This window comes from Buteo buteo, chromosome 24 (assembly GCF_964188355.1).
Source record: "Buteo buteo chromosome 24, bButBut1.hap1.1, whole genome shotgun sequence".
NCBI classification, from domain to species: domain Eukaryota; kingdom Metazoa; phylum Chordata; class Aves; order Accipitriformes; family Accipitridae; genus Buteo; species Buteo buteo.
The window spans coordinates 2,268,377-2,549,489 of record NC_134194.1 but is presented as its reverse complement, the minus strand read 5'-3'; the positions used below and the strand labels follow the sequence as shown (position 1 = coordinate 2,549,489).

The window sequence follows — 281,113 nt, the reverse complement described above, 5'->3', positions numbered from 1 at the left end:
GGGGGGGGCAGGAATTCCCGCACAATGGCACCACTGACGTTAACACTGACCAGCTTTTTTCCTCCTGGGAACAGCGTCTGGGTTTCGCAGAAGGTCAGGACAACCCTCTCGCAGCCTTTTCCCCTATTTGTGCCGAACGAGCTGTGGAGGCTGGCGCAGGCCAGCCTGCAAACGGAGGGTCACCCCTCGCACAAGGCTCTGGAGGAGGTTTTTAAGTTTGCACCGGCAAAAAAAACACAGCAAACAATTAACCTCACCCATTGTCAGGCTATAACATGGCAGGGGGCAACAGGGAACGGTGGTGGTGACACAGAGCCCATGTTCGGGGCCATCTCCCTCCTGTGGGCTCTGGCCCAGTCATTCCTTGGGCCAGATGCTGCACCCCGGGTGCCAGCCCAGCATCCCGCAGCCACCTCTGCTTCCCCAAGAGTTCCCGACTGTGCAAACCCTCTGGGACCAAAACCAGCCCCTCCAAGAACGGTTGCAATGGTCACAGCAAATGAAACAGCATCCAGATGATGTTACCGGGCAATACCCACCTATGGGGTAATTTTCTCCTGAGCTTTGAGCATCTTTCCAGAAACCTCTACATCTGATAAAATACTGGCTACGTGGCTGCAATGACGTTAGGATGAGCTGAGATGGAGTGCTGATTTCTCCTCCCTTGAGGCTATGAAAAGCAGCTCGCCAAACACGCTTTTACTAGCAAACTACAAAAAGTGGGAAAGCTCAGCGAGGGAGCTATTCATTTACTGATGAATTAGCTATTTGTGCAAAAGCATTTCAGCAAGTCCCACTTAAAACTGTCTGCTCCCAGAAACACAGCCTGCTCCACCAAAGGTAGCCGCCCCATTTGCCACGGCTGCTGGTTACACCGAAATCTTGAGAATGACTCCCTCGACATCAGCCTGTGAGCAGGGTTTTGTATCCACCTGTGCAGTCAAGCCCAAAGCGGAAAGCTGGGAAGGTGCTCGTGGGAAGAGCGAAGCAGCGGCAGCGCTGCCACGGGGGATGCTTGGCCGCAGCCACGTGCTTCTGCCCTGCTCAGCTGCGGGTATCGCCTGGGGAGCCCCAGGGCCAGGGCTTTCTGTACGTCTGTCTGGGTACAGGGCATCCACGGACACCTGGAGACGGTAGCACCGGCAAAAGGATCGTGAGAGTCAGGGTTGCAATAAAACAAACAAGCGTTGGAAGCCAGACCCTATACAAAGACCCTATACAATATGGGAATAAAACTATTTCTTTTATAATACAGATAATGAAGAAAGTGTGGTTACACCTCTGCTGACTTTGCATCCCTCTGACATGTGTCAGGTGTCATTTATGTCCGTACCTGGATTTCGAAAATTTGCTCTAGAGACATCAAAACCGCGCTTTTAATCTGCCAAAAAGATACAATGCTTTAATACAGAATTAAGAATCACTTCTAATTGCTGGGAGGTATTTGGCTTGAGCAAAGTGATGGGCACGGTGCTCCTTGGGTTTGCATGGAGCACATTCCCCTTATCGGGGCGGTGGCAGGGACACTATGGACCATCAAGCACCACGAGCAGGGTGCTGTTGGCAGCATCTGCTGCTGCAGTGAGGTAAAACGTGTTGCAGCAGGCAAAGTTACACAAGACCTACAGGGAAACTATTTAAATTGCACCCACTCCATCTGCTCCCAGGGGAAAAATCAGAACATTCCTCTCAATCAAATGCTCATGGTACATTTATTGTTTCTGACCACTTGTGCCACATTCTGCTGCCTTCTGCTAGATTCCTACTTGGGCCACTATTTCCCACCAACCTGAAGTTTTTGTCATGCAGCAGATCATATCCCTGGAACAAGTCCCCAAATCCTTCATTCGTAACCACATCATAAATAAGTATGACTGGAAGATAGAAATTCACTTTTCCCTGCTGAAGGGAAGCTGATGGCCCAGGGAGATCAGCACATTTCCATGGTGAGCTTAGAGATTCCTGGGACCACGAAGACTGCAAGGATTTTTAGTTCCTTTATGATTAAATAATAATAATAAAAAAAAAAGTAAGTACTTCTTGTTAGTGAGTCATTTTAAGTACACTGCAGGGCATCTCAGAGGATGCCACAGTGATGGAAATGTCAGCAATGGGAAATAATATCAGAAAATACACTTGAAAACAGAAATGCACTTAGTTGTCTGCCCAAATGCAACAAGTGTGCTGAGATCCCTGGGAGAGTTAGGTAGAAGTGCTGGTGTAGTAAGGAGAAGGTTCACAAACTCATCTGCTTATGTTTTCCTACTTTCACTTAGCAATCTAAGTTCAATGAAGACTAAACATATACATTGAGCACAAGATCCTGTTCTTAAAAGTGAACTTACCCAGTCAAGGGAAGTTCCCAGCACCTTTGAATCCTCTTATTCTACCCAAGACCTGTAACTTCAGTCACTGACCCCCATTTCCAATCATATCTGATTTTTGCACTACAAAGCTTATCCGGCTTGCCTTTTGCAACAGTTAATCTTGATTTTTGCATCCCAAAGTGAGTCAGGATGAGCCCATACTTGATCTGCTCGGGGCAGCAAACCTGCCTTGGGAAGGTGGCCAGGAAAGGGGCCCAGGTGTGTTTGGGAGGAGCAGCGCGGTCCAGACGGGAGAAACACCCCGGCACCCTCTTACCCCAGGAGAAGCTGTTTCTCCCTCGCCTGCAGAAACAGGGCTCAGGGCTGCCTGGATCTCAGCCTGCTCCGACAAGTCGAGCTGAGCGGGTGAGCACCTCACGGTCACATGCTCTGTGAATATATTTCTCGTGTGACCAGGAAAATAAATAATTAAAAAAAAAAAAAAGCCAGCACAGTTGGGCTGGCGTTCCCATCGGCAAGGCAGCGTCACACCCCAGAGCACACCGCGAGCAGCCGCTGCCGTCACCTCGGTCTCAGGAGCAGTGGCAGGATGCTCCCCGCACCTTTTCTCCAGTGGTTTTGCCCCGTTTCTGTTACCTGCGGTGAATCCACCGCCCTGCTGCGGTGCGTGCTCCCCGCGAGCAAGCGGCCGAGCAGAGCGCGGCATCCGTGCACGTGGCACGTGGAAACACCGACATTTCCACTTACTCCAAACGGGACTTCACATTACCGCTGGATTTCTAAAGTATTCCCATGGCAGAGAAAAGAGAAACTGATATGCAAGGGGGAGCAGAAGGAAGCGGTTCTGAGAGAGGAAGAAGTGCTGGTGAGGTGTTAGGAGGGAACAGCCGCGGCGAGAGTCTGGGGCTGCCCGAGATGGCCGGTACGCCCGAAACCTCCCGTGCCCAAAGTTTGGGGTGAACAGGGCTTCTGCGGCCAGTTTTGGGTAGCCAGCAGCGACACCGGGCCTTGACTCACTGACCAGCCTTTGTTAGCAGGCAACCACCACAGGGACAATGCTTATTTATTTATTTTTTTAGTTACAAATGGCACTATTGTGCCACTTGGTTTTGATCTTTTCCTGCTGGAAGCGATTCTGTAACTCCAGTGTAGTCAATGGAGTTTTAGTGACATAAACCAGTGTGGGAACAGCCTCGAACTACTGGTGTATGCATAATGCAATTAAAATTTTACCCGTTCTGTGCATCCATGCAATCACATCCTTCCTACCATTACGTCAGCACCCGGGCGCCTGCTTGGGAAGGAGAACTCCTTTTGAGATGCCTTTATCTTCCTGCCCACCCTGCATTCACAGCGGGGTAGGGAAGAGGAGGGTGATTCATTTTCTGTTGGAAACTGGGCAAAGCATCTAATTACTATCCCTATATTCAAGTGGAAAAAAAAAGGCTATTTACACTTGACTTCGTAGCACTAAACCAAAATCAAATAAGCAGCTTTTCAGTATGTCTGAGAGAATTAACTGTTTGCAGTGGGGAGCTACAAAATGCCGCCAGCAGACACCCGATGGCTCAGAGCCTGCAGACCCACAGCTTCTCTCCGTGCGAGCTGCAGCAGGAGGAATATCCCTGTCAGCCGGCGCTCGCCACAGATCCGTGTCCTTGGCTACGGCACCGGCTGCTCACTCATTTCACTGAGGAAACAGAATTTACAGGATCTAAAACATCTCAATCCAGAGAGGCAGATTTAGAGGGATTTCACCCAAGTGAAACAGTATGAGCTCTTTGAACTCGTAAAGCTGTGTTTTCTCACGTTCAGCTCTGCAGACCCCAGGCTCTGAGATTTGTAGTTGCTTTCCTGAAGCAGGGTCAGGGACAGAACGTCTGCTCAAGGAAGCGCCCAGCAAAGTTTGGACCATTTTCCCTTACCTTCCCCTGCAGAAGAAAACCACACCCGCAGTACTCCATACACAAGGTTCGGGTGACTTTGAGATAAGGGTTCAAATCATCCTGTGACTCTGTCACTACATAAGTGTCTCCATTTACAGAGGGTAAGGGAGCATCAGAATTCACAAGGACCCATACAGCTGGCAGATATTAGTCGGACTGCATCACCAGAACCCATTTGCTAATTTAAACGAAAGCTATTGCAACTATTAACGTTTCTGAAAATGTGTGCGCAGAGCCTGCTGTAACCATGCAGGCAGAAGGCATTTTGGGATTTTGTGTATTGCTTGCAGAGTACAAATAATTTTTTTTTTTTCCCCCCTTTTTCCAAGCTTCATGCAAACACACAGTGGGACAGCAATCCTGGGAGGAGCTGCTGTCATTAAATGCGGCTCAGGTACCGCTGACTTTCTCTAACTTGGCCAGGGCAGCAGCTCTTGGGAGACCACAGGCTATGAATTCCTAATCACTGCTGTAATTAAAACCAGAGACGATGCCAAGCCAGCCTCTGCCATGCACCTCCGCAATTTTTTCTTGTATGGGCACAGAAGATGAGGAGTTGGATGAACGTTCAGTTCCCAGCCTAAGGCCCGTCTGGGTTGCGGTCGGGCTTGGCCGAGGAGGGGGGACACCGGCCGTTCTGCAGCAGACCAGTCTCACACTTGCATAGGCAGAGATGTAAAAGATTTTATAAGAACAAGTGATATAATGAGATCTCTGACTACAAAAACTGAAGTCCAGCCTTTGTTGTGCTTCAGCCACAAATGCAATACCCAGTTTATTCAGAACCTGCAGATTTTTTTCTCATTTGTTTTAATTAAAGAGGAGAAATTTGGGACGCTCAGGACACCTGGCCACCTTTCTATTTTCAGCTAGTTTGAGATTAGGTCAATTTTATTGTCCCTTTTAATAGTTTTACACTAGAGGGTTTATGGAAATGGTAATGCCACACTTTATAGCAGGCACAAAGCCAGCTCAACAGTGTTAATCACAGAGAAGAAATGCCATCAGATACTCACTGGTCATTATAGATAGCTACCGAAAACCTTACAGAAGAGTTGCACTGCCATGAGGCAGGAAGCCAGACAACCTGCCAGCCTTATAGACTGCTTGAGATAGACCGAAGGGGGTGATAAACTTAAAGGGGAAAATATGAGCACCAAAAGTATCTGAAACTATGAAAGAATCGATGTGCAGAAACCCAGTAAATGGCCCCGAAACACAGTTAGAAGACAAGCGATCCTTGGCTCACATACTTTTGCAGGACTCCTAATCACTTCTGTCCTACACGTGTAATTGTGGTATAAACACGTCACCACAACAGTGACCCGAAATATATAATTTCGTTACTTGGCCCATACTCCTCTGCGAGCAGCTTGGGCACCGGCGACCCCGCAGCCCTGACCCATCTCACGCTCACTTAGCTGTGTATACAGGGACCCTCTGTACTCTGCATGGATTAATCAGCTGTAACTACTTGGGATTCAGCAATTATTGGGATTATCGGCCAAGCTGAGGCTAATACTATTTAAAACTTCCCTAAACTTTACCTGCTTTTCCTCCTATAAAGTGACATGTTTCACTATAGCCCTTTTCCCCATTTAATGTCTCTCACCTTCAGTCAGGTCACACTGAAGCGAACTCCCATGGCTTCCGTGTGATGTATCACTACTTTGATTTTTGGGACAGTATATTTTCATCAAAACTCTGTCTTCCATTAAAAAAAAACACGTCCCCGACCCACCAAAGACAGACCAAAATAAACTCTTGCTGGTGCTTAATTTCACCCACTGTGAGTGAAGTAATTGACTCCCAAGTGCAACAATATATAAGCTACAATTATTATGTTTTACTTAGATTACGCAGTTCTTTGCAGGGTCAAGTCATAGTTGTATACATGATTTAAGAATCAAAGCAAAGGCATTATTCCTCATCGACTATGTTTCCACTGTAACTCAGGGAGTCATAATTGGGAAGAAAAGAAAAAACAAAAAGAAAAAGGAACCAGTTTAGAGATAAAATTGCTTTTTGGGGGGGATTATTATGCCAGGACTCAGACAGCATAAGAAGGTGTGAGAGGCAACGAATGCAGAACACGGATTTGCTATTGGACATCTATTTGCATGGATAGCGAACAAGGGAGGAGAGGCACACAACACCTGCGAGGCTGTGGCATCTCTCCGGGGAGTGGACACTGGAGAAGCACCCAATGAGCAACAAATCTAATAAAAACAGTTTATAATTTTTATATTTTATTTTTACTAGTGAAAAACGTCCTTCTCCCTTTCCTTTGGGAATCAGGCCGGTCCAATCTGTTAAACTGGCCTTTTGCCAACAAGACTATTAAAGAACGGGGTTTCAATGGTACATAAGCCTCTTTAGCTTGAATTGCTTTCGTGCCAGTGGAGCTGTCTGGGGGCTCAGCGCACCCCGGACTGGGTGTCTGGGGCATGGGAAGCAGACGTGATGCCATCAGGGACCATCCCTGTGCCACTGCCTCCCCGCTCACCCCCCCAGTGCCGTCCCTCCCCGGTCAGCAAAGCGGAGTTATCTGCCATGGAAAAGGGCTTTCCATCCGGGTCAAGCCGCTTTGATCCGCTGGAGAGGAATAAGGCAAATAAACTTCATGGCGAGGAAGCCGGCAATGCTTTCGCATGACCTCTGGTTACTGAGCGGAGCAGGGAGAGGACAGGGATGAATGAAAGGGACCGGTTCAGCGCATGGTTGGGGCTGTGGTATGAACTTGGCCAAGTGATGCAAGCTGGATTTTTTTTTTTTTTTTCTTGGAGAGGCAGGCAGTTTCACTCTGGGTACAGAAAAATTGTCTCAGAGAAAAGGCTGCCAAAGAATTGGGTACTATTATATGTACATAGATATAGACATGCAATTATCTGCATATGTGGATGTATATGCTTCTCTGTGTGTGTGCACATATATAAAAAAAAATACAATTTCCCCCTGCTCTGCATGACTGATAGTTACCACTTGTGCCACTAGCATTATCGCAGAGACATCTCACACTCCTGAAAAAACTCCTTCTCGCCGAGCATCTGGTGTGTGAACAGCACGGGCTCCTCCTCAGCACCGCGCTCCGCTGCGGATCCTGGGGACAGAGCCGGTGGCAGAGCCCAACGCTGGGCGCAGGGTCCCCGCTGACCCACCAGCTTCCTCCTCCTCCTCGCCACCCCATCGCCAAAGGCAGGGCGCAGACAAAGGATGGGAATCTCCAAGCAACCCGGAGGAGCGGCGCTGGCCTCCGCTCCACGCTGCCGAGAAATGGATTTGCAAGGAAATGCATTTGCAAGACGTAAGATCTTTGCAAGCATCCACTAAAAAGGGGAAAATGCTAACAAGGAGCTCAATGTCCTGAAAGTCCAATTCTACAGAAAGAGCACAGTAATTGCACATAAATAGAGGTATTTAAAGTATCTAAAATATCTACAGCATACCAGTCCCTTGCCAAGAGAAATTATTCAATAAATAATTCAGCGACTGTGCGGAGATCTTACTTTACACACTTCTAATGTTTCAGACAGCAAAATCCACTACCCAGCTGGCTGGAAACGCTCCGTGCTCGGGACCACGCCGACAGCTCATCCTCATCCCTCCGCGTCAGGTCCACCTATTGAGCCGCTGATGCCGGACCCCCCATGGAAAGCTTCATCCCCCAGTTCCACACCTCCTCACCATGCTCAGGCCCAGCTCACAGGTGTGAACCAACCTAAAAATACCTTTTGCACCCTTGAGCAGATCAGCACAGCAGTACTCTGAAGCCACTGACTCGTGTACAGGAAGCTGAGACTGGGATCCTGGTCCAAATCTGTCACTCGTCTGGATAACGAAGCATTAGGATGCCTGTGCAAGTACTTTAAGTTCCCTACCAGAAGGGAAAAACTCAACAGCTCAGAGCTCTGTTGCCTCTGAAGTCTATCAGCTGCCTAAGGCACGGTGATGAAAAAGCTCCTCTGACTGCTGAAACGTCCTTAAAATGTTACCCAGCGCCAGCATGTGAACCAGAGTCACAAGGTTTCGTTGACCAGGCTAAAAACCTCAGCCTGTGGTTGCAGAGGATGAAGTTCAGATGGCAAAATCCAGCTTGGATATTTTTGCACCCGCTGTCCTCCTCGGCACATCCCTCTCGTGCCAGCGTGGCTGCTGTGTGCTTGCCCAAAGCAGGCTCAGGCGATTCCTCCAAGCTAAGTCGTAACCCAGCCAGAAGAAAAAGCAAAACCCCCCGAGCTGTGTGGTTTTCTGACTCTTTGGTCTTCTGCCTGCAGCTCTATGGGGACCGCTCACACAGCTGTGCCAAAACCAGCTCAGGGGCTGCAAAGTTTCATCTGGGGAAACCACAGCACATACTTCCTTAGCTTGCAGGCAGCGTGGGCCATGGGAGCAACCCATGGAGGTGACTGAAGCAGGAGAAAATTTGCCCCTCAGCCTTATGGCAAAGTTTACAGGTGCCAGTGAATCCTGTGCATGTTTGCTGGGGCTCATATTTAAGCGCCGTGCCCTGCAGGCATCGTTCAAGCGGGGCTGTTTTCTGTCTCTGCATTGCACCGCGGTGCTGCTCTTGCCAGGGCTGGGCTTCGGTTCTGGAAGCTGCTTGCAGAGCGTCTGCAAAGCTCCCCGCTTCCCAGACGTACCCACGATCATTTGTAAGTCTCAGTTCTTGAGAAGAAGGGGTTTGGTTGGGGTTTTCTTGGGGTTGGGTTTGGGACACACACACACAACGACACATTGATGGTTGATTGTCCCATATGCCATACAGTTCTTGAATGCCGCGTGACAGGCAGCAAACAAACAGCTTAAATAATTGCATAAAAATAGTTATCTGGGGCAGAGTACAAAGAGAAGCGCTGAATGGAGAGGGAGAAGGCAGCTGCACCCATGACAGCCAGTTTTGCAAAGTGGAAAGACGAAGGTGCTCTGCAAAGAGCTTGATGGCTTATTGCCAGGCAAAGCTTTGACATTTGCCTTCAAATATTGACTGAATTTAAACAAGCCTTGGTAGTGTCTGTAGAGGCCGTGGTCCTGCTAAGAATGTCACTAACCTGAAGTTTTTGCAGGAGGGTCAGTGCTGGCGAATGCAGAGGCGCAGGGACCACCAGCCGGCTGCGGTGGGGGAAGGAAGGGGTGTCCAACCACAGCACCCAATGCGCTGGGGAAGTTCAGCTACGGACCTTGCTAATTCCCATTTCATTGCTCCAGTTTCTTTTTTTCCTTCCTTTCTTCAATGAAAGGCACACCTTTCATTGCTCAGCGGAGGCTGCGATTTGCCGTAGTGCCACTTGCCTCAGCCTTGACTGCACCTGCACTCCCAGCCCCAACCCACCGGCTACCCGGAGCCCTTGGGGATCACTTTCTGTACCCCTGCTAACTACACCCTGCCTTTCAACGCGCCCAGGTGGGATGGAACCCCCTCTGCCGCTCATTTTCAGTCTCCCCACCTGAACACTCCAGACCCAAGCCCCCTGTGGCCATCTCAGTCTGCAAAGCCCCTGGTAGCCCAGGGCTGGGTGGAGGAAAGGAGATTTTGGGTGAAGTTTTCTACTTTTGCACACCCAGGCAGGGAATAAGCAGGTACACGAGCACGCTTTGCCCTGGCTGTTTTGGGCTGGCTCTGCAGGTCGCTACCAGGCAAGGAGAGGCATGCAGGCAGGTCCTTATACTGCCGGTTCCCAGCCTGGCTCGGCTCTCCGTGACCGTTCACACCCTGCCCTTGGCCACGTCTGCGTGGTCAGTATGTGCGAGACCGACTGCAGCGACACGGGGGGGGTTGAAGGGACACCAGAAGGCAGGAGCTGGCCCTGGTTGCTCTCCCACTGCGTGCACTTACTGCACCAGGTTTGATTTCTGCTTGCTGTTTGCACGGCAGCATGGGGTGACCCAAACCCACGCCACCGCTGGACGGGGCCACGGGGGGGTCCCCCCCACCGGCCGCTGCCCCCTTCTGCCTTATGCCCACCCTGGGGTGCAAGGCTGTTGGCCGGAGCAGGCAACTGAGCTGGCACTAAACTAATTGTCCCGCAAAAGTAACAGGAAAAAATGGATAGCTTCCAACCAAATCCATGCCTGGGGGCATCATAAGCACGGGTGCCATGACGGAGCCAGAAGCGTGGATGCAGAGAGGGCAGCAGGAGACCTCGGCAGCAGCATGGATCAGGGTGGCGTCGTTTAATGCTAAATTGCAGCGTGTGGTCACAGGGGCCACCCTGCACTTTACCTGGCCGCAGCCGGTGGGAGCAGGGCAGTTCCCCGACCCACCACAAACCCACCTCTTCCCCTGCCAGGAGCAGACCGCAGCCGAGCCCACGCAGGCTGTGATGCCTCACGACATCCCGGGATGTCATGGCTGGACGGCGTAACAAATCCTGCCAGTGCAAGGAGCCCTCCTGCCTGCTCCTGCCCCTGGTGTCGTTCCCACTCCCACCCTGCCTTTCCCACTCCCACCCTGCCTTTCCCACTCCCACCCTGCCTTTCCCAGGTGCCAGCACAAATATTTGTGCAGCGGCCCAGGGAATGGCGCAGGGGAACTGATCCAGCTGCAAACTTTTTGGGGTTTGTTGCTGCTGTTTCTTTTGGCGGCAGTACCAGAATTAAGTAGTTTCCGAATAACACTCCGAGCATTCTGCATGGCCATTGCTTTACATTCAGGCAAGCGTGGCAGCCCTGGGAATGCATCATCCAAAGCGACGTAAAAATGTAAACAAGCTTATAACAGAAGACCTCCCATAACGCTTAAGAGACGACGCAATGGCATGCCCAGAGCTAGTCCTGCAGATGATAGGAAAGAACAGGAATATTTTGTACACCACTTCCCAGCCCTGCGTTAGCCTGTGTTGTTTTGCTGACAGCTCAGACCGGACTGAAACTCTTACTTGGTCAAATTTCAGTTTTGTGTTGCCATCTGTAATATCAATAGTTATATAGCAAGTGTTTGCAGCAGGGCTAAGCAGGCTGAACTGCAGCTGGTGTTGCCTCTGGCTGTGAAGATCCTGGAAATCAGGCGCCTTGCTGTCTGCAGGAGGCTGCCCATGCAGTATCACACTGCAGATTTTCATCTGCTGCTGCAAAAGACCTAGACTGAGGCCAAGACCTGCTAGCTTGTACCATAAAATAGCTAAGCACTGTCTTTGTTATAAGGAACAATTCTCTTTAAGCCAAGATATTACAGCTTGAAGAGCTCCAAAACTTGCTGACCTGCCACCATGGTAAAAGCAGAGCCACATGAACAACGAGCGGACCAAAAGACCCTCTGCCTGTTGTGCGTCAAACACGTGCCCATGAAGACGGTGTTGCGACTGTCATGCTGGAATCCAAAACTAGAAAATGACACCAAAAATGGGAGCTTAAAAAAACCTAACAGTCATGTCATGATCTAACTATAATAGATATAGTTGTATCCCTCACTTACAGTAAGCTGTCTATATTTAGTCTGGGTTAGTTACCAATCAAACGCCCTGCAAGCTATAGCACTTTTCTGAAGGACCCTGTTGGCGCAGATGGGACGGAGCGAGGGGACCCCAAAGGTATAAGCACACGTGGAGAGAGCAGGATTTTATCCAGACCCTGTGCACATCCAACATGACTGCCTGAATCCAGCCCAGGCTTTATCCCAAAACAACCTAGGAGCTGAAGAAGGCTTTGAAAGTTGCTCGAGGCTTATTTGGCAACCTCGCAGTGCAATAAGGGGCAAGAAAATAAGGGTTAAGAACGCGGCAGGTTACGTGCCAAAAGACCTGAAGGAAAGCAACTCCCTCCTCCCGCTGCAGGTCGACGGAAGGCAGCGGGACAGGCAGCGGGACAGGCAGCGGGACAGGCAGCGGGACAGGCAGCGGGACGGCCAGTTCGGCTTCACCCGCTGCACGGAGCTGCCGGCTCCCGCCGTGCCCTCCGCCTGCCCGGGCTCCACGCCAGCGGCCTTTGGTCATCACCGACACACGGTGCCCGCAAACAGCCAGAGCTTCTCAAAATGATCGCCGCATATTTTCTGCGAGTAAGAACATCACTGTGCTTTTAAAGGAACATAACTCTGAGTTTGTCTCTCGCACGTGGAGCCAGTAGAAAGGCTGATTACTGCAGAAACAGTCACCGCGTTAGGGGCTGCTCTCACGGTGCTGGAAAACAGCAAATAACCACGTTTGGTTTCTGCAGGTTTTCCCGAGGAGGCCCCGCAGCTGTACCGGTGGCCATGCCCGACCTGCCACGCTGTACACCTCCAGGAACAAGCAGGGACCCTCCACCCTCCAGGACCCTCTCTGAAACCCCTGAAAGCATCCTCTTTGCATCCCCAACCCGACCTGTCCCCAGCGTGCCAAAGGATGGGACGCACCAGGGACTGGCACGCACCAGTGCGACACGGCAAGCAAGAAACCACGCTCGACGTCCCGAGCGGGTACTGCGTGCCCACAGATAAGGTTTCCACGTTCTGTGCCTAACACCAGGGTACACCCCGCCAGCTTTTGCAGCCCATGCGCCAGCAGGCTCTTCCCACGTGGATGGAGCACGCACATAAGGAGGCGAGAATCCACAGCGTTTGATTAGAAACCGCGTCGTGGGGTGCATTTACCGCTTGTAACCTACCACCGCCACGCAGCTTCGGCAAAGGCGCGTGGCAGCCACCGGCGTTTGGAGATCCCACGGGCAGCAATATCCATCACAAAGAGCCCACCTTGGAGTCCGCGCGGTTGAAACTCGACATACAGCAAGCCGAGAAACTGGCAGGGCGTCAACCACAACGAAACGAGTTTGCCGGTCTCTGCGGAACTCCCGCTATCGCAAACAAGCCCTGACGCGTGGGACCGGGAGTTTGGGGGAATAAAGCCCAAACTGGCAGAGCCCTCCCGGGGCAGCCCCTGACACCAACCTCCATCTCTGCGTCTAAGTGACCTTGTCCCCGCTGCGTGGCCGGGCTGCGGGCAGAGCCGCTGTCCCCACTGAGCCCCCAGGGAGCTCGGGGGGGACCCAGAGCCCCGGAGCCCCCCAGCCCACGCGGGACCGGCCTCCTGCAACGCTGTGAGCTCCAGCCAAAGCCGGGCTGGAGCTTCAAACCCCCAGTGCTGTTCGAAACATCTGAAAAAACAGGAAACTGCAAAAGCCACAAACCCTTACCGGTTGCGCTGGTATTTCGTCCCCGTCCTGCCACCCGGCTCTCCCTGCGTCGCGACACCCAAAACCGCAGCCGAGACCACCTTTTCCCGCAGCAGCAGCATCCGTGGGGTCCCTCTCTGCACAGAGGAAGCTCCCACACCCCTTTTTTTGGGGTGTTTTTTTTTTTTTTTTTTGCTCAGCACCCCAGAGACCCTCTGCGGTCACCCCGGGGCTGGCTGAAGCCCCCCGGGGTCCCGCCTGGAGCCACCCCAGCTCCTCACCCAGATTTCAAGAATAATAATAATAAACAAAAGAAAAAAAGAAACCCACCGGGGACTCACCAGGTGGAGGGGAAGCCGGTGTCCCCCCTCCCGGCGCAGTCAGCTCATGGCCGGGGCTGATTTTCCTGGACTTGTTGAAGAACTGCTGACTCCGGGACGTCCCACCCCCTTCCCATCTGCAAACTGCTGAAAGAAGTTAAGCTTGGCTAATATCAGCTTAAGCCGTATTAGCACAGCAGCAGCAGCGCTCCAGTGTAACCCTTGAGGCACTGGAGACTCCCGTTGCCGGCGGTGGGAGCCTTATTGCGGTTTCTCGCAGATGGGCAAGGCTCGCCCCTGCTGCTGCTGAATATTGCATGGGTTTGACACGTCTCTTTGTCGTACTGGAAGCTTTACAGCTCCTAACAGGCTCGAGGAAAGGCTTTTGGATGTAAAACTGCAAAGCCTTCCTGCAAATGCTCAGTTTAAAATGAAAGACGGCATCTTTTGGTTTTGGGGTTTTTTTTCCCTTTTAGGAAAAGTCAGCATAAAATGAAGTTTCTGATGCTGAGAAGGCCTGCATTGCCAGTCCTAGTTTGCTAAATGAGAGACTTCATCGCTTGAGTAGAATAAATGCAAATCATCTGAATCAACAAAATAGCAAGAGAATAACTATTGCCAACATCGTCCTTACGCTGTTACATATATTAAAAGGAAACTAAAAAACCTGGCATTTGAGCCAAAACCAGGTTTTGCTGATTTACACTGATAATAACAAAACAAAAACTTTCCAATTCATTTGTGGCAGTAAAAATTATTAATATTTAAGATTTGAGAGGTCTGGCTAAGACGTTTACCCTAACTAAAAGAACATGCCTTTCAACTGAAAGCTAACAGTCTCTGATTGCTTCCAACTCCCCACTTCTGAGCAAAGATAACCCGGGTGGGCCACTCCTCTGGGCCCCACCAGGACCCTCTCTCCATATCGCCACCTTATTTACTATTCTACTCCTTTTTAGAATTGTGGCAGTCAAGCAAGCCACTTGAGGAGTCCATTCCTCCCAAGGAATCAATACCTGGCTTTGTTAACATTGAAATTACTGTTTTCCTCACTTCTTTCTTTTTTCCCTGAAACTGTATATAGGCTAGATCTCCACATTCACTTGGCAGAGAAGAGGGGAGCAGAGGGCGAGATGCTGTCTGAACAGTCTTTTCCTATTATCATAGTTAAGAAAGTTTCTGTCTGACCCGTCCTAAATTGTACTTGCAATACTGAGCACATGGAGTGCGTAGTGGAGAATTCTCAAAGAACACCTAACACTCAGGAATGAAGAGAATCTTTAATGAGATTTCAGGCAAGCTTGTCAAACATCACTTGTTTGGCTCACATGTGGATATTCTGCAATCAGGCTTAATTCATAAAATTGCCAGGGTAGGGCAGGGAGTACTGGCCTAAATGGTCTGCAGGTGTAAATCAGCATCCCAGTGCTGGCTTAATGGGACCCCAACGATATTCGCCAGCTCAGATTCTTGCCCCTTTGTTCCTTATGAGCCACAGCTTGACAGAAACTCTGTAGTCAGGAAAATATTTCAGGTGTGTGAGCAGCCCTGGGCTGGCTGGACCCTTGGGTGCCTGTAGCCCATGGATACAACACAGTTGTGTTCATGATGGAGTGCTCCAGGGGGGATGTGGGAATACTGACTTTAAATAAATATTGGATTAAAAACAAGTTACTGTGTTGCATTTATTTAGAAGAGGTCTTCTTTCAAGCACCTGTTGATAAAGGATGCTCTTGCCTAGCTCCGTGGAGCTCACAGTGGGCAATATACCCTCAGCAAAGGTGGAGGGCTTCAGTAAAGCAAGTGTTTCGGGACAAGCTTCGGACCCTTCTACCTCCCTGGTAAATTCCCTGAGCAGTTATTCCCATTGTCTTGTCTTGCTTTCGTTGCACATACATAGAGCATAAGGACTCGCTTGCTGGAACAACCATGGGAGAAATACGAGAGAGAACAAAGGGAGGAAACTGGATTTAGGCTTCCTACCTTAAGGGAAGATAGATGTAAGCACACTCTAAGTAAGGCACAGAATAAAAGCTTCCCCAATGCCCCGGCATTTTCTGCCAGGTGCTTTGCAGAGCAGAGCAATGGGGAGAGCTTTTTACGGCAAGACAACCTCCTTTTTTGGACACGCAGCTGAGGAAAAGCAAGCAGTTCACCATAAACAGGGTTTTGCTCTAAGAGCCTTTGGCACTGGAACCCAGAGGACAGTTCAAGTATGTGTGAGAGCCTCCTGCAGATGTATGAGCTGTGCTCTGCAGAATGTGAAGCTGAGGGCTGGCGGGGCTGAGCCCGGAGGTGCTGAGCACCCGGGACCCGGCCAAGGCAAGAGGAGCTACAGAGCCCTTTGTGCTTCAAACCAGGACTCAGGTGACTTCAGTTTCTGTAGAAAGCTGTCCAAAACTGACCCTCACCTTAGTGTGTTAAGTAGCAGGGTTGTTCATACTCTACAAGTACAAAGGAAAGAAGACTTCACCTTTTGTGCTGATTACTGCTCAGTCTAAAGCCCAGTGAGATCCAACTACCAGTAAAATCAATGGAAAGACTTCAAAGGACTTTTATGGGATTTGGCTGAGACCCCACCTGTCCAGGAAAAAAAAAAAAAAAAAGTTGTATCAGTAAGTCGCGGTGCTTTTAATGCTTACAGTTAAAATTCATGAGAAACACAGATTAAGGCTGAATTTTAAACAGAGTGATGCTTATAGGCAGGAAGATGCAGAGCCATCAGAGCAGCTAACCAAAGCTGTACCACCAGGAAATCACGCCGGGCTCAGAGCTGGCCTGTGAGCTCCTGGGCTCGCATCGCTCCACAGCCCAGAGTCCCACACTGCGCTTCCAAATTCTGAGGATAACTCAATAAAAACTGCTGCTTCATCTTCCAGGACGGTCCCATAACCCAGGGCAATAGCTTCAGTTACTGAACAGAAATCTGCCAACAGTAGCTCTACATTCCTTAAGGCCTATCCATGGAAAATCCTGCCATGACTAGAAATAAAAAACAGCCACTAATTAAAATAATGAAAGTCATGTAAAAGATGGGGGAACTTTACTCCCTCATGTTTCTTTTTAGCAATCTCTTTTTTCTTTCTATGTCTTCTGGTCAGATATTATGCTTGTATTGACTATACAGCATATATTTTTGACCCCTTACGAAGCACAGCAGGAAGAAAGCATACTGTATGAATAGAGGATTAATTCAATAATTAGGAACACTAATGTGAGGCTACCAGGCAAGTGTTTCTGCCTGCTCTCCCTCTAGCCCTCAATTTCCTTACACCGCAGGGATGCCAATGGATGGCAGAGGAACAAAAATAAACCCATGATGATGATTTTATTGCTTATGCATCTCTTCCCAGCTGTCATCCTCAAAACAGTTTACAGGCACCCAGAAGCACAGGCTCCATTTTGCAGCTGAGCACAGTGGGTGCAGCGTGCAGTGAGGTGCAGGGGCCGAATCCTGCCCCGGTCCAAGGGGCTCCTTTCTACCTCCTGGCACCCACCAGCCACAGACCCCAACCCCAGCTCCAGTACCGCCGGCAGCGAGGGCCTGGCACTGCACCAGAAAATGGGGGAAAATTGGGGGTTGGCATCAACTCACAGAAGGTTTTTTGAGAAATCTGTGGTTGGGCTGTGATTTGAGATGTCCTTAAACATTCAGTTAAATACTTTGCTGAAACTTTCTTTCTTCTAACAGTAATAACAAGTGGTACATTGTTTGAATGTTTTTAAACACTTGGGTTATGTTTCAGGATCTTTGCTGTTGCTTTAGGGTTTGGGGTTTGTTTGGGTTGGTTTTTTTGTTGTTGTTGTTAACTAAAGCAGCAATTAGGTTATTTGTATTTTTGTTTCTAGTCAGTTCCACTTTCTGATTTTCACACCCTGCAGCATGCAGTATGTTTCTGGGCCTGACACTGCTGTAACTTGCTTTTGCTCTCCCATTTTCACAGATATTTTCAAGTCCCCATGAAGACCTTTCTGCCCGTGCTAGATTTTGCAAACTCTCCCCAAGTCTGCGCCTGCACGTAAGCGAATTTTCAGTTCAGAGGTACATGGCACCTTTCTGCTGCCTCCTTGCTGGCAGGCTTTTTCCCATCTCCAGCCCCCTTCCCCTTCCCTGCTGCAAAAGCAGCCTTTAAATCCCCCTTTCTGGGTATTTATTTTAAGACGTGCGTCTCTCAGACACTGGAGCAAGGTTTCAAAGAGTTAAGGTGGGGGGGAGGCCCTCAGACAGCTCATTCTTCAGTCTCAGTGACCCAGAGCTTTTGCCTTTTCAAATGTATTTAACCAAATAAAGTGAATAGAGGATATGCAAATGTCTTTTTCCGAAAGGAAACACAGCCCGGGATTGTTGTTGGCAGGTCAGAGCATCACACCACCCTCAGCAGCCTCTCAGCTGCGGGGATTTGCCTGGCCAGGCAAAGGCTGAGCTCAGCCGGCACAAAAAAACCCAAACTACCACCAAAAAAACCCCTTTCCAGGCAGAATAAAACCAGGTGAGCCAGGAGGGGGCTGGACCCGCAGCAACCTCAGCCCCATGGGAATCAATCTCATCTCAAAGGTTCAGCAGTACCACTCAGGTATCCTTTCGCAAGTGGGCTGCTCGAAGGAGTTATTGGAACATTTTGTGGAAGAACAAAAAAAATCTGATTTAGCTCATCTGGACTTATGGAGAATGGGTCTACCTAAAACTGAACTGTGTTGGACATATGAAGTAAAGTACATTTAATATTTCAAGAAGGATTTAATATATTTGTCTTTTTTCTCTGCCATTGGAAACAATCTTGAAACAAGCTCTAAATAATGTTCTTTCTACTTTTTATACCTAAATACTATTCCCTGCAAAAATCACATTTAAATCTGCATCATTCACATCTTTTGCAATTTCAGTGCAAGTTTGGCTTAGATCACTTCCAATTCATTTAAATCAACAGCAGAATGATTTACTCTTTTTCTAGATACGTTTTCAAAGAAAAAAAAAAGTTAAATTAAATCAGCTTAGCAATTTCAGTTCTGTTTCCTGTGCCAACCAGCTCATACTTGCCCTTGGAGAGAAAAAAAAAAATTAATCCCAGTTTAGCAAACACCCTGGCTGCAGCTCTCAGCTGGTGCCATCTAGCAGTGACTGGGACACCCCGGTGATCACCGCAATGTCTGTATTGCTCATTGAGCTGATTTTAGGGATTTGGTAGCCCTGGGAAAGGAGTTGCTTGCTGCTCTGGTGACCCTCACCATGCAGACACCCTTGCACGTCTTTCCCTGATGAGGCTGTTCCTGAGCCTCCGTCTCTCCATCACTGGCACAGGCGGGTCAGCGCAGCCCGGGGGCTGCTCTAGCTTGTGCACGGGGGCAACGCAGCCTCCATTTCTCAATGGCTGGTGGGAGAAGGAAAGGTCATCTTAGACCCTTTTCTTCTCAGCTGTGACAAATGCAGTAGCTTGGCTTGCTTAGCCCAGGAAAGGAAGGCTGCGCAGCTTCCCATCCGACGACAGATCAAACGGCAGCCCAAAGGGAGCCGTGGTGTCCTCAGCACCCAGCCGCGCACCGCCTGTGCTCTCCGCAGCAGGAGAAACCCATCCTTTCCAGAGGAAAAAGCTGCCAGGCTGGAGAGGGGCCCTGGCCCCGGGAGCAGGCAGGACGGGGGCAGAGAGCTGCCACGTGGGCAACGTTCTCAGAGAGGAGGCTGGGCTGTGGGTCGGGAAGGAAACATCACAAGAAAACAAATGGCTTGGCTGAGACATCACGCTGGCATCCAAACAAGCAGGATCTATGTTAGTCATAAGCAAATCTAAGCTGAAAGTTGGAAGAATTCAGAGCAAAAGTTTCTAGAACAACTTTCCAAACTGAAAGCGTGTTCACAAGCAGGGAGGGTCACGCTTCTGTGGAAGGGCCAGCCGAGGCGGCACCCCACACCAGGTCCCTGCCACCCCAGCACTTGTGCTTCCAGACCCAAAGATGCAGAAACGAAGGCTTTGCGGTGACTGCGATCAGGCTGATAGCCTTGAAGTGGCTGTCCTTCATCTGTGGTTAAAGCACAGCCCCAGGTGTCCTGATGGAGCACCAGGGTGTCCGTTCCCAGGTTTGGGACTGGTGCTCCCCTCCCTCCTACCATCACCAAAACCCTCAGGAGCGAGAGTGGTGAAGGCTGTCTTGGAGTTTGGCCACTACACAATGGGCTTACATAGGTAACCACCTCAGCCGCAGGCTATAGTGGAGAAAAGACCCTTCTCCGGGGTCGTTATTTTTCTGAATCACCCGGTACCTGACTGCTGGTGCAGCATTCCCGTCGGACAGGAACCGCTGCTCCCGAGGCCAAGTGACATGGTTGACCTCAGCGAGCAAAGCCAATTAACAAACTCCAGGTATCTCTGGAGCCCCTTGGCCTCGCCGAGGCCAACCCATCTGACACTGATTTTGCAGTAATGAAGTGGAAACTGTTCACTCTAGTCTACATGTGGTGTTTTTGAGATTGTATCTACGCCACCACAGCAGCCACATGGTTGAGCAAATGGAAATGTGAGCTGCAGTCTTGCAACACCGTAGCACACAGGTCTAAATGTAAAGAGTTTTCCTCCCTTAATTGGGGGTTTCCTAACGAGATGGTGATTTCCACTGAATGATACCTTTTTTTTTTTTTGACAAGTGACAATTTCTTCCTGTGGCACAAAAAAAGATGAAATGGACAAGGCAGTCGGCTTTATCTTCTTTCCGCATTTTTGAGAGTGGTATACCACACAGCACGGAAGACAGGAAAGCACCTTGTGTGGCTAACTGGGGAGCTTCTGGGACAGCAAGTGCAATATTTGGGTTTTGTGGGAGAATTATTGCAGGGTTTTGCCAAAGCCTGCCATGAACTCAGCCCACACCGAGCAGGGGCTGCATTTTTAGCCATACTTTTCCAAACCATCTACTACACGTTGTAGCTACATCACTGCTCGTAAAAGCCCAAGCAGTGAGTAAAGGGTGGGCGAAGCACGGCCACGGCAGGGAGTGTGGGGACGAGCTCTGGGTCCTGGGGATGGCCCGGGGGCTGAACTACCCCTGTGGCTTTGAAACCCTTTCCTGACTAAAAATCCCCACTCACCTCAGTGTCTTACTCTTTCTCACCACCAGCCACCAAGTTTTCCATAGCATAGTCTCCAGCAGAATGGTAAAATATTTATAATTTTATCTATATACAGAGCATAAGGAAGATGCAAAATCAGGTAAAGCCTTCCCCTCGGCCTCACCTGCCTCCCCACCAGCCACAGGTCACCTTGAAGGCTCCGTGACAATGTTTACGGTGGAAGGAGGATTTGACACAGTAAATGACTTGTCATCAATAAGCGCTGATAGCACGCTATGGCAATCAATCCGAGCCCAGCGAAACATTTACTCATACCACGCTGTACGGTATCAATGCTAAGTTCCTCGGAGTCTCCGAAAAAGGATTTGCAAAGACTCTGAATCAGCATGTCTGGGAAGAAAAGCCCCAGGAGAGCCAGGCATGGCTCACAGCAAACTACAGGAAAGTGCAGAACGGAGCGCGAGGGCTCCCGCTGGGGTTTCATGGATTTTACAGATATATTTCAAACATATTTATCCATATTTTAAAGCCACGTGCTCCCTGGTATACCTTACTTCACTGCGTTTGACTGGTTTCCAGGGTAGGAGGGTATCCGGGTTCACTAGTGCTGTAAGCCCTCCTGTTCAGAGGAAGAGGAGGAGCGAGGCCGAAGCAGTTTGGACACTGGTATCTTGTCCAGAGGGGCCAAGGCCGGAGAGCTGCAGGAGCGGAGCCCTGCGGGTGGCTCTTCTCCGAGCTGCCCGTGCTCCTGGCACCCGCAGCCCTGCAGCAGGGACAGAGGGACCCCGGTGCCAAGGACCTGCGGGGCTTTGGCTTCGCCCCGTAGCACAAGAGACATAAATAGCAGTGATGGAAGAAACTCATTACTTGTATTGATCCATCACCAAAGAACACATGCAGAGCACTTAAAAATAAAAAATTGTATTAATAGATGCTCCTCTTTCCTGTTTGTTTCTGATCAGAAAGAGGGTGATTAAGTTGATAATTTTGTTTGGGTCTGCATGAAGAAATAATCTAGCAAAGCCAAGAAAAAAGCCATGGGAAAAGAGCTGCCCTGGATGCCTGCACATCTATCGAGAGGTAAGTGCCTCTGTAGTGTTACCTACCATCGCTTCTTCAGTCTCACCCAGACTTGCCTCTAGTTAGCTACAAGTTATTCAGGTGCCGGTTGCAACCGTGCAGTGATGAAGGAGGAAGACGCTGGCATTTCTCTCCAAGAGCTCTCATAAATGTAATAACGAGGAAAGGTTTAAACCCTGTGGTGCTCTGCAGTGTTTGGTGACGTCAAAACAACGGCAATTATATTCTTACTGATGTAATGTTGTATTTCTTTGTTCCTGGCTTTCTCCCAAGTCAGCTTTCCTATTTCTGTGGGTATTCAGTTAATTCAGTTTACCATCTGTCTTCAAAGATTTTCTCCTTTTTTCATTACTTGAATATATTTGTAATATCCATAGTAGCATGGAGACAAGAATCAAATAAATGTCTAGATTAGTCCAGAGCAGCAGAGAAAAATTGCTATGTGCTGTCTTTCCCTGCAAGCAAGCAGGGAAATCCAAACACATTTACTCTTTCCTTTTGATGGTATCTAGCAACTGTTCAAATGGAGCAGCAATAGAGGGATGGAGAATAAAAGCAACTAAATATACCTCATCAAATAATGCCGGCTTTGCCTCTTGTGCAGCAGCCAGCACTCCACGGGCTGGTCTGAGCAGCCTTGGGCATCTGCTCTGTTTCATACACAAAGCACAGCAGGGAATATTTCTTATCCAGAGACCTGAATTTCAGGGCCTTATCAAGGACTCCTGTGTCACAACCCGAGAGCCGGGTTCAGAAGAGGGACTGTAGAAGTCTCTTGCAACACCAGATGAACCTGCTGCTTCCTCTGCAAACATGCACTGAAATATTTGGAGATGCGCTGGTACCAGGGAGGAGAAGGGACACGGTGACGGCAGAATTCCCTTCTTGTGCCTCCGCACACGGATGCCTACCGGGGACTCTGGCAGCTGCCAGGAGTCAGGAAAGCAAACCCTCCTCTTCCTCGCTATAAGACAGGACTCACGGGGCTGCAGTCACGTGAAATGAGGGGGAAAGAGAAGAGCAGAGGAGTCTCTGGGACTTCCTACTTTTACTGAAGGGGAGAGGAGCAAGGGGTAAACTCTAACCTTGTACTGCTTCAACCAAACCAGCCCAATGTGCAAATCCCCAGGGAGATTTGTTGTTGGGCTTGTTTGTTTTATTTTACTATATCACTCTGTGCATCCATCAGACCATCCAAGCCTGCACATTAGGAAATAATTAGCTCTGTCTCCCTCCGACTTCTACCACTACTTCATTGAGGTGAACATTATAGACCTGTACTCAACTAGTCAAAACCTTTGTAACGATGCCAGAAATTAATTCAAAACAAACAAGAGCGCCGCGCTGGGCTGTGATGGCCAAGGAGCCCCTTGTTCAGTAAAGCAGCACAGCCGCCGTGACTCCTTTGCAGCACGGAGCGGTGTCTGAGGGGATGGGGCCACCAGAAAACCGAGACCGTGTGTGAGAGCAGCAACCGCGGGCACACGGCTGAGCAAGGTCAGGCAGGGCCCTCGCCTCTCCGGTGGGATCCACGTCCCACAGGTGACCTGTGTTGATATCCACCTCGGCTGCTCCCGAAAGTGCCGCTGCAAATGGCAATAACAGTACATCTCTCTTCCCAGGGCACCTATTCTGTAGATCAAAACGTTGGGCTAAAGTCACGGTCCACACTAAAATAAGATGAGCATGGCATTAAGGGAGGCCACGAGTCAGAGCCGCACCTGAACGGACACACACTTCGGGATAGCTGGATGCACAAGGGAGATGTGTTTGGACACAGCAAAGTAAACACCGAGGTGGGAGGCACAGGGATCAATACCGCAGGGTGGACGTGGAGGCCTCGGAGCGGGCGCTCGCACAGGAGACCCCTTCCCAGCGGGCCCAGTTCTCCTCCCGTTGTCATAAACAAGCTTGGTACAACCAGTAACAGAGCCGAGAGCAGCCCCTGGGGCCTTGGGGCCCGAAATACTGAAACAAACACTTGCCTGCAGCCTCTGAGCCAAGTCCTGCTTTCTGATTCACCCACGTAATTCCCTCCGGGCCATATTTGCACTGCATGAGTTTTGCTACAGTTCAAAAGCAGCTGATTCAAGCTGCTGATATAAGCAGCTGTAAGCCCACTGACTTTAATGGGAGCCACCAGGATATTTTCAGAGACAAAATTCAGGCCAGGGATACTAGGTTCCCATTTTTTTCAGTGTGAAACATCCCTTTTCATAATCAAAAATAGCAAGAAGATATACATAATAGCAAGTAGATAAACATAAATAATTAAAATGTTTTCCATTCTTGGCAATCCTCCCCCCCCCCCAAATATTTACCTAATGATGCAAAGATGCTGTCTTTTAAAATCATTTGCCCTTTGTACTTCTTCCCCTTGCAAGTCTGCCTGTCTGGAGGAAAGCTGTTTGACAGATAGAGGGGGAAACAGCACAGACATTGAACGTTACCTTTCCTTAGGAAAGACACTTCACGCCGGTTCAAAGGACTTGATTTTGAATCAGTGCAGCAGATCAAGTCAAGCCGAGCCTTTAAATACCTTACAGAGAACCTCCTGTTTCAGACTTGCAATAATTTTCTAATCCGGACACACTTTGGATCGTTACCTCCTGCCCACGGAACAATGGGATTCACCATCACCCCCTGCCCGACAGCCGTAACGCACAAGCACGCACACACACGCGTCCGAGCGCGCTGCCCTATTTCACATCCCCCCTACAAATAAAGTGCCCTCACGAATTTGCCTTTAGATGGCCCAACCGAACCAACCGGCAGGATGATTTGGGAGGAATTATGTAATGCATTTTCAGCTGAGCTGGCTGTACCGCCTTGCGATACCATCTCATTGTGCTGGCGGCCGACTCGCACGCACGCAGCACCGTATCCCCTTGCCATCTTTGCTACCAGGTGCGCGCTCCCGCCTGCCTTCTCCCTTCCAAACCTTTGAAAATACCCTTGAACTCCGGCGCAGGGGAGAGGGTCGAGGACCTGGGAGGGGTGGGGGGGAAAAGCCTGGATAGCGGAGCTGGTGTCAGAGAGCTCCGGACCGGTATTTCCCCGCACGCTGCGGGGAAGGGAACTGGGAATCAGCGAGAGGAGCCCGGGAGGGGGGAGGAACAGGGGTTTTTTTTTGGGGGGGGGGGAAGCACTCACCCAGCAGCAGCCAGCCGGAGCCCGCCGAGCCCAGGAGCGGGGCGAGCATCCCTGCGGCGCGGCCCGCCGGGTGCAGCCGCGCACTGCGGCGCGTTCACTGCGCACCCGGGCGCGCTCCCTGCGCGCTCCCTGCGCACCCAGGCGCGCTCCCTGCGCACCCGAGCGGCCCGGCCCGCCGGGTCCCGCACGCTCCCGCAGCATAGGGCGGTATTTTTAGCCAGCCTCCTCCTCTCGCCATCCTTCGTAAAAGGGGCGGTGGATGCCGGCTGGGGCGCGGGAGCATCCCTCTCCCTCGGGAGGGTCGGGAGCAGCAGCGGCTGGGGAGGGCAGGGGGGGGAAGGGGAGAAACTTTACTCCGCCGTGGTTGTTATTTTTCACCTTTGGCCGATGAAATTGCCGCTGGACCTTGACCTGCACGGGAGCGGTCCTAAAAACCCCGAGCAGCAGATGCTGAAACACCTAACGGCTTCATCAGCAGGTCGGCATTGCTTCTAGGTGTTTTAACGTCTTAAAATACAGTTAATGGCTATTTAAAAAAAAAAAAAAAGAGAGAGAAACTGCATGTGTGATACTAACTACACAGAGGGGGAATAGCAGATTTGCGTTCTTAGCAATTCCATCTTCCCCTGGAGAAGCCGGCTGTAGAAAAATCAATCTCCAAGCTCCACAGTACAAGAAGGGCTTTGCAGAAAAAGGCTTTAAAAGGGCTGCATCAGTGGCGAGACCACATCTTGCATCCCTCTGGCAATCACAGTGCCAGTGGGGTAAACAGGACTGGAGTGGCAAGAGGCAGAAAACACAGTGTCTTTTTTTTCCAGCCTTTTGAGTGACTGACATGGCAGATCTGCAAAGCAGGCAGAACCTCTTGCTCAGAGCTGTGATATGCAGCTGATTAACTCTTCATGAGCATGCACCAAGATACACCAAAAAGTTCCCTGCCTGTACCAGGAATTAGCACTAGTTCAGGTACAGTTACAGCCGTCCAGGGCACACAGTTCCTTTGAAGATAAAGGCTTTTGGGTTTTTTAAAGGTGAGAATGAAGTTGATGTAAATAAAGAATTTCCACTTCATGGCAATCAATTTTTCACAATGTGGTTTCCTCTCTGATTCACTATGAACAGGACTTCAAAAAATTTCCTCTATACAGAGGACCAGCAGCTGACTAAAACTGATGTCACTTGTGTTAGTGTCACCACTGCCCACTTCTGAAAGCTGTTAGAAAATTGCCACATCCGTTTTACGCCAGGGCTATTGGGCTTCCAAGATCCATGGTCTCAAGGCAGAAAAACATCATCAAGCATGCTAACAAGCGAGCTGGGAACCAAAGACAAGCGAATCTCATTCCTCAGACTACAGTTCCCTTGGTAAATGCCTCTACAACAATTGTGACTTCAGCTACACCTGCTGTCATAAAATCAAATCAAACAGCCATAAAGTAGGACATGTCTACTGCAATCTATTTTACTTAAGAGTAGAAGAGATTATAGATTAAATACTGTGCAATCTATTTTACTTAAGAACTTTTGTCTAGCCTATTCCTACACCCTTCTCTTTCTTGATAAGGAAGAAAAGTTTCTTTGCCACTTTTTACCTTCATTCCTGCAGCAAATTTTGTGTTGGAAGGCTCTTAGTGTGTCTCATCTGCAGGCTACCCAGATCCTAGAGTCCCTGTGTCTAAGCAAGCCCAGACTTCTTCCTGAACCACCGGTGTCATTTGCTGAGCCCTGCTTCTGGGATCCTGAAAACCTCTGTTAGCTAGAGGTGACAATACTGAAGCTCACTGATAGGACAAATTAAGTTGTCCTAGTGATATGGGATGTCTTGGTCTTTCAGGAGATGGACCTTTTTAAAAAAATACTTCCTTAGGGAAGCTGAGGGACCAATAGAAACTGGTTGAAGTGCACCAGCACCCAAACCTCCACTAAATAGGTTTAAAGCAAACAGATTTGCACATACAGTTTCACAATGAGTCCTGAAAACACTTTTCCTCCATCTGACATAGGAGGAATGAAGATCATCGACACAAAATACCACCTGGACCTCCATGCCCTTGCCTTGGGGAGCTGCAAGGTGTCTGCCCATGCTCTGCAAAGAAGAGCTTTCCTGACCTCATCTCCTGTAGCAGCTCCTCCAATCTCTATGCAGATTAAAAAAAACACAAGCGACTTCCTGTGTTTTACCACAGATTTCCTGCCTGAGAAGTTCTCATGAACCTTTTTCTAATTCTTGACTTTAAAACCTTTGGTAGCTTTCTGCTTCTCTGTACACTAGAGCCCAAGGCAAACTCAGCCCAGTTGGTCATCAAAAGGTCCAGCTGCTCTGTCTTCTGAAGTTGTTCACTCCTCAACAGCAGCCAGTTTAAGTGCTCTCACTTAGTGTCCATCATCTGGGATGGCAGTAATGGAGATTCTGTCTTCGGAGGTGTCACGGTGTCAGACACCTGTCATGATGCTGCTGAAATTTTCCACAGTAAGAAACCACCCAGAATGTTATGAGTCACAGAAGTGCCCTGAATTGCTACTATGCCACAGAGCCGTCTCTCCTGCAGAGGGCATACCTCCAGCCAGTAAGAAATTTAAGACACAGCCACAGGCCAACAGCATCTTCCTAATAGCCGGAGCAGAGGACAACATCAGAAAAGACTGGCCAAGGAATCTGAGCTTACACCCCTCTTTAAACTACGTTAAGTTTTCCAATTCACCCCAAAATTTCTTATGGCCAGAAGAACCCTCTACTCTGTGTTCCCTCACAGCCGGGGCTGGGTTGTAGACAATCTGCACTATAGCACCTCCCTGTGAATAAACAAATCCACAGTGGCTCTGACTTGCTCTCACAATTAGGTGCAATAACAGTAGTCTATCAGAGAAGAAATACCAGTTTCTTATTTCTTGCTTGAATACTTTCATATGTCTATTCAATAGTCCAATGTAATCTGATTGCCCCAAGTAACTCTAATATATATTAAAAAAAATTAGAAAGTGTTCCATTCTGTTAAATCTTTTTAAAAGATATGTAATACATTTCAAGCTGCAACTTGTCTGATTTTTATTTCAGGTTTTTCAGAAGCTCCTCATTCCCAACCAGCTGGTAAATAGTTACTATGGCAGCACTTTAAGCAGAGTGACTCAGCACTTCCCCACATTTCAGTAGCAGTTCTGTCTGCCCTTCTGGTTTCTTATGAAGATAACCTTGCCCTCTCTTTATCATTTCATTGCAGAACTCCGATATTAAGAAGATCATTCTTCCCTTGTGTAATTCAGCATTTACTGAGGGAATCAATGCAAGAATCTGCTAAGTAAAGATCATACCTATTCAGGATGCTCTTTCAGCTTTCCTTTTGTGTTGATCACAAAGGTATTTAAACGGTATCCATCATCTCTCAGTGTCTTTTTGGAGCTTTATATTACCCATTGCCAAGTGAGCTAGTCTAACATCAAACCTCAACACACCCAGCTTCAAAATGTCCCAGTCCAGTTGACTGTGAGCAGAAACCCCCCTTCCCTTTGTTATTGTTCAAAGTTCCTTGATTTCTGTTCCTGGGCAGGAACTATTTTATTTTATTTTAATTTACATTGCTTTGAAGGTTATATTTACACCTTGAGTTTTCTTCTTGATCCTTTCTTTGGTCATTAGAGGTGAACTGGTCAACCAGTTCTCATTATTACTAGCAGCACTGCTGTTTGGGCACAAAGAGAAGCCACATACCTTTTTAACTATACCTTAAGGTGAATTGTGGAGAACAGGAATCCACCAGAGTCATCCACTCTGCCATGTCTAAAAGCATGAGAAGATTTTGGTGAGTCATCAGTTTAGAAATAATTGATTTTGATAACAGTGAAACCTGGAAAGCCTGAGGCTTTCATCTCATGGTTGGATTGCCCCAGGGCTAGAAAGGTGTGAACTTTCTCATCATGGCTTTTCCTGCAGTTGAGGTATTTGTTTTGCGTACTTCCGGCATGTCATAATACAGGTGAGTCTAAATTGGCTGCCTGGGGTTCTCATCCAAGTTCACTTCTCAACTTTCACTTTCTAAAGTTGTAGCTGACAGGCTTACAAGAACCCATATGTCAAATACCTGCGGAAAGGGTTAAGGTACTTTTCCAGTACACTCAATGAAAGTTAAGATAGGGGTTTTTTTAGACCTGCAATGCAAAAATGCGTCTGAGGAATCTTTTGGGTTTTTTTCCCCGTAAAGCTCCTCAGGTGCCTTCCGCCTTTCTCTCGTCTAGTCCTGACCACTCACCGCCCTGATGTCCCACACGAAGCCCTTTCCTCTGTGTCAGCCCCTTTTCTCGGCCCGTTTCCCCGATGGAAGGACGAGGCCGGTGGCGGCCGGAGCCGGGACCCCAGCGATCGTCCGCGGGGGCGGGCGGCGCCTCCAGCACCACGGACAGCGGCGGCCCCGGCCGGCTGCCGCCCACGCCTTCCCTCATCACTCCTACAGTAATTAATTACTGAACCCACCCTCTGGCCCGTTAAATCCCTGGCATTTGTGACGGGCTCCCTCCTGTGTGCCGTATTACTTATCGATATTAGACACGGCAACAGTGATGAAGACATTACCCTAGAAGTCGCGCTTGTTCCTTCCCTATCCGTTTCTGCGCCAGCCTCTTCAGCCTTTTTCTTTTTCTCCTACCTATGGAAGAGAAGATAATGAGGTCCAGATAATTAGGTCCATGCTGTACTTGCCAATGGTCATCTCGCACAGATGGATGCGGGCTTCTGACTGATGGCTGGAGGGCAGCGTCTGTGTTCAGGATGAGCAGAGGATGTATTTACCGGAGGGACAGCACACAGATCGGTGCCATTTGGCAGCCCAAATCAGGATGCAGTGAAAGGACTGACATTACAATAAGTATATTTTGCATCTCATAGCCAGGAGAACAGTACAAATTGCTGCTGAAAGCTATACAAACATGCTCTATGGCAGCAACTCTCCCTACCTGCCTGACCTCGAAGATTTAGAGAAAGGTATTTTGGCTAAATGAAGGGACAAGGTCAACCCCTTGAAGTCAAAGGTAAACCTTGCCTCAAGTCAATAGAAACAGTTCCTTCCTCTGACCACTACACAGGTGCCTAAAGCATTCTCAGCTTTTGTATTATTCATATTAGCTTGCAGAGCATTTTGATTTGCTAGCAGCTCTCATCTAAACTAAATTTCTGCCAGTGTGTACCGTACCTTACTGGCAAGTGTAGAGTTGCAGTCAGGGCGCAGGGAGGGCTGTCTGCTCCCTAAGATATGGGGAGCTCAGAGGCAAGCACAATAACATATCCGACCTCACCAGCCAGGGTGCAGTCCTGTGGTATCAAGTACAGCAAGCAGGACAGGCCTCAGGGTGGCAACGGGGGGGTCAGGCAAGAACCCAGACCATCAGGTAACTGTGTGGTGATGAGGTAGGTCCCAGGTCAGGAAGTTAATCCACAGGTTGGGGTCCAAATCAGCAGGGACCATGGCCAAGCACAGGCATGGCTGTGACTGTCTGGAGACCAGCATTCCTGCAATACAGGGGAGGAGTAAAAGTCCCTGGGACTGAGCTTAAATGGGCTCCTGGGCCCATGGGAGGGGTGTGGGCAGGAGCCCAGCTGAGGCTGGTCAGGACCATCAAAGCTTGTTAGTGCCCTCAGGACTCTGACAGTTAAAAACTTTCTGCAGCAAGAGCTGTCTCTTAATGTTTGACTTCAGCTACTTGGCATAACGAAGGCTCTACGTGATACTGTAACAGCACTGATTAACTGTCTTTTATCTGTTAAACTCTCACAGTAAAGACATTTCATTCGATAAAAGCATATATATATATATACACACAAATTATAATTCTTGGACTCTGAAGCAATTTACCAAGTACAAATTTTTAATACATCTCATTAATTTGATCAAATTTAACCTATGCATGACTGTTAGTTGAAATGAATGACCTTAGGACCAAAAATGTTCCTGGCTCTAAGGAAAAGTCTAGGCACAAAACCTCTACTTAACTAATCACAGGAAAAATCAGTTGATTGCCTATGCAAACTAGGAAAAATAGAATATTTCATTTTTGAGGATAAAAAATACCAGCAGGCATTAGATTAGGAATGGTATGATGACCTAGTTTATTCATTTGGTTTCTGTTAACATCCATTCATCGTCATGAACTCTCTGAGCTACTTCTGGCCGGGTTATGCAAGGAGAGCACGGGTGCCACTGCTGCTCTGCTGCTGCCCCAGTCAGAGGCTCCAGCTGCAAAAACAAAGCAAAAACTTACAAGAGCTTTTTGAGAAAAACCAAATCCCAGTCCTGCTCTTCCTACATTACAGTAAGAAACGAGAAAACAAGTAGTTCTTTTATAGTTGTTACGCAACAAATTAAGATATTGGAATTGGACAGAACTCGTTTAATCTTGTAACCCTTCATGCCAGCTATGCTGAAATCACATAAGGCAAACAAGAGATATTCAGCTTAACCTCTTCTGGCTTAGAGGACATACTTACAGCTTGAATCCAAAAGGATCCTGTCAACAAACAGGAGCAATCTCTGGTCACACTTATGCTGTGGTCAGTAAGGCTTCATTTTATCGAAGGAAATTATGTTACACCTCCATCAGACTGGGAGTAAAGCCTCAACCCCTTTATATAAACACAAATATACATTGTAATGACCTTTGCATTTTCATTAGAAAAAAGTTCTTCTCTTTGGATTTGGATAATGGAGAAATACAGATATTGTGATTTGGCTTGTGGCTACTGAGCCACACCTCTAAAGTAAATGACAAAGCCAATACCTGAGCACATATGAAAGTGCCATCTTTTCATGGTATTTTGATGGGAATTCCTCAACTTTAAGTGGAGTTTTAAAGGATAACTTATATATATTAAATAATTTTGACACAGATGTTGGATGGAGAATTCACCAGAGTATGATGATTTTATACTAACTGTAAAACTACCTGTGCTTCACTTTCCCTTCTTCCCCAGCCCATGGATGAACATCAGGAGGCAGAGGCAGGGGAAGGGGAAGCGGATGCAGACCTGTTAAGGGCAGTATTGCGGCATTGTGTGGGCAGTGAGGTTGTACAGTGGCTCTGAAGTGACAGACTGTTCACACCGGTAATTCAGTGAGGTGTCAATCCTATTATTTAAAAAGCCACCAGGCTCCTTTCGAGCTGTAAATGCTGCACAGAGAAACAAAGCCCTCTGCTTCCCCAACCTAGGCGAGGAGAGAGATGCCCTCATGGCCGAATTTTGCCATTGATCAACGATGTGACCTTGCCAACAGCAGCAGACTGCCAGAGCAGGGCAATGAGCTTTCTGCTTTGTTTTCTCCTGTAGCAATCCCTTTTGCCCCTCTGGTTTTGAGGAAGCTGCCATCTGCTGTCGGTAGCTCATGCAGACAGACACACGGCGCTGGGGACAGGGCCAACGCCAGTAAAAGCAACCGAAGTCAAAGAGCTGCAGAAATTGCCTGTTGAGACCAGAGGGTGAAATGTCTTTTATATAACTTCTTATTAGTATCTCTCTCACACATTAATTCACGATTTTATATTCTCAGCTTGTAGTGAAATGGAGCGTCTTTTAAACAAGTGTTTGTGTTGCAGACAACAAGCTATTTAAGCCGGTCTATCGGGGCTTTTGGTGTCATTTGCCTTCCTGCCATGATCAATAGCCGGCTGCCTATTTGTGTTGGTTTAATTAAAAGATAGAATGGATAGGTCATGTAATTTTTATAATAGCAAGGCTAAGAATTTAGAAAACTGTTCAAAATGAAAGAGAAAAGAGGTATGAATATCAGAGCTGACCCTGACAGTGGCAGGCACTTTAGAAGTATTGTAAGGAGCATCAGCGCGGAGCCCGTTTGTGCCACATGGAAAGAACAGATCGCTGTTTACCCAGGTAACAGCAAAAGTGGCTGTGAAATAGTAAATCTTCAATTCATACTTTGAATCAAAAAATATATCTCGCAAGGGAGTAAAATATACTGTATGGTCTAATAAAATGGATGTAATAGAAAAGAATCTTAGTCTGAATGCATGGATGCAGAACTGAATGCGCAAAAAGGGGACATAAATAAAATCAAAGTGCTAAGGGGTTTGGATCACTTCAGTCAAATGGAAAATGCCATTACATGAGACAATTAATTTAGAGGAATTACTCTCAAGAGCATGTGACATCAGCAGGGTTTAAAGCCAGAATTAACAGTACAAAAGACCTGCATTGCTTAATGTCCTCTGCAAAAGGAGGTGGATGTAATGTGAGAAAGCATGGAGTGCCAAGTACTCTCTGAAGCTGAGTATGAGGCATCCTGGTAGGATCTCACAACGATGAGTGACTGGGCAAGAAAATAGCACAGAAATTTCAGTGTTGGTAAGCACAGACATGCACATGGGAAACATAACATCACTAAAAATAGCAAAGGGCTCTACATGAGTCTTACTCAGCCAAGGATCACTGTGGACGGTCCCCAACAGCGTCAGCTCAGTTGTGGGAAAGGCTGTGGGAAAGGCTAATAAAATATTCTAAATTGTTTGGAAGTGATTGGAGTATAAAAAAAGAAAAAAGGCATTGTGTGTGGTGGCCGTATCCTAAATACTGTTTCTGGGTCTGCTTGCTCCATCTGTGACAGGGCACCGCAGAGTACAAGGGGGTGCAGGAGTGACTGGGGGGGACAGAGGAGTTTTCTAAGCAGGAGACACTGGGAAGAGGAGCAGTGGAAAGGGAGACCCTGGGCTTTGCAACCAAGAGAGGCAAGAAGAAGGTGAATTGTAAGTGATAATTCATTACTTCTCAAAATATCAAACCCAGAAAGGCATTCAATGAAATTGGTAGAAAGCAGCTTGGAAAAAAAAAAGAAAAAAGAAAAAAAAGAGAAGTACCTTCTTACTTAAAACTTAGCTAAACCACAAGGTTAATTGCTGTGCAGTATAATGGAAAGAAAATCTATATCCAAGTTCAAAGAAAGGTTACACAAATTCACAGATCATAACACTTTTTGTAGCATTACATTCAACAACGGGGATATAACATTTGTCTCAGAGATTTCCTACATTGCCAAGGGCCAGGTGACAGGAAGACACGGTAGGGAAGGACCTTTCTATGCAGTCTGTGTCTCAAACCATTTCCTGAAATATCCACTTGCTGCTCATAGGACACTGGGCAATGACAGACTAGCACATCGAGTCTTAAGTTCTTTGGTAACGTTAGTATATCTAATGTAAAAGCTCAAAAAGCTGAAAGCCAGCACGTACTCATTAATGATATGTAGACATTTACATTGAAGTATATGCAAGAAGCTAATACATTCACTATATACAACAGAAAATGAATTGACTTCTTTAATGACATTAGGAATATAGCTGTTGAGCTAAATGTTTTATACCCAGCAGAAGAGATGGTAACTCAGCTCAGGTCACTGCTGTGATGGCAACAGAAACAAGGGATGGTGCTGCCAAACAGCGAGGTTACAACCAGCCAGAAAATCACACCAGGCTGGAAGCCAGTAAGATGTGAGCCACTAGCCACCATTAAATAATTTAGAAATGAAGCAGCTCTTCTGCGGAGGGCTCCAAAATCCATGCTCATATTTTCAAAACCTGTCTTTCCACCTGCAAATCCATAATCAGAAACACAGTGATGTTCTCGGTGAAAGTGAAGTTGGAGGCACTCGGGCATTGTTTGTGTCAATTTTAGTACAAAGGGTGATGTTTCAGAAACTGTCTCAGGTTATACAGCGCAAACTGGAGACTCTATGGAGGTGGGGGTAATAGTTTCTGCAAACACTGGGCTCAGAGAGCTGAAGCATCAGCAGACTTTGACATCTAAGGAGACACTGGAAATGACTGTGGAGTTGTGAGAAACCTCAAAATAATGCTCATATACCCTCCCATTTCTTGGTCTCCAGCAGTTACCTACATTATTCCATGGGACAGTGCTTATTCACACATATTTTGGTGACAATTTTCTTAAAGGAGCAACTAGCAATACAGCTTCAGGCTGACTTGAGCGGAGTTTGAAATAATGGCTGTGAGACCAAAAGGAGGAAGTTGGTTAGCGAAATGAAAAATGGATAAAATTAGCAGGGAAAAGTGTGAATTATTTTGGTATACTTTCTATGAGAGAAAAGCAGAAACGCAAACAGGTAAATTCTGGGTTTAGGTCTTTCTCCCCGTGGTACTGAGAGTTTCAGGCAGTATTTCTGTTTTCATGTGCCTATACGAATACACGTCAAAATCGTGATGTAGCTATTGACACAGATTTGTCAGACTTTCCTAGTTGAGAAGCAGAAACATGCCCCAGCCGAGCAGCTGCTTTGGTGGCTGAACACGAGGGAAGCGTTGCAGTGCTGGGGACCGATGATACAGGCGTGAAAATCAGAAGGTCTAAGAAATCCATAGAAGGCTTTGACTTTCCATTTACATCAGTATTTTGAAAAAAACTCTTGAAGGTTAAAGCAGCTGCCTTTAAGCACACAAGAGAGCTCAAGATCTTCTCCTAAGCCAGGCCAAGCCGTTCCCTGGAGAGCAATGTTTCCCTCTCCCTTAGAGGAGGAGAGCGGGAGCAGCTGGAGCTGCCAGCCGGCAGCACTGGAGCAAAAAGGATGTTGTGCTGCCTGTGACACTTCTGGCTAACGGTGGTAAAGGCACTGTCTGCTTTAAAAGAACATGCTTACTCCTAGAACCTACTTCTCTTTTCCCAAGGGTGAGAAGTACTGAAATGCAGTTTATTAGATGATCAAATGAGATCTAGAAACCTATTTCTCAGTACCCAAGTGAGGAAAACCAGACTGAAATACTTACAGCCATCTGAAATCTCCCCCATCTTTTTCTCCGCTGAATAACCGGACTCTGATATATATTTGATTTCTCAGCCCCGCGTTGTTGCCGTCAGTCTGCTTGCAGCCATGGGGATGCTGCTGTGCACCCTGGCCTGTTCGGCACACACCGACGCACAGGGGCTGCGTACCCCCGTCTCCATAGCTCTGTGGGGAAAGCGATCTAGGAGGCATAGAGAAAAAATTGTTTGCAAAGAGTGAGAGATAAATGGTGTCTTTTTTTTTGTTTAAAAACAGCATAGCAATTCTAAACATTGGTGTTCCTCTCAGCTGATTTGGAAATGTTGGAAACTTCCAAAGGATGTGATTAAACTTCCAAGCAGGTCTCTTGCAGCTGCTGGGGAACCACAGAGTGCTTTGAGACACTTTGCTCCACAGACTTCATCCAGGGCTCTTTAACCTCTGACTCTTGGCATTTTTGTCATTAAGACATCGCTGATCATGGAAAACCTTCTGCCTGACAAAGTCCTGCCTGCAGCAGTGTAGCAGCTGGAGCATGGCTGGTCACCGTCTTGCTCCAGATGGGAAGATGAAATGTGTCCCCAGGAGTAAGGTTAGGCTTTGCCATCTCGCAGGATCTTCTGTTTTCGGTTTCACCCATGGTTTTGGCCAACTACAAAAGCAAACAGTGGTGGAACTGTAGTGATTTCTCCAGTATTACTCATGCTGCTTTTCAGTTAGTCACCTGAAACAGAAAAATGTAATTTCTTTTTCCTGTCAGTGAGGAAAAGGAAGATGTTAAAGCAAAAGGGACATTCATCATATACTGACCAGTGCACAAAGCTGGAGTTGATAGCTAAATGCCCATAAATTGAATAAACCCAGGGAAAAAACAGGTTGGAAGATCTTTGTCCTTCTCTGAAGACTGTCTATAAGTGAGAAGACTACCTATAAGAGAGTTATTTTGATTTTTCTAGGGATTCCCATGAAAAAGGTGGATAAAGATTAAGTATAGTTTGTGGTACAAAAAATGGCCAAAAGCAGGGATGGATGGGGAGCCAGCACGAAGGCAGCGCTGCCAGGGCTCATTGGGTGCTGGGTGACCTGGGCTGCACCACCAGCTCCCACACAGCCGCAGGTATTTTTTCCATTGTGCTGAATCCCACTGGTTTTACCAAGTAGGACGTGACGCTCTCTCATACTGCACTTTCGAAAGATGCACCATTTCCCTTTTACCAGGGAGCCTCACACACTGCCCGTCATTTTCTTTTAGCCAAAAGACTTGTCAATGTTTAATCACCAGGTCAAAATTTTCCACACTGACTGGGAGCTTATCTTGAAGATATCAGTTCAGTAGTTTCTAAAAATAGGACTAAGTAAAAAGAGTTGCTTAGTGAGACTGAAAACATAAAAATGACCTTCTGTTTGAAATCTCTATGGCCTTATATGCAGGTCACCGAGTTTCTAACCACGCTGGTGTCACTATGACTCTACAAGGTACCGTGCCTGGGATTTTGGTTTTTGTTTTACTTGATAAAAAACCCTCAAAATTAGGTAGGAAAAAACTGCCTGAAAGGATTATTAAGGTTGAAAAGCAACCCCTTAGAAGTTAGAAAAGACAACAGCTGCAGTCCAGGAAAGGTCCACCCTGAGCAAAGTAGGGCCTGAACAAATGTTTCAGGGGAAAAAAATATACAAAATATAACTAAAGAAAGTTTGAAAGCACAATGTAAGGAGACCAATTTATGGCCACATAAGCAAATTTCATTTTAGGATTTTCTTGCTTAGGAATCATAGAATCATTTGGGTTGGAAAAGACCCTTAAGATAAGCTTCTGAGTGTTCAACTTTGGTCTTATTAGCAATAAGGTATAAAAAGTGGTAAAAGGATTCATTACACAGACAACAGAAGAAGACGAGGTCAGATTTGTGCAATCTGTTATCAGGTCACTTGTATCCCAGACTACTACAAACCTGGAAAAAATGCCCAGGTAAAACCCTTGGCTACAAGGACCCCATCAGCACCTGTGGCTTTACGCTGACAATTCCTTTCTTGGAGCTTGAAGGTTCATTTCATGAAAGATATTCATATATAAATCCACAAGAACTTCTAAAACGTAAATTTCCATTCTCTCTGCAGTTACTGTGCATAGGCGGCATCCTTCCTCCAAAACAGAAACCACCAGCTGCCATTTGATGTCTACTCAGCACCATCAGCTCACCACCACTGGGAATGAGGAGTTTCCAGTCCCTTCCCACCGCCGCCTGTGTCCCAGCACATCTAACGCTGCCTGCCAAATCACAATGGATTTGGAAGAAAAAAGACTGATTTTTACACTCATCGTTGACAGTGATCTGACAATCATCAGACTGTCATCAATAATTTGAATTGTGTTTTGCACTTGTTCTGTAAAATAGCCCAAACTACTTGCTGTACTTAAATCATTCTTGTCTGCCACATCTAGTTCATGGACCTTCCCTGATTTGTGTTTGTGGTCTGATCGTGATCATGGGCTTATTTCCCCCCCTAGTGCTATCGACAATATCTCGCATTCACATAATGCCGATGCAGCCATCTCAAGCTCATGTCATGAAAGTATTTATAAACATAAACCCTCACTGTACTTCCCTTTCTGTATACAGCCACAACCAAATGCACCACATTTACCATGAGTTTGAAAATTAAAAAAAAAAAAAAAATCAAGAAAAGCAGACATAATAAATGAGTTCTTCTGGTCACTACACAGACTATCACAAAATACTTTGAGGTACTTCTTGGCCACGTGGGAGCAAAATCATGTAAGAAAAAAGCGTGCCTGTCCTGGCCTCAACTCAGGATCCCAAGGGGATGCAGGGTTACCTGGATGGGAGGACAGACCTCAGGCTCTGCCAGGCATTGGGAGACTGACCCATGCAACACACCTGATGTTATGGCTTGTTTTTTTTACTGTCTGAATAAAGTTGCCTAAATGCAGTTGGTGATCGGATGGCAAACACAGGTGAAGCAGCCAGGCTGTAGCCCAGCAGAAGACTCATCTTTGCATTTTTGCATCAGGCTGACAAAAACCCATGATGTTACCCCTGCTAAAACCTGGAAACCTTCACATGACTCAGAGCAACTTTTTCATAGGTCCGTTTCACAGAGACAGGAATTTGGGTGCACACCAGAGTCAGCAGTTAAAGCACTTATCAAAGAATTGCATTTGTGATGTCTTGATTAGACCTTGCAAAGGATTTACTAAGTGTACAGAAAAGCACTTGCTATCTGTACTTGTGGTTTTTATGACAAAAAATCTGTAAAGCTTCCGTAGCAGACTGGAAATAAAATCTGTGTAAGATAAATTAACTTTCTGACACAAATATTTCTGTTACTCTTTTATTCCCTCAGGAGTTTGGTTAATTAAACTTAATTAACAGGATTATTTAATCAAGATCACCCAATAGTAAGTCTTGATAGTTCCAGGAAAAAATATTACATGTTTGTAAACATACACACATTTCAAAATAAGTCATTGAAAGAAGAGTAAATATACCGAGATTACTAAGCATGGAAGAAATTTACCCTTTTGCAGAAGCTCACGCCAGAGAGTGGGCATCCCAAAAGTCAATTAAATCTTCAGCTCAGTTTAATGGGAAGCTGAGTGTGAGAGCAACTCAATGTCTCGCAGTACAACAGCAGACCACTGATTCACCTGTGCTTTGCCATCTAGTTTCCAGTGACCTCATCACTATGGAAGAAATCAAACACTTTCCTACATGATTGCATGTCTGTGGAGTGGGCTCACTTGCAACTTGGGTTACATACTGAAACACCTGGATTTTTTCAGTATGTACTATACTAACAGCACAAGGTTAGTACAATATGCTATGTTCAGAGAAATTAATTTCATCTCTTTAACATGAGATTCTGTCTGGAGTCAGAATAGAGGGTAGCCTTCCTCCCCCCTTGCCTTCCAGCACTGTTCTGCATGACCAAAAGAGCCTCTCTGACTTTGCACATCTCCACACAGCTCTGAATGAGCGTACAGAAAAACCATATGGGCTGACGTAATTGCCACCGATGACTATGCATAAATCTTCCTCTACACCACTCTCCAATATAGGTCAATACTGGTAGTTTGCTGTTTCCTAGAAAGGGCTTTTGCAGGTTTCTTAGAACGGACTTGTATGTTATTTTGTAAGGAATCTGTAGTTTCATACATTGCAAAAGTTGGCACAGTGGTTGGATGCTCACAGTTTTACAAAATGCTATTGTAGTTTGACATTTAAGGCTTTGGGGAGATTTTCCTTAACTACAGATACTAAGCATCGAATGGGCCAAACTCTGAGTTGTAATTGTAGAGGATAACCTATATGCTGACCATGTAACCCTCTGTAACTGGGTTATCTTTCCGAGGCTCTTCCTTTGCCACCAACACACAGCTGTTATTACTCATCTCTTGCAGAAATTTTGAGCAAAGATAAACCAGGACGTATGTAGGACGTATGCAGGACGTATGCAGGAGACCTGGTCACCAAAACCCACCAGTTGTCTTCATAAAAAAAAGCATGAAACTATTTTTGAATAAGATAGCCATGGCTGAGTCTGCAGGACATGATGCAATGAATTTTCAAGCTCCTAAGGCTCTCTGCAGCGTGACCATGGATGACTGCCAACAATCTGGGAAAACCCAGAGGCCTGTGGGAATTTCTGGGAGTGGAGAAAGGTAAACACAGCCTGGGGCCAGAAGAAAGCCGAGGAGCTTATAGAGCAACCAGCTCAGCTTGAGCTGCGGGAGGCTCTGGGAACCAATTCCCTATCGGCCTCTTCTACTACAGAATAAGGTGATTAACGAGTTTTGAAATAGTAGCATGGATTTGGGGTGACACAATCTGTTCTTCACAGTTAAACTGTTCTTTGACAGACCGGCTGCCCTCGCGGGCGAGGGGGGAGGTCTGCCTGGGCTCCTGGCACTGCCTGGCATCACAGGCTGGAGATTGAGAGGTTGAAATGTCTGAAGACGTTTTCTTTAGAGGATGAAACGGCTCGTCATTGAGGATGGTTTCCTATCAGATGGGGGGAATGCACTGTGGGTATCCTGGCCCATGTCTAATAAAAAAACCCAAACAACTATTTGAATCATAAAACAGGGACGATCCTTATCAGATTTGAGTGTGATGTGCTCTTGAGAAGACAAGGCATAAAGTGAGACACTTGCAGAGGCAAATGGCCAAAACAGACACAAAACAGCCAAGCAACACCGAACGATAACAAACATCAGCAATGTTTGCCTGGTGTAGATTCCTTTTCTTTTCTTTTCTTTTCTTTTCTTTTCTTTTCTTTTCTTTTCTTTTCTTTTCTTTTCTTTTCTTTTCTTTTCTTTTCTTTTCTTTTCTTTTCTTTTCTTTTCTTTTCTTTTCTTTTCTTTTCTTTTCTTTTCTTTTCTCTCTTTTCTTTTCTTTTTCCTTTCCTTTCCTTTCCTTTCCTTTCCTTTCCTTTCCTTTCCTTTCCTTTCCTTTCCTTTCCTTTCCTTTCCTTTCCTTTCCTTTCCTTTCCTTTCCTTTCCTTTCCTTTCCTTTCCTTTCCTTTCCTTTCCTTTCCTTTCCTTTCCTTTCCTTTCCTTTCCTTTCCTTTCTTCACATTTTATAAATGTGCGAACTCCCTTTGGTACATTCCAGCAGGCTGCGGAATGTAAGACATGACAGATACTCCGTTCTGCACATCCCTGGAAGCATAAGGAAGTGTCTCAGCTCCTGCAAAGCAAAAGCCCTTCCCCGATGAAGCACTTCCACAGAGCGAGGATGCTGACACCAGACGGTGACACTGTTTTTCCATAACCTCCTCAGCGCAGCTATTTGCTTACTCTAACAATCTAGACTGAATCCAATAATCATAAAAGTCATAGTCGTGGCATTTATCTCAGATTATCACCCCAGAGTTTAATACCGGGTTACGTTTTTTCTGGCGAGTGTCTTGATTGCAGGACAGCATGAGTAACTGCTTTATGCTGGCCTGTTGTAAATCACTTGCTGTATCTGAATTGTTCTTACTAATAGGTTTTACACCTGTTGGTTTTCCTTCTGGACCACTCATCTGTCTCTGCACAGTCTCTCCCTCCTGCCTGAGCTTTCAGCCAGTCTTCAGCCCTCGCCTGCACACTGGGTTCCCTGCCTTGGCATGAAAGTATGTCTAGAATGCTAAAAAATTCATCCTGAAATATGCATGACCCTGACAGCTGCACTAAAAATGTTGGGAATTACCAGAGAAGTGTCATAGATTTTTGCAGGAATGTGGAAGGAATTATTAAGCATGGCTAAAATATTAGTGAAATGATGAGGAAACTATAGCTCATTGCTGGAAACTACCCCTTAGATGAAACATATAGATATGGAGGAGCACTGATGTGGCTGGAAGAAAGCTTACTGATGATGTGATTTGATAATATGTTAACTTAGGAGATATGCTTTCTCCTTTCCCCTCTAACTTTATATTTTTTAAAGACTGTGCAAACTCACAGTGTCGTCTATAAAGTGCTTGTCACAGTGCAATCTCTTTCATATTACAACAGGAGAAAAGCAGATTGTTATAGGAGGGTCGACATTTCAGGAGATGAATGTGTTCAGTGAATTTAACAAAATACATCCTAGAGATGGAAAAATGCAAAACTATGTGTGACTTGAACGTATCTGATAGCACAGGACCTAAACCAAGAGAGAGCATCCAGTTCCCTGACATGTAGGTTAATAAAGCACCTGCACGGAGGCTAAGGGGCCGTTGTCCTCCCCGAAGATCCCCTTGACTATGGTCCAGCCAGGATAACACCACAGCCTGCTCAAAAGATTTTAACACCTCTTTCAGTTTCCAGAGGGCAATAACAAACAGAGAGCAAAGCAGATCATGTCAAACATAATATTTGGAAAAAATAGTTTGCTCTTTGAATTTCTACTTTGCTTAGTAGAAAAACATTTATTGAAATTTTTGCCCAAGACTACAGCATGTTTTCACAAGCAAACTAGGGGAAAAAACTGAAATCACGTATTAAGTATGCCACTGCTCAAAAGAGCAGGTAAGCAACAAGTCACCATCAGCTTGCAAGGTTGTACCTAGCCCCGGCTATAAGGATCTGGTCTGGGTCTAACATTAGTCAGGATTTTCATTAGCAATACTGGATTAAAGAGCAAAGTATACCCTAACAAAATTTCTGGATGACAGAGTGCGTATTCCTACTACTTGCTCTGAAAGTGGGCTAGGAAAACACTGAGTAGAGGATTCCTTTGCCTTCCCAAGAGATGGCTATAACCTCATCCAGCACCTGCAAGTGTATTCTCAATAGCTCAGGAGGTAATAAATATCCTAGTAACACTCTGATATGGAAACTGTATTTTCAGACTTTAATTAAAACATAGAAAACTACGGCTTGGTTCCCATCTTCACGTGTAGCCCAAGACCAAATCAGTGCAAGATGCCACTGCCGTCCTGTTCAGGGCAAAGCTGATCTAACGTTTCTTTGCCAGGTCCCCAGCATCCATGGCTGATCTTCCTCTCATGCCAACCTAGGGGACAGCTGTTCTTATGAAATATGGTTTTTTTTATATTCACAGCCCAGCAGGCTTCCGAATCATTCTTTACCAAACTTCTCTAGTTGATATTCCTAATTAGCTTGCCCTGCGCATTGGCAGCTCTACCCATATTAAAGGAAATTTGATTGCAAACTTTCTTGGGTGCTATTCAAGTTTTGTTTTTCTCCTCAGACAGCTGGGAAACCTCCCCTGAGGCTACGGTGCCTTTCTCAAGAGCCCCAACACCCTGGCACCTCTGGTCTGACTCAGAGTCAAGTTGCAATATATTTCCTGAATTTAACCACAGAATTCCCTGTAGAAACTGTAGAGAATAGTTACAGTAGTTTTAATATAAACCTTAAAAAGATGTAAGTATTACAGTGTTGAGCACTATAACCCTAGTCTTCTGGGGGAGTCTGTACATTTTCTTTAAATGACCTCCAAATTTTTGGAAGTGCTGAAGAATTAATATAAACCAAGATTTAGGTCTCCAGCATCTACATCTGTGTGTACATTTGTGTATATATGTCTACGGATAGTCTATGAATTCATACTCTAATATCTTCAGACATGGATACAGATATCTGTCTACACTTTATCCACACTAAAGAGGTGTATAGCTCATCTTGGAAGTACATAGTGCAACGGGGTTCAGGTATAGAGTCTATAAAATTGCTCTTGATCTAGAAAGTACATAGACTCCTGCTCATTTGAATAGCCAGCAGATTCCATTCTTCAGGTAAATCTTCCCCGCCTCCCCTTTAGCAAGAGCATGTTTGTGGTGAGATATTAATCATTTCCTCCAGCACTGTGTATATAAAAGGAACCCAAGGCAGAGCCACACACAGTTCACCCAGCTGAAGCGCAGAGCTGACTTCGCAATGCTGGTCCAGGTCGTGGCTTTGCTGAGTCTCGGGGTGCTCTGCAGCTCAGCACCGCTCCAGGCAACCGGACCCACCAGAGCCAGGAGACACTCACCGCAGGAGGAGCGCTCCAGGGTTTTGGTAGGACTGATCATTCGAGAAGTTCTCCAAGACATGCAGAAACTAAATTTAAGTGCAGTAAGTTCCTGTATTTTGAATGGCTTTCACCTGGCTGCTTTTCTATCCCAAGTTTCATTTCGAAGTTGCTAACTTCATTTTTTCTTGAGCAGGTTCCCACCGCTGTAACTGTGAATGCTATGGTAAGAAACTGCATACTTTTCTTCTATTTAAAATGATTGCCTCAAATCCCTGAATTTCTTCTTCACTTCAGAACTTTGATGGCACTAAGATAGCTCTAGAAACTCAGGGAAACGCAAAGTTATCGCAAGAACCTACAGAAAGCTGCTGCCAATGCTAATATCCTTCAAAGGGCTCTCTCAGGAGGTAGAGGTCTTACATGTGCACTGGCATCTTCTCGATAGCCTCAAAAATTCACTCTGAACCCTTAGTTTTAGAACTGTCAAATCTTTTAGAACTTAAATCTTTTTAAGGTTTATATTAAAACTACCATTACTATTTGGTCTCTATCCCATACAGAGCCATTAATTTCACTGAGCTGTATTTTCCTGAAAGCCAGTGAAAAACCCAGCTTTTTATGGAGGAGATGAGCAGTACAAGTGAGAAGTAGGAGCCATCTCCTGTTCAAAGTGAATGGGAGACAAAAAGCATCAGCCCCTCTTACTTTTGTGGAGAAAGGTTGAAAATTCACAGCAGTAGCAATAATTACTTGTATTTCATTAAGGCAATTCTGATCTAGTTGCAACAGAGGCACAAGGGCAAGAAACAAAGCCCTAACGAAGGGTTGACCTTCCTTTCCTTCAAGGAACAAATACCTCCGGTGTCGGGCACCTCTAAATTTTACCTGGCCAGTTTCTAGTGGCACCTGCAACTTCCACTAAAGGCAGTGGGAAGTTTTTTTTGTCCCTGGCATGTTTTTAAATGAAAACTATAGATTGTACCATGGTTTCCTAAATTTGGTGTCCAGTAAATTGCTGAATACAAAATCAGGAGTCATGTCTCAAAATGCAGCTCTTAATTCCTGTAGGTTATTATTTTTCATGGGTCTCTAAATTCCTGGGATATGATGTGTTATTTATGTGGTACCAACATATCACACAACTGTTGAAATAACTATTCGCTGTCCTTGCAGGTGGAAAGGTGCATGCAAAGCCACCTGAAAACCTTTGCTAGTACCTTGGCAGCTCTCGACACGCCAAGCAAAATAATCGCCAGAAAACTGACCATAGTTAACACCTACAAAAACATCCTCCCTGAAGTAAGTTTGACTTTGTGGTATTCGATAGCACAATATTCAGCAAAGGCTGTTCAATAACGGGACCCAGCAGCTGGGTCAGGCACTGATTTGGCTGCAATGGGCACTAGAAATCTCTTCTGAAAATTACTATCATTAAGAAAGGTGTAAATATATCCGCTTTCTTCCTTGAAGCACGCTCCCTTAAGGAGCCATGTGCTGCCACCTTTTCCCGCGGTAATCTCAATTGCAAGAAAGATAGTCGTATGAAAACCAACCAGGTCTGAGAGGAAGCTGTGGCAGCGATGGGTGTCAGGATATCTTCCACGTGCCGCTGGGCCCATCAGCTCTCCTCCGCACATCGTCACGCTGCCTCCGAGATTCCAGAGACCAGCAAACCCACCCTTCCAAAACACACCGTGGGATATTATAGCCCACGTTGTTAGTATTCTTTAGAAAACTGATGTTTCAAATAACAAAGGCTTAAATACGATATTAAAGTCACATGGCTGAACTATGTTCTCATTCTTTTTTAAAGGATCTTGATAAGGAATGTGAGACTGTACAAGTAACGAGTGATGTGTTCCTGGAGACATTGGACAGATTTTTGAGACTGCTCTCTGAGAAAATTCAAAATGCCTAAATAGAGCAACTACACCAAACCCAAGAGGAAATGAAAAACCTGAACTGTACTCCAACCAAAATGTGATTTGATTATTAACTTATTCTCAGGAATACAGCCATAGAATATTTATAGAGAGAGATATGTTGTGTGTATATATATATTTATATATATGGTTTTTAAATATATGTTTTTAAAGTATATATATGTATAAAAAGTGATGTTATGACAGCAGCCAAGTTCTCTATAATGAATGAAGGATGCTGCTCTGTTAAAAGACAAGTATTTAAAATAATATTTATATATTTTGTATAGTTTTAATATTTGAACTTTGTCATACAGGTTCACAGAGAAAGAGTAATTCTATTTATTTATTTATTTATTCTATTTATTTAACTTGTTTATGGATACTTGGAGATATTTATTGTGATGATGGTGTATTTAAGCATTTACTTTAGGAAACTGCTGGCTAATGGGGTGTGAGGAGGAGCTCTGTGGGTCCAGTCTGGGGTTTGCACTCACACTATTTCTCTAGCACACTAGTCCAAGCCACAGCCCCAGAGCTCTGCATCGCCCAAGTGCTCTCAAAGCCAGGACAAAGCCACCCCGTGGGACAGGACTGGGGGCCATCGGTGCCCCCCAGCACCTCGACCTCCCTCTCGGCCCCCAGACCGTCCCGTCCCTGGGGCTGGAGAAGATTCACTTCAGTTATGAGCTCCCATCTCTGCTCGCTCCCCGGGCATCCGGATCCAGCAGATAACTTCAACCACTACATGTTTTATTATTGACTAAGCAGAGCCATGTCACCCAAATCCAGCCAAATTCTGGATAATACAAAAGCAAACAGGGCTCTGATAGCCTTGTTTGCTTTTTCTGAAATTTCATTCAGCTGATATGAGGTGTTTCCCACAGCTCATAGGAACTGAGTTTTACTGAGCTGAATCAGGCAATACCTGTTTTTCAAATTGTTTACATATCCATAGTTGTGGGAGGTACTCAGAAAGTGCATACCCATGTAAAACTATCAGTTTAGATTCCAAAAGTTAATATTTAATAAAATAATGTTCAAGAGGAATGTTACTGCTTGGGCTGGTTTGTAAGGACGCATGCCATGTGATGCCTATACTGACATATCCACTACTAAATATTTGTAACTTTCCATGAACACAAGTGGACCTTTAAAAAAATAAACAATTTTTCTTCCAGACCAAGTGACCTTTATTTGTGAAGGGTGAGCAGCATCAGAGCTGTTCAGGGGAGCTGAGCGCCATTTCCGAGCGGGATGGACACGCGGATGCTGCCGGGGATGCGGGAGATGCGCCCTGCTCAGGGCGAGCACCCCACGTCTGCCCTCACCCATCCCGGCACCTTCCCCAGGACCCGGAGCCCTCGCGCTCCAGCCTGGCCCCGAGCTCAGCTTTACTGAGTTGTGCTGTGCTTAAACTTTGGAGACGAGCTGCCCTCTCGCCTGCTGGGGTGACTCATTCCTGGTGCACCGTGCCCCTGCCACATTTGCAGCATGGCGAAAGCAGAAGAGCTTTCACTCGCCGCAGCTGAGAAGCGTCCCCTCGCTTTCCCCGGCGAAAACTTGAGAAGCATCTGTGTTCTTCAAGAGGATGGGGACGGAGGGGACAGCCCAGCTGGGGCAGGAATGAGCCCCCAAAAAGCCAGAGACACGCAGCCACTCGTGGCAAGTATCGATGGAGCCCAACACAGAATGCCTTGCAGAAACCTCCAAAAATGTGGGTTTTCCCCATTGACAGCACGGTGGCCCCCCCGGCCAGGGCTCGCTGCAGCGGTGGGGTGGCTCCTAGGCACATTCCATCCTTCCCACACTGCAGATTTTTCTATTTTTCAGAGTCACATGCTTCCAATGGTCAAACCAAAAGCAGTCGCGCTTCGCATTCAAACAGCATAGAATCATAGAATATCCCGAGTTGGAAGGGACCCATAAGGATCATCATCTGCATCTCCTCCGTGCAAATGGTGCATGTGGCAGAGCCCAACCAGGTCGGACAGACGGACTTCATCCCCCGCCGTGGGGACGCAGCCACCAGCCCTGGAAGGGGCGAGTGCGCCGACCGTCCCTGGGTACCACAAACCGCCCAGGCTCTGCGGGCAAGGTCATCAGTGCACCGGTTTATATGGAATTCTCATAGGAATCAGGGAACCTGTAAATCAAACCAAACCATGAATCTGTTTACTAAAATCAGAGAAATGGAGAGCGACTGTCCAGATGGACTCCCTGAGGTTAAACAGAGTCAAGAAAATCTCTGGTCCTGAGCACAGTCTCATTCAGTTCAAGCAATAGTTCAAGTAATAGTAAGAACCACCCTGAAGAGACTCTTACTGCCATTGAATTTCAAAGTTTTTATTAGCAATGAGGTGTTTAATTTTTCACATACGTTATTTTAAATTACATTTAAATATTTTACATTAAATTTTAAATTCACCCTTCAGATAAATGGGAAGTCATGGAATCGCAGGAATATGAAAAAGAGAAGAATGTCAGGGTTTTAAGTAGAAAACATTAATCACTTTCAGCATTCTTGGCACAGCAGTCCAGGAAACTCTGACAAACAGACAAGAGGGAAAAGTGAAGCGTTAATAACTCAAAATCAACACTGGGCTGGCTGTAGGCAAGTGCAGCCAGAGCTGTTGCCCAGGGCAGCAGACTGCTGGGGGAAGTAAAAAAAGTGGCAGACTGGCAGCTCTGATGCCTTGAAGGGTGCAGACAGCGGGATGCAGGCAGTGGGGCGCAGGCAGCGGGATGCAGGCAGCGGGCTCCCAGCTCTGGATGGAGCCTCCCAGTCCTGGGGCCAGCAGTGCCCTGCAACGCTCTCCGGCACGGCACAGCCCTTTGCCTCACCTCCCTGCCCGGGCAAGGGGAAAAGTCCATTTTGCAGGGTTTTCCAAGAGCCCTACCGTCATCGCTGATCCCACGCAGGCTCCTGAATAATCTGAAGCCAACCAGAAAACTGTAGCGCAAACAGGAGTGAAGGGAATGCCCAGTTTCAAGCAGGCGCTACAGTCTTATCACCGGCATGACTGCACTGGCGTGTTGAGCACGGTTGCCTGAGCATGATAACCACGACTGCTTCATCACGGCTTCAATATCGCTGATAAGAATCTTGCATCATCATAACACAATAAAACACACATGCCTTAAAATCTTAGTTAAGCCGCAACTTTGACTCTCGAGGGCTGCTGCAGACTTGCTCATATAGGAAGCAGGTTTTTTTTGTTAAAAACTGAGTGTTGTGTTTCTTACATCACCGGCAGGAAAAGCAAGAGCCCCACGCAGCTCCATGAGCACCAGGTGGGGACGAGACATGCGAGACGGTGACACAGCGGGGGAAGGTCTGTTTTACAGAGGCACATTCTACTTTTAGAAGTTGTAGGTGTGAGTTATATTTAGCATTCCCCATTTGATAAGCAAGAAATTGTTCTCTGTAAAACCCGTATCCCCCCCGCGGTGGCAGGAGAGCAGATTCCCCAGCCTGGCCGTCCCCTTTGAGGTGCACAGCCTATGCCCAGACCTGCCCGTACCCGTGGGCTCCGTGATGAGCTCTCCAAGGGTGGGAGAAGCCCATCCACCCCGTGTAGGACCAGCGACAGTCTTCTGGCTGCCCTCCAAATCCTTAATGGTGGCAGTTGTCCTGTGCCACCACCACGAGCAAAGCTGGGAGAAGGTTTGCCGAGACGCGTCAAGCTCTGGGAGTGCGTGGGGCGCACAGCACACCCCACTCTTGCACAGACACCAGGACCTCGAGGCCACGTCTTGCAGCTCAGTCCAGGGGTGCCTCTCCTAAAGCCCCACTTTCCAGGCAGTGGGTGGCTCTGGAAGAACTCCTCCTGCACGGGAGCATGTGGTGGGGCAGCCAGGAGGGAGCCAGATGGCCCAGCATCGCCGGTATTTCCCCCGTTTTCTTTTTTGAAATATTTGATTAGTCATTTTCTGTTGTTATTTTACTTCCTTTTTCATCTTCAGTTCTCATTAGTCACTTGCCAGGATTCACAGTTTCTATTTTCTGCAGAACACGATCCCACTTTTACAGGCTTTGGATCACTATTTTTTTTCCTCTCCTTCGTACACGGTGTCTTTGCAACTGAAAAATGGGGTGTCCCTTTCTGGCCAACGCCTCTCCGGAGCCAAATTTCAGCTGGTTGGTGGGTGGGGCTTGAAAACACCCATTACAGATTGTTTGGATTGATCATCTGTGTTTCTCTGAGACTCGCTTGGTTTCAGACGGATGACTGAGAAGGCAATGAATCACCGTTAAATATTGCCAGCCTTTTTTGGATGCTTACCAACCACTGCCAAAGCCACCGCAGATGTGTCACAGGCACCAGCTTAAAGATGCGAGAGGTGTGAGGCCACGGCTGTCGCAGGGTGCTTGGGGAGCTTGAATGGGATTTACACCGTAAACTCAAGTCCAGAGATGTCTTGCAATTACTCCCCATGGATGGGGAGATATAACTTCTTTCAAAAACTAGGGAAGACTATTTTATTTTCTCTGCTGTCAGGGCTGGAGGGTGAAGTGTGCAACAACTTATGTTGGTACATGGGCACCAACCTGCCGTCACTGGGGCTGGGGAGGCACGGAGGCTGCCTGTGAAACCTCTTCTGACAAAACAGGCATCTCATTTCTTTGAATTTAACACGAAAATCCAGAACATATCTCTAATTTTGTCTGAAAGGTAAGGAACTCATTGTGGATCTCCAGGACAACATCTCGCTGACCAAGCAGGGAGATTTTCCTTGCTTTCCCAAAGCTGGGTACCTACAAAAAAGTCTATGAGTCCTAAAGCATCCGGACCCTGCTAACCCCCATCAGATAGAGAGACCCTGGCAGATCCTCAAAAGACAAAGGGATCGCAACGGAGGGCAGGGGGTCAGGACATTGAGATGTGCAGAATGAGTCGGCTTTGGACTAATTTCTGACTTCATTAGTCTGTACAATTCTCCCCTGGTCCTGCAAAGGAAGGGCATGCCTCCGTGACTCACAGGCTTTTTTTTCTTGAGTAGCTACAGAGGAAGTAATACAAACCATGGGGAATACCTTTTGATTAAATAAAAATTCTTTCTGTGCCAGAGCCTATTCCAAAACGCGCAGCCTCTGCTCTTCAATTAGCCTGATTTGGAGCCATGCTCCAAGGAACACTTTCCAAAGATGACAGCCCACTGTCCAGACAGCTGGCCACCGACCAGCGACCACAGCCAAAGCACGAAACACGAAAGGAATGTCCTTGGGCTGGGGAGCGGAGCTGCACATCTGCTGCAGATGCCCCGACTGAGCACAGTCACCAGCGACGACGATTTCAGTTTCTACTCTTTCTGAACAGCATTTAAAAGTACCCTGTGCCCCACAGAGAAGTATGGTTTCCTTCCTTCTGCAGAGGCAGACCGCAGAGGTACAATACTGTTTAACTCCTTCCAGTACCGAGACAAGAAGGTATCAATGCCGTCGTGCAAAGAACATTGTAAAGCGTTTCAGCCTCCCGTGTTCAAGATTAATTCCAACTGGAAGAGATACAGAGAAGGGCCAAGGAGGGGAAGAGGGAGCCCATCGTGTCTGAGGAGGCTGATGGTTTGGTCTGCTCAGAGGTGTACGAGTTGCAAGTGCCAGCTGGAAATGTGGCAGGGGCAAATATTTAGGGAGAAATAAAAACATTTCAAGGTTGCACAAGAATGCATAGATAGGAATTTGACACAGGTGTGAAGAGGATATTCAGAGGAGTGAAAGAGGGTGAGGATCAATCTTTTCATAGAGGAATAAGAGCAAGAAGATAACTTTAAGATGGAGTACATAAATGAGTAAAACTACTTCCCAAAATGTCTGCTTTCCCCCTAACATGACAGAAAGCCTCACAAGAAGTGCTCATGTCACCCTTTAGCTGGCTGAACTTCCATTCCAGTGGTTTATATGTGGTGATGATCATATACTGATCACATGCCTGGTGGTGATCCAGAAGTTCTCCAGCAAATCCTTCACAGAGTGAATTTTGCTCAGGAGGAACAGTCTCTGCACCATCGCTATACTGAGACTTCTCACCAGGATTTCTTCTCTAGTTAGGCAGAGCCCAGCTCATAAAAATGAAGCCCATCATCTCTCCAGGCTTAGAAAAGTGAACATTTCTGTTAGTTTTCAGTTAATTTTCTGTTATCTTTTCAGTTCCTCAGTTAATTTTCTGTTAAGCTTTCAGTTAATTCCTAATGGGCCGGGCTATTTTCTGCTCATTAATTTAATTCTGTGTCTGACTAGGATATGGGTATTTCAGATGCCTCCACCTAGGAGTGAAATCATATCAGCGATTTACATCTCATGAGCACAAATCTTCCTCGGATTTTTTGGCGGAGGTGGAGTTGGACGGAGGTGCTGTGGCATGAGCCCTCACTGGAAACTCCCTCCTACCATCTGAGCATCCCGCAGAAGCTATCCCCAAAGTGCAGAATAGGAAAGAAAGGTCAATGCTGATCCTACCATGAGAGGAGCAGAGTGGTCATGGCGGTTTCATTTCTGAGTGAATATTTAAAAATGAGTCAGTGTGTGAGAGACCAACTGATTAGTGTACGTACAAGAGTATACCGCAAGTTCCATCTTCCTTTCTGACTTTATCAGCTCTTTTTTTTCCACCCTGGCTGCAATCTAAGAATGTATTTGCATGTCATTAGCAGCTATAAAAAGAATAAAGAGAACAAGGTGGAGTCCCAACTTCACAATTCTGTTTTTTCCAGCAGTAAAAGTCCGTCCTGCCCACACCTTTCCCTTCCGCTCTCTGCAGGGACTCTCATTGCTTTAGCCAGTTTTGAGATAAAAGCAAAATCCCTGATGCCCACCAATAAGTTTAGCTGCAGCCCTAATTCCTACTGCCTCTTCCAAGGGAAGAATTTCTTCCCTGTGATTTGAACATGGCTCCAATACATGGTACCCGAAGGTACACTCATCCACGTGACACATACGATCCATTGCGTCCCTTTAAGCCATACCATATTCTGTTTTATGTCCAGCAGCCACAGTGGTGCCAGGGATGTGCAAAGTCCTGAACCACCCGTTCACTATGAAGGCAGCAGAGTCGGGGCCAAACATCTGACTCTTAGGTGCAATTCTGCTTCCCGGGGTGCATGATGCACAGTGTCACTGGAAGGGTCTACACTATTCCTGAACTCATTAAAATCAGAAAAAGAACAGGGTTTTCTTGAAAGAGACCAGCTGTGCACCATGGTGACTGGTATTCGCCACTGCTCACCTACCGTCTGGCCGATCAGTGCAAATCCTTGATGGCACAAGGCAAAGATGGCATTCCAATGGACGCTGCCCCACCAGGGTAACACACAGAGGTTTAACCGCAACTCTGGAGTAAAACTGACCTGCTGATTACAGGGAAATGTTGGGAATATCAGCAGGGGAGGAGAACTACCCCAATTCTGGCACCAGCAGAGTCAGGGCACACAGGCAAGGGAGCACAGTCTACCCGGCTTCTGCTTCCAGGGTGGTTCATCCAGCAAAGGCTCCCAAACGCTGAGCTGTGGGGAATGGCAGGGAAGACGCCTTACTCACCAAACAATTAGTGAAATGATTGAAAGCAAAGAACTGAACATGACGGCTCCTCAGGGGAAGGAGGTGCCCGGCGGCATCTCTAAGACCTGGTTTGTAGCTCACACGACAGTGGCTTCTGATGTAATTAATATCATGCAGGGAAGCCGCTGGAGTTACAGTACGTGTTCTGTGAAACATCAGCTCAGGGACCAGTAGGAAAATGCCACATGAGCATAGGAAAAGCAGCATCTGGGCTTTCATCAGCTTGGATGGCACGCGTGTGTGTGGTTCTCCTGCTTGAGCCTCAGGGGAGAGGGAGCACATCAAACAAAACAGTCACTATAGCTATGTACCGCTTGAGTTTTTTAAGGGTAGGAAAACCTAACGCACATTACAGACCGTTAATTAGATAGCAAAATTCCTGCAGTATTGAAATATTTAAATTATTTAAAATTTAAATTACAGCAAAAACATGTAAACAAAAAATTCTGAATTTCAAACAGTGAAGAAGCAATGTCCCACGGGTGTAATCCTGGCACAGTTTTCATTCCCCTTGGTGGGAGGGCAGAGGAGCCGTGCCGCAGGGCCACAGGCCAAGGGCAGCCCCGCTCTCCTCCCCAGCAGGCTCTGCGGGGACCGGGGGAAGGAGAGGGCTCTGCCCACCCAGGACCCACCATGGCCACCCCAGAGCCCACTCTGACCTTAGGGATCAGTTCTGCCAGACGCACCATCAATGGGATGCACCATCAATGGGATGCAGCCTCATCACCCAAACTTCCTGCAGATGATGTCTATGGAGATACCGGCCAAAGGGTCTCAACCTCCTCAGGACAGCACACAAACTGGGCAAACGTTCCTTAAAGAGCAGCAAAGGAGCAGCTTTTCTGTCCCTGTTGAGATGCTGAGCTGCCCCACTAGCCCTTGGCTAGTCCCTCTCCCCAGCACGCCGCTGGGCTCACACGGGCACCACAGGGTCTCGGGAGGGCTCTTGAAATTGTCATTTATACGTGAGCACGGTACCACTGAGTTATTCATGGGGCTCCTTATGACAACCACATAGAACAAGGCAGGAGCATTAATTAGTAAAGATGAGAGTATTACTTAGTGTAATTGTACTATCAATTAGGGTAAATGTGAATGTAAAGATCTGAGAGGCATTTAGGTAGTGCTGGCTTATCTTCCAGCAATCTTTAGGCAACACCAGTTCACGCAAATACTTCAGCATCTAAAATCAGAATAGGCTCAAACACATTTGAACGACGTAGCTCCTACCGAACCTATGGGGGAACCCTTATTTTAGAAACATGTAGTTTCCTCAATCAGATAAGAAACTAACAGCTTCCATTCTACAGGTGACTACTCGCCTTCAGTTTAGGCATATTTGTGGTGAGGTATTAATCACTTCCTTGCACCAAAGCACATATAAAAGGAAGCCGGGAGCCAGCGGTACCCAGTCCAAGGAGGGGAGCGGAGAACCTTCGCCATGATGCTGTGCCTGATCGGGGTTTTGCTGTCCTGCGGAGCTCTGTGCCTCACGTCCCCCGTGCCGCCCACCACAGAAACGGGCTGCACTGCCAGCTACCTCATCCTGGAAACCCTCATCGATGTTAAGGAACTGAAGTCTAAGGTTGTTCCATTTTCTTTGTGCTCCGTGTCTGACTTTTTGTGCTAGTGGAGAACCTGCTAACATGATTTTTATCAATCTCTTTCAGGGCAGCAGCAAGATCACACCTCCGGTAAGATCACTTTCTGCCTCGCATTGCAATGTTGTGTGCTTGTGGTGTGGCTAGTGTGCTTTTTGAGATGGGAGGGGAAAGCAGCTATTGTTAAAACCCATTCAGGACGTCTGCAAGTTCTTATGCTCTTCAGATAGGTCTTAGAGGGCAACCACGACATTCACGGGCTTTGCGGGAGCGCTGTGCTGGAGGGAGCGGAGCTTGTGTGTGCTGAGAGGTGATGTGCAGGGCTCGGCTGCCCAGAGATGAATCCTCCTCCATCCATCGTTATCAATGCACAGTTATCTCCCTGAAAATCAGCGCTCGGGGTTGCTGCTTTCAGTACAGCGGTGCATAAAAGCTTGCTTCCAGCCAGCGCTGGTTGTCTTTCTTTTCACGGGGTAGAGAGAACTGACCATCTGCTGAAGTCAAGCGGAGGCAGGTGCCTTCCTGCCATTGGAAAGCGGGGGGACAGGCTGTCCCCCTGTTTTTTCTGGAAAGAAATACCCACATTGTTAGAGACCGATGCCAGCAGTGGCATTGGCAGCACGCTTCATGGGGGAAGCTCAGGAGAGGCAAAGAGCGGGTAGCAGGGTTGGAGGTTGGAGATGCTCCTCAGCATCGCTGCCTTTCTGTGCCTGAGTGCTGCTAAGGAGGCAATTAAAACACAAATGATTCCTGATCCTGCCCAGTTTCACCTCCACAGGCTCGCTCTGCAGCTTTTGAAGGTAATGTCTGCTCTAAGGTGTCCAAAGTTACTATAAAATGTTGGCCTCAAATTATTGCGCAAATTATTTCTTGTATTGCGCAACATTATTTCATCTTAATTGCATTAACGTGATACAACCTGTGCCAGCAATATGGTACAGAAAAGACAGAAATGATTAAACATTGTTATTCCAGAACAACATGATGGAGGCAGGAGGAAAAGTAACCACCTATCTGGAAGGATTTATTGAAGCCCTAAAACTCAGCGAAGAGAGTTCGAAGGAGAGACTAATAGCCCAGAAGCTGCAGAAAATCCAGGATGCCATAAAGTCATGCGTCGGGTGGATGGTACGTTTGGGTTGAATTTTCTGCTCGCTGTTTTACGTTGTTTAGACGACTGTAGAAGACACTGTGGGGTTTGTCCTGACTGCACTGAGAACAAGTGCCTGACTAAAGAATGCGGCTGCCTCCCAGTCGGGTGGCGGATGGGACCAGTGTCCAGCCAGCAGCTCTCACTTGGCCCTGGTGCCTCCTCCACTCCGCTCCGCTCCATCGCTGGGGGACGGCTGCACTGGGTGCAACTGGTACCACATTCCTTGTGCTTTCCCACCCCACTATCTTCCTCAGAGCTTTTGCGGTCTTAAAATTAATTACTAAGCAAAAAACTGCAGTCAGGGAACAGAATGCGACTTACGTGTTCAGATTCTGTTCCTTTAACTCTTCTCCTTTCTGTCTGCCCCCCAAGGAACAGGACTTGGAGCCAATGAAAGAGGATTTTTTCAGTAAATTGGAATATTTACTAAGGTTCCTGAATCACAATACTCTGCCAAAGGAAACAGCATAGTCTTCAAAGAAGTTTGAAGCACCCCTGGTCCAGCCTGCCAGGAGACCTGAGCTTTGCATATCCTTACTTCAATGAGCAAGCCGATTGGGACCTATTATTTATTCATATATCTATTGATATTTATTTATTCTATTTATTTGTAGAAACTTCGAGTTATTTATTTTTACAATGAAGAAATGCAATAACTATTTACTTCTGGGAAGTGCTATTTGATGGGGTGTGAGGAGGAGCTCTGTGGGTCCTGTCTGGGGTTTGCACTCACACTATTTTTCTAGCACACTAGCCCAAGCCACAGCCCCAGGGCTCGGCTCTGCAGCACCCGAGTGCTCTCAAAGCCGGGGTGAAACCACCCTGCGAGATGGGGACAGGGACCATCGGTGCCAGGCTGCAGATGCTGCCCAGCACCTTCGTCTCCCTCTTGGTCCCCAGGACCAGCCCCAGGGCTGGATGTACCCCACGGCACGGCCGGCCGGCTGCTGGCCTCGGCTCACCTGAGCCACCGCCAAACACGATCAAAGGTGGCTTTCAAAGATGTCAAACCTTAGCAAACCCTTGAAAAGACTGCTTACAAACTTAAGGCATAGCTCATCCCCACTTAGAGCTTGTGAATGTAAAAATGACTTTCACTGAGTTTTGCCAGTGCCCCATAGAGATGAACTGCCTCAGTAAAACTTGCTGACCAAGAGCCTGGTACATACCGTATTCCTTTTCTTTTCAACCAAATGAAGTCTTTATACGATATGCTCTATTGCTGTCGCACTCTGGCTGTTTCAGCATTTTATTCTTGCAGCTGAAGTTTCCAGATGCCTTCAGGGCAGTTTCACATCTCTAGGAGGTATGGGGCATTTTCAGAGGAGAGTCTTGTAAAAGGATGCAACTGTTACTTTTTAAATTATGCTTATGTACTTACATTAACTGAAGAATATTACTATGCTACAAACACAGTGACAATAATTTTAAAATGTAAAAAATATGAAGTGCAAATTGTGGAAACATGACTGTTCTTCTTAGAGCTGTGTGCTGCTGACACATCACTTATACATTTTTTACAGTTAAATATTTGGGAAACTTGTATGCAGAACTCTATGAAATGTAACCAAACTCTAACAGAATCTATGCAAAATAAATCTCTTGCACAAAGGTGTAACCTTTTTTTTTTATTTGATCATGGTTTATGGTCATTTAAGGAATATTCTATCTAAAAAAGTTAGATTGATCGAATCAGGGTCTTCTACCAGTGAGGTTTTGACAGTTTCAGGAGGTTATTATATTCAGAAATAAGAAAGTGATTATATAGTCTATAGATGATTGACAATCCTGTGTAGAGGATCACCATGAGGTCCAGATACCACCTAAGACCACTTGTGTTTTCAAATTTGGGTAAAAGTAGCACTTTAATAGCGAGGCAGGATTTTGTTTCTGTCTTTGCTCTCACTTTATGGTGAACACCTCACTGCAGCATCTCCCCTTTCCCACCCGGCTGGATATGCTGATTTCAGGGAGATTCACCCGTACAGAAGAAAGCAAACATTTAGCAATCAATCAGCCATAAAAATCCTATTTGGGGCCGGGATGGGGGAGCAGAGCTATCCCGCAGCTGCACCTGTGTCTCCGTGGACTATCAGGGCTGTTGGGCACACACCTTCCCCTCCAAGGGGATTTTCCCACTGGAATTTCACCTTCAGAAAGCAATCGCAGCCCAGCCCATCGTCTTTATCTACTTTTGCAGGCATCACTGAGCGGCTGAAAAAATTTCCCTAATACTATGATTCATGGAGAATTTAGCAGAGAGCAGTGCTTGTGCAAGCTGTGGTGTGCCTGTGGGATCCCCCAAACACCACACTGCCTGCAGGAAAGGGCAGGTTGAAGAAGGAGGGAAATCCATGCCGGAATCTGCAGGGATTATTGAAGGCAACTAACATGTTTGAAGAATTAGCTAATATTTTTAATAACACCTGAAGAGGAGTTTCTTGAGGGTGGGGGAAGGCAGACAGTAGTCATCGTATGAATGGGAAAAAAGTCCAACCCCAAGAGTAGGTTCAGTCATCAACACCCTGCCTCCCCCAAACAGTCAAGAATAAAGCATTAACCAATACCTACAAAGATATGGAGTGCATAGAAAAAGAGGTTCAACATTTTTAGTGGCTTTAGGTCAAAGCAGCTCATCCCGTGAGGGGGTGAGAGGGCAGGTGGAGGGTGACACCGGCTATATCTGTGTTTTGGGACGGTGTTTGCGTTGCCCATTAGGACAGCCTCGTGAGAGACCCGAGGACATGTTCTTGTCCCATCTCCCCAAGACTGGCATACAGCCTGCTGGGAAGCTGGTCTTACAGGGTAGTTATTGACCTCCAGCTCAAAGGCTGAACGCTCTTTGGAGAGCTGGATCACAATCCAACATACTGCATCCAAAGCCGCTCTCTTGTTTGGAATTGGGTGCAAGACAGAGGAGCAGTTCCAACCTTCCGAGGAGGGAAACGCTGCTAGGAAAGGGGCTGTGACCCTGTGGGATGTGAGGGAAAAGCACGGCAAAAGGCTCGGTTTGCTTCCAAAGCAAGTTTTACATTTGTTAGCTCAAATCTTCTGAGAGGGAGATGGGGCAGAGGGCCAGGACTACCAGGAGATGCTGTGGACCATTGCTCATGGTGGGGAAGGAAGGTTGGAAAATGGTTCCCGTAGAGCAGGCTGAACCCGCCGTCATCGCTGCCGGGTGCTTGGGGAACAGCAGATACACGTACTCCCAGACACTAACTTCCCTATCGCTTCTTCAAATGCAAATACAAATAAAATTGCTATCACTATAAAGCAGGTCATCCACCCAGGCAACTCTTCAGGCTCTTAGGCGTGGGGTAAATCAAAGAGCAGGCAGCTCATCTTACTCCAGTTACCGCACACACTCAGGATGTGCTAGGTTTGGCAAGTGTTTCTTCTCCAAAAACGAGAAAATAAAGATCTGGCTGCAACTAGCCGTGGCCGTTCTCTAGGTGGCAGCCCTTGCCTGCTGCACGTCCCTCCAACACCGCCGACCGATGGCATGAGCCAGAGGAGACGGGAGGAGAAGGCGGCCTGCCAGTTTGTTACTCACTCAGGCTTTTAATCAATTTTTCTCAGTATTACTCCACCAAAATGCTCAGAAGTGTCATAGAAAGGTGAAGGAAGATTTCAGACTGGCTGTTTTCCGAACGAACCTGAAGAAGGGCTTGCGTGCCTCGAGTTCACCTGCAGCCCCCCAGCTGGAGCAACTGATAACGGCATCCCCTCTTTGTACAAACTCCCAGTCTTTAGTGTTCATTGTTTTTCACTACTTCGGGGAATTTTTTGTGCTTGCTTGCTTATCCCAGCTTCTCAAAACTCCCTCTGCCAGCACCCTCGGGAACTCTTCAGCCGGTTACAAAGCGAGCACTCCTGTTCATAATACCTTTCTTAGAAAACACCCTTTTCTTACCAAAAGGCTATCGATCAGAAGGGTTCAATAAAGTCCAGCAGACCGTTGCCTCTCACGACAGAAACAGCTAAAAGCAGAACAGCGTGGCTGCAACCGCACCGGGCCTAAAGCAACGTAAGAGGACGCGGGGTGCGAGCAGGAGGAGGCAGCGCGGGGCGCGAGGGCTCCGTACCTACATCCGGCCCCTGCAGCATCGCTGAGAGACGCATCCTGTGCGCGGCACAGGGAGCTGCTTGCTTTGAGCTTCAGCCTATCGATAACATCTTGGTACTTTCTCTCCAGCAGTTTTCAAGCTATTTGACATTAAGCCGGGGTATGTTTTCCAGGTGGGTGAGTGGTAAAAGGAGCAATGTTGTTCCAAATGGTATCTGGTGTGAAGATCATTCAGAATGGATTTAGTAGGTGTCAGTATTTGGCCAATGGCTTAGATGAACATACAGCCTACGTAGTGGTTTGCATCTGGTGGATCCGGTTATTAAATCCTCATACAGAATAAGACAGTGTTTGAGCCTACTGTCAGCAGCTTCGCCCGGGGCAAAAGATCCAGACAGAAGTGGGAGAAGGTGAAGGAGACAGACTGGCCTGCCCTCTCCTCTCCCACCTCCAGAGGTGAGGAGCAGAACAGACTCCCTAGTGTTACCAAGAGATATTCAAGTTTACATAGGAGAAAGTACAGAGATGTCTTTGCTGGTTTTTTACATCTTTCGGTGTGCCAGTTTAGCACATCTAAATGTTCATTTTAGTGACTCATTTTAATCAACTCTACCTCAGGTTGTCGGTCGAAAAGAGCTTGCAGGTGCCAAATGCTATTTGGTCTTTTAACGGCTCGGCTGGGAAATGAGAACACATGGACACCAGAGAACCAAGAGCAGTTTGCCACTAAAAGTTTGCCCTTTGAGAGAATGATTCAGGCCTTTCATCAGAGAGGTGAACCAAAGCATGGAAAGTGCAGCCGTGACAATATTTCCCACGTGGTTGTTGCTACAAGAACCTTTCACACAGCACTAGGAAAAGGTAAATACGCACTCTGCTAACTGGAGAAGTTAAATGAACGGTGAATAACATGGCCATGATCAACATGCAGACTTGTATTTTCTAGTAGGGACAACGCAAAACATATCTAGACAAAGAACTTAAAACATTGTCCAGGCTCAAATTTTCATATTACATTTAGAAGACTATCCAAAGTGAAATGTATCCCTGACTCAACAGCAAAGATTTCCCTAATCAAATCTGGTAAAACCTATCTGCCACTTCTGCACTTCATCAGATATTTTCTATGAAATACCATATCTAGAAATCAAATATAGGTTTAGAATAGAAACTGGACCATATGGGAAGTATTTAGACCAGACCCTCAGCTGGCAGAGGTCGATAGGGATATTTGCAACGCTCTGTGCTGATGTGCTCCAGCTGAGAGTCTGGCTCTTCGCTAACCCCTTCCAAACAGCACTTGCCAAGCGTATTTCTGCTGGCACTATAAAAGGACTACCTTACGGCTCTCTGCTGGAGTCAGAGCTGTCACTGAGCAAAGTGCAAGGTGAGGCAGCACGGGCTGCACGGGCGTTCCCGGGGCAGGTTACAAAACCTACCACTACCTGCCAGGCGCGGTTGGCACTAACGCTGACAATTAGTGATTTCCCTTTTCTCCGTGGCCAGAAATAATTCCTCACTGAGAGCTCCCTTGATGACGCTTCTTTTATTGACTGTAATATTAATTGCCACCCACCATGGAACAAAGTAGACTTTTTTTTTCTTTAGAGCTGTATTATCTTAGAGTTATCTAAGCCCTGGCTCTGCAATCTCTCTGGCAATTTCATTCTTCAAATACAGGGTTATCTAGAAGTGAACTTCCTTGTGCGTTTACTCCGCTCTTAGCTGATTGCACTGGGGAGAGCCGCAGCCCTCCGAAAGCTGGGGAAAACCTGGCTCCCCTCCTGCAGACACGCCAGGGTCCCATCCTAAAGCACCCCCTGAACACGCGACGCACAACACTCCTCTGTCCTTTCAGCCCTTCTCCCCACTCACTTGTTCCCCCATGCACGTAACACAAAGCACCTAATTACCTTTGTGAAGTGCTACATAAGGGCCCAAGTATCATTAACGAAGTGACGAACATTTCCCCCCCACCCCAAGAACGAGAAGCTGCAGTCGCCAGCTGAGATTGAAGAGTTGCATGGCACTGTCATAAAAATTAATTACATCAGGGTAAGATCCAGCCCTCACACTTACCAATTACAACAAACCACCAACCTTGTGTTTTCTTTTCAGGTCAAAGAAAAGATATTTGCTGTAGAAAAGGAGTCAGTTTTGCAAGGCTGCTGTACATGTCTGTGCACCCCTCTGCTCCCACACGCCTCCCTAAATCACACTGTAGAGATGTGGATGATTGATTAGGTCCTATGGGATCCATCTTCAGCTGATATTAGCTCCAGAGGCACTGAAATATTTAAACTGCAATAATTTACAGCAACATAGGATATCGTCTCACCTGACAGGAAACAATCAGCTTCATGGCTGTGTTACTACAATTAGAATAATTTTTTCAGATATTAATATTTTCTTCTTTTACAGTACCTTGTACATCATTAGTGCCCTTGCACATTGCTTTTGCTTGCATCGAAGCGTTGCTCTGGAGTTACAGCCTTTAGGAAGTTTATCAGAACATTAATCATAAATGTTTCTCAAATCAGATATGCTGCTGATTCGACTGCTCGAGTTGTTTTCTCTTTCCTATTTTAATGATTTATGAATGAGATAAGATAGTATTCACATCCTGCACTTACTCAGCTTCTCTATATAAGTGAGCTTAGTATCTGCCAAGAGAGACGAGCTTGAATTCAAAGCCTATTTCAGATAAAAAGGTTTGAGCTCCGCAATATAACACCTTTAAAATGTATCATCTTCTCTTGTTCTTGTTACTATTTAGCTCTGGGGCATCCAGTTACTTTCTTCCTCTGAAGGAAACGCTGCATCTGCAGAACAAGACTAAACTCCCACTAATCGATGAAATGCTTTGCTTACTTGAAGCTGAAAAAGACCCTATAAATGTAAATAATTTTCCACTTCCCCCACCCTAGATTTGCTTTTTGAGATGATTTCCAATTTGTAACTAACAGATGTCTACTGTTTTCAGAAGGAGTTCTCGATGCCACTTTACATAAAGGTAAGAAGCTGTTGTTTCCTACTCTATTATTATCAGTCAGAGTCTCCAAAGGGAACTTAAAGTGTAACCTCTGGTATAGGAGGTCTGAGGACATTTAAAGGCAAGATGTAAAATACTACCTCGGTTTTTATCGGTTCTTTTAAACATTTTTTTTCTGGAGAAATTTCTGTTGGTGATTGTAAAGCCTGGTCTCCAAATGACTGGCAATATAAAGGAAAATGGTTGAAGCAGCTCTACCTAAGTGTCCTGCTTCCAAGGCAAAGGGGAAAAAAAAAATAAATCCCTCTCCGATTTAGATGGAATTGAAGCAAATTCACAGTGTTGTCACATTCACCATTGACAGAAATTGGACCGTTTTTATTGCAATGTTTCCAGTTATAAGTTATGAAGACTGTACTTATAAGATGACTTCTTAAAAGAAGGTGTAAAAAGGAAATCAGATAAAAGAAGTTAAGACTTCCAGAGAAAAATAACAGTTGGCATATTCAATATGATTAATCAACAGGTTTTTTAAGAAAGAAAAGCTTTCTGCTTGTAACCTAGAACACTATTTACTTTCCCTTTTTCTCCTAGAACCAAAGTTGTGCACGTTATAACACCAAAAAATTTATTCATGAACTAGGAAAGATACCTATGTGTAACTGTTTGAAGACAGTTAAAGCAGGTATGGAAAAACTAGAAGAAAGCTGTCCCATTTTGAAGGTAAGTTTTTACTATTTAATTGATTTGAGTTTCAAATATTTTCTTGTAGTTTTCCATTTATCCAGTTTTTTTACACCGGGTGATTTTGTTCAAATGCCTGGTAGCTTGCTCAGACCCATGCCGAGCAAGCCAGCGGCTGGAAAGCCCCGGCCCCTTCTCCAGCTGGGCAACGCTGCTGCAGCTCCTGCATTGCACCAATGCCTTCCCCTTCGTTTGTGCGTAGGATGGAGAATAAGGCATGGATCTTTAAATAAATCGATAGATATGCTGAGAAAACATCAGGAGCTGTCCTTATGATTTAAAAGAAAACATCAAGCTTCCCTGAAAGTTAATTTCCCTGAAGGTAATAAGTAAAGAAACATCAGTGAAAGTTCTTCAGTAAGACTTCATCTTTCGCTTAACTTCTTGCTCACTTTTTGGTAAATTCTAATTCAAAGTTTTGAGATTTGTTAGCAAAGAAATTGTTCCTCCTTTTTAATTTTGGACCAGCTTCAGCCTCAAGGAAGGATATCGAGGTTTGTCTACCATGCACAAATTCATTCCTATATGGACTATATTAATACAATTCATTTAGACCTGCGGTAATGAAGATTATTTATTAGGTGCAATTAATAATGACCTGTACAGCTTGTCCTTTGGGGAGAACAGGGCAATTAATAGCAGAAAAGATACAGACCAGGAATACTACAGAAAAAGGAATCTGCCTTTTGAATACAGAAGAGAGAAAGACAGTGAAAATAAGGGAATAGAAAATAGGGTTTACGTGTGTTCTGCCAGTGGCTGTACTTGCAGCAATGACTGTGCTTAGACATTTCCCTGGAACAGAGAAGCAGGCTTTAGGAAGAAAACCAGATTTGCAGCGGTTTGCTAATTACTGCAGGTTGCAGAAGAAACCGTGTCTAGATGTCTCACCTAACCAAATGCATGCTGAGCTCCGTACTGCTGCAGCTGGATCCTCTTCTGTTCAGCATTAAGAACAAGCGGGCTGTGACGTTGCTGGGATCCCGCCGTGCGTCCCGCGCTCCCTCTCTGTCCCCAGGATTTGGTTATTATGAGAGAAGTGTTTTGACCTGACTTCCCTTCTTCCAGTTTGGCAGATAACTCCCCCACCCCCCAAAAAAAACCCAGAAAAATCTGCAGTACCCTCAAAGACAAATAGCAAGGTCTTATTTGACTAATGATTTGTAAGAATTGTGTGAAATGGTTTGGGGCTGGTGAAGGGCAGCTAGCCGGCTTCATCCTCCATCCCAGTGAGCTGAGGAAGCCAGAGAGAATGTGCAGCATTGGGGTGGAATTCCTCTGTAACCCATGCATCTTTCCCTTAGAAACCTTCACGTGGCGCATGCTCAGAGGATGCAATAACGAATTTCTCACTATTTAAAAAGCGTCTGGAAGAATTCTTGAAATGGGTCAACCAGAAGCAGAACTGCAACAACATCACGACAAGTGAGTCGGATTTGTACTCGCACTGCAATTGCAGCTGCCCTGCCCTGTGGAAATACGGCAAAGGCTTGTTTTAGGGAAGAGCTGCCCGAGCAGCGAGGAGGGTGGGTGGGAAATGGGGGAAGAAACGGCTGTTACAAATTAGAGTCTTGGCTAAGTGTTAATGCAAGTAGGTGAATGAAAACTGTACAAAGCAATTAAAATCTTTGTATAACAAGCACGGCCAAGTATCATCATTTATATCATGCAGTCATCGAAGGTGAAATGTCATCATGTCACCAGAGACACATAAAAAGGCTTGAAGTCTGGGGGGGCTTGCACGAAGGGACAGAAATCTCAACCCTGACCCACAGACTGTGAGACCATTCCAACGCTTCAGGGACTGGGGCCGGGAAAGGGTTCCCGCAGGCGGGTGCTGCCGAACGGCTCGAGGGTTGGGACATTCAGTGGGAATTTACGGGATGCAGCACAACCCCACAGAGCAACCCCCGAGGAGGGAAAAGACCTGACCCCCGTCACTCACACCATCTGCTTTAAACTCCCCCTGCACACACACTCCCTGGCTAAAATCCCTGCTTTTCATTTCTACTGGTTTACGACGAGCTTTAACGTGAATGTGACCAAATAAACCTTGCGGTTTCACGTGCCTGCCACTTCAGTCACAGTATCTTCTCCCAGCATACTGAATAGCTTTTACTTTGATTTTTTCAGATCTTTTCAGTATACAGCATTTATACAGTTTATGACTAGATCCAAACGAGTGCTGACCCACATGCTTTGAAAAAGATACAGCGCATAATACTCTTTGCATGAGACCTCGCATAGCTCTGCGTAAATCAGTACAAACCAGGTGCCAGATGCTGTTTTTCTGATTTATATTTGTGTCTTTGCAAAACAGTCAAGTCCTAGGCAAAGACATGAAAGGGAAGAAGTTTTTTAAAAATGCAGACTATCACAAACTAGCAGTTAAGAGCAATTCTGGTCACAGCAATACCAGTACTCCCAGCGTGCAATAAAAATACCAAGATAACAGATGTAAGGGGTCATGGATGATGGGTCTCCCAAGGGTTGCTTGCCTGATGCCTGTTTTCATGCATACAGCCAGCAGTAATACAGTGGGATGCACAGGCACCACAGATTTCAGGGGTTTTGTCCTCAAGACTTAGAGAAGAAGGGGGAAGCCAGACTTCTCTAAATACAGATAGAAATATAGTTTGCCATAAAATTGAGCCAAAAGACAATTGGCATTTACCTTAATGAATCTAGCTGGTATCAGTTAAAAATCTGTAGTTCTTCTAAGCCCAGCAAAAGGCCGAGACAGGAATTTGAAACTACCGTGAAAAAACATGACAGAATCATCAAGTGGTCTTCTAACTCAGAAATATCACAGATACCTACTTGCAAGATAAATCTTATCTTGGTGCTTAGACTTTTCCTGCCGCTGAACACGCTTCACCACTCTTGTACTCACGGCCTACCTAACGTCTATGGGGTTTGGACAAGGATTTGTGTTGAAGTCACTAACAGTCATGGGAAAGACTTGTCATGAAAGTAGGATTTATCACATATGTAAACCCAGATATGATTCATATACATACACAAACCAGAAGGTTTGCACCATTTCACATAATGCCTTAATCAATAACCAACATCCAGTCTAGGGCGGGATGTCAGAACTGATCTCTGCAGCTGACTAAAAGGTGGTAAGAGGGAGAAAGAGACACAGCATTTTATAAGTCACATGGAGAAAAAAAACTGTCCTATTTTCATGCTTCAGTCCAAACACAACTAGTTTTCTAGGATGATCAGAAGGCCCCGAACCATCAGGTATCTCTGGGTTAAAACAGCGGTGGCGATCGGCTGGTACGGGTCTCGGTTTAGCTGTCTGCATCTTTCTGCATGCCATGCACGATGAGCACTTTGGAAACACCCACATTGCAGTGATCTTTGAAAATTGAAAAGAAATGATAAATTGACAAAGCTCAAAGCCTATGAAAACATTTGGAGTACCAACATGATCTGAATTGCAGCAGGGTTCTGAAGTGCCGTATTCCAACAATGAGGTATAGGATGAGTTTCTGTGGTTGTGCATGAAAGGATGGGACCTACACAAGGAGACAAACCTGCTGAATTACTGTATTTGAATTATTCACAGCACATACAGTAAATGCAACCAACTACTAACCTTCCACTCAGAGCAGCTGCTGAGTAATACCTCAATTTGCTCATATACTCAGCTTCACCTCACCTTCCAGAAGACTTTAAAAAAGCACCAGGCTTAAAACAAACCACTTTTAAACTGGATATCTTCCAATATTTTTCATTCTTGAAGCCGCTGTTTAATGTTACTTATCTGCAATTTTACCTTAGTCCCAGGGTTTTACTTGAGGGGATGCAGTTCCCTCACCCGCCCACCCCAGCCATTTCAAAGAACAATTCAGTTTAAAAAAAAAAAAAAAAGCAAGCAATTGAAGAGCACTTAGTTTAGCTTCACAAACCCTAGAGATGAACAGAAGTGCTCCTGTCCAGCCCTATGAGAAAGAACAGATCGTACCACAACATTTTCTGGAGCTGGCCTGTTCAAACCCACACCTTAAGGGCTGATCCATACTCGCAGAATCTCACAAAACCAGAGGCAACTACACCAGCCAGTGTATGAACTGGGATGGTTGACAGAAGAGTAGTGTCATCTTCAGAAAGACATTTATTCCGCAGCAGTGCATGATTTTAAGGAGTTCTTAGTGGAGAACGTCTTTTTATTACCTCCTGTGGTCAGGTTTGCTGAGATACATTTGGGTTTTTCTGCTGAGCACCAGCAGCTTCTCCAAGCTATTAACTTTAATGTAATTCAATTTAACTTTTAAAATTCTGAACATGACACTTGGGCTTACCTCGGAAACTGTGGTATCCCATTGACTTGATCAGAAAGTCCTGTAGCATCCCCAGCATGATTCATATTTGGGTTTTGAAGTTCATAAAGAGGGGAAAAAAAACCCCAACCACCTACTCTCACTCCTACTGTACCTACTCTTAACTCTAGGTCATTACCCCTGTATAGCTACTTACTTTTCAATACATCTACTTGCAGCCCTCGCATCAAGCAAACGCAGAAAAGGAAACCAACTCAGAATTAAATCTTGACCATTCAAATTAGGTAGGTAGTAGCATCTTCCTCACCAACTTTATGAATGCATTTATTGTGAATTTACAGCATTTTCCATACGAGTTTCCTCTACACACACATTTCCCCTTCACAGCACCAAGAAGGGCCAGGCCACCTCTGCCAGCACTGGCACGACCTAAGTAACTCCAGATCATGATAGTCAACGTTTGTTTACCCAGTCTTCTTTCCCCATGATCTCAAATTATTTGTGTAAAGAAAACCACTATTTCTTTCTGAAAACTGGGCCTTGGTTTTGCTCTTAGACTACCATGGCTACATGGTGAAACCAGTGACATCCCAGCCCATTACACAAGGCTTACAGATAAAACACTCAATAATTTAACCTCAGACTACAAACTAATAAGATACTGGTCAGAACTGCAAAGGAGAAATGTAAGGTGATCTCGCCGCTTACTTGCAAACAGTTTCACGTTCTTTTTCTTCACCACCTTCTTTCTAGAGGTTTCCAGAGCACGTGCGAGAAGTTTCTGATATTCAAATGGAAACCGCGCTGACATCCCCTATTACCCTCCGTTCGACACGCTGCGGATACACGGGTTTGGGATGCTGGGATGTAACATCGCACACCCACGGCTCCAGGACGCTCAGCAGGTCCCCGCGGGCAGCGGTGCCTTAACCCACCGGTTCCCCCCCGTCCACACGCAGCCAGCTCCTGCCTCGCATTACCGACCCTGCCAGGCACGAGCAACAGCAGCTGAGTGGAACATCAGATTCAGAAAACATCGCAGGAGGTTTTAACTGGAAACAAGTAACATTGCAAGTTTCTGTTCTGGTAGATAAATCAGGATTTGGGTGCAGATTATAAATCAATCTCCAGTTGCTGCGCTTCCAACACTTGCTGGATGAACATCACAAAACGTGGCCGTTAACAGGACAACTGGGCCTGCCTTTACTTTCAGCTTTCTCACATCGCCTCAAAAAACCAGGCAAACGATAACCAAGTAAGACTTTCACTGAGCCTGCCCGTAGTTCGCGCCGGTTGAACTGCAGGGGTAGGGAAATGTTTCCCGGTGGTGGGGCCGAGATGGCCATGCCCTCCAAGCCTCCAGTCATCCCCAAACTCCTCAGGGTCAAAGCCATACTGGGCTATTCCTCATACTTCTACAGGGTGAAACAACCAAGCAAAACTTAGAAACAAGCAAAAAACGAATACCGCCCCAGGACCCCGGCATCTTTTAAGATATCAGAGTATGTATCGTGGTAAAACAACCAAAGCTGGGCAAAGGTTTTAAAAATAAAGACCCTGATGCAGGTTATACTTAATGTCAATGCTTCTATCGAAAAAGGAAGAGGCGTAATTTAGGATGATTACTGATATTGTTCAGAAGTCTGAAACCTCTTGTCAAAGCCCTCCTGCTCTCAGTTCTATTAGAGAGAAGATTTGCACAAGTCTAGCCCACAGGATTTGACCCAAAGGAAACACAGTCAGATAACTTCAGCATGTAAATTATTTCTTCCCACGACTTTATCAAAGAGTGGGGAAATACAACAGGCACTGAGGTTACAGTACCTGTTTATCACAGCTGAAATATTTCAAGCTTTTTTTTTTTTAAAGATACACAGACCTGTTAGCCACGTCCTTGAGTCACAAATGCCGTGAGCTGTAGCAGGCAAAGAATATATTCTTATTACAAGAAGTCACACCCTTCTTTAATAATAATAGCACTAACTACAGGACAGAATGGAAAAATAATTTAAAAATACCATATAAAAAAAAATCAATGGAAGAAATTACAAGTATTAAATCATTTGTTTGAGCTAACGGCCCATCAGTAATCCATAGACTAGAAGTACGGTTACCATTGACAGTAAGCTTATGTAAAAGGTATAAAAGAATTTATTTCCCAAAGATTTGACATCTACAGAAACCTGATCTAATTCTGGTCAGAAACAGTCCTGAACCAACCCCAATTCTCTATATCCAATTTCCTAAGTTATTTGAATCTTCATCCAGACTTTGAAGCTTTTTAAGTACAATGCTCTGAGTATTCTCAAAGGCAATGGAAAAAAAAAAGAAATCTGGATCTAATATTTTTGGCAGCAGCACAATCTTCATTCTAACAACTTCCCTAAGCACTGTGCTCTCATGCCTTGAAGTATATTTTATCTATGCTACAGTTCACATGCAAGGGTTTTCTAACTTTTGTTACTTGCAATTAAATGTTCCTACTCCGTCCTCATGACCGGGTCAAAACTTTCAGTGCAGGACAGAATTCAGTAGGAACCTCCTTGACTGAGTGCAGTTTTAACCACCTACCATGAGCAAACAAATAAAACAGAAATAATGGGAAAGTCCCATCCCTGCCTCCCTCCCCCTCACCTATCTGTAAAAGCATCAGCTGCATTATCTCTCTGACCTGGGCTGCCAGCAATCCCCCCCTCAGATAAGCACGAGGCCCATCCTACCCAACTCGCTGCTAAGTCAGCATCAACCCACACGGTTGGACGCAGGTAGCTTGTACCCACTCTCCATAAATCCAGACACAGTATCCTCGAAAAGCCACAGTCCCCCAGAACCTGCTTGCAATTTCAAACGTATCAAAATAACGGCTGCTCTTCCTCAGCTTAAATATTACCTTCAAAAACCTGCGTATTCCAAATAAATTGTAAAAAAATTCAACAGCGAGAGCCACAGGTGCAAATCATTTAGCCGGTGGCCAGAAGGCTACCAGGTGTATCTAGCAATCTCCAGGTTACATCATGGAAATAAGCTTACCTTTTTGCTCCGTTTTTGTTGACAAGATGCTACACAGAACAGTCACTTGCGATCATTTACTGGAAAACACAGCCTACAACAGGAGAGGTTTAAAAACTATTTTAGCTTTTTAGAAGTTATAAAGGAAGGCTTATTAGCTAGAAAATAAAAAAAAGAAAGAGGTGTGATACACTGAGAGAGACGTCCCTCAGATGATAGAAGTGTGAGATAAGGTTGTGGTTGAAGAGCAGCAGGAGCTGCGAGCGCAGGCAGTGGTCATTGCTGTGCCTCAGCTTCCTGTGCCGTCCAGCCTTCATTCCCGGAAAAGCGTCAAAAAACGAAATTAAAATGAACTTACTGCAGTTTCTGAGATGAATGCAGTGCTGCTGAAAGGTTGGAGATGGATAACTCTGGATGAGGAATTCTGCATCCCGGGGATGGGTCCCTCCCGTGGTCCTCGTCCTAACGCTGGAGCACCAGGTCTGGTCGGCAGCCTGGCAATCCAGCAGAACGCATAATGCAACTTCCAGAAGTTCAAATGAGTTTTTAGTTCTGCGATCTCACCAGGATTCAAATCAATCATCAGAAACATCCTTTATCCAGTTGTTACTCACTGAGCTTCTCGGTTCTGCAGAACACGTCCTTCCCTGGCAGCTCTTTTGATTCTGTGTCTTTCCAATTACAATAGCATCCCTTTGTTTGAGTTAAAATGCATTAAAATGCAAAGTTGGGTACTAACTATTAGCACTACAGCCAGTATTATTTATTTGCAAGGCAGTTTAAGTTACAGTTGATCAATTTAATAATGCAGCATGCCAGGTAGTTACACCCCTACAAGCGATGCACATGATGTGAAAAGCTTTGCTGGTGACTGACACTTGCAGAAGCAATGGCTGCTCTACCGTAAAACACCACTACTACAAGACACAGTTTTTACAAGCATTGTAGCTGGTTCCAAGTAGTTTCTACAAGCACAGCTGCGCAGATTTCTTTTATACTAAAAACAATAGCTCTTGAGAGTAAAATTCCATTTTAATTTCGACCCCATTTTAATGGAATTTTAGTACCACCTTCTACATGTAAACCCCAGCCAGGCTTAGAGATTCAGCTGCCGGCCTGCAGCAAACAGCAGGAGCGCAGCTGCTGGGCAAGGGCAGGACTAAACCCTTGGAGAGGAGCAGAGTTTCCTCCACCACGGCCGCGGCTGGCCCCATGGAAAGCTCCTACCCCGTCCACCCACCCTCTGCCCCCGCTGCACTGGACCACTTTGCCTCTTAACGGTTTACTTTTGTCAGAAGCGTGAAACAGCGTTTTGTTGGTAACAAGCCAATGCAACTGGAGGTCCTTGTTACCCCCATATTCCAGGAACAGCGGAACAAGGCCGGGCGTAAGGTGAGCGATGCTCTCCGGAGAAAAAGGTGTTAAAAGTCAGACTCGGCTGTGTCTTGCTCTGAGGTGCTGAACGACGCAGGTTTCAGGTGTGCATCCACTGCAGGATGACTCAGATCACACCCCACAGCCTTTTCAGCTCAGGGCAACCCTACTGTGAGTTAGAAAAGCTGCTAAAAGTGGGCAAGATGTCCTATATTTACCGCAGGTAACGTGCCAAGAAGACAAGGTTACTCTATTCCCCGCACACACTTTCCAAAAGGATATTGCATCAACTAGACAGAGAGTAATTACTCGATGCTTTGGCTTGTTGTATGGAAAAATATCTTTTTTCTGTTGTGCAAGGCACAACTGTCCCCGTGTCCTTTCACCCCGGCACATCGACCCGCTGCTCCCAAGTGCTGCACTGGCTCCTCAAAGGCAGTTAAGGGACCAGAATCAGTCACAGGTGAGAAGTCAGGGTTTTATTAACCAGGAATTTGTTTTTAATAACACTTGGCATATTTTAAAGGTTTTTGTTTTTCAGTAAAAGTACTTTAAATCAAGCAAAGCTGGTTTCTAGGAAACAATTCAGCCCTGAAGTGGTCAGGCAGTTGGACTAGATGATCGCTGCCGGTCCCTTCCAACTGAACTATTCTATTAATTCCTCCCTCCCGAGCACCAAACGCTCTTTCTCACACTATTCGAGTTGCAATCTGCAGCTGATGCTCTGGCCGACAGCTCGCCCAGCTGGATGCGATCAGCCTCGCCACTCCCCGCAAGGCTTTTGAGCCGCGCGTGTGTTTACGTGGCACCCCGAGCAGGGGTCGGTGGCACTTGTGGGTACCCACAGAGGGTCCTGAGCAGGGATGTTCCGCACACGAGGGTCGCTTCAAAGCCGGCTGCAGTCAAACCTGGGCGAGGGGAAGTGTTTGACGGTGCTGGCTTTGAAGAATTGCCCAAATTAAAATTTCCCAGCTAATTAAACCCAAATTGCGAACCCTTTGTGACTTTACATACAGAAAATAGATGGGTCAAGTGTTCAGCTGACAGGGGATGTTACTTAACATTTTAACAGCCCAGGAAGTTTTTCTTATGACACTAGCACAGTTGGGTTAATCCTTACTTTGAGCAAAGAGATTTCTTGGCCATCTATGTGGTCTAAGACACAGGCGGGGTTTGATCTGGCAAATATTTAGAAGAAAAAGTGGAATTAGCACAGCACTGCTGGTGTAACTTTTGGGTGCGTTTACAAGCCTCCAGCTCCTTCCAAACAGTGCAGTGAAGCTGCTCAGCCCCTCCGGGCTCGGTGCTGGGTCCGAGGAGTTCTCTCACCCCCGAATCGCTCTGTTTGCACACTCGGCTCTGCACACCTGGATCCTGATACTGAGCAACACTGAATTTTCCCACGTTTAACTGATACGGGTGCGAGATGCGGTTGCCTATATCTGTGTATCAAGCCCAAGAGCTGCGCTGGGACATTTCTTAGAGAACATTTAGTGCCTAGTGGTGGTTGCTTTGAACAACAACATCTCGTCTTGAGCTGCCTTTAGGCAATACGTCTCGGGGGCAAAAAGCTTCCTCGCCTGTTTTATTTGTTTTCAGCTCTTGTGATAATTTTGTGTGCGAGTTCAGTAAAAACCAGACAGCTGTCACTGAACAGCTATGGAAACAGAGGAAATAATTTATTCACGGGTTAGGTAGAAACATTATGCACTTGTTCACTCCAGCACGATGGTGTTATTTCTGATCTAAGAGAGGGAAGGGTATTTTACAAGTTATTTGCTGTTCCCTACAGCTTCTCTATCACAAGGAAGGGTCGGATTCAGCCCACCCTGGGGTGTTGACTCCAGCGAGAGCCGGGATTTATCTGCTCTGCTGCAAGCTGCTGAGGGGACCCTGGGAGGCACCGGCTGCTGCGGCTGGGTCGCAAGACTTCAATGCGGGAGTAAGCGACGGCAGAGCCGATGCCTCGTGTGATGGGGATGCTCCGTCGCTCCCAGAACGCAGCGGGAGTGAGCCCTCCTATGCAAGTGAGGAGCTCTGCCCCCACCTCAGCCTTGAATCCCTGCCCTGACTCCGAAGGCAACGCGCTGGCTCCAGGACCCGTTGCCCAGACCCCTCTGTAGCCAAGAGAGAGGCAGACACTGCCAAGACGTGGCCACCTCCAACAGGAGATGCACGCACTCCCCACGCTCAGCGTGGGATGAGACTAGATGAGACAAATTCCCCTCACCAGCAGCATCCCACCCGGCTGGGCAGTGCTGGAAAGAGAAGCCATACCTTGTGCTAAAATAACCTGGAGAGCTGGGGGAGAGGAGCGCTCCTGGGAGCGCCAGTCCTGCTCCAGGTTTGACAGGCTTGGGTTTTTAAAATCCAACCTCCCAGCTGGGTACAACACACGCTTCTGACTTTCTGAACCTGGAGCTGCTGTTTCTGAAAGATGTGAAAGTGCAACCATGGAGAGAGCAGTGCCTTGGCAGGAGCTGAATGCCAAGTGTGAAAAAAGCGGCACTGATTGCAAGATGGTTAGTAAGCAGTTTCTGATCTGTGTGAAGCTTCAAGTTTGTGGTTTCCCAGGTATGAGCTAAAAATGGCTTTTAATCATTAAATCGTTTCCTCCTAACTGCTCTCCAGTTCTTTTCTTGACCAACATTCCAGAACAAAGGCAAAACTTCAACATGAAAACACTCATGCAAGTCTTGGATCTGCTCATCGGTTTGGCACGTTCATGAGGGTTCGGGCTAAATAGGACAAAAGTGACATGAGATTCCCAACAAGACAGAAGCAGACCATCCCAGCGCTGCCAGCTAACGCTGCTCTCGCATTCCTCACGGCTCCCAGCGAGCAGCGGCACAGCAGCGGTGAGTGGATTAACCACACTGGCGCACACCCGGTACTGCTCCTGCCACCTACGCTGGGGACCAGCACGCTGCCTCGGCCTTTGGTTCTGCTGCCTGTGGCCATCGGGGTCAAATCAAAACTAATATGGATGGAGATATTACTATGAAATCATGTAAAAACACCCACTGACATCAGCTCCGTCCCTGGGAAGTGCTGGGCACGGGGTGCCCGGTCAGTCCCCAGCAGCTCAGGACCACGCACGCGTTACGTGCCGCTGTCAGCTACAGGACGGGACACGGCTCGGAGGCAGGTGGAGCGAGCACAGCCTACGGCGTTTGGCTGCTGTCCTCCACCTTTAAATGCACCCAAAGTAGTACAAGTAATTCTTGTGTACCACTTCAAAACCAACTACAGCTTGCCATTTCCTCTTTCCTGTGAGTAAAACCATGCTAGTTATCTAGAAAATCCAAGTTATCATTTACTCAGAGCAAAACACACAGATGAAAAACCACAGCGATACAGCCTGTGCAAAGCTGCTGACTAAAAGTGCCAGGGGGCCGGCCGGTTTTCTATCACGGGCAATGCAATCACAAGTGAGCTTTTCCGGGAAGGAATATTCAAAGATGGGAGCACGTAACAATTCAGATGCTCAAGTCTTACTCAGGTACAATTCTGAGTCATTGAGCAATCTGAATTTCTATGCAACATGTTAATACAGAAATTGTTTCTTTTTAATGATGTACGTGATGCACAAACTCTTTCTTGCTTGCGTGTGATATAGTAGGATGTTTTCACCTAACAACAGTGCCCAAAAGCGTATCGGACCATGCTCCCATACCCAGATGGCTCTTCTCTACATACGTGGTGTCCCTGAGCTCCCCCATATCCTCCCAGTCCCCAGGGATGGCAAGTAAAACTCTACTGGATGCAAATTATACTAAAACTATATTAAGCAGGTAGGTAGCAAGATCCGGCCTTTCAAATATAAACCGTATTCCACAGAGACGGGTATTTCATTTCATCAAATAAAAAAAGGTTTCAAGCATTTGTGCCAATGCTTTCTCAGCCTCTCCTTCTTCACAGGAGCAATTCTCATTAACATTCTTATTCGTTTTTTCAGGTAAATCCAACAAGGTGCCTATACCCCACTGACGCACTCTATTGCTTATTTGGTGTCTATAACATTGCCCAAAATGAGAGTAAAATGCAGATTTTCATCCATTCTACCCGCAGCAGGAGGGAGAGAGCCCTTTTTGCCAGGGAAGCGAAGCACCCCTCGCAGCTCCCCGGTACACAGGGCCACCCCGGGGCGAGCACCCACCCCCTGCCTTTTTGCCCTCCTCCGCTCACAGCCCCAACAAACGGCAAAAATACTCTGGCGATGCACTTACGCGCAGGAGAGCCCACAGCCCATCGCCTCTGGCAGCCTTCCTCCTCAGGGTACCTTTTTAAACCACAGAAAAGCAGCTCGACTGGGTCTTCGGCAGCTTTGGGAGGGAGCGGGGACGCGGGGGCACGGGGCAGCCTGCCCAGCTGCCTGCAGGACTCGGCATCCCCCGGCCCCAGGAACGGCAAAGCCGCCACCTGCACCTTCGACAAAACCACAAACCGTGATGGTCGTTGGCAGATTTCGGCAGCGACGTCGCTCCCACCAACTCGCTGCTCCGCTCGGCTGAGCTCTGGGCCATGGGAGACCAGTTCTCCTGCATCACCAGCCCTCCCGCACCCACCAGTGCCCATCACCGGCTCCTGCGAACCCAGTGCTGTCGTGAAGGGGCTGCTTTGAGCCAGGAGCACCCAGCAGGCGCTTTTGTCCCCCTGCCACGTGCACAAGCCAGGGTGCTCCCCACCGCGGGGACGTTAGCAGGATCCGGCTGCATAGGAGATCGCGTGGATTTTCGCAAGCAGAGTTCACGGGGGCGGTTGGTCAGTGAGCAGAGGCTCGGCTGGGCTCATGGGCTCAGTAAGAGGTTTCCATCATTTATTTTGGCAGGGGTAAAACTACATGAATAAGAGCTCGATGACCTCAGCCGCTTTGTCTGCTAATTCAAACCAGCTCCCTCGCTCCTAACCCAGAGCCCGAGCAGCCCGCACGACAGGCAGAGCTGCAGAGGTGAGATCCAGCTGCAACCCACGCATCCACAGAAAGGGCGCGTGTTCCCAGCTGCCTGAGGAACTGGGGAAAGCCATGCTGGAAGCAGATGAAACCTTTGCATGGTAAAGGAGGACACCCGCAAGAGTCAAACCTCGACAGGGTGACATCCGCAGGCACGTGCGGTGAGCGCTCCTCCCAGGGCGAGGGCTGCACCCCCCTTCCTCCCACAGACATGGGTGGGTTACACATTTTGCAGTATTTCTCCCACCAAAATACATGTGTGGAGGCAAAATGAGACCAGAGAGCATGAATAAATTAACACTTGTTAGGAAGTGACAGCCTAAGGCCCCATGTGGTATTAGGGCTTACAAATTCATATACCTCACTGAGTCAGAAATGTTTCATTTGCTTGCCCTCAATCAAGAAGATTAAAGTGGAGGAAGTCTATGCAGAACCAAACGAAAACATTGTATTGTGGTAGGACCTGGGAGAGATCTCGCTGCCAGGGCACCTGAGGTGCAGCAGCCGCGGCCGCACGCTCTGCAGAGGACTCAGCGATGCCACGGGGACAGTTGTGCTACTGGACCGCAGGCGGGTGATGCTCACCAGCTGAGTGCGGTTGCCACACTCAAATGAAATCCCGTACAACTGCTCCACGGCCAAAGGAACAAGCAGTCCCAGCGGCCCAACTCATCTTCTCCAGAAAATGGGGTAAGTGCCAGGATCAGCCACTACTCCAGCTCCTCTTCCAGGCAATGAGTCACTTGCAGACTCTGTCCGGGTCTACAAATGGATGGGGGTAGAGGATTGCTGAACCTCAGGAGACCACGGCTGGGTGAGTCACTCCACCCTGGCCCAGACAAGCAGAGAAGATTCGGAAAGTTCACCAGGTCCCATCAGGTCTGTTCTGGAGCAGTCTGGATGTGCAACATGATACCTCCACTTTCCCATCATCTTTGCAGATACAGACTACAGACACCACCAGCAATATCCTTTGCAGCTATAAGGAATGACAAAGTACCCCGAGCCCCTAAAAGATCAGCAACCACACAAGAGGCCTTTGGTGTTCACTTAGGTCACTTCTGTATAATTTTACATCACCATCAGGCTTCAGATGTTGCCGGGCTCCCACCTCCACACTGGAGTATGAGGCTAAAAGGACACCTTTGAATCCAGGCCCTGTTTTGCAGGTGGGGGCTTGATGCAGCGAGTGTTGAAGGAGAAATCACATCCTAGCCTTTGGTCAAAGAGGTGACCCCTCCTAAATTCGGCTATCCTATTTGTCAACAAAAGCATACCAAAAAGTCACTGCAGTGAAACTCTTCTGGTCCTCTTCATCTCCTGGGAGCAGAAACACAGGGAAGCAGGAGCACGAGGATGTTCTGAGAGCGAGCTCAGCCAAGCCAGCAGCACAGCTGCACCCAAAGCCTGTCCCTGATCCCAGCACCAGGGAAGGGGCAGTGCTCTACCCTTCCCAGGAGGGAAAACCAAGATCATTTCATAAAGGTTACTCAGAGGTGCCCCAGAACAAACAAGGAGTTAGAAACACCTGGGGTTACACTGAGGGCACATTCAGGTCTGCCACTTCCAACCCCCATCTTGATCTAAAACACCTGGCAAAGTATATTTCTAGCCCAAAACAACATGTTGCAAAACAGCTTCACCCATGCTCTCTTTTGCCAGCAAACAGCCCTACGCAGCTTTGTTTTCGGTATCTGGGCTGCATGAAGACTCACAGCCGAGCACACCGCAGGCAAGAGTTTAATCAGAGCCATGAGCTGTGGCCATGGGGCTGCCCACCTCCACCCTGTGACCACGATCACGTCCCTCCTGCTGCTACTGCCCACCTGCCCCAGCAGCTGGAAACCAAAACTGCAACCACACTCCTTCCTCCCATCGAAGAGCGGGGTGCTGGTTTGTGCCCTGGTTACGCCTGCCCACACACAGCAACACTCTGCAAGGAGAGCTCAGGTCAGGACCCTGCTTCACCATCTATGTGCTGATGCAGCTGGGAGCCCTTGGAGTGGGGGAGAAAACCAGATTTCAAGCAAAAATAATTCTCCAGCTGTTTAGTGAGTTTTGACCCAGTTGATGCTTAATATCAAGTGAGCAGCTTGGTTTTATCCTTGACTTTCTTTCAAGGCCTTACTAGGAATTTCAAAAGAAACAGCCTGAAGCATATGCTTGAGTCAAAGGCAGTCTCTGAAAGCTGGAGAACACCTGGTAGGCCATTCCTCCCAGGGCTTTGCCAACAGTCTGTCTTTGGGGCGATTCTGTGTCCAAAACGATATGCAGAGGTAAGTTACAGAGCGTGGAGTGCCTGGCTTTGCTGAAAGGTCAGCTTCCAAACAGCGCTGCAGAGGGTGGGTGAGATTCTCCTCTCACCTGGCACAAGCATCCCAGAGGGTACGTGCAAAGCCCTGGCGTTAGCCTTGTATCTTCACGTAGTCCAAAATATCCAGCATCTCTCCCGCACTCATTATGAAAATTCTTTCATTATTCTTCCCTAATGTGTTTTACTCACTCTCTTCACACAGCAGGTAAACGCATGAACATTTCCCAGCTACAGACAGTCAAAACTCATAGCCAAGCTGGAGTTTAACCTACAATTATTGAAAACCTGTTGCTATGGGATGCAAGAGCCATCAGCCAGCTATTCACATTCATCACTGAGGTGCAAGGTACACATTGGTTAACCATATCTTAGTGTTATTAATAATTTGTGTGACCTTCATGCTGTTGTCCAAAGACATCAGAACACATTTTCTTTCTGGGCAGCATGTTTGACATGTCCCCAGAAAGATCCTGACCTGCACATTGCGTATCACTGCAAAGTATGTGGAAGACAAGGTATCCACCTTTAATGCCATGCTGCTGACAAGAGCCACACAGATACCTCTCCAGAGTTAAGGTGATGTTGTAGATGAGAGGGAGAAGGGAAGCTAAGACAGGAGTCAGGGAAGCTGGAATCAGGTCAGACATAAGGGCTCCTGGGGCTGCACCAGTCTGGAAGCACTCAGCTGGAACCATCCTCCTTTTCTGGTTCACCTCCACCTCAGAGGGACAGGAGACAACCATCCCCAAAGGGCAGCACAGAGGCAGTAACCGCATCAGCATTTAGGAAGGGATTATCTGAATCACTACAGAGGACAAGTGCTGACCTCCGGTTAAACAAACACGTCCCCACCACACACAGTCTAGGTAGTCTTTTCCCTGAAGGATGAGACAGATTCAGGATTAAACATATGAAATTAGTCACTTTAAATTCCCATCAACTAGAGCTAGACAGGTGTCAGGTTCTGGCCCTTTCCAGAGTCCCTGACAGGGATTCCTCTTATTTGGGCCAAAGGAGCACATGCTATGCCAAACCGTACCCCAGCACCATCACTGGTTACAGGAAGAGCAGAAGGAAGAGGCTTGGGGGGACAGCTATATCCTAGGCTGCCTTTTAGAGACACACACCATGCTCATCTCAAATAAAACTTGGCATCACTGAAAAAAGAGCCTTTCTCTTCCCACGTTAGGGATTTTATATCTCAGCTGAGGTACACAGCTCACTTGTAGAATATAAACACAGTCCCCCTCCCAGCAGAACACCCCAATTGTTCTTTGCCATAGCTTGCACAGCTTCCCTTGTCCATCACAGCCAAACCCTTTGTCCACTCACACTACACGTTGTAGTCTGGATGCCAGTTTTCCTCTCTAAACTGGATTAGGCAGATGATTTTCACATGTTTTTCCTGTAACAGGATAGAGAAGTAACTTCTAATGCAGACAAAAAGAAGATCAAGTACATCACTGAGTCTACGCAGCTGAACATTCATGCTTTAGGTGATTTCCTAACCTAGTTGGAGGGCTACATAATTGCTCAGTGACACAGCCTGTGTCATAGAACCATAGAATCATTTAGGTTGGAAAAGTCCTTTAAGATCATTGAGTCCAACCAGTAGCATTCAGACCAGGTGTCAAGAAACCACATGCTCGAACTGGATGTGGATTACTGGCATGGGCTGGGGGTGGTTGCTCTTCTTATGACTACATAAGCCACAATAAGAGACCATCTTTCCATAAGAGTTCACATGGTATCTGCTTTCATCAGTACCCATTATGCAGAGCAGTGCCGTAAAGACCTCATCAGCAAGCTAACAGATGTGACCTGAAGACCTCTCCAAAAGGTCCCAAAGCACTTCAAAGTGTCTGGCAGCCACTTGTCCACAGTAAGCCTTTGTAGCACATATGATTATCTGTACTAAGTACTTAAACCCTGTGAAATGAAGAAGAGTCAGCAATATGTCAGGAGAAAAACCATTTCAGTCTAAACAAGACTTAAGTACTTGCTGTACCAGTGATATGCTGGCAGAAGCTCCCTATGCCTAGATGGAGGAAGACTTATTTGTTCCAGCACATGAATCCTCTCTCTTTTAGGTCTAAAAACTATCCCATAGGCCTAAAATTAGGCCAATGGTCATATTCTGTTCATCTTCTAGAATGACAGGAGACAGAATAGGGAGTATAATCTGCCAGACTACATGAACATGCCTGGGAGGTTACTGAATGCCCATGAGTCACATATGCTCTTCCCTCTAAAATAGCTATTATTCTTCAGATCAGATTAGCAGTAAGCAAATCCTGCACACAGCACAAAAAGCAGCTTAGCATTTGAGCAGTTCTGCATCCATACTCATCGCATCCTACTTTAGGGATGGACTGGAGTAAGGTAGAAGACAACTCAGAAAATAGGATAGGGTTTTTCCCTGAGAAAACAAGCACATAAAATTATCCTTAAAAGTTCAGTATGACATAACATGGTTAACAATTGTATTTCCCAGCCAACTACACTATTTCAGAAGTAGGATGTGAAGATTTTTGGCCAGAGTCCTGATGTGAACTTTTTCTGTCAACGTGGTATGTTGACAGAAAGTCTAAGTAGATTCCTCTTCCTTCCCCTGAAATCCAAAGTGTTCCAACCAGAGATTGTGGGTTTGGCTCATCATCAGTTCTTGTTCACATCTGTGAGGCTGTCATATGCTAAATACTTTGTTATAAAGCAAAACTCCTTATTTCCTAAAGTTTATGTTGTGCTGAGAGATTTTACTAAGAAAACTAGAGGTCAACAATGAAATATTCTGAACAGCCAGCCAACAACCACAACATTCATGGCAAGTGAAGGAATACTGTGAGAGATTAGAGAGCAACTATTGAGCTATGCTGTGCTAGGTCATTAAAACTTTTAGGAAAAAATCTTGCAATTCCTATAGCTACCTGCTATAACTGTTCACACAAAGCTCATTTACAAGACCAGATGCTCCTCTCATTTCAGTATCATTAACAACAAGAGCTCAACAAGTCTCTGCCTGGGCAAGCCAAGACTTCTCTCTTCAACCAGTTGTGTATGTTCAACTGAAAAAATAGAACTGTAATCAATACATGTACTTACATGCTGTATCTAAATGAATAAACAAATTAATAACCATTAAGTTCATAAATTCCTCACATGTAAAATTCAGGGGCACATGAACATATACTGCTAAGTCACATGGCTTTATTACCAATACAATAAATTGCTGACATCTGTTACACCTAACATGTAAAACCCTTCTGTTTCGCAAGTCTTTCCTAGGAGGACAGCAGGTGCATTGCTTCTAATCCTGCCTGACAGTCCTTTTAAACATCACCTCATTCTAGCTCATTCAGTCTTTGCAAAGTATAGGGCAATGGAGAAATACAAAGGAAACCAATGTTTGTCATATGACACTCGTGACTGCAACTGGATGTTTCAGTGTAATTTAAATTACTTTCATTTTCTCAAGCCATGCCCCTACCAGAAACAGCCAGTGAGAGGTCTGAAGTCAATCCACCCTGCACAGTGACACATTGATACAAGAAGTCTGGTAGTAACAGCAACTTTCTATATTTCTGAAACATTTGCCTATTTCTCTAACTTTGCTATTATTTTATTTTTTTTTAGCAATTAACTGTAATTTCTTCTGAAATTAATTCAGAAATGGGATTTCTTTTCTATTGTGGACAACACTGTCCTCCATGTGTTGGCTTGTGGCCATTACACACATACTAACAAAGCAAAAAGGCAAAGGTGAATCTGAATCTTTGTGTTCAAAGGGCATGATTATTCCCAGCCTGTCTGCAGGGCAAGACAAAACCCTGCTCCAGTCTACAAAAGTAGATTAAGATTTGCTTGCAAGCCATCCTACTGACTTCAACAGGTGCTGAGCTCTGCAGATCAGATGCTCCTGGGGTAAAAATGCTGTGTTTCATCAGCAGAGATGCCTACTTTTAGAATCAAGAATTGTCAGGACCGTTGAAAGTCTTGAAAGGCTTCAGATTTTTGTAACTGCTTGCATCAAAAATAGATAGTATCCCACAGAAGCAAAAGTTAACATCACAGGGAAAGGCTTCTCGTAAGTGTAATACCGAGATCACAGTTGCCACTGGCTCAAAATGTGCAGCCTGTCTGCTCCCAGGATGCATTATAGTTTCAATACATGAATTAAACCTTTCCAGCTTCAGCAGAAAGTACAACAGTTCTGTGTCATGTGCTGGAGCCTTAAACGAAACACTGTCCAAAACCATGATGTATTTTTTACAGAAAAAGGGTAACAAAGCAACAGGCCCTCAAAGGAAAAAGTAAATGCCCATTGCTCCCTAAAACCAAGCACTGGTATACCTAATTAAGGACACAGAATAGAGAATCACTTTATGGAAAGAACATTTATTTTTGTTTCAAAATTTGTGATCCATAGAAATACAATAAAATCAACATGTACACAAAACTTTAAAAAAAACACTTTGGTTCAAAGAAATATTTAACATCTAAATCTTCTGAGGTACAGAAGGCACAAGACCAGGCACCCAAACATACTGAATCGCCCACAGCACTGTTTGCACCACTACTACAGAAAAAGCTAGGAGGGCAGAAGGGAGGTCAGAGGATGGCGGGGGGAACATGGAAATAACAGCAACCAAAACACAAGTATGTGTACAATGCCATTTACTTTCTTTCACAGGTGTTACATATTTTGTTGTCCTTTTTGGGTAAAGTGCCAGGACTCTTGGGAGAAAAAGATGGATCATTTCTTAGAAATGAACTGGAAGAACGAACAGTAGAAAAGGAGACAGAGAAACAAAGGCCTGCAGCAGCTTGGGTTTCAGTCAACCTCTGTTCTCCCACAGGGTCTTAAGAATTCATTTCCTCTTTCGTGAAACCATTTGTTTGAAACTGTGGAACAAGGATGTGAAATTAGTTACCACCATGTACCCAATGCGTGTATCACTGCAAGCCAGGCAGTTACTTCAAGTAAAATCTCATCTCTCAGTCTGAGGATCCCTGCTTATACTTCTCTACTCATCCAATGGGAAACACATAGAAAGAAGCAAAGGGCTGGGGAAGAAAGGATCTTTCCAATTGCACAATTCTGAGGCCAATGTAAAAGAGCAGTGTATTATGGGTCTGGTATCATTTATAGATCACTAAGATCTGGCACTCCAGGGGAATACCATGGAGGCTGAGGGACATAGGTATGGGGATGGATGACACAGATCTCGAGAAGTTTTCAGCAGCTAGCAGAAACTCCCAGTGTCCAGACATTCACATTTAACTTACAAGGAGCTCTCCTCCTTTTGCAGTTAAAACCACGCACAAATCTTTGTAGGAACAGACCTGATTCCAGTCAAGTGATAATTCAAGTCATCCTGATGCTGATACACCACACAAACCCAGTGATGTTCTTACATGCTTTGTGCTGTCATTGACACAAACCAAACTCACTAGAAAAGCTACAGCTGAACGATGTAGCTGCTTAATACTACAGGATATTGATGGTGGGAATTTTCGTCATGGCCAAATGACTCTAGTTAAAATGGCAACACCCAGGTTATTAAATGCTGTTATAAGGGTTCAGTATATCACCAGCTTTGCATACACATGAGCCTTCCTTCAGGTTTTGTTCCTAAAGGAATATTACTTACCCCATTTACACCCTACTAGTACTGGACAAGCTGCATGCCTTGTTCTATAATCACCCTCGCCACTTCTGAAAAGATTGTACCAAAACACTGCTGTTCCCTGGAAAGTAAAATCGGATCTGGATTAGTCAGAACCTAGTCAATATAATTATTCAGGTTACAGTAAGGGGGAGGGGGGGGCGGAATGCCTATGAATTCAGCTGCAGGCTCTTATGAAGCACTTTAACAAAGGTCACCATTGACAGCACGTGAAAAAAACCCCCTTAGTCCCACTATTAATTCAGCCATGTTTTAAGATTAGAGAGGAGTTCAACCTGAACACAAGTTGGTTTTGTTAATACCAGCTCTACACAAACTGCTCACTTAATACATTGTAAAACAAAGGAAGCAGCCCTGCAGACTACAAGCTCAGCTACAGCTGCCTTGATACACAGCAGCCTGTCAATCAAGTTGCAATGAACAGCACTTGGTCACATTAACTGACTTGTAAATGGATGCAGGACTGTACTGAGGAAGAGACAGTAACAGGAGAGAGAAGGAATCAAGCAACACACAAACACTTTACCTTCTTGGGCCATATTGCTGCTCCAAAGTCTGGGAAAACTGTAGCTCCTCCAGCTTCTACATCACTCATCTGAGAAAACAAAGTTCGCAAACTGTCCATTTACAACGCTTTTTGTACATGCAGTCCCACAAGCTAAAGTGCCCCAAGCCCTAACATATAGATTTCTACTTGCACCTCTGAGGGGCACTGATGAGGAAAGGATGCACTTCAACCAGCACAAACTGCAAAAGTAACAGTACCTGCTATTGAAGGCTTTTATTTCAACTGAAGCCTTTTGTTCAGCACTTCATCTAGATTATACATAATCTATTGCACTAACAATTAGCCGTAAGAAGTTGTGTACCTACAGTGTTAATAAGCTAGTACTCTAGAACAAGGGAGAGGACTTCAGAGTAAATAAGTTTCAAGAATTTCATTCCAGTTTATGATCCAATTAGGAAAACAAGTAAGTGTCTGTTAAACCACATGTTTCCTCATAAATTGAAACCACATTTTTAGAACTGATTTTCATTATTTAGTTTATGCATCATGGTCAACCACTTCAAAAACTACACAAACTATTAGAAAACCTCACTTTCTGCACTGTTTCTACGCTGTTCACCAGTGATGTTACACCACTTCAAGGGCCTTATGCATCTCAAGCTTTAATACACACAGTTATGTGACTAAAGAACAGCATGTATCTTTACGCTTTGCCCTTCTACACTGGAATGAATTTAACCCTATTGAATTCATCAGCAATGATGGATTCACTATAAATTCTAGACTTGATTCAAAACCCACCAAAGTTTGTGGAAACACTCCCATTAAAACTAGAAAGTCTTTCCACTGATTTCAGTAAGTTTTTGATCAGATTCTAACTAAAAGAAACAAATGAGTCAGATCCAGCTCCCACCAAATTTAAGCAGCAGAATCACTATTAATACACTCCCCAGGTCCCCACATTCTCTATTGTAACTTGGATTTCTGTTTAAAGCAGATGTTATTACCACTCTGGTGTCCTCCTGCTTGGTACCTACAATAAAAGGGCATAAGATGCCATAGGTACACAGGTTTTTGCCCCTTCCAACTAGAAAGCATGTGCATGCAACTTTGCAAGTTAATACCTACGTCTTAGCAATACAACCACTCTTTTTAGTAAGGGTGTTGGTACACATATGATATGTTCTACACAGGACAGACAAGGGTAAGTTGCCTTTGACCATGTACAACTGGCAGAGAATAAGGTGCATATCATTCACTCTAAATCAAGGCTTGTCCATAAGTCAGAGAAGCAAACAAAATACAGCTTGAGACAATTTAAAATTAAAGCCTCTTAGCAACAGACTGTTTTGCAGCTACCTATCTTATTCTGATTCTTGTTTGGGAGATTTTCTCCCCCTGCCATATCAAGTGGAAAGTATTTCTGGTTCTGTTTTGAGCTGCATTTCACACTCAAAATACCAGCTCGGCCATAAATATTTCATCACAGAATTTTAAAACTGAAGTTGTATCACTCAAAAGTTAGACATAGAAGATTAGGTGATCCTAACTACTGATATAGTAAGTATAGGTTGATAGATAAAATGTTGTCAGAAGACTACTGTGAAAAATTTAGGCCACTAGTATTGGTAGCAGTTATATTCATGATTCCAGTGTACATGGTCTGTAGGCTGTGTAATGCATGCAACTAATGAATCTTTTCAATTCTGCATTTGTAACCCAGTTGCACCAAGTTTATTAGCTATGTCTCCTCCATTTGCTGAAGCAACAGCTGTGCCAGAGGAACTCTAGCTTTGACAAACAGCTAAAATGGAGGCTGACAGACCACAACATCAAGTGCTGTCAAACAGTGGTGGAAGAACATGACTGTCTCACAGTAAATAGCCAATAATCAAGTTCTCAAACAGCATACCACATGAGTACCCCAAGCACTCACTCGCCTTTGAGAAATAAGCCAAATTCTCCTCTCCCACCAATAAGGAATCCAATGAAGTCAAAAGATAGAGTGGCCAAAAGGGGAAGCTGGGGCCTATATTCAAATTTTCTTCTCTGACATTAAATACCACCAGAATTCTACAAACTCAGATGGGACAGCACCTGATGCTGCAAGAATAATGAAATCCCTACTTTGAGATGCCAGGGAATCTCTACAAATAACCAACTGCACAAGCTGTGAACAAGATGCTGCTAAAGTTACACTCAATGCATAAAGGATCATCATACTTACATAGTTTAAAAAAGTGGCCACACGATTTCCAGTCCCTAACCGCTTGAAAGCATCTGGCTCATCTTTCTATAAAATTAAATGAGAATAACTGCAAACTTCAAGCTCACAGACAGCAGACAAACAGAGGTACTTACATAGTTAAGAAACGTCGCTAGCCTATTTCCTTCCGATTTGAGTGTGCTGTCAAAGGGTCGCTGTAACAGACAACAACTTTAACCCAAGTTCCAAACAGGCTCACACTAGAGTTACATACGTGTAGCTCTGCAGAGAGATCCTTAAGCCCAATTTAAAGATTTGGAATAGAAAGGGGATGATCGATACAGGGCAACATTAAAGCCATTACAAATTGCAGCCAGGGTGCATAACTGCATGCACATAGCACTCAGATGCTAAAAGGAGAAACAGCACTGAAGCAATTCTTAGGGCAGAGTAGAAGCAATGTTTTCAGGGCCTGCGGCACAGATGTTATCCAAGTAAAGTTAACAGGCCATTGTTGTACTGGACACCGATCCAAAGTCAACAACTGAGGTGAATATGAAAAACTCATCTTCAGTGGGCTTTAGATAACACACTAGATTCTCATAAATGTAGTAGTGACTCAAAGAAACACTGTCATGAGAAGAGAAAATGCATTTTTTGCCAGCAGGTAAAATTGAAGAATAGCAATTATCAACTTCTTTCAGGTGGTTGCCTGTCTAGGACTAAGGACCACATCAAAAAGATCAAATTATCTTTACTCTGTAGGAAACATTTTGGGTTTTGTTTGTTGAAGTACGAGAGCACGTTGGTGCCAGTTTAGAAATGGAAAGAACACCTAGAATACCAATGTATCTCTCCTCCCTTCAAAAAAATGCAATTAAAAGTTTATTTACATTGCTAATAGTCAGGAAATCATTTCAGCCAGGAGACATTAAGGTGCACTCTTCTCACAAAACCAGTAATCTTTAACATTTAAAGAAAATAAGAAATAGGTATTAGAAAAGACAAACAGCAAGGAAAACCACAACCACCATCTCTAAGACATCATAGTTAAATCTACTTGAAGTATATTTCAAGGAATAAAAAGTCTTTCCTGAAATGGGGTCATTAAAAAACCCCAAGAGACTCTTGCACCTGCATATGCAAATTCAGTCCAAAAGAGCCAACATAAGAGCATGAGATATAGGAGATTCCCTGGTTTCTGTCACTGCTGCCAAATCCAGGTCCAGCGATACATTTCTGAACTACAATATCAAAAGATTTCTCAAACTTTTGAGCAACCAATAAAATCTCAGAACTGTAATATGCAACTATTAATGTGTCCCTATTTGAGAACTGCAAGGGAACAAAAAGCTGCAAGGCTGATCAGAAGATGGGGAGTCACAGCAGTATCTCTGTATTTCAATACTGGAATTTGTGATGCACAGAGAGCCTGGAGGACCAGTCCAAAACTATGGCAAATTCTGCAATTGCCTTGCCTTAGCTGATGACTGCAGCCAAGGTTACATTCCAAGTGGAGCTCTGCCCCGGCTGCCTAATCCAAAAGTAAAGTCCACACTGGCCAATTTGATGGCTGAGGTCCTTGAGTTCACAGGCTTTGAAGAGAATTTAAGAGCATTTGCTTGACTCAGGAAACAAAGCAGTCTTAAAGTTAACAGGAAAATTCTCTCAACAGGCCAAAGCTAACGAATATGAGCTTCCACAGTGCTGAAGTTGAGGATTTTTTTGTTTGTTTTTATTTTTTTAAACAGTGCTAAGTTGGGTGGCTTCAATTCTGCACTCAATTATTGGGTTGCGCTCTGGCTGCAGCAATCCCTTCTACCAGGTAAAACCACGAGGACAGCCTAAATTAAGCCAGATTCCATTGAAATGCCACGATTCTACTGAAAACCAAGGCATCAGGTGGATTTTCTATTTGAAATTACCAGTCACCATAGCTCTTCAGTATGATTAGCATGTTCATAAACTTTTAGGGTAACAATTAAGAATCTGCCTTTTCTCCCCACTTGCAGCAAACCAGAACTGTTACCTGCCAGGTAGAGCCCTCTAGTGCCTAGTGCGGATCCAGCACCCACCAGTTGCGAGTTCCTCTGCTCACTGTGAAACTGCCCCCCCCGAAACACCAACCCAACAAACCCTCTTCGGACCCTGTAGCTGCAGCCACACTAAGGGTTTTCCCAGAAGGGCTGTATGCCCCATGAAGATTTCCATAATGGCTACTTTTTTGTAGGGAGGTGGAATCATGTCTCCTTCTCAGTCAGCTCATGCAAAGTGCTTTAAAGTATCCACCAAAGGAGGACTCATACAACCTTGCTGAACCTAATGGAACAACGCAGACTCACTACCCAGGGCTTGCAGACCTCAGTTTCCAAATGAAGTAATGGAAAGAGCATGACTGGGTGCTGCATGACTATCTTTTAGTGTGTCTATACTGTGCAAGGAACCAAGGTGACAAAGATAAGCAGACAGATTTGTTCATTGTTCTCTTGAATGAGCTTTCAGCATCAGAGAAGGCAATGCGAAGGCTTTTCAAAACTCATAATCCATACATGCAACAGGGCTATACATTAAGCGTTTTAACAGAAAACAGTTTCAACAGTTTTCTCTCAAACTGTTTGCCCCTCCCAACACCATTAAGAAATAATTGAAAGTGTGATCTTACCCTAGAAAAATCAAAGTGTGGCTCATACTGCCCTCCCATTCCGTAGTTGGCAACCTACAGCATGGAAGAAGGAAGCACAAAAATGCATTGAACTGCAAGTGACTGCTGCAGAAGATAGCATTTGCTCTCAGAAATCCAAAACATGCTTTGAGAAGTAACACTTTGTGGCAAGATCATTATCTATAGCACACTTAAATTCTCCTTAGAGTGCCAGAAATGAGGTACACAGATGAGAAACAACTTAAGTGCTCTTTCCCCTTCATAGTTTAAGGGTTTCGCTGAGAATATTTCTCAATACCAAATGTTTCTCAATGGCAGCACTCTACTTATCACTACAACAGCCTGTTTAACACAAATTAGCAGCAATAGTTTTACCACACTCTTGGAGGGAGCCAAGTGCATGTAGTTCTCTAGTATGTGTTTCCAAGCTAGGAGATAGAATTAGATTCTGTATCACACATGTATGATCCGTTACACACACATGCACATCCAGGAACACAGAAGACTCAAAGTAGCTTAAAAACACCACTTTGCTTACTTTATCTGAATATCACAGAACATGTGATTTAGTTACTCTGAGGCTGCACTTAACATGTCTCCCAGACCACTACACAATTACCTGGTTTCTGTGGATAGCCGGTAATCAACAGTACTTCAACCAGGCTCTAAAACAGGAATTCAAGGAGCATGGAGGAAGAGAAGCAGTAAACAGGCTAAGGTGCAGCCACTCTGGCAGTGCTGTACCACTTCTACTCTCCCTGCTCTCCCCAACAGTCAGCCAAAGATCAGAATTCGTATGAGAATGTACCAGGACTATGAAAAATATTTGGATCTTTGAAAGGTTCAACTAGGAAGGAGGTTCAACTTTTGCAGACTTGAAAATAAGTGGCAGGCATTTCCCTCAAAACAAACTGGTAAGTCACAGATTCCTGCACAAAGTTATCTTCTATATCTTTGATATCTCCACCCTTTTCTGCCTGGCACACAAAGGGAAAACATCTACCTGCCAGGTCCTTACGGCTAGCAGCAGCTGGGAACACCCCCCCACTCTTCATGAACACCTTACCTACTCCGTGTGTGTATCCAGCAGACAACAGAATCCCTAAGAGGGGCTGGTTAAGAGCCAGCCTATGTTTGTATCTGAATAAGCACCAAACCACCCTGACAAGCAGCTAATTCTACCAGGATGAAGTCTGACAAGACAAGTGTACCAACCTGCAATAGTTCAGCTGTTTTCACTGTTAACCCTGTGATCTGCTGCATTCGTTGATTCACCTTGGCCACAACAGGATCATCATCTTCCTCCAACCACGAGCTAGAATAAAGGAAGGATTAGAACATGTTATTTTGGAATACCAACCACAACAACCCATTTCCCAAGGCAGAAGGATTCTTCTGCCCCCAGTCGGATGGCTGAAAGAGCCATTTACTGTGCATTTACTTATTTATTGTAGGCAAGCTTTTGCTACATGCAAAGCAGTTCAAGTTTTCAACTATAGGTAACAGATTACAGCTGTTAAGCACAAAAATCTTAAAGATAAACTCTTCTCTATGCTTACCTTTTTGATACCCTGTAGCTAGCCACTGTAAGGACACCGGTTTTGGGATCACGTACTGTGGCTCGTGCCAGCTGTGTCAAAAAAAATCCCAAGGGGGAAGAAACACATCAACTACAGGTTAGAAAAAAAATCTTCTCTCATCTTAACCAAAATCAACACCTGATTTGTCCAACTTCAATATATCATTGGATGAAAGTTATAGCTCCAGCCTAGAGTTTGTTCCAATTTCATGCTAGAACAGTACATGCAGAAACATAAGTGCAACCCATTACCTGCATTTGATCCTGGAAAAAGAAATTGACTGACTGCACAAGCCATGATACTCATTAAATCCATGAGTACTGTTTGCTGAACAGGTTTTGAAGGTACTTTTTTTAAACAGCTGGAGTCAATATTAACAAGAGGGAACAACAAAAGTTAACAACATATGAAGCCCATGCTCTTGGCCAAGAGAAAAATCATTGGATACTCCATAAATTTAATCAGCCTGCTTCTCATGTGGACTGAAAAAAACCCAACCTCATTCTCAGATGAAAAATAACAAGTGAAAACTTTTACAGAATGAGTTACAAATTATGGGGCAGGCAAACCCACAGAGGTAAAAAAACTCCTGAGGGCAACTCTCAACATTACCGTGCTCAGATTTTCCAGTTGGAAGATGCCTGGAACATCTAATTCACAGAGACAGTTTGAGATATGTTATTGCATTATGAAGGTAGCTCTGCAAAAGCACAGTACACCTATACATTTTAAACAGCAAGTAATGCATCATCACCATTAGGCCACATCACTGTATTTGTAGGAAAAATTTGGAACTTGGCAAAACTGATCAGGTTTGCTGTGGTGTCAGAGTGATAGACTACTGCTAGCATAACGCAACAGGTCACTTTGGTTTTATACTTGCAGCTGAGAGCAAGAACTGGGACACTTCTTTCTTTGACTGTAAACTCAGGCCACATTTAAATTTAACTCCTGCACACCACAAACACTTTAAATCATGTCTCCTTCCTTCCACTTAATTATAGGTCACAGAAAGCCTTTTTATTTGCATTTTCTTCAGAGCATGCAGTCATTATTTCCTTCATTTTTCCTCAAATAAGTCTCCAGCCAGCTTTACAATCCATGTCAGCTGTCTTGTCCCTATACAAGACTTCTTGGCACAGCTATTCCTGTAATTCTGACTCACTGTTATTTTGTTCCAGATTTCTCCTGCATAAATCATAACAGAAGAGCCAGGCTGACTGACTGTTCTTCACTTGTACAACGAAGCATAGCTTTTGGGATATAATTTAGCTCCCCAAACTTTTCATTCTGCTGCCACTTTCAAGCTTGAATATGCTTGCTTGTTTCTGCACCTAGCATTTGATCAGATAAATCGGAACTAAAATAAGCCTGACTACATTCATATTATTCCATATCTCCTCTTCTCTTTCTGATAGGTAGGCTTCTTCATTTAAGACATACAATCTATACCTTACTTAGTTTAACTGATAAATGTGAGGCTTCCTGTCTCAGGGTGGAGAAAGCAGACTTACAACAAGCATTTGCTGGGCTTTGAAGAATCATAACACATAGGATTGGTCAGAAGCTTCATCCAGTCTTCCTCTTAGAGTCTGCGTTTAGTTTAACATGTACTCCACTGGCTTTTCCTTCCGAAATGCTCCACTGCTGAAATCCTATAGCACTGAGTTCAAAGATACTAATGTGTCGCCCTCCATGCCATATTTTTGCCTGTTCAGACACAGCTCTACTGCCTGTAACATCCAGAATTTCGGGAATAAAGTTCTCATACTTTCATGGCAGACCTGTCCCAATGCTATCCACACCTATAAAGTTAATTTTCTTGACCCTTCCCAGTCAGCTCTGATGTATTGCCTGAAATGTTGAAACTACTTTTTGGAATTGGAGTAAAAGTGATTGCATTTTGCGAAACAAGCATGAAAACCAACTTGAATACAGCTACTCTCAATCACGTCCAGATGTTGTTTCTCTACAAACCAAAAAGTACTGGCAAGTGTAAACTGCAGATAATGCTAAAGTGCTTAGACCCAAAAGTAGAAATTTCTTGCAAATGCATTTTAGAACAAAGGAAGTGCTCATCTTTCTGAGCCCAAAACTAACACACTACTTCAGAGTTCTGTCTGAAAGCTTCCATGATTACTAACTAAAATTTCCTGGCTGAAATTAAGCTATATTTATTAAGGACCATCTCATCACAGGACTTGCATTTTCCACTCTTTCAGTAGTACTGCAGAATTTAAAGCTATTCCTGCAGCTGAGCTATAGACAGATTTAGAAAAAACAAGCTATAAGAAAATGGTTGCTTTTTTTTTAACTGAAAACTTTCATCTGAACCTTGAGACTACAATATCTACCTACTTTTACAGGGACTAATCCCAGTTCTACACTACATAAATTATATGAAGAATTCCTGACATTAGTAATACAAGCAAAACTCAGTAAACAAAACTCGAGACTTTCCGTAAAACTTTGAACAAAAAGGGAAAACCAAACAAAAAATTAATAGCTGCCTTATTTAGAATGTGCATAATTTGATAAAATGGATTAAGTGATATGCTGTATTTGAATGTTTCCATTTTATCTGAAGCTTTTGAAGTTTTATAGTATGATGTAATAGGAAAAAGTCTCCATTTATGGAGGTGAGAGTCCTCACTGAGACAGGAGTGTTCTGCCAACACTCCCACAGCTGGCTGGTAGTCATAGAAGTCGAGCTTCACAAACATCCCAAATTATTTAAGTTCTTAGGAAGCATCAGTTTCTCAATCTGTTTCTAACTATGTTTACATTTAGAAATACATACAGAAGGGTAATTCTTGACTGGAATTGTAGTACCACATTTCATAGCAGTAGCTAGGAGAGTGCTAAAATGAACCATTCATCTATAAAAATAGAAGTGTTTAGTTTTACATGCTTGTCACACCTGACAGAAAACTAAGGTGTAGCATCTACTACTGACATCACACTGACATACTTTTTTTTTTTGCCAGAAAGGAAACAGACAGGAAATTCTACCTCCAGAAAAATCAGATGAGATAATTACTAGCTTTGCATTAGGTAGCTGCTTTTTGATTGTGTGCCGTCACTAGAATTCACACCATGGGTAACAGGTATTGCATCAAAACTAGGGTTCCCACTCAAAGCTACTGCCTTTGAGTTGGATCTACACTTAGCATACTGAAGCTGTCACATCTGTTTTTCTACTGCCCAAGACAGCTATTGAGGTAGAAAAGTCAGATCTGAAGTGCTCTGAGAGAATGACTGCATTGTGCATTCATCCTTACAAGTACTCTGTCTTTCCCAAGTCCCAGACTGTGAATTACTTAAGAGCACAAATGATTTCTCCACTCTGTGTTAACTGTATCACATCATTCCCAACGAGCTGTGTGGGGCTTCACGAGAACACCACAGTTCCACTCATAGATACACCATGGCATCTAAAGTGCCTGCCTCTGTGCAAGTCTAGACTATGGTTTAAAACAGCAGCAGTGGATTCCAGGTTACCCAAAGCAAAAAACCCAAACCTCTAGATGTGCTTCTAGCACAGCTTAAAAAAAATACCCCATTGTTTCTTCCCACTTCTGTTCAGGTTTGGGCTTTTTTAGTTTTGCTTTGTAGTTTGGCTCCATTTCAAAAGGCAGACTTAAGGTATATTGGACACCCAGTCCTATCACTCTAAGCCAGTCAGTCATCTACCTTTTCAGGTCTAGTCCCTAGTTTCCTAAAAGGTTTCTAAGCCATTTACTGAGAACTTTGCATAATTAAGTGCAACAATGCATAAATACCTTCAGGAGCCTGGGCTTTATGGTCCTACATCACCAGGCAGTTTCGAAATCGTTCCCCTTAGGCTCACAGCTGCAGTGTATCATCTGTAGTATGAAACCAAATTTTTCAAATCCTTTGCCTAGTCTTTGCCAATAGAGATTAAAGCGTGGAATTAGCAGTCATTAGTGAGATGGAAGAGGGGAAACTTACTCTTGGCTTAGCTAGTTGTTTAATTTTCTCAATTTCTTCATCAGACATGACATCATAATATCGTACAATATGAGGGCTATCCCATTCATCTTCTTCCTTAAAGGGAGCTATGAGCAGGTGAGGGTTTCTGTTTCCATCATGGTACCTACAAAACAGCCTTTTCTGTCTTCGAGGTGTCTGAAACAAAACACCAAACAAAACATTGTTTGTGCAAACAATTTTCATGAACTTAAAACAGATGAGACAAAACAAAACAGGGTTCATTCCACAAACACTGGAAAAGCCATCAGCTGACTAGTAAATTTAAGAGGTAAGCATGAGTGATTCTGTAGTTTGCTGCAAATAAAAAAGCCAAAATGCCACTCAAGATATCACTGAGTAACATCTGAAACACTAACCTTTAGGAGAGTTAAACCATAATACATTACAGATTAAGCAAATAACTACACAAACAGCCAGCTGTAAAAAAAAGTCTGGTTCTTATCATTAAGACTATGCAGATGGAATAAACAGATTCCTTTCCCTCCACTGAGAGTTAAAGCCATGTTTGTTGAGAGGTACTGGAGACTGGTTGGTCAAAATAGTCACCCCAGAAGGACATGTCTTTAAGATGCAAAAGGGAAGGAATAATGTGATTCTGTAAGTGTGGCAAAGCATAACCAGCTCAGTCGAAAAAGCCTCCTAGTATATCAGTACAGCTGGCATTTCAAATGGCTGAGTAGACAGACTGCAGAGAATCAATTTTCAACAACCTTTACAAGGTACAGTTGAGAGCTGTTTTTCTGTCTAGGATTAACATCTAAAGATAGAGAGGCCAAGACATAAGGTAAAAATCTCAGCCTGGACAGAACTACATTTAATTTTTTCTTAAAAAACCAGTTTCACAGAAGGGAAAAATTAACACCTCCCAGCAAGCTTGATCACCCTTATGCAAAGGCAGCATAGTCAGGAAATTCTTGCCTTTCCCTTACCATTTTTATCCCTTCACCTCTGCAAAGGGCCTCATAGATGTCACGCTCCGGCAAGTAGTCGAGAGGCCTCTCATAAGCACCACCTTGCACCACTGGTTCTGTTGTTGTCATGGTCTTGTTTATCGATTTCTCTTTCTCCTCCTCCTCTCTCTCCTTCTCTAGCAACTTCTCAAAGTACCGCAGATTACTGCCTGCTCTCTCATGAGTACTGTCTTCATTGAGAGAAAAAACAGACAGAACCAGTGATTTATGCAATCTCAGGAACTGTTAATACAAACAAGTCTTTGTATCAAGACACAGCAATAATTCTCCCCTTCATAAAACATTATCAGGCAACCAAAGACATTGTCTCCAGTCTGCACTGAAAACCAGCACTGGGAACTTCATCTCTGCAGAGGGATGGTAGGCACAGTCTGTGAAAGACTTGTTTCTGGAAGAACCTATCACAAAACTTGTATTTCAGGAAAAAAAGAGTAGGAGTTTTTGGTCTTCATGTTCTTCCTTTTCTCTCAACTTTTCTGCCCAGTTCTACCCAAGATAAGCAGATCATAGAGCTCATCAGCAGAGATCAAGCTAGTCTACTTGTTGCACCCCTCCTCTCCACCATGCTCCTCATCTGCACTGCACAAGCATGCTTTAACCAAGGACTGCGGTGGAGTCCCAGCCACAGACTTCAGTTCCAAAGACTTCCTCCAAAGCTGGGGAGCTCAGAGGTATGCATTACCACTTAACAGCTACAGCATCCATCTCTAGATATTTGTAACAGGTTTATATGGGAGGTATCCTGGATCACTAGCTTCATTGGACCTATCATTAGTGATTTATTAATGATGTTGGTATGAATCAATAAACATCATCAATAGATCCTTACCCAGCATAACTAAGAAGGAACAATTCCCTGTTCACCACAAAGTGTTTCTAGACATGAGCACCTAGAACAGTTTCTTTCCCTTCTGACCCTCCCAAGCTTATTGTATTTCTCTTAGTTAACTAACCCAGAAGGCCACAGAAGTAATCACTCATTAGAGCATAGGCTAAAAGTGGCCAGATAAGGAAGCTGAGCCCAGAGCAGAGGAAGTTGCTGCTCCCAGAAGGGACTGCCAAGTCTGTTCCACTGTTTGGTGCTGATAAGGATTTGCATTCTGCTATCAGTGCTAAACCATACTATTGCAAAGGGAGCTAGATTCAATACATATTCATATTCTCATAAATTTTAATCTATTCATTCCAGTGTCTGCAGAAATTAGACTGATAGATATTTTTCAATAGCAAGGCTTCACCCACTCTCAGGATGCCGCCAACATCTAAACTAAGAACCACAGCTGATTAAAAAAACATACAAATACATAATGCAGTAGGTGTTAATTCTAATTGGAGAGGATAAACCTTTCCAGTGCAGGAAGTAGGCAAAGTTGGATAAAAAGCAATGCTTATTTGCTTACTCAAGAGAAAGCTAGAAACAGACCAGAGTTAAAAGGAGGCTTTGAGAAACTCAATCTGTTCTGAATATTCAGAAATAAATACTTCAAGATCTCAGGCAAAGTATTCTTCTGGCATCAAAAAGTACCTGCACTGAGGAATAAAGAGGAATATGTGAAGTCAGTAGGACTTTACAGATCTGCCTAAGTCCGTGATAGCCTTGATGTCCACTTGAGACAACCCAGGCTTTAACCATTACCAAACACAACACCTCAGTACACTGAAGCAAAGCACACAGGTACTGCAGTCACACATACATATGGTCATCGGGTAATAACAGCATAGACTATAAGACATCTCGTTAAAGATACTTCATATACAAGTAGACTTTTTTTTCCAGGACCCATGTTTATTACAAGTCATCTGGCAGGGTATCTTTCCAGTCAGCTCACCAATATGTATGGGCCACGACTGTTCTTGGCTCTGTTGCTGGCAACACTCCCCAACGCTAGAATAGCAGGGTTTTTGTTCTTACCAAGGGATATCAGACGTCTAGTAAGTTCCATGGCTCTGTGTAAATCCCCAAACTGGAAAACAGCATAGCTGAGATAATCTAGGATCTCCACTTTGCTGACTGTTGTATCCTCGCCCTCATCGTGTTGTTTTAAAGCTTGTTCCATCCACAGTACTGTGTGATAGTAGTCTCCATCATTGTAAGCAGTCTTCCCCATACCAAAGCAGTCACCTACTGTCAAAGATGATCTATATTTTGTTCCTAAATCCAAAAAGATAGCTTTAAGTAATCCACACAGAAGCATCTTTGCCTTCAAGCACATGGGGCACATTGAAGAGTATCTATAAATACACACTTCTATCATCCACAAAGGCTTCTGAAGACAATGCTTAGACAATATTTTAGGTTCTGTACCAAACTGATCATCTTCAGAATTAAAGATTACATTATATCATAATTCTGTGGCATTAATTCCTTCAGAAACCAAGAGAAGTTTAACATAGAAATTAGCCTTAAGCTATTGTGTTTTCTGTTGTAGACAAAAGCAGAGCAGACTGACAGCTCAACAGATTTTACACAATCTACAAGTTAACACTGTTAGATGATCAGAGAAACTGACTATATGTAGAGCTAGCTTGTTTGCTGTTTACTGGAGATGTATATTAACCATCAGCCTGCTTATGCACAATTTAGACAAACTGGGTATCCATTTGACTGTAACTGTGCTCTAATTTCCAGTTGCTGCAGCCCAGCAGATGCACAGATAAGAGCTAATTTTAAGTTCATTGCTAATAACCTACATATAATAACTAAACTGTTTTGTCAGCTTGTCTACCCACACTCTATGAAGCCTATTCAGTTTGTAAACAGCATGCTGCTAGCAACCATAACCTGTTTCAGGAAGTCTCTCATAAGCAGCAGCAGCAAACATTTATCAGGACTCAGCTGCCAAAACACTGAAACATCCCAATATATCTACATACCTTCCAAAACATCTGTGGCAAAAGCTGTTAGTCCTCATTTCACAGAAGGAACACAAGCAAAGTGATTCAACCAAAGCCTCACTGGAAGACCATAGCAAACAAGAACAGAGCCAAGCTTTGTAAGAGCCATCAGAGCAAAGAATTACAAAGCAGCTCCTTCCCTTGGATCGTAAGTTATAGGGGACAGGAAGTACCCACAGTATTTGCTTACACAGTAACCAGCACAAGAAAGTATGTCATCCTTTGTTGCTTTGGTATAGCGATTATAAAAAAAATCCAAAACAAACCCCAGCATTTTCTTTTAAAATAATACTAATTAAAAAAAAGCTACTTGAGCTGGTCACTGCAGACCACGGCGCCTTGGCCTGGGTAGGAACAACCTCAAGGTTGTTCTCAAAGTGCCAAAGTAGATATGTCCTCAAACATCTAAGACACATGGACTCTCAGCACCGTGGTCCTTCCTCATTACTGAAAAAGGACTTTTGGAGAGAGTTTGAGGATATTACTACTTCCTTTTAAAGCAGATAAGACCTTTGTGCACTTACCTGGTAAGTTTCCTCGAGAGAGAGTTTCAGGATCCAGTTTGTATGTGTCCTGCAGGCGCATCAGAGCCTTCGCAGCTCCAGTCTCATCTTCTTCAGTTGGAAAAAACTGACGCTGAATTGTAAGATTTGCAATAAAGCCTTTGCAGTAAAAGGGAAAGATGTTACTTCCAGAGTTTGAATAAATATCAGTACCAGATTAACACAGAAGATGAAACATCTGCTTTGTTTTGGGAATTGAGATTCAAATAATCCAGATTTAAAGCCTCTTACTAGGCTCTCAAATTATAAAAACTTTTTTTTCTATCCCATTTTAAAAAATACAGCTCACAAGCAAAAGATAAAGGATAAATAACTAAGCCTCTCAGTCTTGTGCCACACAATTACTGAAGTACAACGTGAATCTAATGACCTTCATTTTCCTGTAATTTCTCTTTCTAGCATGAAAACTTAATAGCTTTCATCAGTTCTCTTGCAATATCCACAGAGACAACTGCAGATCATAGTACTGGACAACTATTTCAGACTCTTTACTCCAACCTGTAAAGCCATAAGAGCTTTTCAAATCTCAGCTCAAGGGACAGAGACCCTGATCCAGGATCCCCTCAGTAGGGGTAGGACCTGACTCAGTAAGAGGCTTTTAAACCTGACAAGTAAACCAGGTGACATTTAGAAGTAAAATTAAATGCACTACATAAACATATCAAGGTTACACAGCAGGCTGGTTGGGCAGAAGTGGGGGCAATCAAATGAAGGAAGACAACCCAGCCTTTTCCAGTCATGCAGCAAGCAGAACTGGAAAAGGAAGCCTTTAGAAAAAGAATTAATGACAGAAGTACTCAGTAGAATTGAGTATTTTATTTCCATCTAGGATGACTGTTCCAAAAAGCAATAAAAAAATCTTGGCTGGAAAAAGCTTCCAAGTACCTAAACTTTAGCATATGCAGAGTAGAAAGGGAAAACATGCAGTGTCCTGCCCGAAAAACATAGCCTCTTCTCCCTTACTTTCAAGGAGGCCAGTAAAAATAAACCCATATGTAAAAGAAAAGCTATGGAAGCAAATTCAGGCAGATACTTTGACAATATGATGCAAACCCATTGATTTAGAAGGATAGGTTTACAAGTAGCAATTGTATGTTATCCTGTTATCAACAGACTGACTATAACATCTGCCAACTGTTAATGCTGGGGCTGATATGAATTCCTTCACCAGTTCAGTATGGGTCTCATTTTGATTCTTAAATCTTATCTACTGATCAACATGGTCAAAAAACAATTATCACCAAGAGAAGCAGCAGACTGGGAAAGCAGATGAGTAAGTTTTTATATAAAGGAACATAAAGCTAAGGACTAGACATAAAACAATAGCTGCCAACACAGGTGACAACTTCAGTATATCCTCTTTGCCCCTTTTCCCCAAGCAGCACAAACCAAACAAAATGTAACAGGCCTAAGACGGATAACAGTTTCTTTGAGCCTTGCCTGAGATGTGTTTCAGTGGCAAGTTTCATGCACTTGGGTAACCAGTAAATAAGAGGCCAGTCATTAGTTTGTTTCAAACAAACTTAGCAGTAATATTTGAACCACAGCTGAGTTTGCAGCTTTCCAGAATATAAGGAGGATAAGCAACTGTGCTGTAAGGCTACCTCCTGATAGCCTCTCCCCTGTAACTCCTTACCATTTGTTGTATCCTGAAGAACTAGGTTTTCCAATTCCAGCCAGTCAGTATTTAAACGCTTCACCAGCTTATATGCATTTACAGGATGTGCCAGATACCCTTCTGGATCAGAGGCTGATTTGCTAGTTAGTACATCCATTTTTTCAGCCCAGCTGGAATGAGAATCATATGCCTCAGTCTGAGAACAATTTATGAATGCATGTCTTCCTTCTTAAGTCATTCTAATTACACAGCTAGAATCAATTTATTGCTGCTTTTGCCATCATAACCAGCTTTCAAGCTTTCAACTTCACAAGGATAAAGTACAACTGATTTTTGTTTAATTACAGTAGTCTTTCTTTTAAAAGGATTTGTCTCCCTGCTTACTTTTTTAAGCCTTACTCCAGTAAGCATGCATCTCACTTTCAATGAGTCTTAGCCATCAATTTTCAGCATACTGCACTTCAGAAAATAATGATATATAGTACACAATCACTGTGTCATTTATCTATCTCTTAGTAAAAATACAAGCACAAATAAAACTCCAAGAGCTTTTTAGCTTTATGGAAACTAAACCATAAGCCTTGATTTTCAGACTGGAAACCCTCAGACAGTACAGTGGCAGTGCTGTCAGTCACCTAGATAGCGCTGTTGGTGAACTTCAAAGCAGTAGTGGGAAACTTCATCCTCTGTGTTCCAGTATAGTTGAACTGCCAACTACATTGCTGATGCTACAGTGAGAATTTCTTCTGTTGCCCTTCATATTATCCCTTAACACAAGCATCTGGCCAAGCTGTGCGTTCCTCTCTCCAGTAATCAATAGGAAGAAAACAATTTGCTGAGAGATGCTAATAACTGAACATAAGAAATTCCCTTTGAGCCTGTAATCTCAAACTCAGTAAGCCATGAATGAACTATGGTTACAAACAACTTTATGCAAACACAGGTAAAAATCATCAGACTACCTGGCTTCCCTATACTATGATGTTGCAATAGAACAAAAGATGGCTTTTCCAGAGATCCTTTGCAAGGATATCAGATTAACAACATATATTAAAGTCAGTCTCACCTGGACCCTCTTTTTAATTTAGACTTTCACTACTTCTAATATGTGTTTTGCAAGGTAGTAAATACTGTCAAGTTCTAGTCTCTACACACATCGCAATGTGCTTTTGAATCATAAACATATCTCTGGAACTAATAGACAGAGTGCTGAAAAGTGTTATCATATTCAAATGATAAAATCTAGTACCTCTGTTACAAAGCATATGCCTCAAACATGAGCAGGGCATGAGGGCTCAAATATTGACACAGTGGCGGAATATCTTGCTTACAAATACACCAAAACATGAGTCAACTGAAAATTTAACACATGAAAAAAACCTTATATATGTCAGTCCATGAAAAAAGACTTCTTTTTTTGAAAGACCACCAGTTTATACATAGATTGAACTGACCTTCTCTTTAACAATCTTGAAGAGGAGACTGCTTTTCTTCAAAAGGGCAGCTTTTCAAGAAATGAACATTTGTGTATACAAATGACAAGGAGTTCCTATCATTTCACTACTCCATAGCCCTATCCCCACCCTATATCCCCAGATTTGCCACATATAACCTGGAGTTCAGAAATTCTTTGGAAAGCATGGCTCTGTTTAGAGGCACTCGGCTCTTCTGAACCTGGACCTCATTTAGACTATTCTAGTGTCACGCCCTATTAGATATTACTTTCAGCTAGATGAGTATTAACAGTCTTCCTAAGGGACACAGAAAACATCAGTTGTCAGCAAGAGCCTTTCAAGTGAACTAAGCAATCATGATAATGTCCGAGATGTGCTGTAGCCAGGTCGGCAACTGAAGAGAACAAGGCAGGAAAGCTGTCCCTGAGGACAAAGCCAACACAGGAAGGAAGGCAGGGATTTGGTGTGCGCTCCACTAAACAACGCAGCTGGCACACTTTGCCATTGTAAGCAGTGCTGATGCCAGGAAACAACAGGTAGCACAGAGCACTGGCACCCAGAGGCATTTAACTCACATGGACAAGACTCCTCCGACATGAGTAGTGTCTTCTCCACAGAAGCACTGTGATGGTAGAAGGAGAAGGAAAAGTGGGAAGAGCCTAGCAGACAACAGTTTCTAAACAAGCAAAGTCTAAATGATATCTGAAGCAGGACCCCCTCTCTGCAGGCTCATGGGAATAAGTTACAGCCAATTTAGTACCTATCATCTCACTGTGATTACCTATCGAGGAAATACTAACAAGATCTAGCAGCAAGGTGTGGTGACAGAAAGGTACGGTTTAATTGAACACAGATAAGCCATTTTGTCACTCTTCATTATGCAAACCTCTCCCCCTACCTTTTAATCTGAGAGAGCTTGTTCTCTTCTGCTCGGATATACTCCTTTAAAGATTGTACCAAGTCTTTCTCCGCATAAATCAGGTCTGTCATCTGACCTAAAAACAGAGTATGAACAAATATTAATCAGACCTAAAAATGTAACAATTTCCAATAGCACAGAAGGCAGACCTCAGATGCTCTAGGGCTGTTAAAACCACCACAAAGAACAGACAAATTAAGGGCATGCACTTCAATGCCTGTAAACCACAAAAGCTATTATACATACAGGTCTGGCATTCAAATGCTTCAAGGGGCTTTTAAAATCCCAACTTCAGTGGCTCATGTAGCTTTGCTGCGACCCTTCCCCTGCCTCTGAATTACTTTTAGTATTACAATTATATGCAAAACAATCAAAAGAATGGTTTAACATTAATACAGCTACTGAGTCAAAAGCAACAAAAGATCCAAACAGTTTCCAAAGCATCTGTTCTACATATGGATACAGATTACGTCACACTAATAAATTATTAGTCTAACCACTGGCATCACTTAAGATTACAGCTTTTCAATATGGGTAACTGTGGAAACACAACCTAACATTAAGTACAGAGGAATTTCAGACTAATGTTTATAGACTGACACACACACTCTCTCCTGATTAGCATTAGTGGAAATTGCTAGCATGTCAATCCTAATTGCTATGACAAACTTTTCAAAGACTAAACACTGAAAGACCGGATGAGATTTATAAATGCAGCCACAGCTTTAGTTTCAGCATTCCGAAGTAATTATTAATGAGGCATGATTAAACAGATGGAAGTCAGCAGGCTGTGCTATTTTCAGTTAGGAAAGGTTCAGAAATAGTAAGTGTAAAGAAAAGGTGATCCTTCACAGTAACTTTATACAAAAAGCTACTTAACTTAGGGGAAAAAAGAGAACCAAATAATACACATGTAGTTAAATACTGTTTAGCCAACTCCAGAGCACAGGGGCATGTGCTGGAGTTTGGTAGTGAAACACCACTCTGCCTTGCTCTGGCTGAGCAGTTCCACACCATGGTGCAAAATAAACCATTGAGAGTTTTGAGTTTTACCATTCAGAAACATAACTCCACTGAGCTCATGGCTGTGTCACAGCTATTAGAACACAAGAACTAAGTTGTCATAAAAATAAATTTATTTTCAGGACTTATAACAATGTGAATTCTTCAGGATTTACTCAGATCTTACAAAACACACATAAGGTAAGGAGGATATTATATTTTCCTTCCAACACCTGACTGCAGCTTTATGAGTAGACAGGGGATTTCAGGTTCTGTGAAAGAAAATATTTCACATATTTATCACTTAAATTCTTTTCATAAATCATAAATTCAGGACTAAGCTTTTTAGCATAAGGTTTAGGCTGTGTTCAAGATGACAACAGGTGCACAATTCTTAATAAAACACAGGCACTGTCTTATTTTACTGACAGGACCCCCAGAGAATCTTGCATCATGTTGGTCACAGTGTGCTAAGTTACCCAACTGCAAACAAACTGCACTAGGCAAGACTTGCAATGCAGAATAGCATCAAGGTTGCAGAAGAGTAGCTTTTCCTAATGTGGACAGTGCTTGATAGAGCCATATGAAGAAAGCCATATGCTTCAAATGTAAACCTTAACAGCTTTGGCCATCACATTAACTACACCACAACATTGTGCTTATGTTCTTTTGCTACCTATGGAGGTGAAGAACTCCGCTTCTGTGTGCCAGATCAAGAAAATACAGGTAAAGAACACCAAATGCAGCCAGGGCTTCATCTTCCAGATAGCTCAAACCTGTAACAAATTAAAAGGAAAAGGAGGAGTAAAAATGATTAACTTCTTTGTAAGAAAAGCCCTCAAGGCATTAATCTTCATCTTCAGTCATTTCACTGTCATGAAAATTATTTAGATCTTTAAATACTAAATTCTAATCAGTGAAGCTTGAAAAAAAGTCTTCTTCAACCGCAGGAGCTGTTACTTAAGTCTCAAATGTTATCTGGTATACTCTTTCAGATTTACATGGAAGAGACTGCAGTCCATGGAAGGCCCACATGACAGATGTGGAAGCAATGTATTTGTCCACCGAGACAGTGACAACAAGATCTTCTGCAAGGACAGCTCAATGCCTTCCACTTCATGCATAATTATAGCTGGAAAGTAGGAGAGTATACAAAGTTGTATTATACTCCAATAATAATAAAAGTCTATATTAAATGGTCAGACTTGTAGCATGCTGTGAAACTCCGTTATATAAAAACTGTCTAGAAATACAAATAGTGAGAAAGACAAATAAAGAAATATAGCCTTTTGTACCATGGAAGTGGCAGCGATGGCTGGAAAAGTTGAAAGTGAAATTTCCAACTCTGCTTATTCAAGATGCATCATCCCAGCATATTGGCCTCTGGGCACGGCCCTTATGACTTCTGTATTTCAAAGGCTGTGCCAGCTTAGAAACCCAGCCCCTTGAGATGGAGGCTGAAAGCAGACTGTTACATTTCTAAGAACACAGCTCACTGAGGGCATGGCAGGGAAAGCCAGTCTGAGCAGACAGGCAGACAAGGTAGCAGACAAGTGAAGTAAGGGATGAAAGGTCTGTACAAAAGAGCCTCCTGGAAGCTGTAATTCTCCTGGTAGCTCTGATGGCCAGGACTGCCTCTTCCAGGGAATTTATGAGGAGCCTGCACTGCACTTGAATCAGCTCACAGCTCACTCCAGAGCTGCCTGTTCACTAAGCAAGAACAGCCACCACAGTCAGCCCTCACGTACAAGTACTGCAGCTCAGCAAACACTGAGCTCTGGTCTAACACCCATGCACACGGTATCAGAAGGAAGATGACAACTGTTCACCTTAATTCAAGAAGCAATTATTCTTTTTTCCTACCTGTTGTAACTGAGTAAACTGGCAGCTGGAAATGACCACTTGCAACCCACTGTTACTCCAAATACAGTAAACAACATGCAGCTATTTGGGGCAAAATGGAATCACTTAAATCTGATGAGAAAAGGGGATGAAGGGAAGGGAAAATACATGGAATATCCTAAAATTTCAAGCAATGCAGCAAGTGGGAAGGTATTAAAATAAGATAATTCTGGAACAACTCTAGCTCATTATTCCCTTGGGCTCCACATATCTGCCTGCACAACATGAGATAGAAGGTGAAAGGTGGATATTGCCCTTTCCTTCTGGGATTTTCAAGCCCACAGCATGATAGAAGCCCTCACCCTCAGTTGAGCTCACCGGTGCCATGAACATAAACACCAAACACACCATGAGTGATACTGTCGTCACTTCAAACATTAGAAATAGCTCTGTTCTCTGCTATGTATTATCGCATGCCAAGATGACTGTTTTTAAATTATTCTTTTGATTGCTTTAAAAGACTACATGAGGAATCAGAAACATTTGCCACAAGTTTGGAAGCATGACTAAGCAGGAAAGTGTCTCACAGCATCATAATAAGTCTTCTCCTTTCCCTCTTCTGTTTCTCACCCCCCCTGCAAACCACATATTCCCAAAATGCTTGTTTAAGTTAGTTCAGAACTAGTACATGGGTAATCTGAGAATTGAGTAAAGCTGAATGAATAGTACCATGCGGAGGTCTGCCAATACTAAAAGCCACAATAAGTGATGTAGCAGAAAGCACAGCAAGTCAAGAGCACTTGGGAAGTACATTAATTTGGATATATTAAGACACAAATGTCCATCTGCATAGTCTGTTGTCATTTCATGGAGTGGTTTTTTGGATTCACTACACAAAGCCTGGCAAAACAATTACAAGGGAATTTTCCAGTTAAAACAACACCACTCTACATTCTCCGCCCTGCACCTCCCCACCATGTTCTCTCATGGCTGAGGATATCTGCCAAGAAGAACACTTACTACAGCTAGCAGCTTGTCTTTATAGCAGATCTTTAACAGCTTTACCATCCCACTCAGATTTACTTGAGTCAATAAACAGAAACCTCAGTAAACAGAGAAATCAGCTCTTGCTTGAACAAGCAAGACACCTGGCTGCAGGGTTTTTAAATTGTTTATACACATTCTTTTCACAGCTGTTACTCAGAAAACCAGCACAAATAGTGAATTACAGGAGGCTGAACATAATGTTATAACCACATTCTTGGACAGCACGAGCATGTGTGCACACACACGTATGCATGCCCACCCCACCATAGCTAAACCATCTGCTAACAAAGAGGGTAAGAGAGGCAGAAGGGACATTAGCACCTCCTACCTCAATAACTGAGACAAATGTTTATAAAGCCAGTGTGTTTTATTCAAACAGAGAAAGGAAGAACTTAGTTGCATAGAAATGCCAGATAAGAAGTCTGTGTAACACAAATACTGCCTCCATTTTTGGCTTTTTTCAACAGCATCGTCAAATGACAAAGACATCATGCTGGACAGGTGAATTTAAGATCACCTTTTATTTAAGTGAGAATAGCAACATTCCTCTGCAACAGATGGAGATGGCTTGAGCAGAGCCACTGGGTTCAGTTCAGCCTTGGGCTACAAAAACCCCCCCATGCAGGAACTGAGAGCAGGCAGTTCACACTGTCCTGAGCTAGTGCTGTAAGACAGCCCAGGACAAGAAGCGTACTGCCCTGGCTCGTCAGGCTACCTCAAGTGCCATCAGCACAGGGATCCTGAGGCCATGTGTATGTAGGAGATGAGCACTTACACCACTGCCTTACCTAAAAGGCCACCACAGTGAGAAGCTGTTCCAGCAACACCGATAGAACTGAGCTTCTCTGCATACAGTAACACATATTTAATGTTTTGCTCCTTTCCTTCCCTTAAATATGCCCAGCCAGCAGAGCTAAAAAGCTAATGAAATGGATATTGTACAAACACTTTTTTAGAGTGTAAGACCTCAATGAATCATTGCTCCCACTGGAAAGAGTGCTGTCAGACTTCAGAGAGCACTGGCAGAAGTAAAAGAGGTTCTTATAGACAAAATAGACCAGGAAGGAATTTTTCTCCACAAGTTAGACTGGATTAATTAAATAAGCTTTCTAAAAATTCTTAATCAAGAAGATATAAAAACATGGACCTGACCTATAAAAGAAAAGCTGTTTGCACATCTACCAGGGTTATCAGTTTCTCACCCACTCTGAATTTCATAACCAGTCATGGGGGATTCAAGCCAGCTCCCACAGAAGCCAAAGGGAGCACTTTTTTCAGGTCAGAAGAGGAAAGAAATACTTATTACTCATCCAGTCCCTTTAGGACTCCCACTTCTGATCAAACTGATAGGCTGCAGTCTCCATTGTACACCACAGAACAAGAGCAGGACCCTCACAGAGCCTTCCTTTAGACAGGAGGCAGCGCATCTACCCACATATGCTGAAGCTAGAGGCCCTAAAAACATGAACCCCTCTCCCCTCACCCCATCAAAGAGCCTCAACAAGTACCATTCAGTTGGCACAATGGTGTACAGGGGGACTTGATTTGCATTCTGTAGCTTTTTTTACAAATGTAATAGTAGCAGCACACACAATAGTGCAACTCGCATCTTCAATTACCTATCTCACAGCTGATCATTCACTCCTGATGTCAGTTTTCATTCCCAGATGAGGGTGTGCTCAGAAGAACAAAACAAGTCAGAAGAAACCCTTCAATTGCCTGACAGGCTAACTAAAAACAGGGACTGACAAAAGCGAGTCCTTCATCCAGGCTCCAAATTTGCACAGACTTCTCACAGAAGAATTAAACTAAGCGGAACCAACCTAAGACCAGTCTGTGAAATTTAAAGAATAAAAGTCATACCCTTTATTGTTGCTTATTATGGCAAATCAGGCCAGAGTGTTACTCCTGCTGTATTGTGAACTCTAATTTTGATCACATGAACTCTGGAAAAAAACCACAGTATTCTTCTACTCCACCACTTAGACATGACAGCACTCCCTTTCCTATCAGGCTTCTCCAGAAGAGGTATAGAACTGGGGTGTAATTTAGCTGCTCTAAACTGCTACCAGCAAAGTCACCTCTCTTTCCAAAGACTAGGTGCAGGAAGGGGAACATTTCACAGGGTTAATTTCAGCTCCTGTGAATGCATTTCTTTCTAAGTCTATATTTCAGTTCCCTGTACATAAAACTCAGATGACATTACCTCACAGCTAAAACAGGTATAACATGTAACAGACAGATCAAAAGCGAAAAGAGAGCACTAAGGGTGCAGTACTTCACTGATCCATACGAAATTACAGTCAAAAACCTGCATACCATCACTAGTCAGCAGACTGCCAACTCACTGCTTCAGAATGTTACCAATACTGAGCTCAGATCACAGCAGAAATCACTGCTCTGTCAGTATCTTAGGTCATCAGACATTCTCTGCTATACATTTCCTTCATGACAAATTTTAATTACTCATATCAGTTCTATTTTTCTGTTTCTTCCAGGTTTTTGGTTTGGTTTTGGGTTGGGGTTATTTGGGGGGGGGGGGTGGTTTTGTTTTGGTTTTTTTTCCAGAGCATACTGCAATGGTTTCTTCCAAGCAATTAAGGTAGACTATTGTTCCCTAGTTTGGTTCTATTCTTACAGACCCACACTTTGCTACAGGGGAATAAATTTAGTGAGACAAAGTATCACAACTAGATACTGTCAAAATCTGATTAATATATTATTTTTCTAAACCATCCCAATGCAACAACTTACAGGCTGATGACACAAGTAAGGGTTACAGCCTGTCTCCTCTTCTGTGCTTGCCTATGCTATTAAAGACACCTGAAAAATCACTGCTAAAGCAGCTGCTTCCACATGCGTCTAAATTTGAAGTATCATGGTGAAATCTAACAAGCAAATCACTACTTCAAAGTCACCTCAGGCCACAGCTCAGTTCCTGGTGCATATACAGTTGAGGCCCACATGCCAGGCTCTGAAAAATGGTCCATCCTCAAACAGCAATTTGAGGTTGGACTCTTGGATGAGACAGGTCTGTTTGGGACTTCTCCAAATGCCAGTACTTTCCACCCACTGTCTTACTGCTTGGAGACACAGCAAGAAGTACTGAACTGACTGCGCAGCTGGCTTCATCACCTTTCCCCTCCAAAAACAATGGAGCTTCAAAAGTAGGCAACAACTTGCTATCAGTATTGATGGCCATAGACAAGGCTAATTATATTTAAGTGGAAAATGGTACAAACAAAAAACCTGCAAGATTGCTTACATACTTTTTTAGAGTCAAAAGATGGTCTGAATTGTAAACAGATTTTCAGGATGTTGCCAAGGAAGAGCTTCTCTCAATATCTTTATAAGAAAAGCAGCCATAAAAAACATCCAGCTTGTAGCAGTATTTCAAGTCTTGCAGATTAGCCTGACACATTAGCCAGAAGATGCCTGGCACATGATGGCACCTATAAAACTATTTAAAAATTATTAAATACTACGGAAACATATTAATTTTATCCTAAGAAAGCAAACCCTCACCACTGGCTGAAGACTTTGAAAAAAGTAGTTCAGGGCCAAAATTCATTCTCCACTAACTCAGATGCTCCAACGTTCAACCACTCCTCTGATCCAAAGAGCTTTGGATTTAAACACCTGTCAGTGCCCTACCCGGACTGCACTGTCATATCTTGAACCTCATGTCAGGTTTCACGACACTGCCGGTGCAACACGCAGTTACCTTGCTACAAATAGCTAGCTCTCAGTCATATCCAGGGAGACACAAAAGGCATTGCTCCCTTTCAATATTAGGTGCCTCTTCACCAGCGAGTTCTCTTCTCTCTTTATCATCAAATAACTGCTTCCCAGCCCCTTCCTCCAGTACACGTTGGATTTACTGCTCAAAGCAGCTTAAGTCAGCATCACTACCTTTCTTGCCAAAGGGTTTAATGTGCATCTGAAAATAATTATAACTGCCTTGCAAATAATACAACATGATTGCCTCGTTTTTTTAAGGCAAGCCAAAAGAAAAGGAGGAAAAGCTGTTCATTTGCACGCATTAACAAGGATACAGCACATTCATGCAAAACTGCATGCATTTCTTCTAATATAGAATGGCTTGTGTTATCCTTCATTATAATAATAACCTTAGAAACTATAATCATCTTGATTAGCTCCCAACAGTTTTTTTTTTTTAAAACCATAGCAAAGAATATTTCTTCCGCACTCCAGCAGGCAAGAAAATTCATGCTAGTCTAAGGCACAGCAAATCTGCCTGCATCTTACTCTGCAGCATCTGCAAGCTCATCCCCTATGAAGCAGCCTAGAGTCAAATCCCACACTGTTAGCAAAGACAGCAAGACTGCATGCTCTTTTTCCACTAGAGCTTATTTTTCAGCATCAGAATTTAGAGTGCACTTTACTGTGCAAAGCCCGTAATTTTAGTACATCATGATACTTAACATAACCTTCCATATGCTCGTATAGCATTAAAAAAAAACTTCCTGTTCAGAAAGAAGGGGTTTTTTTAATATAAAAATGTCTACTGTCAGTGAACTGTTTCTTTCAATTAATATTAGCAATTTAATTAAAATCAGACATTATCTCAGAGGTGCGGACGTTGACTCTATTCTAAGATCACCCTAGAATGTGCCCCCTACCATACTGCACATTCTCATTTCTCAGACATACAGAAAACCATACACAAAAATCAGAACTAGTCATAGGAAAAATATCTATGTTTACAGCTTGCTTCTTTGGAAGTTTGCCAATATGCACAGCATGGAAATTATAAACAGACTGGATTCCTGACTTAAACCTAGACTGAAAAACTTCTTATACTAAATGGTAAATCATGCTCCCTCTGCTGTTACTGTCTTTGAAATACATAATCATACTCTGGGCTCATACTCCTGCACTGCTTCCCAGAGTATGATTAGCTACATTAAAAAAAAAATTAATCTCAAGAAATTATGGCATAAGCAAGAAGCAAAATTCTCGTCTGTTAGTGTCATAGCAATGCCAATTTACAACTGTAGAATAATGTTCTGCCTGTAAAATATGACTGGAAGTTACTGATTGCTACATATATTTACAACATACCTGCAGGATTATGCCCTAGGTCCTTAATGCCAGAAAGCTGAAGTATTACCCTGGTGAGGATGGCTGTTGTGGCCTTTCAGCTCAGCTTTGCCCTCACAGAGCACCTATAAAATTAAGGGGCAAGAGGTTATGTTACAAAAATGTCTTCTGGGAAAGCCTACCTTCAGTACTTTCTACTGAGGAACAGGGGTGATTACTGGCTAGGAATACCAAACACCACAAAGCCAGACAGCTCCAAACATAGTCTTTATTTACACAGCCTCTTTCCTCCTTGCTTCCAGGTTATAAGGACATTCTTCGGTGCTTGAAATAAAATTATTCCTGCCTGGTCAAAAGCATGTTTTGCATTACTATGCCATAGCAAGCTATGGTGCCCCAGCTGAGCTCTGACAACGCTCTAGACAGCGCCTTTAGCTTTCACACCAGCCTGCCCTCCGCTGTGTTTGCACAACCCTTTTCCACCCAAGCTTTGATTACCGCATCGTACCGCTCACACACCCGACCGTCTGCGCTCTCCTGGCTTATCACCCCAGCTCAGCTGCACATCTGCGTGCTTTGACCAACATAAGGACAAGCATTTTTTGGAAAACAAATCTCGGGTTAAAACAAAACGAGACGGGAGTAGAACAAGTGGGTTTTGAACACCTTTATGAGGGTTAAGACTGTACCTGGAGCCTACGGCAGGCTGGAAGGGCGCTCACAGCACGCTGATGCAGCTGACACACAGTAATCTTTCTAAGTGGTAATATCAGTCATCTCTAAACCCAGAGGGCAAGGAAAAGGGGAATCAGCCCTTCCACATTTTTCGTAACGATGATCCCTCCAACGTGCTTACAGAAACCCAGGGATTTTTCCCCGAGAGGTCATTTTCGGCTTTCTCCCCCAGCCAAGCCGCAGTCCCCCGTCAGAACCCAGCGGCGGGTGGGCAGGACCGACCCCCGAGGCTGCCATTTGCCCACCCCACCAGTTCAACCCAGTAACGAGGCACCCGACGGCGGGTGTTGCTCGGAGGGAGTTACCCGGGACCCGCCGACACCAAACCAGGGGGAAAGAACGCGTTCCTCGGGGACCAGCCCCGCATTGAACCGCGGCACTTCAAAGCGCGATCCCCATTTCCAGTCAGCTCCCACCCGCCCGCCCAAACGCTCCCCTCAGCCCGACGACCACCCCGACCCCCCCCCTTTCCCCGAGCCCCGCCGCCGCGCAGGGCTCACCGCTCTCCCCACGCTCCTTCCCAGCGGCCCTCCCGAGCCCCGAGCCCCCCGCCCGGCTCACCCGGCAGCTCGCAGCGCCTCTCGCCGCGCTTCTAGAACCGCCCCGGCCCTTCCAGCCGCGCCGCCGCCCGCCCTCCCTCCTTCCCTCCCTCCCGCCCGGCCAGCCGGCCGGCCCGCCCCCGGCCCCGCTCCTATTGAGCCGCCGCCACGTTTGAAGCCCCGCCCCCAGCCCCGCCCCTCCTGCCGTAATGCCGCCAGTAGCGGCGCACTCCGCCCCGCCCACGATCACCTCAGGGCCCCTGAGGCGCGACCGTCGGGGGGGGGGGGGGGTGGTGTGGAAGGCGGGTGTTGGTCGGTTCAAAGAGGGTTCCACAGAGGAATGAAACACCACATGGAAATTCTGCTTGCTTTCTAAAAAAAAAAAAACCTGCCTGCCCGGCTCGGAATGCCTTCCCCACGGGCTCGCTGTTCCTGCGGAGCCAGCACTGCCCGCACCCCAGCGTGGGCTGGGGTGTCCCCATCGGCTGACATCTTGTAAGCTGTTGGCAGGCGGTAGTCTCACCAGGAGAAGGAAAATTACGTTTAAAAGGGAAATAAGATGACCTCTGTGCTGGAACGTGACTGGAACGTACGAGCAGGGTGTGGCAGGTTGGGGAAGGAACGGCCGGTCTCCATGTTGGCACGGGCGGCCTGGCCGCCGCCAAGGAGCGGCCCGAGCTCCCGCTGCGGTTCGCGGGTCACGGCACACCGTCGGGTGAGGACAGACTCAGCGACTGAGGCATGGACAGAGCCGAAACAAAGCCAGAGAAGGTCGTTTCCCCAGCTCACCAGAACATCTAATTTACTTCTTTCCCCTACACGAACCAGTATTGACGGCCATTCAAAGCCACCACCACCATTACCCATTGTAACAATTACCTTAGCCAAAAATAACATCTTTCAATATTAAAGTCAGAAACCAAATCAGACCATACCAGACACCAAGAACAAGCTACCTCTTGCTTTCCAGATTTACTCCACCATCACAAGTCCATTCGCTGAACAGAGATCTAGCAAAATGTGACTGAAAAAGCCAGGTTTTGGGAGATGACTCACCATACCAGAATCCATAAAGAAAGTGGAAAATAGGGAAATAAATATCTAACATAAGGGTGCAATTTCACTGACGCTTTTAAGCAACTGCTAATATCGTAAACCATAATAAAAGGGCGCGGCTGTCCTGTCACCAGAACACCCTAACAGAGCTCCATATGTTGGACATACATACACTTTGTACATTACCATTTATTTGGCTGAAGTTAATTTCCATCATATATTTAGAAAGGATTGCATTACTGTCAATGAAAGAAGCAATCTGTAAGTCTGTGATGGCACTAAAGATATTGGTACATTTTAAAGACTGTAAAAACAGCATTAGTCTTCAGAGACGATGTGACTCAGAGCCAGATTTCTTACTCAGTTCTGATGCTTCTTTAACCTATTTTTATTATAGACTTTTTGCTCTTATGTTACAGAGAAATAGGAGTTTTCTTCTCTGTTTTAGTGGAAAGGACTAAAAATGTGTTTGTAGAGGGAACACAAGAACACATGAGTCTGTTCATGTGAATAACCAGCTGTGCAGTCCTTTTGACTGTATATACAGACCATATGATGTAGTATTAGCACAAAGAGCTTTGACTACTTAATATTTCTAAATACTGTATTAAGTGTTATCCTTATAAAGTACCAGTTTTGCTTTAGCTCTATTGGCTTTGAAATTCTTTCACATAAGCTGCTGGGCTTGCAGAGTGGCCCTGGCTGGCACCAGGAGCATGTCTCAGGTTAAAAACAGCTCCTTTGCTTCTGCCCCTGGAATGAGGGTGAGAGATTTCTGGTAGAAGAGACGAAGGAGGAGACACTGCTCACAGAGCCATGGTCCAGGGAAAGGAGGGGGAATGGCTGGAGATGTTTTTTTAACATCTGATTCTAACAGTCCAGGTTGATGTCCCTTCAGTACAACCCCAGCTAGCACCTGGAGAGCTATGACACAGAGATCTGGTTTAAAACCAGGAGAATGAAGCATCCTGTGAGTGTTTCAAGCCCTTACCTTCCTTAAAAGTCGAGTCAAAATCCCTTTGCAAAGAGATTGGCTGCCAAATGCACACACAAGTATTTTTGGATGCCCCCTTGTCTCTCAAATTACAAGGCTTTTGTCCGAGACCTTAGCAGAGGAAATGTTAAAACTATCTAAGAGTACTTACATAGCACAGTATAGTATTTGCCATAAAACAATGCATTGAGTCAGAACAGAGGAGGCAGGGATATGTCTGGATAACAGAACTCTGACTTCAGTGTAGCTCAGGTTTCTCCCTGACAGCGTAGCTAAAAAGTACGTGTGTAAATAGACCTCGTACATGAATAAATTCTAAACTTAGCTGTGTGTCTGTTGCTCTTCCTTTGTTTTTTGTGAATGAAAAAATAATCACACCAGATCCTAGAAGAGCAAGAATGGAAGCCAAAAACCAAGGCATGCCAATATCCGATCTGTGCTGTTCAAAGATTCAGCCAAAAGTCTGACCGGTGTCTTTACATCTACCATAGCTAAAAGATCATGCTACGCTATGGAAGTGGTGTCTGCTGAAGTATCATCTAATTCTTAGTCTTCCTTTAGTGTGTGCGCAGGTGGATCTTACAAGCTGAGGATTTGGCACACCAAAGGAAATAAAAGCTCCGTTGTCAATGAGGGGCAGAATCAGGGGGAGAGGGTACAGGACTCGGAGGAGTCTCCTGTGCTGGCTGCACCTGTGGGCTCAGTGCTGGTGTTACTCAGTCGCTGTCTGGTACCCAGCTGACAGCAAAATCACGGAGCATTTGCTGATAGCAAAATTCCTGAGCATTTGTCAGGAAGCCATCCTGAATCAGAACCCCTGAGCATTAGAGAAACATGGCCCATCCCCAGGAAAAGTGTGACTAAGACACAAGATTGGCCAAACGTGGCAAATGTGGGAAAAAGGCTATGTGGCCAGACATAGACATCTCACTATGAACAGACTTGGGTACAATTTCCTCTTCGAATGATGCACTGTGCGCAGCAGCAACGGAAAGCTACACCAGGTTACTGCACATCCACAGTGCAGCACCACAGCCCACACAGCTCACTGCTCCATGCACTCACGCTGCTCCTCCACTTGGCATCTGCTCTCTGGATTGCAAGTAATTTTGTCCAGCAGCCAGCTCAGGCCAAGCTCAGGGCTGCCCTGCACGGGCTAAACAAACCCACAGCATGTGAAACACTGAGGTGTCAACTATACCAAGTTTTGTCTAGGTGTCAACTATATCAAGTTTTGTCCTCCGATAAAACTCAGAGACCTTGGCTGCAAACAAACTCCTGGTCTGAACACTTCCCGAGCAGTCAGACCTGCGCCAGGATCTTTCTGGAATGGGCAAAAGGCCTTTTGCACTTAAGACCGGTTTGGGAGCTCAGTCCCGCGAGGTCCAGAGCCACACTGATGCTGGTGCACAGCCCAGCTGAGCAGACTGGGGAGGCTGCAGGCAGCAGTCAGTGTTATTCAAGACTGCACCCCTTGAGGACACCAAAGTGCAACCAGGAGAAATGAAAGGATGGGATTTATGTCTTAAATTCTGCTGCAGATAAGCTAGATGAGAGTTAACGTGAGATAAACACACAGCGTGCAGATGGAAAAGGTCTGTCATACGGAGTGGTAGCTCCAGCTGTCTCTGTGCCAGGTTTGGGAAACTAAAGCTGGATTCGCCAGGAGCGTGGGGAAGACAAACCCGGGGAGGAATCCAACGGCTCGTGTTGCTATTTAACGTAATTATGGTACAGTCGAGGCTGGTCTGGCAGCGCTCTGAACCGTGCCCAGCTGCACGTTCACAAGGTCATTTAAACTTCTGCAAATATAGAAATAGCTAGTAATTGCCTGACTAGCTTATTTAAGACTAAGTGCACCCATACAGAATTAGAGGTGTCTGACTACAGGGAGGGAAAAAGACACATATTCTCCCTTTCTTATCTTAATTAAAATGATACCACCCATATTTTAATTAGATTTTCCAAATTGTCCAGGGATGCCCAAAAGAACCAGGGGATGTAGGGATGCAAATCGTAGCCCTTGCTAAGCACTGGAGGGGCTTGCAGGGAGCGAGGCAGCTTTTGTAAATGATGTTCTGATATTCTGCTCCTAAATCTGTCTGTGGGCACTTAAAGATGGACAGCTCTGTGAAAGCACTGCGCAACTGCAGCCCCGATCATTTACATGCATAGGAGGCACTGTCCAGGCTGAAACATTTTTTAAATCATATCCATGTTTATGCTTTTTAATCAAAGTTTGGCCCCCTCCTCAGCAAATGAGTAAGCTCTTTTGTAAACTTGGCTAGTGGGAATGATGAATCACCCTGTGTTCCCTGTTTGAACTAAGAGGAAAATACGGCAAGTCCTCAGAGTCCAGGCAAAGATGCTGATAGCTGCAGCAAAGTTCAGCAGCAGCCCCAGCTGTGGCAGAAAGACACATTCCCATCTCCCTGTGTCACCGCACCCTGGGTGTAAGTGATGGGGAAGGTACCTGGGCAGCTGGCAAGCACACGGCTGCTCAGCATCACCCGTCAGACCTCTACCTTCGCTGCATAGCAGTAATTTTCACTGTTAAGTGAAAGAAACAAAGGCTTTGAAGTAAGGCAGCTGGATCACCCCAGCCAAAGCTCAGAAAACAACATGCAAGGGATTTAGCCTTGCAACACATTTAATGTAGAGGTTTGTGGAGGAGAAGCACATTTTGACACAGAACAGAGAAAGTCCAAGAGGGAGTGTGGAAAAGGACTCGGGTCATGCCACGCTGCGCTGTGCAAACCTTCCTCCCAGCATGCCCTGGATTTTAACACAGATTTTGTACAAGACTGAGCGGCCAATGTAAAGCAGGCTCTATGAGTCATTCGTTTGCAGACTCCAGCATAAATCAAATCCAGAAATAGGAAAGGCCAGCCGGTCACATTATTCCTTTTAGGTTTAGGGAAAGATGTAGTTAAGAAATGTGGGTAAAAGACATTACAAAACCATGAAAAAAAAATAAAAATCTCAACCTGTATTTTATTTAGGCTACTAATTAGTGGATGAAAAGCCAGACCTTAAAAAAACACATATTGAACCAGGCTGAAGGCAGATCAGTATGAAATCTTTCTCTCCAGAGAGAGGATAATTTGCAGTCACTGTACTTTAGTTGGCTATCGTCTTCCGGGCATAGCTCCTTCTATGTGTGTGGGTTTTCCACATGGAACTGAGATGTATTTATCCAGAAGAGATTCCACAAATGAGGAAAGGATCACCGCATCTCTTTTTTTGTACTAAAGAGAGCAGCCCAGGCAAACACTGCTAGCAGGCTCTGCTGTTTCACTGCTGACTAGTTCCAGCACTATCAGCTCCATATCCTTACTCATTCTGCATCAGCCTGTGCTGGCTTGTCACATCCCTTCTTCGCACACAACGTATTTTATAGACACCTTAGAAGGGAAACACAGCTGATGAAAAATGCTCATGCAGAGGACTCGTTAGCTTTGTGCTGAGATTCTGAAATCTCAGATCTCAGAATTAAAATCCTAGGGAGGATGACAGCGCCCTTCCTAAATTTGATTGATCACAGGTGTAAGTTCCACTCTGACGGAGCAATGTTCACCCACGACCTCCAGGCCTGGCAGCAATGAGCAAGCAAAGGGAACATATCTTTCCTCCACCTGCAGAGCACTTAGTCCTTCCTTTGTGTTTCGTGTCATTTGTGGCTCATGTGCAGCCTCCCAGGCCAGAAGGTGCTAGGGTCAGTCTTCTTCCCAGAGGTCTCTCCTCTCCCATCAGCAGCTGCTCCTGCAAAGGATCTTTTCTGAATTCCCATTTCAGTGTTGAAGCAGGGCAACCCTGGCAGTGTGAGTCCTGATCCTTCCTCTGAGCAGCAACATCTGCACAGCAAAATGCAGCGGTGGAACTGTTAACTTCGGGAGTTCCAGAAATCCTTTCTGGCACATCACTCGATTTTAAAAATATTTGGCTGTCTTGAACAGTAGATCTTTATTCCTTCCCAGGCAGAAGAAGTACAGTGTGTGCACTGTATACTCAGGATAAGTAAACAGCGAATGCCTGAGCATGGACATTCACTTAGAGGTATTAAATAAGGCAGTGAATTCCTTTCACTTCAGCTGCTGGAAGGGGAAAGCACATCTTCTACATATGCCCATGCTCTAATTTCATATGTAAATTCACACTGTGCACTTGCTAGGGTTATTTCAGAGCAAATACATTTCCTTGCTCGGCCTGTGATAGGACACACCAGGCAGTTCATTTCTGGCGTGATCCAGGGGAAGTGCAGGAGTCAGAGACTGCTCCCGTAATGACTGGTTCTACAGTAAAGAGCATGTGGTGGAAGCACCATTCAGCTCCTCATTTTCTAAACACATCTGAATACACCAAAGAGCTTAAATCAGGATGGGGTGTGTTCTTCTCTAACATTATAAAATCATCAACAAAAAGAGAAAGAAAGTAGATAGGCAGAGGATTTAAACTGCAACTGCAAGAAATGTAATTCCGTATGTGTAAAGAGTATATACATTTAACAATTGCTGACATTTGAACAGATTCAAGGGTTCTTTATAGGCATTTGTATAAGTTCTGATATAATTGTGATGATATAACTGTGTGTTTTTATTTCCTAGTCTGCTCTTTGTTATGTATGTCTTTACTTCAGCTCTATTTAGCAATTACTGAGCTGAAGCGTCCTAGTTAATGAAGATTTAAGCTCCATGGTTAATCCAGAAAAATAGTATGTTTGGAAAACGTCTATTAATACAACCAAGAGCCTAAGTAACAGTATCTTCTGTAAACATAAAAAATGTCCCTTGGCTTTTTTACTTTCTCTAGAGCTGGATACAAATTCAAAAGAAAATGAAATTATATTTTCTCATTTCTAATTGAAGAAACACATTATAATACCATAAAATAAATCTTCATTCACCTTTCCAGTCTGCTGAATCTGGCTTATATTGCATGTATGGGTGTGACAGTGGAAACTTACCATGTGAAAATAATTTTGGCCCTACAGACAAATCTTCAGCTAGTATAAATTGTAAAACCCTACTAATTTCAGAAGAATTAGTCTTCCTTAATTAGCAAAGTTTCAAGCCCCGAGAGATGAAGCTATTTTTAATTAGCTGTGGATCAGACCCTGCTATTGTGGCCTAACATGCTGTCCCTGTAATGATTTTGAGGAGCCAAAAATTAAATGAATCGCCCTGGGCAAGACTAGTATTTGTGTTAGGTTTTCTTTAAGGACGCAGCTTGTGGCACAGCGTTGCAGCTGCGGTTTTACGCTGCAGCGCACACGCTGCTGATGGGCAGGCAGCGGCGAAAGGCAGCCCAGGGAACACGGCCACGGCTGCCCAGCTCCCGGCAGGGCCTTGCACGCCGGCATCTGCCCTTTCCACATCGCTTTTAGGGATCATTTCGCTGGAGGAAATTCAAGGACGCTCTTGGGCTATTGGAAAGTTCCCTTAGAGCCATTTGGCTGGGTAAAGCGACTTTTCGTGCCTCGCTGCGGCAGTATTACCTGTTTATTTCGCAGGCGCCGTCTCGAGGCAACGCTGTGGTTTCAACCATGAGCTCAGCGTGGTGTTGGCCCCGCGCTGCTGCCCAGGTCTCCGCAGAACCCTTGGGAAATGTCCTCAAAATGTCACTGCTCGCCAAGGGCTCCAGCTGTGTTTCCTCCCATGGAGGAAGGTGTTACAGCTGTTCTCCCCCCAGGCCCCGGCTTCTGGCCAAGGCAGCCTACCAACCCTCTCCCAGGAGGGCAAAACACCTCGTTTTTCATGGTGCAGAATTAAACAAGGTTCCTAATACTTTATTAGCTCCTTATTAGTTGTGCCTCACTGAGCTGTATCTTGGTGAAGGCTGGCACTAATCTTCACCCCCGGGGCCACAACCAGCTCCACTTTATGTTCTGCTGGGGACCCATTAGCTCCAACCGTAGCCAGGGTTACCAAAAAACACATCCATCCCCAACAGGACACTACACGCAGCGGAGAACCACCCTACCTCCTGCGGGTCCCGGTCGCCCTCCCTTTCCCCTCCGGCGGGCCACGTCCTCTGACTAATTCCCTTCATTTCAAAGCAGATTTGTCCTCACCCTGTTCTAATTAACGACCTCAGACGAGCCACGCAGCACCCCAGCGAGCACCCACCCTCGCCGTGTCCCGGAGAGGGGCGAGAGGACGCTGCTTCGGCCGAGGCCGTTCTGAAACCTCCTGCCTTGGCTGCCGGGGCTGGGCGGGCAGAGCCGGCGGTGGGGGGGGGGGGGGTGTCAGGGGTTTATTTTGGGGAGGGTCCTGCCCACAGGGAGGCTTGCAGGGCAGCCCGGGATGCTCCGGCGGCTGCCGGGCTGTGATTCCCGGAGCGGCCGGGAGGGAGCACGCCGAGCTCGGGCCGTGGGGCGGGCGGCGGCTCCGGGCTCTTCCCTCCCCGCAGCCGGAGACCGGAGGGGCCGCGGGGGGGGGGGGTGTCAGGGACACGGAGAAGGGGGGGGTCGGCTGCCTTTGGCAAGCGGCAGCAGAGCTGGGCATCGGGGGAGAGCAAAGGCTTGGGCTGATGCCTCCCCCCCCCCCCCCCGCAAGGCTTGGGGGGGGGATAAACAGCATCAGCATCAGGTTTAATTTGCAGCAGAAGAGATTAAGCTTGAAATTATTGTTTTAATATCAAGCTGCCGGGGGTGCAACTCCTGCAAGCAGCACGAGTAACCTGCCAGCCGGCTTTCGGAGGAGTTGGGGGCTGACGTCTTCGGGAAAGAGCGGGATCCACCAGATCCCTGATCGACCAGATCTCTCACCGTCTGGAACGGGGTGAGGGACTGGATGCCTTGTCTAGCCCTACATTCCCATGCATCCATTTCCAGCCTAAAAACTTCCACAGCTGAGACTGAACGTTGAAATAATGAACATTTTTCTTGCTGTAGGTGCTCGGAACAAATCCATTCTGCCCCCCCCAGTAGTTGTGCTGGCTCCACATGGCCCTGGTAAAACAGTTATTACCCCTGAAGGGAAGAGTCTCGGCTAGCCAAGGAAGCAGAACTGGATAATATGCACGTACTTGTTACCTCACATCAAACTTAAATATAAATTCACATTTTGCCAACATGTTGTGGCTACACATGTAAGCAATATATTTCACTATGCGTTACACAAATAATTTTTAACATGATACCAGCTTCTACTGTACAGAGTCTGGGTACTAACAAAATAACTGGCACAAAATTCAGAAAGTAGATTTAATGGTTCCAATGGTTCTGTTATAACCCAACTGGAAAATGACAGGTATTTCTGTATTTAGGACGTGTGCGTTCTCTTAAAGTAAAAGAATGGAAATGTGTTCTGCAAAACCAGAGGATCCTATCCTTACCATTAAAAATATTAAACATACCTGAATACAGACCGGTGATTGACTCAGCACCTCGATGCTGAAACACAGAATTAGTGAGATCAATAGGCTCTCAGTCACCCCGGGATGGGTAATGCCATGGTCACTCTCCTGATCTTGACAGAATTATTTTGGATTAATCTGATTCGGCTGAAAGGGAAATCTGCTCCCGCCAGGCTGTCAGTGCAGGAGCCCAAGCTGGCTATGAAGGGAAGACTGTTTGTGACAGCCTCTGTGAATCACTGGCACAAGCAGAGCAATGTCTGGATGGCATCAGCTGCTGCCACGGCTCCTGCTAAATACAGCCTTTGTCACCAGTGCGCCAGAGCAGCCAGGAAACAAACGAGCAGGAAAGAATGAGCTCCCCTTTGGCACTCACCCCCCAGGGACCTACAGAAACTGTGTGGCCCGAAAGAGCCTGGTTCTAAATTGATTTACTTAAACCGGCACTGGGTGGGAAATCAGGTGAGCGGGAAGCCAACGCTAGCTGCTCTGCATCTGACCTCACACCGGCCAGCCAGGAGTTGCATCACAGGCTCTGCTGGCTGGAAAACCAACCGAGACACAGCAGGACTATTTCTTTGCATGGTCTTACAGACACTTTCTCAAGGAAGGCAGAGTGAATTGACGCCAAAGTTCATCATGTTACTGCCTGGACTTTACCCTACATCCCTGTCCCTCTTTCAACTGTGAGACGAGCACCAGCTCCTCTCCCCGCGGCCAGGCACCGCTGGTCCCAGCTCTGTAGAGCTGTGCAGCGTGGGCTGCGCATAACCGGGGCCCCGATGGAGCCATCATCGATGCGGGGCTCTGAGCCGCTGCGGCAGCACCCCGCAACCTCCTGGCCTTGGTTTTGGGGTAGCTGCAGGAGGAGGGTGCGAAGGAAGCAGAGAGGAATCGTGAAGAGGGAGAAGGGATGGAGTCACCCGCAAAACCCTATGCTTGCATCCCGGAGCACGGTCAAAGCAGGGGGGACCCACTGCCCACCGCCCTGGGTCAGAATTTCCCTCTTCTCCCCGTGGCTGCCTGGAGCGTGGCTGCCCTCGGCCGCTTGCTCGGCACAAGCAGAGCCCAACACATGCGCACACTCTGCATGTAACCTCCACCCCTTCGGAGAGGGCAGGGGAGCCAGGGCTGAAATCCTTCTTGAGAGAAAGAAAGTAAAAAAGAAATTTAACACGACTCCTGAAAACTAACACAGGCAGATAGTGCAAAGGGCGATTAATATGTTATAAAGACAGCAGGAATTTAGCCAGTCCTGTGCAGACACTCCTGTCAGCTAGGTCTGTTTCTCACCGCAGTACAGTATGTTTAATACACTCTCCCTAGAAGATTTTTTAGAAGCATTTTTAAAACTCCCGTGGAAAGTGGCCAGCAGCTGTGACGCTACCTAATAAAGGCAGGCCCCGCTGGGAGGGCCTGACAGCCCATCCATAACCCCGCTCCTCCTGCACGGCCCCGGCCGATAAGGCTGACTCAGCCGGCCGAGGTCTTGCTCAGCACCACTGTCATGGGCCTGCAGCTCAAAGCCGAGGGAGTCGTGGCGTGATCGCCCCACCCTGTGTTGGGAAAATCACTCCTCCGTGCTAGCTCAAGCTCTTTATTCCTCCTCCTCTATTGATACGATGTTTGGCTGTGCGTTTCGGTGATGCATCACAGATGTGGATGTCGTAAGCCAGCAGAAGACCGAATTCCCACCAGCTTTGCAGAAACAGTAATTTTTGAGTCTCCACCATGGGGGCTGTTGGGAGCCCACTCCTCACTGGGTGTTTTCTGTGCCTTGACGCATATGGGGCCATGGCCCAACTGGAGCATCACTGCCTCGCACTTGCCTGCCTTGCGTTTGTGCAGGTGGAAATGCCCCAACGACAGAATGATGGGAGCTGGCTCCTTGCCATGGGCTCACTCCAAAGCTGCAGAAGTCCATAGTTTGGTTCTAATCACATCAGATCAGCTACACATTAGCACAGGGTGGATCCCAGTAGATGCTGGTGGAAAAGGACTTCGGGGACAGAGGAAGCTGGACCTGGAGCTGGGAGTGATGCTGAGCTCTGCTCTGCCAGCATCAGCAGGAACCAGCCCTGGCTATTTAAAGTACCTCCGTCAGCACCGGGGAGCTCGGCAGAGTCCTGCTGTCTGCAGGACACGTGTAGGGCAGTTTGACCTTCCGACTCCTCCATGGCCTGGCGTTTTTATAGCTGCAGATGTGCTCACTAACCACAGAAGTATTCAGCTCCTCTTTGAATCCTACTCATTCCTAAATAAAAGCAACCTAGTGATAACACTGGAAGATGAAAAGCTATTACGTCTAACATCTGGGTACAGACTGCAAAAGGTCTCATGCATTTGTATGTTAACACAAGATATTTATGTGGGCTGAAGGTGAATAGAGTCTTTCATTGCTTGGTGAAGTTTTTTACTTACAGAAAGTCACACAAACAGAGAAAGAGGGGAATACATAGACCCATTTATTAAAGCGAGTACATGAAAAATCATGTACAATATAAGATTATATTACAAGACAGTCATAAGCGGGACGATTTATAGTTAAAGGTCAAAAGAAATGGAAGACTAACCCACAGAGTAGCTCTTGGCCTTTCGTGTCTCATTCTTTTGCTATGTCATTGTTTAAAGACAGAACTCTGGGCATCCTCCACAACAGGCAGCCTTCCGCCTTCTGATGTGCCGTATTTCTGGTTTGAGCTCCTGTTCCCATGGCAACAAAACTCAACAACATTATTGGTATTTTCCATACGATCATGCAATTTCCCCTTTGCCTGGGGACGGAGGGCCCCGTGACCGCCAAGGGGATCCAAGCATGTGGGCAGGCAAGTATTCTGGAAGTGTTGGAGCAAACAGAGCAACAAATTGGAGGCTCAGCTTTAGAGAAATCCAGCATGATGGTGGTAACCTCCAGGCACCAAGCTGAGGCAGACAGGCAGAGCCCGTGAGGCTTCTCTATGTTGATACCACAGCCCAAAGTTATCCCAGACTGCTAAGGCAGCTGAGAACTGCCCCACCTCAGTGCAGCTCAGAGGGGGAAGAGCACTGGAATCAATAGACTTAATGGCTGTAAACCAGATATAAGTGATGGTGGTCAGCTCTATTGTTACAGTTCCATCTCCAGTGGGTTCATTAACAGCATCAAAAGTCCTCCAAACACCTACCTGGGGATAGGTATGTGGTTCAAGATGCTCCCTCCACCATGAGAATCTTTGCGGATGGGTTATTGCGTGACACATCCCCAGCACAGGACTGTGACCCACAGGATGAAGCTGCCCTCAGAGTGGTTATAGTAAACTCTGATTTACAGAGATCTGTAAATGCCACTTTTGCTCCTTAAGTAAAGGCAGATTTTTTAAAAACCAAAAGCACAAGGGGGAAAAGTCTGATTTTGAACCTCAGTTAGAAGCCACAGAAACTGCGAGATCATGCCCAGTGTGCCAAAAAGTGGAATTGTCGATGAAAGGCTGTGAAAGGTCATTTACTTCATGTCTCTGCCCTGAAAAGGACCAGCTTGCACAATGCACAGCCACACCAGCTGGGGCCTCTCCCGCAGCAGGCACAGCAGGAACGTTCCTTCACTCGTCTCGCATAAAGCTCTCCTGCTTATGCTGCAGTCCCGGCAGGACCCATGCCGCTGGTGATTTATTTGCCCCCCACCTATTCTCACCAGAAGCGACTGGTTGTTCTTCACTTTGTAGCCGTGCGGTTTCTGTACTTGGTATGTGTCCCCACTGAGCTGGATCTTACTTATTTCAGACGTTTCTCTCTAATGAGTTTGCAGCCTCTTTCAGCTCTGTGTCTTCTCCAGCTCTGATAAACAGGCTGCCTGCCAAGACAGTACCTATTGCGTTGCCTTTCAATAAGGGCACTCCAGGCTGGAGGATTTTTCTGTTCCTCCCTTCCACTGGAGACAGGCTGTTTCCTGGGTGACCTACGTACGGATGCCAACACCTACGGCCAGACAAACCCTGATCCCGAGAGCCCATGCTTCTAAGGAGTCAGTCCAGAAAGCCTACCCCAAAGCAGCCGTGGTTGCACAGTGCTAACCCGTAAGTCGGCGAGAAGGCAGCGAGTCGCCAAAATTAAGGTGCTGGTCTAACACGTCTCTCCATCCGAAGGGATTTTTTTTTTCCTGGGGGTTTCATGCTGGATGAGTCACTTTTCCTTTTAACCTCACTACTCTGAGTGCATGGATGTACATCTGTCATCCTGGCCACAGCTGGGGTAATGCAGAGGTCAAAGGGATAAATAGCAGAGAGGCTTTGTGGATGCCCTCCCCCACAAAAAAAATCCCCTCTTTGTAGCCAGGAAATAGAAATCACATAAAATCCATCAAATTGCTTGCTTGCGTAATTAAGACATTATTGTGAAAAATACCCCATATTGACTTTCTTTTCCTTTTTTTTCACCTCCTTTCTAAAAGCCTGTGGAATAGGATTCCCTGTTTTCCATGGTCTCTTGACACGGTGCCAAACAGCAGAGAGCAGCTGAGGCCGTATTTTGTCAAATAACCCAAAAGCCAACATACTTGGCAATAAATATGCACAAGATGTTATGGTCATTTTGATACAATGAGTGGATTTCATTCCGGGCCAATCTGTTTTCATTGGTCTTAAAGTTTTCGTGGCAATGCTCTGGCAGGGTGATTATTTTCATTCACAATCAAGTTAGCAATTTGGCCCTCGCTAACACCATTATTACGCTAAATTATCAGGAGAGCTTGCAGTCCCTGCTCGCATCTGCTGTCCACCTCGGAGACCAGAAATATGGCCCCAGCGCTCTTAATTTTGCATGGTATTGAGTCTGGAAGTAGAGTCGAGCGCATTTCTGCCCCTCTAAATCTTCCTGACTTTATTAAAGAGAAGTTTGGAAAACGAGGCAGGGAGCCGCTCCAAGGAGAGCCGCTGGCAATTACCAGGGTGCGGAGCTGAGGCAGGGATGAGGATGAGGATGAGGATGAGGATGAGGAGGAAGCCCTGTGTCCCGCAGGGAAAGGGAGGAGGAGGCAGAGCAAAGGGCTGTGATCTGCCCCGGCTCCTGCACCACCACCCTGCCCTTGGCACACCACGGAGCAGCCCGGCCGTGCGGACCTTTTTGTAGAAGGCGACGTTTGCAGCGGAGCTGGCAATCAGACGCCGTTCGGACAAGGGATGCTGACCCTGGAGGGGAGCGGTGACGAGGGAGGGCACGTTTCCCTGCTCTCTCACAGCAAGCAGCCAGGGCCAGCGCGCCTCTGCTTTCCCCAGCCCGTGCCGTCCTCATCGGTGCACCCAGCGGGCTCCTTTTAGAAACCCGCTTGTTTTCCATGCAAACGGACATCCTCACGGATCGTGGTGCTTGGCCGGGCCTGTCCTCTCCCCCACGTCCCAGTTTCTGGGTCAAATGGATACACTCAAGAATCCAGACTCCTATGCCGTCTTTGCCAGTAAAAATCCACATTTAAGAGCCACCGCCGATTTTCTCAGATAAATAATTAGCAATGAGTCAATCGACGCGTGGGGCCAGAAGCTTAGCTGAGACAAATTGGCAAAGCTTCATTAGCAGAGGCGCTCTCCAGACTGTAAAGCAAACAGAGAGTCCAAGCGAGCTGCTCACAGTAGTTGTGCGAGTGAGTAATCCGAACGGCGCTTTCCAGCCGCGGGGAAGGGCGGCAGAGGAGCTGCTCCCCGCGCTGCTCCCCGGGGCTCGCGCAGCCGTGGCCGGCACCGCTGGCTCCAGCTTCTCGGAGCTGTTCTCCCAAGCCAGGACTCACAGCTGCAACCACCGTGAAGGTGGTGACAGGAATTTGGGGGTTCTGGCTAAAACGCCTCCATGTATTTCACGCCGGGGCATCGGCGATGCGAACAGCTGGAAGGCAAGGAGAGGGCAGCAGCTGAAAATAAAGGGTGTTGAGCCAGAATGAGCACAGCCCAATAACAATGAAGTGATGTAAACCCAAAGCATATCTTCAGCAATTAATTAATGCGATTCCATATAAACAACACCAGTGGTAACCCTAGCTTGCCTTCTGCTGTAAAAGCAGACACTGACTCACAAAACACTGCAGTCCAAGATTTGTAATGGCTGTTTTGGCTACCATCACATGGAAAAAGGGCAAAAAATTGCAGGTTGGGCTCAAGGAACAAATAAAGAGCAAATCCTTATGAACCTCGAAGCCTATTTCAAAAATAAAATAAAATAAAATACATTTTATTTTAAAACTTCTCTGAAACACAGTGTCTTTGTGGAGTTTCTAAATAAGCTAATAATCCAGAATACTGTGGTTTATTCTGGGAGGCAGACTCCAAAACAAAGAGGCTATTTCAGAGGATTTTTATGCTCAGCATAGCAATAGCAACAGTCTAAAATGCTGCTCCCTCTCTGTGGATCTCCATGTGTTTTTCAGCAGATGCAGGGCGGGAGAAACGTGGGGCTTGTGCAACTCCCGCAGCAGCAGAGCCAGGAGCGGAGCTGATGCTCTCGGGTCCCAGCCTGCGATACCCGCGGCTGCGCTAATTGCCAACCCAGGCCACGCAGGTACTTAACAGTCAACTCAGGGCTGTTCCCCTCTGTCATTTTAATAATTCAAGGAGCATGGATTCCTTTTGTTGTTCTGAAATGGGGAAGTCTGAAGGGAGGCTGGTTTTCTTTACATGTGGAAATGGCTGATGCTCAGCACAGGAGAAGCTGACATTCATTAGGTGTCCCTCATCCAAAGACTTGACCTCTTATTACTAATAAGCTGATTTATAAATTAGCTGGTTTATAAACTGATTGCAGAGAGAGTATCCTGAAAAATCCAACATTCATGAGAGATTATCTGTGGCACTAATTGCAAATGTATGTTGGATTTCAGCAGCTGTATATTCTCCTTCACTAAGCACTGTGATAAGGAAGAGCTGATACATCCCAGCAGAAGATGCATTCACTTTAATGAAACATTTATTTGAACTAATTAGAAAACCAGATTCTGTAGAGCATTACTGCTGCCCTGAATTCAATTACAACAGTATATTCAGTAGTCAAATCAATCAAGATGGCTGAGTTCAACTCATGATACACAAGATACACTAAGAGTTGTGGGAACATATTTTCTTAACAAGATCAAATTATTTTTCTGGTCACTTTGTTATTAATACTAGCATTACACTAATGGTGTAGATCAGCGTACACGCACTTGTGAGCACCTGGTCCTAGAGCATAAAAGCAAAAAAAGCCTAAAGCTGAAAAAAAATCCTTGTATTTTTTTCCTTGGCAATCACAGCAAGTGGAATATATGATTTCTTCCACATTTAGAAAACAACAGGTTTCCTCAGGGTTATCCTGAAGTGAACTCCATTTAGGGCCCCAACGCAGCCACAGCAAGTTAAAAGACATCTTTCCACTAACTTCGGTGGGAACCAAAGATTTGCGAAGAAAACGTTGGCACATCTTTAACAACACAGGAATTTTGTACTGAGTCCTTTAGGGAGTAATTCCCTCATTAAATACAGAAGAAATATAGGACTGTGTGTTAGTTATCGTCCGTGAAGAGAAGCAGGTGCTCCTAACGTGACTTCCAGACACCGAAGGAAATGAAGACCCAGCGCAGCCCGTAAGCTCTGGCAAGCAGGCTTCATGCGGAAAACGTCCATCGCGGCGTGCTTGATTCTCCACGTGCTTTCGAAATACCCAAGTGGGAGAGCAGCGAGTGCCAGGGGAGCGGAGCCGCGGGCCCCTCCAGGCGTGACACCCCCGGGCTGGCTTCTGGCACCCGCGGCTCCCACGCCGCTGCTCCTCCGGCTCCCCGAGCGACCGAGGCACACCTACAACCGGCCAGAGGGGAGCAGAAAGGACGGGTTTGTATGAATTCGTGGGACTGCAATTTGGAAGACACGGACTGTGCTTTTGTTCCCAAAGGCCTCTCTAAGGTCACTTCATTTCTGCACGTCTCAGCTTTGCAACCTGAAAAAAAGCCCTTCCTCCTCTCCGTCTCGCAGCAACGTTTCCAGCCTCCATCCATTAGCTCTGGCAATACCAGCGAGGGGGACGTACCAGCTCCTACCCCGTGCCAGGTCACGCTGGCTGGTTTTACCCCCACTGGTGATTGCAGGAGGCAGGAGGATGGGACGGGGCCAGGGCCGGCTCAAAGGGACGCTCCGGGGGGCTTGGGGGAGCCGCCAGCCAGGAGCCACAGAGCTGCCCTGGTGCCAAAACACTCCCTACGGCTCCGCCGTCAGCCCCGCAGATGGACGATGCTATAGAAACAGGAACTATCGCCACAAAAACTTCTCCTTACACGAAAAGGCCAAAGCCACAGTATCCTATTCACATCCACCATATGACTTTATTCACTACAATCCTATTTTATGACATAGGTGTGTTTTGCTTCTGGAGGAGACGAAGCACCGCTCTCAACGAAGCACATGTGTTTGCACTGACTCAGAGATGTTACACGCATTTGCCGGTCCAGCCGTACTTCAGGGTGGAGTATGGCGAGTTTCTGGCTGAAAAAGGCCCATGGAAATTAGGACTAAACATGTGCTGTGACATGTTTGGGGCAGCGATGGGTCTTGTGCCTCCATGGGCTACACCATGCTAGGAAGCGTGCGCTATGTTTGCACGGGGCGGACGCTGCACGAATGCACCCAGCATCACCCAGCGGGTTAATGGTCTGTGGTGAGGTGAGCCGGGGCCAGGGGTCTGCGAGTCAGGACTGTGAGAGCGGGGCTGGCCTCTCGATAGTACCTGCTCAGTGGTGGTCTTAGGGGGGGAATTTACTTACAGGCAATGGAAACCAAATGGGGTGGTTTTATATGTCACATAATGCTGGGCTATGAAAAGCAAAACAAAGGCAAGAACTTCATTATGCTTAGAAACATCCCTGTTTCATTAGAAACCAAATACGTTTTGTCTTCAGTGACTATAAAGCAAATGCCTGGGAAATATCACAAGCAATCCATTTCTTCTTCTGGCCTGCTCCGAAAAGCCACATTGACGGGAAGGCTCACGTGGGTTGGATCGGAGCCAATACACAAAATGTTTAGGGGCCCCTTGGTGCATTCAGCTAAAGTAAATCCCATTTAGGCTCCAGCCTCACTCAGAAACTTCCCTCTCAGGCACCTCCAATGGACCAGAAAGGTCTTTTCTACACCCCAGAATTATCTTGGGGCATCTGTGCATGACATATCACCTGGAACTCATGTCTGCCTGCGTCCATCCACCTAAAATGTCCTGTTGCTTTCAGTGAGTGGATCAGCCGAGGAGGGACCACGCATCTGACAAGGAAAACCCAAGTTTTATACAAATCACCATGAAAGTGTCCTCATGCACGACAGGGCACAGCACCCATTTGTTAAGTCCCCAAGGCTACGCTGACTCACAGCGCATGAGGAATTGACCTTATATATTTTATAGATTTATAGGAAAACTTTTTTTTAAGAGTGCTTAGCATCTATAACTAGGAGCTGCAAATTTTCCGTTCTGGGAGGATTTAGGAAATCATCAGGCTGAATATTCAAGGCACACAGCTTTGCACTTTTGTTCTCCCACGGCGATGGGTGCCAGCAGCTGAAGGTTAAGGCACCTGCATTTCCTACTGACTTGCAGGCTGGGAATGTGGAGGAAGTGCCTGGGAAGGGCGATGGAAGAGAACCAGGTTTCTTTATAAACTAACAAGCCTCAAATGAATGTTCAAAGGAAATTACTTTAGTTTCTTGCATAGAAAGCTTTAGGTGAATGTGATTTGACTGCCTATGAGAGGAAAAAAACAGGAGACAGAAAAAAACCCTCCTGAGAACAGTTTATAACTGAGTTACACAACCCTGGGGGTGCGAGCTGGGAGAAGCAGAGACCTCCAGCTACAGAGAAACTGTGTCCAAACCAGTGAGATGCTGGGACACAGGAGGGGGGAGACGCGAAGGGCCGGATCCACTCCAGCCACGGAGGAGGCTCTGCTGAGCAGCTGCAGGACCGGAGCCGCTGCAGCCTGAAAGGTCTCGGCCACCAAAAATCCCCCGGGGACTGCTATGCCCCCAGCCAGCTCCAACAAGGACAGCCTCCTTGCCCCTCTCACAAACCAACCCCCCCTACAAAATTAAGATATTTCTTTATCACTTACAACAATCGCTCCAGCGTTAAGCCCTCTATTTCTGAAAATATCAGCACTGCAACAGAAGTTAAGAGTTTTCTCAGTATAAGAACATGAAAATATATGAGGCAAACTGTTAGCTGGCATAAAGCAGCGGAGATGAATACCCTTGGACACAGCAACGCAGACTGACACCAGCCAGAGATCCAGCTTCACTGATTAGCCGCCCACGAGGAGGATTATATAAAAAAGGCTTTTAAAAACATGAACAATAAATTTGCCACCTGGGTATAATTTGTGGATTTTGGTATTTGTTTAGGTCATCGCATATTTTGTCTCAAATGAAGCAGCCATAAAGTAGCATAATACTCTGTCTAACATAAAATAACTCCATAAATGGAGATAAATTAACAAGAGTTCAGTTCAAACCAGAATCAGGCTTTGCGGTTTGTTTGGGCTTCTGCATCCAGCCTGCTCCACTGCTTGGGTGCGATTCAGCAGCGGAAAGTCTCTCCCCGCCGTCCCGCCTCGAGCTGCTGCTCAGACCTAATGGGGTGTACAATTTCGTCTCTTTTTAACTTTTTACAGCAGGTGACCCAATCTGATGAGCTAACAGGAACCTTACATCATTACAGAGGAGAAAGCTCTGTCCGAGACTAAAAATACCATGTTTGATTGTCCAAAAGGAAAGAAAAAGTATGCTTCCCTAAGCATGTTGTAACTATTCAGCTGGACACCGGCCGTAACGGCCTCTTACTCATGAATTCTGTCTTCATAATCACAGAAATAGAGAAAAGACCTAATAAGCTACCTCACTCGTTCAGTGAAGAATATTTTCCTGACAGCACTGTCCAAGGGTTTTTTTGCCAAGTTCAGCAAAGGGGCTTCCACTATTTCCTTTGTGAAATCCCTTGCAGGATCACAAACTCTTAGGGATTTTTTTCCTTGGTATCTATTGTTGTCAGCTGGATTTCATCCCTGCCTGACAGCACGGAAACGGCGTGTGAGCGAGGGGGTCTGCGGGAACAGTTGGATGGAGGCTGCGTGCTGGATGGGGACATGCTGCCAACAAATCATTTCCAAATGAGTCATCAGCAGTTGATGCTCAGTGACTGCGAGACACAGAGAAACCTCTCTGCTGTTGAACTCAGCTACGTGCCTGCTCCATCCCAGCTTCAGTTTAGGAACCATCAAGAAGCTCGAGGTTTCAGTGGCATTTCAAGAGCACTAGACATCTCTCCTTCAGCTCGTCAGACCCCATCTGACTTGGAAAGGGGATCTAACTACAGAGCTGGCCCTGCTCTGAGCTGGAGCTTGGGTGCGATGATCTCCAGAGGTCCAGTCCAGCCTCATGTGCCCTGTGATTCTTCAGGGTGTTTCGTTAGTGTGTGTTGGCCAGCGTATGCCAACGAGTGCATCTCTGAAAGGTGAGTGTGGGTAAGGCTTGTGGCACTTCCAAAAGCCACAGCCTGTGCTCCCACAGCTACATCTGCACTACACTCCTGGACTGAGTTAGACAACACAAAATAACTGTGTAACTGAAAAATCTTTCGCTAATCAAGCTTTTGCGATGAGCATCCGTTGGGGACAAGTGGAGCAAGGCCAGCGGCAGCCATTCCCAGGCAGGGAGCATCTCCCAGCACCCGTCCCACCGCGCTCCCCATTCCTCACTCCATTACTTCACCACCTTTGGGCCACCAACCACTGGAGACATCCCAAAGCGATCTGCAAAACTGCTGCCAAAACCCACCCAAACTGATACACACACGTTTCTGCATTTGAGTGAAACAGGGGGAAAAACACAACCCCCAAGGTCACCTCTTTATTTGGCTGTAAATTAAAACCATTGCGCCAATGCTACACAAGAAATCCAATGAATTTTTATTTCCCCCAGAAGGTTACATTGACCTCTGGTGAAGAGGATTTGAGAAATACTCGCTTGACACATACCTGAAAGGCGTGAAGAGGTTGGCCGTGCTGTCCCGGAGGGATGCTCCCCACGGCCGTGCCGTGGCCGGGCTGTGCTTCCCACGGGAGCCGCGTGAGGGGCTGGAGCTGGGCTGGGCTGCCCCAGCACTAACTCAGCAATTTCACTTCCTTTGCAAAGTATGGTCTAACGAATACTTCTTCTGCCCAGAATTATTTTTTCAGTCTCTTTTAGAAGAACAATAGTACACCTATTTCAGAAATTCTACAAAAGTAGAACTTGGAAAAATACCTGGGGATCCATAAGCTAAAAAGCTTCCTTGAACACATGTTTAAACTATTCATGCTTCTCCTGAGACATTCCGAACAGGCACAATCGACTCTGCGTCCATGAAAACAGAAAAGTAAACATCGACCTGTGCCAAGTATTTGTATTCTCTCTCCCTCCACAGCGACACTGATTGCTTTAAAAGTAGTGCTGAAATTAAGATATTGAAAGAAGCGGTGAACGGCTCTTGGGGTGAACCAAAGAAAAATTATGCAATTTGGGCCTGATGAGGTTTTCCTGAAAACAGACAAGAGGCGATGCCACGGTGCTGTGCGACTGTACGGCAGGGGCAGCCGGCCTGAGAGCAGCCGCTGGCCACGCTCAGCTGAACCATCAGCAGATCGACGTTAGTGTTGCTGAGAAAAACTAACGAGCTTTAGAGCACCATTAAGATTTAAAGCCAACCAAAAAACCATATTAAATCTTCAAAGAGGCACAGAGGAATTAAAAAGGCTGAACAATTCATCCTTCTGCACCTTTTATGAGCCCCCAGAATTGCTAGGATTTGTTTGATCTTGTGACACCTCACCGTGCATGCCTAAACATCCATAAAAATCCCATATTCTTTGGCAACCAAGCGTTATTTTGTATGATACCTTTAAAAGATTAAATCATTTACTTTTGGTGGAATACCATTAGCTTCTCCTGCTAACTGGTGGTGTATCCAGATAGGGCAAATGACAGGACAGAAGAGGACCCTCAGTCCCACATGGGTGTTGCAGACACATCCATCCTTTCTTAAACCATAGGAGAGTGAATTAGAAGATAGGTACAATTTCTAGCACGAGCTGGCTGTTTGTCTTGGAACTTGTTATTTAACCATTCAATGCCACAGTCTCACTGATTTGTTAGAAACATTATTTATCCTGTCTGCGAGGACAAATTTGGAGATCATGTTTGCAAAAGGCCCTTAAATGCCTCACTTAGAGAAGCAGATGGGAGTTACTTTCTCAATAATAAATTAAAGTTCAGATAAAGATTCATTACCATAATGTAACACTCTGCTTGAAGCAGGCAAATACTTCAAATGTTCATAACATTTGCTTTCCATGCTCCTTGAATTTTAAGTGTTTTCTGTTATTTTTTCAGAACATAAAGCATCTCTAGTCCATAGTCAGGTCATGCCCTTTCCTAAGAAAGCCAGAAAAAGCCTGAAGAACATAAGGGGCTCCACACATTAAAAAAGAAATAGTGAGATCCCACTCTTTATTAGGTGGAATCACTGATTATCCTAATGTCCACTAAACACTTGGGGTAATGGCCAAGCTGTTTATTGAAACGACATTCCCACCATCACTGGTGGGAGCTTTTCTGTTGACATCACTGAATATTGGATCACAGTTTTCAATGCTGTTAGACACGTTTTTGTACAATATCACCTAACAGCCTTGCAGGTTCTTAAATATCATTTATTTTATTTAAACTCTGAGGGCAAATTCTACTCCAAATCATGCAACGCAGCTCTCTCAACCTAAATGAGTTGCCCAGATGCAGCCGAAGGCAGAACTTTGGCCTGGCCAATGCAGTTTCTGAGTAACACATTTCTTTCTCTCCCCCTCCTTGCGCTCCAGTGAATGTCAGACCAATTTCTCTGAGTAATGACAAATCCTTCAAAATACTTTAAACGTTTGTTTCAGGCTCAGCTTTTCCACATCCGAGTAACTGCATGCTTGGAATGAGGGGAAAAAAGAAAATTAAACTGCCATTTGTGCAGAATTCTTTTCTTCAGGAAATATGGTCCAGAAGGTAACCTAGTGCCGTGCTCAGAAGAAATCAGAGGAGCATCTTCAGTGGCAGGAGCCTGCAGCTCATTAGCCACATAATTCAGTGTCAAGAACCTAATGATACCAGAAGAAAGGGATGGAGAAAGATGTGCTTGGACTTCTCTGAACGGAGATGTTGATGTGCGCTGTTCTCTGACTGCAGCCATCACGTTCTTGGTCTCAGCCTAGACCGTGCCCGTTTCAACCCTCATTTCAGTCCCCAGGAAGAATGCCCTGTGACGAAACCTGTTCAAACTAATCCGCTTTGACTCAAACCTATTCATGCAACCAGCCAAGCAGGTACGGGAAGGGTGCTGAGGAACCAGAGGGGATAACTTCATCGCCCACACAGCTCTGGCTGAAAAGGATGGGCATCTACACCCACAAACACGGGGGAAATCCAGACAGCGCAGACCTGAGGGGCAGGTACGGAGCTGTAGGCAGGCAGCCGGAGGGCCTGACAGATGAAAGGAGCAGTGATGGATGGTGTTGTAGCAACAGTCACTGCAAAAGCAGCGAAGGAAACAAAAGAAACAGGATACGGCTGTTTAAGGAGGTTGATATGTTGCATTCCTGCAAGCATTTATGAATTCCTGCTTATGTTCTAGAATACATATATTGGCAATTACTTTTATTTTTTGCCTACTCAGTAAAGTTACTGCCTGTATTCAGGGTTTCTGAATTTGTGCTGTTACATTTGTGTAATACGGGTGCACAAATGCAAACTTTTAGGGAATATTAAGAGAGAAACAAGACCAGAGACATAGTAATCCATATGACCAATCTTGAATTGTTATGGCAATCCTGAAAATTGTATTTGCATGTTATTTGCCTGCTTTTGGTCTCACTTGGTGCCCGGGAGATTCACCCCCAGAAATGGTGGGATTTGGGCACCAAACCTTCTTAATTCTGGCCTGCAGGCCCTGGTAGTGAAAGGAAGGCTTAGTGCATTTGTCTTTTTACAGTCACCAAAAAATGAGCGCTGAGCTAAAGCCCATGAGATCAGTAGGGAGTTTCTTCATTCAGTGTTACTGTTACTGAGTTTCTTCATTTAATGCTCATGGATGATGAATGCTTATTCTTCTGTCTAGCTTGAGCACCTCATAGCGTTTCACCTCAAAGTTCAAGCAAAATATTTTTCAAAAGATTTTTGGAAATCCTCCTCCAGCAATCCGATGAACTCAGGAAATTGGGAGAGTTCACATTGTTAAACGTGCCTCTCACATCCAGGATAAACACCACCAAATATGCTCTGCATTTTCCATTTAATTCTAGGGGATGTTTGCATCAGTTCCCCCACGGCAATAAGATGTGATGTTGTGACGGTGTATTAGTGGTTCTCGCCTCTGGTGCAAAGATGTTTGTGCCTCTATAGATAACTTCTGCAAAAGTCCTTTAAAAGATGACGAACAGCCTCAGAGGAGGGAGAAAGCATCTACACTAAGCAGTGCTAAGTACTCAGTGCTAAGTACTGGGCTGAACTGTGTGCCTTACGTCCTGTTCTCACGCTCTAAGCGGTTTTATCGGCGTTGCTTTGCCCTTGCCATGAATGCAGTTTACGCTTTGCAGACTGCAGCCTTTTACACTGGCTGAGGACTGCTCACTCCGGATTCTCCCTGGGGCAGCGTATCAGATACAGACACCCTCGGCACAGCGTGAATGCCTTAGCACGGGCCAGCCGATGAATTGGGCTAAATTAATTCTGGCAGAATGCACGGGGATAAGACGCAACAAGGCTTATCCCCTCATTTTTTAGCGTACTGTTTGTCCCGCTGTCCCTATCAGTTTAAGGCTGTGGGACATTCTGAAATGAATGGGGAAGCTTCGGTGAAACCCACCTACACAAACCGTTGTGATTACTGAGGCTTAATACCGGCATTTGTGGAACTCAGCCTTTCAAAAACAGTTAGTTAGCTGTATTTATCTCTGAACGATAAAAGGCAAACTTTCCTTGACCTGCATAAATTGGGAACATTCAGCTTAATTTTCTCCAGTTGTCTGCATTCTGGAGCTGTACAACACCCAAAAAAGGAAGCATCGCTATTAACGGAGTCAAGAGTTAGGGTGATAAATGCTGAAATCGCAAAGAAAGGCTGGGGACCTCCTCTGCTGAATAGGTACAATCGCTTGGTTTCTACTTTATGAAATAATGATACTAAAAATGTACCAAATTTGTTCGCAGAATATACCAACAGCTGACATCTGTCATGGTTTCACAAGAAAAAAAAACCAAAAGCTCAGTGTTTAGCTGCTCGGTGAAGTGACTCACATTATACCAGAGGTTTTGACTTTGTTCTTACAGGCACCGTTTCTGACGGGAAATCAATCAGCTTAATCCCATAATGGGAACAATTAGCCTTACAGAAAAAGCAGACCACTTGTAATCTCATCTTCTGCTTACAATATTAGGCCAATATTTCTTCGTATTTTCTCGACTGCCGCTCATCGGTCACATCGCCGTGCCTGCGAAGAGGTTACAGCTCATGGAGAGGAAGAGCCGGGGTTAATCCTGCCCTCGCCGGCCGTGCCAGGGCAGCAGCTGAAGCTGTGGGGAGGTCACGCACCCCCAAAGCAAACAGACCAGCTCCTTGCATCTGCTCAATACATTCCGGGCTCGCAGCCTCACGGGTGAGATGAAAAGGAACCGAGCATCTCCTCCGGTGGCCCAGCAGCGGGACGGCCCCGGCAGTGGCAGGGTCCCCACTTGCCCCCTTCACGCTCTCCGGGCTCGTCACGGGGTTAGTCTTCGTCTGGGGATTAAAGGTTGGGAGTAAGATTAGACCCGAGCTAACGGGCGCTTGCTCGTTTGCTCTGCCGCTTGAGATGGAAAGTGGGACTGAGAATGGGGTGAACACGGAGCCAGTTCATTTTTCAGCAAAATTGATAGGGAGCAGGGAATACAAAAAGACTGTGTTTTGTCTGTAAACAGTACGGCGGAACATTTTGTGCGCTTTCCGTGAGCCCCGACGAGCTGCCTCGTCCTTCTCCACAGCCTTCCTTGAAGTTGCCCTTCATCAGGAACAGGCTGCTGCTGTGCTCCGGCACGAGCCAACCACGCCGTGTCATTGCTTCCCGGTATTCCCCTTCGGAAATCCATCCGCCGGCTCTTATCTTCTGTTTAGTCTGCATCGTCTGTGAGGTAGGGATTTATCCTTGCTGTTCAGCGGGTTGGAAAACCCCAGCCCTATGAAGTTCTGGTAGATGACTGGTAGTCTGATGAGCAAGGATTAGAATAATGTGCAAAAATTGTCTCCTTAATGTTTGCCAGAACAGAAGAATAAACTGCATTTTGGGTCAGGCCCTGCTGCTTTTCACCCTCTGAACACATCTTACAAAGGATTTACCTTGGTCCTTACTGTGAATCTGCACCTGCTGCACGGTATTCAAAGGAATCAAAGACAGAACTGACCGTGCACAGTACAGCTTCTTGCATACAGTTTTCTCCGCAGCAATCCTACAAAGCTAGAAAGCCTTGGGAGGCAGCAGCCTGCTCCACCAGAAGGTGATTACAGAAGAAGAAATTCTACTGGACCAATGAGATTTCTTTCATTATCCTAATAATTTCTATCACAGCTGGAATTTTCTCTGTGGGATGCTTAGATCCACAAGATACATTTTTTTTAAAAATGATTTAGACAAACAAATAAATTAACTAGAATTCAAAATGACAGCCCCCGACACTTGGGCATCCGCCAAGGAACTTTCAAAAGCCAAAATAATAACTCAGATCTGAGAGATCCTGCAAAGCCTATAAATTAAGTAATCCTTTGGAAACCTGCAGTTAAATCTGCCATAGGGTTGAGATTTGCCTGGACTTAATCCAAATAATGAGTTTCAAAATTAACTGTTTTCACAGGATGTTGGGGTTTGGGATGTTTGGGATTTTTTTAACTATTAAGTAAAGAAATAAACTGAAACCCTTAAGAATCTGTTGTACGTGAATCCCATCGGGTTAGGAAGGCACCAGAAAGGACTCATTTAGGCAATGGAAAACAAGATGAAACTGTTGAGGACTACTGATTGATGTAAGAAAGGAGAAGATGTTATACTCTGAGAAACACTGGCTACCGGGAGGGAAAATTGCACAAATACCATGAAACATTGCTTGGAGTCTTTACTCCCACAAGAATTTTGAATTCATGTGATCAGCATTGCTTTCAGGGACCATTTCCAATCACAAATACTAAGAGGAACAACCAGCGTTAGAACCTACAAATGACCGTTCGCAACCAATAAGTTTCAAATACAAACCGTGAGCCACTGAATCTGAAACCCAACGCACAAGCTCACATCTAGTTTGGTGCTTAGAGCTACTTTTAAATATCAAATATCTGTATTAAACTGTTTACAAATGGTCTAAAGGGGCGTTATTGATTGTTCCACTCTGCAGCCAAAGAACTATCTTAGATTCTCACCTCCATTTAAAAATTAAATATGGATGCTTTTATGGATTAAAAAGGGCATCCTATGAAACATATAGGTATATTAGTTTAAAATATTTCCAGCAGCAGCTACACTGAAAGATCTTGTGCCTTGGGTAACCACTGTGAGTTGAAACAGAGGGGCTGTAAAAATATTTTCCTTACCTTAATGATAGAAGTATTTAAACTCTCAGGTGATAAAATTAACTGGAGTTTGGAATTTTGCATTTGCTATGTTAGACGTCAGTGCAATAAAAGGTCTTTCAGAGAGGTCATCCACCTGGAACCTCTGGGTAAATGAGCTGCAAGAATTATTTCTGAACTCGACGAATGTTACTTCAGAACAAACTTTTCATCAGGTAGGAGTTTGCTACTTCAATGAGTAGTATGGGGAGTTGCACTTTCTGTTGTAGGAAGGAAGGATGTCTTCGGGCTGGTTAGTCACGAGTCCTCTCTGCCACCCGGCTGCCTTGCTCCGCGTCCCCTCGTGCTTGTAGCTGCTCCGTGCCCAGCTCCGGCACACGGTCCGACTCGGGGGGATGTCCAAGGATTCGGGCGGCAGGAGAAGGACCAGGGGAGGGGAACGGGCATCGCGTGGGCTCCGCTGAGAACTGACTGTTGATAAAGGTCATCTCTGCGTTATGCACGAATATGAGGAGAGGCGTCTTTGTAATATAAATGTATTACAGACCTCTCTTCACCCAAAGGCGTGTGAATGCAACAGAAGTTCAGTTAATACTTTTCACAAGAGCTTTCTATGTGAAGTACGGACCTGCCAAATGAACCCTTATTAAAACTTTTTTTGCAGTTTAATCATTTGTACTAGTACCAAATAATTACCTTCCCACACTTCAGATGCCCTTTTAATCTGTGTCTTCAGCCAAAAAATGTCTGACTGTTAACTTCATCTTCAGATGCCATTCCATCAATGTACTGGATTAGTGTTTCCAAATGTGCCCTTTCTAGAAGGTAAATTAGGCATGACTGATGGATGAGTGAAAACTGTAATTCCCAGCACATTCCCAGTTACAGGTCACATATCCTGTTGAACAGTTAATCGTGCAGTGAAACATATTCCAGCTAGAACTGGAGAGGTAGCTGGCGTACCTACCGGATAACAGAGGTGCCAGCAGTCATGCTGGGGACTCCACTAATATTTGGGTGATTCTATAAGAAGATGCTGCTGGTTTAGGGGAGTCATAAGTGCCACATGAATGTAATGAAACCACTTCAAAACCCAAGCTGTGCCCACCAGGAGTAAAGCAGAAAGTGCTGAGCATCTTGTAAAGTTGAGCTGTACGCAATCAAGAGAGATGCCCCTGCTCTAGCAAGCGGAGTTGTATGGACAGAGATTTTTAGGCTCTCACATTTAAAAAAAAATCCATCTATAGAGTGGCTGAATTCTACCTTAAACTCTGAAAAACAGAGAAGCTTTATCTTAGCAAGCCTTTTGCAGACCTCTCTGACAAATGTAGTCATTTATTCAACTTACAACATCTATCAGGTATTTTTTCACAGTTTAAAAATAAAATCTTTCATGAAGGGCCAGAGGGCAGTGCAAAGAGGACAGCGATTTATCATGGACTGATAATCAAATTGTGTCTATCAAGCAATTTATGAATGACTAACTTCTGTCCTAATAAGAAGGAAAACACTGAAGAAAATATTCATAACCCACACATCAACTTGTCACCCTGATCTGAAGATATCAGAGAATCTCATTTCTACTTCCACTAGATCCAGCCTGCTGCTATAGAGGACTCTTGACGAACTTGAGCCTCCTGAAACCGCTCGAAGAAACAGCTGTAGTCCAGAAGAAGGCAATTTGTAGAGCAAGAAAGTCTCCTGACCTGGAGAAGAACTATCAAGCCATAACAATGCTTGAAATCACTCTCATGTGGGCAGATGTTCAAAAACTGCGTTGGGGAGGGTCATTACCGGGCCTCCCAGATAAGCACAGGACCTCTGCTAGAGGCTGGGAGGGTGGCAAATGGAAAACCTGAATGCTCATTCAAAATGGGACACAAAGCTGAATATCCGTAGTTTACTCAGTCGGTCTGTGATAACAAAGGAAGGAAACCCAGAGTGTCACCAGCAGCAAAGGAGAGCCAGAATGGAATATTCAAAAAAGAAACAAAGAGGTGATAAGACTTTGGGGTGGAAAAATACTGGAAACAAACACCGAGGAAAATATTGGGGGAAAAAAGATAAAGTGAATGGAGTGATGAGATGGAATTCATGAACATGTTTGACCTCTCTTTTGAATAATGTGTGGTCTTTGTTAAAACTCGCTATAGGGTTTCAGCACTCGGCAGAAGAATGAGCATGTTGGAGATACTGTGTTTTAGCTGGGTGTTAAGGCCTGCTCCTACAGCACGGTTCATATCACCTTCTCTTGGTTCTGTTAATTTCTCATCCAGAAGTAGAACTCCCATTAGTTTTTGGAAATGACTTAAAATACAATTTAAAAATTCTCAAGTTATCAAAGACAAAACCAGAAATCTATGAGCCCACTTTGGCTGATTGAAGTGAGAGTACATCTGGGTCCTTTGCAGGCTGCAAAACTGTTGGCTTTGCTCAAAGAAAGCACATGTGAAAAGGTGTGTGAGCAACGGAAAGAAAATGAGGCACCTGTGAAAATGCAGAGTTCTTTAGCTAATGCTCTCATTCCCCAAATCCTGGGAAAAAAACATCTATCACTGATAGAGGGGTGCCCAATTAATTCCTGATGCAGTTCTGAAACCTGAGGGCTGCTCTACACATGGACACTTTCCATCAGGAGCGATTCAACTGCAGATACTTTTATTCAGAGGAAAACTGCCTCTACTTCAGCTCAGTTTAATGTATTTTGGAATACAGTCTCATTTGGAATAAGCACACCTACAAGTTTATACCAATTTGGCTAATTCTGATCTTATTTTACTTGGGTTAAGTTTTCGACAAGCTTTAAGTGACGTGAGGGGTAACCTAGGCTGAGCATTCAAAAGGCCTTGAAGAGAAAGTGCCTCGGAGCCAGCAGCTTTCCCATCAGCTTTTGAAATGAATACTTTAATAGTGGGGATTTCTGTGTTTTGATCATCTATTTCCTACGCCTGTGAATTACTTTGAAAACGCTGATGGTTTGCTGCATGGCAGAGCCTGCCACTCACAGCCTGGGTGCAATTTAGAAACCACCCCGGTAATGAAGCCCTGATGAATGCCAGTTTGACTCCACAGAACTGCAGTCTCCATTTTTTTCTCTACTCTTTTCCTTTTCTCTGTTTTTATTGTTGCTGCTTTCCAGAAAACTTAGTTTCTTTTACAGAAAGGATTTTTTTCTTTTCCCTCCTAAGAGGAAGGAGATGCCAGTGCCGACACACCACATTTGTGCACATCTTTAACTCAGTCCTCCTCGTCACTGAACAGCGAGAGCAGGAGAGGTGGGACATAAACTAGTCCTCCAGCTCTCTGGAAGACAAATTTTGGTGTTCAGCTGGGTGGATTTTCTAATGCAAGCAGGGAAACCTCAGGCCAGCCTACTCCCAGACTTCTGCAGCCTCGGTGATATCATACAGGAATGAGGAGGTATGATTCATCACCAGTTGCACAGACAAAAGTCAGTTTTTATGGCCTCTCTCGGTGGAGACACGGGCTCACGTGGAACAAAGTACGGGCGAGAGCTCTGCTGGTACCAGCTGCAGCTGAGCTGCTCCTCTGTAGGCACCTTTCTAGCAAAGCAAACAAAGTTTATTGTGTTTCGGGTTCGTAACACAGTGCGCTCACTGTATTCATGTTGCTAAATCCAAAGGCTGCAGCGTGGCTCGGGAGCGTGTATAAAAGGCTCAGCTCCCACCCCTGTCCCAGACCAAAGCCTCCCGGATAACACGGGCACGGCAGTGAGACGGTCACACCGACCTTCCCGTGTCACGAGCAAACGTGTCCAAAAAGACTTTGCAGCAAATAGCACATAAATCAAATTCACAGAAACCGGGCAACAAGAAGGTGCTTGATGAAACTGGACTTTTCAAACAATGAATCCTTTGTTAGGTCCTTTTTTGAAGTGGGATATTCTGGGCCAGCCCTTCCCAGGCAGAGAGGGAGGTTTACAGGTATTTTGAGATTTGCTTTCAGCTTTTGGGGGAGATGCTGAGCAGCTGACCACCCGTCCCACCTCCAAGCTACCGCTGCGTCCCTACAAGCCATCACATTAAACACCCTCTGCGGCGCAGACATCTTCTGGGTTCTCCGACGGTCACCGATTTGGCCGTACCACCGGGAAGCAGGGATGCTCTGCGGTACCCTGTGCCGCCCCAGAGACCCCTGCAAGACACCCCCCTAAAGATGCTGGGGCGCATTGGCCAAGCGATTCCCAAACTGCTTGAAAACCATCTTGATTATTTTCTTGGAGCTTTCTCTTTTGACCAAGCGCTACCCATGAAGGATCCCCAAACTGCTTGAAACCCAACTGGATTATTTTCCTGGAGCTTTATCTTTTGGCCAAGCGCTGCCCATGAAAGATCCCGAAACTACTTGAACCTGCTTATTCTCTGGAAATTTTATCTTTTCTCCTCCAACATACCGCTTGCGCTGAACCAAACGGTGGGTGACGACGCGTTGACCGGCCTCTGACATCATTTGCGAGGCGCGGTAAGCGGAGCCTCGGACGTCACCGAACGCGATACAACTTAACTTTACTAGTGGGAGCAGTCGCTTTGAAAATCCCTAGTAAAAAATGGTCAGGGAGCTAAAACTCCCCTCTCCACAACATCCCCCCTCCCTCCTCTAACGAGGGGTGGGACGGATCGATCCCGCCTCCCCGCCACGCCCCAAAGGGGCGTGGCGGGGAGGCGGGATCGATCCGTCCCGGTAATTAGGAGAAGCGCGAAGTGGCTCGATCGAGCAGAGCCCCTTCCACCGTCGTTATGTCCCATTCGGTGGTCCTGCGTGGCCCTTCGCCGTGGGGTTTTCGCTTGGTGGGCGGGAAAGATTTCAGTGCTCCGCTGACCATCTCCAGGGTGAGCTGGGGGGGGGGAGAGAAAAATTTGGGGGGGGGAGAGAAAAAGTTTTTTGGGGGAGGGACTGGTGGCAGGTGATGGGCGGGCAGCGGGGCTGATCCGGCGGGGATGGGGCTGGTGGTACCCGGGGGGGGTGGGCAGCACCCTTTGGGCTTTTTTTTTAAAGTATATATTATTATATATCCACCCAAATACAGGCAAAGGAAGGGTTTCCCTTTGAATGCAGCGCTGTTTCAGCCCCCCCCCCCCGCCCCTGTTAACGCAGAGCAGGCAAGCCTTCTCCCCGCTTGATTTATTTTGGGGGATGTTAATTCATAAAGATCCGCTTTCAAAGTTTTTAGTGCTTCAGTGCTGCAGAGGGCTTGGACTGCTGCCCTGGACTGAGTTCACAGGCTGTTGGGGGATTTTTTTTTTAGGAAGGCAGGAGTAAAGTCAGCAAGAAGTTTCTCTGCTGTGTTATGGGGTCCCTGTGGGCTGGTAGTAATTACTGTGTAAGTGCGCTCACACTTGTATTTAACCTCACAAAGATGTATTCTGGAAATTTCTTCGCTAAGACACCGCGGCTAGCTTGAAATAGGCTTTGTGCGCAGATCTAGGTGAAAACAAACCGTCCCCTATGCGGGAAGGAGCCCAGCGAGGCGGTGCGGTGGGCTGCGGGATGGTTGAGGTGCTGTGCCCGAGCTGGGCACCTTCCCACGGGCGCTGGTGTTTCCATTGCTATCGGGCTGCCTTGGGAAAGGGCTGCACGCCCGAAGCTGCCCCGTGGCGTGCTGAGGCTGGGTAATGGTGCTGAGTTTCTCCTGGGCAGCTGCTGCTGGAGCACTTGAACAAAACACTGAGGGTATTGAAAGGCTTTGAAAGGAGCTATAACTTAAAAAATATCGTCGTAACGCGTACAAGCTGTTTGCTGTCTTTTCATTCAGCTGCCAAAGCTGTGACAGAAAAGGGAAAACACGTACCCTGAGTTTTAAAGAAATAATTATGGGAGAGAGCACGTTTTAAAGAGACTTGGTTTGTATTTGAGTTCAAACGTGCCTATTACATGGCTTTGTGTCCTTGTTTTTACTTTGGACTGTCCCTTACCAAGTGTTCCAGCTTTTTTTGGAGGAGAGGCAGGAGGAGATGGATGGAGAGGAGGGAAGACTGGGACCGGGAAGGGCCGGGGCAGCGCAGGGAGCAGCAGCCGGCGGGTCTGGCCGTGCTGCCGGGGTCGGGCATGCACCGGGGTGTCCGTGCTGCGAGGGGAGGCACTCGGCTTTCGGGGCTCAGTCTACACCCCTGGGCACGGGGAGGTCCTCTCTCTTCCCCAGTAATGTGGGATGTATTGCAGCAAAACGCAAAATCGCCTCTCAGTGACTGTAAAAAATCTTCCTGTTGTGAAGATGAACATCTTAATTTAGCCGCGGGAGCCTGCTTTCCTGTTACTTTGTAAAAAGTTTGGTTTAATGTTAAACAAGAAAAAACAAAGTCTGCTTTTGCCTAGGCAGGTGGCTTGCCAAATTCCTTGTTTGATTCAGCAAACCTGGGAGATGTGAGGATAATTCTCATCAGGCCAGTCTCGCTTGGGATCACAACGAGGTGTAACACAAGTAGCAGCCGTGGGGTGTTGCTTCATGTTACTGTGTGTGGCAGCCTTTTAAATCGGATCCTTTTTTAATTCTGCTCCCACTGAAGAGAGGGGCGATGCTCCGATGTGCTGTGCGCTAACAGCTGCTCCCAGAGGGTGATAAACAACTCCCTGGGATGTAAATAGGGGTGTAGGGTGCTCTGCTTGGGCTCTGGTCTCTTAACACAAGAAGAGACCTCACTAGCTTTGGAAATAATACCTGAAAATGTTCAAACTGGGGAAGAATTGGCTTCCCCTGTAGCTCCCAGCCATGGGGAAGGGGCTGCTGGGGGAGCTGGGGCTTCACTTGGTGGTGGGTCTGTGCAAGCCTGCCTCTCCGCAGAGGACTGAGCGTGGCTGGTGTGGTGCCATATTCATTTTTATTCTGTAATTGTCTAGTTAGACAATTAAACTAATTGTCTAACCAGGAGATCTGTTCTTTCTAGCTTGAAACCTGGGCAAGGGGGCTGGGATCTGGGATGGGGAGTCCCCAGCCCCCTTGCCTGGGCTGGGTCGCTGCAGGTGGGAGGGAGACTCTTGCTATAACCTAATTGTTGAGGCTTTTGGCTGACTTCTGCTTCCTTCAAAGTGCTTTTTTTAAAATTTTATTTGTTTTATATTAAAATGCCATTAAATTACAAACATATTTTGAAAAGCAGAAATTCTGCCGAAGGCGGGACCAGACTCTGGGACTCCCGTATCCAGCCGCCAGCCCAAGACGCGGACACGCTCCGGGTGCGCTGGGCTGCCCGAGGGATGCGGCTTTGCTGCACCCCGCTTCTGTGCCCGAGGGGGGCTGAGGACTGATGGGCCACACAGTGTTTGGGCTGTACAGCTCTGCAAGCATCCTACCCGGATTGGTTACGTTGGTGAATTCATAGGTTGCAGTTTGGGATTTGAGGCATCCAAAAGCCACCCACCTTCAGTTCTGGGTGCCAGAGGCTGGCTGCCTACTTACAAAACACAAATTCATCTGCGTAGGGGTTGGAAAAAAAAAATTATTGTCATTAATAGGTTAGTTTACTCTTTGCTAAGCTACTACAGGAAACAATTTCTCCTCAGACCTCCCACTAGCTGTAGCAGTGCAGAGATGTGTCGCAGCCCCAGGGAGCGATGCTCTGCTGTCTGCTGGGGGGACCCCAGAAGGGTGCAGCTTCTTCTCCGAGGCCTGTCTTGAGTGTCGTTGCTCCGTGTTAAGCAGAGGCAGAGTTCCCTCCTTGACGTTGCATTTGTGGAACTGGAAGGCAAAGTGTCACTGCTAGAGGGGAAATAAAGCGGTTGGTGTGAAAGGAGCTGCCAGCCCGAGCTGAGCAGGAGACACTGTGGTGCAGCTGAACCCTGAAAGTAATCCCCAAAAGTGGCTTGTGACAATATTGTCAAGGGCTAAACTTGAAAAAAAATATGGATTTGGCAGCAAGGAAAATAATGACCGCACAGTCCTGCTTTGGAATGGGACTTGACTCACTCACCAGGACTTGCTTTAGCCCCCAGGAGGTCACTGCATTTGTGCAGGTGCAGCTGATGGTGTTGAGCCCATCCCTTGCAGCTGTTTCAAATATGCTCATGAAATCAAGGAATGATCTGTTTTTCTTGAAAGCGGGTCACTTCCCTCTGTGGTTTGATGAATCTTAAGTGACAAGTGTTAAAGATGTGATTGCCAGAGTGACTGGGAACAGCTGATGCTGAGCACTCCCCTGGAGAGGCCAGGGCTCGAGTTGGAGTGTTAAATTCTTCAGTATTGGAGATAAGGAAAAAATAAGTGCAAATCCAGAAGGGTGTGCTTAGGGCATCTTTCTCATGTGGTCACATAAAAAGCTAGGTGTGCTAGCTGCCCTTCTCCCTCCCTGTTTCTTCCTGCATTTTCTGGGGGACCCAGGTGAGCAGGGCTGGGGTGTGCTGGGCTGGTTTGGGGGCACGCAGCCCTGGAGGGTGCTGCGGCAGCTGCGATGGTGGTGCGTTGTCAGCACGGAGCTGGGAAGGGAATTGTAGCCCCAGGCTGTGCTCTGGGGAAACAACCCGGCTCGTTATATACCCACGGTTACAGTAAGCTGATGCTGGGTGTTGTACATCATGTAGTTGATGGTTCCTCCTCCTAATGATATTTATAGGGGTAGGGGAGTGACCTAAAACATCTGCTTAGAGTTGGCCTTAATGACTTGATAGAAAGTGGTTTTAAGACTTAATTAAGTTTCTGGTAGCTGACAGCTGCTTTTCCTTGGTGGAGCAGGTTAACAACTGGATACTGTGTGTGCCCTTGGTGGGAAAGGGAACTTTATGGTGGCTCTTACTCAGGGTAGTGACAACATTGCCTTTGACCAGCAACCACGGTTCAGGAACTGAAATGGAATAACTTACTCAGCTGCTCTCAGTGTGGTGCTTAAAACCACATCAGTGAGTGCTGTGGTTCTGTGTGGGATCACAGTTGATCTACCCCTTGCCTGGGATTAAAAGATAATCAGTCATTAGTGTAACTAGAGGAGCTGAATGCATTTAATCACTTGAACTCGCTTGTCCAGCTCCTAGAGCAGTCAATGTCGTCATCTACCCAACTCTGCCAGTGTTAATCCAAGCACTTGCTGCTTTTAGAATTGTAGATAAATTACTTGGCTAAGCAGATAACTGACAAATGGACTGATTCCAGTATTTTTTAAATAAAATTTTGAAAAAATTTTTAATACAGTTTTTCTTTTATCTGCCAGCTTCAGCATCAGTTTACCCACTAGTCTCTAGCTGAGCAGCAAAAATGCATTTTTCAGTGTTGGCTTGGAACTGTAACATAAGAAGGGTGAGAAATAATTGGCCTGCAATCCATTATCCACGTATTGTTTGAGTTGAGGTTGACTTTTAAACTTAAGTAGCTTTTGTGTTTGAGCAAATACGTGTCCTGTTAAAGGTTAGGGTACTCGAGAAGGAATTCTGCTGAGGGAGGAATTCCAGTAAAAGTGGTCTTGTTGACTCCGTCAGGGCAGCCCGCAAATGCACAAGTGTGTTGCTGTGATCCCACTTGAACGCAGAGAGTACCCGCTCGGGGTAATGATTTCTGGGGCGGCCTGTGAGGTTTTGCTGTTGTGTGCTCCGGGTCGGGGACGGCAGAACACGAAGGGCTGGGCAGTGCTGAGGGGTCTGGGTTTAGTTCCCCCAGGAACTCCACGGATGTTGGTGGAGAAAAGGCAAGAACCAGAGATGCCAGCAAAGGGAATGGGGCCATTTTTTTAATTTGCTTTCCATAAGTTTTTTTTTTTTTCCCCTGGTTTTATGTGTAACTTGTATGTGTTGAGTGTTTATTAAATGGAAATGATGTGCTTTCTGTTCAGAGCTCCCAAATGGACTGAAGTAGTTGCTCTGTGGAGATGAATCCTAAAACTAGGACCCCGGCTGATTTCTGCTGACCTTTGGTGGTTTTATTGCTCGTATGGAGGAATGAAGAGTTGCTAGCTATTAATGTTTATTATAATGTAATAGTTCAAGTGGGATGATTATTTTTTTTTTGAGTGGAAGGAAATAGTTTTGCTTGTCATTCTTCTTTGTTTTTGTTTTTTTTGTGTTTTTTTTTTTGTTCTCATCATTCTTCCAATGATTGTTGCTTATAAGGTCTGGAGCGAGAGATCTGGGTGGTTACACTTGAAGCTGTAGTGGCACTTAACCATTAATCTGAACTACAGATAAGAACTAATGAAAGTATGTAACAAATATATTTGCTGCTGAAGATATTCTATCACTGAGGCTTTATTTAATAACTGAAAGAGAAGAATAAATGCTTTTGCTGGTTCAGGAGACAGTAATGGTAGAATATGCTGGAACGAAAGCCTAATGCTAATTACTGTAATCAAGCACACTGATAATCCAGAGTGGGAAAGCAGGCGGAAAGAATGATTCATGTAGGTCCATTCATGCAAGGTCTGACCTTGGGGCAAGTTCAGCAAAATAAGCCCAGCACACCCTTGAAAACACTTCAGGCCTCTGCCAGGTTGAACAAAGCAGAATGGGCTCAGTGTAAGTGGTTATTTGGAGTTGGGGCTAGGGTTTTTGTGGTTTGGGGTTTTTTTCTTTTTTCTTTTCTTTTAAATGATGGTGATGTCAATTTTCTAACTTCTTGAAGATTGAAAGATTGCTTGTTGGGACAGGTATTAAGAGTTACTTTAGAGAAGTGCATGGTTGTACCCCACTTGATACAGTGATAAAAAGAGAATAAAGTTAGATAGCAGACTTACTAAAATGGCCTTGTTAGTGTAGGAAGCATACAAGGGGGAATATGTGGAATTAATCTTTTTTTGTTAAACTTTTTGTTGATGTATAGCATGATAGCTGGTGATAATCCTGGTCCTCCTGGGGGCAGATCAGTCCTTTAATTTTAATACAAATATGCTGTTATGGATTGTGTAGGATTAGTGCAGACTATTGCAATTAGTTTTTTTTGTAGTTTTGGGGGAAAATGCATATCACAGGTCTGCAGGAGTCATATGGCGAATCCTAGAAGGCAAAAGTCCTCTTAAATGTAGTATTTCTAACTGAATTTGTTGTTTGATTTCTGAGGTCTCAAAATGCATTGAGTCATGGTTCTTAGATACCCAAACACTTAGTGAAAATGTTTTTATTTTTTAAGTCATCTGTGACCACAGGTGCTAGAGTGTGAAAGAAAACAGTAGATTTTTCAAGATCTGGTAGTGTTGATAAAAAAAGCTAAAACAAACATGTTCACAGAAAATACTCTGCTTGATTTGTTGTCAGTGCAGTGCTGCCAGATGTGTACCGAAGCAAACCGCGGCGTATCTAGCCAGAGCTTGTTAATGTAGTGGATTTGTACACAGCCCTTAACACCGTACTTGCCCCAGCCCCTGGAAGATAAGGTTATGTTTGGTTTCTACTTCAGGACTTACGCAAAAACTTTAAGGAAACCCAGGATTCATTGGGTTACTTGGAACAACTGCAAAAAAATGTTAAGCTGCAGTGTGGCATTCAAGTAGCTTTTACAGCCAGCAGAGACCTAAAATAAACCCCACTTTCTCACCATAGAGAACAGAGGCCTATTTAAAAAAAAAAATAAATAAATTTGCTGTGCAAGAGTATTTCAGCCAATGAATTTTCCAAACATCATAAAGATGCCTCAAAGCCCATGCCACACTCAATCTTTCTTGTCAACCAGAACAACTCAAATTCACACCCATTAAACCTTAAGTAGTTTTACATGTTGTGTGGACTGATAGCAGATTATGTGCGAATGACATTTTACAGTACAAGCTTCAGAAAGCAAAACATACCGGATTAAAGAAGATTATTTCAAGTAATTATTCTTAATTATCAGATATGGACAATGCACAGCTAGAAGACAAACTGTCCTGAGCAGTTGAATCCAGGACTGTTCAATAATGAGCACTGTGGAGTAGAAGCTCAGCTGGGAGGTTTACAGTACGCTGAGCCTGAATGCTGTCATTCACCATAAGCCACAAAACACTTCCCAGAAGCCTTTAGCCCACGTAAAGCTTCTGGTACAAAAGACTAAACCCCGCAAAATATCTAGCGTTTGCAATTAAACTGGGAGAAGGCAGCCGCATTGCAAAGGCACAAATCCCCGCGGTCTGTGCGAGATGAACGCCTACTCGTTTCACAAGGACGAAGCTTCGGGTTTGCTCCCTGGATGAATTCAAACTTCTTGTGTTGGAGAATTTTCTGCTGTTTGGAGACACCTCTGTTGCCGCTTTCCTTTTGATAGGAAAGAAAGTTATCAACCCACCTTCCCGGCCAAGAAAGCCGGTGATTGGAAAGGGAGAGCTCTGAGCAGCTCCTGCGTGTCTTCGGCAAAGCACCCGGGGGTCTCTCCAACCAAGGGTTGCTGCCGGAGTTCTGGGTGCTCTGGGGCTGAGCAAAGAGAGCTTTTGGCCAAATAAGCCAGGTGTGAGTGTCTGAACGACCTGTGTCTGCCGCAGTCAGCACTTTGAGGTTTGCACTCAGGTTATGTGGTTGGTTGCTCTACAATTCTTACTGGATTTCATTGATTATCAGCCTTAGGATGAGAGGAAATGGCCTCAAGTTGAGGCAAGGGAGATTTAGGTTAGATATTAGGAAAAATTTCTTTACTGAGAGGGTTGTCGGACATTGGAATAGGCTGCCCAGGGAAGTGGTGGAGTCACCATCCCTGGAGGCATTCAAAAAGCACGTAGACAAGGTACTCCAGAACATGGTTTAGCGGGCATGGATGATGGTTGGACTCGATGATCTTGAAGGTCTTTTCCAACCTAAATGATTCTATGATTCTTTTCTTTGTACTGAGTCCTCAGCCTTTGAGCTGAATTAGGATCTATGCTACAAATCCATTCTGAATTTGGATTTGGATCCATCAGCACTTGGATTCAAAAGGATTTTCAAGTGTCTTGCCTTTTATAACACTCGCACTCTGGTTCTTTCCCTTTTATGCTCTTAAGCTTCTTGTTTTCCTCAGTAGTTAAATGAATTCATGTTGCATAAACAGTGCTCTTCATTTACCAGGCTGCACAGCATACCTAAATAAAGTCTTGATGCACTGGACTTTTATATAAGCAATTAGAAAAATGCAAATGGTTGTCAAGGAATGTATGTGAGTTCAAGGCACGATGCTTTGAAAAGCTGAAGAGAATTCCTGGAACAAATGCTTACAGGATTTGGGGAATTTATCTTCATTAGTTAGTCATTTAATTCTTGGTTCTTCCTGTTTTAAAAGAGATTGCTACCGTAAGATCACTGCCTCGTAGCATGCTTCCTGATAATGGAACAGGCTTGCTTTGTTTAAAAGCTGAGAATTTTGTCACACTATCTTGAAAGCCTCCCGAAGACTTTAATCGGGCCCTTTTGATCACACTTGCAGAACAAAAAACTTCCCCGGACTTGCCTGTAACAAACTACCATTGATTTAAGAGAAGGGTGTTGTGGTCTGTGTAGGCTTGTATGGCATTGCATGTCTTAACCCATTAAATTCTGGGAAGATGGCTTCATTGATTGATGGGATGTGTCGCATTTTGTTAATGTAGTGCTTTTTTTTTTTATGAAAGTGATGGAGGCCTGGCAGAGAGAAAGCTGCCTTTATTATGTAGGTGTGATTGTCCTTATTAGGTGGTACTTGTTAATTTGAGTAAAAACTACTGGGAGACTAGATACTAAGTTCTTCCTTCCGATGGCTGTGCCAGGACCTGTGCAGGCGTGAGGAGGAACCGTGTCCCTTGTCCTTGGGCCCTGACACGGGTGATGTTACAGAGGCGGGAGGAAAAACTGGGGGGGTCTAAGTTAATATAGCACATTAAACTTTCACTAAAGCATTGAGTGTTTCAGCTTGCGGTGTTGGCCCAGTTCTAGCGATGGCTCAAGCCGAGCCATCCCCGTGGCAGGGAGGGTTGGTTATCCCTGCGTGGGCGGTGGGATGCGCACAGCGAGACCCGGGGGACTTTGCCCTGTCAGACGGGTCTCACGACCCTGGCACGCTTCTGTGCTTGATCTCTGGGGGCAAAAGTGTAATGCTATGTGTGTTTCTAGAGTAAACTCCTCTCAGTGCAAATAATCCTGCTTACTAAATTAGATTGCACATCTCCCAACACCAACTGGCTTAGCGCAACGGTTGCCTTAATGTGCTTTATTTTATTGGCCTGATGTCAGATGCTAGCACTTAGTAAATCCTGACGAGGCTCCAGTGGCCAGATAAGATAGCCACTGCTGGCTTTGGGGTTTTTCCAGGCTGTTCCATAGCATCAGAGTATCCACTTGGCTGGGGAGGGAGCTGCTCGAGGCTGGTCCCCTTGGAGGAGAGGAGAGAGGTGGGTGGTAATCTTGGGAAAGGTGGTGGGGAAAATAATTGGAGAAACTTATTTTAAAAGATTGGTTTGTAATTGTGCAGATACAGTTCACGGGTTGATGACTTGGCAAAAGGAGATAGTGACTTGTGGGGTGTTGGTCCAGCGCTACAGCCTGTGGGTCGCATTTCCCCTCGTTATCCTTGGTGGGGGTAATGCTCGCAGCCCTGTGACCAAACCCTTTGTGGTCAGAGGACAGTGAGAGAAGGGCTGTTTAATGGGGTCTCTTTCTTTAAAGTTCTCCTTTTCCTGCTGGAATAATATGAAAGGGCTGAGACAGGCGCTGATATTGGACCTTCAGTATTTTTTTGAAGCACAGTGCTATGTGGAGGACATACAAAGGCGTCACAAATGAGACTTGTCCTGAGGGGATTAGAGAGAATAATATGCTTTTTGGAAAAGCGGGGGGGGAACCACCAAAACCCAAAGCATTCTGGCTTCCTACTGGAGCGAATCCCTGCAGAAGACATACTGCACAGGGAGAGGCAGCTCTCTGTGGTCTCAACAGCCTGGAGTTACTTACCAGGAGCACATGCTCTGCAAACCTCCCCACACCCTGCTGTACAATCTTGTTAGCTGTGCATGTTTTCTGTTTCTTTTAGTATTTTCTGTTTATGAGTATTCTTATGCATCTGCATTTTTTTTTTTGAGAGTAACAAAGAAACAGCTGCTTATTTTTGTGGAGGGGTTAAATGCAGAACATTGTTCTCTCTTGGCTTTATTTAATTTTGGGAGAGCACTAAAAATGACACGCGTTTACGCTGCGTTCCCAGAGCAGACGCCGTGCTGTGCGTGCGCGGTCGCCTCGGGTAGAGTACACGCGAATGTGCTTCTATGGGCATAAAAGGAGCTGCGAAAACACGAGTGCCAGTGACCTCCCCAGCACACTGGCTGGTCCTGCACGTATTCCGTGCTCAGTTTCTTCCTGCTGAAGATGCAGCAGTGATTAGGTGATGGGTAGTGGTGATTCCACACGTAGTGCTGTGTGGGATCTGCTTAATCATCTCGTGATGATCAGCTTACCACCAGCTAACTCCATCCCTGCCCTGGTCCCAGATGACTGGTCCAGTGCACCGGACCAGTTACGCTGAGTTGCTTTGATTCACTCTCAGAAAATGGTTCGGCTCTGCTGGATTGCATCCCAGCCTATGCTTAAAAACCTGCTGAGCACAAGGGGAGAGGCTGGATGGCACCCAGGAGTGGGAAGGTGCAGAGAGAAGGTCCTCTCCCCTCTCCTGGGCAAGCTGTGGGGTTGACTAGGCTGTCTTGTGCAATTTCACCCCAGGTCTCCATCAGCTGGCTTTGGATTTCTGTTGGTGGGAAAATAATCTTTAAGTGCAGGGCAACAATAACTAGCAGCACATGTTAAATGGTGGCCAGCAGTTCCCATCAGTGCTGCTTCGTTGCTGTATGAAGTTGTGGCTTTGGGAGCTCCGAGGTTCCAAGTGAGGCAGAATTCTTGTCTAGTTGAAAAAAGAAAAACCTTTAGGGGAACTAATAAAAATGTTTATGTTTCTTTAAGCCTGCGGTGTTTGCTGTGGGTTTGGCTCTCGGTATTATACACTTGCCCGCTCCGAATGTGTATCGAGGTTACTGTCACCCCACGCCACAAGCAGAGCCCCTTGGGAGCTGCGTGGCCTTGATGCCAGCAGTGCCAGGGCTCAGACCACCCCGTCCGCCCCCTTAATTCTCCACCAGCATCTTACTCCGACCCTGAAATACCAGCACCCGCGCAGGGCACTGCAGCCCCGGGGGTTAGCAGGGAGCGAGGGACTGGGCTGGCTCCTTGCTAGTGTGTAATTGCCCCGCTCGAGCTCTTCGCTAGCGAAAAGCAGACAAAACAGCTCAAATCCTGGCAGGTGCCCAGCGCGGGCAAGGCGAGGCATGGCACACGCAGGGTGCAGCGGGTGCTGTGGGATGGAGCCTGTGTTGGGACTCTGCTTTAGGGTACTCGGCATTGCCCGTAGAAAGGCAGCGTGCGGTGGGGAGACCCAACCTGTCCTGGTCCCGGGGAGACCGCTCACACCACCCCGAGTTACCTGTCTGTCGGTCTTGTCTTGGTCCGTGTCCATTCAACCTTGATTTTTAAAATGGTTTGTTCTTAGCACTGATGGAGAACTTCAGAAACAAAGAAAGAAAAATCTTATCACCGTTTTTCTTAAGCCTATCCTAATCTCAAACCTCAGTTCCTCTGGAGGCCCCTTTCGAGAACGCAGGGCTCCAGTGACCGGGTGCAGGTTTTCTTTGCAGTGTTTTTTAACTTCGTAATATATCCAGTGACTCTCCGATTTGTGCGTGCTTCGTTCGCGCCGCACACGCAGCGGTTGCAGCTCACGGCAGACCCGAGGCCCCTCTGGAGGGAGGTGTGAGTGGGTGAGTGCCTCTGGTAAAAGCTCCAGCCCAAAACCTCTGTTTGCTGCTGGGCTGTAATGTCGCTGCCCTGCAGAGACCTCGCACCCACGGGCAATACCCGCAGCTGTAGGGACGTCGCTTAGGGCTATTGCCCTGCAGAAGGGACTAATACACAAAACGAGGTTTATCACTTGAACAAAAAAAGCCACTTTTTTTGTATGTACTTGCTTATAATAGCAGATGCTCAGCAGCTCGTTGGGCAGCAGCTGGCTTTCCTAAGGAAAGGTTAAGGAGCATTCTGGGCTGACCCCAATTGCTGCTGGGTGTGGGTGCTGGCTGCTTGTAGTTCAATGGGTGCCTGAACAAGACACCCAGATCCCTCCTGCTCCTTCCTTGTGTATTTATTAATTTCCATGTGACAACAGAGGGTCGTCTTTCTTGGGTGTTTTGCTCCAAGCGTAGACTCCATCACAAAAATTACTATATTTGAAATCGCATCCTTGTCCTTACGGAGATCCTGGTGTTGCGGTAGGCTGGCTGCTCGGAGTGAAGCAGGTGGGACCTTGCATGAGGATTCAAAGGCAGCGCTGACCCGTAAGCAGGCTCGCAGGGCTTTCTGTGGCACGTTTGGCATCAATGGCTTTGCACAGCTGTGAGGTAGGAGAACTTGGTCTGAAGTATTTTAAACATTATTCACCAAAATACAAACTTTGGACCTGTCAGACATTGCAATACTGATTCCCAAGCTGCTGTCACACCAATGCTTTATCTCAAACTCATGAGCTCTTAGAGTGCAGCTCTGTTTCAAGCCCTCAGTTATCTCCACGGCTAGCATAAAATGCTAACATAAAGATACTGCCAAAATAATTTGAAATAAACCAGAATCTAAAAATAGGAAACAGCTAAGAGCCCCATTTATGAACGGCTTATTCTCCAAGGAAGCTACAATCTGGTTAAGATCAGCGCAGGGAGAAAAATCTGTCAGACATCTAGACAGCATTGAATAGACAAGAACAAAATACAGCTGTCCTGGGTCAAACTGCAGGTCTGTTAGTCCAGAAGCCTGCTGGCAGCCGGGGCTGTGGGGTGGGCACTGACCGAAGCGGATGACAACAGGCAAGTGCGTAGAGATGCTTCCTTGGAGGTGCTGGTTGAGCTTCTGGTTGATTTTTCTGGTGGGTCTGGCAGCTTCCGTGGCTGTGAGAAGGACCCTAATGCTCTGTGAATGTCTTCTTACAGGGGTTCAAAAAACCCAACAGGACAAATGCACGCCAGGGAAGAAATGAACCTGTCCCGGGGTGAAAAGTCCTGTGTTGGAGCTTTACAGCTATTTTGGCTGTGCTCAGAAACACCTCCTGATATTTGCTCTGAGCTGAGTCACAGGGAAGCCTGTGAGCAGGGACGGAGTTGGCCGGGCAGGTTTGTTAGAGCAAAATCACCCGGCTGAAACTATTGAAGAGCAAATGGCAAATGCTGATTTACTCTGACAACGCAACAAAAGCCTTAATTCGGGCTGCCAGTTCCACTTAAGTGTAAAAAGTGGTTTGGAGCTCCTCGAACACCTTCAGGTTGATATTTTGGTGGTACAGGCGGCTGTAGTGTGCGGCAGGGCTGTGTTACGCCGGGTGCTCTCTGCCTCTCGCCGGTTGTTCCGCCGGCCTCGGTCCTGTGAGCAGCCCCAGTGCGATCCACAAAGGGCTTCGGTGGGAAGACTAAATCCTCTCCAAATTCCCTGTGAAAACGGAACTGGAGAAAACGAGTCAAGATGACAACAGTGACGATGGATGCGTGCCTCCCTTTCTAAAAGACTGCTTGTCTAACGATGGTCTGCGGTGGTCGGGGGGCTTGTGGGCACCGTGGAGTGGGCGGCCAGCACTTGGTCTCACACTATCAGAAAAAAACATACCTGGTTTGTTAGCGTCTGGTTGCCACCGTGCACCGATGTCAGCTGTGCCTGGGGGGAGATGGAGGATAGAGCAGTGATCCTGCTGCCTGGATCTTTTGAGCAGGGTGTGATGGAGCAGAGCGCCATCGCCTGAGATGGGGGATTATACCTGTGTAAATCATGAGTAAACAGAATCAAAGCACCATCACGCTCTAAATGCAGTGAGACCCCAATCCCCAAAAGTCAGCCTCGCTGTACTTTCTCACTTGATAAACCATGTGGTTGGTTAGCGGAGTGTTAGCAGATGCTCTGAATGATGGAAGAGGAAATTAGAGGGCAAGCACGTAGCTATTAAGAGTTTAAACAGACACATTTACCTGTCCTCCCTATGCCTTGCATCATTTTATATTATTGCAAAAATTAAAAACACATTTGGGCTCATGTAAATGAAATGGTGATTTCTCAGGAAACTCTTTTATGGGCTGCAGGACTGGTCTTATGGCTGACCACAAACAGTACCTGGACCTGTCATTAGTTCCTCAGGAAAGAAGTTACGAGTTGTATAAGGTTCTGGCATTCTTACAAAACCCGAAGGAAAGAGTTGTGGAGACTTAACGAGCTGCGCAATATTCCATGCAGGGCTAGAAAGAGACAAGTCATTTGAATGATGGTCAGGAAAAACTGATGTCAAATGTAACCTCTCCACAGGAAACAATTAGGATGACTGCTTATCTTCTAATTACGTAGTTAGCCAAAGAGGAAGGTTTCATCTGCTCTTTAGGGATTGACCCTCACAGCATGATTTAAGGCCTGCAAGCCAAAGGAGTGTAAAGCATCTCTGGAAAGAGCGTATTGCATTATGTCAAGCAAGAGATGAATCTGAAGAGAGGACCTGGTCACACACTGACTGGGCTTGGCAGAAATTTCTAATTTAAAAGAGCATTGTTGTAGAGGATGGCCTTTGGAGAACTGCGGCTGACCCAAGAGACCTGGCTCTGACATCCAGCCTCTGGTAGATGCTGTTGGTGTAGGCAAAAACGCATGTCTTCTCCAGAAATAACTATTCCCTTTATCTGCTGCTTATTCCAAACACAGGACTTTTTAAAATTGAGCATTCTTTTAAGTAACCCTTTTATTTTTTCCTGCCTAGATTAACCCTGGCAGTAAAGCAGCCATGGCAAACCTGTGCCCAGGAGATATTATTCTGGCAATTAATGGAGAGAGCACAGAGAACATGACACACCTAGAAGCACAAAACAAGATCAAAGCATGCATGGACCAGCTACTGCTCTCCGTGAACAGGTAGGTCCTCTTCGGTTTGGTGTGCTCGTGCGTCAGCTTTGCTTGGCTCTTCTCGCAGAAAGCTTGTGGCTCGCTCCGGAGCAGATGTGCCCTGAGGCTCAGCTCTTGGTGCATCCCCATGGTCTGTGTAATTGTTCTGCGTTTTTAAAAACAGCAGAACAAAACTATTTTTTAAAGATCGCAGATATTAAAAAATGGGTTCAGTTCACTTATATGTGTGGATTATCATCTGTACCTTGCAAGGCTTGTCTGGGCTGTGAGCTGGGTTGGATCCTTCAACCCAATGGAGGTTTTATCACCACAAGCAAGAGTAGCAGTGGGACTGAAATCTCCTTTGGGCAAAGCCTCCCACTTCATTAACATCCACCTATTATTTTCCTAAACATCTGTTCAATGAATATACATTTGAAGGTCCTGCCAAGTTCACTTTTTTAGAATATTTAAAGCAAAACAAAGGCTTGGGGTTTTTTTTGCTTTGCATTGGAAGTAATTTTGTAGCTAAAGGTTCCTAATACAAATCACAAATTATCCAGGCAAAATGAGTGCTCCTTGTAAGGCTCACAAATAGCTAATGTTATCTGTAGTAGATTTAAATAAGTGTATACGATTTTCTACTTCAGATTAAAAAGGCATTTCCTGCTATCAAGAGCAATCATTTACTGTTTATACTTTTCTTGGAAAACATGTAGTTTCTGACTGGAAGCCGGGGCAGCAGGGAAGGAGCACTGCCGTAAATGGAGCAAAGCCTCGTTGGTTCCTCATGGTTCATCAGAGTGGTGTCTGAGCCACCCAGCTGAAGCAGAGTCCCCTGAGTTCAGCCCATGCCATAGGGATGGTGGGGCTTCAGCGTTAGGAAAGAAAGAAAAAAAGCAAGAAAAATCTTCACGCAGGTAGAATTTCTCATAGCCAAGGAGGACAGTCATTTTGCCTTCTATTTGGAGCAGTTTTAGGGAGATTGCATGGTCTTCTACCCCAAACAGGGGCTGTACCCAGGGTAGGACAAGGGTTCCCTTCCTGGCTGTCCGCAGACTGGTGGAGCTTTCCTTGGAAGAGGTGGAAATCTTTGTGCAGTGACGGAAGGTTTTGGTAAGCTACCAGCTGCTGAGGTGGTTTGGCAGCAGAACAACTTCGTCAGGAATTAGAATAAAGTTTTGCTGAAAACAACTTTCACCTGCAGCGTGGCAGCATTTTATTCTCATGGATGAGGGTTTCTACTGTGTGAACTTATGGGCTGAATTCCCGCTTTTACACCTCGTTTTAGCCACCGGTATCAATTAGCATCTGTTCATTGGCTGAGATGGGACCCTCGAGTACTCCTCCTCTGTGGGAGGCAGGCGGTACGTGCCCAGCTTTCTGCTGGTGTCCTCCCAGTCCTCGTGGTTAGCAAGTGGTCCCTGGGTCTTGCTGGTGGTAGCTGCGACCATACTGGTGGTGGTAGCTGCCATGTGAGCGTACGCGGTGTCTCCTCTCCGAAGAGGTGACTTCTTGCACAGACACGGGGCAGGGGTTGTGGCACGCTGGTACAGCTCCGCTCCATCACGAGAGGAGCAAGACGGAGGTCTTGCAGCACTGCAGGGATGTGCCTTGGTGGGATTAAGGGTGATCTGTCTGTCTCGCTTCCCTGAGATGCAGAAATGGTCGTTAATGACCTCCTGGTGGTCTTGGAAGCTGCTGTGTGGAAGAATTCTGGCAGCAGGAGGGTCTGTGGCTTCAGGTTGGGTTTGCCCAACTGCACCTACCAAGACAGATATTTTTAACTGGGAGACCTTGCAGTGTGCCTAGAGGAGTGGTGGGTTCTCTATAGCAGAGGTTGCTGGTGATGGCCCACAGCCTTGCAGTGGTGCAGGGTTCGTGGGTGAGGTGGCTTGGGCTTAGCTAGACAGGAAGATAGGCAAGAGGATTGCAAGGGTTTTGTCAGGTCTTAAAATCTGCGTTTAAGAAGATGTTAAAGGCTCTTGTATCTCATAGGCAAAAATAAATGCTCAGGCTTCTGCAAGACAGGAACAGACAGGAGCTGGTGACGGTGAGGAACTGTTCAGCGTGGGGTGGCTCCTCTCGGGGAGGAGATCGCACTGTTGGGTCGGTTGGGTGGCTCCTCCGAGAGCAAAACACACCTTGGCTGTGCCCAGAGAAGCCTATGGGAGTGGCCTTTCTCTTGATAGGAAAAACTGAATAGTTTATTTTTTCTACAGCAAGGACAGCAGCTCCAGTAATGCTTTATTAGGTCTATTTTTAGTTTGGCCCAAAGTGAGTGCTCGGTGACAGGGCTCTTGGATCTCACTCCCCTGTTTCCCGAGTGACCTGTTGGATCCAGCTGACTCTCCCCAGCCGTTAGTCATCGCTGGAAGCGTGTCCAGTGCTACCTCCTCGGTGTGAGCGGATCCCTGCTCCGGGACCTGCCTCCTGGAGAGCGGGGTGACCTGGTGCTGGGGAGGGAACCGTGTCCTCGGGCAGGGACGGGGGGATTTTGTTGGTTTGTGTGCGTGTCCAGCAACTGCCGTTTGTAATGGCTGCAATCACTGCCCTGGACTTTGCTATGAGGCTGAGCTCCAGGAAAGCCCCAGGTGCAGAGGGGTGGATTAGCATCTCCTCCCTGGGGCAGAAGGATGCTCTCCAAGCAGTGTTCTCTCTGTATGCTGCCTTCAACAAAATATAGTTTGCAAGTCAACAGAAGGAGATTTTTTTTTTAAATAAGTGTGTTTGTCTGAAATATATTTGAAACAACAAGTTTGTTTGTATGTCTTTAGTGAAGGTGTATGAAATTCAATGTTAATTGTGTTTTACCAAAGGAGGCTCCCTGCAGCCGGGCGTTTATGGTGAGGGAGGGCAGGGAGCCAGGCAGCAAGCCTGGCAGCGAAGGGCTTCCAGCCTTCTGGGCTTCTTCCATCCCATGCCCTTTCTCCATGAACCCTTGACATTATGTGTTACTGAGTAGAGAACAAGATTGGTTTTGTTTTCAAACTGTGGTCAATAAATGCCCTTTGAGTAGAAAGTTCAGTAGGAAAATCAGAATGGGGGGAAAATGTGCGGAGGAGGACAAGAAGGGGGAGTTACTGTGTGGTTTGATGGGACATCCTGAGACTGACGTGGCCTGTCTGGGTTTCGGAGGTGTTGAGGATGCGGAGAACCCATTGAAGCTGGTGGCCCGAGATGCTGCTTATCCTGTGTATCAAATTTGCTTCATTAAGAAATTTGGATACACTGGTGGGGAAACAAGTAATGAGCCACAAGGACTGACCATTTGTGGGTAGAATAAACAATTTGTGTAAAACTTTCCCATGCAGCGCGGGCACTATCTCTCCCCTGTACTTGGGAGGGAACAACTGGAGTAAGTGGGATTTCTGCTGTGATTCAAACTTTATCCACGGTCAGGCGTGACCGTGCGGCTGGACTGCAAATAGATTGGCGCATGTATCATTAGCACAGTCTGTCATTAGGAATGTCACACTGGGTTTGATGGTTTTTCTCTTACCCAGCTGCATGGCAGAATCTGTTTATCTAGTCAGTGCGGAAGGAGAAAAACAGAGAGATTCTGATCAAATGTGAACGTGTAATTTCCAAACACCATAATGGCAAGCAGCACCCAGAGCGCTCCTCCCCGTGGCTCTGCCGGCCGGAGGACCGTGCCAGCGGTTGGGAAGCACATCTGCCGTGGCTTCGCTCGCTGGGAGCGGTGCTGAGCTCCCGAGGGAGCTGGGGGCTCCAGTGGCACCGGGAGCCCTGGGGAAGTGGAGTTTTGAGGCAGCAGGAAAGATTCATGGTGCAAACGGCACGGCTGCGTTGGCAGAAGGGAACCGCGTCGTTTCCTGCTGTATCTGGCACGGTTGCGTGACAGCTCCTGGGAAATGGGAGGAATGCTTGTTTTCTCTCCTTGGGACACTCCAGTTTCCCTGGACTGGTTATGAACCGCGCAGGAGACAGGGCTGGGGAGGTAGCTCTGAAGATGTGGGCTGCTGGCTTGCAAAGCAAAGCAGGGCTCAGGGCAGCTCTGGGTCTGATCTTTCGCACAATTTTGGGGAGGCTGAGCGAGGCAGCGTCTGGAGGGTATCGGCAGCAAAACACACAGCACGGTGAGATGCTGGCAGAGCCTGGATGTTCTGTCTCCAGACAGTGGTAACCTTGGATGGAAAAGCTGTTTTATTTTCTAACAGTAACAAAGGATCCAGCAACGCAGGCTTGACAAATCACATCTGGATTTTCTGTAGTGATGTATGTTCGTGTGAACAAGTACTTGCATATTAAAATCAATATTATTTCTTGCAATCAACCCTTTCTTATTCTGGAAGACAGTCAATGTCTGGGCCAGTGCACATAACAAGCCTAGGGCCCAGAGATAAACCAGCTCAGCAGCGCAGCTTGCTCTGTTCTTGCTTAAGTATTACTGTGTATTTTCTTATCTCTTTTTTTTCAAGAAAGCCTTCCCAGCTCCTTTGAATGTTAACATCTCTTGTGGTTATGCTGCAGCCCTAGTTATTAGGGAAGACTTGTTGCTTCAAATCGGATCATGCCTCAAATAAAAGCAGCCATAAAATTGAGTTGGAGCTGTGCTTTGCTGAAACCACCGCTTGAGAACAGAGGCTTGAGTGCCCAGAGGACCTCGGGCACTGGACAGGAGACCTTGTGGCATCACCGATGCTGTTCCTGCTGACGCACACCGCTGGAAAGTCCTTGGCAGCACTGTCCAGACCTGCCTGTCTGTGCCAGAGGGGGAAGGCGAGCCCGAAAGCTTTTTCTGAAGCTTTTGTCATCTGCCAGCTGGGAGTATGAAGGCTTGTGCTGCATCCTTCCTGGAGGAGTTGGCCCCACGTCCACATGGGGAAAACTGCTGGGAAGGGACGTTACAGCTTTTCAAGTCTGTTGGGGGCTGTGGCTGCCCTGTGTCCCCTGCAGCCCGGAGTCAGTGCTGGTATCTGAGGCTGCCCCTGCTCTCAGGCTATACTACCATGTATTTCTTTTTTTAAAAAAATCTCTACTCTGTCCTTTATCAAGGACTTTAAGCACTCTTGGGGTAGTTCTCCCTCCTTCTTCACATGCCCATTCTCTAATGCCTTTCTCGGCTAGACCCCCGTCTCCCCTGAAGCTAATGGGTATTTTGTCCCCAGCTTTGTCAGATTGTGTTTTGCCCTGAGACGTGCAGGGCAGTTTATAGACAGCTGTGCTGTGGAAAGCAAAGCAGCACAGTAGTCGTACTGTTCCAAAACGGAGTGGAGGAAAATCCTCATCAGCTCATGAAAGGAGTCGGTTTATGTGACCGATGCTCATGTGGGTACTGATGTAACGTGCGAGGAATTACTTGGGCATCCCTGTAACGAGGGGTGGGCATCCAGGTCATGGTTAAGGGCTCTGAAATGCGGGGCCAGGAGTTCAAGTGGGCTTAGTAAGGCTGGAGCAGCGCCTGGCACCTGGGCTGCAGGTGGAGGCGGCGATGGCGCTGATGAAGGCTTAGCGGGATGGTTCAGGATGCCCTGATGATAAATCAGCCTGTTCCAGTGTCGTCTTCCCAGCTGTTGAATCCCAAGCCAAGGTAGTACGGGGTCTGCTTCGCCTGCTGCGTGGCATCTGCAAGGGAGGGTAAGGGCAGGTATGTGGCAGCTGCTTGGAGAAGATCCTGGGTGTTAAGCAGCCTCGTGAATTATTACTCACTGAAATGTGGTATGGAGATCTTGGTATTTATCCACAAAATGTATGCATTTGACTGGCGGCCAAGGATTTCAGAGTTTTAAATAGTGTAAATGTGTGGATAAGGATGATCACATGGTAAAACTTGTGCTTTTTCTTCTTTCTCAGAGACAACTTCACACTAGGTTACACAAATGAAGAAATTCCTTATCAGGCAAGAAGGGTGCTTTCTGGCTCCTCTGCCCCGGGAGTAACGTGTTTACATTGCTGTGATGTGCAGGGAGGAATTCATGTGTGTTGAGACATTTTTTTTCTTAAAAATAATAATTTTGATGCTGTTCTTCCCAATCCAATTACAGCCTTTTCTTTTGATAATAACACTGGGGCTGTTTGTGCATGGGGCCAGGTGGGTGCTGGAGGACTGGCAGCATCTGCCTGGCCCCAGGCACAGCCAAGGACCCCGGGGTTGTTGTGCTGTATTTATTTCCTGACTGTAGTGTCAAAACATAAATTCTCAAAGGTTCAGCTTTGGTTCCTTCTATCTATAATAAATCCTGGAAGCAGTTTCTTCCCCCTCCATCTGGTGTGCGTGCTGCAGCTGGGCCCTTGCCCCGGGAGGGAAGATATTTCAGAGATGGTGACTCTTCTTTTTGAATAGCAGCTGTGGAAACCCCTGCCCAGCTCTGGGGGCTGTTTTGCTCTGTGCAACCCTGGCAGCGCGAGGACGAGGGGCTGAGAAGGAAGCAGGCTGGCGTACGTGGGCTGGGAAAACCCAAACTCCTTTACAGATGGCGACGGCGTGCAGCGTTGTGTTCGCTGTGAGGATCAGATTTGTTCTCGTTTGCTTGAGACCGAGTGACGAAGCCCAAGTGCAGAACTGCAGTGAGGCTTGTAGCCGCGAGCTGTGCTGGGCTGTGGGACGGATAACCGAACCAAAGTTCTGCTGAGTCCGCTTGGAGAATCTGAGTATGAAGATTTTCTATTTATTCCTGCTCTCTGTACAGAGATGGAGTTTCTCTGGAAGTTTCTATGGGAGAAAGCCCAGTAACGAGTCTGCTGGACATGTAGCCTCAAAAGTCCCTGGAACCTCACGTAGCTGATGTTCTTCTGAGCCCCCCTCCTGCCTCCCCCAGCCCGTGGAGGTTTGGTTGGGGTCTGTTTGCTGCGAGCAGTGCAGGCACGCTGCTGGAAGATGGGAAGGATGACAATGTACGATGTTCTCAAGTTTCCAGTAAAAGTACAACTGAAAAAGTGAATCACAGCTTCCCCTCTGGAGCTCCTTGAGGACTAATAGAGAGGAAAAACGGCAGCTTTCCAGAGCCTCAATACACAGCAGTGGTTTCAGCTGAGAGGAATGAAGAAGGAGAAATCCTGCAGCTTCTCCTTCACGTACCCTGGACGAGCCGGGTCTGTCGTGGTGCTCAGCAGAGCTCAGCTCCTGTGCCCGTTCACCAGCCTGTGCACAGCCTTGCCCACCTTGCACGGCCGGTGAAAGCCCTACATCGGGCTGCGGGGACGGATCCAACACCTCGCGGTTATCACGGCGAGGTTCACGATCCTGGGGATTTAGAAGCGTCAGCTGTAGCTGCTGCTAGTCTGTGTTCAGCTCCTAGAAGGCTAATAGCCTTATCGCTGATAAAAATCAGTTGTGACCATAGTGATGTGCCATCATGGGAGGTGAGTAGCGTTCAGGAGGTGGGCAGGAACCTGAAGTCACCCCCCCCCCGAGAAAGGACCGTATAGTTTGGGGTGAAATACAGCGATGTGGTTGTTCCGGAGGTTTGCGTAGCTGTCGCCTGCTCACACCTGTGTGGCTGCACAATAGCAGACGGCAGTGTCCCGGGTCCGGTCTGGCACTTTCCCAAGTGCTAAATGTTAGTTTATAAGGGGATGGAGAAATTAGAAATTCAATAAGACCCAGGAATTCTTGCAGCTTGAAAGCAGCCCTGCAAATGTAGAGAGTAAGGCTTGCAGATCGTTACCAGGTGAAAAAACATTTCGGTGAAATATGTGAGCACATGCAAGTAATCTTTTGAGAATGACGTTGAGTCTTTTAGAAAACAAATAGTGGGATAAAAGGTGTCTGCAACTTTGTTTTTTTTAGTTATGTCTTGTTAGTGGGTCTGTTTCCCACGAAGCCCCGTGTTGAAGGCCTAGCGCTAACCTAGGTCAAGTTATTTTGCTTAGGATTGTCCTAGCAGCCGTTAAAATAGAGTAGGACGTTGTTAGTGCAGGGTAATGATTTCCACATAGCTGACTTTAATCCACTACAACACATCTGAAAACATTTTTCCTGTCCTTGAGCCGTAAATTAAACGACTCGGAACATTTGAGCGCGACGTCTGATCTCTCACCCATTATGTTAGAAAAGTGTGATTAGTTTTTTCTGTTGCCTAAACACAAAGCTCGGACTGTTGGTAGCATGAACCTGCTGCCAGGGTGCCTTGGGGTGGCCGTGCTGACCCTGAGGTCCCGGCTGCTTTGGGGCTTGTGTGGTTCCCTGTCCTGGGGGGGCTGCAGGGGACCCCCCTCTGCTGCTGGTCCTGCCGGGGACGTGGGCACGGGGGTGTTCCTGCAGCCGGGATTGGGATGTCGGCTCAGAGCATCAGCCTGTTCTGCAGTAGCTGCCCATGGCATCGTACTCATGGACGGAGTCGTCTCTTAATTATTTCAGATGACCTCGTATTCTGCTGTTCCCAGGCAAAAGAGGGAGCCTCCTTGTGTAAGCACAAATGCTCATCAAACATACGATTTGCATCTCTCTCTGGTGAGGCTGGTGTTTCTCCCAGTCCCCCTTTGCTTTGCATTTAAAGGTGCCAAATGGAACCAAAATTGTGCCGTATCAGCTTAATTTCAGAGTAGTTCAAGTGGGAGCTGTGGCTGAGGTGAGTCTGGTTTTGTTCAGGCCATCGCTGGAAGCTGTACGAGGCTGTCTTGCTTATACCAAGAACTTTTGCTCGCTCTAAAGAACTGATGGTCAAGCCTTGAGTTTAATCATTAAAAGCACTAACTATGAAGGGGCTTTCTACATGCAAACCTCAGTCTGGCTGTGTCGTTCATTAAGCGTGAAAACACCTATGATGATTTTTTTGGAAAACACAAGTTTAGCTGCTTTCTGGTACAGATGGTGTGATCTTTGTTTATCAGAGCTATGGGGAACTTGGAAACTAGAAAGTGCTGGCAATACCGGTGACCAAATGCCATAGCTTCATGCAGAGCAGATTTACTGCTATCACTCTTATCTTCTGCAATCAGAATCGCTTTCTGAATCTCGGTTCTCATTTACTGGCAAATTGAAGTCTTCGGGGATCCTTTAAGCTGTGTTTGGCATGCGGGCTCCAGAGCTGAGCAAAGGGGAATGTCGTAACTGCCCCTGCTCCGTGGCAGTGTGAGCACACGTCAGGCTGATTCAATGCAGGGGAAAAAGCGCAGAAATAATAATGATGATCTCTTTGCATTGTTCTGGGCCTCCAGATGAAATTCTCAATGTGGGAGCAATATACTCAGCGCTGGATTGTGGCAAAAAGCGAGTTGGGATTGCTGGGAAAGCTGTCGTTCCTGGAAAGGATGGTTTCCTTTGTCCCACTGAAAACAGTTGGAAAGACCAACTTAAAGTGAATTGTCGCTGCCTAAAATCAAATAATTACAGAGAAGATGATTTATCAGAACAAGACGTCTAGCTATGAGAAAAAGTATGTTATTCCCTATTGAAAAAGCTGTGATGGTAGTACTGAGTAGTGGTTTGGAATAAAAAAAGCTTAAATCCTTAAGGGGTGGATACAAAGTGCATTGAAGCCAGTAGGAGTCTTTGCTTTTGATAGGTTTTGGATCGAACCCTGAATTTGGGAAGGTAGGTATGTATGCTGACTGGTTTAGATGCAAAGTACCAAAGGTAAAAAAATTGCCTCAAGATTTCCTGGGTTAAAACTGTGCTCCTTATTTCTCAGACTTGGACTCTGCAGATAATTAAACCAAAGCTGAATGTCGTACGTCGCAGGGGCCAGAGTCCGACAAAGGATGCTTGGCCGCAGCGAGTGATCTGTGCCTATCAGAACGAGGCCTGTTTTCGTTAAGTGGTGCACGATGGTGATGATAAATGGAACGGTTTGCATTTGAAAACTTTATCTTGTAGTTCATGCGGTTTCCATCTCCCAGCTCAACCTCTCAGCATCCAGAAAAGCCCGTGTATGTCCCTGCTGGACCTTGCCCGGGCCCCTGCAGCTCCCTCGTGCCCCGAGCGTTGGAGGGGACAGCCACGCTGGAGATCCCGTCCCAGCTGTGCCCCCAGATGCCTCTGTGGGGAAAAAATGATCAGGCACATGGAAAAACCTTTGGACGGTGGCAGCGTCCTGCTCTGGCTTGGCAGGACCGAAGATGCATTTGTGAATGGAAACTGTATTTTTAGAGCTTTTTCTGTCTGGCACCTGTTGAAAGGGTCAAGATGATTCATACAGGGTAGCGTGTGAAAGGCATTTATATAATTCCTGCTGTGGTCTGATGTATAGGCCTGCCAGGGAATGCATATATATACACATATATACACACACATATAATCAGAATACATTTCAGGATTCAGGGCCAGAACAAAGGGGCAAAGCCAGGTGTACGCAAAACAAGAACCACCACAAGCCTGTCTGCTGATTTCTTGAACTGAAATAAGTTTGTGTCTTAAACTCCACACTAAGTTGGAGCCTGTAGTTTAAGAATGGTTTGAGCTTCCCGGTTTTAATAGCATGGAACTAGCATCTTCTCTATTTACCACTGTACTATTTCTGAGGATAATTTTAGACAAACACGTATATATATTCATTCCTTGGCAGGCCTATATACTATATATATGTTTGGTGGGGTTTGGGTTGTTTTTTTAAGTCTGTTTTTTGAAGTCTGTTTTTTGTTGCTTGGGGTTTTGGGTATCTTTGGGGGTTTTTTTAAAAGCAATTTAAGTTGAGTTTACTTAATTTCCTATTGCAGAGCCGAAGGGAAGACCTGGTCCCCCCCTGTTCTGGAAGACGGCAAGGCTCAAGCGTATCGGATCAATATAGAGCCAGAACCGCAGGTACGGCGGCAGCAGCCCTGCACACAGGCTGGGCTTTCCAGCTGGGTTTTCCGGGGAGAGGAGATCTGTGTCTGGAATCTGGAAAGCTCTCTGCTCTGCTTGCAGTCCTTCCAGAAGCTAAGGAGTTTCTGTGTGTGGTTTTAAAACATCACGTTTGTTAGACTTTTCCGTGCAGGTCTTGCTGTACTTTCCTTGGGCTGGTAAAGCCCAGGCTCCTGCGGTGAACTAGATCCCTGAACTGATCTGGCTTAAACCCAGCTCCGTAATTGCCTTCCACCCAAGCTGGGCTTTGTTGAATCAGCTTGCCAGAGGCACGAGGAGGCTGGGCAAGTGCCCTGGGGAGGGGAGCAGCACCAGACCCCCCTCGATGCCGGTGACCCAGCTCATGCTCAGCATTATTTTTGATGGAGCTCTTGGGAGCCTTCCTAGGGGTGCTGCCCGATGCCTGCCCTTCCTGAGCACAGCACGCCCGGGGTCTGTTTGCACCTGCCTTGGCCGACGTGCCTCCATCTTGGCTGCTTCCAAAATCCACTGCGCCCTCCTAATCCCGTGGCGGTGATTCACTTCACATGGTGGTGGATGGTTTTTTTGGTTTTGGGTTTTTTTTTTTTTTTGTAATGGTCTCTTTTCTGTCTCACTCCTTTCTCTTCCTTCTCTCTGCTTTGCAGCTTGTCTCTTCCCTCTGTCTTCAGCTCTTTTCCCTCGACTCTCCTGCCAGCACTCTGCCTGCAGCCTCCCCTGCCTTCCCACCTCGAGGTCTGCGAGGGCAGAACTGTCTCCAGCAGCAGCCTGCTACCGGGAGGTGGATGGAGCTGAACAGATCTCCGTCTTTCGTACCCATCTCTTGACTAATAGCTTGTTAGTGAGGTCAAAGATGACTCTCGTTCTCCTTTGGCTCCTCGAGGGCAAGAGGAACAGTGTCTCGCTCCTGCCTTTCTGCCTCCAAGTTACCCAACTGTTGGGTTTTTGGATGTGCTGACCCATGATGCCTGTTGGAGAGGTATCGGGGGAATGAGGAGGAGACCGGGAGGAGGGGATGGAGCAAAGGGGAGCTCCTGCTGTCTTGCTTCTCCTCGGATGGGTGCTGAGCTGACGCACATGCTGCAAGCTTTCCCAGGGCACACAAGGTAATGGATGGCAGGACTGAAGCCTGCTGAGATTTCTCACTGCTGCAGGTTGGCCAACCCCTCCCAGAGCAGTGGCAGAGGCACCAGAGCTGCTTGCAACCTTCGGAAAACAAAAGTACATCAGTTCAGGCTGACAAAAAAAAAAATCCCACGATTGCCACAGCAACCGGGAGCACTCTTGTGCCGATGTGGAGTGTTCAAATATTGCTCATATGGTTTCTTTCTCCACAAAGGTGGTTTGTGTTATGGGCTGTTTTGTGAGAGCTTTTTCTCCGGCACTTATAAAGTGCCTGTGTGCAGATGCTGTTGGCTTAGCTCTGCTGCTTGTTCCTAGAGGTGGCTCTTTTTGTGTCCTGACAAGGGTCCCAAGGTCCCCCCACAGCCCTTCCTCAGCTCAGCCCAGAAGGAATACAAGACGTGCAAGGGTGGAAGAGGGAAGGATGATGCTACAAAGAGTGGTGTTGGCCTCGTTTCCCTTCCATGAGCAGTGGGGGGAGAGCACTGGCAGCAGACACTGCACCAAATGACAAGGATGGGGGAGAGATTCTCCAAACCCCACAAAGAGCGGACCTGTAGAGTCGCGCCTGTGAATCTGTTGGCCGTTGTAGCCGTGTGGAATTTGCAAATGTTTTGCATTCCTGCCCAGGGACAGCGGGCAGAGGGGCTTGCAGCCTCTGGCGCTGCGGAATGGCAGCACCAGCAAACCCATCCCAGTATCGCACACGAGCAAGTCGTGGGTCTGCTCGTCTTTCCTGTACTGACTGACAGAGCAGGGGGATCTGTGTGCTTGGGTTTTGAGTTCTGGCCATGTTTGCTTCATTAATCAATTACGGCGATCTTTTTTGACAGTTATTTTTTCTTAATAGACTTTGATGTGCCCAAAACCCTATGAATAATATTAAATAAAGACCAAATGTGCAGCAGTTCTGCTGCCAGATACAACATTTCTGAGGTTTAATGCAGATTGGATTTGAATCTGACTATTAATATATGTTACATATGGATCTTTTTAAGAATTAGACAGTTACATAGAATATAATGAGGGAGTAGAGGTGGATTTTCCCGAATCCAGACCTACACTGAAAATGTGTAAATCTGGGGAGTACTCAGCAGGTAAAGCAGACATGTTTGTGGCAAGGCACCAAGAGAGAGGTACAAACAAGAATATGCAGGTACAGACAACAGGTTCCTGCTCTTGCTCTCTTTTTAAATGGCTGGATCTCCACCTTGTCTTGCTTAATGGCTTTTCTGGTCTCCCAGAGAGGAGGTGAAGGAGGTACCACGTGCACATTAGAGTATTCTTGCTGTGGTTGCACCCTAGATGTGCTGGTTGACTCTTCTCGCTCCCCAAACCGATGGTGCCTTGAGTTGACTGCTCAGGACGTGTGCCAGTAGCTGTACTAACTAACCCCTGCGTTATTGCAGATGTCCTCTGACTTGCACAGTGCTAAGGGTGATCATCAGCACCCAAGAGTGCCGACCCACGCAGCAGGCATCCCGTCCACCGGGAACAGAGATCCCGGTCATGGCTGGAGTCCCCTGTGAAGCAATTCCATATGACCCAGGGCTGTCCTATGCTGTGTTCATTCAGCCCGTGTAGCAAAGGCACTTATTAGATTGTGAGAGAGAAAAGATGCATTGTAAAGTAATAGCGTGGCTCAAGATGTGCAACCTTTAGGTGCACTTCCTTGCATCTGGAAAAAAGCAATCTGCTTTGAAACACAGGGAAAAAAAGTCTGCTGGAATTCTGCCCTCGAATCGTGAAAATAGGTTTGGGGTTGTCCTTGAAAAGGGTTTTGAGAGCTTTACCCCAAGTGGCCTTTCCAGTAATGTGGAGCACATGTCTTTCCTTCCTCCAGGTTTTACTCAATCAACTTTTCCACTGTACTGGGCAAAGACGTCTTGAAAGTCTTTTGACTTGTGACTACAGTAATTCTTGGTAGAGGCCCCGAAACATGTGAGCATAAGCAGAATGCCTAAATCTGTGTGATTTCTAGGAAAGCGTGTACGCTGTAGATTACGTTTTAGTTAAGTGCAATCTTTGTCTTGAAGGCAGTGAGGCTTGCAGTTATCTTTTGTGCAAGAGAACTTGGAAGGTATGGACCAGCTATGAGCTCTCCTCTCTTTCTAAATCTGTTGTGATTTGTCACTTGAGCTCTGTGGAAAACCCCTACTCAGAGACCAAGAATGTAATCAATCTGCCTTATTAAAATTTTGATTAGTGCTATGACTGCAAGGAATAACTGCCCTCATGACTGAAGAAGCTGGAAGTGGAGAGAGCTGCTTGTTCACAATTAGTAGAAATGACACTGAACAGGATGCGAGTGAGTCACCTTCATGAAATAATATTTTTTTTAAAAAAGCAGACTTTGGTTATCAGTTGGTTACACTATACAAGTCTGTCCTTAACAGCAAGGGTCTCTAGAGGAGGGCACAAATTCAGTGACATTCAACGTTGCATCCCAAATAACGAAGGGCTGCGTGTCTGTCAGTCCCGGTCGCAGGTGATGGTGGGACCCACGGGGATGCTGCTCGGTGCTCTCCGGCCAGCAGCACCGTCGTGTGAAGTCCAGATTCCCATCACGCAGACATGACATCACTGCTGACGTGTTGGGATCTCCAGTCTTGCTTTGCCACTGGCCGTTTGCCCGGTGGCTGCGGGCACCGGCCCTTGCCGTCCCTTCCTGGCAGACGGGGAGAGCGGGAGCGTTGATCCATCAGTTTCTGGAAATCCCACTGTCTTGTAGCATGAGCTCGCTAGTCAAAATACCGCCATGTGGTGCTAATAAAAGGAGAGGACGTTTGTTTTCTTGACTGTTCCCACACTGCCAGAATTGGCAGCCTTTTGGCCCAGGGGGCTGGAAACGTGGGCTTTGGGCTGTGGGGCAGAGCCCTGTCAGCGCTAATTGACAGTAGATCAAGTGTCTGGGTGAGAGAACAATTGCAGCAGAAATTAAATTGGCAACGTGTAGCCGGAGCTGGAATAGGATGTGAGTCCTCCCAAACCTGGACACTTGGCTAAAATAAGCTCTGTGGGGTGAAAGGCTGGGTTGGAAGGCTGGGTTTCCTCCGGCTGTCTGGAGAGGGAGAGGCACTTCCCGGAGACGGCCAGTCAGCCCCGTCCCCATGGGAATGGCATCCCAGTGCCACCCAGCTGGCAGAGCGGCACCCGTGTCGTTCTCGGGGGGAGGGATGGGGACGGTGGGTCGGTGCTCCCGGTCCTGCTCGCTTTGGTCCTCTCTCGTGCTGTGCCCCGTGAGCTGGGGCTTTCCGAGCCCGACCGAGGGGCGAGCTCCGAGCAGTGGAGAAAAACTGGAAGGATGAATGGTTCCTCATTTGATTAATTGGCTCCGAGTATTGCTTTAAGTTCTCAATGGTTTGGTGTTGTGCGGGAAATTTCCATAGGCGTCTTTGCAAAAGCACGGCATGGGCCATACTTGTTTCTGTGAACCAGGGGTTAAAGCCTCCTCGCTGGAGAGGTGGAATTTCCTTTCTTGAGGTGACCGACCTTCCTTCCTCCCCTGGTTGGCAGGGCGGGATGGGCCATGGCTGCTCCTGGGAAAGATCCCACCGGGACCCCCGGCTCCCCCATCGAACCCGTCCTCGCGCGGGCATCCACTAGCGCTCTTGGGGCTGAAGGAGGGGGAAAACGTCTGCCTCGTGCTTTTGGGAAAACAGAGGGTGAGATAATGCCCTGGCACGAGACTGGGTTCCCGTCACATGGGAACTCCCAGTGCGTTGTTTGAGGACTGATTTAATAGCAGAAACATGCTGAATCCTGATGGCTGCTGTAAGTGGCGTCAGCCTTGAACTGCGGATACTCAGGCAGTATTTCACATTTGGGTATCAGGGGTTTGTACACCACCAAAATCTGCTGATCTAATTTACTGGGTGAAGAGGTTACGCACAAGCCGGTGTGTGCTTGTGTTTATTTTTTTTCCTGTGATATCACATTGAATCATTTGAAAACAAAGGGATTTTCTCAGTACCACTGTAACGCATTAATCTCTCGTAGCTGTAACCTTTTGTGTGAAGTCCTCTATACACCTCTTACATAAATCAGCATCTTTGCTAAATGAGCTTTAATAATCCTGGTGTATGAAAGAGGAAAGAACAATCTGGCGATAAAAGAAAAAAATGGGAATGGAAACTTCAAAATGGCGTTTTCTTCTGCCCAGGTAGCTTGACTAGTTTGCTATAGGAGCTATACTAAAATACAAACTGTGGATTTATTTAGGACAAAACAGAAAATGTTGTTGGATAAAGCACTAACACAGATATGTGCAGTGTTATTTTACTTGATAACATCAGCTTCAGTGATGACTCTGTTAACACAGGTAAGGACGCTGCCTGCTTGTGTACTCAGAAATACCGAGTGCTTGTTTGGAAGCAGACGTGTAGTTCAGTGCTGCTGTTCTTACCCATTGGGAAAAATAACTTGCCCCATTTCATGGGTCCCTTCCAACTTGAGATATTCTGTGATGATTCTATGGTTTTTCCTTGTTGCTCACTTAAGATGAATGCATTGCTCTTTGCAGTCACTTGTTTGACCTGCTGGGGTGAGAGCACGTGTAGAGAGCGGTCCCCGAGCGGTTGGGGGGGGATGCTGGGCGCAGGGGGGATGCTCACCGTGGTCCCCCAGACTCCTTGCAGCCAGCCGAGTGGCACGGGGTGGACCAGCCGGTGAAGGGGATGGGGTGAGGGCAGGGAGAGGCTTCCAAGACTTTTTTTTTTTGGCAGGAGGGGTGGGTAAATGCCAGCCAGGCCGTGCTGCAGCAGCTGCCTCCCATCCCCTGGACCAGCAGGCTCCTGCTGCAGAGGGCTGGGACGTCCCACGGGCACTGCCAGGGCTTGTTTGTTAGCAGGGAAGCCTGGGACGTGTTTTTGACTCGAGCTGAGTTTATCTTCTTTATTAGTGAGTAAAAGCAAAAGGCTGGGGCGTTCCAAAATGAAAACCAAAACATTATCCCATTGCTTTTGTTGTGTTTTTTTGTGTAACTTACCCTGGCTTTGACAGAAAGAGACGTTCAGATAAGCCACGGTGATGAAGTAGGCATCTTTGGGGCTTAAGCACGTAATATTTCTGTAGACTGAAGTTTAGCTTGTTGCCAGTGATGCTTTTTTCTCTCCATTAGCTGCTGGTAGCGGTTATGGAAAGAAAATCAGAAAGTGTGATACCATAACACCTGAAAATGCAACAATTCCCCCAAGTGGGAGTAGAGGGGAGAGACAGCAAGCTGAAAGGGATGAAATCAGGACAATGCCCGTTAGTGTTCAGCTCGCTAGGCTTGTTCTTTAAGCCAAACACCAGATGGTGAGAAAAGTGATTTAATGGTAGTATTAAATGGTGGCTCGGGCAGGTGGCACTGAAAAGGGAACAGCAGCATCTTCCCTAAGAGGAGGGAGAGGAGGCAGGAGCCCAGGGTGGATACTTGTGATGGTTTTGGAGGTTTTTGTCTCTGTAGCGGACGTTATTTTCTATGAGTGAGGAGGTTGAGCCAACACACGCAGCAGCCCGTGCACCATGGGGGCAGCTGGAGGCTGAGTGCTGGCAGGGTGCATTGCCTGCACTGAGCAATGCTCTCCTCCACCTCAGCTGTCTGCTCCTGGGCTGGAAAGGTGACCCTGAACCCTGGGAAGCAGAGAGAAAATCCTTTCTAGGGTTTAGACTGTCGCTGAGCTTAGCTATGGCTAGATAGTCATCTGGCAGGAGGGCACTGCTGCTGCTGGAGAGAGGAGGACGTTTCGAGGCTCTTGTACCTTTGTTATCCAGAGGTTATAATTTGTTATATATTGCAAAAATACCTTGAGGTTTTACTGATGTTTATTTTCTGTTAATGGTCATTAGGTTTTCCTGTATGAATGAAAGTCAAATACTACTTATACATAGAAATTCTTTTATTCTAAGGCTTCTTCACCTAGCCTAATTTCTTCTAAAATTACTTACCGTGAATATTAGTTCTGTTCACATGTGGAACTGTGGCTGCGGTTGTCTTAGGACTGTGGGAGCCGGAGATACTCACACCTAGCCTGAGCCTTAACAGAGTTTATGATGTTACTGCAGTGTAATAGTTACTCCCATGTCCAAACGTATTTACGCTGCCTGTGCAGGAGGGCTTCGTCTGCAGAGCTTTGCCCGAAGGTGTTTTGAAAACGCAGCCAGTATATCCTGTGCCCTCCAGTTCAGCAGAGCCTACGATCCCCAGCTATCTTGCTTTTTTATGAAAGTGTTAATAAAACCAATACATTTGTACAAAGCCCTCCTCCCTCTGCTTGTTAAACACCCCCTTGCATCCTTGATATTAAAAACATGCCCTCTGCACTGGAGCAGGCAAGATAAATGGAAACACATTTTAATCATTCTTGCCGGTCTTGGGTAACTTTTTTCCATTGCTGTGGATTTTTAAGAGACCACTGGGGAGCCAGGTAGCTTAAGGGATGAAGTCGTGGCATTGCAGCTCAAGTCCCTCTTGAGCTCTTTAAATCGCATGAGGGCTGTGGCTTCTCCCGGGGGGTGAAGCTGTTCGCTGGAGCTGTGGGGAGCCAGCAGCCATCGGACCCTCCCCGGTGGCCATCAGCGTGACCGCATCAAGGTGGAAAAGTGTTTGCTTTCCTAAGAAGGGTCTGTGTAGCTTACTTCTCTAATTGTGAGAGATTGTCCCTGGGTTAGATGTATGCTGTCTTCATGCTATACAGTATATAGTGCAGAACATGTGCAAACATAGAGCTGGAATGTTTTCCTAGCTCACCCTAAAAGTACTTTTTTTTTTTTTTTTTTTTTATAATGTCTTATTTTACATCAGAGCTGCTTCTCGTGAGAGCACTGCTTCAGAAAGGGGTCAGTCTTCCTCCTGGAAGTTAAGAAATGCCCAACCATCGTTTACAAATGGTTTAAAAACTTTCCTGCCCATGCAAATATGTTTTAGATTACTCTTGTCAAGGCAGCTATAGCCCTGTCAGAAGTGACACATCATTTAAAGTTAGTAGGAAGCGTTCAGCTTTTCCCTCTCCGGTGCTGCTGCTCGTTTTCGGGCGCTCTCGGCGGGGCGAGCCGCAGCCCGGTGCCAGCCCCGGTGACTCTGCGGTGCCCGAGGCGAGGGCAGCGGGTTTTTTTGGTCAAGCCCTAGCTCCTGGAGTCGTGTGTTTGTGGAATTACTCCTGAAAAACTAAGCCAGGCTGCTGTCCGTGAAGGTATGTGTGTTTTACCTGTGGAAGTGGGGGTTTGTGGTTGGAGATTTGCACTGACGGGAGGCGGCGGGGCTGACCTCAGCCCGCTCCCTGCTCTAACAGCAATTAAACAGAAAGCGATGGAGACTTTCGTATAATGCTTTTGCTGTAGCTTGCAGGGGTTTCGGCAGAAATTGCAGCGTGTAATACAGAAATAAGCGCTTTAAAACGAGCCTGACTGCCAGGTCCAAGACCACAAAGCTGAGCAAACCTTAGCAATGCTGCACCTCTGCCTGCCAGGACACGACCCACGGGTGTTTTTCAGCATGTCCGAGGCCTGGCACGAGGCTGTGGGGCTTGTGTTGGGTCCCTGTCCCGCGATCTCGCCGGCTGTGCCTCCTCGGGGTACAGACCGTCCTGGGGACGCGGGCAGGCTGGGGCTCAGCCAGGCTCCAGCTCGAGTCATGTTTCACGTGAACGTTGTCTGCGGCCTTTTAACTAAAAGACCATCTGATTTTGAGGGTTTGGTCTCTTGCTTAGAGAGATCTGAAAAACGAATTTGGTGTTTAGCTGATGACTGTGAAAGGAGCGTAGTGAGAAGGACGTGATGGATGAAGTTTTACTTCAGACCGTGGTATACGCTGAAAGAGGAACTTGGCAGAATATTTGAAATCCGTTTCATAAAATAACCCAACCAGCTTCAGCAAACTACACCCGACCTTTTTTTCTTATCTGCTAGTCTTCTGAGCTGAGCTAAATAGTAGGATCATACTTAGAGAGCTTTTTAAAGTTAGATTGAAGCCTGTTTAGTCTGTAAGAACAGCATCTCAACATGACATCTGAACTGTGCTTATAGGGAAATGTGTTAAAATGTGTGTAGCTTTTAAAATTTATCCTTTTCCCCTAGCTTTGGGGGCAGCCTTTGGCATAAGGGTTGGCCATGGGGCTTCTTTTGAGGCAGTGAGCTGGAGAATTGATCCCGCTCCTGCGGACACCAGCCACAGTGTAAATCTGTTATTTGCATTCAGATGAAAACTGTGCCATCCATCCCATACGCGTCCTCTGTGGGGTAATAATATGACTTCTATTTCTAGGACTTTTGAACCAGTTTATCAGAGGCAAAGCACTGTCTTTGCTGTTGAAAAGCTCGGGGGGAGGAGAGGAAGGGGTCACTGCATTGCAGTTGTCTTCTGTGCTGAGGCTGAATTTCGGTCTTTGAGGGTGTCGGGATATGCTAGGATATGTCTTCAGCCTTAATTGCTTGTGACATATGTATGAAAGAAGACTTGCAGCAATGAAGGCAGTACAATTTTGCCCACAAAAAGCCCTCTGCCAGGAGAGGTCAGAATCAGGTCGTCGAAGTCCGACTGTACCCCTTGGGTCAGAAGAAAAGACAGCTGGGGCAGAAATTGCATCTTTGCTTTAAAAAAAAAAAAAAAAATCCTTGCCCATATCCTATTCTTTTCTCTTGCTGCCAGGTCTGAGCTATTCCCCTTGAGCCCTGGGCAGGCAGCAGTGCCCGGCACCCATTGGAGAAGCCGGGGAGCCCATCACCAGGCTGTCTGGGCGCGTTGGACAGCAGGCACGGTGGGGACGGGTCTCAAACCGCTGCTCAGCCTTGCAGAAACCGTGATGGGTTTGCTCTAAGCCGACCTTCCTTCAGGTGTAGCTCTTGAGGCAGATGCTCCGGTGGTCTCCTAATAACAGTAATAGTGACATACAAACGTTATCCTGGCTCCGCAGAAAGGTGCTCTTGCCCTCTTCTCTTCCATGGTTGGCAGCTGAGGGACCGATGCCAGGGACACATCTTTTAGCCATATATCGGAGAGTCAGTTGGAGAGTCGCTGGCGGGCTCTCGGCAGAACACAGCTGGGCTCAATTACCCAAGCTCGGAGTGAGGGAGAGAGAAGTCAAATGCCGGTGAGGAGCCGGAGCCCTCGGGCTCATCCTGCTGCTGCTGGAAGACGGATGCAAGTAACCGAGCGTGCTCACGAGGGGTACCTCTTCCAGGTGACCCCATGGCTAAGGGATGCTTTGACCTCCTGGTGCACAAATAGCGACACTCGTGTCTCTAATTCAGCATTTTTGGCAGCAAACGTCTAGCTGACGCTGACTGATCGTGTTCTGGTTTTAGGAAGAGAGTGGATCTGAAGTACATCAAACAGAAAAGTGCTTTCGGCTGAGCCAAGCCGTTAATGACCTTCAGCTCTGTTTAAGTCTGATGCGGCACATGTTTATAACGGAGAGCAGGACTGGCTCCCCTGGGCTTAGCAAAATAAACGTCTTGCAGGCGATCCCCGCAGCGGCTGGTGCCTGCACCGGTGGGAACCAGAGCTGCTGCTGGTCCTGTCCCTGCAGATCTTCTCCCACCACTGCACAAGTGGGATCCGGGATGGATTTGGGGATCGGAGGTGTGATTTCGGAGGTGTGTTCGGCTCTGCAGCTGGTGGGGCTGCTCCCAAGGAAGGTTTCTCAGATATGCCGAAGCTGCCGTTGCTCAATACCCTTCCAAATCAGGCCATGGTGCAGGTGCTGACATGGAGGTTGTAGGAGCCAACGTTGGCCTCTCAAATTGGCAATCTTCAGTTTTAATCTCTGTCTGATAGTCTGGAAAATGAGATGAATTATTTCGTTTGTACTTGTGGCCTTTTAGGGGTCTAATTTAATACGCTGTGAAGTGAATGAACTTTTAAATGCTTTAGATCAGAACACGAAGATGTTCTCTCAAGCTGTGTCCAGAACCTGTGGTCTCTAGAGCTAAAGACTTGTGCTTGAAAAAGGCTGAAAGGACAAATAGGGCATTTTGCAAAATGTCACAAAAAAAAAAAAAAAAAGAAAAATCTTCCCCCCCGCCCCCAGGAAACTTCCCCCCCTGCCACTTGAGGCAGCAAAATGGTCAAACTTTAGGAAAGTAAGGCTGGATGTATTTTACCAAAGTGTATCAGAATACAAATGTGAGTTCTCAAAACTGTTAAGAAATCATGTCTGGTACAGCATATTCTCTGAGTGCGAAGGGCGGTTAACTCCTGCAGCTCTGCAAAACACAGCCCTGAAGAGCACGGCTGAGGTGGCGAGCACGGGGGGCTTCTGCTTGCCCAGAGAAGGGCTTAGGTTCAAATCCATGAGTTAAACTCTTCCCAGCTTTGGATCCCAACGTTATTCCCGTTAAGCAGACAGCTGAAACTGTGTGCTTGCCTTCATGTATTTTGAAAATCTGAAGAGATTTATGGGTTTTGTTGACTCTACAAAAGGTGGTTTCAAAAGATGATAAACTCTCTCCCAAAGAGAGAAGGACTGAGACTGATTTTCAAACCTTTTGAAAATTCTTGGTTGGTTGCATGTTTTCCTATTTATGGGAACACTTATTTCAACAGCAATTAGCTTGATAGAAGTTTTTAATTTTTGAGTCTTCTGTCCTATTACAGGTTTGACAAAAAACCCTGAGGATTGAAAGTGCCTCAATTCAGCTACTCCAGCAGAGTCAGGGCACAACTGCAATGAGCAGGCAAAGCCTATCTTCATATTTGTTACCTAGAGTATGTTTTAGCTCTGCCTGGTGAAGCCACAGAGTATATTTGTATTTCTGTTGAAATCTTCAACTTGCTTCTTTTAATGCTCCCCTGTATGTTTCCTGAAATTGGAAACGATATATCCTGTGAAAAGCATTGGAGCTTCATTACTTTGCTGATTGTGCACATTGCTCCGCTGGCTGTGTCCAGGCATCACGCTGTAGCTGAACGAAATACCTTCAGCTGATACAGGGGAAAGGAGATTTGCTAATAAGCAGTCACTGAACAGAGGGACTTGCTAGAAATTGAATAAGTGCTTGTAGAAGAAGGAAGGAAAAAAAGCTCTCCCTATTTCTGGCTCTTTGAGGAATTCCCAGGATTAAATCCTTCAGTCAGTTTCTTTCCCTTAAATATAAAAGGAAATCCCATGTTTTAAGAACATTGTTTTCCTTCCAGCACAGAATTCCCGTTTGGAGGGACTGCTGGGGTGGATGCTGGGTGCTGTGCCGGAGCGCGCTGCCTCTCGGGCTGCCCCTCGCAGAAGCACCCACTGGGCGCAAGGGCCACCAGCTCCTCAGCAGCCCAGCCGAGCCCCTTTTCTCCCTCTTAAATATTTTTTTTTTTCTGATGAATGCCAGAACAAGTTACGTGTTTTGGTGGTGTTGGGATGATTTTTGTTTGCTTCGTGCTTTATTTTCTAGATATCTTGAGAGATTTTGCTTGGTTTTCAATAAGTGGCATCAGTCTCTTGTTAGTAGAGTCTCGTTCTAAGCACCAGCCTTAACTCCCGTTGTATGTACATGAGAAAAAAACTTTCTGTGGCCACCGCAGAGCCGGCCGTGTGTGCTCAGCATGGCCCGAGGCTGGCAGGGTCACCGGCTGCAAACGTGTTCCCTTACGTCAACAGCTGTTGCAGAAAAAAAGGTTTTCATTAAGGAAATTGAAGACCTGTACCTGTTTCCAGCAACAGTGCAGACCTAATATATCAGTCCTGTTTGGGGTAGAACAATCTCTTTCTCTTCCAGATTTCCTCGTGCATATCTTGTGAATTTTTTTCCCTTATAAGATTTATAGACACCTTTCATGTTTCAGCTGATTAGTGGTATGGGCTCTTTGCTTCAGAAAATCGTTCCTTTCGTGCTCTCGATGCTGCGTTGTGTGGGGGAGACAAGAGCCAGGCATCTGAAAACGAATTTATCATCTCTTTTCTCCTATCTTAATAAACGATGGCACCCAAGAACGTGCTTGAGACTCTGCACGGGGAGCTCCAGCTCAGTGCGAGCAAAGTTGACAGCATCTGGCTGTCAGTGTCCGAGAGTCGGTGGAAAGAGATGCGGTAGCTCAGGCACGACAGCCAACCCAACGGGGTTCATCAGTGCTTGTAGCCCGATAGCAGCTCCAGGCAAGGCGCTGCTCGCTGCCGGCGCTGCTCCTGCCGCAGCTACGTACGTACGACTTTCTGCGCCTGCTGCCAAGAGAAACACTCCCGTACGCCGTGTCGCGTTTTCCTTCTGCTGGAAATAGTTCCTTGGGATATAAATACTGTCTCGGTAAGGGCAGCCCTTGCTAAGGCACAGGCTACGTTCATGCAACGCTGATAAATGCATCTCGAGGAGGATGAGGAGGTGTTTTGATGAAGTTGTGCACGGGGTGGCCAAGGCAAGTGGTTGCTGCGGGTCATCTTTTTTATTTGCTGTGGCTCATTCTTCTCCAAATAATCCCTTTTCCTCTGTTCTTTCCTTCCCCCGGTGGGAAGGGACGGGCTGGGGGTCTCCAGCAGGGTGGTGACCAGGGAAGGTCCGTCTGGCTGGGCACTGGCTGAGGGTGCTTGCCGCACACAAACCCACCCCAAAACCCACCTGCTCCCTGGGACTGGGACTTCACACAGCTCCTTTCTAGCTCTGCCTTGCGTTTATCTGCTGTGGGGTAGCTGTGTGAATCGTCTCTGCCAGGAGTGAGGAGGCCTGGGCTCCAGGAGCTCCAAGTCCTGCACGTCAGGAGGTCGGTTGCGCTTCGTAATTGATGGTCCTAGAAGGCAAGCGTGAGAAAACAGATTGCGAGTTTCTGTTCCGTAGCCTAAAAGAGTTCTCCTCGGTGAAACTTCGCAGGCCAGCTCTTAGGAAGGGTTTGCAAACCCTCGTAATTTAAGAGAGACCATAAAAAGCAGGAAGAAAAGCCAGCAGAGGAAAGCAAACTAGGTCCCAAAGGGGGGAATTTTTTTTCTGATTTCGAATTTGAGAACCAGAAAGAAATCCATCTGGTTCTAGGTTTCCGAGAACAAATGCATGAGTGTTTTGCACAATGCAAAGCCTTGCAGTCTCACGGCCTTTGAGATGAGAAAAAGGAGACGGAGCTCTGTGCTGGGAACAGCTTTTTGTGCAAAAGGAAAGTTGCGTAGCCGAGAAACTGAGAGCAACGAAGAAGGCAAAGACCGATGTGCTCTCAGGGGGGTAAATGTTTTCTCTGTGTTTCCCCCAAAGCCGTTAGCTGCCCCTGACATGAAGCACAGCTCTCCAAAGCCTGCCAAGAACTTGGTGGAAAAGGCTGAGGGACATCCATTGCTTCACCTCCATGGTCTTGGTCTGGTAGGTGTTAGGGTAGCGGGAGCGCTCCGGTGTCCGTCAGGAGGAGCCTGTCGATCCCTATGGATGCTGCTGGGTCACCTCTGGCTTTATAACACGGCTGAGCAGAGGGAAGGGTGAGCTGCCGCCACCACGAGCATCCCCGTCCCTGTGGGATGGGGAGCTGGTGGCAACTGGGGATGCCGAGCAGCTTCAGTGCAGGGAGGGCTCTGAAAAGCCCCGTTTCCATCACCGGCCTTTCATGCCTTTTGGAGGCTGCCCAAGCCATAAGTTTTAGCTTTATAGCAACGTTTGCTCTCCACGTACAAATTGCTGAGCTTAACAGGGACGAATGGGCAACGCTTTACAAGCTACCTTGGATTAAAGCAAGTCTGTGGAGATTATGGTCTCTAGACCCTTTGCTGGAGGAGGTTTTCATGCCAGAAATAGCCGCCAGCCCCGTGCTCCCGGCGAAGGGTCTGGGTGTCCCTGGTACGGAGGAGCCCGTGGGGCCGGAGGAGAGCGGAGGATCCTGCCCGGTCCTCTGCAGGCAAAGGCTCCAGCCACCGCTTCCCTTGGACCGAGTGTGCATCTGGGTCCTGACGCACAGATAATTAACCATAATGGCTTTTTAAAAGCATAACTCTGTAGCTCGCAGTGGCCTGCCAGGCAGCATGGACCATTGCTTTTTTCCCCGAAATGTTTATGATCCTTCTTTTCCTCTCTGTGTCATGGTTGAAAGAGTTTTCTTTATTTCCCTTGAAATAATAATGTAAATCTGGGAACTGGAAACCCATAGCCTGGTTGGGTTTGGGGTTGGCTTTTTTTTTTAAGAATATAAATTGGGGAACAGTTAAAATTATATTATTCCTGGCAGCAAAATTCCTTTTTTAATAGATAATTTAAAGTTATTATGTTGGAGGCAGTTTTCCCCACGTGTGTGTGCATGCACGGTGTGGAAGGAGCAGTGCCGAGAGGGCTCGGGGCGGCTGCCGAGGCTTCTGAGGTGGTGGAAGTGCTGGGAGCTTGCCGGAGTCTGCAGTTTTTCGGCTGGTGGCAGAAAAAAACCTCAAAGGCACCATTTTGCAGTTCTTAATTTAGCCCGGTTTTTATCAATGGGAGTTTTGCCTTAGGAAGAACTGAAGTATTGGACTTTCAAGATCTTTTTCTAGCAGGATCTGGTTTTCATTTCTCTTAGCTGTTCATTTTTACAAGGCTTGGGAGCACCAGTGTTTTCTGCCATGCACCAGTGATAGACATTTGTTTCCAATTAGTATTTATTGGATTATTTCAGTCAAAAGTAAGCTTTGTATTAAAGCCCCGCAATATGCACTTTATTATTTGTTCACAGGACGGTGTTTTCTTTTTCTGCTTGGTTTTGCATCAGCTTCAGTCTGCTGAAAAGCTGGTGCGAGGCAGCATCGCTGGGATCTGCCCTGAAACAGATTAAATCAGATTAAACAGATTACAGCCTCTTATACAAGCATCTCTTTCTTCCATCGGTACGGGCATGTTTCTGACTCACAGGGCTGGAAATAGCAGCAGCCGGCGCGTGTCCTTAGGCTGTGTCCGGCTTTCTGCTGCTTTTCCCGATAGCTGGAATTAGCCCCTTTCTGGGGAAGGGGCTGCTGGTCACTCCCCAGGCTGAGGGTCAGCAGGTAAAGCCTGGCTCACGCGGCTTGCGGCAAGATTAACTGTAGGTACTGCTGGATTTATGGGTGTGTGCGGGGCTGACTAACAGGGCTTTGGAAAAACACGTAGGTAATGTTTTATGTAGGTAAAATAATATGGAAAAAGCTTGCCTTTTAACGGCATCTGAGTTCCTGACTTGAGGTCGTATGACAAAAAGATTTCCGTAGTTTGCCTTGGGAATTAAAAAGCAAATTAAAATAGGAATACCAACCTAAACTCTTGACCAGTGCGTTTCTCACACTGTAAATGACTGATGTTATTTTGGGAGAAAACCTCCCAAAATGGATCTTTGTGGAGGAGGGTAGCTGCAAGTAAACAAAAATACCAGGATTGGCCCCTTGGCTTGGGGTCTTGCCCAACGTGTACACGTAGCTGTAGAGCTTGGGGTTTGCCGTGTTTTGCTAATGTAAATCAGGAGCGATTGCCCCGAAGTCAGGAGAGCGATAAGCGCTCTCGGAGTGATGTAACGCGAAACGAGAAGCAGACTCGCAGCCTTTCTTTTGCGGAAATAACAAATATGCTTTTACAGGAGAATAAATGCAGAATACTTGGCAGTGGCTCACCATGGAGGAACAGGCAAGTTCATTTGGTCAGAGGCCAAGGAAAGCTTGCATGGATTCAGCAAGATTTAACTGCAGGTCGAGCCTGAGTTTTCCTTTTCCTGCTGCCTATCTCCATTTTCCACAGTGCATATAAAATATTATTACTGCAAACTGCACGTCCCGACGCGGTCTCTCCGTGTATGTCATGCTAAGAACTCTAAATCTCACGGGGGTTTTTCTGCTTTTTCTTCTCTTCCAGGACAACGGGCCTGCCCAGAGCAGGAGGCCGATGATGCCCCACGGGGCCGGGGGCAGCCCCATGGACAACAAGCAGATGCCGAACGTGCAGCACCATCACCCGACCCGGCTCTACGCTAACAGCGGCTCCGAGGCGGCTCTGCCAGGCCAGCTGAGCGGGCTCCACATCGCTCCTGCCCAGAGGTGGGACAAGAGCGTGGTTTATGCTCCGGGTCCCGCTGCTCTTCACGCAAACTCGGTTTCAGGGGGCTGCGTGGAGGTTGTGGTTATTCCTGGACCTCCAGAGATCCTGGGTTCAGCTCCTGCTCCATTAGTTGAGTGTAGGTGGGAGAAAAGGGGGAAAAAAAAAAAGAAAAAAAAAGAACAAAAAGAAAATAAAAGAAAAGAAAAGAAAAAAGAAAAAAAGGAGAAAGGAAAAAAGAAAAAAAAAGGGGGGGAAGGAGGAAAAAGGGGGGAAAAAGGAAAAAAAAAAGGTAGTTTGGAGATGCCAAGTTCTGAACAAAATGGCCACGTGTATATATGTAGCAACTGCAACACTGAATTTAAGCTTGTGATGCTGAAGCAATGTTCAATTGTTCATCTCTGAGATGGGTAAAGGTGCTGGTTTTCCAGATCTACATAAGATCCTTCTGTTGACGGTGGGGGTAGGTAGATTAGCAGCGTCAGATCCAGTCCCCAGGCTGGGATTAATGCTAGGGAGCATCACAGACGTTAGTATCTTGGTTTTTCAAAGTAGATATTCAAGGCAGAATGGAGGGTTTTGCCTTCCCAGGAGTGGGAATCGCACCGCCACAGACCCCGCAGCAAACCCTTGGTCTGGGGGCTGGAGGTATCCGCAGAGAAAATTAACCCCATCGATCTGGGATGTTTATAAATGTAAGATCTGCTTAATGCAGCTGTCCAGGAGGCTGGGAAATAAATAATGCTTGTAGGAAAGAAAAAGCTTTTCTGTAGCCAAGAACGGTTTGGGAGGATAACTGGGACTTTGAGACAGGCCAGGCTGTGGACTGCGATGCTTTTGCATGGCTTACGCTGCTGCTGATTTATGCTCCTCCAGACTGGCAAAATATTCTGCAAGAAAGTAATGTCTGTATCAAATACAAAGAGCAAAGAGTGTTTCTTTTCAGCTCGGGAACTCTGCGCCTGCATGAATTCATGTTTCAATGACGCTGCGAGCCAGCTTATTCCCTGTGCTGCTCCAGAAAGTTAATGAAGTTGGAAAGAAGAGAAGCACACAAAAAATACAGAGAAGAAAATCTGATGTTATCTGCATGTGAGCCAAAAGCCAGGAGATTAGCTTGGGTGTTTGAGTAGAATTGAGTCAGAAGTGCATTCTCTTTGAATTCGTGCTTGATCAGGCTGGACTGGTCAAAACCTGTCCTTTTTCATTGAAAACATGTGAGTTGATGTATGAGAGGGCTGTAGCAGGGCAGATGGGCACTCGGGGCACACGTGGAGGGTTTGGGCTACCCGGGAGTCACAGGGATCGATCCTCTCGATCACCCGAGGCTGGCACTCGCCTGCCCGTGGGGACTGGGACAGCCAGGCAGGTCGATCCCAGAACGTGGAGCTTTGGCTTTTCTTTGAAAGTGAATTTTGTTTGGTTTTTTTTTCTTTGTTTGAAAGTGAACTTTTAAAATTTTTTTTAAGAGGGCATGAGTATAATGCTGGTAGAGAAGTTGAGTCAGATGAAGGCTAAAATATGTTAAGCTGTCTGATGGGGTGCAGGGCTCTTGCTATTTTTATTGGTTTTATAATGGCCTTGATGACCTTCTCCTTAAAAAGGAAAAGGAGCCCCTTCCCACGAAGCTGTGCTGGGCTTTGGGGCCTCAGCAAACCACAACAGCACTTCAATTCATCTCGTACTTAAACATGTACACGAAACATTTTTGATTCCAAACTACGTTTTTCATGTTTTGACATATTGAATGAATTGGAATAATGGTTTAAATCACCATTTGTTGCCTGTTGTGCCCCAGTCGTGCCGCATACAGACAAGGAGCAGCTTCAGGTCTGGATGCTGAGGGTCGGCGCGTGGTTCGGGGGGAGTTACGGGACCGCTCTCCTGTCCCGTCCTCGGCGCTGAGCGGTCCTGCGGGGTGGTTTTCTCATTTAAGCTGTGGGCCGTGTCTGGCAAACGGATCTTTTAATGCAGTCGCCTACAGAAACACCAACTTCAAAAGAGGTGCTTGCGGATGGTAAGGAGATTTGTTGTCACGCCTGTGCCTGGCAGCAGCTCACGCTCTCCCCGTGCCGGATGCCCTAACAGAGATACGAGGGGTGGCCCTACGTAATGAATGAAATGCGTTGGTTTACCCATTTTTTTCAATAAATTCCATGTGTGGCTGAGCAATTTACAGTGCTTGTAAGCAGCTGCCCTCTTTCCCGAAGGCATCTGGTAACTGGGCCAGCCCTAGCTGTGTTGCTCAACTGGAGCCGAACAGGGAACAAGTTTAACTTCCCGGGTTCAGTGGCTGTTCTTGGGACAGACATACCTCCAGGCAGAGAAACACATGGGAACAGAGGTGTTTAATTGAATCTGTGGGAACCTGGAGGTTTCAGTACTTCCCTGATGAGCTGACAATTGCTGTTTATATTTGACTAGAGCCTTTCTTTCTTTTCTTTAAAACAGCCTCGACCCCTTGAAGTCTCTCCCACGGAGCAGAAATGGGATTGACGTGGAGTCGGATGTCTACAAGATGCTTCAGGATTATGAAAAGCCCGTATCGGAGCCTAAGCAGTCTGGATCCTTCCGATACTTGCAGGGCATGTTGGAGGCGGGCGAGAACGGTAAGGAGGTTGGCACCCGTAGCGATGTCCCAGCGAGTCCCCTACACCTCCCCGCAACCGGGGCTGCGGCGCTTGGACCATCGTTTGGTCCCTCTGCACCCACCAAGTTGCTGTTGCAGGCTTAGCTGCCTCCCTCTTCCCTTGCTGAGAAGGTGGAAAAGCCTCGAAAGGACGCGTCTGCCAGAGCTGATGGGGTGGGTTTGCAAACTCTTCTGCTCTGTCGTTATTTACCGCACGTCGCCTCGGTGCCGAGGCAGCTCAGCTCAAGACGATGGGGGGGGATCCAAGCACCCTGTGAGGGGGAACGCCTGGATGGCAGGTTTCAAATCAGGGTTTCAGATGCTCAGGGCAGCATCTGGGGGCTTACCAAATTTTGTGGCCGACTTGAGCATCGTGTGAAAGTTGGATTTGCAAACAGCTTCTGCATGGCAGCTGTTTTCCTGAGACGGTTTATGAAATGTAACGGCCTAAAGCGGTTGTGTAAGATCACCGGTGGAGAACCATAGGCCTGTTTAAGTAAATGGCATTTGCATAAGGACGTGGGATGGTCCTCAGCAATGCCGGGATAGAGATCAGGAGCTCTTGGCTCACTTCTCAAGTCTGTCAGTGTTTCCTGCCTGTGTCATTAATGCGGGCAGGAGCCAACTCCAAGGATTAAATAAGATCCCCAAACTATACATTTCAGCTTCTTTTTATTGGCCTTTCAACCTTAAGTCCGTTGGTGCTTTCATGTTCAAACTTTCAGGCTTTGCTTTACAATCATTAGGGCAGGACTCTTCATTCTGCTTCCTTCCAAGAGCCTCATACTCCCATCATGTGAATCCAGGAACTTAGTTTTTATGGGAAAGTACCAACTGCTGCAAATCTCATTACGAAGCTGCGAGAGGTAGCGAGTCAGGCTGTTGCATTTCAGTTTCTGTGTATATAAAATGATGGAGAAGGATATTCTTTGACTAGAAGGATATTGCTTCTTGCTTCACAAGAAGAACCATGATCGCAGGTAACTCCTGAGCATCAAGGGTTTCTACCAATTTTAGTTTTCTCAGTGGCACTTTGGTATGTCTGCAAAGCACGAGATGGGATCAGCCTTGGAATTACTGGGTGTAAATATTAGAGCCCCTTCGAGGCTGGCAGGAAAACTGACGTTAATTACAAGTTCCAGATGTACTCTCATGTCCCTCACCAAGGGTAAGCACAAGCAGCTTCCCAGTGAGGTGCCTGCTGCAGCCCCAGGTCTCCTCGTTAGGAAGAAGCAAATAGGAAGTGACTCTGTTAATCCCAATTAATAACACTGCTGCTTTCCTCCCTTCTCTGTGCCAGGGAATGGGAACAAAATTGAAACTTTCCTGGTTTGCTGCTGCCTCCTTTTGCATCCCATGGCCCTGGGGTGGCAGAAACCCAGCGCTGCCCTTTGGGAGGAAGGGAGAAAGAAAAAGGTGTGGGCTGGGAGAAGGGGAGGACAAATTGGTGCCAGGACAGTCCCCAGACCCTGGGACTGTCCCAACCAGTCCTGGATGTCTGCTTCTCCCAGCAGTTTCTCGGCACCAGCCCATCACTAGTGCAGCGCCGTGTGTTCGGTTGGAGCCCGAGATGCTGCGGACGGGTACCAGCCAGCATGGCGGTGGGCTGGAGAGGTGACCTCCCAGTTCTGCCACCGACCCCTTCCCTCTCAGCTGTGCTGGGCAGCGGGGATGTGCGACTGGCCGCAGGCACGGTCTCGCTCGTGCCTCGGTCGTTGCGACGCTGTGTTTATTTCACGAGGGATGAGAAATGAAGTGAAAAGCATCCCTCCTGGCATCAAGCTCTGCGATGTTTCGGCACGATGTAAATCCCCAGGAGTGTTCCTGCTAGGTTGTTTTACAGCTTCCACCCCTCCTCCTTTTTCCTTAAGCCTAAAATTAGATACTTTGGCCTGAGCCTGCTGTGCGTTGTCCTTTTAAAGTCAAGATCTCCTCTCCTGAGGAGCTGGGTGTCTTGGACAACAACCTGTTTTATATGGAAGGTGTTTCTACTGGAAGCCGTATTTTCTTCAGCATCACCAGCCCCATCCCTCACCCTTCAGGAGCAATGCTTCATGCTGAGGATCTGGTGGAATCGCAGCGGTTGCCTCGATAGGCGCCCTTGGATGAGCGCTGCAGCCACAAATGGGGACAGCGATGGTTAACGTTGTGGAGTTAAAGCATCTCGCTGCCTTCCTGAGGACCATAAATTACGATGAGACTGTGGGCTGGTAAATAGAGGGAAATGATCCATCGTTTGGGAAGATGGGAAGCAGCCCTCCCTGCAGGGTTTATTTTGCTGTAAAATCTCTTCCCCCACCCCGCCTCTCTTTTAAGCAGCTTATCCAAGCATTCTGTCTGAGAGACAGTGACAGCTTAACTGTTAAATGTTGGCAGATGAGCGCGTCTAGTCCAAGCATGCTGTATCTCACGCTGGGGGAAGCCAACAGCTTGAGTAGTTGTTTCTGTTTATTCCCAGCAAGGCAGTGGAAGGACTCGAGAGGCGACCTTGGCTGGAGCCAGCTGCGATGCTCCTGGGGTGGAGCAGCCCCGGTTCGCTCCTGGGCAGGTGTTCTCGCACATATCGAGGCTCTCAGCATCTCCAAACACTATACTACGTCTGGGGATACTGGGGTTTGGTGGGAAATTAGTCCTTTTGGTTTCACTCGCTTGGCTAGAACCGTTGGCAGCCTTGGTCCCTGGATCAGAGCCACGGCTGGGGACGGGGTCCGCTGTGCGAGGACGCCCGCACGTCCCCAGGGTGGCCCCGGGGATGTTGGGGTCGGGCGTGCTCCCTCCTCCCCAGCCGAGCCCAGGACCATGGGTGCTCCCGAGAGGTGCCAGATCGGGGAGCGGGGCTGTCTCCGTGCAATGAAGCTTTGCCGAGCGGTGCCCTTCATAACGTACTGCGTGAACCTGCGCGGGATCAGTGAGCGACCGCCGGCGACGATGTGCCCGTTCCAGGTACTAACAATTCACTTTAGGAAAGGCAGAGGCATTCCTGGAGCCATGGGGGGCACTTCAGAACAAAATCCAAGTGGAAGTTTCCAAAATGGGCGCAGTGCGTATGGACACCTGGGTCAGAAGGTGCCTGTGCCCCTCCTGAGACCTCCTGGGCATCGCAGGCTTTAAGCACACGTTTAAGGTTGACCGTGGGCTGAAATACTGTGGAGGATCAGGGAGAGTAGGAAGTCTGAACGCTGAAGAATGGCTTGTTCATCCAAGAGCTCCCCTGCTGCTTTTCCAAACTGTCTCAGCTGATGGAGTAAGATACATTGTCCTTTTTCATGACATTTTCCTTTCTGTAACCTCAGGCCATCACAGAGGAACCACAGATCAATATATACCCAAAAGACCGGTCAGTTGTGAGCCATGAAAAACCATGCAGTGAATATTGGAAGCTTTTAAGTGTCCCAGTGGTTGGCAACAAGCGTGTTTGTGTTGTCTGAAGTACAAGGGCAGATGATAGATGATGTCTAAGGAGGGGGCCGCAACACGGAAAACTTTGCCATGATATTGTTCAGATGCACAAAATCTTCATTGCTTCCTTTCCCTGTCACTGGACCTTTATGAACGGAGGCTTGGTGCCCCAGAAGACCTTATCTTCTAGCACAGTGGTTTATTTTAGATTGTTTGAGATTAAATGAGTGTTCTAGAGAAAAAAAGTGCAAGTAATTCTATTATTGTTTGGTTTAATTTGCCTTATTCTCCAAAGGCTTTCACCTTTGTCTCCTTGACTGATGGTGGATCTACCAAGTGCACCTGAAATGGTGGTGTGATAGAACCTCTTCTTTCTGGAGCTTTTCTGAGATTTTTGCTATTTATCTTTCTTAACTGACTAGATAGTTTTGCAGCCAAATTCATCTCTCATCTCTAAATTAAAGCTGCTTTGCCTTTTGACAAGGTATATGTACTGAATTGGTGCTATCACGTGGATGGATCATCTGCTGATGCAGCCAAGGGCTTCTGCTACCCTCTGGGCTTCATTACGATGAGCAGAGGGTCAGCACAGTGTCCCACGGTCATCTGCACACCCAAATGCTGTGTGACTTTTGAGATAGTTGGTCTCGCTATTTGCTCCTTAATTCCTTAGGAGCAAGTTGCAGGTTCTGTTGTGACACGCAGAAACTCATCTGACTCCTTAAGGAAAAAAAAAAAAAAAGTGTGTATGTGTGGGAAGCGCCAAGAAGACAATTTTTCAATCTGTGTCTGTTTTAAAATTCTTGGCAGGTGAAAAACTCGACAAACTCAGCAACCCGCGAAACATCAAGTCCCCGGTGTCAAAGCTTGGCGGTGCCATGTCCGGGCTGCAGATGCTCCCTGAGTGCACCCGCTGCGGGAACGGCATCGTGTAAGTGTCGCGTCTCGCCGGAGCCTTGCAGAATACCTTGAAGCCCTTTCTGGTTTTTGCTAATTGTATATAAACCTGGAATTAAGGAATACAGCTTGGATTGCCCCTTTTAAGGGAATCGTGTGGCAAAACAGGGATGATTCATGGGATGTTTTCTGCCCTGCTTATCATAGTAACTGCCCAGGGACTATGAATAGCGCTGGCAGTGCTGGCACTCTCGCTGCCCTACGGAGGGAGAAACGCTCTGAGGGTCAAGTAGAAGGAGTCTGTGGATTATTTTTGTTTGTTTGTTGCAGAGTTGGTCTCCGACAGATGGATGTGGGGTCTGATTTCAGAGAATATAGGTGGTTTTCTGCTTCATTGTGTTGTAATTTATGTTCTGTTGTAATTTACATTCTGCTCCAGCCAGATTTGCTGGCTGAGAGTCTGCTCTGCGAACGCCTGTAACCACGTTCCTGCTGGTGCTGAGGGTCTCTGCTCCAAAAGCCGTGGTGCCTGCGTGTGCGCAGCCCCAGCCCTGCCAGCAGCGCTTGGAAGATGCTGGTTCCTGATGTTCGGATCCAGGCTGGGCGTAGATATTTGAGGCTGCGTTTTGCATCGAGCCGTGGAGCGATGCCGCAGGGGGTGCGGACAAATGGGAACGGAGCATCCCTTCCCGCAGAAATACGGCGGAGCCATCCCTGGAGCCGGGTGGCAGCTTTGGGTGGGCTGAGCTTTGAGATGGGAACCCACGATAACACCCTTACGTGCCCCTACATGCTGCTTTCCTTCACTTGCTCCGTTTTACTTGAGGCAGCAGGAGAAGCTGTTGATGCTCACTGTTTCTCCATCTCACCCAACCTCTCCCCATCTCTCACCAGGGGCACGATCGTCAAAGCTCGGGACAAGCTCTACCACCCCGAGTGCTTCATGTGCGACGACTGTGGCCTCAACCTGAAGCAGCGAGGGTATTTCTTCATCGAAGAGCAGCTGTACTGCGAGACGCACGCGAAGGAGAGGGTTAAGCCCCCCGAGGGATATGACGTGGTGGCTGTTTATCCAAACGCTAAAGTCGAACTTGTCTAAACCCAGGCTGTGCTCTGGAGAGGTCGGGCGGCCGCGCGCCCACCCACGTCCTCCCCGCCGGCTGCGCAATGTGGCTGTAATCAACCCCGATTACCAAAGCCCAAGTTAAAATGCCTTTTCCTAGATAAAACCGTTTACACTTGGGATCTCCAGGGGATGGTGTTGAAAGCATACGAACAGGTTTTTCCCTTCTTTTTGACACTCTGCTTTTTGGGTTGCTGTGTTGGGTTATTAGTCTGTGCCATAACCTTATCCAAGATCTGTGTAAATATTGATTAATTCTCTGCTCTGTTTTATATAAAACCAGTATTCCTTTTTTTGCCCCCCTTCTTCTGAAAAAGCGAGGAAGATGTTTTAAAAGCTCAAAGAAAATAAGGCACTTTAACAAAAGAAGCTGACTCCTATATCCTGACCTTAATCTCCTGCCCTCCGGCTGCCCCGGTGATTAAAAACCGACCCCCTGAGGAGTCTGGGACGTGGTACCGGTGGGTTGGGGTCCCCGGCTCAGCCCCATCCCCGCAGATGTGCCAAGGAAGGGTGGTCTCTTAAAACAGTATTTGCTGTGAAATTCCCTGCATGAGGGCACTGCAGTTTGAGGCTGACACGGACCGATCCAAGTTCCCCGAGAGATCTCCACACTGAGCGTGCGATGAGGCTTTTTTCTTCCTTCTTCCACTCCTCTTATTCAGTTGTTCTCTGTCATCTAATCATCCCAACACACTTTTAAAGGACACTGAAATAGCACAGAGCCCACCTCGGCTATTCCCACCTCCCATGCTCCTGCCCCCAAGCTGTCCTTGCTTTGGCCGTTCTGGCTCTTCTTCCCCAGCTTTTGCTGTATTTTTGTAGTCCTTTATTTCTCGATCCCCAGATTGCTGCCATCTGGGTCTGCCTCCCAGGAGGGAGGCGGTGATGAAATCCCTCCAGGCACTTAGGGAGTAACTGGAGTGGGGGTGAGCCCCGAGTCCAGAGGCAGTGGGTTTGGATTTATACCCGTATCCCAAGGCTGCGCTTTCAGCCAGGTCCATAATCCACTTTATTTGATGGAGAAGAGGTTTTGAGGATCTTGGGATGTCGCCTTGTTGGAGAAGTGGGTTTTTTTTCATGTTAGTGTTTGGAGGGGAGAGAGAAACAGAGTTTACTCACGCAGCTGCTGGATGCCACTGCGCGTGGTGGCAGGGGCCGTGTGTTTGGTACCATGAGGTTACTTCTGCTTTGCGACAGCCTCCTTCCTCCTCCTCACCTGAGAGAGGGAGGACGTGGGGGAGGAAAAGACACATCTATGCTTGCTTCCCTTCCGTGGAGAAGGAAAATAAGAGACGGGGTGATGGCCAAAGCACTCCTTCCCCTTCTGGCTCTCCATAACAGGGGTCTGAGAAATCTGGGACTGGAGGAGGGTCAGGAACATTATCCTGGTTGGGGCTGAGCATGCAATTTCTTCCTACGGGTTCTGCACCCCAAAAGGGAGTAAGTATTTTAGGGTGTTACTGGGCTACATCTAGACCTCTTCATGCAGTGCCTTACAGGGACTGGAGCCGCTCCTGCCCTGTGCCCGGCAGGATTGGGCTGCCCGAGCGTGCAGCTCCCTCCAGCCGGGTACCGCTGCGCAGCCGCAGGGATGCTGACCGTGCGCGTTCCTGCTGGTAGCAGAACTTCCACCTCCCCCTCCTTCCGCCATCGGGATTTGTAATTATTAAAGTACAAGTAACACGTGGAAACTTTTATCACAGCGCTGAGCCTCGTTTTTCTTGTGTTTGCATAGTCTTGCTCAATAGGTTGGATCATCTGAAGGGAAATACTTGGGACAACTATAAACGATGACAAGACTAATAATGATCAGGTGGGAAGTGTTACTGCCCTTGTTTGCAAGCCTCTGCTTGGAGCTCCTTAGTTTTCCATCGTCAGAAACATTTATTCTGAATTCCTCCGTTAACTTTGCCTGTTGCTGGGCTGAGCTCTGGTGCCCGTAGCTTGAAAGTTCAGGCTTCACCCAAACGCAGGACTGAAGCCAGCTCGGCTGAGCAATGGAAAACTCACGACACGAATGGCGCAGGGGGCTTTTCCCATTTTCCACGGCAGCAGACGGCCGCAGCTGCCCACTGGGGCTGCGTGTCATGCTCTGCAGCTCTTCTCCCTTGTTTGGCTCCATCTGCGCAGCGGTTGTGTCCTACAGGGATGCCAGGTGTCCTGCAGCCTTGGCCCAGGAAACACCTTAGAAATTCATAAATTGTTCCATTGCCCTCATTTTGCACACCTAACTGAGCGGGCTGCTGGAGGGGCATCCTTGCTGGTCTTGCCCGGCTGCTGTACCAGTACAGTACTGGGAGTGCTGGGCATGGGGCTTTTCTTTTAATTTGAACCCAAGTTCCCACAAATCAGTTTTTCCATGCAGTTGTCTCGTGATACCATTTCTTAGGAGTAATCAACTCATTTGATCCCCCTGTGGAGCTTGAAGCTGGAGCCGCCTCGCACAACCCCATCCCAAGGCACATTGATTCCTGGCTTCGGGCCATCTCGTTCACATTATGGGGTTTGCAGGACCTGCCGCAAGCGAGCCTACCGTGTCACCAGGTAATGCTGTTTAACTCTGTAAAACGTGGGGAGGGCACCATTTGTATGAAATACAAAATAAAATTGTATTATTGGTTTTATGTCTCACATTACTTAGCTTGGCCTTTGCCTGGTCCCTGGCTGGGTCTCACCTGTGGCAGTACCTGTATGTGCAGGGGTCCCTCAGCATCCAGATAAGGAGGGTGCTGGATAAACTTCAAAAACCGTCTCAGAGCCAGAGAGCTGCAGTACTCACAGCATTGTGCATTGAGAACCTTGTCTGAGGTTTGGCCTGTGTTTGGGTGGGGTGTTGGTTGTTTTTTTTCTTAACTCATGAGACCTTCCTGGGACCTTCTGTCCCACCATGTGCAGAGTTGGGAAGGGTCATCGTGTCTCTGCCTGTTACATGAATGCCCACGGGTGCCCGGGTCTTCTCCACCAGCGTGACCCGGTTCATCCTGCGACGTTCCAGAGCTTGACTGCATCTGCCCCTGCATAAGGCTGATGAATCAGGTTTATGAGCAGTGTTTAACCAGCCGTGGCGCTGCTCCGAGGGTACCTTTCCCACCTGGTGGCCCAGGCTCTTGCCAGACCAGGAGCCGCAGCTCTTTGGGGTTGGGGATGTCACCTGCCCCGTCACCACGGGCAGGATCCAGGCAGAACCCAGGCTGGCAAACACCCTTTTCCCCAAGGATGGTGTAAACCACGGTACAGCTGTAAGCAAACAGCATTCCTGAAAATCCCCTTGCACGGTGCGGGCTGCAGCACTGCTTGGGCTCATTCCCCATAATGGTCCACCACAGGGAGCCCGGAGCTGCGGCATCGGCACGGCGGGGACAAAACCAGTCCCAAAAGCCCTGTCCCACCCCGTCATTGCTGACCCCTGAGCTATAGAAACCCGCTGGGTGGTAGGAGCACGGGGGACCAGGAGGGTGAGGGCAGGCTTGCTGGGATTTAGCAGCTGTATCATAGAGGGATGCTTATGTAGCTAGATCTCAACAGGTCTGGTTTTAATAGTCGGTTGCCATTTGATTCACTGGTATGTGGGAAAGTCGGAAGTAATGTCAGTTAAGTGCCTCCAATAGATATTTAATCTAAAAGGTTTTATTTGGAAAGTGTTCATATGTGGAAATTGTTGCTTGTGTGTGCCTAAAATATTTAAGAAGACAAAGCCTCTGAGGATCCCCACGTGGCATGAAAGATTTCCATACAGTTTGGGTCTGTGTAACTCCACGTCTAATTAGTGCACATATTCAAATAATTAACATGCTTATGACTCTCCAATTAGTGATTTTTCTAGTCACCCTTGAACGCGTACGTATGTCGGATGCATTTATACATTACAGCCACCACAGTCCCTGGCCCCTCTGCCCTGGGCACCGCTGCTGTGGGGCTTCAGCCCCACGGCTGATCCCCGGGTGTGAGACTGGCAAGGGGGACGCAGGGTGCCCGGACAGCCCTGGGACCCCTCCAAGACCCCCTCGCTGTCCCCACGGCAGCTCTGGCCCAGGCAGCAGCCACTGTCTGACCTGCCCAACCCCGGGAACCTACTCCAGTCTCCTTGCAAGACGGGTAAGATCAAACATGATGAAGGGCACCGTTTATTAACTAAATGAGGTGGGACCGGGGCCAAACTGATTCAAGTTCTAATTGTTTAACTTTTTCCATGTATCATCATTAACGTTTCCTACTTAGCCAGGCATTATTTCCACCACCACACCCCCTTTCTTCTGCTGCTTTTGTTTGGAGTTGTTTAACTTTGCTTTTGTTACTGGATGGCTGCCCCAGGGACCTTAAAAAAAAATCTCGGCTGGTCCATTTGTATTAGGATAAAAGTCTTTGTGCCACAGAAGGGGAGGTAAAGAGGCTCTCTGGAAAAGTTCCCCCTCCTCCCTTTCTCATGTGTGAAAAAGGCTATTTTAATTACTTCAGGGGAAAAAATCTTCCCCACACGTATAATAAAACACACAAAGCTGCTCCTGACTGTAAGGGAACGGATCTGCAAGTTATTTTGCCTCTCTGTTTCTCCCTGGGAAAGCACAGACTGTCAGGAAACACCCACAGAGCTCCCCCAGCCCGGGAGCAGCTTCTCGCAGCGGGACATTTAAATATTTTGAATTTTTACACAGTCCTAAAGCAGTTCCTTCGTGCAGGGAGAGCTGGTGGGGAGGGCCTGGGCTGCAGCCAGCCCTGCTGCTTTGGGCAGTTAATGCGCACAGGGTCGCTCGCTCTTGCTGTGCAGAGATGCTGCTCAAGCACGCTTCAGGCTTTTAGCTTTATCAATGAAAACAACTACTTTTTTTCTTTTTTTTTTTTGAAGAAACACCCTAGTTCTTCACTCCCAAACCTGAGGGGTGCCAGGAGGCCAGGGGTGAGCGTCTGTCCTCCCCGAGCTGATTGACTTAGAGGAGACGCAAGCTGCCGGCACTGCGGCACCACGGCACAGCGGGGCTGGGGCTCGGTGGCTGGGGCTCACCGGAGGGATGCTGAGCACCATCATGGGAAAAGCCAGCCAGAGGGGACCTCAGGAGGCCACTCGGTCCCTCCTCCTGTCCCCAGGCAGCACCAGCCACCCACATCCCTCCCAGGAGGTGTCTGATCTGTCCTCAGGATGGAGTCTCCCAGCTCCCCAGGCAGCGTGTCCCAGGGCATTTCTGAACATCTTGGGGGATGCAGGGGGTGCCTGGGATGCAAAGGAGTGTATCGGGGGGGGGGGGGTGATGTGCAGAGGAATCATAGAATCGTTTAGGTGGGAAAGACCTTTAAGATCATCGAGTCCAACCATCAACCCAACACCACCGTGCCCGCTGACCTATGTCCTGAAGTGCCACATCTACGTGTTTTTTGAAAACCTTCAGGGATGGTGACACCACCACATCCCTGGGCAGCCTGTTCCAATGCCTGACAACCCTTGCAGTAAAGACATTTTTTCTAACATCCAATCTAAACCTCCCCTGCCGAAACTTGAGGCCATTTCCCCTCTTTCTATCACTCGTTACTTGATAGACGAGACGAGCACCCACCTCACTACAACCCTCCTTTCAGGTAGTTGTAGAGAGCGATAAGGTCTGTATGGGATGCATAGGGTAGACAGCAGTAAATGGGGGTACCTGGGGCTGTATAGGATGTGTAGGGGGTACATGAGGTGCATAGAGGCAGATGGGGTGCCCGGGGAGCAGGGGCATGGGGGCAGGCTGAGCTCCAGCCCCGCTCCAGTTCAGCCCCGCCGGGCGCTGCGCCTCTCTCCTGCACCATCTAGTGATGGAAACCGAAATAGCCAGCGGTTTCAGGCAGGCTGGGAGAAGAACCTGCGCCGGGAGGGAGGATTCCCGGCCTTGTGGGGTGGTTCCCGGGTGGGAAGAGTCAAACCCACCCGGGGGGGCAGCGCTTCTGGCCAAGGCTGCTCCGGGAGAGGCGGCTTTAAGCCGCAGCGATGGCTTTGAGCTCGTCCCTGGGCACTTGCGTCCTGGCAGACATCCCATCTCTGCTCCGGCAGGATCCCTTGCCTTGCTCTGATGCAGCTTTGCTCGCCCTGACCCAAAGGCTGAGGGGCCAAGGAAGCAGGATGGGATCCTGCTTTTCCCGGCGGGATGCCTCAATGCATCTGCTCCTGCTGCAGAGCTGCGGTGGAAGCGCGTGCTGGTGCCCTCCTAGCCGGCAGGGCCAAAGCCGTGTCTCTTACCTGAGCGGAGTGACGTTGCGCCAGGTAAAATTACTTAAGTCCTTGGTGAGCGGTGGATGGTCTCGGGAAAGCTGACTCCACTTGAGGAGATGCGTTTTGGGGGGTTTATCCCAATCCTCACATGTGTGCTACAGGCACCCCGGCTCCATCTCTTTTATGGGATTCCTATCGCAAACACTGAAAAAAAAAAATCACGCTGAGTGCTTGTCTGCCCAGCCATGCTTAGGAGGGGAAAAGTTCACACACCACTGCCAGGAACTGGGAAGCGATGGCCACAACTCCCCCTAAAAGCTCTAAGTCCTGTAAATTAATATGCTTTCAAGTGAACCTTGCACTGGGCCATCCTCGGTACGGCTCCGTGGGTGAACGCACCACTGAGAGAGCAGCAAGGCTGAAATGAGTCAAAAGCCCTTTCAAGAGTTGCCAAAGATCACTTTTTCCCAGATGCCATCAGTCCAGTGGCCCTGATGGACGTGATCACCGGCTGCAGCCGCTCCAGCGCTGACAGCAGGCAGGTAGGAGAGTAAGTCCAGGGCTTTGGGCAGAGCACGGCCGTACCACACTCCAGCCGGGTGGCAGACGTGCTCCAGCACCTGGGCACAGAGCTCCTGGAAGGCCACTCTGCAGGCTCAACAAACACACTTACAAAATGGGTTTTGCTTTGCCCCATCAATAAGCAAGCTTCCGCATGATCCGAGAGCTACGCAAACAACACAGAATTACAAAACTCCAAATTATCACGTGTTTTCTTAGTTCCCAGCTCTCGAGATGGCTACTGGGAGGATGACGCAGTAGTCCCGTGCAGGCAGAGGATCCCTTGACAGGGGCCTTGCCCAAGCAGAAGAGAAAGAGCGGAGCTGCAGTAATGACCCTAACCCGGAGCAGACCAGGAGCTCTGGTGACAGCTGTACCGGGCAGCAGTGTCACACGGGGCAGGAGCCGGGCTGCTCCAGGGCCACTGGGCAGCTTGCAGCATCACAGCAGCCCGTCGGTGCCTCTTCCTCCTCCAGCCCCTGCCTGACTAGTTTAGGCCACGTTAGAAAACTTGTTTGCACAAGAGCAACGTATTTGCATGAGAGGTGTTTTTTCAGCTATTCAAAGATTTGCTCCTTGTCCCCCTGTGACAGAGGTACTTCCTTGCTCTGCCGGCTCCTCAGCATCTGATTTCACTTTACAGGAATCTCTCCGACCTTGTTTCCCACACGCTGCTCTTCATCTAATAGCTGACAGCATGTTTTAGAAGGCTGTGGGGAAATGCACCGGCCGCTTTCAGAGGGGTCATTTAGGAGAACTAGGACTGGTCCTTCCTCTGCAGTGAATTTGCTCCGCAACTGCCCGAGCCATTTACTGGCCACTAATTCCATGTGGTTTTCATAATCTCCGTGCCTGGGTTGAAGTATCCCTGATGTTGGATCATAAGTGGGGTTTGCAATCTGGGGAGCACCCAGCAAAGGCTGGCAGGAGAGCAGCATCACTCTGGGCTAAAATGATTTTATGCAGTAGCTAGTGGTGCTGTGGCAGAGCTGGCTAGAACACAAGGTATTTCTATAACTACTAATTTATGCAGATTCACAATATAAGAGAAACCCCCATGGTGTTTTCATGTTGAACACATGAAATTTATAATACATTAAGGATTCATCTGCAAACCAGATAAACCTGAGCATGTCATACATCTCTACCACTTACTTTTGATACGCTACATTCGCAGTCTAACCACAGCTCTTTATGAGCACTGCAAATTATTCCTGCTATTACTGTTGACTGAATAATTATTAAGATTGCGTTAACATGAACGCTTAAGACAATACACTCCCAATTCCTTATTTCCTCACGGAAGCAGGCGTGCCTTGCCTGTCTTTGCTGCGGTTCTTGCACAGCCCCAAGGCAGGGCAGGGCAACAAACGGCTGCTGCCTGCTGCTGAGCCCCTGATCTGCCCGAATCGGCTCCTGCTCCGCTCTTATCACTGGGGACAGCTTTGGCTGTGGGGTGGCTCAGGCCTGGCATCGAGATGCCACCTCCAGCCTCTCTCCAAGCAGGAGGTATCTAAACCTTCCCCGTTGGTTGCATGACATCGGCTCTCCATCCCTTATCCCAAGTAGCAGCAGATCTCTGCCTGGGCTGGATAAATGCTGCCATTTGCTTCTCCTCCCCAGGCGCTGCCGCAGCGATCGCTCCCGGGTCTGTGCCTCCACCTTCCACGTAACCCTCTGATCATCTCTGCTGCAGAGATGCTTCCCCGGCCTGCCCTCACCCACCGCCGGCACAGGCATCGTCAGCTCTGCGTGCTCCAACTGTCTCATTCCCGCTGTACGCCTCCAGGGAGCCATATCATTCAAGCAAGTCAAGCGCTGTGCGTGTTTTAAACACCACCGTGTTTCCGAGTGCCCCTTGAGTTATTTCAGAAGACGACAGCATTGCTCAGATTTCAGAAATGGCTTTACCAGCTCTCTACATATCTGACTCCAGGCAAAGCCAAGAGTCACGTGTAAAGCAGTAACAGTTAAGTTAGGGAACCGGCATATAAAAAGCTCCTTTCCCCGAAGCCAGAGCTGCTACGGGCTCCTTCAGAGCAGACCCTGCTGACCTTGTCTGCTGCGTAGAGTAAACACCACTGGGAAACAAATCCTGGGCTGCAGAGAATGCCAGATTTTCAGGGGCTGTGAGCGCGGCTGATTCCTGAAGCTGTGTCCGATGCTTATTTTTCCCCGTGCCAAGGTGCAGGAGGGGCTCACATCACTCCTGCCTCCAGCTCTGCCTGCGTTTCGCGGGGTGCCGCTGCTGGGGAGCTCCGGGGGCAGAGACCCTGCTGCCGTTGCACCCCGGCTGTGCTCCCACCGGCCACGGCAGGCCCCCCAGCTCACACCTTGACCAATAACTGTTCTGGTTTCCTATCTATTCACGATTATATCGTGACTCTTGGCTTTGCCCAGCTCTCACAGAGCATGTTGGGCCATGCTACTTGTCCATCCTTGCAGCAGCATTACGGGGTGAGGGGGGGGAACCTGGTTCGTGTTCCAGAAGGGGCTGGATTCAGGGCTCTGGGGGGGAAGGCGGGGGGCTTGGGGATGGCGGGGCCATCGCATTGCTCCTGGACAATCCCACTGGGCGCCAATTTCCTACCGGGCGTGGATGGTAAGCTGCTGGTACTGGCGCAGCCCTGCCCGCCGTGGGTCCCCGAGCCTGCTGCCAAGGAAATAAATGAAATAAATTGAAATAAAATGAAATAACTTGAAGTAAATTGAAATAACTTGAAGTAAATTGAAATAAATCTGGGGGTGAAGGAAAAAAGAAACAAACCAAAAAAACCCCAAAACCCCAAAAAACCACAAAACCCAAAATACCCCTCCCAAAACCAAAAAAACCCCAAACAAAACGAGGCATAAACACTTCCTTGGGAAGCTCGGGAGCCGGCTGCGGGGCAAACGTGGGTGCCCAGGCCGAAGGCTCCGGCGATGCTGCCGCCCCCTCTTGCCTCCCCCTCCCCCGGGAGCGGGGACGCGCCGCCTCTGCGGGGCGGGGCGGGGCGGGGCGGGGCGGGGCGGGGCGGGGCGGGGCGGGGCGGGGCGGGGCGGGGCGGGGCGGGGCGGGGCGGGGTGGAGCGGCCTGGCGGGGCATCCGCGGTGCGCGCAGAGGCGCAGAAGAGCGGCGGGGGCCGCGCCATGCGCGACTACGATGCGGCCACCGCTTTCCTGGGCGAGTGGGGCCTCTTCCAGCGGCTCGTCTTCTTCCTCCTCAGCGCCAGCATCGTTCCCAACGGCTTCAACGGGATGTCGGCCGTTTTCCTGGCCGGCACCCCCGAGCACCGGTGCGCCGTGCCCCGCGGGGCCAACCTGAGCGGCGAATGGCGCAACGCCAGCATCCCGCTGGAGCTGCGGGAAGGGCGGGCGGCGCCGAGCCGCTGCCGCCGGTACCGCCTGGCCGCGCTCGCCAACTTCTCGGCGCTGGGGCTGCGGCCCGGCTCCGACGTGGAGCTGGGGTCGCTGGAGCAGGAGCCCTGCCTGGACGGCTGGGAGTACAGCCGCGACGTCTACCGCTCCACCATCGTCACCGAGGTGCGCGGCCGCGGAGACTTTCCTCCCCCCCCCCGTGCCGGTGTTCCCCGCGGAGAGGCTGTGCCGGGGTTTTGGGGGGGACGGGGAGCAGCAAGCAGCCGGTCGGGCGGCTGCGGGTGGATGCGGTGCTCCAGGAGAGGGAGGGATGCGTGGGGTGAAGGGCCTCGGCAGGTGCCGTTCGTCCGTATTATCTCAGGTTTGCCACTGAGACTTCAGGTTGTTTTGTTTGGAGAGGGCTTGTCGGTGGAGGAGGTAGCAAAGGCTGAAAATAGAAGCCCGGTAGTTTCCTTCTGCCAGCGTGCTGACCGTCCCGGTGAACTTTCCATCCATTGCAATCGCTTGTTCCCAGCGTCGCTGCGGATGGGGGCATCGACACGCAAACAGCCCGGCTGGGGCCAGGGCAGCGGTGGGTCCTTGCTGGTCCCAGCACCCTGGACCAGCACTGCCAGCCACACCAGTGGCTTTGGTGGCCATCAGTACTGGGTTAGGCAAGTTGGTGTAAGGCAGGTGCCGTGGTCGCTGCCTGCGGTGTGCCCGGCTTGCTGCGCCCGGCTCCTGCGCCAGCCTGGCCCCTAGGCTGCAGCCAAGCTGTTGGCTCGGTTTTGAAGACCATACAATGGCATCCTTTGTACAGGGTGTCTTGCGGGAACATCGGTGGTGACAGGTCGTGTAAGCGCTTCTTTGGGTTTTCTGGCCGTGCCGCGGTGCAGCAGCAGGGACATGCTGTCTGTCTTTCTGCCCGCACTGGCAGGGAGCACGGAGCTCTTGCAGAGGAGGAAAACACAATTCCTCTATAGCTGCAGGGTTGCTGCTGCTCTTTAGTGTTGTGTGAGGGGGTTCAAGGACTCGCGGGCTCATCCTCACGCTAGCCAGCATTTGCGTTCGGCAGCTGGTGGGCTCGTTTGGCCGAGCAGCGTGCCGAGGGACGCCCTGCTCACCGCCGATGGCTCACGCTCGGGGTGCACGGCACAGCAGGGAGCGAGCGTCTGGCCCTCGTCTCGAGTCCCTGTGACTCAGCAGCAACATCTGCCACCAAAGAATGTTGCACGGGGACACAGCCAGGAAAGGTCCTGACCGAGAGGTGCGTGGCTGCGGGTCTGTGCCCCGGGGACCCGGTCTGTGCCAGGGCCGTGCAGACGTGGGCTCAGCTGCATTGAAGCATGTGGGGAGGGAGGTGAGTGGGGAACGACCCCAGGTTAGGGGAGAGCAGGACACGGGCGGAGGATGCCAGTCTCCTCTCCCGTGCCCAAAGCAAAGCTGTTGGCACGCACGACGCCTTTGTGTGCCTGTCTCTTGCTGTTTGTGTCAGCGGTTGTGCTTAGTTGCCGGGGATCCCACACAACACCAAATCAAGGCAGGAGGTGCTTGGGAAGCTCGTCCCGCTCCTGGCCGTGGGCGAGCACTAGCGGCAGCCTGGCTGCAGCCCACGTGTTGCATGCAGACGTGCCCGGCTGTAACCCGTGGGCTGGCACAGCCGCGTGGTCGATGCCCGGTAGCCACCGCCGGCGCAGGCAGTGCCGCGGCACTCGCTGCTGGAGGGAGGCCAGATTATCCCGGGATTGGCTGTGAACTCATAATCTGTGGTTTGGAGTTAGCAGTTGCTCTCAGGGAGACAGTAAACGGAGCAAAGGGAGGAAAAATGCTATTCCTTGTTAATGAGCAGCAAACAACTTGTGTTGGCAGATGCCAAACAAGAACCTTCCCTGCCAGATTCAGATGGGACACAGTGGTGGGGTTTGCCACAGAGCCCGGAGCACGCCAGAGAGGCAATAGCACATTCAGAGATGGAAACCAAGTGCCAGGTTCCCATCTGTAAGCCAGATGGAAAAGAAAGATACTTGTTTTGTTTTAAAATTGTCACAGACATTTGGAAAAAATGCAGAATTTGGTTTTAAAACAACAAAAACAGGCACTGATGAAAGCCTGAAAAGAAGCAGTTCAGTTAAACTTGAGATGATTATTTTTGTACCCAGCATTTTTCTCTGTATTAGGAAAGACAAGGCAGGACATGCCATCAGGAAAGCTCAGTGAAGAAACATCTTCAGGTCAAGAACTCACTTGAGCAAAACTTGATGGTACCGGATTAAGCGCTGGATTTGTGCAGTTGCATCAAATCCTGTTATTATTGCTGCTTGAAAGGAACAGGCTGGGAGATGCCAGCTCAGCACCAGTTTTCTTGGTCTGCAGGGATGTGGTAAACCTTGGGAACAGAGGATCCCAGACCCGGTCATCTGCTTGGTCTTAAAATGGAGCTGATGGTGGAAAAGGGAATGTGTCCACAGCACAGGTGAAAAAGGAGATCATCAGGCCAGGCTGATAAGAATGAGTCTGTAAGTGTGATGATGAGCAAGTGGAAAGCTGGGGTTAGGTGTGATCCTGCAGCTGGGATGAAGGGGCTGCAGGGTTTCCTTCTGCTTCTCAGGGCTCAGCCGGGCGCCTCGGCAGGCTCCCGGGGCGCAGGAGCCCCTTGGCCCAGCTGCCTCCCCCTGCCTCCAGGGCAGCTCCCCGTCCGCTGCACCTCCGCCAGTCATCCCGACATAAAATTGCTGTTTTCCACCTAAGCAGGTGGCCGCTGCACTGAGTCGGTGCCACCCGCACTTGCCCAAGAGGGCTTGAGCTGATCTAGCAGGTCCTAACCCCAAAGCAGGACTGCTTCTCTCTCACCACATGTGCTTTGAAATTAATTTAAACGTTAAGACATGTGTTTTTGTTACGCTGGGGTTTTTTGGTCTGGAAGTTAACCTGCTTCTGCTTTAATTCCAGATAATGATGCTCAGATCTGACATTAATTAGAGGTTCAAGCCCAAGCACCAGTTTTGCTCTTTGGAGCAGGGCGTTGGCATCCAGTTAATTCCCTTGAGCTAGGTTGTCTTCCAGTGCCGCTCCCTGGGGACACGCTCGCTGGGCTGCTCGCCACCACCGAGGCACGGCACGTACCCCATGTACCATTGCAAGACCCACGTTGCAAGGCTTTTTCCAGCAGCGATGAGCACCCCTACCCAGCACTGGTAGCCCGACCTGCGCTTGGGCATGGAGGTGTCTGTGCTCATCACTCATGCAGTGAGCGGACCCGGTCTCATTGCGGGACTTGGTGCCCGGGGTGCTGCACGGGGCAATCTGTGCATATTTTTTTAATATCTCTTGAGCTCTTCGTCTTCAGATTTACTCTTGGAAACCAGGTCATATTTTCCCTGGTTTACAGCCTTTGCCATTTACAGAAGGCTCCACTAGTGTTTTCTTCTCCAATGTGAACAGGCTGATACTCAGGATGGTTAGTGATTTCTGATTGAGAAAGCAGGCGGCGGGGTTGCTTTGGGCAGTCAGGGCACCTTCTCTGGCAGTTTCAGTTTTTCAGAAAGCTTCTCCATCCATAGCATAGTGTTTCTGCCAGCAGCACCTGGCAGAATTGGCTCTTCCAGTAGCTGCGAGCCTGTGGGAATGGGTTGGAGGGATTTGAGAGCAATAAAGTGATTTAATAGTGTTCTTCTCAAGCAGCTCTGATTCCTAGCGTTCAAAGCACTTGCTTGGAAGCTTACATGAACTTTGCTCTCCAGTATGCTTAGCCAGGGACATTACAGAATTACTTATTTTCTGGTTAATGAATAATTAGTCCAGTACAGTTTGGAAGTTACAGCTGTAGGTGGTTTAGCTGTGGCTGGGCTGTAGCTCCTGTGCCCGTGGTGTGCTCGGTCCTGGCTGCGATGGATGCAGCCTTGGAGGAAAAGGTCAAATAAGTTAAATTTCATTTTTTCCCAGGTACTGCTTGCAAGGAGTCAGCATGCAATGAACACCTTAAAGCCCTATACATTGAAGCACAAGTGAAATCTTACCACTTGGTCACTGTGCAGTGCAAGGGCATGAGCCTCCATCAAAGCGAGCGCCGTTGGGGAGGGGAGGCTGGTGTTTTGGGAGAAGATGAGGTAGGTGTACCTATAGAGTTCGGCTGTATAGATCATCGCCCAGATCCCGCATGCTGCGGGTGGTATGGGTTCTAGAATAGGTGGTGTGTTTTTTTCACTCAAGAGCTTCAGGTATACTTGGAGTCAGATGGATTTGATTGCAGTTGTATGTTTTCTGGTCAAATACAGTGAGTTCCTGCAAACAGTGACCCCTCTCCAGCCAGCCAGCTGCTGCGTGCTCTTTACAACATCCCACAAATTTTAACGACTTGACTCTATACAGTGAATTTTTGCTGTCTGTGCAGTATGTCCTGGGAAAAGGTAGAGTGAACAGCTGGGTAGGAGGCATTTGGCACCAAGGAAACACAGGAAGCAACTCAGTTTCATGGGCAAGTTATTATTTAGCTGGGTTTATTTTACAGCCAAAGTGCCTTTGGCACAGTGGAGGCATTTTAAAAACACAGACCCTTAACCTTGAGCGACTGAAGTCTGAAGGTCCAGGAGCAGGTGCTGCACCGGTGGCCCCAGAGCGGGGTGCTCCACACCCAGATAATTAATAATGGTCTTTATTGGCTGCAAATTCTGCCACTTCGTTAGTCACCAGCTTTCCCAGAGCAGGGAAGGGGGGGGGCAGCAGGACGTAGCAAAACATCTCTGTAGCGTGGGGGCCAGGTGAGCTCGGCTGGCGCGGAGCTGCTGCAGCTCCCACAGCTTGCAGAAGCAGCCCCTCTGCCGCCTTTGCTTCTTCCCTGCTTGTGCTATGTAAAGAAACGCTTACTTCTAACGCTGTGTTTCCTGCAGCTGAATTTTGCTTCATTTTAAATATGGAGCTTGATTTCCACCAGGTTTCTTTGCAGAAATCTCAGTTTTCTTTAACATATGAAACAGATCCCTGTATATATTTTCGTGACTAGCATCCTTGAACATACCAGAGCCCTACTGACCCGCATGCTGCTGTTCACCATATCAAACACAGCAAAGATAAAGGCAGGTGCATGCCCAGATGGGCCCACATCTCGCCATCTCTCCCTTCCCAGCAAGGACAAGAAAATATTTTACAGAAGCGGCTGCCGTACGTTTCTTTTTGTTATTAATCAGATTTAAGTATTGGAGGCACGTTTCAGTCTTCAGATCTCGATACTCTTGTGTTAAAGACTCTGTGTGTTTCTCACGAAGAGGCATGGGCACGGTTAATCCCTTTTTGTCCTGTAGCTGCCGTTACTTTGCAAGCTGGGCAGAGGGGCAGAGGTACCCAGCTCCCCACCACTGGCCGCGTACCTTCATTCCGCCTGAAAACAGGCATTGATTGCATCTCTTTCTTAAACTATAGTCTGGAGCAAACTGCATTGAACTACACCGCATCCCCCCTTGCTTTGGGGTTTACTTCTGCTCGTGTTCTGCAGCAGAAGTGAAGCCCGGCTGCCGACCCATCGGTTGTTCGGTTTGGTTTTGGCAGGAATCGCGCTGCTGTCAGATGGCACCTGGGTCTCTCCGTAATGCACGAGTTGTTCTTTTTTGTTGCCTGCAGCTGAGCTGAGGAGCCTGAGCAGCCCAGAGGGGAGGTTTCTGCCTTTGCCTGGGCTTGGCCACCACTTGCCGAGACGGCTCGGCACATCCCTTCCCCGAGCACAGCGTGAGCGCTGGTGTGGGCGATGTCCCTGCTCTCTGGTAGCATGGCTAATTATTAAAATTATGCTATCCTTTGATCTGTGATCTAATTAGCTTACCTTTGTGGTAGAGTTATCTAATCTGAGACTGACATGTTTGAAGTCTATCTGTAAGTGCTCCTGGCAGGCATGCCTTAAGGAGAAGATTAGTCACTGGGATGGGAGCAAGCTGCAGCAGAAACACACTCGGCTGTAACTTCGGTGGACAGAGACTCATGATGCTGTTTTTATTTTTTTAAACCTTGTCTGGGGTTACGAGCGGCTTTAGGTGGAAGTTTCCACGCTGGCTCATGTCCTAAGCCTCCAGCCCCAGCCGGGTCCGGTCGCAAGGCTGAGTGATGGGCAGTGAGTCAGCCCTGCAGGTTGTGGGGATGGAAAGGAATTTGGAAGCACATCAGCACAGGAAAAGAGATTTCATTCTGTGTGTCTTCTTGCATATGTTTTGTCAACCCCAGTCATTATAGAAATGCAGTGGGGTTTGTGCTGGCAGAGGTCAGGTAAACTGGAAACTGTCCGTAGCCGGGGATGGGGCAGTCCTTCACCCCTTTCCATCAATCTGGTTTTCTAATGGGGAGCATCTCGGGCCATGGGGAGCCAGGCTCTGGGTGTCAGGGGGGCTGACGGGCACGTGGTGGGGAGATCGTGCTGGAAATGGGGCCAGGGCAGCCCCTGGGCTACATGTACCGACTGCCCATCGGGTTTGGCATTGCTGGCCGCTCACCCACTTCAGAGGTGATGGGGTCCCGTCAGATGGCTGCTGGTGTTTTGGCCTGATGGGGCTTGCCTGGGGAGGCAACTGCTTTCCTTTTTTTTTTTTTTTTTTTGTTTTTTTTTGTGCTCTAAGCAGGGCATTCTGGCAGCGACCTTTGCCATGAAAACAGTGCTGGTGCCAGCGATGGGTGGAAATGCGGGTGTGGGGGAACTAAATTAAATTACATGGAAATGCAAGTGTCTCCAGCCAATAACTCCTGTGCCTGTGTGAGGCTCGGTGCAGCGTTGCGGCTGTGTCCGAGCACGGGTCCTTCTCTTGCAGTGGAACCTGGTGTGCGAGGATGACTGGAAAGCCCCGCTGACCACCTCCCTCTTCTTCGTGGGGGTCCTCATCGGCTCCTTCATCTCGGGGCAGCTCTCGGACAGGTAACGCCGCTGCTTGTGCTCTGCGCAGGGCAGACCTGGTACAGGGGCTGGTGCGGTTGTATTTAAGAGGTGCAAAGGAGTTAAATGTCCAATTCTCTGAGTTTTGATCAAAATGAGGTAACTGGCCTGGCTTCTTCAAAAATCCCAACCTTGATCTACCCCAGACGTAGGATAACTGCCTCTTGGGTGCTTCAGGAGACCAAGAACTGATCTCCGCCAGGAGCCCATGTGGCTGCTTTGCAGGTTGATGTGGTGGTTTTCTCTTCGTGACCACATTTGTTTCTTTCTTTATCTGGCCTTTTTAGTAGCTTAAAAGATGTTGTTCTTTGTCTCACGTTAATTGACAGTCCATTCTTAGAGCTGCAGGATAGAAACTTGTCCTTTGAATGGAAGCTCTGCATAGAAGAGAAGGTTTGCTGGAAATAAAGTAAGCATATCCAAGAGGAAGAAAAAAAGATAACCTGTAAATGGATAGCAATCATGTCATACCATCTAACTAAGAAGGTGCAAAATATCAAGAAAACATTACAGGCACTTGGCAATTATCTCGGCAGTATTGAAGTTCTGGCTTTACAAGTATCAAATGCAGAATATATGTTCCTTCTGTGAGTCTCTGCTTCCCTCTTTATACATCCCATAGCCTTTTTTCTATATCATTATGGCAGGATCTCAAATACTGCTTTGACTGCTGCCTGTTAGTGAGGAATTCATAAGAGTTTCAGTGCTCCTCTGGGTGTTTAGCAGATGGTTTCAAAACTCGATGGGAGTTTAATCCTAAAGCCTCCAGTGTTAAATTCCATGTGATCCGAATTTAATCTCCTGACTCCTGCCCCCAGTGCAGAAGTCAGTCGGTGTTACTGTTTGACAGGGAGACAAGATAATCACTAAATCCCACTTGGGGCCATGTGCCCACTGGGGAGCGTCTGAGAAAGTGTGCATGTCCCGGCGGTGGTGCGGCCGGTCAGCCTCCCAAGAGCCCAGTCACCTTCTAGCAGGAGCTATTCGTTGAATATATTATTTTTTTTAATGGTTTGTCAGTAAAGGGGTATGCTCTAAACCTGTACCTGAGTGATTTCCCCTGTGCTGCTGCAGAAACCTTTCCTAAGCCAGAGGCTGCTGCAGGCAGCCAGCGATGTGTCCCGTGCAGCATTGGTGCAGAGGGCAGCGTGCCCTGGGCCAGCACACAGGCATGCAAACCCCTACGTAAGCTTGCTCTTGCCTTTCTGTAAAAAAATGCTACGTACTTCTAATGCAGAGAAGCAGGTGAGGGAAAGGGTGCGATATGTTTGGCAACTCAGAGAGACTGAAACCAGATAAAGCTATTTAACACGTTCAAAGTGTAATGGTGTTGCAATGTATAGATGCCAGTAGCCTAAAAGCCATAATTTCTTAACTTTCAGCTGTGTGGCTTGCAATCTTCATGTGTCTCACTTATGTACTGCTGTCTATTCTCCTTAGTCCCTGCCTAGCAGCTCCCTGAAGTTTCTGCTCTTATTTTTTCTTCTTGGTTTATTTCCTGGGTCTTGGAAACTTCAATTTTTTTTTAGTGCTTATGAAAATAATAAACAAAATTCTTTAAGATGAACCAAACCTCAGGTTGTGCTAGGTTGCATCACTTGAGGTCGGATATTTGTGCTCCCTCGAGCTCTCTTTCATAGCCCCGCTCCATAAATACATGCCGTTTCAATAACAATCTTTATCTTTTGCAAAAGGTTTGGCAGGAAGAATATCCTTTTCTCAACGATGGCCGTGCAGACTGGCTTCAGCTTCCTGCAGATCTTCTCTACCAGCTGGGAGATGTTCACAGTGCTCTTTCTCATAGTGGGGATGGGACAGATCTCTAACTACGTGGTGGCCTTCATACTGGGTATGAGTATGTCTGGGTTGGATTAAGTGCTTGCTTAATGTACTGTTGGGTTTTTTTCCCTCTGAACCTGCATCATTTAACTAGGCAGCAGTAAATCCTCCCTGGTGCAATTCCTAATTTAGGCCAGTATGATTTTTTTACTCTTGGATACTTCAAGCCTTTACTTTCTATAGGTTTAGAGAAACAGAAGAGAGCAAGAAGACCCTAAAGAAACATTCATTTCCCTTCTCTTTGGAGAAGATGTTCAAGGCAGCGTTCAGGGTTTGTTATCAGCAGAAGCAGGTCTGAGATAGAGAAGGCATTTGCGTCCCTCCCTGCCTCTCTGCCCCTTTGCGGAGGGGTCGGTGCATACCTGGGTTTAAAGCCTTGGGGCAATCCAGCATTTCCAGGCATCTCGAATGCGTGGGGGGGACCGGAGCAGAGGAGCCGGGTGGGCGTCAGAGCCCCATTAGCCTTAAAGTCACTGGTCTCGGTGCCAAGGTTAGTGATAAAGCCCCTAATTTCAGAGGCCAAGGTTTGTTTTGTTTTCTCCGTGGAGCATAGGAAGAAAGAGCCAGTGGCCGCGGGGAGACTGCACGGCCGCAGTCGCTGCCTGGGGACCCTGCGGGGAAGGGGGGACCCGCTGGGGAAGGGGGGAGCCCGCAGAGTCTCCTGCTAGTCACAGGGTTTTCAGGAAAGGTGACTGCATGGGTAAATTACGGACCTTGGAGTGGAGCTGGGATTTGCAAAAGCTGTCTTTAAAGTGTGCACATATATATTTTTCTCGCCTTTTAAACCGGTGGTGTCAAAATTACAATTTGTAGATCATAATGTGAGCTAGTCTAAATTAAAACCGTATACTAATAGTTAATGCTGTTCTTTCCTACCCCGTGAGGCTTTAATGGGGAAAAATAGAGCAGAATAGCATAACATGAAATCAGTGCTACGGAGGGAATACGGCATCGTGTCCTGGGGCAGCCATGAGTCACCGCTGCGAGTGGTGGAGGGAGGATTAAGTAGGTCAGGCTGTCAGCAGGGAGATCCCTTGCCATTGCCATCACCGTTGCCACCGCTCCCTCTGTCCCGGTAGTTAACTCTTGTGCAGAGCTGACGGAGCCGGAGCGAACGCCTGCCGTGGGAAGGCTGGGAGGGACGGCACTGGGTCAGGAGCGCTGGCTTGGCTGAAAATCCTCTTGGAAGCACTCGGGGTCTGTGTAGCATGAGTCCTTCTAATGGGGGCGCAGGATCCGATCAGGCAGGAATTTAGCTCCACAGCTGCCCCGGGTTGCGGATTGGGATGCTGCCTCGGCGCTCGGCAGAGGCAAAGCCCGGGGGGGGGGGGCCTGGAGCACCCCACTGGCCAAATGCCCCCGCTGCTGAGAGAGAGGACCAGGTCTCCCAAAGTAGCGTTAGGTTTGTTTAATTGCACAGCTGCAGTTCACTGGCACTTTATCCCTTGCGTTGTCTCTTCTGCCATCCTGTTTTCCGGAGAGTTGTTGCAGCAGCGATGACTCCCTGGGAGCGGAGAGGCAGGTGCCTCGGCCGCTGGCTGTGCTGGCTGTTCCCCAGCAGCCTTGAGGCTGTTACTAAGTGCAGGATTAATCTTAACTAACTTAGACATTAGTTTCCTGATTTAAGCGAGTCGTCAGCTGCCTGTCATCAGTAATGAGGGAGGCACTAACGGAGGATGGTCCTTCCCACCCTGTCCTGCGAAGCCGCATGGTCGGTGTGCCCCGACCTCTGCCCGTGGCACACACAAAAGAGGTGCTGGATAGGAGACTATAGCCACGAAAAGAAAAGTAACTCCTTAAGAAAGCCCATCCTGATTATGGGATGCACTGGAGATGCTTCCCTTGTTTCACCTGACAGCGGGCAGGGCTGTGACCTGCGCTGGGGGGGGGGCAGCGGGGACACCGGCATGCGTAAAGTCCCCGTTGACGCGGGCGGTGCAGCCCTGGCACCCTCCATCCCCAAGTGAGGTGGGTTTTTGGTTGGTTTTTTTTTAATGCGGGCACCTCAGCACAGGTTTCTCCTGTCGTTCCAGCTTTCAACATCCAAATCTGTGTTGCCCGCCCCGTGCATAGCCCAGACCCTGTTCCAGCACCCTCAGCCACTCGCGCTCTTCTGCCCTTCACACTATTGCTGCCCACCTTCGTGAGAATAGTTTTCCCCCCCTAAGCTGTTGGTGAACTTCTGTAGAGAATTTTTCTTTTTTTTTCAACCACAGCCTGTGAAATTTCTCTCTGCAGCATTTTTCCTTAGCTTTAGGCCTCAGTTGTTTTCTGTGCTCAAAACTGCTGTGTTCAAGTTCTGGGACCGTAAAACACTACGTAGGTTTGTGAAAGCATGTTGGTATCATCCCAGAATTGTTATTCCTTGGCCAGGAGAATACGGGAGGAGGGGAGGCAGGAGAGGAGAGAATTGTAGTTGAAAGATGTCATCTCATATTGGTTTTGAATTGCCACAAATTCTAAAGTAACATTTAATAGGTATAAACCAATGTTTCAGGTATCAGACCTCTCCCAAGAAAGCCCCTCTAAACAACAGCAATCAGTAGAGGAAGATGTTATAATTTATCCTCACACACTCATATTATCCGTAGGAGTTCTTATTTTCAGTTTTCTTACTGTGACTTTATTCAGTTACCCTATGTTTCTAAAATGAAAATTCATGTAGCTATCAAATAGGAGGGGGGTTTTCAGTCGTGGGTATTTTTTCCATTTTCTCTGCAATATTAAATGTTGGAGTTCTTACCACGCTACATAACTAAAATATGCTCTCCAGATTTCTTGAGACCCTCCTGTTTGCTCAGTGTTGTTTGCTTTTTGAGTCCACACAAAACTGTGGGAGTTACAGCCCTTGCAGTGTTCCTGATGGAGAGGAGAGCTCTGTACACCCAGGGCTGAGGGCTCAGCAAGAAGTGAGGGCATCTGTGGATTTTGTTAAGCAGTGACTAGGTATTTTATTGGAAAAGACTTGAGGTGCTCTTGAAGGCTTACAACAGTCTCAATTTTTATTACTAGATATTAGGTTGGCGCTAGGCTGCATGTGATGCAGTGGTTGTAGGATACTTTCATGGACTGCTGCCTGGCTACTGGGGCAGTAGCGTTATTAGAAGATGGCATCTTCCCTGGTTGTGTCCTGTAGCTCGTGATGTGCCAATCCAATATTCCAGCCTTCTGTTTCAAAAAATAAATGTGAAGTTTGTTCCCACCTCACTGTAAATTCACGTCCTTTCATGCTGAAGCACCCGTGTCAGTCTGCCATCCACAAACCTGCTCTCCTCCAGAAGTGCTCGGCAGTGAACCGCATCTTAAATCCCAAATGGGTTGAGTGGGGGAGCAGGGTATGTCCTAGGCAAGCATTTCAGGAAGGCTCCTGAAAGTCTGCTGGCCATTCCCCGTGTTTGCCCTTATCTGTCTCGGACAATGCATTAATCAAAGCGAACAGAAGTCCCTTTTTCATCTGAAGGTCCCTGATAGTCCCAGCAGCTTTTCTGTACTGGGTGGGTCGGTGCTGTGCTGCAGGTGACCTCTGCTATCGCTGGTGCCAGCACTGCGGGGCAGCCCAGGTCTTGTCTGCCATCCCACTAACCGCTGGGTAGGACAGAAGCAGATTTGCCCGGCAGGGAGAAGGACCAGGGAGGAGTGAAGCTCCTTCAGTTCTCACAACTCATTCAGTTCACCCAATAGTTTGGCTGGAGTTAGTGTACAGTCACGGACCTCAGTATTTCAGAAGTGACACTAACGGAGGTAACTGAAGTCCTTTCTGTTCAGTCCTTTCCACGAGGAGAGAATGTTATGAGCTGTTTAATGCAGCTGGCACATATGGGACTTGCTGCTGCAGGCAAGTACTGCAGAGCCAAGCAACAGTTGGCCTTTAAATGTACATTCAGGTTACTGCCCATCGGCTGAGCTGCTTTAACTGTCCAGGTGCGCGTTCCTAGGCTGAAACAGGGACAAAAAATGTGACATAAACTCTTGCACTCCAAGCTCAACCTGTTTGCAAGTACGCACTAGCTGACCAGCAGGCTCGGTCCCATCCCTGCGGTACTGCTGGTATCCCAGCAGCTCTGTACCTTTGCACTCGCATCCACCTCCGACTGCGGATGGGAGCTGGACTGGGTGCTCCATCAACCAGTACTGGGATTCCCCCATCCTGGTGTCTTTGGAGCAAAGCACAGAGGGTTCATGTTTCATTGTGCGTTTCCACATGGTAGCCTTCATTTTTTGTTCCCAGCTCATTTAAACTCCTGGCAGACATGAACAAGACGATTTCATTAAAAGGACACTGTCTGCTGTTTCTCTTTTACTTTGCCAACCTTTGCAATAGAGAACTCGCTGAACCATGGGTCTCCGAATCCTCTGCTAGATCTGTGAGCAAATACCGATGGTAATAACAGAGAAACTGCGTAGATGTTGCTGTTACAACTATGTTTAGCATTGAAAATGGTTTTGTATCAGACTCTGCCAGACTGCTGGGGCACTGGAAGAGCCCAAATGGTGCTGGTCTCATGGGTGCTTCCTTGGCAGCTCCAGGGGAGATGCACAACAAAAATCTGGAGGAATCTCCCACCAGATTAATATCGCTGTGATGATGATCATCTCTGGGACCATTACTCCTTGGCAGTGTCTCCTGAAGTATTATAAGAGAAACCACTCTTTTCTAAGATTGTTTAGCTTATTTTTTTGTAAATGCAGTAAAGTATTTAGTCATGATTGAATAGAAAGAGTTAAAATGCTAATCCAACCTCCCTTGTTTTAAACAGGAACAGAAATTCTTGGCAAATCAGTTCGTATTATATTCTCTACATTAGGAGTTTGCATATTTTTTGCAATTGGCTACATGTTGCTGCCACTGTTTGCTTACTTCATCAGAGACTGGCGGATGCTGCTGCTGGCGCTCACTGTCCCGGGGCTGTTCTGCATCCCGCTATGGTGGTGAGTGCCCCCGCGCCGCAAGGCCACGCTCCCCACCTCCCCACCCTGCCTGATGCTTTCCTGCGCCGGGTGCTGGGTAATGGCAGGGTGTCGGGGGGGGGGGGGGGGGCGTTTCTCCTCTTTGGGTTTTTGGGGGGTTTTTTGTTCTATTTGCCACCTGAGGAGGCTTTGCCTTGAGGCGGGAGTTGGGGGGATTTTTTTGTTTGGGGTTTTTTGCCAGTTACCTGCAGAGCCTTGCTGGTCCTGGCCCAGTGCTTGAAGCCACTTTTTCACCGGCTTTCCAGAGCAGCCAGCAGGAATTCTGTAATTGACTCCTAACTCTGGACACCGTTAACCACCTCTAGGTTTACCCCTGCAGTACCGCTGCATGATTCGTTCTAACTTTGCTTCCTGCCTTTTTTCTTCAAGCCATTTTTTAATGTGGATTCACCTGCTGATTGATACTAAAATCTCAGTGAATGGCTGAGCCCGTTCACTCAGCACGCAGCAGCTGGCAGTTTATTGCACTCGATGTCACGAAGCAGTTTATTGCACGAGATGTCATTAAGCAGAGGCGTTCGCCGGCAGAGCTCACTGGGCCAGCCCTCTCCCACAGGCTCTGCATGCCAGGAGCCGTGCGTCCTCCCAGGCTTTGCTTCGGCTGCTGGAGCAGGACTTTGATTTGTGAGCTCCTTCGGCCCATAGTAACTGTCTGGCTGAGCCAAAGGTTGGCTCTTCCTTACCCTGCTCCTTTGAGCCATCCCACACTGTCTTCTTGGTGGCTGACTCCACGTTTTCTTTCATTTTTCCATTGCACTCACCCACCCCTGCTCTAATCCACTGGTGGACGCGTAGGTGCGCTCTCACTTGCCCATGGTTGGTCTGCCCTGCGGGACTGAAAAGAAAATTTAGGAAAACTCCCTAAACTTCTCAGCTGGACAGCAGCATTGAAGAAGGGCTGAATTCTTCTGAAGAAGAATTGTTCTGTTGTTGCCTTGGTCATCTGCTGTTTTCTGAAGAGACAGATGTTTAGAGAATAATAAGGGAAAGGCAAGGTATCATTCACACTTAAGGATAATTTACAAACAAACAGACATAGAGTTCCTTCCTTTCCTGTTAGTCTTATATGTCAAACCCTTTTCTTCCTATTATCTTGAATGAGTTATACCTATAAGTAAGAGATTAATGTCTTTATATCAGTTAAGAGATTTAGACCCACTCTTCCATAGCCTAAAAGACCTCCTGCAAATCTCGGTCTTGTCAGAAGTCTCTGCTGATGGTTTTGGTTTGTTGTTTGTTAGGCTCTTTTTTAATCTTAGTCTTCAAACCAAACCAAACCTTTAAAATGGTTTTCAGCTCCTCCTCTGCTATCATCTGATTTTAAAGATAGTCTGATTCTGTTTAAGGGTCAATTTGCTTATTTAACTTCAAATGTTTCAGACTCCTTCAACTCAGTGGCATTTCCCTCTGCGCCAAGCAGCTGCTCTTTGGGGAGGCTGGTTTTGGGTGGAAGCCTCTCAGATAGATGTCTGCTGTAGAATAGGCACCATGAGGCACACAAAATTTGTCCCCAAGGCATGGCTTCAGAGTCCTGCTTTCAAATGTATTTGGTGGGAATTTCCATGCTTTTTAAGAGCATACATTGTAAAGCATGCCAAAAATTTCCACGGGTGGCACTTCCAGTCTGGGGCTAATGTGGGGGTAGATGGGGATCACGGTGCGCTGGCAAAGCTCTGCCGAGGCAGGTTGGTATTAGCTGGCATTTGAGCATCTGGACCCACTGCTTCCACGGGTGATGTGACTTGCATGTCCCACTGCTCCGTGCCATAGTTGCTCTTTTATTCATTCCTCTTCCAAATTCTCCAGAAGGTTCCCAGCATCATCTCTGCAGTCTTGTGTTCCTCAGCTTGCCCACAAAGAAGAGCAGTGGAGACAGCTCATCTCGCAGAAAGTCACGTTAGTGGCTGAATGATCTGATACAAACCATCTGACACTCGAAATCATTGACATGACTTTGGGTCAGTCCTTAGGGAGTTCATCAGAAAAGGAGTGTCTGACCTGCTTTTTAACAAGGCGAGGAAAAAATGCTGCTGGCTAAAGGGAGTAAGGCAGCATCTGTTAAGATCAAAGGATTTAGTTAAGGAAAGGTGAGATTTTCTGTCCTGTGTTTGGTGTTAATTCACTCAACACTTGTCTGGAATTGATTAGAAAACGTCATCAACTCTGCAAGGGGACACTGCCACTGTCCTCTGCCTGGGAGAGCCTGCCTCAGAGTGCTGGTAAAATTGTGAGGTTTGTATAGAAGATTCCTATGACGCAGAGCCTTTAAATATACCCTGTGCATATTTAAAGCATTTCCACATTGTATGCAGTTTCCTAAGAATATTTTTGCTCAACACTAGTTAGGCTACCCCCATCTTTGCTGTCTATCTGGTGACATCTGTTTTTTTCTGGTGAACATCAATTATTCCTTAAAAAACAACCACCCAGGGCAAGGGCCCAAGCGTGCATCTACTTCAGCACGAGAATAAACACATCCTATAAATTTGAATTCTCCCACTGATCCCAGTGGGACAAATCCATGAATTACATTGCCCACATGCTTCTGTGCTGACTGTCTTCTGCTGCGAGCAATCTGAGATGAGAGCGTAACTCATAAAAACGATACATGTGTTTTTAATAACTTTTTACTTTTGTGAAAACGTTGAGTCATTTATTCTGAAACTTATTGCAGGATCATTCCTGAATCCCCTCGGTGGCTGATCTCCCAGGGAAGATATAAGGAGGCAGAAGTTATTATCCGAAAGGCTGCAAAAATAAATGGTGTTCCAGCCCCAGCCGTGCTTTTCGACACCGTGGAGGTATGTTTCATACATCCTGGTACTTTTACCTCACCAGCAGTTTCCCACTTTGGCCAGCTGACCTGTTGGGAAATGCCAGCAGAGAAATGGTTTGCACCAGCAGGTCTTAGAGGCTGGCAGTGACTGTTGGCGTGAGGTAAGTGCTGGGTTAGTGAGTTCAAAATGAGAAGCCAGAGGGAGTTTTTATTTGTTTGTTTTTTACAGTAAAATTCTCTTCCTCAGCAGTGGTTGGTTGTGGTTTTCAGAGCAAGGGTGACCCAGATTGCTTCACCCTTTGGGTACTGAGAAGACCCGAGGAAGACGTGTTTGTCCCCATTTCAGCTTGGCGCGGTATTAGTGATTTGCAGTTTAACAGCAGCCCTTCACGGGGGGCTGTGCAGGGGACCCTAAATCGTCACCCACGTGTGCAGGGGCTGCGTGGAGCCCCAAGGGACTCCTCAGGTTGCAGAAACCAGCCAAAGCACCCGAGTGCTACAAGGGCACTTGAAAACCATGACGGTAGCGAAGCCAGTGAAGAACATTAAGCTCTTCTTCAGGCCTGTTTTTTTTCTTGGTATTTCATATTTATTGGTTAAAAGGAGAAAGCCTAGCACAAACCTAGCAGCCCAGCAAGCCAGGGAGCAGCACAGCCACAGCGGCACGTCTGGTTCTTGTGCTCATCTCCCCATCTAGTGGCTCTGCCCTTGCCGGAGCTCCTGCTGAAGAGGCACAGACATTTTTCTTGTGCAAAGAAACCAGCAACGCTTCCAGCCTTGCGTCAGCAACGACCGCGTGTCCGTATGTCAGATCTTGCTTTACTGCATTACACTAGCACCTGCGTTTTATGCCTCCTGATGTCTCCTGATAGAGCAGAAAGCAAAGCACGGCATGCTCCTCTGCAGTATCTGCAGGAGAGAGCTGCTGCATGCCGCACCTCCTGCAGGCGGGATCCATCTCTTCAATGTCATGCTTACATTTTGGCTGAGCTGCTGAAGATCTCTTTTCCAAGTGTATATTCTAGTGTAAATTGAAGTGCAGGTTCCAGCTATGGGAAGCTCATCCTACAGAAACCATGGAAAAGCACTTTCCTTACTTTACAGCCAGAGTTCAGATGTCTTCCATTCAGGACACAACTTTTTCAGGATCCAGTACGCGAGTTTGCTTTTCATCACTCCTGCATATTTTTGAGACCAAGTGGCAGCTGAGCTGTACTTTACTTCGTGGGACTCTTGCGTGCCAAAGCGCCTGTCCACAAAAGCCTGAGGATGATGTTTGCACGTTAAGTCCTCTGTTGGAAGTATTTTTCAAACTTTGCTAGAAAGACGTTCCTGGGAAACCATCCTCTCTTCCTAGGAAAGGAAACCTCCTGGGTAGCCCCATAGGGAGGGCCAGGGTGGTTCGCTCTTTGGGCTGGCCACAGGTGCTGGCTTTGCCCCGGCGAGGGCTCTCGTGTAGGCAGAAGGGCACCCTAATGCCACCCAGAATATTCCTGCTTCAAGCCTCAAACTGGACCCTCCGTCTCCGATCTGGGGTGCTGGATGCTCCCATGATGCGCCCTGGCCGCCACACCAAGCTCTGGCATCCGTCCCCCTCCCCAGCAGGGTGCCGGCAGGCAGGCAGCAAACCTGGGTGATTTTCTGCATTTTTTTTCACATTGTGAAGGTTGAAGAGAGTTGAGTGGACAGAAAAATGCCTTTGGTAATGAGGTTACTCCTGGAAATACCGTGTTAGTTCCTTAAGGAAGTGTTAATGCGTCTTTCTTGTCAGCTGATACTCCTTTTTAATTAGTCAGCATGGTGCAGTGGTCTCAGTGCTACCTTTTTTTTAACAAAAAAATGGAAACTACCACGAGTACAGCTGGGTGCAGAGACAAGCTCTACCTAAGGACCGCCCTCCCTGGTGCAGAAGCGGCCCTTGGGCTGACTAGTTATCCCCTGATAGAGTTGTAACTTCATAACTGCCCAAACCTGTGGGTATGCAGAGGTTGTTTTGCTCTTAGGTGTGTGGGAATTTTTTTGGTTTTGTTTTCCTTTTTCCTTCAGATGCAGGATTCGAAGCCTCAGCAGCAGCAGAAGGCTATCCTTCTGGACCTATTTCGAACCCGAAACATTGCAACTATTACTATTATGTCATTACTTTTGTGGTAAGGAAATGTGTATTCCTAAAGTACCCAGGCAATAGAACAGTTTCTGATTTGAGGGCACATGCCACAGGTTTAGATAATAAGTCTCAGCCTTGGAGCCCATCTACACATGGTCCTTGGCTGGTGCATGGCCCTCGATGTACTTGCACCTGCACTGCATTAATAGACAAGAGTATGGAGCCAGTAGCCTCAACTCAGATGTAAAATAGTTAGGAAACTATACGTAACAACTTGTGTATTTTAAATTCTGTTACTTTTTTTTTTTCCTTAAGAAGCTCCCATCTCTGTAATCTCTATTTGAAGAGAAATGTCTTTCTTGAAGCAGAGGCAGCAACTCAGTAACATAACAAGAAGCAGACCCGTGGCCAGCGTTTTTGTTCTGTTTCTGTACAGTGCCCATCTCAGTGAGATCCTGGTCCCTGCCTGGGCAGCCACAAGGAATGAGGACCCAATAATACCATATAGACAAACCGGGACCCTTTTCTGTACATATTTCCCCCAGCAGAAAGGAACTGGCTAGCACACTTGGCATGCCATAGTAAAGCACTCTTGAGATTTGAAACCCGAACATCCAGCTCTCGTCAAGATTAAATAAGATGTAACGGAACTGCTGAGGGTGGGAGACCCTGTCACTGGAGTTGGCTACAAGTAGGAACGTAGTTGGCGTGGGAAGCTTTCAAGAGTTATTTCATTGTGCCGTTAATGAGTCCATTGCAGTGAAAAGCCTTTGTGAACGACTTCCACAAAGCCTTTTACTTGGCATAGTGTATGCAGGAAGGACAGAGAAATCAGAGGTCTCTTCAAGCCGCTGTGGATATGGTCGCTGGAAGGGATGGCAGAATTAGAAAGATGGGGTTGCCACTGAGATTTTTTTTTTAAAGCCACAATGCCTGTGGCAATGCTTTGCGACATCCTATTTTTATAACAACATCTGAGACAACACTGGAGACGTTCAGAGACTAGTGTTTCTGGAATAATTTGGTTTTACTGCTTTTCTCAGGTTTTTCACGTCAGTTGGTTACTTTGGCTTGTCCCTCAGCACTCCAAACTGGCATGGAAATGCTTACATCAACTGTTTCCTCTCAGCTGTTATTGAAGTTCCAGCTTACGTGATTGCCTGGCTTCTCCTCCGCTCCCTCCCTCGGCGCTACTCCTTATCTGGCACCTTGTTTTTAGGGGGAGGTGTTGTCCTCTTCATTCAGCTGGTTCCTGCAGGTACAAGATTTAATACATGACTTAAGTATATAAAATGTTAGAAAAAATTTTATGGTGCTATCTAATAGTTCTGTAAAATTACTGGAAACCATCATCAAATTTAGAATTTGAGGTCAAGTTTACACCGATCACTTGCAGCCATGATTTTTTTTTTTATGCGTATGTATATGCTGAATCATGCATGGCTCTCATTTATTGTGTCGAATTACTGAGCTTTTTATAGTCTGAGGGAACTGACTTGTAAAATGAGAGCCAAACGTGTACTGTGATTTATCTGGTTGTGCGTAGAGGCTAAAAAAAACCTGCAAGTCTTCCAGATTTCACTGTGTGTAAATCTCCCCCGGATTTTGTGAAAAAGGGGTGCATTTAAGCTTGTGTTTTGTTGCCGTGTAATCCAGAGTTTTGTTCCATTTCAAGAATGCTGTTTTACTGGGAGAGAACCAAAATCTGTAAAGTACAAAATAACCGGAGCATCTACATTATGCTCAGTGGGAAGTCTGGAGCCAAGTCATCTAGGGATGGGGCTAATACATTGTGTAATTAAAAAACAAAACACACACAGCTGCTAGGAAAAAGTGATACGGTCTTTGGGATGTAAAAGAAATATGGGTAATAAGAACAAGGTGTTGTTTATTCACCTTGATTTTATTTTTTCTCCTCCAGATTTTAACGTCCTGTCTGTTGGCCTGGTGATGCTTGGAAAATTTGGCATCACAGCTGCATTTTCAATGCTTTATGTCTACAATGTGGAGCTATACCCAACACTAGTGCGAAACATGGCAGTCGGAGCTACTTCTACAGCTTCCAGGCTGGGCAGCATCATCGCTCCGTACTTTGTTTACCTGGGTGAGACCTCTTGCGTTTCTTGCCTTACACTACACAGCTGCCCAGAGAAGTTATTGGAGCTTCTAGAATGCAGGCTCAGCTTTAAGTCCCTTCATTTGTTGTCATTTAAGTCCCTTGGTCTGTAAGCAGCATTATTGATTTCCTCATAGGCTTTTTTGACACTCATTACCATCACATTCTGAGTGCTGCACAAATATTAATTAATAATTTTTTTTCCTAAGTATACAGAAATGATCCTCATGTTGCAGACAGGAAAGTGTGACAGAGATTAGGGGATTAAGGTTGAAAGTATCTGTGAGTACTGGCTGCTCAGTCCAAGGTGTTCAATCTTGTTTCTTTTGCTCGTGCATGATTTATTTCCTTCTACCATCCCCTGACTCGGCTCTTCCACTGCACCTAATGAGTTTTGCTTCCTGCTGAAACCTTTGATACAAAATGAGCGTGACTGCTGACTCTGGCGGAGCACTGCTGGTGTACCCCTATGGGGTTAATGCTGGTTCACCATGCCAGGAGAGGGGAGAGGAGACTACTGCCTATAGCTCACCAGTGTGGTCTTGTTACCGAAATCCAGAATAAAACTCCTTAACAGCAATGGGAAGTTAAGAAGCAGGCACTCCTTTCTTGCAGCGCTGGGGACACAGGGGATTGCTCCTCGAAAAGGCATGTCCAACTTAGTATCAAAATTCATCAGTTTTGAAAGACTTTTTCTGTCAGGTCATTGTTACATAAGCTCTTTACATAAAAATGCATACTATGCTTGTTCTTAAATTTAACCTTTATAATGATTGGTCCTTTGATTATATAACCTTATCAATATTCTTATTTAAAAACAATCATTGGTCAGTTACGCTTAGCTCTACTGATTGGAATCTTCGATACTCAAATCAAGATGGGAAGGGTAAGGGGTTTCCAAGCAGCAAACTGGTGTCCGTGACAGTTTCCTTAGTTTCTTAAAACAAAACATAGAAAGACCAGTAACTTCCTGGTGAGGTTTCTATGGTAAGTTATTTCAAGCCTTAACAATATTAAGGTTCCTATAGTCACACATAACACAGTTCCTAAAGTTTCTATGGCTACGTTTCAAACTTAACAATCCTATACATTAAACCCCAAAATTTTACTTCTTAATCAAACCAAACTCTTCTATGTGATTAAATTTTGATTACCAGAATATTTGCAACAGCCTCACCTCTTCATTGCAGTGTGACTGTAACACACTGTGCCAAAAATGATGAAAATACATTGTCTTTATTTCATACTTGTACAGTGCGAATCTAAAGTAAAAGGGACAGCAGGACTGAGATGCTCCTTAGGGTCTTCAGTCTCTGTTGCAGCACAGGTAACAGTAATAGAGAGATGTAGACAGGATAAAGATTTTACTGGTTTGTGGTTGTGTTTTTTTTCTCCCAGGTTTCCATAGGCTCAGCCTTTAAAAAATCTTGTTCCAGTCATCAGAATAGTTTCCTAAACTTTAGGAGGTTTTTGGAGAAACTCGTCAGCTGCTGATATTTGCTACAGCTAAATTAGGACCTTGCAGTTCATCCAGCTCATGAACACAGAAGAGATCAAATCACAAACTTTGGCTCTATGTGAAATACCCAGGGGTCTTCACTTTAATCTGAGTTTATTCCATACATTATAAAGCAACTGCTCTATCCCAACTAAAAAATAAAGCTGTCAAGTCCAGTTTGCTACTTTCTCCACCTTAAATACTTTAATTCCTAGCTAATCCCTTTACTGAAAGACCTTTTCGTTGCTGTGCTATTGTGACTTGAAGCTCTTGCATCCTGCCCAAACACTTGTGCGCTAGCTTCAGGCTGCTGGCAGGGGCTGCAGCCTTCTAGTCCAAAATAATATTCTGAGTAGACCAAGGTCAGAGCCTCTTGTCTGTCTCGGGAGGCCTGATGCTTTCTCCCTTTGCAATAAGGAAGGGATTTAAGGATTCCCCCGTTAATGGCCCATTAGTCTGTAATTGGCCTGTTCAGCTGCCATCACTCTCTTGCCTTCTTGTGCACAAGCCCAGCAGGATGCACAGTCCCAAGGAGGTGATGAGTGCTTCGTTGCTTATAAGCACTTCTATTCCTTCACACTGAATTATTTAATGGAGGATTTGGTTCCTGATGACAGTGTAGTACTGAAGACTTTACCAGTGATCCCAGCAGAGCTGTTACCTTGCAAAGATGTTGGCTATCCCAGTTGAAAATGTACAAAAAAACCTATTGGCCACTACGCAAACACGGGGGATGGCATGAAACTGGTGGTAGGTGGTGACCATCCTAGAGCACACGTTGTAGATTTAAAATTGAAAAATCCCTTTGTTTGCTAGCAGATACCAGATGTAGCTCAGTTTTGGATTCACCGTTGATATTTGCAAAGATTCCAGCCAGTTGTTCCAAATTAAGTCTGTGTTACAGCGATGTCTGGAATGTAAATTTTACATGAGTTCATTGATTGTGGACATGTAAGTACTGGTGTCATGTCCTGTGTTCTGTCAGGTGCCTACGACAGATTCCTACCATATATCCTGATGGGAAGCCTGACTGTGCTGATCGGAATCCTTACCCTGTTTCTCCCAGAAAGCCACGGCAATCCCCTGCCTGAGAACTTTGAGCAAATGCTGAAGGTGAAATGGTAAGGCGGCTGTCATTCATCCCATGTGTCACAAGAATTCAGGATCTCTTTCTACATAATCCCTTTTTACAATCAGTAAACATGTTTCTTCAGATCTACTGCAAAACATCAAAGCTTTCAAAGTGCCCTTTAATTATTTTTTTTTTTGAGTTGTTAATTTGGCAGACACTGACATTATGCAGTTTCTCCAGAGTCCCTGAATCCGAGAACTGATGTGCTTGAAAGCGGGCACTTGAAAAGCAAGGCTGACTTTCACATCACCTTGAGGCTGTTGCTTCATATCTCCCAAAAGTTTCCGTCCTTTTATATCATTCACTCTCCTTAAGTCTTCATTTAAACTATTCATTTAGTAGGATGATTCACATTACAAAAGACTTCACTCTTTCAGTGTTAGTTCATTAGGTACTACTCCAAATTAAACACAGGATTTCAGTATTGTAGCGTCTTTCATTTGGGAGGCTCAAGACATGCTAAGACAGCTTTTCTCCTGGTTTATTTGGTTTAGCTGTAAGCAATGACAGTTCTCTTGCCACACCACCATTGCTATTTAGGGTACCCTGAGCAAACAACTCCACTGAAATCCATGCGTGTATGTTGTAGTGCTGGTGCAGTGGAGATGGCCAGTGTTTGCTAGTTACTATCATGGGGGGAAAATTCTTGGGAGCAGCAGAGGGAAACTGAATTAGCCAAAATGCAGCTGCATAGCTACCATCCAGCTTAGTGAGAATTTGTACTGGAACAGACTTTGCCCTTGTAAGTAAAAATAGCTTGAAAAAGCCGGAATTGCCTGTATCTAATCCCTGGTTGATATAAGGAGCTGTCATTATGCTTCTAGAATAAGACGAATTCTCGGGCCAGGTTCCTTGAGAAGAGCATGCTGCTCTTTATCACAATTAGGGACTTTTCATGTGTCTGACCTATGGCTTTTTGGCTTTGCAGTTGACGGACTGTAGCTAGAAATCCTAGAGTCAAACCAGATTCCCTTCACAGGCTTCTTGCATAAACAGACTGAAGTAACTGAATTACAGTCACTGAATTACGTTCAAGTTCCAAGTGGTGTTTGCTGCACTGCTTGTGCCATCTGGAAAGGGCATACTTTACAGACCATTACATTTTTTTTTCTAATGTTTATATTAGTAGTGTAACCTGGTTATTTTAGCGGTGCTAATTAGGAGGGGGGAGTGTCTGATGACACCCTGTAGAATGTTCTCTAGCTTCTCAGTCTTTTACTTGCTTTCAGTTTCAGAAATGGGCAACAAACCACTGGCATTAGGAATTCAAAGGAGAATTCTAAAATTCTGGTAACGCCCCTGTGAAGAAGGATGCATACTCTCAGAGGGGCTGAAAGAAGAACAAGATCTCTGCAAAATACGTTTTCTGCCAGAGGAGAACAAACAAAACCCAACAGTCAGTGCTACCGCACCACAGTTATTATCTCCTGTGCTACTGTACCCAAATACATAGTTTACTGAACAGATGCTGTCTACTCCCGTAAGACTCTTGGTCTGTAATTCAGTGTCTTGATACCTGGGGTTTGTCAGCAGATACAATTCCTGTTGAGAAATGGGGGCCTGCATGTGCTTAACATGATGAATTCAAGGAGTGAGCTAGAAATGAGCCTTAGGAATAATACAGCAATGACTCCAGTCAGTCAGGTTCTCCATGAAAGCTGCTTTAAAGGAAAAAAAAAAAAGATAGCAAACATAATGCTGGTGTTTTTTCTCACTGTACATGTTGACTGGATGAACGGGAGTTGGGTGTCTGTCTTTGAAAAATCTCAGCACACGCCTCTAAAGGAAAGATCCTGGCCTCCTTTGAAATCTGTGACCAAAACTCGATAGACTAAGTGGGATCAGAATTTAGTTGTAGCAAAGCATAGACTTCACTGTAAGGACATGGTTTTTAAACAAGATGTCAGAGTATCTTTTGATGTCGCTTGCTTTTCCCAGGACCTGGGATCCACTTGTCCCTCTGAAAGCTGATGCTTTTTCATAAAGCCTGAGCCCGCTGAAATCCTTGGGCTTCATGAATGTTCAGTGTTTTGGGGGACAGGGAGAAGCCTTTAACAGAGAAGACTATCAGCTTGCTGACTTTCTGATGGGCCATGCCCGCTTTCAAAAGAAACACAGGTTTTAGCAAGTCAATGATCCTATCCAAACATGCCATGCAATTTTAGCTTTCAGGTTTTTCATGGTATATTGGCATAAGCAGTTTTTTAGATGTTTTGGGTTGGTGTTTTTCAAAGCATTTCATTTCTCCTTTGAATATAAACCACATTGTTCTGTACCTTCAGAGAAAGCTCATTGCAGTTTCAAAAGCCCCTGCAAAACCTTTATATACCGTTTACAAATTTAAAGGGGGTTTGATGCTCGCAAAAATCTGATGTTCTGTACTGGAGATGTTCACCTGCAGCTATTAAAAACACAAAAGGGCTAATTTGGGACCACAGTTTTTTCAAAACAAAAAAAAACCACCAACAAAGCCAGTGTTTTGTTTTTCAGATCCTATAGGTTATGTATGTGGGCAGGGGTTTTTTAAAGTTCAGCAAAGCTAGATTGGGTGAAAACAAATTTAGAGTGTAGAGTTGTGCTACTACTGTTTTATGAACACTACAGAGTTTGAAAAAGTGTAATACCTTTTATTTTTCTATTTATTGGCTGTGCATGCACTTCTTGGCCACATAAAGTCTATCAGACCTGGCAGACTGATATTTATCCTCTATAAATAATAATCAGCCATGATTCACCTTCTATAAGGGCCAACAAAAGCACACTGGTTCATCTCTAATGTTGAGAGTTCATGGCAAGTTGTCTTGTGCTGGCATTTTGCACAAGAATGAGGCTCTCCCTGTAAGTTCAAGCACAAATATAAAGCTTCAAAACATTTAAATGCAAGGAACTTGTGCAATTACTTCAAGCTGCTCTTTGGGATGTGGGAATACTACTTACTTTCATGTTAATTTTCTGCAGTTATGCTTTTGCCATAAATGTAACGTGGCATGAGGCAACCATTATCCTGTGACCGCTGATGTTCTCATCCCTTCTCAAGCTGGAACTTCTCTAATAACAGCAGTATTTAATCTTGGTTTTACTTACTACAAAGTTAATCTATAGACGAGCTGTTTAGACATAACTCAATTTCTCAACAAAGCCTTTATATCAGAATAGGACAGGTTTGAGGACTTGGTTAAATATAGGTGGCCGTATTTTTATGAAGATTTTTATATTAAGTTGATACTTATTTTATGTGATCATAGGCTTGGGTATTTCTGAAAGGTAAATATTTTTGTACTCTTGAATTTTGTAGTATCTTAAAACCTAGTTTTCCTTTTTTAAGTAAGAAAAAGTGTTGTGGGTTTTTTTTAAATACCTTGTTTTAATCAGTCTCATTTTTCTTGTTTATACCATTGATCTCAAGCTAGTGTCACATTTTATATTTTTAATGGCAGATTTGGAAAAAAAAAAAAAAAAAAGTCTTCCAGAAGAGTGGAATGCCATCCTGAAAAGTATGTGATGTTGTTATAAGGCCTTACAGTGTCTGAGCATAGTAAAAATGAGAAAAAATGAGATTGCTTCAGCTGATGAAGCATTTGCAAGGAGAATTTCTGTTCTCTGCCAGTATCTTTCCCACGCTGAAATAGGGATTTCTGGCGAAACCCAAAGAGCAACAGTCTGCAGAAGAATCAAACAGGGATGAAGCTGGAGTGCCAGTTTCTGGCGAGTTAACTATTTTTTTAACTGTAAACCTGAAGAAAACAGCACTGGTTTAGTAGCTATTGGCAGAAATTAAATTTATTGCTGGTGAGCTATTTAAGCCTCTCGCTGCAATCTTCAGGGAATTTTCCGAGTGTCAGGTACTCAGCGGGGCTCAGTATGGGACCGGTGTGCTCACGTGCAGCTGGGGGATGGCTGTAAGGCTCTGACCCGGGGATGGGAGGGAAGGACCAGCTGGATCGCTCCCACTGACCGCAGGGACCGTTGCACTGCGCCTCATCTGTCACCTCTGTCACGTTGACGTGGGTCTCTCTGTGCAACCTTAGATCCTCAGCTGGCTTACTGGACCTGCTAAAGCGTATATGAAACTGTACTAATGGTCACTCTAACTTCTGTCTTTGTTGTAATAAAAATGTGCACTGGCATTGTATAACCTGCTTTCCGTGTGGATTGTAATTGAAGAATAAAGTTGCCTAACTTTGCAAAGAAGTTTAAAGAAGTCATTTAAAACTTATTTAGCATGGATAAAGTATGAAAATAAAACCCTAAAATGAGCTCTTCCACACAGGAAGACTGTTATGGTGTAGTACAGTTTTTCTGGCTTTCAGACGGTTCAATCCTGACTCTGCAATCCTGCAAAGCCCCAGACACAGACTGTGGCCAGGCTCAAGAGTGATTTTGAGGTTAAACTCCTATTTTGCCTATTTCACTTCTTACCTTTGAGATTTTTCACAACCATGCGATTCCAACGTGGAACCAAAGCTCTTTTTAAATACAAGCATTCAAAAATGCTGTAAAAGGTATACATTTGGCTTTTATCAGTTAGAGGTGGAGAAAATATCAGCTACAAAAAGCCAGCTGGAAATGTAAGTTAGCCTTATGGAGAGCAAGGCCAATTTCTGCAGTGACAATCATGCAGCTTCTTAACTGAGCTGTATGGGAGACACCATCTTCCCGGCAGTGCCGCTAGGTAACGAGCTGGGATTTTGGGCCTGAGAATAGACTATTAATGATTGAATTTATTGTTTGTCAAACATGCAGTACACGTCAGCGTCGCCAGCAAAACCTTTTTACGGCCACAGACAATCCCGCTGAAGGGACAGTAGCAGCTGTGGGAAGGCGCTGCTGCAGACAGAAACAAGGCGAGGAACCACTTAACGCCTGGACTCGCAGAAAGCTGCCCGCCTTTGCTTACGCGACGAGCAAAACGATGGGCGAAGGCTCTCACGCGTGGCGACGACCCGCGCCAGGGCAACCCCGAAGAACCCTGGGCCGGTTCCCCTGCAACCTGTCGCTAAGCCCTGGGGGCCGCAGGCAGCCGAATAACGATTCAGTCCGTCTCCGGCCCGTTTCCTGAATCCTTTGGGCAGCCAGCACCGGTACGAGCAGGCAGAGCTCCCGCCTGCGGGCCTCCGTGCGGCGGGGTCGCTTCTTCCAGCCTTTCCTGTGAACGCAAGCCCGAGGTGCTGGCCGAAGCCGGGCCTGGGCTTCTCCCTCAAGCCTCTCAAGGCCGCCTCGGCTCGGCTCCGCTCGGCCAAAGCAGCTCCCGCCGCCGAGGCGGGTCTCAGAGCGGCGAGGCCGGCCCCAGGCGCGGCCTCGCCTCAGGGGCCGAGCCCCCGCCGCGCCTTCCCGGGCGGGCGAAGGGCATGCCGGGAACCGCCGAAGGCCGCCGCGCTGAGGGCGGCCGGGCCGGGCCGGGCCGGGCCGGGCGCTGCCGGCGGCGGCGGCACCGACACCGACCGTCGCCACCTGAGAGGCCTCAGCCCGCAAACCCCACCCCCGGCCGCTCCCCCGCCGGCGAGGCCCGGCCCATGGCGAGGCGCTCGGCGGGTCGGGCCGGCCGCTTGCTGCCCGCTCCAGACGGGCCCGCAGGTAGCGGTAGCGGCGGCGGGGCCGGGCCATGCGCGACTACGAGGAGGTGACCGCCTTCCTGGGCGAGTGGGGCCGCTTCCAGCGGCTCGTCTTCTTCCTCCTCAGCGCCAGCATCGTTCCCAACGGCTTCAACGGCCTCTCCATCGTTTTCCTGGCCGGCACCCCCGAGCACCGGTGCGCCGTGCCCCGCGGGGCCAACCTGAGCGGCGAATGGCGCAACGCCAGCATCCCGCTGGAGCTGCGGGAAGGGCGGGCGGCGCCGAGCCGCTGCCGCCGGTACCGCCTGGCCGCGCTCGCCAACTTCTCGGCGCTGGGGCTGCGGCCCGGCTCCGACGTGGAGCTGGGGTCGCTGGAGCAGGAGCCCTGCCTGGACGGCTGGGAGTACAGCCGCGACGTCTACCGCTCCACCATCGTCACCGAGGTACGGGTTTGGGGTTTTTTTTTTGGGGGGGGGGGGGTCCGGTCCCTCTCGCAGCGGGAGGTGCGGGCAGGCTGCTGCGGGGGGTGCCGAGGGGAGAAGCACGGGGTTATGGTAGCGCCGGTGGGGCTTGTCCCTGCCTGGGCATCGGCCCTGCTGTTGAATGTGGCGTGCTGGGTTTATTCGGAGATCTTCTGTTCGCTTCCACTGGCAGAAGCGGTCGCCGAACGCGGCGCGTAATGGGAACCGATTGATGGGTTTCATCTGGTCTCATCTGGTTCTCTGGAGTGAGGGTCAGCGCAGGGACAAGGGGTGCAGCTCGCTCCGTGGTTCAGAGATGTCTCTTTGAACACGGGAGATCAAAAGGGGTGGGTATTTTTCTGTTAAAAAAAAAAAGGCGGTAGAAGTCACCCCGAGTTGTGCAAGGTGCAGCAGTTGGGGAGCCCTGGTTTGATGCTGTGTCCAAAAGGACCTTGAAGGTCGCAGCGTGCCCGTAGTGCCTCTGCTTTGGTCATGCCCGCTGCTTTGGTCTCCCCGGTCACCTGCCGGGGACAGGTCAGGTTCTCATCCGCTCAGTACACCCCTCGAGTCAAGTCTTCGGTCAGGGCAGCCAAACGAAGTTGAAGCTGTGCTGATTGTCCCTCCTGTTTCAGGTGGAAGCTGTAGAGACCCACAGGCACTGGTTGACGTAAGATACAAGGAAATGGATTTTGAGGAATACTTGAATTTCCAAACGTGTATAAGTTTTTTCAGGAGGCTTGCAAACCATTTGCACAGTCCCATTGCCTGTTTGTGCCTGTGGACAAGTTTTACAGAGCTGGAACTGTATTTGCCTTTATTCCTTGCTTTGCAAAATGGGTTGTGATGGGTGTTTGGATAGTGATGGATGTGAGTAATTCATGACCATAAGCTGATCTGAGCACAGAAATCTTCCTCAGGAGGAGAAGGACTGGGGTGAGGACGGGAGCATGGGAGAGGAGCCGAGCCAGCGGAGGGACGCATGGAAATGGTGACACTGGAGTTGTTGGAAACTTCCCTTGAGTGTGCATAGCAGCAGGGGCTTGAGTGATTCTGACAAGTGGCACAAGGCATTGCCTCACCTGCTTATAAAAAACTGTCTTTCTCGAGAGGAAGGCTGCTCTGAATTTCTAGACTCTAGTCATTGCTGAAATGCGCTGTTGTGAAAGGCTGAGGTGCTCTCAGGACAGCGTAAGGCAATTGGCATTTTCTCAGGGCAGTCCCATTCATGGGTGAATGTACGGGTTTTGTTCCAAGTGCCTAAATATAATGGCTGACCTGGCTTAGACATGGTTTTAGCCAGCACTTTGTCTCTGGAGCTTCTTCGCTGAGCTCTGACTTGGTGTAAATTAAAATATCTTGAGCTATCAGTGCATCTTCCAGGAGTCTTATAATCTATAAGAAACAGGAGCTGCTAACGTTTTGCTGAGACTTCCCAGCAGCTCTGGCCCATTGCCTGTATGGTTTGGCAGATGTTTTGTGTCTGTGGGGGGTAATGTTTGTCTGCCCAGACATCATGCACTGAGGCGGTATTTTTTTTTTTTTCCCTTTAATATTAATGCTTCTGAGGGAGTTTTGCAAGAGCTGTGGCCTTTCACATACTTGCAGGTTTCCAGTATTAAACTTGTTTAATTTCTTGGCTTGGTGCTGCTTTTATGATTGACTAATCTTGTGTTTGGTTGCGTATCTCTAACTTGTTGAATAATCATGAGGACCTTTGTCCTAGATTTCCATAGCTGACACGGGGAGGGGGAAGGGGGAATTTTTGTTAAGAAAGCCTTTTGCTGAATCTCTCATGACTCTAGAGAAAGTCCTCATTTATGGTTCTGCTTTTCAGGAGAGACTTAAAACATTCAGTTCCCTCTCATTTGAAGAGAGACTTCCTTTTCTCACACAGACTAACAACAGAAGGTTGTTATTAGCCAGTCTGCAGTATTTAACCAGCTCCCATGTAACAAAATCCCTTTCTGTCTTTTACTTTTTGAAATGCTGTAGCTCAGAGGATAAGAAAAGCTTTACTTTGTCTCAAGAAGCCATCTGTGTCATTCTTATTCCTCCATAAGTCCCATAAAAAAAAAAAAAGGAGGAGTAATAAAAGTTCATATGTGGTAGTAAAAGGAGTAAAACAGGGGTAATTAAGGGAAAAGGCTAACAACTTCTGCTGGTCATATCTGTTATGGGGCTGTACTGAATAACTGGGACTAGAATTGAGCAGTGGAGTTACAAAGAGCACGAGTGGACTAGAAATATGATATAATGAGAAGGTGTTAGATGAGACAGCAGTCAAAACATTTTAGTCCATACAGGAGTAATTCTTACATAGTGAATCATAAATAGACACTGAATTTCGTATACATATATTCATCCTCAACTTCTAAAAATGTGTTGCGTTATGCATCAATTTGATATCAATTCAATGCAGGTGGTGTACTCCAGAGCTGCATGTTTCATGCCTGTTGTGCTCTTAACAAGCTTCAGGCACTGTTTGGCTTTTGCCGAGGAAGGATGCGCATGGTTGGAATTGCACAGGGCTGGCTCTCTGTCTTGTATGGACGTGCAGGGAGAGAAAGTCCTGGGCAGATATGAGGGCCCAGAAGTTTCCAGTCCCTGCACACCAGGGATTCAAGTGCCCCACTGTGCTGCCAGACCCCTGTCCCTGAAGATCAGTGGCTTATGCCAGACCTTCAGGAAACAAGTGGAGGCTGCAATGGTGACTTCTGGAATGACACAAATGGGCACTGTGGTACAGCTGTCGAACTAGAGGTTTTGGTGTTCACTCTTTATTGGAAGGCAGAGGGATGTATTGTTTTGCTTTACCAAAATAAACACACGGGTTCGTGCTAGACATTGTAATTTCCACAGGCTTTTCTAAGAGGGGAGCCAGCAGCTGAAGTGTAAATCAGCCCGTGTCATCCAGGTTCAGCTCTCACCGAACTCTTGATTAATGTTAATGTTAGTCACCGTCATTGTTTCTCACCTTTCAAAATAGGTGCCTCCTCTTTCTTGCTGTAGGTTAGTAGGTTAGTATCTGCTTATTTTCTGGCTGAAGTCATATTGACAACTTCTCAGCCCCAGGAGCTTATGAAGCTATGGAAGGACCTTTAGGGGATTTTCAGGTACAAAATCTTAGTATTAATAGCCTTGTCAGAAGAAGGAAAAAAAGTTTAGTTTTCATTTAATAAGTAAATATGAATGTCTGACAGAGGTATGAAAGTACTTCTAAAATGCTGAGGTTTTCAACATGTGATTTAAGAAGCACATAATGCAGGACTCTTGAGAATTGTACAAAGTACAGACATTTCTGACCCTGCAGCATAAAATAGGGTTAGTATTATTAAAGGATGACAGGCCTGCAGTTGATTTCGTTAAAATGGAAACAATGCTCTTTTAGAGGTACCATGGACAATTAATGATAGGCTAATGTTCCCATTATCCTGTCTTTACTTTTAAAACTCAGCTCATGTTTCTCAGTTTCTGATGTCAGTGCCCTGTTTCCTTTTTCTTCAGCTATATCAAAAATGTGATGTGTGTGGGAGAGTTAAGTTTCTGCACTGGAATTTTAAAATATTTGGCGCTTTCCTTCCTGTTCTGTGCAAGTTTCAAACAACTACAAGGGGAGAAATTTAACAGAATGTGTATTTTGTAAATACAGACTTCTGTTTACATTTGGATAATAAGCTTTGATGTAACATCTAGAACTTCTAAGTATTTGGAATACAGAAATGTGTTGTCGGAGGAAAGGGTGTTTAATAACACTCATAGCTCTCAAGTAAGCAGAGAATATTTATATGGTTATAAACAAGACCAGATTCGTAAGTACTCAGTTGCGAGACTGTGAGATTTTTTTGAAGAACCTGCCTCCACTTGCAGAGAGAAGCAAGTGGTAGGAGAGAGTACAAGATATTGGATTAGCTTCAAAAATTCTTGCTAACATGTTGATTTTAAAAAGAAAATATTAGTACATGGGACTATCCCACTTCATTTTTCAATCATGCGTGTTATTCTCAGCAAGAAAGGAAAACAGTTTAAAAAATAAATAAATAAAGGAGTGGGAGGACGTGATATGTTGTAGCTGTAAAAATTCCTTTTCCTATAAGGCTTTTCCTTATATAACAGGCGTGTAACAGAGTAAGGCTCTTGGAAGTTTTTGTATTTGTCATAGTTCATACTTGTTTAGGGTTCTAGTGTTGGTATTAGGGAGGCGTGAGTGCTCTTGCAGTAGAACAGTTCTCTATAATCTGAGAAACATGCTTTTTTTCAAGTGAGGTCCTAAATTATATTGTTGGTGGCCTTGCAACTACTTCTATAACTTTCCAAATATACTTGGTGTATATTTGGTGGTGGTATATATTTGTTTGCTGTGATGCTGTATTGCAAGAACTTCTGATGTTTTTAAGAGCTCCCCTGTAATTAAACTTGCAATTTCCATGTTATAATGCATTGATAATATTGGACAAATTGTATGCTTAAATAGGATAGGCACCTTGTCGTTAGCATCTAGAATTTTGGTATTTCCTGTTTTGTCATCTCTTACAAGATGATATAATTGTAGTGAAAGTGAAGCAGGATAAGGGATCTGCATCGGTGTCTGGATGAGAGCCATTGCAGCATTTACTGTTAGTAATTCATGAAGTGCCAGCTCTCCTTTCGAGGCAAGTGGTATTCTGCAAGTGCAGTGGATGCAGAGCCTGTACACAGGGAATTGGTCTTTACCCCTTAAGGTTTTGCAGTGCTTGCAGAACTTGGAGGAATGGTATTTTTTACTTGTGGTACGGCAGTATTTTCAGCTGGACTTGTGGCATCCTGTCTTCCTAAACTTGCCTTGCAGTTTTAGTTGTTTTATGCTTTGAAGTTTAAAGTCTTCTGCAGTTTAAAGAATTCAAATATTTCATCTTGAAGTCTGCATTTCATTGTGATTGCGGTTTGTATGAAACTTGTGGGGTAGTTTTCTTTTTGGATAGAGGTGTTATATTAATGTTTAGTTTAATATTGGGAAGGGGTAAAATAGAATACAGGAAATACAAGTCTAGCAAGACTGATACACTTCTACTTATGCTGCTTAATGTAATTCTAGCTAAACCTGCAATAATACTTCTTGGTCAGGTTGTATTGTGACAGAAGGCTGGAAGCTAATAAAACATGGCTGGGGTGCATCTTCTGTTTGAGGGAGGGAGGAGATCTGAGGGAGTAGTTTAGGTTTTTTTTGTTCTTCTCAGTTTTGTAACTGGGCTTGTCTTATAGAAAGGGATTTGGAGATGTGGTTCCAGGTAGCTGACTTGCCATGCAAGAGATGAAGCAGAACTTGGGAGGTGCTCTCCTAAAGAGATGCTTAAGTGATGACTCTACCTAGGACTGTTTCATACTCTGGCCCCAAACCTGTTCTTCAGAAGCAACTGCTTCAGTCCCTCTCCCTTGTGGGTCCCCCTCACCTTCTCCCCCAAGCTGTCTACATTTTCTGGCCGTCTCCATAGCCTGTCATCTTTTCCCCGTGCCCTCTCTCCACCTGTCCTCACCAGCGGCTGGTATCAGCCAGGGATCCGTTACAGAGGTGCATATCTCACCATGCAACTTGCCTCTGATGCGTAAGTGATGATTGCTATTAGATGTGAGGCTGCTAATGGAAGACATCACCCCAACCTGATGAATTGTTTGGGAAGCAGCTACAGCCCAAAGTATCTGCAAGCTGTCTGAGTAAGAAGATAAGTTTAAACTCCAACAGAAGGGTGCCTTCTTCTAAAGTTATAATAAAATTGAGTGAGAATGCTCTGTGCTGTGCCTTGAGCGTTGGTACCAGTGTTTAGGAGCTCAGTGCTTCACAAAGTCAGCAGCTGCTGTTTGAAACAAAGCTGAAATGTTTTTCTCCTGTTTGGAGCCCTGATACCTTGCTGAGGTTAACCTTATCTCATTCACTGGGGCAAAGGCCGTTACAGCTAGCAGGCTAACTCAAAGGATACTAAGAAGTCAAAATAGCACATGATTTTAGAGCACTGGGTCACGGTAAACTGTGTCCAAACAGCACTGCCAGCAGCAGACTTCAATCAGTAACTACTCCTGGGACACTTGGTCTTTGCGATGCTGGTCTTCTAACAGTGATGCTTCGGTGACTTCTTGGGCAACACACAGTTGAGGGAGGGGTCTGGTTGCAGAGTGGTTCTGGAAGACTGATGCCACCATGACTAATAGGCAATGTAGTAGACCTTGTTGGTGAGTCATTAAAAAGTTGAAGACTTCAGCATTTATTTGCCAGAGTAAGGGGTAACAGACCTTAAAACCCCTTGGTTCTGATTGTTGTACATCTGTGGAGTCTGTAATTAACTGGTATTGCACAACCAAGGTAGTTTTTTCTTGGAAATTTGATATTGAAGTTCACTTTGGTGCCTGGTTCAAGTGATCTTCAGCATAACAGCTCCTAGCATTGCTTTAATAGAGCGGACAGAAAAACAAGCTGGTAATCATTGCTGCATTATAAGGACTGATACGTTTCCACCTGCCAATGCAAGAAGCTTTTGGCAGAAGAGCGCAACACATTTTAATACCATGAACTTTTCCAAGCAACGTCTCTATCTCAGTGGTCTGACGAAAATGTTTGTTACTGGGCACAAGCGTGCCCGTGTCTGGAAAGCCAAGTGTTGCGCAGCCTTGTGCCAAAGTACAGGGTGTAAAATAGATGAAAGGAGAGAGCTAACGCAAAAGCACAGGGTGATCAGCTGGAAAATAATGACTTAGTAATGATAGACTATAAATCACTGAGCTAGATGTTTGGCTAGTTAGATTTTATTTCTGTTATTGAAGATATCTGGCTCCAGTAGCTGATAGGAAGATGATTCTTTGTGAGTAAGCAAGTCTTTATTAATGCAGGATTTGTATTTGTGGTATTTGTTTTCCTGATAAGTGTCATCATATGAAGGCATATGATAACCACTGAAACCTTTGGCCTATATAAATTTGATAACGATCATTTGCTGCGTATTTCCAAGTTGCCAGGTGCATTTTGCTGAAGCTTGCTGGCTGGATTAGCCTCTGTGGTTGTCACAGAATTGCTCAAACTTTCTTTAATCTATAATGATGTACAGCTTTTGTTGAGTAAATACAGATTTAATTATAAATTTTAATTACAGTTTTTAATCCAAATGATGTTGATAACTATAGTAAGTTAAATCCCTTACTTGAGTGGTGTAAATGTTAGCACATTAGAAGGTCACAATTCTGAAGGGGACTTCTGTAATAATGCGTAATTGATGGCGTGGTAGGATTTGTTGGAGCATTGCATTGTGTGCTGGTGCCTGTGCTTCAGGTGGTGTGAGGCTGGAAAGGCCATAAAGGGGTGTAAGTGCAAGAATAATGTTGAAGGTTATGAAGTTTGACATGAGGAGAGATTTTTTCAGACATAAAACCACAATCAGATTTATCAAAGGAGAGGTTAAGAACTTACTTGAATACAGCTACAAATTGGGAAAATGTGCATTTCGTTTGCTCCCATGACCTTAAAAAAATAATAATGATGAGCTGAATTCATAAGGTAGCGTAAGTGTTGGCAGCTAAAGTTACATAAATGCCGATGAGAGTGCAGCCTGTATGAATGAGCATCATTCACCTCTAGAAGAACTTCCAGTTTTAATTCAAAACTGGATGCTCTTCCATGAAGTGGTGGCTCAGTTGAGTTTTGCCATGGGCATCTGGGAGTGGAAGACCATTGTCAGTGTTGTTCATTCAGAGCATGGTTTTTAGTGATCTTCCAACCTTAAAACATACACTAGGATATAGCTGTAGCGTGAACTGGTAACGGACTGAGGGCCGTGAGATTCCTGGAGTCAAAGGCTTAATGCTAAGGAGAGGGGGCTGGCAGACAAAGCAAAACGCTGGCATTCCCATGTGTGGGACCACGGACGAGGTGGATGGGGAGCTGGGACATGCAGCAGCTGCAGGGGCAGATCTTACAGGGTGTTCCAGTACAAATTTAAAAAAAAACTAAGAGGAAAACACTCTATACTTAATTATTTGTAACTGGAGGGCAAGGGGATTAATTATTGGGGTCAGGGTGGATATTTTCATTTCATTTCCACCTTTTTAATACGGATTAAAAACTAAAAGTTTCCATCGCTAAAACATCAGAAGAGGCCCTGTGGGAGGAATAACTGAACTCAGGAGGGTTTTGGCCTCACATCAGAAGCATTGGTTGCCTCCAAATTCCTCTCCTGTGGGGCTGCAGCACCTCCTGCCCTCTGCCAGCAGCTTGCTGGGCAGGACGGGGAGAGCTCTGGGAACTCCTCCAGTCACAGCATAGCAGTGAGGTGAGGGACGAGGCATCCCTGCTGGGTTTTGTCCTTCTAATATTTACGCACTTTTTTTCCCCACCAATAATCAAAATAAAATTAAGACTCTTTCAATAATAGCTGTTGGTATAGATACAAAAATAACATGAATGTTATTTTAAAAACATCGGACTGAAATGGGTAGGATGTTGGAAACTACTGCAGTCTAGATTTAGTAATTATCTTGTTTTCTTCCTCTTTTTTGTTTTCATTTTGGAAATCTTGGTTTGTTTGGTATGTATTTCAATTTGTATTCCAAAGATTATAATTGCCATTAGTTAGGGTCCCAATGAGGAGTGAGCAGTCTCCAGTCTCTCTAAAAAACATATTAAAATGTAATAAAGGAAGAGGCGCTTTTTTTTTTAATGTTTTTGTTTCTGTGGTTCAATTTCTCTTAAATTAGAAATGTGAATTTTTAATGACAAACTTTGCCATATGCAGGGAAATCAAGTTTGGAGTCTACTCTCACTCCTTCAAAAACCAGCAGAACTGGAGCAGTTTAAGGGGCTGCAGAGCCTTTGCAAGGGAGCTGAAGCAAGCACATTATGAAATTATTAGTTGCTGTCACTCACATATGTGTAGGAGAAACACCACAGCCATCACCTGTGTAAAGAAAGCCACACGGGTCACAACTGGAGGTAGTGGTGGGGCCTCAGCTGCATCGCTGCCGAGATGGCTCAGCGTCGGTGAGCTTTGCCCTCTGCTGCCCAGCATCCCTTCCCATTATTTTCATGGAGCTGCATCGGTGCAGTAGGTTAGTTACTCCTTTCTCTTGTGGTTTTCTGTCCAAAGGGTACATTTTCTTGGCTGAGCCAAGATGTTTAGGAGGGAGGGGAAATCCTGTTTATTAGAAGACTTTCATGTTCTCTCTCCCTGCAGTGGAATCTCGTATGTGACAACGACTGGAAGGGACCCCTGAGCACCTCCCTGTTCTTTGTGGGCGTCCTGCTCGGATCTTTCTTATCAGGACAGCTCTCAGACAAGTAAAGTATATACACCAGAGCTGCTGGCTCTTTGATGCTGTTTTGTAAGCAATTCTTGTATGTGAATTTTCCTATAAGTGTCTTTCTGCAACTACTGACATGTCTTTGTTCTGTGACTGTCTAATCTGAATGTACACAGAGTGTATAGAGTAAATGTCCTGAACTAGAACAGAATGTTAAAAAGCTTGTTAGTGGATTTTACCTTTATCTGTTTATTTTTTCAGCTAAATGACTTCTGGAGCAAACCTTTTATCTCCTACACCTGTTTTCTGGCATAAGTTTCATCTGGAAAAATCAGATCAATGACGTTCTCTTCTAATTACTTTGGACTATGTTCAGATAGAGCCCTGAGGCTTGTTTTCCTTTTTTTGAGGTCAAATTTAAAATACTCTTTTTATAAACACCCATAGCTTCTCTTCCTCATCATCAAATGCAGCATCTAAGTCCAATGATCTGCATTTGTAGAAGCTGCAAAGCATGAATGCTGTTCAGCTGTACTCCAGAGAAGCAAGGCTTTCTTGTTTATCAGTACAAACATTAAAAAAAAAAGGAGAACACCATTATTTTTTGTAATGTTGACAGTTGTTTGTTTGGTTTTTTTAAAGCTCAGTTTTTCTGATTCACTTCCTGGGATTTGCTGTACAATGCATTGTATGCTGTCTTCCTGATTCCCAGAGAACAGTATGTGGTCCTCTAATTTGCAGATTTACTTGTAGAGTTTCTATTTCTTTGAAACATAATCCCTATGCCACAAATCTTTTAGCATTGTTCAGGGCCTTTGCTTGGTTTCCTGCTCATCAGGTTGGACCAGTTTTGAGCTTGGAGGCAGTAATCCTTGAAAATCAACCAGCTCACCTGGACTTCTCTCCAGAGCTGTATGCCGTGGGATTTTTCCAAGCAGATCCCTGATCAGTCCAGTGTTTGCTCTCCTGGTGATCCTGCCTTCTGCCTTGTTCCTCCCCTCACAGCCCTGCACTTCACCATCATGCAGCCAGCAGCCATGGCTGCTGCTGACCTTTACATCCCGAAACAGTTCTCCCTTGTTTGCAAGCTTGAGGTTCAGCAGTGTCTCCCTTTGTTGGCTCCTCAGTCATCTGCATTAGGAAGTTGTCATTGATGCACCTCAGAAACCTCCTGGGTCTTGTCCTTCCAACAGGTATTGGGGTGGTTGAAGTCCCCCATGATGGCCAGTGCCTTTGAACGCAAGGCTTCCTGGGGTTGTCTGAAGAACGCCTTGTTTGCTTCTTTCTGATCAGGTGGTCCACAGTGGACACCCACCGCGGTGATGGCGTTGGTCCACCTCCTAATCCCTAAGCTCTGAGCTGGCTCGTCATCCATCCCAGGCAGAGGTCCATCCCTTCCAGCTGCCCTCCCATGTGAGGGGCAATTTCCCCACTTTGCCATGGGGAGTCTCCCACCGCTTCATCCTGGTGCTGCTGCAGGGCCCGGGTGGTTGGTTCAGAACAGCTCCCAGCCCCTTGTCTGCTACGAGGATGCCAAGCGTCTTCCATGGCGACTAACCAGCAGGTGAAGCAGGAGCTGTTCTGGTGTCAGAAGCTACGAGCTTCCCACCTTCACAATCACAGGAGTCTCCTCCTACAGCTCCTTCGCTTGGTGACACAGATCCTCACCAAGCGTGGTCAAGGAGGTCGTGAGTACAGCTCATGCAGTTTTCCTCGTAGCCACTGAATGGCAGCTAGCTCCTGCTCAAGAGACCCAGTGCATCCAGCAGCCCCATGAGGACACTGCTCCAGCAAGGCTGCCTGCGGTGTTTTGCCATCGCCATCTGCTCATCTGGTACAGAAAGTCCTGCAGAGAGCCCGAGCCCCGTGCCTGGCCAGGCGCCACACTGAGATTGACAAAATATTTTGCAGTTCAAGTAACGACCTGTTCTTAACGTGTTGTGATCTACTTGAGACTCGTGGCACCAACTGTAGACCTCCTGGTCAAGTCTAACTTTGGAGTGTGGTTGTGTGAACCTGCGCTCCGCAGATGTCCTGCCACAGGCTGCAAAGTCTGCTGGTGGTGTGGGACTGCCCAGGCCGGGACATCAACACTGACTCTTGTAACAGCTTGATGGGTTGGGTTTAGTTTAAATTCCTGTTCTTTTATTTTTTTAATACTTTGTCAACAGAATCGCTGGAATCCCTTAAATTGGTTCATTTTTTTTACCAAGTGGAATGAAGATTGCAGCATGGGATCACTTACTGATAATAGTATCTTACAAACTTGAGGTTTACCACTCTTTCAGAAGCTTTCCTTCTTTTTCTTTTCTTTTTTTTAACACGCTGATCAGTGTCATGAACTGTGTGCTCCTTAGAGGAGAATAAGCATCTAATACTCTTGTGTTGTAAATAATTTGCTCCCGATGATTTGTCTCCCTGCTCATCCTATCAGTAAGAAAGGAATAGTGTTCCAGCACATACTTAAAGGCAACTTAACTAGCAGCCCTTGGCATATTATTTTGTCTTCACCAGTGGATTTTTTTTATGTATTTAGAGTAGTTGTGCCTGTGTCACGTTTCGTGAACCTCTGCTTTTTGCAGATGTTTTGTATCTTCCTAAGTAGGCACATGAGTAATCTTATTTTTCTGTTTCTGAAGATGTAACTCATGCTGTTGTATAATCATCTTTTTTTTTTTTTTTTTTTTTTTCCCCCCCCTCTTCTCCTTTAATCTGTCCATGGAAGGTTTGGCAGGAAGAATGTGCTGTTTGCAACTCTGGCAATGCAGACTGGCTTCAGCTTCGTACAGGTCTTCTCTACCAGCTGGGAGATGTTTTCAGTGTTCTTTGTGCTGGTCGGCATGGGACAAATATCTAACTACGTGGCAGCATTTGTTCTTGGTATGAAAGTCCTACTGGGCACAGTATGTGTTGTTTAGTCTTGTGCTTTTCCTGCTCCTTTTCGGTACTGGCTTAGGGTTGCTTTGTTTTGCCAAGCAACAATTTGTTTTGTCCTCGTCATACATGGATAACTCGTCCTCTCCTTGGAAGTTTCTAGTTGATAGAGGTGCAATCTGAATTAATTCTGTGGCTTACAATCCTTAAAAGGCAAAAAAACCAGAAATCAATTATTCGAAACAAAGTCCATCTTCTAGTTGGAGAGATAAGACATGTAAGACATGATTTTTCAGGCATTTCTGTTGTTCGTTTTGGGGCCTAAATGCCTATTTGATTTAAAAATTTGCAAATTTGATTTAAAAACTTGCAAAAGAAAAAATAGAGTAAGCATTATAAAGTCTCCTTTAAACAGCCTATAGTAAAAATTTAAATGGCATAATGATTCTTGCTTTGTATACTTTATATTTAACTAAGACCATATTTGATCATGGGAATGTGAATTACCTTATGAATCTGAGATTATCTAAAAATTATTAATGTTATTTACAGTGATCTCACTGTCCAAAGTACCAAATGTTGGCAAGAAGTTCCTTTTGGGCCAAAGAAGGCCAGTGCAGCTGTGAAAGCAGTGTTTAGCAAACCTCACTGCAGACATCCTGCTGCAATCTTCTTTGATTTCTGTGGAAACGAGGAAGATTATATTTCTTTTTCTGTCTCTTAATTTGCAGGTCCCAAAGCATTTCAAAGGGAAGCATTGACCCTGTTCGTGCGTTTAATTCCACTGCCAATAGCCTGGCCTTTGTTAGTGACCCAACAGGAACTCCACATGTGCACATCGAAAGACTGCGAGGTTTTTTGGCTAATAGCGAAATAATCTTTTAGAAGGTGATACTGGTCAGGAACCTAATTTAGGCATCTCTGAATTATCCTTTGAAGAAGCTGGTCTCCATAAGCTGGAGAGGACCTTATAGAGATCAAGCTAAGGTTAACTGTTGCGAATGTTTTATAGTATGTCAGGCGGTTTTAGCTCATCAAGTGAAATATGAGATTCTAAGATAAAATTATAGAAGTATTAGCTACTTCGAGCTACAGAAATACTGTAAGGCCTGGTTCTCTTCCTTTTATACATACAGTTAGCTGGGTTGATGCAGGGTCACTGCATGAAGCAGATCTGTGGTACCTCTAAAACTGGGTGGCAGAGCGCACTATATACTGTAACTATCCAGTGTAGTATATTTCCAAGCCAATTGTTAGAGGTAATTTTGGTAAGTTACTTGGTTGCTCTTAAGTTAAAATACTAATCTTCACTCTGCTGTTTTGAACAGGCACAGAAATTCTTGGCAAATCAATCCGTGTGCTATTCTGCACGCTAGGCGTTTGCATATTTTACGCATTTGGCTACATGTTGCTGCCACTGTTTGCTTACTTCATCAGAGACTGGCGGATGCTGCTGCTGGCGCTTACTTTACCTGGGCTCCTCTGCATCCCACTCTGGTGGTGAGTATAACTAAGTTAAAAGACTTTAGTCTTTAGAAGGTCCTGTCTGCAGATTTTTAAGATCCAGACTCCAAGCCAATCAGCCTTTACCAATGAAATTCAGGAATGGGCAGGTGAAGAACGGATGTTATGTGCTTTACTGTGCCCAGCTGTTTAGCTGCAAGTCCATAGCTTTGTGGGTGATCTGACTCGTGCCTGAAAAGCCTATTCATTTTCTGTAGACTTCTATAAAATTAAGTGATGCACATGCAAAGAAAAAAAAGTCAGTAAAACTCATCCTTCTGCACCAGCTGAAATCCATGAACTTTTAAGAGTAGGCCTGAACTAAGGGCAGAATGAGAAAACTGTTGTTTTAGAAAGCTGCGCAATGCTAGGGCGACATAGATATGACAAGCTACAAAACAGTATTTGCACATCTGTGAGACTCTTGTTTTCTTCCATAATTAAATACTTTTAGGTGGCATGTAAAGTTTAAATAGTCCACATGGTGGTGGTGTTTCTTCGCTTAGACTAGCATTTATGTTTGTGATTCCATCCAGTTTCTTACAAAGCTGAATGACTCAGGCGAATTCTACTTTCTGACTTGCCTTTATATGACATTAGTCCAGTTTCTTAAGAAGTTGAATGACTCAGGCGAATTCTACTTTCTGACTTGCCTTTTTATGACATTATTTACAGTTACTAATTTTATATGTGTTATTTTCTAAGGATATACCTCTTAATGTACAGCATGCTGCTTATATGTTCACATTTCTGAATTTCTTAAACTGTTTTCCCATACTTTGAAGGTTTTGGTTACTCTTTTTTCTGAGTCATTGCTTACTTCTTTAGTACTTCTAAAACCCACAAGTGCATTTTAGTCTGTTCTTGTTCAGTATGCTAGTCTGCTCTTGTAAATCTGATTTCTGTAGTCATTGCTCTAATTTTTGCAAGATATGGCAAGTTTTGAGCTCTTTGTGCCTGGAACAATGTGTATTGGTGCCTGCAGCACTGCTTTCTGTGGAAGTGCAGGCTTGTTATTCTGAACTTTTTCTGCAGGGTCATTCCAGAATCTCCACGATGGCTGATCTCCCAGGGAAGATTTCAAGAGGCAGAAGACATCATCCGAAAGGCTGCAAAAACTAATGGCATTACAGCCCCAGATGTAATACTTGACCCTAGTGAGGTAGGATTCATTTAGCAGTCCAGTTGTTTGCTGGACCTATTAACGACCATGTAAAGTGATTAATTTCCAGATACATGAATTATGCCTGCAGTGTATTATGTACTTCTCAAATGGATAAAAGGTCATCCTTTTCTTGAAAAGCAGAATATCCTTTCCCCGCTTCATTAGATTTGCAAAGCCCTTGCTGTCCCACTCCCATGGGAATGCCAACATGCATTCTAATGCAAACGTTTTCTTGATCCAGTTTGCAGCCACCTTTTTCCTCATATACTCTAGTTTTTGGGGGAAGATAACGAATTTGAGGTACCCATTGCTTTGTGATCTAAATGCTTGCACAGTCTAATATAGTTCTATAAAAGCCTAACATAGGACTAATCCTGGCCAGTGGTACTGGAAATAATGTTATTCTAGTTCAGCTCCACATTCAACTCCAATTTCTACTCCGTGTTAAGGAAAATAAAACTTGAGTCCCTTTAGGGTGGAGTACCTAGCAGTATCTTTTCTTCCCTGTCTGTTTCTTCCAACGCATTCTTGTTGCCTCTAGGTATCTTGCCTTTGTCTGAGCTGTTTGGTGACCTTAAGGTGGAGAAGCGGTTCCACACTCATTCAAACATGACCTCCAAAAGTCAGACAGGCAAACTGTTTGCATAATCCAGGAGAATGGGCACCTCTTTAGGCAGATCTGTAGAATCTGTCTGGGTGGTTGCCCAATTGTGTTCTGCTTGACAGTTGACATTGTCTTGTCATTTATACGAAAATCCCTGGGGTACTCGCTTGCTTTACAAGGTCTCTGTAGGAGGTTAAGGAAAATGGTTAGCCATTAAACTGTAGTGTGTTTGCTATTGGGGTTGAAACAGCTTCACTTGGGTTGGAGTTAGTTGAGGTGCAAACGGACCTGTTTGCCCAGACTTATTTGTAGATAGTGCAACATCCTGGTCTTGCTGGAACTGAGTGAGAATGCCAGGAAAACCCAGGCCTGCTTATGATAGCTTTTTCCCTGGATTTTCATTAGAACATGCTTTTTTTTCTTTTTTTTTTTTTTTTTTCTCCTTCCTTCTCATGCTGTAGGCATGAAAACTCACCCATTGCCAGCACTGCAGCAGGAGAGCAGAAAATAGGCTCTGGCTCCAACATCTGCTTAAGGTCACTGTCTCTGGAATCCTCTATGTCCCGTTCTTAGAAAGAAATATTGATGTTTGCCATCTCTGAATGGCGCTGGATTACGAAGCAGCGGAAGGCAGGGGCAGGAGTAGGGATGTTGGCCCAGGGAATGCTGGACAAGGGGAAAGGCTGACTTCTGCAGCAGGGTGGGCGGGAGTACGCAGTGCTTATTTACAGGTAAATCATTGCACGTCAACTTTCAGAAACACAGATTAACATTCTGACACTCAAAAGAAAATGAGCTCGATGAACAGGCACTGTTTAAATGCAGAACTCCTGTCCATCTTTTTACTGTTTAAATTAAAAGTAATGCTGTGACCAGAAAACCTGTGCAAAACTTTTCTTCGTCAGTGGTCTGTTTATGCTGTTCTTCTGTCTGCTTTCTGAAGAGCTATAAAGCAAAGGCTCACAGCCACTATTGAGTTTTTAGGAAGCATGTTTACACTGCAGAATGGTTCTCAGAAATCTGGCTGGCCCTTAGCCATCGTGCATTTGGAACGTGAGTTCTGGATGGACGAGCAACCTGAGCTCATGTTTGGAGTATTCCTCAAACCTGTGCAGGTGGAGAGCAGCACCTGCAATATTTAGGCTTCAGAGATTTCAAAAACAGTTAGGATCCAGCAGGTGACTAGTCACAAACAAAGCTGCAGAGCACACATAGGGCCTGGTTGGCTGAATTATCCCATATGGGGGGGATAGAAATGTTTGGATGACAGGTTTAATTTCAAATCATCATTTTACCCTCCCTGCCCTTCTCACAGCTTCTTGTTCTAGCCTGTCCTGTTAAGGATTATGTTGTCTGCTTATCCAACTCCTAAAAGGCAGGGTCCTTTTTTCTCATCAGCTGTGACTCTGAATTTTACTGTTCCTGGTTTTGTTTTGTGGTTTGTTTGATTTTTCTCCTTTTTTTGTTTCCTGTTTGCTGGTTTCTTGGCAACAAATAGTGGCAGAACTGGAGAGTACTTAGGAAAGATCATGTGATTTATGAGAAAGGGCTGTGAGCTGTAAAGCAGACTGCAGTTTGTGTGGTGGAAGGTTTGGCTTCAGGCAGGGTGAAAGCTATCAAATGTAAAGAACTGTTTGCCTTTTGTAGAAAATAAAGATTTATAAAAGCAAATACACTGAAGTTTGCACAAGCATAAGACCACTTTTTTATCCTCCAGGTCTTCAGAACGAAATATCATTCAAAGAATTTTCACCTGACTGCAGGGGTTACATAAACTCCATGTTCCCATTAGCTCTCATGCAGTTTACAAGACGTTGAGGAGATAATGTGTAATTTGAGTTGAACAACAGTTAAGGGCCCCAAATCAGTGTCCAGCAACTAGCTCACCAAAAGAAACATCACGAACTGAATAGGAAGAGAGGTTGATGAGGAATTAAGTTAAACTAGTGGTTGCTTTTGTCTCTTTATTGATCTGTTGTGTCCTGGAAAACATCCAACTACTTCTGGTGGACCAGCCTGATGTTTTAGGGGAAAAAAGTATTGTAAGTTGAACTACTGTAGAGTAGAGGATGGTATATTAGACCAGGTGGAAAGGGATCAGAAAAGTTTATAGTACTGAGTAATTGCAGTATTTTGAAGCTACAGTCATAGTTTACTTTTATTGATAACCATTTGCACGTACCATGAAGGAGTACGCAGTGCCAACAAAAGGCATTCAGTCTTTAAGCATACTAAAATTTAATTTGACGTTCTCAGGTCACACTGACTTAAAAAAATCAAGGGAAGAAGTAATCTTCGTATGCAGCTTATTTTGCTTGCACATAGTTTAGGTCTGTCAGGCAAGAGTGATTCTTCTACTTGTGGAAAGAGTAGCCTTCACTTAAATATTGTGAGGTGTCTTGGCAGCTTACAATTCAAAAAGTGTCAAAATCAAAAATATTTCAGTATTACCTTTTTTCATTTGATAATTTTGAGCTGCTAAGGTGGATGCCTGTTTGTTTCTTGGTTAGATTTCTAACTGTTCACAGATTGGCAAATTCAGATAGATATAAAATGTCCTAATAGAAAAAAAGACCCTCTGTGGAAGGTGGTAAGATCAAAGTCTTGTTAATGTTCTTACTGTAAGACTGCTAAAATACCAGTAAATTGATGAATAAGTAACCTGTGATAAATCTTGAAAACATACCATCTTTTGCAATAACAAAAATAAGACATGTCTAGAGAACTGTGGTTCTTCAGCTATATAGTGTTGCTTTATCAGAATTGATAGTTTTAATCAATCGAACTTGTCCTCTTAAATCACCTTTTACATATTTTGAAAAGTCTCTCCCTTTTTACTCCTTGCTAGGGGTCTAAATCAAAGTCCTAAAATAAAAAAAAAACAACTTAAATTCTTTCCTTTTTTATGATTTTACCTAGGACAAAATTTGTTTGCATGCTTCAAGGATGAGTATCTTTGCATTGTTTACATGGAAGCAGTTTTATTTTGAGGAGCTGGAAAGTTTCATGGGGAAAGAAGTTTGTTGTCTTTTTGCTTATATTATTAGCAGATCTCAGAAACATAATGATGGGGACTCTTCAGCTCATTAGCCAGTTTGTCTCAATTTAAATTCATTACCGTTAGGTCCAGCATGAGGAGTCATTTACTAAATCTGCCCTGCTGCAGCTTAACCTTGTTACTTCTTACCTTGTCTGCAGTGGACATAGAGGACAGTTTATCACTTTTTGTGCTGGCCTTTGAAGACCGTTTTTGGTCTTTTAAGATGCTCTTGGTCTTCTGTCCCTTAGGCTAAATAAACCCTCTGCTTTTACAGATTGTGTTTTTCAAATGTCTCATCATCCTTGTTGCTCTCTTCTCGCCTGGGTGCAGTTGAGTTGCATGATCCTCAAGGTGTACTGCTCAAAACTGGACATAAGAACTCTGCCAGTAGTGACATACAAATCGTGAATTAATGCTGTCACTTTATAATTCAAGTATAAAAGTAACAATAAGCAGTTGCTTTTTGAAGCTTCAGGCAAAGAAAATTATTACTAATTTCAGCCTAAATTTTAAGTGACTTTAAATTAGGGAGGAGCAACTACTTTCACAGGTAGTTGGCTCTTCTGGCTTATACGTGTTTGGTTAAAAGCGAGGCACCTGTTTCAGCTCTGCAGCATATCAAAATACTGATGTGTAAGTTGGGGGGGACTCATTTTCACAATAATTCTGCTTGCAGGAAGTTAATGTTCACATGATTGGTTGGTTTGTTTGTTTCCAGCTGCAAGATTTGAATTCCCAGAAGCAACAGACGTACACCATTTTGGATCTAATGAAAACCCGAAATATCCTAACGATCACAATTATGTCAGTGATTCTTTGGTAAGCAAGTGTGGTTCGGGAGTATGTAAGCACAAAAGCAGCAAAACAATTAAAAACTGTTCTTTGAACACTAAGGTATTCTGAAGAGATACAGACAAAACCAGCTCAAAACCCGTGACCTGCCAGCTGAAGCAACAAAATTCTGGTTATGGGGGTTCTTAATTTCAGTAATGGTCTAGAAACACATCTGGATTGTTATTTCTTTCTGAAACAGTCAGGCATACCCTGAAGTGAGCAAGAATCAGATCAGCTAGCAATGATGCATGGGAATCCTGCCTGATACTGGGCCTTGGGGAATCCTCATCTGACTGTAACAAAGTCTTCTAAGAGGAATGAGTCATGCCCTGTCTCCTAGTCGGAGGAATACTGCCCAGGGGTCTGAACACAGTGTGCTTGACTTATGGGGTGACTCTTCTCTTTTGTATTGACTCTGAAAGGGATAAAGCTGCCTTTGAAGTTGTAATCTGAGATTTCCCTAGACTTTCCTGCTAGCTACTGTCTACCTGCCATCTTCAGCTTGGTTTTGCAGTAGCTGAAGCTAGCTGTACTTTATGCTCAATTTGATTAAATGGTTGTCATTTTCCTTTACTGGAAATCTCAATGAGGCTGTAATGGGTCAGAAGGGGGAAAATGGAGAGAGTAACTTATAGTCTGCCAGAGGCTGCAGAAGTGAGGTTTAGTTAGTGCATGTACCTACAGTGTCCTAACCAAGAAGGTCCTTCAGGTGCTTTGAAGCTAACCAAATCTGTTTGCTGCTTTTTGAACAATATTCCTGTGCTTTAGTGAGGCAAAGCCTTGGAGCTGAGTCCACTGAGCTGCCAGTGCATACAAGCTGGGGTGGCTTTTTGGGTCAAGGGATGACTTGGCTAATAGTTGAGCCTTCCCCGTCACCAAGCACAGTGCTACAAATACACTGAGAAAGGAACTTGAGCAGAAAACAGCTCAAAAAAGAAGAGTAATGTTGGTTCTTTGCAAAATTTCAGTACAGTTTCCATATACTGCTGTCTTGCCTCCAAGTCCAATTCCTGACTCTCACCTTTAAATGGAAGCGAGCTAGAGAATTGAGACTGCCCTACCTCTAATATGCATGGAGTAGATCAGTAGCGAATTCCTAGGCACAGCCAATTTTGCGTGTGGTTGTAGAAATCAAATGCAAAACCTGGACGTATTGCACGGTACTGTGGAAGACACTGCATTACTACTTTTGAGAAGAAAGCTTTAGCTGGCAGCGCACACACAGCAGCGGGGGGTTACCCTCGGCTGTGTGACTTCATACTTCCTCAGGTGCACTAGGTAACTTATTTTAAGCAATTGGACGGTGAAGACTCTTCCCATGTGAAGTGAGGAGCAGGAAGAGCCAATCTTTTGTCAGTGATCCACTTTGTCCTGTGCAGTGATTTTGCTCCAGGTTCTGTTATAACATAGATGCTGAAGGAAATGAAGTGCTGAGTGCTCAGTGCCTCACTGTTGCACCTGGACACATCCTGATCCAATGCCCCTTATTTCCTTGTTTACCACGTGTTACTTGTTGGTGAAGCATAACCTTCTCTTCCCAGCATCTCCCAAGACACGACAGGATTTGTCTCTGAGGCCAGTTGTGTGTTTCCCTTGATCGTGTGGAAGCCAGCTCTCGTCTGGCAGCGACACAATTAAGATGGCAGCATTCCCAGCCACCAAGCTCTGTCCTGCTGCACTGACCAACCTAGGCACCGAGCCAGGCAGATGTGACTTGGATGCTGCCCAGACAGCTTGGGGCATGGCAGAGAAAATCCCGGATTGTTCGGGTCTGCCAGGATGCCGTACTCCTCCTCTCTGACTTTATACACAAAGCATGGAGGGTAATGACTCAGAAACAATGTTCTCTACCCAGAACTCCCTGGTAAACATAATGAAAAGCTACTGTAGGCTTCAGCAGTGCTAAAATTCAGTAGTCCAAACTTTCAGGCTAAGGCTGTAACTGCTAGTGGTAGGAACTGCTGTATCACTGCATTGTGGATGATCATCACTTACCTCCCAGGGGTGACCTGAAATATGGAGGCATACATGAGAAGTAGTCCGCCTCTCTCCATCAGCACAACTAGCAGAGACAAATGAGTTGTCTAAAAGTGACAGAGACTTGGAGCTTTCTTGCAAGGTCTGAACAAGAGTGGGATGGACAGTTGCAAAGTTATGCAATGGCATCAGAAAAGTGGGATGAACTCTATAGCTGCAGGACCATCCAGCACCTATGACCGTGGGCTCGTAGGCCTGTGCTTCAGCAAGGCTAGAAACAGCTCTGGTGTTACCTAATTGAGTTAATGCTGAATAGGGTATTATTAATTTTTTTTTTAATTTTTTTTTTTAAATTCAAGAGCAACTTGAAAGGTAAAAAGCATCAGCACTGTTAATTGTTATCTTGCTGTTTCTGAAGTCAGCACTTTAGCCACTTCAGAGGTGAACAAATCTGGCAGATGCTGAATTTACCTTACATAGTGATTTCTGTGCTTAACAGAGATGTAGAAGAGGTTCGTTGCAACCTCAGGAAGAAGAGAAATTTGTCTGATCCTGTTATTCTGCTTCTTTCAGGATGATAATCTCTGTTGGTTATTTTGGACTTTCTCTTGACACGCCTAACTTGCATGGAGACGTCTATGTGAACTGCTTCCTCTCGGCAGTGATTGAAGTTCCAGCCTACGTTATTTCCTGGCTGCTGCTTCGAAATCTCCCTCGACGGTATTCAATGGCTGCTGCGTTATTCTTGGGAGGCTGTGTTCTTCTCTTCATTCAGCTGGTGCCTTCACGTATGGAATCGTTAGTTGATCTCAAATATGTATGATAGGTGAAGTGCAGTACTAGGCACTGGGCAGATGTGGAGGAAAAGTGTCGTGAGGGGACTAAATATTAGTCTATTATTTTCTATTAATTTCCTATTTTTGCCCCTTTTCCTTGGTTCTCAGTGCTGCTGCACAAGGAGCTCACACAGCATGTCAATTCAGATGCATTTTTTAAAGGTGGATCATTGGCTTTGTGATCTTTTGGGATTAGCACTGTAGTATAGTTTTGCCTTTAATGTACATCCCTGACAAGGTGCCCTTGTAAGGGCCAAGTGAAAAACGAGGACTAGACCAACCAGAATTTGGTAAGTGGAGCTTACTAAGAGGCTGCAGAACTTACTTCCCAAACAGCTGTCAATGACTGTCTCTTTATGGCTTGTTTAAACAGTTATATTCAAGGGAGTCATTGCGGAAGCATTTTTGATAAGCAAAGATGCTTGTACTGAGTTAGTGCTGACAGTTAAAATAATGTTTGGCAACTGGAAAAGAGGACAAAATAACACTTACTGGGTATCAAACCATATGTATCTTTAGGCCAGTTAGATTAATAGGGTTATGCACTCGTTACTGAATATGATGGGGGGGGGGGGGGTGGTGTTGCTTAGCACTTGTTTACAAATCAAAAAATAAACAAAAGAGAATGTGCAAGAACTGCCTTGCATATTTTATACAGATAATAAATGTTGCAATTTTTTTTTCCTCCTGTCCTTTGAGTCAATTGGACACTGATACAATCTGTTCTGATTTTCACAACTGTCCCAGTTAAAGTCAATCCAGGTTCCTACAATTAAATTATTGACTTTTAGCTAGGAAAGTTAATGAGAAACCAGAGCAGGAAACCAAAAATAACTTGTTTCAAATGTTTAACTTTGTTTGCTTCATTAAAAAGGGATATATGGCATTGTTTGCAATAGCAGAGACCTGACTGCTGAAATCTGAGAGGTCCTCTTCAGTTCTTGTTCTGTTCTCCTTGTTTTTTGCTTGACAGGAAGCCCCATGCTCAAGCAGAAATGAAAATGTTGAGTCCTAGTAATTAAAAAAAAAAAAAAAAAAGTTGCCCATGCTTGTAGACATGCACAGGTCAAAAAGACACCAGATACTGGAATTAATTAGGCAGGAGTTACACAAACACAATGGAATTAAGAGATACCATGAATTGTCAGAGCTTTATTGAAGTCTTTACTGTGTTTTAATTTCAGATATTCGTGCACTATCTATTCTACTGGTGATGTTAGGGAAATTCGGGATCACATCTGCCTTTTCAATGGTTTATGTTTACACGGCTGAGCTCTACCCAACAGTAGTGAGAAATATGGGCGTTGGAGCAAGTTCCATGGCCTCTAGACTGGGCAGTATCCTCTCACCTTACTTCGTTTACCTTGGTAAGTTAACTAGTCTGTGTGTGTGTGCGGGGAGATGCTGGTGGTTGGACAGCAATGCTTTTTACCCAGATCAGTGTCCTGCCTCTGTGGGTCGTTGGGCTTTTCTGCTGGTCTCTGTTTCCACGTCCAGGTGTCCTGTGAAACTGCAGGTAAAAATGGGGTCTCGACATCTCTGAGGAGTGGTCATAGCGTAGAGAAATTGTGTTTTGTGCCCAGTGGAAGAGGTGCTCTGAAGCCTCACAATCTTCCAGTCTCAATAGGGACAGCTCTTATAGCTATTGTTTCGCAGACTCTTGAGTTCCTAAAACCACGTTTATAACAACATACGCTTTCAATGCCAGGCAGTGAGTGGTTTGTTTTTTACTGCAAGCATAATCTTGCACAGATAAAGCCCTGTACCTGGGTACAAACGTTATCAGAGACTTAGAGCTGATGCTAGCTTTTTTATTTTATTTTTTTTTAAATTCTGCTAGGTGCCTATGATCGATTCCTGCCTTACATCCTGATGGGGAGTCTGACTGTGCTGTCAGGAATTCTGACTTTATTTCTGCCAGAAAGCTATGGTATGCCTCTTCCGGACACAATTGAGCAAATGCTGTTGGTGAAAGGGTAAGTGTCACCTTCTGGTCTTAACACATCTGTTCTCTATTCTGAGAAGAGGAGTGGACTCGCCTAGGTATTGCCAGAGGGAGGGGCTGGTTTCAATAGTGTAGTTAGTGCTCTGTGTAAGATAGAAGAGCTTGGCTCAAATCCTGGTCCTTCTTCCCAAGTGTGTATGTTCTTATGTACATCTCTCTGCTCCAAATTTATCATTTCACTCTGAGGACTGAATAAAAGTACATATGAGGAATGCATTTGTAAAAGTGTATTGCTTTATAAAGGTATAGGGACACTTTTGTGGGTTATAATCTATCTTTCTAGGTTCTGAAAGTCATATAAGTACTGGTGAAGGGCTGAACTCTTCCAGTTTAGTTCAGCTGACCTAAAAAGGCATTGAGAGCGTTAGGCCTTTTGCCACAGCTCTGACTGAAGTTGGCATGTAAGTGTACACCTGGTGTAAGAAAGGGACCTGTCCAACTGAAGTCAACATGATATTAAAATTAGGAGGCTGTAATGTCAAGTAGGGCTCAGGATAGCAAAGATTTTTTTTCTCTGTTCTCTCATCTATTTTTTTTAAGTTACTTTCTTTTTTCTTTCTTTTCTTTTCCTTTTTTTTTCCCCCCAGATTAGAATACAGGCCTGCGTCTAGTAGCACAAGGGCTTCCAAGGAGGAAGAAGAAAATCCAGAGATTTGTAAAAGCACAGCTTTTTGATGGAACTCCTCTGTACTTCCTGGTGGACTGAAACTTAAATGGACTTTTCTTCTAAAATTCATTCTAGAAAGGGCTAGTGGCAGCACTTTGTTTCCTCTAATTTTAACCTTATTTATTAATTTAAACACTGTGTTCCGTACATTCTCTTTTTATATGAACATAAATACTGTATAGCCTTCAATGAGATTTTTCAGCCACAGTTGTAATGCAGTACTACCATGGAACGGTATCTGATCAATCATTTGTAACTTTAAGTGTATGGTTCAGCTGAAAGATACTTGAAAATGAGTTCAGGGGCTGGCAGGGGTACCTGGATTCCTCAGTGAACCTTCTCCAGAGCTAATGCACATCAAGAAGTAAAAATTGCCAGAAAAAGCTGCTAATTGGTTTTGATTCCTTGACTTCTGTCTCTGGACAGGAAACTTATTTATTATAGTGAAGGCTACAAAAACATGCCTCTCTGATCTTACTCAGATGACTTTGCACATGCTGAATTTGATACCAAATTCAGAAAGATGCAAAGAAAGATTTTGAGAATTAATTCTAACTTGATACGTTTAAACTCAATGTAGATTGAAAGGGTTGTCTTGCACAAAGTATTTGTAGCACTGAAATATTGCTCACAAAGTTCACTTGACTCCAATGCTGCGTGTACCTGTATGGTAAAACTGTTTACATCTGACCCTGGATGTGGCCTGCTTCCAGGCCATATTTATTTTAAATGATGCAAACGGTTTCATCTGTGTGTGGAGGGAGCGGTATTAGTTTGGGGTTCTTCCCTTTTGATGTGTGGTGCAAGTTTTATGTCTAAATTGTTTTAATGTCTTTTGTGCAATTTGGAGGACAGAAACAATTCTCCTGTCTTTGTTCTGTGCTCTTCATGCACATGCACATAATTAATGTATTTTAGAGACAAATTTTTTTGTTAATCTATGCCACTGCATTGACCTCATGGTGGAATGTACTGAGAGCAAAATTCAGAAGGTATTTCTGACCACTGGTTCTCAATTTCTCAAGTGCCAACTGTACGATTGCTGTGAAGACTGTTATTTCACTTAACTTATGTAATCAGTGAATTGTTTTCAAATTGTTTGAAGAAAAAAAAAACCCACAAAAAAAATCTTGTTGACAATCTGCCAAGAAATTGTTCCTTGGGACATGGAAGCACCCTTGGCATTACCTGTGTTTCTTTAAATATATACAGTATATCCATACACCCAGTCTCGTCTGTGCTATTCTGATTATACCTTGACAGATATGAGTGGTGAAAGATTTCTCTGTTGCGGCACTTGTTTGTGTTTTGTTCTGTCTTGTAGAGACTTAATAAGCAGAACCTAAACCTTTGTAGCCAAAGCTGTCAGGGGCCTTACTCTCTGCTGCGGCAGCTGGTTGTGGAAGTTTTGCATTTTCCTACTGTATTTAAATACATAGGTGGCATCAGCTGATTCTAGGCTTTTGTTAACCAATACCCCATATTCTGACCTTGGTAACTGGCTCCCGTAGTCGAACTGATGGGTGCCCTCCAGACTGCTTGTCCTAGAAAACGAAAAAGTAGAAAACACTGTACAGACTATAGTGGTTTGGTTTGTTCAAACTCTTCCTACCAGTGTCTTGAGCTTTAGGGTTTGCTCCGCTTTCCCTGCATTTTCTCACCTACTTGTTTAGTATTTTAATTTCTGCATGGAGCAGGAAGTTAGCTAATGTTACCAGGTCAGAGAATGATAACGAGAAACATAGTTTTGTCGTACCATCAGTTCTTCCGAGGGGAGAAATCTGAACGTTTGGGCAGGTTTTGTGTCAATCCTGTTAGGTTGACAGGCCCTCGCTAGGCAGGTTTAAAACACAGTGTGTGATTTGAAGCTAGTGCGAAAATTGAGAATCTGGATTTTTCAAGCCTTGCTGCACATCATGTAATAGCCTTGACATGAGCAAATATGTGTCAGCAGAGTGCATGTAACAGCCAGTCTCCCTTGCCCAAAAGACATGATACAATTTGTCAGGCTTACCACCTTTTTTTAAGTATTCACTGCAAACATAAGAGTATGTTCTAAAACTTGGTATAGATATTTTTCTTTGTCAACCTTGTTTCTAGGAACTGGAACATGTAGAAGCAGCTTCTTTTCTGTGTGTTGCAGAAGAATTATCTGATAACCGCAGGAATCTGAGGCAAAACTCATTCGGCTGCAACTTCCTTGTAATGAATTTGCCAATGTAAACAACTGTGTCCCATAAGCCTCTTCCTGTGAAATGTTTCAGAAAATATCCTGAAATGTAAGATACGTGCTTGCCTGATACATGAACTAGTATGGAAATTCCTGTCCTGAAGTGCAGAGTTCATTTAATGTCTGATTTAGCTGTAATTTCTTAGCCATTGTTTTATCCACGTATGTGCCTTGACAGTGAGACTTTTGTTCTTCAATATTTAGATATTCCGATGTTTACTAAAGTTTTTTGTGGGGCTTTTTGTTGTTGTTGTTCTTTAGGGTTTTTTTTAATCCAGACAAATTGGGGAATTTCCTGGTTATGACTACTACTACAAAATGCAATGGCAGTCTCTGTGTCAGAAAAATACTTTTTTTTCCCTTGCTTATATTTTTAAAAACAGAAAGGATGAGTCAGAAATGTGGAATACATTTAATATAGCATACTGGGTTAATTTGTGTTTACTTTTTTATCCTACTCTTTTCAAGTTTGTCTCTAACACAGGGAGCTTGTTCTAGTGGGCAGGCAGAATCCAGCTAATAGGCATTTCCAAAAGAAATTGAGGGAATATTTTAATATAGGTAGCTGATCTGATCTCTGCAAATAAAATGAGGATGAAAAGACCTGATCCAGTTGTTGGCAAATCTTAAGAGTGGCATCAGTGCTGGCAACAGTAAGACTTTTAGCACTAAGTGTGGCTACGGATATACCTGCAGAATAAAGCACTGCTGCTCACTCTGCCTTGGCTTTGAAAGGTGTCTGCCAAGTGCCACGTTTTCAGACATGGCCGATCCTAGATAATGTATGGTTTCATTAATAGACGTGTTGGCACATCACTCTGCGTTATGCTGATGCAAAGCAGGATTGGGACTGACTTTCTGAGACTCTGCTGTGAACAGACCACTTTATAACTTGCATTTTTGAGACATGTCTCACTCACCTCTGCGGAGCTGTTGCGTGAGTGTCATGAAATGAGTCAAGGTCCACGTCGGAGACGCTTCTCTCGGCCTCGTGGTGGAGAGGTGAAGTCACGCACAGATTGTCCCTTCTGGAAAGAGTTGATGGTTTTTAGTACCAGTATTGGGATGCACCTAAACACCGGTCTTCCCTTGTGTGCTGGCTCATGGGGAAGGACCTGTTCTGCTGCTCTCTGGGAAAGCCAGTGCTTTTGCTCCTGTTATCCTCCAAGTAGTAGCGAGTGACACTTTGTAAGGGTGAAGGGACAGAGTTTGCCTTTGAAAGAGCAGTTGTAGTAAACCTCTGAGCTCCTTTTACTGCAGGGGAAGATAATATAAACTTTGACATTCAGGCTAACCTTAACCTGGGAAATACTGAATGGTTTTGTTGCCCATAACCTGTATTACAGCAGCAATACAGGTTATACAAAATGATCTGGTCAGGCAAAATTCTCTGTTGCTAGAGAACAATGCACACTACAGTATCTTCAGCAAGGAAAACAGCCTATGGCCATGGGCTGGGAACTAGGATCCCTTCCTTTCCAGCTCTTAGACTGACTTTTTTCATCATCTTGGGCATGTTGCATAATCCTGTGACTTCAGTTTCTTTGCTTTTAAGTGGAAATACCATTAACTCAAAAGGTACCCTAATTTCTTGGGATGTTCATGCTCCACAGTCTGTATTTGTTAGATGCTCTGTTTGACTCTCCTGATGGTTAATATAATGCTCGCATGAGCATTATCTAGTATTTCCTTGTTCAGAAGCAGGCAACTTCAGATGACTTCTGACACTATTTTTGTTAGGAGGTGTGAACACCTCCTGTCCTGTTCCAAGTTACAGTGTGGCAGAAGAAAGCAGAGGGAGGTGGTGCATTGCCGGGGGAATTGCACTGCAATAAGTCAAGACAAGGACTGGGTTTTGAATGCTTAATCACATTATTTTAATTGCACAGCCCCTTCGTAGTTCTACAAGAAACTGCCTGCAGCGTGCCACCTGTGAGGGTGGGCATTATTGAACATGTTCACCATGCACCTAACTACATTGTAAAAATATGGTTCTTTTCAGAGGACTTTCATTTTGAGCTATGATGATGTTAATACTGTATTGCTGATCTCATGGAATTCAAGATTTATGTGAGTTATACCCATCTCTGCTTTACAGCCAGTTCTGTTTTATAGTCTCTTTTTATAGGGCTTTTCTTTTTAACACTCTCCAAGGACCTACGCACGTGACCACAGCAAGCGCACAAGGAAACTGATGGGACTGTCTCTGCGAATAAATACCTATTTCAGTATTTGTAGAATAGAAGCTTAACCCTGGCATTTGTAAACGGTTTTCTTAAAGCATAGAATTGGCTCAGGCACCATAATGCCTGCCTTACAAATGCCTTTGGGGGCACTTTAAACTAGTAATGGCCACAGCCTTGTATACAGAAAGATACAGAAATGTCTTCTAAGAATGTAAATATTCCTACCTGTAACTAAATTGATTCTTATCCTAGTTTTTTTATAGAAAAATGCTGTTCTTTGTAAAATTCAGAATAAAATCGTATCTGGAATTATCTTTAAAATGAAGTATTCTCATAATTTTTTTATATCTTTATGTTTTAAGGTGTTTTGTATAACAGCTACTTTTTTTTGGTGATCTTGTAGGCTTTACCTTGATTAATCTTGTATTATATATAATGACTTTTTTCCCCATATTTTTTTTTTATATTTTTTCTAAGCAAAGAGGTGGTCTTCATAACTTGACTGCTGTCTGTGGCTGCTGTCCATGGGAGAGGTGAATGGGAGGTGGGCGCTGGAGCAGCAGCGTGGGCACTTGCCTCCTCTCCTCCCTGCGGAGAGGCTGCAGAGAACAATCTGTTGAAAGGTCGTCTTGTGGGTCCTGTTCTCATGGAGCGTTTTCCAAATGTCAGCAGCACAGAGAACCAGTAATTCAACATTTATTTAGAAGTGGCACGTTATTGAAAAATTGCAAGGAGTTTCTCTAAGGTGCTACTTAAATGTTTCTGGCAAAACTGTATGGGAATCTTCACGTGGCCTGAGACAACAAGCAGTGCAAACGTCATTGCTAGCTTCAGTCTCCGGGGTTTTGTGGGGTTCCCCCAGATGTGCTACATTAAGCTGTATGCTTGTAGATAAGCAGAAGTACCACGGGCAAGCTGAGTGTGATATACTAAGAGGTTTAAGAAACAATTTAGGGACTCTGCCTGTTACTGCCTGGTTTTTCTTACTCAGTAATTAGCATTTAGCCCATCTCGTACATGGTACATGCAGGTCTGGTTTATCTGTAAAAATCTTCACCCATCTGGTGAAGAAATAGCTCCTCTGGGTTTGGACCAACCTCCACAAACTATCTTTAAAACCTGGATCACTTCTATTCTTCTAGTATATTTTCTTACTTCCTTTTAAATAAATGCAGTGAAACAGTAAGGAAGTATGAAGATGAGGTAATGGGGCAGCAGGAATTTACTTAAGATGTTTACAGAACTAAATACTTGGCTGACTGTCTACAAATAAACCCCTGCTGGCCCTAGCCTGAATTGCTAAATTTAATCCTTCAGGGAAGGGTGGAGACAAGACCAGCAGAAAGGGAGAAGAACCCCTTCCCCAGCAGAAGGTCGGTTGGAGAACCGCTTCCCAGTTTGCTTTCAAGAAACCCACCCTTGTCTGAAAGGACCACCAGCCAGGCATTCCTCTCTTGGACGGGCGCACGGTGCAGCAGGGTTTGCCCTGGGCAGCACAGGGGATGCGATTCCCCCTGTGGCAGGCAATGTGTGAAAGCTTGGTTGTGGGTTATTTTTTGGTTTTGCTCTTTTTTTCTTTAAAATCAATGAAGCGGTGCAGAAACCTTGAGATGTGAAGAGAAATGGATACCTTTAAGACAAAGCTCCTACACTGTAGAAGAGATGTGACTTTTATTTCAGAGGGGTCACAAGCATCTTTGTGTGATGAGATTTGTGTTCAGGGCTGTCTGCCTCTCCTGTAGGGAAAAAGCGCTGACCTGAGCAGCTGTGATAGCAGAAGGAATAGTATGTTTTGCTCTCATACATTTGGAGAAGTCCAGGACTGTGACTTGGGTAAAGCAGGACTCCAGGATTTTTGAGGATTGAATACATCATGAAATACACTTTCCTCTCTCTGCATCCATCAATCTAAATGAGTCTCCCCAAGTTCCCTATTTTCCCCTTCAATTCTGTCAAGGATAAAAGTTACAACAGTCTCGTAGAGGTGCAGAGATCTGAGCTGTGCACAAGGTGTCACCCGGGGGATCTCTCGGCAGCCAGGAACAGATCTCAAGTCAGGGTCTGAAATTTTACAAAGGGCGAGTGCCAGGACTAAACCCAGCCCTCAGGCGTCCGCCTCCCAGCATTGCAGAGGCAATTAGCAGCCTAAGTAACTGGGTGACTGGTTCCCATGACCCACTTTTCAAATATGATTTAGGTAACTGAAGTTTTGCAGTAAGGCTCCCCAGTAGCTAGAAGTCGGGTAACAAGTCACCTTTGAATCAGTGCCTCGGATTCCCAGATCACTTAAGCACTTCTTGGAAACCTGTGTAGTCCATGGGACGCTGTACTGGGAGTAGGGGCTCTGGGGCTTGTTCATTGGGAAGTTCCTCTCATTTCCCATGGCTCAATTTTTCCATCGGCAAAATACAAGGATCGTGATTCTGCCAATTTATAAAATATTTGAGGAGAGCAAGGTATTGCTTCTTCACCAAACACTAACCACCTTCTTTTATTTAACCCAGTTGTGACAGATTTTAGAAATATATCCTAGAATCTATCTGAAACACTGTTAACGTGAGGTTTTGTTGTTGTCCTGGTTTTGGCTGGGATAGAGTTAATTTTCTTTCTAGTAGCTGGTATAGTGTTATGTTTTGAGTTCAGTATGAGAAGAATGTTGATAACACGCTGATGTTTTCTGTTGTTGCTAAGCAGTGCTTATACCAAGTTAAGGATTTTTAGCTTCTCCCACCCAGGCAGCAAGAAAGCTGGAGGGGCACAAGGAGTTGGGAGGGCGCACAGCCAGGACAGCTGACCCAAACTGGCCAAAGGGGTATTCCAGACCATGGGAACGTCGTGTCCAGTATATAAACTGGGGGAGATGGCCAGAGGGATGGATAGCTGCTCAGGAGCTGACTGGGCATCGGTTGGCGAGTGGTGAGCAATTGCATTGTACATCACTTGTTTTGTATATTCTAATCCTTTTATTATTATTATTGTAATTTTATTACTGTTATTGTTATCATTAGTTTCTTCCTTTCTGTTCTATTAAACTGTTCTTCTCTCAGCCCACGAGTTTTACATTTTTTCCCTGATTCTCTTCCCCCATCAGACAGGGTGGTGGGGAAGTGAGTGAGCAGCTGCATGGTCCTTAGTTGCTGGCTGGGGTTAAACCACGACAGTTATTTAACAGCCAGTCTGGTATCTCTTGGACTGTTTGTATACTGGATCCTTTTGTATAAGGGGTTACTGTGTACATCCAAATAGCAACGGTCCTGCAGGCCCTGGGGTGAGCATCAGCCAAGACAGCCCAGCCGGAGAGCTGCCAGCAGCGCTTGTGCAATCAGGACTTGCTGCCCGGGATCCAAGGCTGAGCCTTCCCCTTAGTATTCCCCTCCCTTGCAAAAAAAACCAAAAACAAACAAAAACAAACCAACAAAACAAAACAAACTCTTTGAAGAATGTAAAATCCTTGGTGCCTCTAGCAGCCTGTGCACTGGAGCGTTGGAGTCATTCCTACGTGTGGGGCCTGTGAGCAGCATTCTGCAACTCCCTGTGCAGAAACAAGCGCTTCTGAGAAGAGAAAAAAACAAAACCAGAGACTGCACTTCGAGCCAGCGCGGTTTGGGGGGATGGATGTCCATAGCTGTAGGGAGACAGTTTGTCTGCCTCGCACCATACATCTTTCACCCCTAATGCTAGCAGCCCTTATCTCCATCGCTTGCCTCTTTGCCCGCCTCCTGAAAAACGGCAGGTATAGCTGCTGCTAGCTCCTACGTTAGCTTTACCTTGAGGCAAGGTAAATAGTAAGAGCAATAAGCAGGAAATACCCAAGATCACCAGGTAACCGATTAAATCCCTGAAGAAAATGGCTTTAAAGCGTGCGGTTGTTAGGTGAGCATTCCGCATTGCAGCAGCTTGTCTCCTGGAGCATGCAGCTGTGCAGGAGGACTGAAGCGGAACAGCTGACGAGGAGGTGTGTGGTTCCTGCTAATTGCTCGTGAAAGCCCCAGCTTTTCTGCCCTCGGCCGTGGCCCTGTCGGTGTGGGGAAGCTCTTTCTCTGTTGGCTCCCTGCTGGAAGCGAGGCTTCTCCAGGCATCTTAATTGTGACCATCTGGAGGGTTCTTTGACCCTGGGGTGAACCAAGTTAATTTCCTTTTGATTTATTCATTAATTGTCCTCAGCCATCTGAAATCTTATGGCTTGATAGCTTTTTCCAAGCTCCCAGAGTTCACGTAGCTCCTGCTTACAATCGCAGAGAGGGGTTGGGCAGAAGGAACCCTCCTCTGTTCCAAGACTGCCGCTTTCCCTTGAAGGCACCCGCTCCGTCCCAAGCACCTCTACTTCCAATCCCACATCCTAAATCCCCCGGTGGGGACCAGCTCTGTCGCATCCACAGGGATTCTGGTCTCTTTGGTGACGAGCGAGGGTACCTCTTCGCTCGTGGGAAACATCGCGTTTAGGCGGCTGGGGAAGAAATAATCTCACTTTATAGCGTGGGGGGGAGGAGTAGCTTTGACCACCCACCTCAGGTACCCCTGCCTCCAGCTCAGCACCCCCCGGGGGCTCTGTCCGTGCCCCCCCCGGGGCTCCCCCAGCCCAGCCCTGCCGCTCAGAGCCGGGTGGGCTGCGGGGGTAGAAGGGGGGTTCTGACCGAACCGTCCCCGTTCCCCCCCCTCCCTTCCCTCCAGCCCCTTCCCCGGAGGGCGGCCGGCAGCCGGGGCCGCCCCCTTCTCCGCAGGGAAAGGGAAAGCGAAAGCGCAGCGCGGTGTCACTGCGGAGCGGGGCTGGGGGCGGTGGGAGCTCGGCCGGCACCGGGCAGCATCCCCCCCCCATCCCGGAGCATCCCCCCCATCCCGGAGCATCCCCTCCCGGAGCATCCCCCCCATCCCGGAGCATCCCCCGCCTGCCCCGCGGGAGGTAAGCGGTGCCTTTCGCCGGTCCCCGAGCATCCCCCCGTGGGTTTAGGGAAAGGGGGAGCCGGGAAATGGGGGTGGGAGGGGGATGAGGATGCTGCGGGAAGGGGCTGCGTGTGCGTGGGGAGCGGGGCCGAGCCCGCGGGGGCAGCGCAGCTGGAGCCCCACGTACCTGCCCGCCGCGGGTGGGGGCGGGGGCTGGGGGGGGGGTCGCTGCGGGGAGGGGTGGAGGGGAGCTTGGGTCCTCAGTGTTCTCCTCCTCTGCCACGGGCGGGTGCGAGTTTTGGGTGAAATAAGTGCCCGTTTGGCAGAGAAGACGGGGATCGAGTCTCCTCCGTGCCCCCCTCCCCGCTGGCTGGTCCCGGGGGTCCCGCAGGCTCCCTGCACCCCAAGGGCCTGGTTTTGGGGCTGCTAGGAGCTCCCGGGGAAGCTGGCACTGGTGAAAGCCTGGTCTTTAAATTATAATTCGGGGAGGTTTCTTTCGTGCGTGTGTTCCCAGAGATAACAGGTTGCCACAGGCTGTTGATGAGCCAGGCACTGCCTGTCCCCATCACTCGCCGTTCGGTTTATCCCACTGCAAGTTCCTGGTTTTGAGGTTCCAGTTGCTTATATCTCTGCTGACTTTAGTTGTCTGAGCTGAAAATTTTCCATCCTGGATGTCCATCTCAGCTTGGCTTTCATTTCTGTATTTATTTATTTTACTCCAGCCAAGAGGGAGGCAGGGATTGACCCTTGCCTCCCAGATGGCCGTAGTTCTGGTGACCTTGGAGTAGCACTGCCCGCCCAGCCTCCCTCCCTGCAAGGTATTTGCATTTGGGAAGGCAGAACGGGTTTTGTAAAGATCTGTTGCCCAAACACAGGCTGATTTGCACAAATTGCAATAAACTACAAGCTTAATTTCCTTCTGGTTTATGTCGGGTCAAGCACTAATTGTAGCTCTGGTTCACGCTGCTGCTGCTGGTGCCACAGCAGGAAGAACAGGTCAAGGTCAGGAAGCTGAAAAGGATGAGGAATAAATGTGGATTTAGAGGAGACCAGCGGAACTGTGTGGGCTGGGAAAAGGGGGTAAGGCTGAGGCTGGTCCGAGCCCAGTGGGGACAGGGTCCCCTCGCAGGCAGCTGCTGCTGGAGCCGAGTGCCCCAGCCTTTACCCTTGCCTTTGGCAGACAAAATCCAGTTTGTTCCTCTAGCAACAGCTGTGATCTCTGCCTGTTCTCCCTTTGAGAACAGAGCCCTCAACATGTCAAACAGCTCAGGCCACGCTCAGGACTTGCCTTTCCCACAGCCCAGCTGTAGGTTATGAAGATCAAGCAACTCCCTTCTGCTTCCTCTGCAAAGGGCGGTTGGAGCAAGCAAAAAACTGGGTGCTGCAGCAGGGGAGAAGATCCCATTTACCGCCCAGCCAACGAGGTGTTTGGAAACGCAGTCTGTGTTCAGCCAATACTCGCGCCGCTGGCTCGTCTCTCACCCTGTGCTCACGTGTTCGTGTTTGCTTATTTTTAAACCCAAGGCATGTGCTGACTCCAGGTATGTGCCTGGCCCCAGGTGACCCCTGCAGGCACCGAAACGGCCAGAGCCAGGCTGCAGGGTCGGGTACACGCTTCAGGCAGCGGCTGGGTGAAGGTTGCTCTGACATCCCTGGTCCAGGCTCATGTGTTGTGCCCAGGAGCTGGGATGGAGGGAGCTCTGGGAGCAGCGGCTGGAGGAGGCAACTGTCTCCGGAGCCCAACCTGCGAGCGGGGTGGTTGGTGGCAACGGTACGGGCAGGAGCAGCGGCCGAGGAGATGCTCTTTCAGAAGTGCTGAGCGCTCGGAGCAGCCACGGAGCTGAACTTCAGATGCGTAAAGTGCTTGTTGATGTCATTTGAAAATTAGGTGGTGTAGGTTGGTCACTAGAATGGCAGCGTTGCTGTCACTGCTCTGTCTCAGGCCAAGAATGAGGCCAAGCCCTGGAATCGCACAGTAAATATTCTGGCAATGCGTACGTCGGAAGAGCTGGTGACACGATGCTGTTTGTCCTCAGAGCAGGGTTTTACCAGCACGGAGAGAATGCCAGGCTCGAGCAATGTGGAGAAAGAGCACACAGCGAGTGAGCACCGTTCATCTCCTGCAGGCAATGAGGCAGGGGACAACAGAGACACAATTATGTTGCCCGAGCATCTTGTAACGATGCAAGTTGGGGGATTTCAGTGTTCAGAGTCTGAATTTGTGACTGCGGTCCTCTTGTTTCTCTGTCGAAACATTGCTCCCAGAGCACTCGAGTGCATTACAATTCTGTACTGAAAGATAAAAATTCATCACTGGTAAAACTGTATGAGCTCTAACACAACTAAACGTTGGGTGAATTTGGCCCACCGGCTGTTGTTCAGCTTACCAGGTCTTGAAAATTGGCACCAGTGTATGGGAGCTGAGTGCTTTGTGCTGCACTGGGCTCAGGGGACAGTGGTGGATATCCGAATCTTCGGCTCCGTCAGGGAACATTCTTCTACTTCTCCCCCAGGAATCAGCCCAGCCTCGCTGTCTGTCTTACCCTTACTGTGTTTATAACAGCAATGTTATCAGAGCTTTTAAAATTGCACTCGGGACGCAGGGCGGGAGGTAGGGGCGGTGGGGGGATGTTGCGTGGGAGCCGTGGGTGGCGTTAGTCTCTGTTTGAGCTATGTCGAAAGCGCCCAGGTGCCACAGCCCTTGGCACAGATGCCCTTTCTTATCTTCTGCTTTCAATTTTGCAAACAAGCCACAGACTAGATTGCTTTCATGATTAACTTGCTACAAAGCAAATACTGCTCAGCGCTTGTGCTAATACATACATAAAACAAGAGACTCTATTTCTGCTTTTTGCACTAAGGTGTAGGTTTTAACTGTAATAATCTGACTGGTTTACTGAGAAAAGCCTTCAAAGCAGAAACGTTTGGTCGAAACCACAGCTGCTAGCGCACCAGCACGGCCAATGTGCTCAGACCGAGGTCCGTCCTGGCCGGCAGCCTGCGAGGCGGCTGGGCAGGAGTGCCAGGCTGGGCTGGGGCGAAGGTGCTTCCCGGGACACCTCCAAAACCGGTCCCCTGCAGCCAGCAGACTCCCTGGGGATTTCTCCTGGTCTGTCCATGCAGCCGGGGGAAGAGCAGGGCCACTGGAGGTGTCCCGATGGCTCACCCGCTCTCTGCCTCTGGAGCGATGCGTCTCCATGGGTGGCTGAAGGAGCGCTGGCTCCCTCTGAGCTGGCGCTGCCCTACCCGCTGTCCTGCCCTGATCCTGACCCAGCCAGGTCTCAGCGGTCTGGAAAGCTTCAACAAGGACTTTTACGCCAGTTGCCAGAGCTGTTGTCCTCTGCGGCGTGTCCCGTCCTTGGTGCTGCTCGCTGCCGCCTCACCTCAGCTGCTTCGACTTCCACTTTCAGCTGAAGCCGAGTGTGCTACACACTCCACCGAGTCTTTACGGACTATGAATGCAGCCTAAAGTAGCCAGTTTAGACCGAGACATCCGTGCTGAGTCAGCTGTGTCCCAAACTACGTGACCGAAGGCAGCGTGAGGCCACGGCTCCGCTCTCGGATGCGCAGGGCGCGTTTAGCTGCGTTCTCGGGACGGGCTGTACGATGGAAGGTTTCCTGCGAAAGGCTGTGGGTGGAGGGATTAGTGTGGGATAACACGCTCTCTGCTCAGGCTTTCGGCCGTTCCTCGGCAGCTTCTGGAAGAACCACAGCTTGGTTGGGGAGTTCCCAGCTGGGGCGATGCACGGGATGGGGGGTCATAGCCCTCGCTTGCCCCCAGCACCATTTCCAGGGCTCCCACTGCAGGTAAATGCGTTTCTTAGGATGAATTACCTTCTGGGCTGGGACTTTGTAGGGAAGCCCGTGTGAGGTGAGGCTGGAAGGAGAGGATGCCGGAGGGACGTCCCCGCTGCGTGGTGGCAAGCTGCGTGTTGCTCTGGGGACTGCAGAGGGCAGTGGCACCCACAAGAAGTGCGGGTGGCCCTGGGTGCTGGCTGGACGAGCTGCCCCAGAGCAGATCCTGGCAGGCTGGGTGAGAGTCCTGGGATTCTCCTGGGTGGCAATGCTGGTCGAGGCATCCCTTGCTGGGCTCTGTCTTTCAGCTTGGATTGCCTTGCAGAGTGTCTCTGTGAGTGACTGCATGGTGGTTTGCGGGTGGCTGTCGGGGGCTGCCCTGGTGTCCCCAGGCTCTGTGCTGCCATCCCTCCTGGCCATGGCCGTGGGGAACGTCCACTCAAGACAAGACACAAGTGACCACCGCCGTGATGCTTCCCTTACGCCGCCCTGACGGCGGACAGAGTCAGCCGTCCACAGCAATGAGAACCAGCCCCGGTCAAGGTCAGCACCATGTGGTCTCAGACCTTGGACACCCACCTTCATCTGACACTTCAGGGTAGCCTCCACATCTGCATCTGGAGGAGGGGTTCAACGCGGGGGGCTCAGCTAGGAGACCCCAACACTTGCTGCTTGTGGGGGACTTGGGCACTCTGAAGAGCTTCCAGCTCCTGAGGAGTCCTGGGAGAAGAGCAGCAGCTCCGAGAGGTCTTGGAGGAGCGTCTCAGGTTGAGGGTGGAGAGCTGCTGGTCCTATCAGAGCTGTCAGGAAGAAATGAACGCACTGAGTTCTGTTTTATCAGTCTGTGATCAAAACCTTGTGCCAGAGCTTTGCCTTGAGCACTTGGAAGAGGGTTTGGTTTACTGCCAGTCTCTTTGCCCTTCTCTGCACTTCATTTTACTCATCTCCTTTTCTCTCATCTGCTGGAAGTGCAGCTTGCAGTGGTCATTCTTCCTCAACGGAATGTTTCTCTGTTCTTATTTAATCCCAATAATTGCTGTACACAATGGCCCTGTGGTCTGACAGGCACAAGGGAGTGTCTGCCATCCTCCCTAAGCCCCTGCCAAGCTTGTGCCCAAACCTTGGGGCGCAGACCTCCAGCCGCCAGCCCCCGGTTCGCAAAGCCTGGGCATGGTTCCGTTTTGTTTCTACCCATTTTTTTTCCTCTGGAAGCCAAAGTCAGCCTCCAGCAGCGGCTTTGAGCTGCAGCGTGGGAACCACATCTCCTAGTTGTCCTGGGACCCTTGCACAGAAACCATTGGCTTCACCCCCATGTTGAGTGTATCCCCAGGGCTAGAGGTCAAGTTCAGGTCTACGGTGTGACAGCAAAGAGCTTTTACGTAGGCTGCAGCATGGCTGGAGAGAAAGATGTGTGAAAACATGAAAAACATGACCAGCTTTGGATCTGTACCACTCCAGGATGCGTAACGTGTGCCGGGCAGCTCTGTGGGGCTTCCTTTCCTTTGTGGCCCAGGAGATCTGCGGTTGCCTTTTCAGCATCTCTGGTGTGTCAGGAGTTTCAGTCTCCTGCCTCATGTTTGTCACAGCTTGTTCTCGAGCTGACACCCATCCCACCCTTTCCTGTCTCATCTCGAGCTGCTGCGGGGGAAGGCAAGCTGCTGGGGCAGCCACACTTATCGCTTCACAGCAGCCGTGAACATCTGCCAAATACAGCCCCATCCTGGAGCCGGCTCAGCTACAATAGCTTAAAAAAAGCAAATACAGTCATTTTTTAAAATGCTTCAGGCTTTTCAGCGTAGCTGCTGGGGAGCTTTGTGGGGAAATCACTGGACACGGAAAGCAGGCAGAGCTCTGCCACCTGGGAGACAGGAGGAAACCTGGAAGAGGGTTTATTTGCAGAAGAGAGATGCAGAAGAGGGATTTGCAGAAGAGAGGTTTGCAGAAGTGGGCTGGGTCTGGTGGAGAAAATACAGGTGGATTTGATTGAAGAAACAGACAAAGGAGATGTCAAGCACTGTACGCCCTTGCTGGCACGCTGTGGTTGAGGAAGGGGAGAGCAGGTTCTTTCCTCTCTAGCTCGGATACGCTCACTGCGCAGTCATTCTTCAGTGGATTAATAAAAATTACTCCCATTCGTTACCGTGCCGTTACTGGCCAGGCCAGGCCCTCGCTGCCAGGCACTGCTGCAAGGTTTGCAGAGGTCCAGCGGAGCAGAACCGTTGCCTGCCTTGCGGGATCGCCTTCAGCCATATCTTCCTGCTGGGCCAGTATCTGAGGCCACACAAAGGAAGCTCTATTTACATAGATGCCATCCAGCTGCTGCTTTGAGATGAATTCATCAAGATACAGAACTCTTACAACTGCCATTTCGCTGCCCAGTTCATGTTGTGCAGCATAGAAGTCGCATTCATGAGCACATTAAATTACTCTGCTAATGAGCCTGTCAATCCCCAGTAATTCATCAATACGTAATCTATTAGCCCTCCGGAACAGCCATTCCCACATAGCCATGGAGGAGTCTGTACTCTTTCTAGGGCTGGGAGAACAACTGAGAAATCTTCAGCATAGCACGGTCTGTGCTGGTTTGCTTTAGGATTTTTTTCTGTAGGCGATGTCCTGCTAAACCCCCAATACGGACTGTGGTTTAGTTTTCCCTGATCAGGAGTTCGTAACGCTCGTAGCTGTTTCCTTTGCTGTGAAAGGCAAATCTGCGGGGCGAGGTGGGGTTCCCTCACCTGAGGGGCAGTGGAGCTGCTGGTAAAAGTGACTTCAGAGGAGTTGGGGGTCAGTCCCCTTTGCCTTATAGAGCCTTTGCATTTATTTTAGCAAAATATGACCACAACTTATTCTTATGCTGCTAAGTTTAAGAGCCCACATAAGTCTCTCCCAGCCAAGACTGTGTCACTGGAGAAAGGGCAACACCTTGTGTGACTTTATTGACCTCAGTGGTCCTGGTGAAAAGCCTCAGGGCAGCTTCTCCTCTCCTCTTTACCCCTACCGGCTGCTGGGAGCAACAGTCACCTGCTTTTGGAGAGAAGGCTGTGGTTTCATGGGTGAAAGGCTCTTGTTTTAAGTGAACCCTACTTAAGGAGGTTTTTCACTAGTTATACAACTCAAGTGGTGTTCATTTGGTATACAGTTAATTAACCCAATGATTAAGCTGCATAAAGCTCGCTTGCTTGCTTTCCCTTACAAGCACCTTGTTTTCCATCAGCAAATTAGCATGACCAAAGGGCTGCAAAACCAGTTCTGCCACTCTTTTACAGGAAAGGGATGGTCTTAAATATGAGATTCTCATAAGGCAGTGTTGTGTGAATCAGAGGTGTCTGCTGTCGCCTGGATGCAACTGAGCAGCTTCGTCTGGCTCTTGGCTCTACAGATGAAACAGCTTTTGCCTTTGCCTCATCTGATGGTGGAAGGTGCGGAACGGGGAAATCCGGCGGTGGCAAACTTTGAGCCTCTGCTTTCTTTTCTCTGGGTTTCCCAAAATACCCAGAGAAAAGCATTATTTGTACTCTGTCTGCCTAAAGCACTTAACCCGCAGGATTACTGAAATATGGTAACCTCCACATCCCGCAGTGTGCAGCGGTTCTGCAAGCTTCGAAAATGGCATTGTTCCTTCCTGGGGAATGTGGGCTAGGAGCCTTGGAAATTCAAGAGGCACGGGTCCTGGGTTTCACCCTGCCCGAATCCTGCTGAGGTGTGATGCTGGGGACTACCCAGGCTGGGGCGGGGGGATAGGGGACATGGTCCTGCCAGTCACCGGCATGTGGGCTTGGACAGCCTGCTAATTACCCTCGTGTCATTATAGAAGCAGTGACGCCCACTGATGGGAAGCACTGAGCTGGCCTGAGGTTGCTTTCTGGAAGTGTGAAATTGGTTTTAAGGTGATGTCAGTGTGCCTTAATTAATTTGACTCTAGCCATCCTTGTGTGTCTGGACCAAAACCCAGCGAGATGCTGCAGGAATGTGTGTCCGCAGGAGTCCAAGTCCCGCTGTGGCTGCCAGCGGGTCCTGCAGGCAGCGTGCACCTGCAGCCAGGTCTCCGTGGCTGCTCAGGCTAATTGTGATTTTTGCATATAGTAGGAGTTACTGAGCGGCTGCTGGGTGAAGGGCAACCACACAATCTCATTTCTGAGAGTGAGAGTACACTCAAAGTCTGAAAAATGGATTTAGTTTTAATCTGTAGAAAATTGAGTTTTATCAGTCTCCATTTATCCTGCTTCTGTCTGCATAGACTTTTGGATGTAGAGCTAATGATTTCCAGAGGGCAATAAAAGATAATGGCTCCCAGACAGGCCGTAGAGTGGAAAGGTTACATTACCGACTATTTAATGCCGCCGGCGCGGCAGCGTGCCTGCCAGCTCCTTTACACCGCGGTGCTCGCCTCGAGACGCCGCTTTCTGCCGCCAAGCAGATGACTTTGCGGAGCGGCCCTGCTGCAGGTCGGCTGACAGAATAGTTTTGCTTCTAGTGATTCACTATTGTCTTACCCACCTGCTTTTAAGGCACGTTCATCAGTTACTATTTATCACCTCTGTCTGGTTTTGTCAATATATTATGTTGTGGTTTAAGTCCTTCCTTTGTTGATGTGTGATGTAATATGCGTGGATGCAGCAAGCTCCTATGAGGTCAGCAATGATGGAGGTGGCTGGAACTGATGAAGCTGAGCTGATTTCTTGCCCCTTTTGACAGAAGGGTAACTGCATGCTACATAAAAG

At 46.5% G+C, this 281,113-nt stretch overlaps 4 protein-coding genes and 1 long non-coding RNA gene across 13 annotated transcripts; 4 read left to right on the top strand and 1 right to left on the bottom strand.

The window, feature by feature from the left end:
- The first annotated feature begins 63,196 nt into the window (after positions 1 to 63,196).
- Positions 63,197 to 65,768, top strand: LOC142044445 (uncharacterized). Its single transcript, XR_012654327.1, has 4 exons — positions 63,197 to 63,413; positions 63,500 to 63,529; positions 64,103 to 64,231; positions 65,557 to 65,768. It is a non-coding gene; the product is annotated as an uncharacterized LOC142044445 (long non-coding RNA).
- Positions 65,769 to 84,577: 18,809 nt separating this feature from the next.
- On the bottom strand, positions 84,578 to 115,606 carry P4HA2 (prolyl 4-hydroxylase subunit alpha 2). 7 transcript variants are annotated; one of them, XM_075056402.1, is made up of 17 exons: positions 115,524 to 115,606; positions 114,249 to 114,352; positions 106,951 to 107,050; positions 105,252 to 105,348; positions 102,918 to 103,069; positions 101,243 to 101,380; positions 99,736 to 99,975; positions 97,782 to 97,993; positions 96,811 to 96,987; positions 92,818 to 92,888; positions 92,474 to 92,573; positions 91,259 to 91,312; positions 88,752 to 88,811; positions 88,618 to 88,683; positions 86,409 to 86,477; positions 85,847 to 85,943; positions 84,578 to 85,097 (listed from the first exon to the last, which is right to left on the bottom strand). In XM_075056402.1, the coding sequence occupies exons 3-17, from the start codon at positions 107,030 to 107,032 to the stop codon at positions 85,027 to 85,029; spliced, it is 1,686 nt and encodes a 561-aa protein (XP_074912503.1). In that variant the 5' UTR covers positions 107,033 to 107,050; positions 114,249 to 114,352; positions 115,524 to 115,606; the 3' UTR covers positions 84,578 to 85,026. The 7 variants fall into 7 exon arrangements, 4 of the variants coding, with proteins under 4 accessions (XP_074912503.1, XP_074912502.1, XP_074912499.1 ...); XM_075056401.1 differs by lacking the exon at positions 88,618 to 88,683; XM_075056398.1 differs by lacking the exon at positions 88,752 to 88,811.
- A 32,623-nt stretch (positions 115,607 to 148,229) lies between these two features.
- PDLIM4 (PDZ and LIM domain 4) lies at positions 148,230 to 202,162 on the top strand. The gene is made up of 7 exons (XM_075056344.1): positions 148,230 to 148,390; positions 163,198 to 163,349; positions 173,940 to 174,024; positions 190,882 to 191,063; positions 193,513 to 193,670; positions 197,900 to 198,020; positions 198,881 to 202,162. Exons 1-7 carry the CDS (start codon positions 148,298 to 148,300, stop codon positions 199,083 to 199,085), a joined length of 996 nt encoding a protein of 331 aa, XP_074912445.1. The 5' UTR covers positions 148,230 to 148,297; the 3' UTR covers positions 199,086 to 202,162.
- Positions 202,163 to 208,980: 6,818 nt separating this feature from the next.
- On the top strand, positions 208,981 to 236,021 carry LOC142044324 (solute carrier family 22 member 4-like). Its single transcript, XM_075056622.1, has 10 exons — positions 208,981 to 209,373; positions 215,973 to 216,076; positions 217,789 to 217,943; positions 222,691 to 222,862; positions 225,576 to 225,702; positions 227,724 to 227,824; positions 228,825 to 229,039; positions 229,703 to 229,885; positions 232,381 to 232,516; positions 233,757 to 236,021. The coding sequence occupies exons 1-10, from the start codon at positions 208,981 to 208,983 to the stop codon at positions 233,830 to 233,832; spliced, it is 1,662 nt and encodes a 553-aa protein (XP_074912723.1). The 3' UTR covers positions 233,833 to 236,021.
- Positions 236,022 to 237,247: 1,226 nt separating this feature from the next.
- On the top strand, positions 237,248 to 268,264 carry LOC142044473 (organic cation/carnitine transporter 2-like). 3 transcript variants are annotated; one of them, XM_075056986.1, is made up of 10 exons: positions 237,248 to 238,522; positions 247,729 to 247,832; positions 250,521 to 250,675; positions 251,998 to 252,169; positions 253,208 to 253,334; positions 257,700 to 257,800; positions 260,366 to 260,580; positions 261,813 to 261,995; positions 262,469 to 262,604; positions 268,194 to 268,264. In XM_075056986.1, the coding sequence occupies exons 1-10, from the start codon at positions 238,130 to 238,132 to the stop codon at positions 268,216 to 268,218; spliced, it is 1,611 nt and encodes a 536-aa protein (XP_074913087.1). In that variant the 5' UTR covers positions 237,248 to 238,129; the 3' UTR covers positions 268,219 to 268,264. The 3 variants fall into 3 exon arrangements, with proteins under 3 accessions (XP_074913087.1, XP_074913088.1, XP_074913086.1); XM_075056987.1 differs by lacking the exon at positions 268,194 to 268,264 and adding an exon at positions 263,226 to 264,522 and having other exon boundaries at positions 237,249 to 238,522; XM_075056985.1 differs by lacking the exon at positions 268,194 to 268,264 and adding an exon at positions 263,221 to 264,522 and having other exon boundaries at positions 237,850 to 238,522.
- Positions 268,265 to 281,113: the final 12,849 nt, after the last annotated feature.

Excerpts from the sequence above, each read along its gene's own strand:
- P4HA2 (XM_075056402.1), bottom strand. The coding sequence starts at position 107,032 with ATGAAGCCCTGGCTGCATTTGGTGTTCTTTACCTGTATTTTCTTGATC. Across the intron at positions 88,812-91,258 it reads CACACTTTGATTTTTCTAGG|CGACCCTTTGACAGCACACT; the intron begins GTAAGATCACAC and ends TGTCTGTTACAG. Across the intron at positions 85,098-85,846 it reads ACTAGTAGGGTGTAAATGGG|TTTCAAACAAATGGTTTCAC; the intron begins GTAAGTAATATT and ends CTTGTTCCACAG.
- PDLIM4 (XM_075056344.1), top strand. The coding sequence starts at position 148,298 with ATGTCCCATTCGGTGGTCCTGCGTGGCCCTTCGCCGTGGGGTTTTCGC. Across the intron at positions 174,025-190,881 it reads ATATAGAGCCAGAACCGCAG|GACAACGGGCCTGCCCAGAG; the intron begins GTACGGCGGCAG and ends CTTCTCTTCCAG. Across the intron at positions 191,064-193,512 it reads CACATCGCTCCTGCCCAGAG|CCTCGACCCCTTGAAGTCTC; the intron begins GTGGGACAAGAG and ends TCTTTAAAACAG.
- LOC142044324 (XM_075056622.1), top strand. The coding sequence starts at position 208,981 with ATGCGCGACTACGATGCGGCCACCGCTTTCCTGGGCGAGTGGGGCCTC. Across the intron at positions 225,703-227,723 it reads TGCTTTTCGACACCGTGGAG|ATGCAGGATTCGAAGCCTCA; the intron begins GTATGTTTCATA and ends TTTTTCCTTCAG. Across the intron at positions 232,517-233,756 it reads CAAATGCTGAAGGTGAAATG|TTTCAGAAATGGGCAACAAA; the intron begins GTAAGGCGGCTG and ends ACTTGCTTTCAG.
- LOC142044473 (XM_075056985.1), top strand. The coding sequence starts at position 238,130 with ATGCGCGACTACGAGGAGGTGACCGCCTTCCTGGGCGAGTGGGGCCGC. Across the intron at positions 257,801-260,365 it reads ATTATGTCAGTGATTCTTTG|GATGATAATCTCTGTTGGTT; the intron begins GTAAGCAAGTGT and ends TGCTTCTTTCAG. Across the intron at positions 262,605-263,220 it reads CAAATGCTGTTGGTGAAAGG|ATTAGAATACAGGCCTGCGT; the intron begins GTAAGTGTCACC and ends TTTTCCCCCCAG.